This window comes from Eutrema salsugineum, unplaced genomic scaffold (genome assembly GCF_000478725.1).
Source record: "Eutrema salsugineum unplaced genomic scaffold, Eutsalg1_0 scaffold_2, whole genome shotgun sequence".
In the NCBI taxonomy this organism is placed as follows: Eukaryota; Viridiplantae; Streptophyta; class Magnoliopsida; order Brassicales; family Brassicaceae; genus Eutrema; species Eutrema salsugineum.
The window spans coordinates 13,491,367-13,750,658 of record NW_006256829.1 but is presented as its reverse complement, the minus strand read 5'-3'; the positions used below and the strand labels follow the sequence as shown (position 1 = coordinate 13,750,658).

At 37.2% G+C, this 259,292-nt stretch overlaps 14 protein-coding genes, 2 long non-coding RNA genes, 2 other non-coding genes and 6 pseudogenes across 19 annotated transcripts in view; 17 read left to right on the top strand and 7 right to left on the bottom strand.

Annotated features, from left to right (window-relative positions):
- LOC112086535 overlaps positions 1 to 2,851 on the bottom strand; it is a 7,446-nt gene extending 4,595 nt beyond the window's left edge. The window contains exons 1-5 of the mRNA XM_024155503.1: positions 2,796 to 2,851; positions 2,681 to 2,743; positions 883 to 895; positions 563 to 685; positions 136 to 394 (exon numbers count right to left, since the gene is read on the bottom strand). Of these exons, the coding sequence (XP_024011271.1) occupies positions 136 to 394; positions 563 to 685; positions 883 to 895; positions 2,681 to 2,743; positions 2,796 to 2,851 (514 nt within the window). The remainder of the gene's footprint in view (positions 1 to 135; positions 395 to 562; positions 686 to 882; positions 896 to 2,680; positions 2,744 to 2,795) is intronic.
- A 1,377-nt stretch (positions 2,852 to 4,228) lies between these two features.
- Positions 4,229 to 6,055, top strand: LOC18016726. Of its 2 annotated transcripts, none has more exons than XM_006401905.2 (6): positions 4,229 to 4,449; positions 4,550 to 4,605; positions 5,002 to 5,125; positions 5,221 to 5,327; positions 5,500 to 5,563; positions 5,677 to 6,055. In XM_006401905.2, exons 1-6 carry the CDS (start codon positions 4,368 to 4,370, stop codon positions 5,754 to 5,756), a joined length of 513 nt encoding a protein of 170 aa, XP_006401968.1. In that variant the 5' UTR covers positions 4,229 to 4,367; the 3' UTR covers positions 5,757 to 6,055. The 2 variants fall into 2 exon arrangements, with proteins under 2 accessions (XP_006401968.1, XP_024012104.1); XM_024156336.1 differs by having other exon boundaries at positions 5,480 to 5,563; positions 5,677 to 5,754.
- Positions 6,056 to 9,400: 3,345 nt separating this feature from the next.
- On the top strand, positions 9,401 to 10,048 carry LOC18016725 (pectinesterase inhibitor 4). Its single transcript, XM_006401904.2, has one exon. The coding sequence runs from the start codon at positions 9,413 to 9,415 to the stop codon at positions 10,046 to 10,048; it is 636 nt and encodes a 211-aa protein (XP_006401967.2). The 5' UTR covers positions 9,401 to 9,412.
- A 2,614-nt stretch (positions 10,049 to 12,662) lies between these two features.
- Positions 12,663 to 13,246, bottom strand: LOC112086849. The gene is made up of 2 exons (XR_002899700.1): positions 13,115 to 13,246; positions 12,663 to 12,925 (listed from the first exon to the last, which is right to left on the bottom strand). It is a non-coding gene; the product is annotated as an uncharacterized LOC112086849 (long non-coding RNA).
- Positions 13,247 to 48,409: 35,163 nt separating this feature from the next.
- On the top strand, positions 48,410 to 52,609 carry LOC18016724 (mitochondrial intermediate peptidase, mitochondrial). Its single transcript, XM_006401903.2, has 17 exons — positions 48,410 to 48,585; positions 48,787 to 48,868; positions 48,970 to 49,022; positions 49,102 to 49,156; positions 49,445 to 49,583; positions 49,688 to 49,742; positions 49,844 to 50,066; positions 50,271 to 50,366; positions 50,466 to 50,585; positions 50,686 to 50,811; positions 50,914 to 51,069; positions 51,155 to 51,271; positions 51,388 to 51,513; positions 51,610 to 51,677; positions 51,756 to 51,891; positions 51,985 to 52,150; positions 52,228 to 52,609. Exons 1-17 carry the CDS (start codon positions 48,431 to 48,433, stop codon positions 52,464 to 52,466), a joined length of 2,112 nt encoding a protein of 703 aa, XP_006401966.1. The 5' UTR covers positions 48,410 to 48,430; the 3' UTR covers positions 52,467 to 52,609.
- A 268-nt stretch (positions 52,610 to 52,877) lies between these two features.
- Positions 52,878 to 54,297, top strand: LOC18016723 (protein LOW PSII ACCUMULATION 2, chloroplastic). The gene is given in 4 exon segments (XM_006401902.2): positions 52,878 to 53,251; positions 53,253 to 53,285; positions 53,287 to 53,326; positions 53,941 to 54,297. Coding segments are annotated over 4 exon segments (543 nt in total). The 5' UTR covers positions 52,878 to 52,927; the 3' UTR covers positions 54,087 to 54,297.
- Positions 54,298 to 60,122: 5,825 nt separating this feature from the next.
- LOC18016722 (protein EXORDIUM-like 3) lies at positions 60,123 to 61,538 on the bottom strand. Its single transcript, XM_006401901.2, has one exon. The coding sequence runs from the start codon at positions 61,390 to 61,392 to the stop codon at positions 60,379 to 60,381; it is 1,014 nt and encodes a 337-aa protein (XP_006401964.1). The 5' UTR covers positions 61,393 to 61,538; the 3' UTR covers positions 60,123 to 60,378.
- A 5,717-nt stretch (positions 61,539 to 67,255) lies between these two features.
- Positions 67,256 to 68,235, top strand: LOC112086534 (glutathione S-transferase T3-like). Its single transcript, XM_024155502.1, has 3 exons — positions 67,256 to 67,752; positions 67,822 to 68,061; positions 68,226 to 68,235. Exons 1-3 carry the CDS (start codon positions 67,256 to 67,258, stop codon positions 68,233 to 68,235), a joined length of 747 nt encoding a protein of 248 aa, XP_024011270.1.
- A 1,021-nt stretch (positions 68,236 to 69,256) lies between these two features.
- On the top strand, positions 69,257 to 70,044 carry LOC112086533. Its single transcript, XM_024155501.1, has 2 exons — positions 69,257 to 69,311; positions 69,596 to 70,044. The coding sequence occupies exons 1-2, from the start codon at positions 69,257 to 69,259 to the stop codon at positions 70,042 to 70,044; spliced, it is 504 nt and encodes a 167-aa protein (XP_024011269.1).
- Positions 70,045 to 73,544: 3,500 nt separating this feature from the next.
- LOC18016721 (40S ribosomal protein S20-1) lies at positions 73,545 to 74,793 on the top strand. Its single transcript, XM_006401900.2, has 4 exons — positions 73,545 to 73,632; positions 73,791 to 73,941; positions 74,135 to 74,248; positions 74,429 to 74,793. The coding sequence occupies exons 2-4, from the start codon at positions 73,827 to 73,829 to the stop codon at positions 74,569 to 74,571; spliced, it is 372 nt and encodes a 123-aa protein (XP_006401963.1). The 5' UTR covers positions 73,545 to 73,632; positions 73,791 to 73,826; the 3' UTR covers positions 74,572 to 74,793.
- Positions 74,794 to 89,618: 14,825 nt separating this feature from the next.
- Positions 89,619 to 92,787, top strand: LOC18016720 (LRR receptor kinase BAK1). The gene is made up of 4 exons (XM_006401898.2): positions 89,619 to 90,208; positions 90,789 to 91,049; positions 91,201 to 92,058; positions 92,163 to 92,787. Exons 1-4 carry the CDS (start codon positions 89,779 to 89,781, stop codon positions 92,642 to 92,644), a joined length of 2,031 nt encoding a protein of 676 aa, XP_006401961.1. The 5' UTR covers positions 89,619 to 89,778; the 3' UTR covers positions 92,645 to 92,787.
- A 22,935-nt stretch (positions 92,788 to 115,722) lies between these two features.
- LOC112086532 lies at positions 115,723 to 122,192 on the top strand (annotated as a pseudogene).
- A 320-nt stretch (positions 122,193 to 122,512) lies between these two features.
- Positions 122,513 to 126,354, bottom strand: LOC18016718 (annotated as a pseudogene).
- Positions 126,355 to 140,022: 13,668 nt separating this feature from the next.
- On the bottom strand, positions 140,023 to 156,452 carry LOC18016717 (F-box/LRR-repeat protein At3g48880). The gene is made up of 4 exons (XM_006401895.2): positions 156,075 to 156,452; positions 152,399 to 152,414; positions 140,851 to 141,184; positions 140,023 to 140,560 (listed from the first exon to the last, which is right to left on the bottom strand). The coding sequence occupies exons 1-4, from the start codon at positions 156,450 to 156,452 to the stop codon at positions 140,023 to 140,025; spliced, it is 1,266 nt and encodes a 421-aa protein (XP_006401958.2).
- A 3,792-nt stretch (positions 156,453 to 160,244) lies between these two features.
- On the bottom strand, positions 160,245 to 160,351 carry LOC112087032. Its single transcript, XR_002899879.1, has one exon. It is a non-coding gene; the product is annotated as a small nucleolar RNA R71 (small nucleolar RNA).
- An 18,878-nt stretch (positions 160,352 to 179,229) lies between these two features.
- Positions 179,230 to 180,343, top strand: LOC112086779. The gene is made up of 3 exons (XR_002899634.1): positions 179,230 to 179,468; positions 179,647 to 179,767; positions 180,098 to 180,343. It is a non-coding gene; the product is annotated as an uncharacterized LOC112086779 (long non-coding RNA).
- Positions 180,344 to 183,778: 3,435 nt separating this feature from the next.
- LOC18016716 (F-box/LRR-repeat protein At3g48880) lies at positions 183,779 to 184,984 on the top strand. The gene is made up of 2 exons (XM_006401894.1): positions 183,779 to 184,140; positions 184,438 to 184,984. The coding sequence occupies exons 1-2, from the start codon at positions 183,779 to 183,781 to the stop codon at positions 184,982 to 184,984; spliced, it is 909 nt and encodes a 302-aa protein (XP_006401957.1).
- A 9,410-nt stretch (positions 184,985 to 194,394) lies between these two features.
- On the top strand, positions 194,395 to 208,730 carry LOC18016715 (annotated as a pseudogene).
- Positions 204,376 to 204,483, top strand: LOC112086934. The gene has a single exon (XR_002899788.1). It is a non-coding gene; the product is annotated as a small nucleolar RNA R71 (small nucleolar RNA).
- A 4,887-nt stretch (positions 208,731 to 213,617) lies between the features above and the next one.
- On the bottom strand, positions 213,618 to 214,454 carry LOC112086531. The gene has a single exon (XM_024155500.1). The coding sequence runs from the start codon at positions 214,452 to 214,454 to the stop codon at positions 213,618 to 213,620; it is 837 nt and encodes a 278-aa protein (XP_024011268.1).
- A 5,195-nt stretch (positions 214,455 to 219,649) lies between these two features.
- LOC18016714 lies at positions 219,650 to 220,854 on the top strand (annotated as a pseudogene).
- Positions 220,855 to 222,611: 1,757 nt separating this feature from the next.
- Positions 222,612 to 226,936, top strand: LOC18016713 (annotated as a pseudogene).
- A 10,509-nt stretch (positions 226,937 to 237,445) lies between these two features.
- LOC18017820 (F-box/LRR-repeat protein At3g48880) lies at positions 237,446 to 238,652 on the top strand. Its single transcript, XM_006401890.2, has 2 exons — positions 237,446 to 237,810; positions 238,106 to 238,652. The coding sequence occupies exons 1-2, from the start codon at positions 237,446 to 237,448 to the stop codon at positions 238,650 to 238,652; spliced, it is 912 nt and encodes a 303-aa protein (XP_006401953.2).
- A 13,787-nt stretch (positions 238,653 to 252,439) lies between these two features.
- On the top strand, positions 252,440 to 254,163 carry LOC18017819 (annotated as a pseudogene).
- The last annotated feature ends 5,129 nt before the right edge of the window (positions 254,164 to 259,292 follow it).

The window sequence follows — 259,292 nt, the reverse complement described above, 5'->3', positions numbered from 1 at the left end:
ACATATGTTTTATCCCAACTAGTCTACTTAAAGGTTACACAAGTCTCTTGGTTTAGTATTCTACATCCCAACGCATGAAAACACAAGAGATTACTGCAAAAATAACTAAAAAAACACAAAGTAGGATATCAGAACCTCGATTAGCAAGTGCTTCTTTCACTCCAACAATTTCACTCTGAATGAACCCTATGAACTCCTCGATCTCGCTAATGGTCTTCTCGGTTGCAGCAAGGCGATCCTCCAATGCATACAGCCGATTCTCATATGATTGCAGAAGGGCTGTTCGGTGGTCACGGAACATGCTTTCGCTCTGCTTGTCAATTCGTATTTGAAGAATGGTCAGCTGCTCTTCAATGGCTAGATCCCACCATTTGGAGATGTGACCCGGTTTATCCTACACATATGACAAACGAAAACTTCAGTTATACTCGATGAATAACATTAAAACTATACACATATTGAGAAAAACCTCATTAAAACTATACACATTCGCCTAATATATCAGGGCAACTATAGAACTTCCTGCCAAACGTCTCTGGAGCTGTAGACTCTTCCAATCTACATTGAAGGCCGCAATAGCATCGTTCAGGTATCCCAAAGTCTCCATCAGCTTGCTTTGGAAGATGAGCTGCTGGTGTAGCTTGCTTTGGAAGATGAGCTGCTGGTGTAGCTTATCGGCATTACTCTGTAGAGATCAAGCAAACAAACTTGGAAGTTAACAAACAAAAAACTAAAACAGATACGACCACATAATAACTTTGCAGCTAAAAACAAAACAACAAAAACAAACTTTCCAAAAAAATATTTCTTACTCGCTAAACAACAAAATAACAAAAAAGGTAAATCTTGAAATAAAGAAAAAATCGAAATATTTTTACTTACTTGCTCACGGAATCTGTGAAAAAAAGTATTTTTACTTAGATCTGTTAAAAAAACAGTAAAGCAAAAGGACAAAAGAACAAAAGAACAATTTTAAAGGACAAACCAGTAAACAATAAGATACAGACTAAACAGAGAATGTAATAGCGAATAACTCACAGATCTGGAGAGATAACTAAGAACGATGAAGACGCCGGCTGAGATCTGCAGCAACAATATATGTAGTGATATATATGAAACAACATATGCATCAGAAACAGAAAAGAAGAGATGGGGAGCGCCGGGAAAGGCTTACTGCGAGAGAGAGTCGCGGCGAGAGAGACCAGAGTGCAGCGCCGTTTTACAGTGATCTAGGTTTTTTTATTTATGGTAACGACTGGTAAGTTTCTTTATATACTATGTTAAAAATTCCGGTTAGGTTAATTATTCTGGTTTGACTAGACTTCGATCCGTAGTCTGCTGAGCAGACTGATAAAGAAGTCTGCAGCCCTAGTTTAAAACTTTTCACTTTTTATGTTTATCCTAGATGGTTAAAAATGATTCATATTTATTAAATTATAATTTTTCTAGATCATACTTGTTGACATTTGATTTATAGAAACAAACTTCAGTTTACATTATTTTTATATAATTTTTAAATTTAAAAATAAGATTTAATAATATAGTAGACTTCTTTATCAGTCTGCTGAGCAGACTTCATTAGTATTGGCAGACTTCGAAGGGTTATAATCGTAATTGAGACATCCGTTTTATTGTTTACTCATGTAGGAGATAATGGTAATTTCTCTACCCCTCTGACCTATTTTTGCAATAGGTTGAATTTGGGGTATACTTTTGCATTTGGAATCAAATTGTGGCCTATTTTTAGCAATTTTCCCTTACATTGATAGACACAATTTTGGGTAATGTTCCCAACATTTGAAATAGAATATGTTATTATAAAATTTATTAATTTTAAAAATAATTATATAATATTTATTTATATTTTTATTAATTATTTTGAACTAGTGATTTTGATATTAAACATAAGAATATAGTTTTTATGTTTTTTTATCATTATTTTTAATGTTTATTTTGGTAATTTTATGTTTAACCGCTAAAACATCTGCTGGTTCGCCAATCAAAAATGTTCTGCAATCGGATCCGTCTTAAAAAGTTTAATCAGTCGTGCAAACCGCTTAATAATGCTCAAAACTACAATCACCCGCTTCCAAAAACTTCTGCATTCACAACCGCAACCGCTGCGTTTAAACCAGTCAGTCCTTAGTGTTTAACGTTTTTTTAACAGTAACAATACACGTTAAATATATACTTCTGATATATCCATTGACCAGAAAATTTTGCCGATTTAACCAAAATTAGAATGTCCGATTCATTTTGGTTGCTTGAGAATCAATTTGGAAAATTTGGTGTATTTTCAGAGATTCAGGTTTAGTTTGGTTGGTTAATTTGATTTTAGTAAAACTATGACTAAAATTCATTAAAATTTATTTCAATTTAGTTCGGTTCGGTTCAATGCTACACTTTTTTTCTTTTTTAATTGAATGTAAAATTGTATTCACTCAAAGCAATTTTACATCTAATACTTCAAAATTTGAAGTTTTTAAAGGGATTTAAAAGCTCTTTACACCACTACTCTCTTGTGGCAAACCAAAATCTGATGCCACCCTCAAAAGTTTGATCTCCTAGAAGTTGAATTCTGCTGAGTTTATTGCATACTGTTTTGTCGATGAGCTTCACCAACTCATTGGAGGGGACGACGCTTCACCATTTCTCCGTGTGTTCCTCTCCTTCCACAAACCTTAAATGGTTCCTTGCAGAATGTCTCTCAGGATGAACATAGGAATCTATTCCTGCAAAGAATCTGAAAGATCAGAAGATGTTTGTGTGTTACACAAGATCTTAGTGTGTGATACAGAGTTGTTGCTGAAGTCCTTAGAGAGAAACGAAGGGAAGAGGAACGAGAAGTCATGTTGTGAAATGTTTGATAAAGCATTGGAGTCTTATTGAGAAGATCCAAGAAGATGGAAAAGGGCCACGTGATTATCTAACTCATAATAGAAGTCATGTGGGCTCTGTCTCAAGTAGAAGCCCAACTACATGTCTCAGGTTGATGATGATGTGGGCTTGCTGAGTTAATGTTTTCATGTGAGAAGTTTAAATAAGACGAAGCAGTAACAAAAAAAATTCACGCACCTAAGGTTCTATTGTGTGACGTACACGGTGTGTGTATGGCGTCGTCCCACCAGACAAATAAAGAAATCTGTTGATGGTTTTGCTATGGAAATTGCACTTATCAGAAGAGACGTTGGTGCACCAGTGTTGCTAGTTGTAGTCAAACATGATGTGCTTGTTACTGTTTCCATAATCTATGTAAAAAAGAGTGGTAGACAGAGGTGTGTGTTGATGCCATATAGCAGTGTTGATGCCATATAGCAATTTTAGTTTGCAGTATTTTCTAGTGGATTAGGTCACGGGGATGTAGGTTCGCTGAACTCCGTTAACAAATGATGTGTCTCTATTATTTTACGCTCTTGCATATTCGTTCTGGTTAATCATCGTAATGGTATACAAACTTATAGTTCTAGCCTAGATCCAAACCTACAGAATCTTTTGCCAACCTCACCACCAAATTCCAATTTGTTGAATATTTTTCTCTAAGGATCTCCTGCATTAGCGGTTTCCAAATATGAGCTGAGTAACTACAGCTAAAAAATAGATGTTGCACTGTCTCAAGGGGATGTTGGCATAACACACATGAAGGATCATTGTTGGCATTCCACTTTAGCATACGGTCCCCGGTGGAGATGCTAAAGTGCATTGTTGACTAATGAAAAAAAAGAGAACTTAGGCGTGGCGTGCTTGAACCAATTGGCTCATACCATCCCAGTCACAACGCAGCTGATTTTCACGAATTAGATACCATGTGTCTTTTGATCTGAATCGTCTTTTGTATTTGTCCGTTTTGCATTTCTAAAGGGCAATGTCTTCTTCACTATAGTCTACTGTTCCCCTGAATTCTCAAGAATCACAGACGTCGAAGGCACCGGGTTGCATTTCTAAATAGGTGTGCTACACTTTACACATGTTCAATTTATAAAAGCAAAATAATAAATTAGTATACTTGGCTAAAATTAAGCGGTAGATACAATGTTAAAAAATTAAAGTGGCATTACAGGATTGGAAAAATAAATCGATTACTAACAGTAAAGAATTATACGTGTTTAGACTTTTAGAGTTTAGAGGTAGACATTTGTTTTTTGGTTGGAATCAGTTTGCTTTTCTTTTGATGTTCGGTTCGGTTCGGTTTTCGATTTTAATTCGGTTCCGTTCGGTAGAATGTTCAATCCTATCCAAATTAACAAAATCTAATGGATCCGTCAACGTGACCCTAAAACTCACTTTCTCTCTCCGCTCGACGCCGAACGCAAACGATCAATCGACGACGGCTTCTGACGACCAAACGGTGCCAATTTCCATCGGAGAAGATGCAGCAGAGGAAACCGACGGCGGGTAGGCCCAGTGGCACCGATGGATCCGATTTCTCATACCGGATGGTCGTTGACTCTCGTGAGTTTACTAAATCCAAAAGTCTCCTCTGTCTCCGATTTTCCATTTCTCTCGATTTCTTCTTGATCCATGTGGGCTCGGTTTTGTTCTGGGTTATTAGGTTACACGAAGGTCACTAAAGGGAAATCTCGTCTCCGTCCTTTGATCTTAGCTCAGGTACACTTTTCGTTTTCCTCATGTGAGTAAATTGATTCTTTTGGAGTTAGATTGTTCGCTTGATTGGTCGTGGTTTCGAATTGGTGAATAAGCATTGCAAATGTTACATCAGAGGTTAAATTAGATACTGAATCATCAAAATTCAAGTTTCAGAAAGTAGTGTTTGTGATCAGGTTTGAAGAAATTGCGTTTGGCTCAATCTAATTCTCAACTAGCTTAACCAAGTTTTTTTATCTTTAATCTCTACCAAATAGATACTCATTTTTCACAAAATTCTCATATTGGTTCCCACTATTGTAGTGTTCTTGAAGTTGTGTAGCATAAGAAAAGTTTGGATATTGATCTTGGAGACATTATCTGCTTTTAGGCTCAAATCTTTAAGAATCTTTTTTGCAGGCTACGATTTATATGATTGGACTATCGTGTGCATTTCTGACAACGACTAAAAAGGATGAGACGAACACACTTGCAATTGCATCTGCTGCTTTTGGCTTAGTGTCTTCATTAATAGGAGAATTAGGTTAACCCTTACTCTTCTTCTCCTTCTTTTTATTAATCAAAATCATCGTTTTTGTTTTGGTTTCTTTATATTTGTTGTTGTCTCTTTCACAAAAGGTTGCAGACGCAGCAAAGCAAATCTTTTGAGGCTCTACACAGCTGCATCTACCGTTGTCATGGTTCTTTCGGTGTTTTGTGCTGTTAGGAGCAGATTAACAATGGAGGTAAATTGCCTAAAACATAATTTAACTCTTATCTACCTGCATTAAGAGTAATTGCCAAGTGTTTGTCGTGCATCATTAGTCCTTTAGATGTTAGTTAAGCGTTTCTTAGTTCGAAAGACATGGAAAGGATCTTGTAATGATTTGTAGGAAAGAATCTTGTAATGATTTGTAGGAAAGGAATAGCTCGGGAACAACAGCGAAGCTTGAGCTCGTAGGGTTCATTTGTGCTCAATTAGGTAAAATTTCCGGAATATTGTCCTCGGTTTCTTTATTATCTACACTTTCTTTCCACTTGTGTTGAACATTCGAGGGTTCTAATAGATGTTTTGGGGTATTTTGTCGAATGCAGGAGCGGTGGTGCAGATATTAGCAATCATCGTTACGGGTTCTCTTGTCAATAATATGTCACCGCCTACGAAAACAGCATAGAGAAACAGAGGATTTGGGTATTGCATCTGTGATTCTCCTGCATGAAGAAGAAACTTGAAGTTTTGTACCGTTTAGTTTTTTTTTTTCCACCAAATGAATAGTTGTATACCGTTGTTTACTTAATCATTCAAACACACATTATTGATAGATTTGGTGCAGCTAGCTTAAGAAACCAGATAACTCAGCTCAACCAAGATACTCAAAAGAATTGAATAGGACCTTCTTCTAGTTACATAGTTGAATTCAAAGGAATCTCAACGTAAAGGAGACAAATCTCGTTTATTAATAGTCAAAATTGCCTGTAAAACTTGAAACTTAAATAACGCTTAAATAGCTTCTAATCTTTATGTCACTTCATTGTTGACAAGAAGGAAAAATAACGACATAGTTTAGGATTACTCTTATCCAGTGTTCAAAAAATCGGCTAGGGGCTGTTTGGGGTTAGCCGATCCGATTTTCATAAAATCAGTGAAACAAATCTGGTTTAGTAATAAATCAGACCAAATTGGAGAAATTCGGAAAAATCGGATCAAATCGGTAAAATCTAGACTAATTATTCTTATTTTTATTTCAATTAATTTTTATTGTTTTGGATGGTAAACCAACATCGGTTTACAAAAAAAGAAAAAAAAATTGAAACGTTGGTTTAGGATTAATAAATATAATCATCTCCACTATTCCACCGTCGCTTATCTCATTCCTTCATAAACTTTTTCTGAAGAATGGTTAATCGATCCACTTCAAATCAATGAAGAACCTAATGGCCATCCTACTTACCAAACCCAAAGTGATGAGCTAAGCGGAGATATCGATTTTGACGATGAAAATGATATAACCATTGATTTTGAATTTGAGTCTGAAAATGAGCAGGTGGTGGATATGGATGTGTTTGAAGAATATGTTAGATAGATTTCTCTTTGCATAACATTTTAAAGTTTTTAGATTAAAACTTACTTTGGTTTGAAGAATTTGATGATTTTTAGTTTGGTTTCTATGTTAAACTTTATTCTATAATTTTATTTATCAAATTTTCTTACTTTTTTATTAAAACATAAATTTTGACAAACTAATTGTCAAGAAAACGATTAAAACTTTTTTAAAATATGATATATAGATAGAAAATTTATAAAAAAATTATAAAAAATTTGCTATTGCCTAGGCTCTACCTAGTCTCCGACTAATCTGTCTAAGCGTTAATCTCCTATCACACGCCTAGCCACCGCTAGCAATTTTTTTAGCATTGCTCTTATCCCTTAACTAGTTGCTTAACCACAGTTCTCATAATGATAAGAAGATGGGTTTACGTTGATTATTCAATTAAAATTGTTATTAAGCATGAGAATGCAGTTGTATTCCATAAACTCTGTTTGATTATCTAATTTAAAACATCGGTGTTTGATGTTTCATGAGAAACGTTCATTATCCAATAGTTACGTTCTTAGGCTTAACAAAATAACAACTCAATTAATTTTCCTAATTAATTAGTCCGTCGGTACCTACGGGAAGCAATATAAATTAATTTTAAACGACGACAATGCTATATATAATTAAAGATTAATAATGGACGAGTATTGTATGAGACTCACGTATATGTTGTTTTCCAGCCAAGAATACCAAGTGGCCCATGTTAATGTTTTTGTTGGTTCTCTTCCCAATTCTCATTATTCCATTTTATCGATGTACGTTCAATTTTCTAATATTATTGTTGGCTTTTTTCCTTCTATAATCAGGGTTCCTATTTTGAAGTACAACATGTCACTATTTGAATATTATTGTGACGATTTTTATTTGTATCAGCCGAAATGGTATCATACTTAAGACCCATAAAACCAAGATGAATGCATGACTACTCGACGACTACACTTGTTTTAGTGAAAATTAGTCGGCTTGTAAGAATCTGGATGACCCCTAAGTAGCAAAAAAAATTTGTCATATAACGTAATGACATTGATGGAGTCTCGATAAAATTAAGTAGATAGTTTTTATGTTAGCAAGTAAGTAAGTAACTATGATGCATTTGCAATTAACATATACATGTACGTATATATATGTAGAACGTTAAGAAACACTCTATTCATGTTCAATGGACCCGCGTCACCCGCCAAACATAAATAGGAATTATAATTAGTATTTGGACTCTAATACTTTTTCTTTTTTCTTTCTTCGAACTCGGATCATAATAAAAAGCTTTGGGATCATCTTTAGACTTTATAAAATGATAAAACATTTTGTTTTCGCATATCCGCAATTCTATTTATATAACAAAACAGTTAAAAGCTAAATGGGTATAAATAGATTGTATATACCCCTCACATGTTACTCTAAGTTTCATCTTATGTCAAACTGTCAAAGTTAAAATCCAAACGAATTAGAACAAAAAGCATATATATGAATAGTTTCATCTTCATCTCTGTGAAAGCCTGGTTGAGCTCAACAATCTAAAATTGTTATCCACGTACCAGTTTATTAGATTTTCTATCACATGAGAAACATCGATCTTGAAATTTTTGAGTCCCAATTAATTCTACCAAAGACTTAATTATTATATTAAAATATAGTTGACTATACGTTCAAATTATGTAAACTATTTGTAAATGACAACGAATACAAAAAAAAATATGTAGGGGTAAGCATGACAGGCCAATTCTCAAATAATCAAGTCTTTGAATTATTAGAGGATTGAGTTATTCCTCCGAAAGAGGAGATCTAATCCATGTTCATCACGTCACATGCCACGTACCTAACATTTCCTTACGCTTAAATATCGGAATAAACTTGTAATATTGCTCTACTTTTATTTGCTGACAAAGTAAGACATCCTATAACTAGTATTTATTTTCTCTTTTCACACTTACAATATTTCGAAAATTACAATCTCCTTTGTCCTTTCACACCCTAATGAATGTTATCGTCAAACAAGCAATAACGACTGATGATAGTTTCTATAGATATCAGGCATGTAGTTAACTTTTAAAGACTGAAAAGGTTTGAAAAAAAAAATGGTAAACAAACCATAATTTTTAGGATATTCGCATCTATTATAACTTAATTAACAATTAGATGAAAACGAGAGGAGTTAATGAGATGAAATCCCTAGCATACTCAAAATGGTGTAGTGATGTAGTCAAGTATTGACATTAAATGCTATTATAATTACAATCGGCCTTATCTTAATGGCCTGGTTGAGTACACACTAATTAACCATAGCAAATGAAAAAAAAAACATACATAATCACAACTGAATTATCTTTACTGTTACAGTATATGAAAAAATAAATAAACAAAAACCATTCGATAGGTATCGTGAATATCTAATTCGAATAATTGAGAGTTGACCATGATATATTATACGATTTCTTGACAATTTTTCAAAAAAAAAGTAACGTACAGACGTATATATACGCTCTACAAAACAAATAATACAAATATGATTGTTGATATACAAAGAAACCATACATTATACATATAGATCGATAGAATCTTTACGTTTTAAAAGAAAGAGGCCAACTCAGTTATTTCATTCAATATAAAAACAAAATATGCATGTGTGTTCTATAGATATAATACACACAAGATACAACATATATAGCTTCACAATCATTCCCTATAAATCTGTTCACATCCGAAAGATAAACCCTAAAATGAAATTACAAAATATGAAAGTTGCCACCATTAACATGTCGCAATTCCTCTACTCTCTAATGCTCATCTTTGTTTTCCTCACATCGACAAACATCAAGAAAACAGCAGCCGCTCCACCATCCTACTCCCAAAACCACAAAATGTTCGTGAAAACGGCATGCAAGTCGACAACATACCCTGAAAAATGCTACAAGTCCTTATCTTCCTACTCCTCCGCCATCAAATCCGACCCGATCAAGCTATGCACAACCGCGCTTAACATCAACGTGAAATCCGCAAAAAAAGCTACTTCCGTTGTCTCTAAGCTTCTAAAAAAGTCTCAGAAATCAGCCGCCGGAAGAAAAAACAAAATGCTACCGGAGACGCTTATTCTCAAGGACTGCCTCGAGGAGATGAAGGACACAATTGTTGAGCTCAAGCAAGCCATCACAGAGATGAAGACTCTAAGAGATGGTGACTCGGTGGCTGAGCACATATCAAACGTGAGGACTTGGGTAAGCGCGGCGTTGACCGACGAAGGGACTTGTACGGACGGGTTCGAGGAGGTGAAAGTGAATAAAGAAACGAAGAAGAAGGTAACGAAGGTTGTTGAGGAACTTGCAAGGGCGACTAGTAATACTTTGGCGCTTATTACTAATCTACGTTACTAGCTAACAAATCCCAAAAAAATAAGATTCTTGTCAATGAATTATTACTACTCCTTGCATGTGCATGCTTCTTTTAATTTTTTTTTCTTCACGTCAATATTGATGCGATAATTGTATGTACTGTAGTATTGTAAGATTTTAGAGTTAATTTTATTAAGCCAAATTATATTATATATATATATGTATCATATATATTTTTATGTTAACTGACAGGTCTAGTTCTAATCACCAAAGACTGCGACCCTGACAATATTATAAAAAGTTTTAAAGAGTTATAATTCAAAACTTAGAGCATCTCCATTTTTTATGAGGGGTTGTTAAACATTGTTTAATATTAAATTTGACATCTTAAAAAAATTAAGAACCCCTCTATTTTTATTAGTCCATCCTTTATACTCTTAACAGGTGGTTAAAATGTAAAATTTTCTCACTAAGCGGCTGGGCTTTTTCCTCTAACGGGCCTTTCCCGATTTCCAACCCAAAACCATTAAAACACAGAGCTAATGAAAATAGGACACGTTGTTATATACTCTCTTAACAGAGGTTGTTATATAAAAACTTTAGCATACGAGTTGTAAGCTTTTCAGAGTTTTTTATTAGCTAAAAATCATAACAACCCTTCTATATCTCCTCGATGGAGATGGTCTTATGTTCAATACAAAGTTAGCCAGCTAGGATTGGCATGTGTGATGTCTCAACACTATCACGGAGCATAGAAGTATGTTCAATACAAAGTTAAACGTTGGCAAATTACGAATTATGATTTACCTATTTTGGACAGAAATGAACAACATGATTCATCGGCAAGACGGCAATATATAATTTATCGTTCATTTGATTCTTTGTTAAGCTTGGTGGAATCTATGATTTGGCTCACCAACGTTTACGAAATTTTCCAAGTTCTGTTTTTTAGCTTATTCTTTGTTTTTTATTCTTATTTTGGCAAGGTGCATTCTACATTTCTAACTAGTGTAGCTCACTTTTTTACTCATTGCAAACTCTTTCATTATATATGAATATTCAAATACTTAATTAAAAAAAAACAATATGATTCGTCAGTGTGTCCCTGATTCTACGATTGTGAAATTTTGCTACAGATTTGGTCTTTTTTCCGTCTTCTATATAATACATTGAAACGTGTAGGTGGGTTGTTCTTGAAATCTTTTCTAGAAGTTTGATTTTTGATTATTTAAGTTTGATTTTTAAAACATTCAAAGATATATATATATATATATTTGGGGGCAAATATCTTCGGACATAGCCGGGCTTTACTCAATTGGTGTCCCAAACTATACTACGACGCTCGAACCGGATCTCCTTCACAGTGGTGATCCCCTCTTCATTATCCTTCAACGACAAAACTGTTGTTTCCACATCTACACTTTTTTCAAGATTTTCAATTTCTATCCCATGATTCACAACCATCTGTAACAGCCATTGTTTTTGTAGGTGATCCCGAGTTCGTGACACGCACAGTTTAGACTTTTGAGATGTACCCATTTCTGACATAGTAAAATTCTACATCAGGTTCTAAACCTTCTTTGAATTGAAAATATATCATTTTCGTTTTGTTAATCCACATGTCATCAATTAATTGGCTTCACTTGTATAACTAAATTAAATAATTAAAATATATATATATACATATATATTTATATTTATATATATGGAAAAATTGTCAAAAAAACAATCAAGTTTCAAATTTTAGCCATTAAAAACACAAACTATGCATGAATAGTAAAACTCATCATATTTTGTTGACTTAAAATATAAATCTTCAACTTTTATTGATTCAGTCAAAAATGACATGACGTTAAATGCATTAACAGACCCAAAAAGTGTAATTAAGTTCACAATAAAAGAGGTTAATTGGATTATAAAAAATAACTGAATTATGATATCAATTGGGGTTTCATATGCTTGTTAAAAAGATAAATTGGTAGTAGTGTAATTTATTTAGTATATCTAGTATATTTGTTCGACCAAAAAAGAAGGAAGTATATTTGTATATGTTTTTTTTACTTAATTTATTTATTTTTAGAAAAGGATGTCAAATATTTATATATTTATATATATAAATGTGCCTTTTAGTTGTGTAGTTTTTTTTTGTGCTACAAATTAGTATATCTAATTTTCTCAGAAAAAGGATTACATTTAATATGGAAATTCATCATTATTGTAAAATATTTTGATGGTGCTGTGATTTATTTGGGACTAAGCATATTTTTGTGCAAACGTCAATTAAATATACTTAATATACTCCTTCCGAATTTATTTAGTTGTCGTTTTAAGGTTATGCACACAGATTAAAAAAATATTAATTGTACTAGTTTTTCAATATAAAAACATCATTAATTATCTATTTAAATACAATTCAACCAATAATAAAACAAATTGCATAATAAAAATAATTATCAAAAATAAAAAACTAATAAATATTGCATTGAAAACTGAAAACGACAAATAATTTAAACAAACAAAATTCTCTAAAACGACAACTAATAAAAAACGGAGGGAGTATCTTTCAACATTGTAATTAAAATTTTGAATAAGAAAAATTCTAAGTAATAAAATTTGAAAAAGAAAAATTAAAAGAGATGTCAAATGATCCAATATGGAGAGAGTGAAACCATTATTATATATATATATGATTATATAAATATTTTAGTTATGGAGATACAGTAAATCATATCAAAGATAGTTAATGAAAACAATTACACATATGTCCCTCGGGAACATTTGAGCAGCTGCAACGAGTGTACCAATGATCTTTATTATCATCTGCAATATCTGCTAGGCATCGTGCCCATCCTTCAGGACCACAATCCCATCCATGAGCAATGTAAACAAGTTGAGGTGCATGTAGTTTTCTCGCCTCAACTATTTTATATTAACAAAAAAAATGTTAGAAGATAGATAAAACGTCTTCTACATAAATAATTGATAATACAACAAATTACAAGTTTTCTTTTATTTTTTTAATTGTAACAATATTTTTTCATCAATCAATGTTTCATATTACCCAACTAAATAAAATTTTTTTTTTAAAAAAAATAATAAGTATATCACCTTTAGCATGGTGGATAACAAAGAACATGAGAACACAAGAGATCACAAACAATGTAGCAGACCTCATTGCAAAATTTGATGAAAAGATTTTCTATGTTTTGGTGAGTTGTTTTCGCTTATGTTGTGATGAATATTTTCTTATCAACATTGTTTATATATATATACACACAATATTTACTAAATTATTTTTTTTATTTTGACTCAAATAAAAGGTAATTAGTTGTATATTTGACCAAAATAATTAATTACCTATTTAAGAGTCAAAAACAAAAATATTCATTAACATACTATTTAACGTTACATTTGACCATTCCACTTATAGGTGATTAATTAAGTACCCAAAAAAATATTCTTTAATTAAACAAATATATACAATTATATGATGATACATATTACTTAATAGTATTTAAATTTGACCACATGCAAGCCCTTTGACAATTAAATGATATATATATGTTTAATTAAAGAAACATATTTTTACGTATTTAATTGTATATTTAATCATATTCAAACTCAAATATATATTTCACACTCCTTTTGGTCTAGAAAGTTTGATTTTTTGGCTTTATATTCTTGTTTCAGAAAGTTTACTTTTCAAAGATTTTTATCTATTTTAATGATTAAATAATTAATTTAAGAGGTATTAAATGAGAATAGTTGAATTTGATGACTTATGAATGGTTCATATTTATGGGAAAAAGTTTAGTGGAGAAAATATTGTAATTATGACTAAACATTAATTATTTTTTAATCTATGTAAAAAAGCTAAAAAATTAAACTTTCTGGATCAGAGTGTAATAAATTTGGAATCTCTATCTCTTTAAACATTTTTGTCATCATCGACATGTTATTAATTAATTGGTTTGATTTAAATAATTAAATAAGTTAATAAATACTTTTTATGTTTTACAAAAAGTGTAATTTTGAGATATTTCACATAAAATAAAAAATTCAAAAAATATACAAATATATTTTTAATAAAATAAATTAATAATTAAATGTTAATGATTTTTGTGACAATTTTTTTTAATTAATTTAAAATCCAGGATCATTGATGAAAGTTCTTTGCAAGCAATCTAGATTTGAATTGATCTATCAAACCATCTGCATTTCTTTTTATACGAAACACCCAACAACAACCTAGTAGATTGAAGCTCAAGTCAGGGGGAACAAGATCCCATGTATGGTTTGCAATCTGTGAGCTGTATTCATCACCATCCCATCGAGCTTTGCCATCTAGGATTCTTAAGAGCTTGCGTTAGTGTTTGTGGTTCAATGTCCATGTCGGATGGAACATTAATAGTGAGTGCATATCGTTGATTTGGTTTTGTTATCTGATTCTTGAAAAAGCAAGAGCCATAACTCGAAAACTAACACAGAACACAACACAGAGATTTTCTCTACACGGAAATATATTACTAGTAAATCTGTTTGTAATTTACAAATATGCAAAATCTGATTTAGAGTAAATTCAAAACACCCGTTGATTTGCTACTCTATCCTCACCCTGTTCTTGAATCTATACGTGGATCAAGAACCTCTCACCCAAATCTCTTAGCACTCTAGTTCACAAACTCTTACAAGAAATTCGCTCACCATTTGTTAAGAATTCTCTCAGTTGTGTTCAAAACCCTACAAGGTTCTAACACGCCTATTTATATTCAATAGGATTTGTGGCTAACCCTAGCCGGGAGACTCTCCTTGTTGATTTCTCCAAATCTTTAAGAGAATCTCCTATTTCCTTATCTTCTCCTAAAATGAAGGAAACTTCACATATTCTCCGAAAACCCTTCAAGATACTCCAAGCCTCTTGTCCAAGTCAGCTCTTCGTCTCTTGAAGTGACGTGAGCAGTCACTGTCAAAATACCACAGATCTGCAATATCTTCATCATCCTCCACAAATAACATGTTGCACTTCTGTACCACATTAGGGACATCGAATCAGCTTTCTTTGATTCCTTGACAATGAATTCATGAAGCTGTCTTTTATGCTGGCTTCTTGCATACATACTTCAAATCTTCATTTTTCACCCTTATCTGATTCTTGAAACCACTCCAATTGAACCTTTCCTGTTTCCCAGTGACTGTAGCAGTATGCCTTGATGTGCCATACTTTGCTGCAGTAGTAACACTCCTTCCTGCCTGGGCCCTTTGAGCTGGTTCCTTGCTCTTCAGGGTTCATATATCCGGATGAAACAAATTTAATTTTACCTGAATCCTTTTGCTCCCATCCTGTGTACCCTAGACCTTGCTTCATATTGATTTGACGATCATAGCTCATGATTTTGTCCAGTTGCTAGATCCTGCGAACATCTGTATCTGTTTCTTCAGTTGATCTAGCTCAGCTTCAAGACCTTCTGATATCTCCTTTTCTTTCTTCAAGTGTTGCCTCAGATCCTCAACTTTATTCGCCAACATCAGTTTCTCTTTTATCAGTGTGACACTCTGCTGGCTCAGCTTCTATACTGCATCAAGATTTCTATTCAGTTTGTCGTTCACCTTGATTAGCCTCTGGTTTTCTCTTTTTAGGTCAATGTTCTCCTTGCTAATGCTGACGAGCGCCTGTCGAAGCTCCTCACAGCTGTTTACAAGATCGTTCTCCCTGTCTTTCTCAGATTCTAACTCAGAGTCCTCTTATCCTTTCACAATTTCAGCAATTCCTACAAAGGTGACAAAGTTATTGACTCCATCTGCTGACTCATCTTCACGTTCATTCTCGGACTCCTCCTCAGCATGGACTTCTCCTTTCTGCGGTTCTGATCGTTGACACATTTCAGTTGAGTGTGTCCATATCCTTTGCACCCAAAGCACTGAATTTCTCGACGCTTGATGGTTGGACAATCAGTCTTGAAATGTCTGAATCCCTTGCATTCATGACATTGCACGTCACTTTTCTGATGCATCTTTCTCCTTCAGGATTTTTCTTGCCTGATGTGACTTTCTTCTGAGACCTTTCGGCTTTCCTCAATGCGCGATCAAACTTCCTGACTAGCAGGCTTATGGGGTCATCTTCCGCGTCTGCAACTCCATGGTTTTCACACTTCAGCGCTAAACTTCTGGGCTTCTTCAAGCTGTCAAGTTCCATCTCATGTGCTTGGAGCATGCCAACAATTTCCCCAAAGCTCAGGTTTTCCATGCTGCTTGACACACCAAGGCTGACTTATATCCCATGAATCTTGATGGCATACACCTCAGAAACTTCTTCACAAGCTTTTTGTCCTTATACTTCTTGCCCAAGACTGCTGCTTCCTATGCTAGAGCACTCAGTTTTGAACTAAAGTCAGCTATTGACTCATGTTCTTCCATCTTCAGATTCTCAAACCTCGATGCCAGCATGTATTTCCTTGAGTTTTGCACCTTCTTGGTTCCTTCGAAGTGCATCTGAAGTATATTGCATGCCTCCTTGGCTGTCTCAACTCCTTGAATCAGCTGGAATGCTTTCCTTGAAACATTCATGTGGATCGTGGTTAATGCCCTGGAGTTGTATTTCGCCCTCTTCGACTCTTCTTCATTCCAACTTTCTTCCGGTTTTGGATGGAAAACTCTAGCCGCATCAGCTACCAAGGGTTCTTCCCATTTTTCTATGACTGCTTTCCACGCCAATGGATCAATTCCCTTGACCATAGATCTAATCTGTGCTTTCCAAAATCCGTAGTACCCGGCATCCAAGATGATTCTTAAATTGTTCACCATGTCCTGATAGCTCTCCATCATCTCCGCGTATCTCACCTGTTTGCAATACACACAGATGACTGCTCTGATACCAAATAAAAATGCAAGAGCCATAACTCGGGAACTAACACAGAACACAACACATGGATTTTCTCTACACAAAAATATATTACTAGTAAATATATTTGTAACTTACAAGTATACAGAACCCGCCTTCTCCGTGGATCTCACCTTTTTGCAATACACACAGATGACTGCTCTGATACCAGATGAAATAGCAAGAGCCATAACTTGGGAACTAACACAGAACACAACACATGGATTTTCTCTACACGAAAAATATATTACTAGTAAGTATGTTTGTAACTTACAAGTATACAGAACCCGATTTAGAGCAAACTCAAGACATCCCTTAATTTGCTACTCTAGCCTCACCCTGTTATTGAATCCATACGTGATTCAAGAACCTCTCATCCAAATTCCTTAGCACTCTAGCTTACAAGCTCTTACAAAATATTAGAATACAGAACCCACCTTCTCCGCGGATCTCACCTGTTTGCAATACACATAGATGACTGCTCTGATACCAAATGAAATAGCAAGAGCCATAACTCGGGAACTAACACAGAACACAACACATGAATTTTCTCTACACGAAAAATATATTACTAGTAAATATGTTTGTAACTTATAAGTATACAGAACCCGATTTAGAGCAAACTCAAGACACCCCTTGATTTGCTACTCTAGCCTCACCCTGTTATTGAATCCATACTTGATTCAAGAACCTCTCACCCAAATCCCTTAGCACTCTAGCTTACAAGCTCTTACAAAATATTCGCTCATCCTTTTCTCTCAGTTGTGTTCAAAACCACATGCCTATTTATACTCAATAGGACTTGTGGCTAACCGTAGCCGAGACTTTCCTTGTTGATTTCTCCAAATCTTCAAGAGAATCTCTTAATTTCTTCTAAGATGAAGGAAACTTCACATATTCTCCCAAAATCCTTCAAGATACTCCAAGCCTCTTGTCCAAGTAACATCCTTGTCTCTTGAAGTGTCCAGCACGTCCTGCAGCTCCATCTCAGCTACAAGCTCACCTCCACGTATGTAGATTGCTCTGCAAGTCTTCTCTGTGTCATCCCTTGAGCTAGCTTGACTGCTACATGTGCTGCTACAGCTTTGTTTGCAGCTTTAATTCTTTGATCGTGTAACCATCAAATATTGAACATTAGATAGAGACGACACATGAAGCATGTCACAGTAGTAGATAGCAGATTATCAATAGCTGTAGGAAGCATGTCAACATCAGGCGGTGGTGAGGAGTCGATACCAGGAGGCTGTGCACAAAGAACACGATTGAGTAGTTGAGGAAGAGTGTAACCGAAGGAGAGAAATTCGATACAAGCACAGAAGATGAAGATGGCGGAGAAAAATTTTGAAACGTGAATTGTGACTCAAATACATGTCTTAAAGCATAAAGCCGTGACGATGCTTTGTTGAAACATAGATATGCACTATTAGTGAGAGAGTAACCTACAAAAACATATGGAGCTGTGCGAGCAGTGAGTTCATGAGTCGAGTATGGTCTTAACCATGTAGACCCGTAGTTTAGTGAAATTTTGTTTATCTTTAAAAAAAGCTCCAAAGAGATTTGATATTGCAATGGTGAGTTGGGAAGACGATTGATCAAATATTCTGCAGTAGCAAACGCAAAAGACCAATACTCCAAAGGCATATGAGCATGTGTTGATGCTTATGCTTAGAGATCCCATTATGCTCAGGAGTATGTAGAGGTGAAATGCGATTGAAATACCATTCTTTAATAGAACTGATGTTAACCTTGAAATTCACCTCCATTATTATAGTAAATGGTAATAATATAGGATTGAAACCGTTTTTTTTTAAACAAATAAATGTTTAAAAAACTTGTGATTTGCATTTGAGTGGGTAAAACCATTTATAAGTGTAAAATGATCAACAAAAACCAAATAATATTTTTATCCATCATATACATATAATATAATCAAGGGAGATTTAGGGATGGAACTCTCTCATTCATTCTCGGGATAGCTAATTATCTTCTATTCTCTCATTAAAAAAATCGTTAATACCTTTTAATCAGTTTTAATAAAGTTTAGAGAATAATTATGCAATTGTTGTACCGGCTATGCATCTTGATCTCATTTATCATTGTATCCTTTCGTGCTGTGAGCTACGACAGGGTCAAAGCCCGTCTTTGTTAATCATTATTATATGTGAAGTCTAAATCTGATATGTCGCGCTCACAGCTATTCTTGAAAAAATAATGACGGGTCTTATTATTATCCGTCTAACTTGCTTATGTGTTGTTCTCACTTAAATCAAACCGATAATTTTTACTTAAATCAAACCGAGAATATTCACTTAATCAAACTGAGAATCCGATTTCGAATATATTGATATTTTTAAAAATAATTTTGAATGGTTTACCTGACCAAAGAATTCTGATTTTGTTTCATTAATTACAACTAACTAACTGGTTTTCAATATAAGTTTTAATTATCGGTTTAATTTGGGTAAACAGTTGAATTCGGAATAAGACATTTTCCTTGATAAAAACCCCATGTTGGTTTTGCTTTAATCAAACCGAGAATCCGATTTGAATATACCAAGATTTTTTAAAATGATTTCGAATGGTTTACCTGACCAAATGAATTATGATTTTATTTTGTTAATTACAACTAACCGACTCGTTTTCAATATAAGTTTTAATTATCGGTTTGATTTGAGTAAAACAGTTGAATACTGAATAAGACATTTTCTTTGATAAAAATCCCATGCTGGTTTCACTTAAATAAAACCAAAACTCCAATTTCGAATATAGCAAAAAAATTTTAAATGATTTCAAATGGTTTACCTGACCAAATGAATTCTGATTCTGTTTCGTTAATTTCAACTAACCAACTGGTTTTTGATAACTTCGGATTTTAACCATTTTTATGGATCACTTTAATATCTTTTGCAGGTGTTTTTACTCCATTTTCAAAGGTTTTCAAAGGATTTCTATGTTTTTGGATTTTATAAGACTTTTCAGGTAATTTGGGATAAAGAGGTGTAAATTAGAACAAAATGACTCTTTTGGATAAATGCAGACCGTCAGAACTCTCATGGAGAGACGAAGACCTTCTTACCGTCTGATCACCCTCAAAATTGGACAACTTACAGAAGATTCAACCAGCTTTCAAATGCACTTGGTTTGGAGACATTATAATGGTTGGATCTCAAGATATTTCATTTGCCCCGGAGCCACATGAAGACAGCCAACAAGTCACGCGACCGCGGCCCACGACCCATCCACCGTGGCCAGGGCCACACGACCGCAGCCAAGCCTTTATCTCTCACGGTCGCAACACACGCGACCGTGACGAGGCATCTCCGACCTAAAAGTCATTCCTGAAGCCTAAGTCATTTCCCAACCTCAATCATGGAACCCTAGAGACCATGCAGTATTGAAGACTATAAATACTTGTCATTTAGGTTGTTTTTAGACATCATCTTTTCATACTTTTACAAAACCTTTTTTTCCAGCCGTTTTATGCGATTTTTAGAGAAGATTGTTCAACTCTGAGTTCAGCAATAGAGAAGCTTTCTTTCATCTCTTTTCTTTACTGTTTTTGATTGCCTTCATTAAAACCAATGATGATGTCGCCTCAGCCATGTCTGAGTAGATCACAAGTTGGGCTTATGGTTCCCGAAATGGGCTCTCATCATCGATTAAGACATCTAGGTTTTTAGATTTGGGATTTTAACTCTGTTCTCTGTTTATTCTCATCCTTAATGCATGTATGCTTGATTGATCACCTTGTATCTGATCTAGATAGTTAGTGTTGCGAAAGTTTTCATTAAGTATCCGACCTAGAATGAAACAGACGATTTTTCCGTAGGAGTGGAAACTTACCTGCGGCGAAATCTTGATACGTTCTTTTGTTTAATTCGATTCATTCCTTTTTAATAAAAGATTTTTGTTTGTAAATATATACTATAACAATTCGATAGAATACTAATTAATCTAATTGGTCTAGTGGTTTCTGGTATTGGTTAAATTATTGAGGTGCTGGGTTCGACTCCCAGAGGCTACAACATTTTTTTCCCAATGATTTTGCAAAACGACGTCGTTTCGTTATATACGAATGTTCTCGTTCCAACGGAGAATCCAACGTGGCAGATAAGTCAGCCACAGTTAACAATTAAACGGGGTTGACTGACGGATCAAAAGTCAATGTAGGTTTTGGCCAAAAATATATGGTTCGGTATCAATTTACACAGTTTATGGAGTACAGAAACGAGTAGACACAACACAAAAATACAGGCATGAAATGGTATAAGTACGTGCGGTTGAGACACATATCGGCCGCTTTCCCAGCATTATGCTTTAAATCATCTAATCAGCTTTTGTTAATAGAACATTTAAGAGAGCATTTAGAAGATGCAAATGCTCTCCTAAATGTTCTTTCCTCTTTGCTCTCACATGGAGTATTTTCAAAGCATTATGCTTTTAAATATTTTAATACTTTAAAATTATCATATATAATTAATTTATTTTGTTAACATAACATCAAATATTATATTTATATTAAAATATAAATTTTAGATGTTAACACTAATATTTTCTTATATATATATTTTAAAAATACTATTATATTATAATTAAGTGACAATTTAATAAATATGAATAAATATAAAAATATTATAAATTTATATTATAAATATAATATACCACATATAAATAAATATATTAGATATTTTTAAAAATATATATATAATTACTCACAGCTATGTCAATCACTTAAAATATATATATTAATAAAAACATACAACTTCAGTATCACACTATTTATGCTGCTTAAGCATAATGCTTTAGTACAAAATGATTGACTGGTATATGTTACCGAAGAAGCTACTCTTAATGATTGCTGTTCGGTTGGATTCCATCCTCGAACTCCTCCATTTCATGCCAAAATGAATATGTGGTATGGAATGGAGGCTTTCGAGGATGCAATACAAACAGAGGCAATCATTAAGAGTATTAGCTTCTTCGGTACATAGACCAGTCAATCATTTTGTTCATTCTCTTTGTTTCACAATTTTTCATATAAGAAAGCAAAACGCTATCATTCTTTTATAGATATGAATCGATGTGTTTGTTGGTCTTGACTTTTTAGAGCAACTAAATAAAACGTTGAATAGCGCAGCAATTCATATAAGGTAATATCTATTCAAAAAGAGATTTATGGGAAGAATCTTATTATAGGTCATTTCTTTAAAATCAACGCAAAGCATTTTACACTTAGTAAAATCAATGAATTGACATCGATTTTTTTCCATATAATAAAAGTATTTTAGATTTTATGTAAATTTTGACCAAAAAAAAAATTTTAACCCGCCCAAGGATAGATGGGCGTAATTTTTGTTGTTTTAATATTTAAAAAAAAAGTGAATTAGATGTTGAAAATAATATTAATTAATTATTTGGAGTTTATGTTATGAACGAAATAATATGCGGAGTTTAAACATCGAGTGTGAAATCTATTATGTGGAGATATAGATTTGCAATAGAGTTGAGCACTTCAGATGCAGAGTTTAAATCCTAAAGTTAACTAAAGATGATTACGATTTCTTTCGAAACTGAAATTAAAAGAATCAATGAATCTATATAATATCTTGTATTCACAAAAAACTAAATATGTCAGAATGACTGTAAGCAGCCGAGATATATTATTAACGTGACCTTATTTCTGGAAGTGTAAATGGCAAAAAACAAAGAAAACGCAATCATACCTCCACTCTTTCTTCTTCAAATCTTGAAACTCAGTTCGGGTACGTTCTCTAGCCAATAATGCCTGTCGTGAATAAAAAGAAATTTAAGTCTATAGCTAGACAGTATTAACCAAATTAATAACCTTATTGGCTAATAAAAACTTAAATTATATCCATCCTCCTAGATCAAATGATCTTGTAAAAGAGAAAGGCTTTCGTATAATTTCAACATGAAACAGAATTTACCATTTGTTCTTCAAGTCGGGCTTTCTCAACTGCTCTCTCTTCTCTTCTCTTCTTAACCTTTTCAACCTCTGTCTACATATTCAGCCAAAGTGCTTAAGACATAAACCAAAAAGCTCATTCCACCAAATAAAATAACACAGAGTTAAAAGCATTGGGGAGATGAAAATGTCATTTCGTTTTTTTGAGTAAAAATTATACATCTTTTTATCAGTTTTCAAAGAAATTCTGTCCGCTGATAGGAAAACGGCTGATTCCTACCTCAATTGTTTCAAATGGTGCAGATTCCTACCTGAAAAATTTAGTTGCCCAAATTCATACCCGAACCCCTAAAATTTGGACAATTCATACCTGAACTAACAACTTTTTTGGTGAATCCAGGCATTGACTGATATTCCGTTAGTCAACTATCCCATTCCGTTAACGGAGAGAAGTCATGTGTCACGTCGACTGTACTGTTGGCACCGTATGTTAAAACGACGTCGTTTTGACATGTAATGAAAAAATGGCATCATTTTAAAAAACAGAAAGGAATTAAAAATTAAAATGTCTTCTTCTTTCTCGAGCTCGAGCTTAAAATTGGGGATGAACAGCTAAGATTAAACAATTCGTAAAGATTAAATAATTCCAAACGATTAAACAATTCAAAAACTTTAAAAAATTGTAAAATTTACAACACCCAAAATTAAAAACCTTTAATGTCGAATTACCTTATTTTTTTCTCAAACCCAGAAGATGATTTGTATCTTCAAAATCGAAATTGGCTTCTCTTTCTTCTATTACAGTCGATTTCGCGAACCTTAAACCTAGATTTTCGATGAATTACTCTCTGTATATCGGTCTTCCTCTTCTAAGCGACTACAATTTCTTTGTCGGGGAAGATAAGTTTTTCATTCTTTACCTTTTGCAAAACGACGTCATTTTATTAATTTTATTTTTGTAATTAGGTGTCAAAACGATGTCGTTTTAACATCCGGTACCAATGATGGTGGTGTGACTTGATGTTTGGTGTCGAGGGTTGTCAAGTTTTACCCTAATTGAAATCAATAGCCGCAAGTGCACAGCTGATCGATTGTAGTACTTAGGGATCGAATCCACACGGAAGGAGGATCTTTTTCTGCAAAAAGCCTTTGAAATAAGTTAAATTACGGAAGTCTAGAACAAAAACGGTTTAGTGGGGGTTTGGTAGTGTGTTTAAAATGTAAAAATGAAATCTTAAAAGAAAATACGGAAATTAAATGACGTAATAACTAAACTTAACGAAAATGACTAAAAATGATAAAAGCGGATATTCTAATGCTTAAATGAAAATGAACTAAAAAGGAAAGACAATATTGAACTAAAGCTTTAAAGAAAATCGGTGTAAAACAATGGAGAAGAAAGCGTTGGGGTTCAGGGAAGTTTTCTCAGGGGTACGAACGATTCAAAACATTGATAGAGAGTAAATTTGATAAGATCTTAGCTTAAACTTTTCGAACTGGAGTCACGGACGTATGAATACGCCACTGTCGTGATCATAGACAATTATCTCTCTCAACCCTGACCAGTAGGTTTCCACTCTGGCCCTGGAAGAGAAGAGATGCATTATGTTTAAGACTCGTCCTAATTCACAAATCGCCCATAGGTAGGTTTCCACTCCTATGTTTGTTTTGCTCTCCCAAACTAGATCTGATACCTGATGAACACTTTCATGTCACCAAGCATCTGGATCAGATTGTAGTCATGATGCTACCTTCATGCAGTAAAAACGAATTCAGAAGAAAAAGTTCTAAGATTCGGCTCAAAAGCTCATGGAATCCTCATCGAACATATAAATCCCCATCGAAAATCCCTTAATCCCAACAATAAAACTACTCAGACATAATGAACGAAATCAAAGACATAATATTAAGAAGTAGAATAGAAACCGAAATTGAAAAAAAAAGAACAAGGGTTCAAGAGAACAAATCTCTCTCTCCCTAAAAGCTAAAGCAAAAACAATAAGAATATGAATTAAATATTTAGGTGGTCTAAGGTTACACGATTTAGGGTTCCTAAGACATGTATTTATAGTGCTCAAGACATCTCTGGACGTCACTTAGGGTTTGTCCAAATTTGGGCTTCATAAATGGGCTTTTTGGGCTCGGAGGTTGATGGCCGCGGTCGGGAGTGCTCTGACCGCGGGGAATGTATGGTTTGCCGCGGTCGGGATGCTCCTGACCGCAGAAAAATGCTTGTTGGCCGCGGGTGGAAGTGCTTGCTGGCTGGTTTACGGGACATCTTGCTCTTCGCGTATCTTTTGATTGAACCGTTGGATTGCCAAGCTGTAAAGTGCACTGGAAAGCTGATACTTCCATCTTTAAGGTCTCCAAATTTGAGCTGGATCAGACGGTGAGAAGGCCTTCAATCATGGGTGAACTTCTGACGGTTTGACTCTGAGCTGAAATATGGTTTTCTATCCATTTTGTTAAGCTTTTCCCTAAGTTACCTGAAAAGAGTCTTGGAACTACAAATACTAGAAAAACGTAATAAAAGTACTTAAAAGCAATTAAAAACATAGAAAAAGTATTTCAAAACGATCCATAAAAGTGGTCAAAATACGGTGTTATCAACTCCTCCAGACTTAAACATTTGTTTGTCCTCAAACAAAACAAAAGTCTAAACTGGTTAAGTTAAAACAAAAATAGGGAATGCACAAATCTCATAGACATGAACTCCTAAACTAGGACCAAAGATAGTGCATCAATCCACAACTTAGTCTAGAAAATTCTCACTAATGCACAAGAGATACTAGTCCACTTTTTCCGTCATGCAAAACTTAAACAATTTAAATCTTGATTTCAGTCAACTAGCTCTCTACATTCATTAAGTTCAATAGTGAGTTCTCATTAAAGACATCATCCAGGGTAGACGGCGTTTGGCATTAAAGGGCTATTTAAGTGGTGGAGTTAAAGTGTTTCGGGTTACCTGAAGATCTGGAGGATGCAAGATAATATGCAAAACCGCAAGAGAGATAAGGACCTGTTGATGACCACAGTTTTCAATCACTTCTTCATGCCAAATGTTGTTGCATAATCCTTCCTCCTTTGTTGTAAACAGCTGTTCCCCCAGACTTAGATTCTTTATGGGAATCAGAAAATAATCTCCAAAACTCCATAAAATCAAACTCCAGTTGCCTTGGGACTTAAAATTCGACCTCTCTAGACTCTCTAAGGCTTTTATTTCCTTTCTTTTCTTATTTTCGGAATTTTTTTTTTTTTTTGGTGGAAAGGAAATGCCTTTTAAAGAGAGAGAGACTAGAGGACGAGATTGTACCAAAATTTGAGATTTTCTAAGGCAAACTGAGCTTCCTCTTGTGTTGAATCCTTCCGGGAACTTTTCCGGCAAATCGCAGGTCTCTGTCCTTGGTGACTGAAAACTGCGTCATTCCTCTGTCTCTCCAACGTTTTTGCACTTATCTGCATATAAGACAATAGAAAACAAGAGTGCATGTGGTTTGAAAGAGGATTGGTTAAGGTGGGGAACTAGCTAAAGATGAACTAGCCATTCAGGATCAACAGAGAGTGGTAAAAGGATAAAGGAGTCCTGAATATATGATTCGTTTCCCTGGTCTAATGCTTCAATGAGAAAATTAAGTCCAAATTAAGTCCAAATAAAACAGAGCTAGTGTATCCCTTCATCTAAATCGAAATCATTCAAATTCCTCTGGGGTACTTCGTTTCAAATGTGCTTAGCTACCGCCTAGTCTAGTCCTAAATCATGAATGAGCAAGTCACTAGGAACAGTCTAAAGCACACATTCAACTATCATTGATTCATGTTCACCATTCCCTTTTAAAACGTATTTTGTTTTGAAAACCAATTTTGAAAAACTTTAAGGAAAATGCAAAAAGTGTAGATAATGCAAGACTCATGAAAGAAAAGTGGTTAGAAAAGGATGAAATCCTCCCCCAGACGTAAATCACACTGTCCTCAGTGTGAAACAAGTCGAGATTGGATGAGAAAATCAGAAAAATGCATAGATAATCGAATTGGTAAGGACAAAGAGAACTTACCTGGATCCGAGATGCTGGTGGAGATGAACCGGATTCATTCGAAGGGGTTTGGGAAGGTGGTTGGTGGTGGAGGGTGATGAATGAGGTGGAGGGTGATTGGTGAGGTGAAACGAGGTGAAAGGGGTGGTTTGGGGTCGGGTTTGATGTCAACGATTAAGTGCCGCGGTCAGGTGCTGCACGACCGCGGCAATCAAGCACTTGGCCGCGGTCAGGACTACGCGACCGCGGCCGACGGTAGGTTTCCCGCGATCAGAACGTCTGCGACCGTGGGGACTTATATCGCGGCCTCTTCCTGCTTCTCCTTGGTTCCTGCTGGGCCGAGCAGTCAGGTTCCATCCTTCTTTTTGGTTTTTTCGGGTTTTTTGATTTTTTTTGGTTTTTTTGTTTTATAAGAAACACCTGAAACTAAGAAAAAGAATAAGATCAAAAGAAAAAGAAAGAAAAATCCTAAAGAAAACAATACCTAAATGGGTTGCCTCCCATTAAACGCTTCTGTTTTAAGTCTTTTAGCTCGACTTTTGGTATTGGACGTGACTTATTCCAATGAAGAAGACCTTGTCCTGAGACAAGTCTTTTTCGACATCTCCTTGCTTTGCTTAGCAGGTTCTTCGTCACTCCAAAGTTCTTCTTCAAGCTCTTCTGCTGCAGAACGTTTTCCTGCTTTGCTGTTGTATGGAACAGCTTCTGTGACGACATCTTTGTCGATATTAGCAAATGAAATCCTCCGGTTTGGCCAGTCCATTATAGCTCCGGAAGTTGCTAGAAAAGACCATCACAGAATCACTGGATATGTTGCATCTCTCGTTTCGACAATGTAGAAGTCGACAGGCACTATGCAATCTCCTATTCTCAAAGGAATTTCATGAGTTATTCCTTGAGGTGTTGCATTTGAATCATCAGCTAGACTAATCTTTCCTCTAGTCCTGCGCATGTGTTTAGTACCAAGTCTCAAAGCAATTGCCTTGGACATCATGTTAAGACAAGCTCCAGAATCACATAGCACGTTTTTAAACATTTCTCCTCTAATAGAACAAGAGATAAGAAACTGACATGCACCATCGATTTTGTGAAGTGTTCGAACAGGTTTACCTCTTCTGGCATGATTGAACAAGTCCTCTATCTCAGGGATTGATTCTTTGCTCTCACAGAAGTAGTGGCCTATCATGAAGTCCTTGCAAGCTCTGGCAAACGTGATTCCTTCAGGTAAATTTCGAACCACATCATTGAATTCGTCGAGCTTTTCCTTGCTGATTTTGTTGGTGTAGTGGCTGCACTCTTCCGGTCCTTGGAGGTGGATTGAATAAACAGCAGCATCAGGTGATGTCCTGGGAAAAGTCAGACGTCTGGCCCTCCCAAAATAGGTTCTGATATCCTCCTTTGTCTCCTTGTTGTACCTAAAGAAAACTTGCAAACAACCAAGATGCCATATATCATCGAAACCTGTGTAAAGAGGGATCGATTTCACAAACTTGTTGAATTCAACGAGCCTTTCTCTGGAGATTGGTGCTCCTAATTCCGCCATTTTGTCTGGATTCCCTCCTTCTATGAACAGATGATACCCTTCATCTTCGAGGTAGTGCCCTTCATATTCATCCTCATATGCTAAGACTATGTTGCAAGGGAGTACCTCATTTTCTTCTTGAGATGTTTTGGAGTTGATAGCATACACCGTTTGCTCCTGAAGAGGGGTTTCGACCATCCCAGCAGATGTATCAAATGAGCATTGACCTGTAGGAGTGGAAAAGGGCTGAAAGGCATCTGAAGGAGTGCTGGCCGCGGGTAGAAGCTTCACGACCGCGGGTGAAGAGGGCTTTGCCGCGGTCAGGATGCTCACGACCGCGGCTGGAAGCTTGTTGGCCGCGATCACGTCAGTTCCGACCGCGGGAATGAGGCTCCGAGTTGTTTCTTCAGTTTCGTCTGCTCCTCTGCCATCTGAACTGATTTCTGCACCTTCTAACTCCGTCTCCTCCTCTTTTAGGCTAAGATCTTCGATGAGAAGCGTCGAACCATTCGTTTCACATCCTTGCATAAGATTTCGACCTTCTTTTCGATTTCGTCGAGGGTATAGACTACTTCGTGCACAGTTGAGTCTATTGTCTCTGCTTTCTCTTGAACCTTGTGTACTCCATCCCAAATCTCTTCCACATAGGAATAGGTTTGGTTGTTGTGGTAGTTAATAGTCTCTTCTGCTTCACCAAGTTTGATCTCTAAGGTGCGGATGCTCCAACCGGCTTTGTGAATGCGAACTTCGTGTGCTCCAACTCATTCTTCGATTGCTTTCATCCTCTCCTGGACGGTTTCAGCACCTTCGTTTAGCTGGCTTTCGACGGTTTTGACTTGAGCTGAAAGATCTTCAAGCTTTCTGTTAAAGCGTATTGACAAGTCGTCAATTCTCTCGTCAATTGTGGATCTTGCTTGAATGTCAAGTAAGTGCGAGACCGCCAATTCTAGTAGCTCCAATCGGTGAATGGGTTTGACGTTTTCATTCTTGTGAGGCAAACGACGAGCAGGTCGTTCAGGGTTGGCCATTTGAGGTGCGCAGGGTTCCTTCTGGGATGTTCTGTTGTCTTCGCTTTGAGTTTTTTCGTAGAGATCGCGTAGATGCTTCTCTCTGCGTCTGGTGGCTTGAGGAGTGTTATAGAAACCTTCCTCATTTTGTATATTTCGATTTATAGGATTCATATCTTCTGAAATGGAAAAAAATAACCGAAAAATGGAAAATTGCAGAAAAGGGGGTTCTAGAGTCGATTTACTAACCTTTCTCGAGGTTTTACAGAAAAGAAAACGCGTGCAACGGCACCAAAAACTTGATGGTGGTGTGACTTGATGTGTGGTGTCGAGGGTTGTCAAGTTTTACCCTAATTGAAATAAATAGCCGCAAGTGCACAACTGATCGATTGTAGTACTTAGGGATCGAATCTACAGGGAATGAGGATCTTTTTCTGCAAAAAGCCTTTGAAATAAGTTAAAGTAAGGAAGTCTAGAACAAAAACGGTTTAGTGGGGGTTTGGTAGTGTGTTTAAAATGTAAAAATGAAATCTTAAAAGAAAATACGGAAATTAAATGACGTAATAACTAAACTTACGAAAATGACTAAAACTGATAAAAGCGGATATTCTAATGCTTAAATGAAAATGAACTAAAAAGGAAAGACAATATTGAACTAAAGCTTTAAAGAAAATCGGTGTAAAACAATGGAAAAGAAAGCGTTGGGGTTCAGGGAAGTTTTCTCAGGGGTACGAACGATTCAAAACATTGCTAGAGAGTAAATTTGATAAGATCTTAGCTTAAACTTTTCGAACTAGAGTCACGGACGTATGAATACGCCACTGTCGTGATCATAGACAACTATCTCTCTGAACCCTGACCAGTAGGTTTCCACTCTGGCCCTGGAAGAGAAGAAATGCATTATGTTTAAGACTCGTCCTAATTCACAAATCGCCCATAGGTAGGTTTCCACTCCTATGTTTGTTTTGCTTTCCTAAACTAGATCTGATACCTGATGAACACTTTCGTGTCACCAAGCATCTGGATCAGATTGTAGTTCATGATGCTACCTTCATGCAGTAAAAACGAATTCAGAAGAAAAAGTTCTAAGATTCGGCTCAAAAGCTCATGGAATCCTCATCGAACATATAAATCCCCATCGAAAATCCCTTAATCCCAACAATAAAACTACTAAGACATAATGAACGAAATCAAAGACATAATATTAAAAAGTAGAATAGAAACCGAAATTAAAAAAGAAAGAACAAGGGTTCAAGAGAACAAATCTCTCTCTCCCTAAAAGCTAAAGCAAAAACAATAAGAATATGAAGTAAATATTTCGGTGGTCTAAGGTTACACGATTTAGGGTTCCTAAGACATGTATTTATAGTGCTCAAGACCTCTCTGGACGTCACTTAGGGTTTCTCCAAATGTGGGCTTCAGAAATGGGCTTTTTGGGCTCGGAGGTTGATGGCCGCGGTCGGGAGTGCTCTTACCGCGGGGAATGTATGGTTTGCCGCGGTCGGGATGCTCCTGACCGCGGAAAAATGCTTGTTGGCCGCAGATGGAAGTGCTTGCCGGCTGGTTTACGGGACATCTTGCTCTTCGCGTATCTTTTGATTGAACCGTTGGATTGCCAAGCTGTAAAGTGCACTGGAAAGCTGATACTTCCATCTTTAAGGTCTCCAAATTTGAGCTGAATCAGACGGTGAGAAGGCCTTCAATCAAGGGTGAACTTCTGACGGTTTGACTCTGAGCTGAAATATGGTTTTGTATCCATTTTGTTAAGCTTTTCCCTAAGTTACCTGAAAAGAGTCTTGGAACTACAAATACTAGAAAAACGTAATAAAAGTACTTAAAAGCAATTAAAAACATAGAAAAAGTATTTCAAAACGATCCATAAAAGTGGTCAAAATACGGTGTTATCAACCAATAGTACAGTCGACGTGGCACGAGACTACTCTCCATTAATGAAATGGGATCATTGAGTAACGGGATATCGGTCAATGTCTGGATTCGCCAAAAAATTGTTAGTACAGGTAGGAATTGTCCAAATTTTAAAAGTTCAGGAATGAATTTCGGCAACTAAATTTCTCGGGTAGTAATCTGCACCATTTGGAACAGTAAAGGTAAGAATTGGCCTTTTTTTATAAAATAACAACTCGAGCCCGCACAGGATACGGGCCAAATTACTAGTTCCATTATAGGTCAATTACTGTTTAGGTTAAATTTAAAGAAAAAAAAAAACTGAAACCTTTCTTATTGCTGAAAGCTGGTTTGGATTTTTTATGTGTAGGTGGCTTTAATTTTGGAGAAAATCATACACATCTGCAAATTAGAATGATTTGTTTTTCTTTTTTTTTCGGATTTGTTATCTATATTGTTGTCTTTTTGTTATGTTGTTTTCTTAATCTAATGATGGGCTCTTGTGTTGATACATGATACTTACTGAACTTTAATATATTTTGCAGGTGTTTTTACTCCATTTTCAAAGGTTCTCAAAGGATTTCTATGTTTTTGGATTTAAAAGACTTTTCAGGTAATTTGGGATAAAGAGGTGCAATTTGGAACAAAACGACTCTTTTGGATAAATGCAGACCGTCTGAACTCTCATGGAGAGACAAATATCTTCTTACCGTCTGATCACCCTCAAAATTGGACAACTTACAGAATATTCAACCAGCTTTTAAATACACTTGGTTTGGAGATATTCTAATGGTTGGATCTCAAGATATTTCAATTCCCCCGGAGCCACTCGAAGACAGCCAACAAGTCACGCGACCGCGGCCAACGACCCATCCACCGCGGCCAGGACCACACGACCGCAGCCAAGCCTTCGGCATCTCCGACCTAAAAGCCCATTTCTGAAGCCTAAGTCATTTCCCAGCCTCAATTCTAGAATCCTAGAGACCATGGAGTATTGAAGACTATAAATACTTGTCATTTATGTTGTTTTTAGACATCATCTTTTCATACTTTTACAAAACCATTTTTTCCAGCCGTTTTATGCGATTTTTAGAGAAGATTGTTCAACTCTGAGTTCATCAATAGAGAAGCTTTCTTTCATCTCTTTTCTTTACTGTTTTTGATTGCCTTCATTAAAACCAATGATGATGTCGACCTCAGCCATGTCTGAGTAGATCACGAGTTGGGCTTAGGGTTCCCGAAATGGGCTCTCATAATCGATAAAGTCATCTAGGTTTTTAGATTTGGGATTTTAACTATGTTCTCTTTTTATTCTCATCCTTAATGCATGTATGCTTGATTGATCACCTCGTATCTGATCTAGATAGTTAGTGTTGCGAAAGTTTTCATTAAGTATCCGACCTAGAATGAAACAGACGATTTTTCCTTAGGAGTGGAAACCTACCTGCGGCGAAATCGTGATACGTTCTTTCGTTTAATTTGATTCATTCCTTTTGAATAAAACATTTTTGTTTGTATATATATACTATAACAATTCAATAGAATACCAATTAATCTAATTGGTCTAGTAGTTTTTGATATTGATTAAATTATTGAGGTGCTGGGTTCGACTTCCAGAGGTTACAAATTTTTTTTCCCTAGTATTTTGTAAAACAACGTCGTTTCGTTATATACGAACATTCTCGTTCCAACGGAGAATCCAACGTGGCAGATAAGTCAGCCACCGTTAACAATTAAACGGGATTGACTGACGGATCAAAAGTCAATGTAGGTATTGGCCAAAAATATACGGTCCGGGTATCAATTTACACAGTTTATGGAGTACAGGAACCTGTAAACACAACACAAAAGTACATGCATGAAATAGTACCAGTACGTGTGGCTGAGGCACGTATCGACCGCTTTCCCAGCATTATGCTTTAAATCATCTAATCAGCTTTTGTTAATAGAGCATTTAAGAGAGCATTTAGAAGATGCAAATGCTCTCCTAAAAATTCTTTCCTCTTTGCTCTCACATGGAGTTTTTTCAAAGCATTATGTTTTTAAATATTTTAATAATTTAAAATTATCTTATACAATTTATTTATTTTGTTAAAATAACATCAAATATTATATTTATATTAACATCAAATACTAATATTTTTTTATGTATTTTTAAAATATTATTATATTATAATTAAGTGATAATTTAATAAATATGAGTAAAATATAAAAATATTATAAATTTATATTATATATATAATATACCGCATATAAATAAATATATTAGATATTTTTAAATATATATATATATATATAATTACCCACAGCTATGTCAATCACTTAAAATATATATATTAATAAAAACATACAGCTTAAGTATCACACTATTTATGCTACTTAAGCATAATGCTTTAGTACAAAATGATTGACTGGTCTATGTTACCGAAGAAACTACTCTTCATGATTGCTGTCCGTTTGTATTCCATCCTCGAACTCCTCCATTCCATGCCACAATGTACATGCGCTATAGATTGTTGGCGTTCGAGGATGTAATACGAACGGACAGCTATTATCTTTGTTTCACAATTTTTCATATAAGAAAGCAAAACGCTATCATTCTTTTATAGGTATGAATCGATGTGTTTGTTGGTCTTGACTTTTTAGAGTAACTAAATAAAACGTTGAATAGCGCAGCAATTCATATAAGGTAATATCTATTCAAAAAAAGATTTATGGGAAGAATCTTATTATAGGACATTTCTTTAAAATCAACGCAGAGCATGTTGCACTTAGTAAAATCAATAAATTGACATCAATTTTTTCCATATAATAAAAGTATTTTAGATTTTATGTAAACTTTGACCAAATAAAAGATTTTATTAGATTTTAACCCGCCTAAGGATGGATGGGCGTAATTTTGTTGTTTTAATATTTAAAAAAAAAAAAAATTAGATGTTGAAAATAATATTAATTAGTTATTTGGAGTTTATGTTATGAACGAAATAATATGCGGAATTTAAACATCGAGTGTGAAATCTATTATGTGGAGATATAGATTTGCAATAGAGTTGAGCACTTCAGATGCGGAGTTGAAATCCTAAAGTTAACTAAAGATGATTACGATTTCTTTCAAAACTGAAATTAAAAGAATCAATGAATCCTTATAATAACTTGTATTCACAAAAAAAACTAAATAGGTCAAAATGACTGTAAGCAGCCGAGATATATTATTAACGTGACCTTATTTCTGGAAGTGTAAATGGCGAAAAACAAAGAAAACGCAATCATACCTCCACTCTTTCTTCTTCCAATCTTGAAACTCAGTTCGAGTACGTTCTCTAGCCAATAATGCCTGTCGAGAATAAAAAGAAATTTAAGTTCATAGCTAGACAGTATTAACCAAACTAACAACCTTATTGGCTAATAAAACTTAAATTATATCCATCCTCCTAGATCAAATGATCTTGTAAAAGAGAAAGGCTTTCGTATAATTTCAACATGAAACAGAATTTACCATTTGTTTTTCAAGTCGGGCTTTCTCAACTGCTCTCTCTTCTCTCCTCTTCTTAACCTTTTCAACCTCTGTCTGCATATTCAGCCAAAGTGCTTAAGACATAAACCAAAAACCTCATTCCACCAAATAAAATAACACATAGTTAAACGCATTGGGAAGATGAAAATGTCCTTTCGTTTTTTTATGAGTAAAAATTATACATTTTTTTCTCATTTTTCAAAGAAATTCTGTCCGCTGATGGGAAAACGGATGATTCCTACCTCAATTGTTTCAAATGGTGCGGATTCCTACCCAAGAAATTTAGTTGCCCAAATTCATACCCGAACCCCTAAAAAATTTGGACAATTCATACCTGAACTAACAATTTTTTGGTGAATCCAGACATTGACTGATATCCCATTAGTCAACTATCCCAGTCATATTTCACGTCGACTGTACTGTTGGCACAGGATGTTAAAACGACGTCGTTTTGACATGTAATGAAAAAATGGCATCATTTTAAAAAACAGAAAGGAATTAAAAATTAAAATGTCTTCTTCTTTCTCGAGGTCGAGCTTAAAATTGGGGAAGAACAGCTAAGATTAATCAATTCGTAAAGATTAAATAATTCCAAACGATTAAACAATTCAAAACCTTTAAAAAATTGTAAAATTTACAACACCCAAAATTAAAAACCTTTAATATCGAATTACCTTATTTTTTCTCAAACCTAGAAGATGATTTATATCTCCAGAATCGAAATTGGCTGCTCTTTCTTCTATTACAGTCGATTTCGCGAACCCTAAACCCAGATTTTCGATGGATTACTCTCTGTATATCGGTCTCCCTCTTCTAAGCGACTACAATTTCTTTGTCGGGGAAGATAAGTTCTTAATTCTTTACCTTTTGCAAAACGATGTCATTTTTTTCATTTTATTTTTTGTAATTAGGTGTCAAAACGATGTCGTTTTAACATCTGGTACTAATAGTACAGTCGACGTGGCACAGACTACTCTCCATTAACAAAATGGGATCGTTGACTAACGGGATATCGGTCAATGTCTGGATTCGCCAAAAAATTGTTAGTACAGGTAGGAATTGTCCAAATTTTAGAAGTTCAGTTATGAATTTGGGCAACTAAATTTCTCGGGTAGGAATCTGCACCAATTAGAACAGTAAAGGTAAGAATTGGCCATTTTTTATAAAATAACAACTCGAGCCCGCATAGGATACGGGCCAAATCACTAGTTGTCATTATAGGTCAATTACTGTTTAGGTTAAATTTAAAGAAAAAATAAACTGAAACCTTTCTTATTGCTGAAAGCTGGTTTGGATTTTTTATGTGTAGGAGGCTTTAATTTTGGAGAAAATCATACACATCTGCAAATTAGTATGATTTTGTTTTCTTTTTTTTTCTCAGATTTGTTATCTATATTGCTGTCTTTCTGTTATGTTGTTTTCTTAATCTAATGATAGGCTCTTGTGTTGATACATGATACTTACTGAACTTTAATATTTTCTGCAGGTGTTTTTACTCCATTTTCAAAAAAGTTTTCAAATGATTTCTATGTTTTTGGATTTTATAAGACTTTTCAGGTAATTTGGGATAAAAAGGTGCAAATTGGAACAAAACGACTCTTTTGGATAAATGCAGACCGTCAGAACTCTCATGGAGAGACGAAGACCTTCTTACCGTCTGATCACCCTCAAAATTGGACAACTTACAGAAGATTCAACCAGCTTTCAAATGCACTTGGTTTGGAGAAATTCTAATGGTTGGATCTTAAGATATTTCATTTGCCCTGGAGCCACTCGAAGACAGCCAACAAGTCACGCGACCGCGGCAACGACCCATCCACCGCGGCCAGGGCCACACGACTGCAGCCAAGCCTTCATCTCCCACGTTCGCAAAAAATGCAACCGCGGCCAGACATCTCCGACCTAAAAGTCTATTTCTGAAGCCTAAGTCATTTCCCAGCCTCAATTCTGGAACCCTAGAGACCATGCAGTATTGAAGACTATAAATACTTGTCATTTAGGTTGTTTTTAGACATCATGTTTTCATACCCGTTTTATGCGATTTTTAGAGAAGATTGTTCACCTCTGAGTTCATCAATAGAGAAGCTTTCTTTCATCTCTTTTTTTTACTGTTTTTGATTGCCTTCATTAAAACCAATGATGATGTCGACCTCAGCCATGTCTGAGTAGATCACGAGTTGGGCTTAGGGTTCCCGAAATGGGCTCTCATAATCGATTTAGACATCTAGGTTTTTAGATTTGAGATTTTCACTATGTTCTCTGTTTATTCTCATTCTTAATGCATGTATGCTTGATTGATCACCTCGTATCTGATCTAGATAGTTAGAGTTGCAAAAGTTTTCATTAAGTATCCGACCTAGAATGAAACAGGCAATTTTTTCGTTGGAGTGGAAACCTACCTGCGACGAAATCGTGATACGTTCTTTCGTTTAATTCGATTCATTCCTTTTTAACAAAAGATTTTTGTTTGTATATATATACTATAACAATTCGATAGAATACCAATTAATCTAACTGGTCTAGTGGTTTCTGGTATTGGTTAAATTATTGAGGTGCTGGGTTCGACTCCTAGAGGCTACAACTTTTTTTTTCCCATGATTTTGCAAAACGACGTCGTTTCATTATATACGAATGTTTTCGTTCCAACGGAGAATCCAACGTGGCAGATAAGTCAGCCACCGTTAACAATTAAACAGGGTTAACTGACGGATCAAAAGTCAATGTAGGTTTTGGCCAAAAATATACGGTTCGGGTATCAATTTACACAATTTATGGAGTACAAAAACGTGTCGACACAACACAAAAATACAGGTATGAAATGATACCAGTACGTGTGTTTGAGGCACGTATTGACCGCTTTCCCAGCATTATACTTTAAATCATCTAATCAGCTTTTGTTAATAGAGCATTTAAGAGAGCATTTAGAAGATGTAAATGCTCTCCTAAATGTTCTTTCCTCTTTGCTCTCACATGGAGTTTTTTCAAAGCATTATGCTTTTAAATATTTTAATAATTTAAAATTATCTTATATAATTAATTTATTTTGTTAAAATAACATCAAATATTATATTTATATTAAAATATAAATTTTACATGTTAACACTAATATTTTCTTATATATATTTTACAAATACTATTATATTATAATTAAGTGATAATTTAATAAATATGAATAAATATAAAAATATTATAAATATAATATCCCGCATATAAATAAATATATTAGATATTTTTAAAAAATATATATATATAACTACTCTTAGCTATGTTAATCACTTATAATATATATATATATTAATAAAAACATACAGCTTCAGTATCACACTATTTATGCTGTTTAAGCATAATGCTTTAATACAAAATGATTGACTGGTCTATATTACCGAAGAAGCTACTCTTAATGATTGCTGTCCATTTGTATTCCATCCTCGAACTCCTCCATTCCATGCCAAAATGAGAAATTAAGATATGGAGGCGTTTCGAGGATAAAATACAAACGGACAGCAATCATTAAGAGTAGCTTCTTCGGTAACATAGACCAGTCAATCATTTTGTTCATTCTCTTTGTTTCACAATTTTTCATATAAAAAAGCAAAACGCTATCATTCTTTTATAGCTATGAATCGATGTGTTTGTTGGTCTTGACTTTTTAGAGCAACTAAATAAAATGTTGAATAGTGCAGCAATTCGTATAAGGTAATATCTATTCAAAAAGAGATTTATGGGAAGAATCTTATTATAGGTCATTTCTTTAAAATCAACGCAGAGCATTTTGGACTTAGTAAAATCAATGAATTGACATCGATTTTTTTCCATATGATAAAACTATTTTAGATTTTATGTAAACTTTGACCAAATAAAAGATTTTATTAGATTTTAACCCGCCCAAGGATGGATGGGCGGTTGTTGGGCAAAATAAAATTATTATCTAAATACTGTATAATTTAGTATTGGCACGTTAATAATAATCCCTCGAAAATTAAGATTTAATATACTTCTTAATTTGAGTGGGATTAGGGTCTCAAGCAAACATATAAATAGAGAAGTCCTATAATAAATAAAGGGAGGAAAAAGAAACCCTAAAAAACTCTTTCCTTGAATTATGATGGCTTGATCCTTAAACAGGGTACGTAGGCATCTAAGACACAGCTATAAATCAGAGAAAAACCGAGAGCGATGATCTTCATCGATCCGTAAATCTGTTCTATTCGAACCGGTTAAAATTTGTCCAAACAGTTTGGCGCTAGAAGGAGGGGCGGTTTTAACTACGTGAGCAAAGATGGAAATTCCAAGAGATAATTCAGTTTTGACGACATGAGTTAACAAGAGGTTGAAGAAAGTGGAGCAGAGATTGTTAACAGGATGCGACGACAAAATCATGAGTCGACAATGGTGTGGAAGAGGAATATTCAATCGTTTTCTACTCCAACAAAAAAGAAAATTACAAATTCTTTATGGAAAAAACAACTCAGTTATTGAAACCCAATTTCACTTCTGGAGCAAGTCATCGCCATCACCTACTCGGCTCTTTCGAGACTTATTTCCGTCACCTCTAATTTCTTTCGAATCTGGTCAAAACCCAGAAGAACGATCAAACCTGAAACCCAAGCAAAAATCACAATGCAGAACCAAGCACTGCACCAAGCCCAATCGTTGGATTGTATCAGAAGAGCAAATACAGAATCATAAAAGTTTTTCCTTTGTTATCTATGAACCTGAGGAGAATGTGAACACTGATGCTGATGAGCAACGAAGGCAGAAATTTTAAAGAACAAAAATCACCAAAAACAAAGATAAGAGTACCACTTTTCTTATTACATGTTTTGATTTTAATTAAAAGATGCTCGGGTTCTACTAAAAGATGACAATGAGCGTCTTTAAGTAATCAGCTATTTGATATAGCCTCATGAATCTGAAAAGTGGTGAATTTGAAGACGTACTCACCATCAAAAGTAAGCAAGAAGCCTTACGATTCCAGGAAGAAATTGTCCGAAGAAAATAAGTCTATATGTTCAACAACTTTATCAAGAAACTCAAAAAGCATGGAAGACGCTACAATGCAACTGCATTGATATTCATTTAGTTTTGGTTGCAGAAACCAAATTCAAGGATCTGAATCAGCAAAAAGATAAGTATCAGTTTCTATGCTAGCTACATACATGCTATGATTCAAATCTGGTATAAAATTAAATATCTTAACAAAAAGTATGCAGGATCTACAAATTGTCTCCTCAACAAGAGAGTTCACCTTCAGCAACGCAAACATGGCCAAAGCGCGCAACTCCAGTAACGTAATTGTGTCCTTGCATCACAATAACAAGATAAGTTTTCTACTGACTAATCATCAAGTTTCTTTGAATAGCGTGATTACTATAAAATCTGGAACCTTTTTGTTTTTTGTACTCCATGAGATGAGACAAGAAACATACGTCCTTACTATTTAAATAATCAATTGCTTAGCTACGATGTTCTATATATACGACTATCAAAGCTAAACGTAGTGAGGAACATAACAATGTGTTGAAAAAGTTCCCCAAAGTTAAGTGCTTAAGCACAGCGATTTCTAAAGATCATCAGAGGTTAAGCAGCTACAATGAGTAAATATAGAGGTGTCTTTAAAGTTATTAGAAGCTACGTGCTCATTTAAAATAGTCTAGAAGACTACTCTCAACTACGGTGAAGGCTAAGTGCCTAATGACAAAGGTCTAAGGACCTCAAGTAACTTTAGACGACATGTTTGTCTCTTAAGTCACTCGGAAAAGTGGTGGCCATAAAACATATCAGAGGCATGACCTCCAAACAATGACTACGGTCAATATAAAACAAATACAAGCATCAAAATGCTCATCACAAATATTAGAGGCATGACCTCCGAACAATGACTACGGTCAATGCTCATCACAAATATTAGAGGCATGACCTCCAACAATGACTATGGTCAATACCAAAAAATAGAAGCATCAAAATGCTCATTACAAATTTTAGAGGCATGACCTCCAAACAATGAAAACTAAAGGCCAGTTGTCCTATGAAAGAGTAGCGACGATTGTCACCTCAAAAGAGAAGTATAAATTTGAGGCAAAACTCATGAGAGATAGAAAAGTAATTACGATTGCTGCAAAAGAAGATGTTAAAGTCGTTATATAAAGCTGACTAACGTCGGCATAAACATTGCTAAGGCAATAAGAGGAAGCGACCACGATCGCCAAAAATTTTATGACTACGGTCGTTTACCAATGAAAAGTAGTGACAAAAATCACTGAAACATAAGAGACAATAGCTCCTGTTTATTTAGCCAAAACCACGTAATTAGTGGCCAGAAAATATAATCTAGGGGGCAATGAGCTTCTGAGAACGATGGATTTCTATGGCCACTGACCTACAAAAGTTAATGATTATGGTTATTACGAATTAAAAATCAGAGGCAATGCCTTCTAAGAAAAATAAGTGATGACGATCACTTAAATAAGAATAAGAGGCAAAGCCTCCTATGTGACGATCACTTAAAAAAAAAAATAGAGGCAAAACCTTCTATATAACAAGAAGCATCAAGTTCTCATTACATAAAGAAATAAGAGGTAATGCCTCCCAACAAATAGAAGTGATTATGTTCACTTAAAAGAAAAACAGAGGCAAAGCCTCCTAAAAAATAAGAAGCAGCTATTGTACGCACAATAAACTGAGTCATAAGCATTGCCTTTCAAAAAGAACAGTGACAAGAATCACAAAAGAGTAGAGGCACTCTCTGATGGAACACAACTAATATGATTGCCGCAAAATTAAAGAGACGCAAAGCCATCTTATAAGAGCAGCGTCTACAATCACTAGCCAATAACTATGGTCATTGACTGAGAAAAAGTAGTGAAAAAATTACTCGAAGTTATTCAAGAGACAAGAGCTCTTATGAAGAATAATTTGGCTACGGTCACGTATTTAGAAAATAGTAACAAACAGCCACCAAAAATTAGGGGCAATAACCTCCCAAAAAGATTATTGACTACAGTTACGGACCTACAAAATTTAGTGGTTATGGACACTGCAAACTAAAGAACATAATGCAGCAACTGCGATCGTTACAAAAGGCAACACCTTCTAAGAAAAAAGCCTTAAGGAATTGACAAGCAGCGATGTTGGTGTAGATGGCTGCGACCACTATCATCGTCAAACTAAAGGAACGAGTTCAATGAAAATTGAATAAAATGACTACGGATGCTAAGGATTAACCCTTCGGTAATCGATGCCAAATCGAAGGGAAACATCATTAGGAAAGTTGTACTAGGTTCAAATGTCGAATATCAGACATTTGTGGTAGGTTCGGTCACACACTACCTAAAAATAAAAGCGACTATAGTCACTACAAAAAGTATCGGTATTAAAGCTTATTTAAGAAGAAAGGCTTAAAGAAGAAATATAGAGAAAATATCTCCTAACAGAGACAGTAGTAACAATCACTACCAGAGATGAGGGGCAAAGCCTTCTAATAAAACGAAGTGATGACTGTCACTACAATAATGACAACAGCTACTGCAAAGCCTCTTAAGAAACGGCAATGCGAGTGATTATTGAGAAATAAATCTGAGGCAAAGCCTGCTCCCATACGGAGAACAACGATTATAGTTGCTGCAGATTTAAGGAGAGGAAAAGCTCTATACTTTAGGCGGTGATTATGATCCATAGCTAATGAAGAACAATAACTACGGTTAGCCTGTCACTGAAAAGTAAGTGAACGATTATTGTCACTGACCAACAAATACAAGGACTATGACTGCTTGTTACTGTACGATGATTGAGAGATAAAGTCTCTTAACAAACAACAGTGACTAAGATCATTGGTTAATAAAAACCAGTCCATGTGATCTCTGAGAGAGAAAGTACTAAGACTGCGTATACATGGATTTCCACGAAATTGGAATAATACTCTCGTAAGAATCCATCCTCTCAGAACCTCCAACGGGCACCAAAATTCGTAACTCTCTAGAGTGTCGGCCATTGCCTTTGCCTAACCTTAACCAAAAACGGGGGAAAAAAAGTGTAGTGGACTTGCTTAATGAAATTGAAACAATTTTACATGTGGTATACGTGTAAATTTCACGGAGAGAGCGCTCCTGGAAATCGAATAAGCTATTGGGAATGAGTGACTACAAATCTCATGAAATAAGGGATCAGAACCAAGAGGAGACTGAAGTAATAGGGGCAAGCTGCAACAATGTGCTTTGGAATTAACTAAGAGTTAAGAAAATAAACGAGTTTCCGAGCATAATTCACAGTGGCTTCTCACCAAACATACAAAGGAAACTCGTTTATTTTCTTCAATTCAAGAGTATCTCCACCAGTTATATCGACGAAACTGCTTTTGTATAAACGAAGCATCTACTTTTAACACATGGTAGAGGACTAACATCTCCTCTATGAAGAAATTCGGCTGCAAAATTGTCAACAATAATTAAGAGTGTCACAATAACAAAATCATCAACTATCTCTGATCTATAGGCAAGACGAACACATATTCTCTTAGCTCATCAAGATTCAAGAGGAGATAACTGAAAATAGTGAAAGAAGAAGTCTGACCTACACTAGTGAAAGCCACGTGCCTAAACAACATTGTTATCAGCTCAGTAAACAAATGTAGGAAATAGACAATCGTCTCTTACCTATAACTCGGAACTTGAAGCTTCCTCGCCCATGACTGAACGCACTGATCTGAAAAAACAAAAGGACGTGCAGTTATCAGTTTGCAGTCGAAAATGACAGCGCTTTGAGTGGGAAGAAAATCGGGACAACTCTTTTGGAGCGTAAGTTCCCTAACTTCATCTCACTGTAGCTCCGAATCCGTAATCATACTTCGCTAGAGCTTCAAACACAATAAAATTTCAGCGTGATATGAAACATATCAAGGGAGAAAGAAAAGTTCCCCCCCCCGAACAAAAAGCTTGAAATCTGAGCTCTATAGCGTGAATGGACACCCATAGTAGAATATCTAGTCAGAGTTCTTCCACGCTAATGGCTACATGCATGGAACAATTCAGGTGAAAGATTCAAAAAAAAAAAAAAAAAAAAAAAAAAAAAAGAGATAACCAAGAGCGTCTATAGAACGTACCAGTGGAGATGTAGAGTATTGGATAAATCGACGAGAGACCTTCTCATATCAAGAACTATCAAAAATATCTTGCACTTGGTGGTTTAAGTTGCTACGAATCAAGGCAAGTTCTATATCTCAAGCATCCTAGAAAGGGAAATGTTAAAGACGACAAAACAAAGAAGCTACATACAAAAGTTGTCACAAATTAACAAGATTGTTGTGTGCATGGATGCAAACACGCTTACAGAGGAACCATAAAAAGGTTTAGTTTCATGTGAAGCAAATAATCAGTGGCCATGATCGTTGCAACGAAACTTAGATGGACTGAGTATAAAAACCCATGAGGTTAGTTTTGGAGACTCATTCAGAGAACCGGAGCGACGCTATATTTTGTCTATGAGACAACACGAAAATGACATGCAAAAAGTATTAAAATTAATGATGAACTAGATTCTAACCCGTGCATGCGAGGAATATTTTTTATTATTTAACGAATTTTGTAATATAATTTATGTTTTTGAGTTTAGATATAATTATTTTTATAAATATATTTTAAATAAGTGAAAATATTGATTTTTGTGTTTAGATATATTTTTATAGTATTAAAATTAATTATAATTATAAAAATATAATTTTAATCTGTCCGTTAATATTAATTCAAAATAAACTATTATAAAAACATAATTCTAACTTTTCCGTTCATATTACCGTATAATATAAATATTTGTTAAAAATTTGAGATGTATTAATAGTATTATTTAGCATTATAGTTTTCTAAAATTTAATCAACGAAAGGAGTGTACAACTGGTTTTTCAAACCACATTTTAATGTATGCAATAATTTTTATTTTTTTATGTTTTTATTTTGTATAAAAAATATATTTTTGATATACATGTATAATTCAAAATTAGTGATTTTAGTTACCAAAATATTTTTAACCCGGTTTTTTTTTTTATAACTTCTTTTATTAATTGTAAGGAGCTACAGTAATCAGAGTGTAATACATTTGTAATAGCAGACGGAACGAAAAAATGGAAAACATAAGAACAATGAACTGGAAGAGAAGATTTCCCTAGTAGATCTGCAGCTTTATTGTTCTCTCTGTTCGTCCATAGAAATTTAACATTCTCAAACTTTTTGCTCCATTCCCAAATCTCACGAATCCAATTATGACTGTCAAAGTTAAGTGATTCCTTGTTAATGAGATTTGTCAAATTCTTGCAATCTCCTTCAAAAATGACTTGTTTATAACCCTTTGATCAACAATTTTGCATAGCCATCAAAAGAGCTTGAGCTTCACTCTCTAAAGGAGATTGTGCTGCTTTACTTTCCGCTTGTCCTGCTCCCAAGAATTTTTAACCCGGTTTTTATATATATTTTTAGTTCTATAAATTTTTAAAAATTTATTTTTAATATTTAAATTATACATTTGAATTTTATATATTATTTTATTATTATTTTGTAAATAAATCATAATCATAAATATATTATATAAGGAACATAAATATCATATCATTTACATCATTATATATATTTTATATTTCAAATATGACCATTATTTTTCATATGTGAATTATATTTTTTTCAAAAATTCTACATATTTTTGATAAAAATGTTTAATAGTATAGAAATTATTTAAATTAGAATCTTTAAATCAAATCTAAATTAATATCTGATTTATTATTTTTAATCAAATCAAATCAAATCTAAATTACCTATATTTAAGGAACTCTAAAAATATTTAAATTATTAACTAATTTTCGAAATTAAATATAAATAATTATTAAAATTATTTTTAAATACTTAAAAAAAATTATGAGTGTTTGGAAGTAAGTACTAAATGTGCTTCTGTTTTAATATAATAGATGATTTATGTTTTTACTACTCACCAAATTCTAAATAAGAAATTGAAGAGTAAGGGACAAGTTGTTGGGCAAAATAAAATTATTATCTAAATATTGTATAATTCAGTATTGGCACGTTAATAATAATCCCTCGAAAATTAAGATTTGATATACTTCTTAATTTGAGTGGGATTAGGGTCTCAAGCAAACATATAAATAGAGAAGTCCTATAACAAATAAAGAGAGAAAAAAGAAACCCTAAAAAAATTATTTCCTTAAACTACGAATGGCTTGATCCTTAAACAGGGTACGTAGGCAGCCTATATCTAAGGCGCAGCTATAAATCAGAGAAAAACCGAGAGCGATGATCTCCATCGATCCGTAGATCTGTTTCTATTCGTTAAAATTTGTCCAAACAGACGTAATTTTTGTTGTTTTAATATTTTAAAAAAAAGTAAATTAGATGTTGAAAATAATATTAATTAATTATTTGGAGTTTATGTTATGAACGAAATAATATGCAGAGTTTAAACATCGGTGTGAAATCTATTATGTGGAGATATAAATTTGCAATAGAGTTGAGCACTTCAGATGCGGAGTTGAAATTCTAAAGTTAACTAAAGATGATGACGATTTCTTTCAAAACTAAAATTAAAAGAATCAATGAATCTTTATAATATCTTGTATTCACAAAAAACTAAATATGTCAAAATGACTGTAAGTAGCCGAGATATATTATTAACGTGACCTTATTTCTGGAACTATAAATGGCAAAAAACAAAGAAAACGCAATCATACCTCCACTCTTTCTTCTTCCAATCTTGAAACTCAGTTCGAGTACGTTCTCTAGCCAATAATGCCTGTAGAGAATAAAAAGAAATTTAAGTCCATAGCTAGACAGTATTAACCAAATTAATAACCTTATTGGCTAATAAAAAATTAAATTATATCCATCCTCCTAGATCAAATGATCTTGTAAAAGAGAAAGGTTTTCGTATAATTTCAACATGAAACAGAATTTACCATTTGTTCTTCAAGTCGGGCTTTCTCCATTGCTCTCTCTTCTCTCTTCTTCTTAACATTTTCAACCTCTGTCTACGTATTCAGCCAAAGTGCTTAAGACATAAACCAAAAAGCTCATTGCACCAAATAAAATAACACATAGTTAAAAGCATTGGGGAGATGGAAATGTCCTTTCGTTTTTTTGAGTAAAAATTATACATCTTTTTATCATTTTTCAAAGAAATTCTGTCCGCTGATGGAAAAACGGCTGATTCCTACCTCAATTGTTTCAAATGGTGCAGATTCCTACCCGAGAAATTTAGTTGACCAAATTCATACCCGAACCCCTAAAATTTGGACAATTCATACCTGAACTAACAATTTTTTTGGTGAATCCAGGCATTGACTGATATCACGTTAGTCAATTATCTCATTTCGTTAACGGAGAGAAGTCATGTGTCACGTCGACTGTACTGTTGGCACCGGATGTTGAAACGACGTCGTTTTGACATGTAATGAAAAAATGGCATCATTTGTAAAAACAGAAGGGAATTAAAAATTAAAATGTCTTCTTCTTTCTCGAGCTCGAGCTTAAAATTGGGGAAGAACAACTAAGATTAAACAATTCGTAAAGATTAAATAATACCAAACGATTAAACAATTAAAAACCTTTAAAAATTGTAAAAGTTACAACACCCCAAATTAAAAACCTTTAATGTCAAATTACCTTATTTTTTCTCAAACCCAGAAGATGATTTGTATCTCCAGAATCAAAATTGGCTGCTCTTTCTTCTATTACAGTCGTTTTCGCGAACCCTAAACCCAGATTTTCGATGAATTACTCTCTGTATATCGGTCTCCCTCTTCTAAGCGACTACAATTTTTTTGTCGGGGAAGATAAGTTTTAAATTCTTTACCTTTTGCAAAAAAATGTCGTTTTTTCATTTTATTTTTGTAATTAGGTGTCAAAACGATGTCGTTTTAACATCCGGTACCAATAGTACAGTCAACGTGGCACGAGACTACTCTCCATTAACGAAATGGGATCGTTGAATAACAGGATATCGATCAATGTCTGGATTCGCCAAAAAATTGTTAGTACAAGTAGGAATTGTCCAAATTTTAGAAGTTCAGGTATGAATTTGGGCAACTAAATTTCTCGAGTAGGAATATGCACCATTTAGAATAGTAAAGGTAAGAATTGACTGTTTTTTTATAAAATAACAACTCGAGCCCGCACAGAATACAGGCCAAATCACTAGTTATCATTATAAGTCAATTACTATTTAGGTTAAATTTAAAGAAAAAAAAAAACTGAAACATTTGTTATTGCTGAAAGCTGGTTTGGATTTTTTATGTGTAAGTAGCTTTAATTTTGGAGAAAATCATACACATCTGGAAATTAGTATGGTTTTTTTTTCTTTTTTTTTTCGGATTTGTCATCTATACTGTGGTCTTTTTGTTATGTTGTTTTCTTAATCTAATAATGATGGGCTATTGTGTTGATACTTACTGAACTGCTTAGTTTTGTATTGTTTGTGGGCTTTGTTGTGGACTTTGTGGTTTTCCAGCTCCAGTTCAGAACACTGTGCCGTTTTAGTTATCTCTAAACGGCACGTATTTCACGACGGCACAACGCTTTTGTCCCCTACCAAAACCTGAACGTTAAGCTTCGGTCCTCCGTGTCAAGCCGCGAGAAAGTAGTAGAGAGAAGAAATGTGGAGGCTGACGCAGCGATTGCGTCCGCATATCAATTCGACCCGATGGATGATTCGAAACTTCCGGAGTGGAGAACCCACTGGTCTCTACGGCTTCGATCATCTTAAGACGGCCAACGGATTTCACCGCTTCGTCGCCGATGCCATTGAAAGGTATGATTCTCATCGTAAAGACGATTCCAGATTAGTCTTTGTTTTGAGTTACTTTCGGTTTGTAGAGTGGAAGTGAATTCTCTTTGTCACTGATTGCATTATAGCCATTGAAATTGATGGGATGGTGTGGCAGAGACTGACTGTGATGTGTAGTGATGTTATTTGATTATTGAAGAAAAGTTTCTGGAACCATTTTCTTAGGTCTGGAGAGTTGGTGAGCTACATATCAGGAATGCCTTCGTCTCCAGAGATTATTAAAGCCATGGATGAGATTTCAGACACGGTAGGTTCTTTCTGCGGTTTAGTTCTTATTGTGTTATTTGTTACAAGCTTCTGTTGTTTCTTGTAATACTGATTTCTGTCTCCTGAATCTGAATCTTTTAGGTTTGTTCTGTTGTTGACTCTGCTGAACTCTGTAGACAAACCCATCCTGACAGGTCTCTTTCTTTCTTATTCTGAGCTTACATACTTGTTTAATGGTCTATTGATCTTGCGTTACTTTGCTTGATATAATAGGGAATTTGTTGAGGCAGCTCATAAAGCAGCAATGGAAATGAATGATTATCTACATGTGAGGTGACCAAGGATTTGCTCAACTTCGATTTTTTATGCATTTGAATCTTGGAATGCCTAATATGGAGACATATTTTTTTCAAATAAAATATATGGAATACCTTCATCTTTGAACACTTTTCTTGTTTAGGCATGCATACACATTGTTTGAAAAGATCTGCAGTCTCAATTCTGTTTTCAGTCTAGAATCTCATCCATAACAGTAGACACAGTTGAGTGTGATGTTTATTCTTGGGAATCTCTTAACTTACTCCAGTGACATTTTCGTTGTGTTGTTGATGTTCAGCATCTTAACACAAACCATACATTGTATGCTGCGGTGAAAAAAGCAGAGCAAGATTCCAACTTGCTTACCAAAGAAGCAAGTAGGACCGCACATCACCTCCGAATGGACTTTGAAAGGGGTGGCATTCATCTAGACCCTGGTTTGTTATATCTATTGCGGTTGGTTTTTTTTGCCCTTTATAATGTGGCTGTTGTACTTGATGTTGAATTCCTTTTTTGGTGTCTGTTTATTTATTATTCGCAGAGAAACTAGATAAAGTGAATAACTTAACAACCAACATTTTTCAGCTGTGCTGTGAGTGAGTACCCATGAATACACAAGTATCGATTCTATGGAAACTCCATAATTATTGTAGTGCTTTGTGCTGTTAGTGCTAACTTCCGTATGATCCATATTCAGGTTCAGCGAAAATATTGCTGAGGATCCAGGACATGTTGATATATTTCCAGGATCACGCATCCCTCGACATCTGCATCAGCTTCTCAACCCTATCTACCGATCCACTTCAGGGGGTCTAAGAGGGTCTAAAAGATCTGTTCATAGCTCGAAAGAGAAGGGATTTCGAATAACTACCGATTTACGAACCCTTTCTTCCATTTTGCAATGGACATCAGACGAAGAGGTGCCTACTTTACCTATTTAGTTCTATTTTCTTTTTTTCTGACATCCGAACCTCAGGGATAGAAGTGGGAGATTAAACAGTTCTAATTGGTAACTTACAAGCGTTTTCTACTTTAGTGTGGTGTTGTATCAAAAATCGGGAAATGAGCTTTGAAGTTGCATTATTATGCTATGCACCACTGTAATTTAATACCTCTATTTTCAGGTTAGAAAAATGGTATATATTCAAGGGAACTCTGTTCCTCATGCAAATCACGGAGTTCTTGAGAAGCTTATTGCTTCACGCCATGAGCTTGCCCACGTTAGTACATGTTCATTTATGATTCTTTGTAGTATATGTCCCTGTGTTGTAAGATTGCACTTACGTATTGCCATAGCTTTTTTTTTTTGTTGCTCTCAGATGATGGGGTGTAAGTCTTATGCTGACTTTATGGTCGAGCCAAACCTAGCAAAATCGCCAAAGGTTGTGACGTCCTTCCTACAAGAACTGAGCAAGACAGTCAAACCAAAGGCGGACGAAGTAAGCTGGCCTTCGCACTATATCTGCAAAAGCTGGCTGTTTTCTGATGTTTTTTGTTATGGAGTATTAAGGCTCTAATAACATGTTCCCATCTCTGTAGGAATACATAGCGATTAGAGACTTTAAAAGAGAGAAATGTGGTAATATATCTGCAGAATTAGAGCCATGGGATGAAACTTACTATACTTCAATGATGAAATCATCCGTCAATGATGTGGACACCGCTGTAAGTTGTTTCCATATCTTTATTTTGGTTATTTTTTCTTTCCCTAGAGGAGCTGTTTCATAGATTTATCTTATCATGCTCTGTTGGAATATTCTTGTACAGGTTGTAGCATCATATTTTCCTCTGCCTCAGTGTATTGAAGGCCTAAAAGTGCTTGTTGAATCATTGTTTGGTGCAACATTTCATACCTTTCCTCTCGCCCCAGGTGAATCCTGGCACCCAGATGTGCTTAAAATGTCTCTTCATCACCCGGACGAGGTATGTTGTTTACAAAACTAAGATAATCCACAGATCATAGTTTATTCGAAGATGGCCAATTAAATCATGCCACTGTCTCTTGCAGGGTGATCTAGGGTATCTTTACCTTGACTTGTACTCAAGAAAAGGAAAATACCCTGGGTGTGCTAGCTTTGCAATCAAAGGAGGACGCAGGATTTCGGAGACAGAATACCAACTCCCTGTATGCTTGATCAAATTCATCTTCTTTTCCTTCATTGCATTAAGTGTATAGTTAAAAATTCCGGCCAAAAAATGTCATATTCTTACATGCTGCCTGTTGATCTGTTCCTGTTGCAGGTTTTGGCTCTTGTTTGCAATTTTTCGCGAGCTCGTGATTCGTCAGTCGTCAAGCTTAACCACTCTGATGTTGAAGTTTTGTTCCATGAATTCGGCCACGCACTTCACTCTCTGCTCTCAAGAACGGTGTTGTGCAAATCAATCAACACAGAAAGCTAATTACAATCCCCCTCCAAACTTTGTTCTTGTTTTTCTGATTGCTCTGTTTTCTGGATTTTACAGGAGTACCAGCATTTTTCCGGTACCAGGGTGGCTCTTGACTTGGCGGAAATGCCTTCAAATCTATTTGAGTGAGTATAATTCTCGACTTTCAATACTCTTTAATTTAAGTTGCAAAACCTTTCTGATTGTGCTCATGTGTCCCTTAGGTACTATGCATGGGACTATCGACTCCTGAAGAGATTTGCCCGGCATTACTCAACCGGTGAGACAATACCCAAGAAGTTGGTAAACTCATTACAAGGTGCGAGGAACATGTTTGCAGCAACTGAACTGCAACGCCAGGTCTGATTAGTTGATTCAATCCTCAAATGCAGAAAACCAAAAAAATGGGTTATAGAGAGATCAAAAGTCAGATTCTGTTTGGGTTTTTTATAGGTGTTTTATGCGTTGATCGACCAAATGCTGTTTGGGGAACAACCAGAGACAGCAAGAGACGTGAGTCAACTCGTGGCTGAACTGAAAAGGGAACACACGAGCTGGAACCATGTCGAAGGAACACATTGGCATATCCGATTCAGTCACCTACTTAACTATGGAGCAGGTCTCTAAATAAATACATACAAGTGTTTTTTTTATATTTTTGTGCAGATGTTTCAAAACTCTGGTGTCTATGTGCAGGTTACTATAGCTACTTATACGCCAAGTGCTTTGCGTCTACGATCTGGCAATCGATATGCGAAGAAGATCCGCTTTCGTTGAGCACGGGAACATTGCTCAGAGAAAAGTTCTTCAAACATGGAGGAGCTAAAGCTCCAGCTGAGCTTCTCATGGATCTTGCAGGTAAAGAGATCATTAGTGTTCATGGTGAAGGCATAATCCCGGCAACCACATGCCTTTTAAATGAGCTGAGACTTTGACCCCAAAAAAAACAAAAAAAAATGAGCTGAGACTAAAAATATCACAGATGATTTTTTGTAGTCTTAATTTTCCCGGAATTGTTGTCGTAGCAAAACAAATATAGTGATTCTGTCGTTTATACACAACACAAGTGATTTCTTTTTTGGTTACGTTAAACCGATCCAAACCGAACTGGGAAAACTGGATTCAAAATTTATGAATCTTAAATTAGATACCTGAACAAAAAAAACAAAAAACTCGAATTGTTGAATCGAGAAGGAAGAAAATTGTGGAGAAAATTTTAGTTTCTGACGAAATGAAAGTTATCTCCGACTCAAACAAAAACCGAACAGAGATTGAACCAATTTAAACCGACTTAGGGGTATCCGACGTCGTTTGGAGTTAGAAAACGAAGAAAAACAAAAACAATATCCTTAACGAGATCATTATTCTACCGCAAAACAAAATCAACTGAAAAAAAATGGCGCTACAAATCCACTCTTCGTATTCCTTCTCCACGAGACCCTATCATCTCCATCATCTCTTGACGAGCAGAAACCCTAGATTCGAAATCAAATGTCAGAATCCCCAAATCGAAACCGAGACAACAGAGGATCCAGCTCAACCAAGGAAACCGGGATCCTCCGGCGTAGGATTCGGGTCACCGGCTTCTTCATCTTCTTCATCTTCATCTTCTAGGAAAGGGAAAGGGAAGAGAGAGGTAATTAGGCGTTCTCCTGTGGAGAAACCGGTTTTCATTAGCGAAGAAGGAGCGGCCAAGGCAGAGGAGCTTAGACGGAACGAAAAATGCGTTTCTTCTCACATGGCTTGGGCTTGGTGGCCCTCATCCTCATCGAAGGGATTATTCTAGCCTCTTCAGGTACTACTAATCTGCGAATTTTCGAAATTATTCTTAGCCGAGAACATTCATTAGGTTTTTGGTGATTCATTTCTTCTTACAAATCGCTTAGTAGACTACAAATTTCCAGAGAAGCTGATTTGGAAGTCTCTAATGGGTTTTTGCGTAGCTAATTTTTGTTAGATTGCTTAATTCAGTGAGATTTCTGATTCTAACTTCGAAATTGAGCTAATTACTAAGATTTAGCTACAAGGATAGTGAATACTCAAGTGGATACATCTTCTTAGTAGTCTTGGAAGATATCATACAAGAGTGTAGTCTGGTCTCATTTTGAGAAGCTTATCTCTTTAAATTTCTAAGTGTATAGACTATGAGTTATAGTCACTTGTCTCTTGGCATTTCTAAGTGTATATAGACTATGAATTATAGTCAAGCTTGTCTCTTTTGCTCTACTTGTTGTGTTCCATCAAGATTTTAATTTTCTTGGTCTCTGTTCCTTTTGGTGGTACAGAATAGAAATGTTGCATTGGTAATGGACAGATTAACTGTGTACCCTTTGCCTTTTTTTCACCTGAAAGATTCATCGATCGAGAAAGAATAACTTCTCTTACTTGTGATTCGTTTTGGCGATGCAGGTTTCCTCCCAGAAGAGTTGGATAAGTTGTTTGTCAAGTATGTGTATCCAGTGTTTACTCCAACGGTTGGATTGTTTGTAGCTGGGACAACTGCTTATGGGGTTTTAAAGTACATTCAAAACGAGAAACTCAAGGATCAAAAGTGATACAACCATTTATATTTGAGCTTGCCCGTGATTGAGATAGATTGGTGTTAAATGCATGGATACTCTTTAAGATTGTTTTCACTTTGGTGTTATGCAAAATCCAAGAAGAATAGTTTGTGTGTTGATAAGAATCTTTAGTCATTGTATATGCAGAGATGTTTGTGTAAAATAAAAATCAGTGTGAAGTTATTCAAGTGCCATTAACATTTTATCCTAAACAGAAATCAAGAGTCAAAGCCATGTAATTTCTTGTTGCCATATAAACATAGAGAAAAGCTCAATTACCATCAATTTAGTAAAATTGTTACTACTCGAGCTAAAATAAAGTTCATTTTGGTTTCAGTTACACGAATTTTGGTTTTCTTTTGCCCATCCCTAATCAAACTACATTTACATTCTTAACACACCTAGACTAATTCAAGACTAGCCCACATGGCTACAAGAAAGTGTAATTTACTAATTTATATCATACATGAATGGACCGGACTAAAAATTACTTAACCATGTGATTAAGTCCAGGTCTTCTTCTTCTTCTCTAAAAGAATACATAATTACTTTTAAGGGATTAGATAATAAGTAAAACATAACACAAAAAGACAATAATGAGTCACCGGAAAATTTGGTGGTGAAAGTCAAAGTATTGGGGCCCTTTTAGGAGGCGCCGCTAAGTCCATTTCTCCCACTACCAAGACACCGTGCTATTGATTTGCTCATTTGTTATCATTGTTTTGATGTTGATTATCATGATGTTGATTCTCTCTTCTCATCATTTCCATTTTTATAAATGCTTCTTTTGTTTTGTTTTGTTTTGTTTCTTGATAATTCACTACCTAGCTTCTTTTCAAAGTCTCGTCTAAGCTTGTGGACTTTTTTTTAGTTGTAGCCTACTGTCTTCACTTTATTAATTGACATCCAGCTTCACTCCCTTTGACCCTTTGTATTAGGGGCTTGATTTCTCGTTTATACTTCCATCAATTAAAAGATAAAATCTGGTTCTCAATTTAATTTCCTTTCCAAAATCAGATATAAATTGATTAAGCACCCATATTAGCTTAGATAAACAACCAAAAACCAATGATTGTGAAATCTGTGGGAGATTCCATGCTAAAAAAAAACATAAAGGAGGTTTTGATTTGAAAGATGTTAGTTATGATTATTTTTTGTCTTTTTTTTCTTAAAGTTGAACCTTTTTTCTTTTGTAAAGAAATGTAAAATGATGAACTCCCTATATGCCAAAATATAGTTCTAGCAAGTTAGTAGCTATTTGTTTCTCTCTCTTTTTTTTATAGATTTTTTAGTGTTTAATTCTGGTTAGTTTCAAGAGATAATTACACTGAAAACACTTTTATAGTTCAAATAACAAAAAGAGTAATTTTCAGCTATTGGGTAACTTATTTCACTATTTACGTCCAAATAATTCGAAATTGTCTTTCGTAGATACGATAAGGTGGATTCGAAGAAGTGGATAGCATATTAAACCTAGATTTTAAAAATAATAATTATATTTTCTCATCTGTTTTGTTTTATATTTTTTTGTATTGTGAAAGATATAAAACAATTTTTTTATTAGAATGAGTTATAATTTCATTTTCTCGTTGTTTTAAGACCCATTATACTATAATTTATTTATCAAACAAGAAATTTTTCAAAAACACATATATAATTTAAAAAAAAAAAAAATCAGAAGTGTAGGTAGATATCCAATCAGGATGATATATAATGGATATACAACATTGACATTAGGGCTGGAATTATTATCCGGTATCCGCTATCCGATCCAGTATCCGATCCTATCCGATCCGCAAAAACTGGATATTCGTGTAGTTTGGATCCGGATCCGGATAGTGAAATTAAGTATTCGGTTATTTCGGATACGGATCCGGATAATATAAAATTTTAAACTCGGATATCCGTTATCCGTTATCCGTTTATTAAGATTTTGAAAATTTTGAAATCTTTGGATATGCATTTAATTTTTTGTTTTAATTATGTTTGAAAATTGTTTTTGGTTTAACTCTTTTACACATGATTGAAATTTATATTGCATGATAATTTTTTTATTTCAGATTGTGAGAGAAGACCATGAAAATAGATAACACAAGAATATGAAGATAAATTAACTTCTCTATTACTATTTTCTCTTTTGCTATGTAAATTTTTAAACTTTGTGTTATTTGAATGCTACTTGAATGCTTTTAAATTTTTGGTATTTGTAATTTTTGCTATAATGATACATTTTAATTATATATGTTATCTCATTATAATTTTAAAAATTGAAGTTTTTTTTTTTAAATCAACGAAACCGGATATCCGGTCGGATATCCGTAAATCTTTGGTTCAAACCGGATATTCGGTCTCCGGATATCCGGAGTTTTCGGATCCGGATTCGGATAATAAAATTGATTATCCGTCAAATCCGGAGCCGGATCCGGATACTTTGAAAAGTCCGGATATCCGGCTCCGTTCCAGCCCTAATTGACATGATTAGGTGGATATATTTTTATTTATATATTCGACATGGATATACATTTTACATTGTCCATAAGATGGACGTGGATCATATGGATAGGTTATGAACAATGTAAAATGTATATCCATGTTGAATATATCAATGAAAACATATCCACGCAATCATGTTCATGTTATATATCTATTATGCATCATCCACATCATATTTTCTGAGTGGATACCTCAAAGAAAATATATCCACGCAATCAAGTCTATGTTATATATCCATTATGCATCATCCACATCATATTTTCTGAGTGAATATCTGCCTAGACTCTGATTTTTTTTAAACAAATTATACATATGTTTTTGAAAAGTTTCTTGTTTGATAAATAAATTATAGTATAATGGATCTTAAAACAATGATAAAATGAAATTATAACTCATTTTAACCAAAAAAAATATTTTATGTCTTTCACAATACAAAAAAATACAAAACAAAATAGATAGGAAAAAATAATTATTGTTTTTGAATCTAAATTTAATCTGTTATCAATTAGTTCGCATTCACCTTATCGTATCCACAAGGGCCAATTTCGGATTAAAAAAATATATATATCCAATAGATATAAATGTCTTTTTTGTAAGAATTAAACTAAAAAGTGTCTTTTGAATGTAAATAACTCTAGTTTTCAATGTGTTTTAGATTACTAGAGAGCAAATTTAGATCAGAACAAATAAAATGTAACGAACGTAGCGTCGTTGTTCTACCACCATCACCATCTCTGCCAAGTAAAAAAAAATGGCGTTAAATGCAATAAACAAAATATTGAGTATGCGTTCATGATTTCATGTACCCAAAACACAAATTAAAACAACACACGTATCAACCAAAATATGCTAAGTATATATGTGCTTCGACTTCGACAATGATCAGAACTAGAATTTATATATATATATATATATAGAGCCATGCTTATTAGGACTGGAATTATTATCCAGTATCCGGTATCCAATCCGCTATCCAATCCTATCCGATCCGTAAAAACCGAATATCTGTATAGTTCGGATCTAGATCCGGATAGTGAAATTAAGTATTCGGTTATTTCGGATACAGATCTGGATAATAGAAAAATTTGAAATCGGATATCCGTTATCCGTTATCCGTTTATTAAAGATTTATTTATTTTGATAATACTTATTAAAATTCATATTTCATGATTATCTTCTATTTCGGATTGTGAGAGAAAAACATTAAAATGGATAACATATAGATATGAAGATAAATTAACTTCTCTATTACTATTTTCTCTTTTGCTATGTAACTTTTAAACTTTGTGCTATTTGAATTTTACTTGAATGCTTTTTAATTTTTGGTATTTATAATATTTGCTATGTTGAAACATTTTAAATTTTTAATTATATATATGATCTCATAATAATTTTTAAAAATTGAAGTTTTTTTTTAAATCAACGAAACCGGATATCCGTAATATTTGGTTCAAACCGGATATTCGGGTCTCCGAATATCCGGAGTTTTTGGATCCGGATAGTAAAATTGATTATCCGGTGAAACCGGATCCGGATCCAGATACCTTGAAAAGTCCGGATATCCGGCTCCGTTCCAGCCCTAGTGCTTACCATGTAGTGAAAAAGGTTTTTGCCTCAAGCCCCCAAAATATATAAATTTTTTAGGGTTTCCATTTTTTTAAGAGGTAGTTAATTAGTTTATGGTTGGCGTGAGTTTTTTTTACATAAGATGTTTTCTTATTTTTGTTTATAAGAGAGAGAAAAAAAATAATAGATATTAGAAATTGAATAAGATTACGTTCTCCTAATAGTTTTAGAAAATTGATTAAGATTTGTTTAGATTATCGGCTTTTATGATATTTAAAATCAGACCAAACCCTAAAGCTCAAGAGAAAAAAAAAACTCATGGATAGATATTGCAACAATTCCAGTTTTAGTTGCCTCAGCTGAAATTTTTTTTTTAAAATTGAAGTTGATAAAATCTTATTTGCATCAACTATGTCACAAAAAAAGATTAAATAGTCTAGCTGTTATATCTATAGAAAGATAATTATTTAAAGACTTCGTTTATGAGAGTTCGACGAAAGAGTTTATTGAAAAAGAATAAAGAAAGATTATGTCTTAATTAATTTTTTTAGATTAAGATTTTATTTTTAAATATTTTATATGATTTTAAAATTATATTATATTTTTTTTGTTAGAAAATCCTTTTCTTTAATAAAAAGGTCTATTTTTTTAATTTGCCTTAAGTCCTTATAAACTTTCGCACAGCACTATATATATATATATATATATAACAGAGATGAGTAACAACTAGTAGAAGTGTAGAACTCGTATGATGAACGAATGTTTTGACTTTTCCTTTTTACAGTTTTTTCTTTCTCTTTTTTTTACATGTTTTTATAAGATGCGAAGATATGATAAAGTATGCTAAGAATTACATCATGGGATATGGGGGGGAGAAGCTCCCTACGGTAGGGTATTCTATTGAGACTAGAAAAAGTTTTATAAATCGGCTTTTACGACATTATAAATATGGGTTTTAAAGGTTTCTATTATTGATTCACACAATAATAAAAATAACCCGTAAATAGGTATTTTCTTAATACATTTTTTCTCTAACGTTTACTCAATTTTTCTAGTTTGATTTGGATTAATTCTCAAACAATATAATATGTGGAATTTTTTTCCCATTATACTCAGTGGCTGTCTCAAACAACTTGTCTGTATTGGTAAAAGTTTCTGTAGTGCTTCTACTCTCTAAATTGTAATGGGTTTTCCTTTTTACCATATATGATATTAATTGAAAAAGACCCCTCTGATCCAAGACTGCCTAAGAGAAAAGCAAAAAAAGAAAAACGAAAATGGTAAACAAGATTGCCTAAGTGAAAAAAACAAAGAAAAAAGGTAAACAAGATTACCTAAGTGAAAGTAACAAATGAAAAATATAAAAACAAGATTGCCTACGTGAAAAGATAAAAAGGTGAACAAGATTCTCCAAGTGAAAAACAAAAAAAATGTAAACAAGATTGCCTCAAATCAGGGTTAATAACTACTGATTTTCGAAAAAAAAAATCCAAAAGAAAAACATTAAAAGGACAATCATGTTAGGTTTGGATTTTTCACCTACCCTCCTCACATTCCTCAAAATATCTCATTCATTTCATGATTTATCCTCTTGTCTTCTGAATTCGTTTTCTTACACTTTTTTCCAATGTGATATTTCAAGAAATATATATCCTTCTCCCAAAACATTCATACAATCTAAAATTTTGACCTAATTTGATATTTATGTGTTGGGTCAATAACTATATTGATACATCCTTCTACACTCCCCATATCTCCCTGTCACATATACACCGTTTTACATAATCTTGGCTTAAATTTTAATAGCCATTACATATATGATATTTTAAATTATTTGAGTTTTTGTCTTATGGTATACGAGTTTTGTCTTCATTAACATAGCTCGTGCAGATTTTAAATAATACAATCCATTTCAAAACAACCCTATCCGAAGAAAGCCAAGATGTAATCTCGCATTAAGATTTGGCTTTGTTTCAACAACAAAAAAGATAAGCATCATATGTTACTAACACAAAAGCATAAGTGACTTTTTGCACATAATAATCAACAAACTTAAAACTATCATTAACTAATTTAATTATGCATTGATACGTTGACAATTCTCCAACACAAACCCCATATTCTTAGACCATCCATCATACACTCCATTTCCCTTTATGGAGCACAAATTCAGAAAGACAGAATTACCCTTCCCAAAATAAAAACGCAAAACCGAAGAAAACCATCACTAATCAAGCTTATTGGGTCCGGTACAGTAACTAACCACGTGGTTCCATAACCACTGGATCAAATACCGTCGTCGGATACCGTTAACATTATACGTGGCACCACGATCGTCGTTCAACATCTGTCCTGTGTACGAACCACCACCTCCCGTTCCATAAATACCCTCGCAAAGATCCGCTATCTCAACCGGAGCAACCGGGTCGGGTCCTGCGTACCAAGCGTTAACCAACGGATTCGTCGCCAGCTCAGCAATCTCGTGAGCGATCACACTTATCATCCCATCCACACCAACATCACCGTTCGGCGATTTCACCGGTTTAATCCCCGGAATAAACTCCGGTACGGCGAACGGATACGCACAAACTCCGGGACAGAACTTCGCCGAGTTTCCGACCCAAGCGTACGGCAGCGTAAATCCAACAATCGACGGGAATGTGAAGTAGTGAAATCCACAAACCTGGCCGCAGAAATCCTGAACGTACACGTCATCGGCGGTGAGGAGGAGATAGAGACCGCTTTTGGGATTTACCGGCAACGGCCGAGATCTAGAAGCGACGGCGGATTTAATCACCGACTGAATCGATAACCGGGTTAAGGATTTGCCGTGGGAGTAAAACCGGTCGTTTTTCTCCTCGCCGAGACGAACCGTGGCGGAAATGTTAGATCCGGTTTGGTCAGTGTAGAGCTGAACGGTTTTCCACCAACCGGAGACGGAAGGGTGTTTTGATCCGACGGCTGAGATTGAGTTGATGAACTCACGGATGATTTTCTTCTGCGATTTCTGCCACGTGCCGTACCAGATTGGATGGACGGTGATGTTGTTGGTGAGGACTGGGCCCATGTGGTAACGGAGGCGGACGAGATTCGATGAGCCTTCGAATTTCTTTGATGCGCCGAATATTTGATCGGAGCCGTTGGTTTGATGACGATATGGACGCCATCCGATAACTTGCGCCGGTGATGCTAAGAGCACTGTAAGTACGGTGAGGGTGAGAATCACCGGAACTGAATGCATGTTTTTATTTTTTTTTAATTTTTTTTTTTATAGATTTTGTGAAAGTGAAAAAAACAAATTAATGGGAATGAGAGAAGAGGAAAAAAAATTGAATTGGTGGACCGACTTGTCTGAAGAGACATGGAGTGTCAAGTGTGTGTGAGTGTGTATATATAGGATTATTTAATTCAAACTAGATTGTTTTCTTTTCTATTAATATACATACATTATATATTTATTCCTATTTATTTGGCTCATGTCACAATTGAATTTCTTATGCATATAATTTTATGTTGTCCAAACAAATATTCCCTCTATTTTACACTAAATAATGTTGAAAGAGAAAGATTTGCTTCAAACTATATGATTTTCTGCAATATTAATTAGTTTTTAAATTTTTTGGCTATTTTTATTCTGTATATTAATTTATTACTGATTAAATTGTGTTTAAATAGATATTAAAAGTTGTTTAGACTTTTAGTTTTTTTTTTTATGTGCAATAATTTTAAACATCATTTATTTTAAAAAGGAAAAAACAGTTAATCTTCATTTTAGCTGAATTGAAAAAATAGATAACAATATGTAACAATTAAAAACGGTGAAAATCTGACCACAACACAAGCAGATAATATAGTTTTACCAAAGCGGTAACAATTTGTCAATCAAAACCATAAGATTTCGTCCAGTTGCTATAAATGTTAACATCTACAGTAATTAAATCAACCATACGAACTACATAAACAGGCTAACAAAAATGTGGTTATTCAACTAATAAACTTGTAAATTGTAGTGTAGTTGTTAATTAGTGGTGATATGGAATTTGATTAAACTAAAAAATGATATACAACTGCAACTACAAAGTCTGCAAGTAGAGAAAATGTTTCGAATTTTAAGGAGAACATCAAGAATGGTAATGGAGGACAGTTGGGCTTGTTTAAAGGTGAGGTGGACAAGTAGGACCCACAAAAAGACAAACGGCGTCGTCGATAGCCGTCCGATTGTTTTCAATCTGACGTCACCAAACCCTCGATTTTTGCTTCCCCATTGCGCGGGAAAATCTTAATCGTTGTTTTAGGGTTATTTGTGTAATTCCTCTCTCCTGCTTCCCTTTTTTTCCCTGGGTATGGACCTCACTTTTCAGTATTATTATTTTTGTTAATTAGGGACCACCACGAGTTATTATTTTTCAAAGCCCTCGTATTTTTCATTTTATTATTACAAAAGAAAGTTGTGTATTTTTTGTTGTTTTGTCTTTTTTTGGGCCACTTGAGAGGATAGTGTTGAATAGGAATATCGTCGTGAACTAGAGTACTAATCACTAAATTGGCGGTTTGTTTTTATACTCAAAAGATGTTTTATGTTTTCAAGATTACGTTTTTTTTTTGGTAACGTGGTCTCCTTAATAGAGTTTGATAAAAATCTATAGCTGTCAATCATGTGAATATATATAGCAATTACCAAATACCATAAATAGTATTACATTTTCGCTAAAAAAAGAATATAGACATTTATGTACATTAAAATTAGAGATATTAATTGTATGGTTGTATGGTAATACATCTATTATATTAAAACAGAAGCACATTTAGTACTTGTTTCCAAACACTTCTAATTTTTTTTAAGTGTTTAAAAATAATTTTAATAATTATTTATATTTAATTTCGAAAATTAGTTATTAATTTAGATATTTTTAGAGTTCCTTAAATATAGGTAATTTAGATTTGATTTGATTTAATTAAAAATAATAAATCAGATATTAATTTAGATTTGATTTAAAGATTCTAATTTAAATAATTTATATACTGTTAACTATTTTTATCAAAAATATCTAAAATTTTTGAAAAAAAAATAATTCACATATGAAAAATAATGGTCATATTTGAAATATAAAATATTTATAATGATGTAAATGATATAATATTTATGTTGCTTATATAATATATTTACGATTATGATTTATTTACAAATTAATAATAAAATAATAGGTAAAATTTAAATATATAATTTAAATAATTAAAAATATATTTTTTAAAATTTATAGAACTAAAAATATATATAAAAACCGGGTTAAAAATATTTTGGTAACTAAAATCACTAATTTTGAATTATACATGTATATCGAAAATATATTTTTCATACAAAATAAAAACATAAAAAAAATTAAAAATTATTGCATACACTATAATGTGGTTTGAAAAAACCAGTTGTAAACTCTCTTCGTTGATTAAATTTTAGAAAACTATAATGCTAAATAATATTGTTAATACATCTCAAACTTTTAACAAATATTTATATTATACGGTAATATAAACGGAAAAGTTAGAATTATGTTTTTATAATAGTTCATTTTGAATTAATATTAGCAGACGGGTTAAAATTATATTTTTATAATCATAATTAATTTTAATACTATAAAATATATCTAAACACAAAAATCAATATTTTCACTTATTAAAAAATATATTTAAAAAATAATTATATCTAAACTTAAAAACACAAATTATATTACAAAATTTGTTAAACAATAAACAATATTCCCGTGCAGTGGTTAGAATCTAGTCGTTTCTAAAGTACAGTGTCTACTTTGTATCAAAAAAAAAAATAAACAAACAACAAAATTAGAGTGTCTAACTTAGGAGGAATGTTTATTGTAAAAGATGTCTAACCAATTGTGTAAAAGTAGAAATATGATGAAATATATACAGTTGTATCTTCACCTAACTCATTACATATGAAATTACTCAATGTCTATATGTTTAGTTTTTAAAACAAACTTTGATTCACACCAAAATATATTGCAGACAAGCTGACACAATAAAATAGAATTGATATCTCAAAATATGATTTGGAAGAGGTGGAATGTTTTTTTGACTAACAGATATCAACTTTATATACTATAAAAAAATGTTTAGTTATGCTATTAACAAGGTCGTGTTTATGTAGTAAAAATAAACATTTGCCTACGGGCCCAGTTTTTTTAGATAAATTGTAGAGTCTAATTCTTTAATAAAGTTTATTATTAGTTGTTAGTAGTAGCAAAATGTTTGTTTATATAAAATTAGCAACTAATTAAAATTTAATTTAACAATACAATACAATATGAGGGCAACACACATAGCAACTTAAAAGTTAGAAACATAAAGTTTTTATTCCTCTCTTTTTCACTGAAGACTTCTTCAACTCACTTATTTTTTGTTTACAACAACCACATAATTAGTTTATATTTGCTAATTGCTAAGTATTCTTTAATTATAATTTTATTTCATCTAATATTAGATTTAGATTACTTTGTGATTTGAATTAACATATAAAAGAAAACACAAAAAATTGGTTAAATTATAATTTTTAAAAAGTATGATTTAGAATTTTAGATTGGAATACGTTTAAAACTATAGATATGTATTGTAGTTTTCTGAATTTAAAGACAATAATATTATATTATTTATATGTATTATTGATTTTCTATAAATTTGGAACACTAAATTATTATTTGTTTTATATAAATTGAAATGGTTGTATATAAATTTGGAATGATAATAGTTAATTAAAGTTTTTTGTTTAATTACTGCTTACGGACTCTGAATTTTTGGGCACGGCTCTGGCTATTAACCTTAAACCATGTTTGTGCTACCGCATTTTTAACAAACTTCGAAATCTTGACATATCACATATACATTAACATGTTAAAGATCATCATGTCACTATATAATTTTCTAATCAGCTAGCGTTAGATTGAGCGAGTTAAAACACGTACCAATCTTAGACCATCTCCAACTCGGTATCATCTGCGGTACGTCAGTGGGCCCGAAGGGCTAGTTTACAATTAAAAATAACTTTGGGCCGAATAATCTGGACGGACCATCTCTTGCAGATGAGACCGACGAGCCCGTCTCAAGCGAGTATCGTTGATGACGTGGCGGATGGTGAGTGGCTGGAATTAAGAGGAAAGTGTTGTAATTTTTTCATTATTTTTTTGCATGTGCCATTTTGTTTTCAAGAGAGAAGTCGTGTGTTTTTCTCTGAGTCTCATTCTGTCACCGACGAATCGGTTAACCGGCGAATTCGACGGCTGAGACGACGAAGCTGTTTCATCGGGACGACGCGACGAGCAAGGTAAGATTCCCGACCTCGTAACAATCGTTGTTGGTGGGTTTTATCGTTTTTTAAAATCAAAATTAGGGTTTGAATCAATTTGGGGAAAATTCTAGGGTTCGTCGAATTACTTGAAATTTGGGATTAATCGGTTCAGTAGTAATGTATGGGTGGTTGAATCGGCGATAATTTGATATTCTTACTCGGTTATTTGAAATCGATTAGCTTTGCGTTTAGGGTTTAATCGATTTCGGAAAAATTTTAGGGTTTGATTTTGTTTTCATCTTCCGTTTTTCTTTTTTGTTTGATTTCGGAAATCGATTTTCTTTTTAGTTTTCATCTTCCGTTTGTGATTCGAGCATCGTTAATGCGATCTATTGTATCTTTTCTTTTTCAAACACGGGTTCGTTGTAAATAGGTTTAGTGAACGTGATGCTGGAATGGTTAATGCTTATTTGTCTTTGTGTTTCAACTTGTAAAACTGATTACATCAAATGCTTCTGTTTGTCTCGGCTATGTTGATCAATATGTTGATCAATATGTTTCCTTGAAACGTTTTGCATCTGTTTTTTGAATCTGTTTTCACAAACGTTTTGCATCTGTTCTTTACTGTATACAGGATGCCCATTAGCTACAGTGAGCCATCTTCTGATGACGAATACATTGAGGACTACAGTTGGATGTTGGAAGATGCCAAGTTTGGCATCCCGGAGAAGTGCTTCTGTGGTCGAGTGATCCAGCTACAAGGCATGTCTGCTGAGGCTGTTAGGACTCCAGGTCGGCAATACTACAGCTTTCTTGCGTGGTTAGAAGAGGTAAGTGTGAAAAGTCAATATACTTGCATTATAAAATTGTTTAACCTGAGTTTAGTATCATTTTTCATGTTCTTATGTAGGGAACTGGGGAGCATATCTTCATGTTCTGGGACGAAGCAGTCACGGAGCAAATTGGCATCCTGGAGAGAAGGATTTCGAATCAAAGACGTGACATGGAAAGGGTTGAGAGAGTGCCGGATACGAGCATGGCACTCTTAAAGGAGGAGGTCAGAGTGATTCAAGGGGAAGTTGCACGATTGAAGGAGGCACTGGCTAACCAAGGTGACAGCTACATGTTACTTGGTTTTTTTCTGTTGTTGCAGCGATTACCTACATGTTTAAGTAGGGTTTAGCAGTTGCAAAGTGTTATGCGGCTATGTTCTTTTATCTTAAAACACTTTTGCTATGGTAGAACCGGTATGGTTAGTTGCTATTTTAGGTAAAGACAATGGTTTTTGTGTTATCTATTGTATGTAGAAGTTGCTTGTTTTGGTTTTTGGTTATGGTTTGGTTATTTGCTTGTTTCAGTTATTGTGTTATCGATTGTATGGTATTGCTTTTGGTTGTTTGCTTTTGGTTGTTGTTTGGGCATTGATTAGGGCTATGGAAAGACATATGCGAGTTGAAGAGGTTCCATAATCCTGTCCTAAATATGATGGGACAGCAACGCGAACAAGGCTCTCTATACGCATGGCTGACAACGTATTTCATTTCTTTTCCGTTTTATGAATGAAAGCTAGTTGTTCATTAATGTGTGTTAGGTGAAGAGTTAGTGTTTAGGTTATGTTAGAGACTGTCTTTCGTTTCAGAAATCATATCAAGTAATGGTAGTTTAAGTTTTATGGTTGAAAATTGGATAGTAAACTTTAACACTTGACCTATTATAAAACCGTAAAACTCTTAACAGTTTTGAAAAACGTAAAACACTTAAAACACTTAACATGCTACAATCTTCTTAAACCTAACTCTCGAACCATATGGACTCTCCAAACCCATATGGTAATTCTCAAGGGTTTGTAAACCTCTTGAATAGTCAAGAGGACTATCCTTTCTCCTTTTCACCGCCAATAGATGTAGGATCACCACAGTTGCCCAGGTTTAGTCACGCCGAGGAGCCAACAGTTGTAGCTGAAGACCGCAAAGTCACACCGAGGAGGCAGTGGACACCAACAGAAAACCTTGTCCTCATCTCTGCTTGGTTGAACACCAGCAAGGACCCAATCGTAGGTAATGACCAGAAAGCTTGTGCCTTCTGGTCACGCATCAAGGCCACATTCAACTCGAGCCCGAAACTGAAAGAGTATCCAGATAGAGAGGGGACCCATTGCAAGCAGAGGTGGAGCAGGATGAACGACCAAGTGTGTAAGTTCGTTGGCTGCTATGGCACTGCGGTTAAAGAGCAATCATCCGGCCAAAACGACAACGACGTGATGAAAGCTGCACACCAGATCTTCCTCAACGATCACGGCTTCAAGTTTTAACTGGAGCATGCTTCGAGGGAACTTCGGCATGATCAAAAGTGGACTTCCGCGACCACGATAAGAGATGCTGAAAGGGTTAAGCGTAGAAAATGTGATGAAGGTGCGGTTCATTCACCGCAGACAGAGACTGGTGGAGAGGACACATCAGCTCGGCCTCCAGGAGTAAAAGCTGCAAAAGCAGCCAAGGGCAAGAAAAAAGCACCTTCAGCGGCCGATCAAGAAGAAGCCAAAGCCTATGCAGACATGAGGAGTATGTGGGATATAACACAAGTGGACCTAGATAGGAAAGACAAGATCTCCAGGTAAAACTTGCTCGAAAAACTACTAGCTCGACCAGGGCCACTTTCTGAGAACGAAATTGTACTCAAAGACAACTTAATTGCTGCCCTTTGTCATAAGTTTTTTTTTAAGTGTTTGGTGTCTAAGTGAAAAAAGCTGAACTTGCTTTTTTAGTTGTATTTTGCAGTTGTTTTTAAGTGTTTGTTGAACTTGCTTTGAAGTTTATTTAATGAAGTTTATTTAAAGAAGTATGTTTGGTGAACTTGTTTAGTACTTGCCTATATTGCATTCTGATGGGCATTGTATTCTATTTATGCGGATTGGCTATCTCGGTAATGAACTCTTTCTTTTGCAGATTTTACACGTAATGGAGAAATGGCAGACAAGGAATGAGGGGCCAAGTCTTTGCTTTCCCGTGAAATGTAATTTTGTAACTTTATGGAGAGTAGGACTGGGACCTCTACGTTTTGTAATTTTGCCTGCTATACCACATGTTGTATATCGCTTTAGCAGAGATGATTTGCCATCTCGTTGAACGCTTTTCAAACCATAGACTTTAAAGTTTCTTTGTAAACCACTCATTTGTAATCTCTTTGCAAACCATCTGCCTATATAATACAAGCAATACCAAGTTTATTTCCACATATCGTTCTCTGTATTGTGCTTCTCCTCTGTCTTTTATTTCCACTTTTCAGCAAGCACATCTTCACCTCCTTTCCAATTTTTCATATCTCGAGAACACCATTCCTTCTTCATATCCTTTCTCTTTTCATATCGCAAACACATCTCCATCTTCATATCCTTTCTCTTTTTTTCTAATCACACAAATGGCCTCTTCATCAAACGATTTTTACAATAATGATCTTGATGAAACTTTGGATGAAAATTTTGCTGAAATCTTTGATCAACACTTTGACAATTAATGCTTTGAATTCTTTCATACAACGTCGTCTAAACCCGAAACCGAAGAAGAAGAAAAGAGCATATATTGAAAGACAACGTGAGGAAGGCCACATTTGTTTATGGAACGATTATTTAAGCGAAGATGCTACATACCCTCACAATTTATTCCGCCGCCGTTTTAGAATGAACAAAACATTGTTCATTCGTATTGTTGATCGACTCTCACAAGAAGTGCCTTTCTTTCAACAAAGGAGAGATGCTGTCAGAAGACTTGGCCTATCTGGGCTACAAAAATGTACAGCCGCAATTCGTATGATGGCATACGGTAGTGCAGCTGATGCGTGTGACGAGTACCTCCGGCTAGGTGAAAGTACACTTGCTTGGAAAATTTCACCGAAGCAATAATCTCTTTGTTCGGGGATGAATACTTACGAAGACCAACATGAGAAGATCTTCAACGGCTGCTTGAAATGGGAGAGTCTCGTGGATTTTCCGGGATGATTGGCAGCATCGATTGCATGCATTGGGAGTGGAAAAATTGCCCTACAGCTTGGAAAGGGCAATACACACGGGGTGCAGGAAAACCGACAATTGTCTTAGAGGCTGTGGCATCATACGATCTTTGGTTTTGGCATGCCTTTTTTGGATCTCCAGGTACTTTAAACGATATCAATGTCTTAGATCGCTCACCTGTTTTTGATGACATCTTACATGGTAAAGCTCCGAAAGTAAGGTACTCTGTCAACGGTCACAACTATCGTCTACCATATTACCTGACGGACGGTATATATCCAAACTGGGCAACATTTGTCAAGTCTATTCCTCTTCCCCGAAGTGAAAAAGATACATTATTTGCTCAATGCCAAGAATCTGTACGGAAAGATGTCGAAAGAGCTTTCGGAGTCTTGCAAGCCTGGTTTGCTATTGTCAAAAATCCTGCCTTAATGTGGGATAAAGAGAAGATAGGGAAGATTACGAGAACATGTCTCATATTACACAATATGATAGTCGAAGACGAACGACCTACCAACACTCAACTTAATATATCTGAATTCGTACAAGGTGAAGGAAGCAGAACTTCATATGTCGATATGAGTTACTGAACAGAAACGTCATCCAATCTGGACAATTTGATCGGTAATCGGATTCAAGTTCGAGATACCGAAATTCACAATTAATTAAAGGAAGATTTAGTTGAACATATTTGGCATAAATTTGGAGGAACCGCTCTTTGAAATTAAGTTTGTATGTTTTTTTTGTAATTTTAAAAATTTGTATTTCAATTAATCATGTATTCTTATATTAATCACGTTTTATGTTATGTATTTATGTAATTTTATTTTCAATTTTTTAAAAATATTTAAAAAATAAACAAAATATTAATATTTTAATCAAAACAACTCTTAAATAGAAGATCAGGGTTGGAGGGGTACAAAACATGAAGTCCTTCCCAACTAAAAAATAAATATTAAACGAAATTAAAAAATGCTAAGAAACCCAAAATGGGTATTAGCATTGGTGATGCTCTTATAAGCTTATTACACTGCTTTTCAAGTAGCAAATCACCGCAAAAAATGCATCCCAATGCTTATGATTCAGTAGTTGCATGAACTAGTAAAGCATAAGATAAGGTATTTAAAAATCCTTTTATATCACAAAAAACTAAAAAATTACTGCCAATATTAAGCTTCCAGAATTAATCAATCGCCAACAAAAACAACGACAGTATGTTGGAATAAAAATCGTGGCACCTAAACAAGTAGGCATCTATGATCCAAAACCATGAGGTATATTTGGTATCAAATAATTTTGCATCTCGATATAGTATCAATAATATACTTAATTACGTTGACATAAAAATAGCGATCAATTTGGTTTTACATGTATAGAATCTGTACAATGTAGGCCATAGTAATCTATATATGAGCAAAATCAGCCGGTTTAGACTAAACGTCTAAACCAACCCTATCGGTTAGTATATAATCTATCATGCTAACGTCAAAGTTCTGAACCCTAATATCAGAAGCACCGATGTTGTTTTTTTTTTCTTTTCTTTTGTAAGTAGATTAGAAGCACCTATGTTAGAGTTAACTTTTTACGTGAATACACATATGATATGATATGACATGTCCACCGCTCGCTACACGTTCAGAATTTGGTTATTTTATCAGTCTCAATAGTACACTAATCACTATGGTAGGAGAAAAATTGGGAGCTACGTACCTAACCACGATTCCAATGATTTTGTTATTAATTGTTAAGTTTTCGATGTTTATACAAAAAAGGGACACATGAGCATAAATGAAATATCCGAGGCGCTGGTGGGTATCCCATCAAAAACATATTTAAAACTACATGCCGTAATTCGTAGTTGAACTTTCCGATGAGAATATTTAGGATTTCGTTTTAAATTTTGCTTTTTCACCATTATCACCAAAAAAAAAAAATTCCGATAACCCAAAAAGACATTTTGTCCTCGTCACCATTAGATATAAAATTTAAATTGTTATCAAAAACCAAAGAAACACAAATTCGAGAAAATGAAATAATATATATATATAAATGTTGAGATTTATGGAGTGGTGAGAAGAAAACAAAAGAAAACCTGGGAAGGATAAGAGGAACGGGCCCGTCTCAATCGCGGAGCGAATTGCGCGGCTCTCTTGTCAATGTATTGATGTGAACACTAAAATAATAATTTAAAAAATTTAAGAAATAAGAATATAAACGCGAAAATGTTATAAGAAAATCCAAATAAAATTAAATAAGAGTCAGCAAAGCAGTAAAAAAGAATCGTACAGCTGAGATTGAAAGCTCTCTGGTCCGAAAGTGGGCCACTAAAAGTTTTATAATTTGGCTAATTGCGGGTCCCACTTGCTACACTGACGTTACGGTGACACAGATGGACAATTACTGACGCCAGACTGGCGACACTTGGCACATATGTGGAATTTAATGCTGACTTGGCAGTATTGACTCTTTGTTTCAGATGACACGTCATCGATGAGTGTGTGAAAGAGACAAACGTCGCGTGAAATCTGCGGGATTTTTTTCTTTCTAGTCTTTTGAATAGCTTTAACAGCGCGTGACGGATACGCTCCGGTGAACGGTGATGTTCCATCGGCGATTTTCTTCGTGCAATAAATTGGTTTCATAATGAGCAATGACTTTGCTGACAACGAAAATTTTCGAAGTTTTCACATTTTGAGCAATTGGGTTTTAAGTTCGATGAAATGTAGTGACCAGTGACCACGTATTTTACATGGTTTTTTTTACACCCATATGAATTTAAGCCTGAAATCATCCAACATTTGCTCAAAAATCTTTTACGTTCAACAATAATATCAACCCGTTATCATAGCAAAAAAAAAAAAATAACAATATCAACCCGTTAGTGTTGGATTCCATCATCATAATTCAACCTATGAGAGCCTAAAAAACTGACATATAAAATGGCTTCAATTGAGATAAAGATTGATTGAAATGCTATTAAGCTATCAAATATTATTTTTACATAAAAAGCTATCAAATATTAGAAATTGGGCCGTCATTCTTTCAAAGTCCACATATGATGTAGTCATTGAACCAGCATTTTAACATGTTGTAGAAGTGATGCCAAAACTAGAAGAGACCATCCAATAGCCACCAAAATCCAACAAGAACAAACTGAAAACAAACTAAATAAAAACAAGCATGCCAATCATTCTTGGACATACAATAAAGACTTTTGTCGATAAAATTCGATTTTGGATGGAGGAGACTTGACCATGTCACAAAAAGACCTAACCGAGTCGACCACCATCGGCCTAGTATCCTTAGAGCCACCATATTTGAAGTTTTGAACCATCACCAAAGACCATATATATATTCATTGACCAACTGCCACCAAAGAAGACTTTGGTCGAGCCACTTCCTTGCCGGCTTGGACCTGAACTGAAAATGATAGAAAATTTACCTTCTCAACTTAACTATGGGCCGTTCAAAGGAATAATTAGAAAGTTAGTTAGGTGGCATGTACTTTTTTTTATATGTATCTTAGCTCTTTGTCTTGCCCTAAATGAAAACTCTCTGCAATTTATTATTTATGTATTTCTTTGTGATAGATTGTTTGATTCGTCTAACCATGGTCTATAACTCTATTATTATTCAAATTAACTATTCATCTCCTCTTTCTCAAGTTTTCCATATAAAAAATCAGAAATTCTATAAAATTCACATCCACTGCTGTATATATATATTTTTTTTAAATGTCTCATCAATCTCAAACCAAGCTTCACACTCCTTGATGGCTATGCTAATGTGTCTTGAGTTAAACACTTAACTCTGTTATAAAACTTATATTTATCCTTTTTTATGTACCACATAATCTATAGACATACATGATACATTATCCTATAATGTTTCTCTAATCTAATGTTTCCTACAACAAATAATCCATATGTTTAAATAAGTTGGGTGAAGGAAAATCAATTACTTTGTTCTATAAGAAAACTACAACGGATTTCCAAGGGGCCAAAATCGTGTTCTTTAAAATGGGCTAAAGTAAAAATCTAAAAGGCCCATTAGGGAAGTAGCAAAAGAAAAAACCTAATTTCTGTGTCTTAGTTATAACCTAACAGCGTCTCCCTCCCACAAAGTTCGTCGCCCAGTTTCTTCATCAACTCAGCGGCTCGTGTCTCCTTTCTTCTCTGGTAAATTTTCCTCTACAGATTTACACTTTTAATACAATCTTTTCTTAATATTATCGTATGAATTGAACTGTTATGTCGGAAATGGTTTTTGAAATTCAAGTTTAGGGTTTCGATTTGATATCTAATAAGGTTGTTTCTTTTTGGATGCATTGTGTTAGCTTAAGGAACTTGAAAAAGAAAAGTAGGAGAAAGCTATGGCGTACGCACCACCGATGAAGCAAGGAAAGACAGGATTTGAGGAGCCACAAGAGCAGATTCACAAGATTAGAATCACTCTCTCCTCCAAGAACGTCAAAAACCTTGAAAAGGGTGAGATTCGTTTTCTTGATTTAGCCATCAAGTTCGTTTCTTTTAGCTACATCTTTTAAAGGGTATTATCTGCAATACGGTATTGGCTTAGTGGAATTTCGTTTAGTCATTAGCTTAACACTGGAACTGAAATGGGTAATCACTGTCATTACTGAAATCTAAGTTTTTGTCTTTATGTTTGATTGATGGTTAGTGTGCACTGACTTGGTTCGTGGAGCTAAAGACAAGAGATTGAGAGTTAAAGGACCAGTGAGGATGCCAACTAAAGTTCTCAAGATTACCACAAGAAAAGCTCCTTGTGGTGAAGGTCAGTAATCAAATTTCCCTTCTCTTTTTGGACTTTCTCATTAATTTGCTATGTGGTTCAGAACCGTCTCTGCACGAGTTTGTCATTAGGTTGCAATCATAGTATCATATTTTACTGCAAAACATTCATAATAGAGAAGGAACCTACATGTTTATAGAGATGTTTGTTTATGTATTGTAGGAACCAACACATGGGACAGGTTCGAGCTGCGTGTACACAAGCGTGTGATTGATCTCTTTAGCTCTCCTGATGTGGTGAAGCAGATCACTTCCATCACCATTGAGCCTGGTGTTGAGGTCGAGGTCACCATTGCTGATTCTTAGATGCATGTGGTTTTATTTTACAAATTGTCTTTGAATTCCCAACGACATCTCTCCTTTTTGCTATAAGGTTTCAGACTCGGGTGTTTCCTTCCTAAATATGTTGTTATTGCAATTTTAATTTTGTTGAAACATCTTATTTTGGTAGTCTTTTTATAATTTTTGCTAAAGCATTTGGTCTTTATACTACTTAAACACTTAAAATACAACTTGGATTTATTCACTCTGCTTCACTTTGCAAAATTTAATATCTACGTAGTAATTTAGATTTACAAAAGCTATACGATAAATCTAGAAATACTCGGTCTGTGATATGAAATTAGCTTAATGGCTGATTCATAGAGATCTTGGTTTATTTCGGTTTATTTGCAGTTTTACATAAACTGACCATGTCATTAAGACAACTAATAGTTGATAAAATATGATTTACTAGAAATCGCCAGGAGAATGAACTATCTTCTTTTAGTCTTTTACCTCCTTGTGTGCTTGCAGATACATTTCAACTTTCTGTACTTAAACACTTAAAATACAACTTGGATTTATTCACTCTGCAAGCACACAATTTTCCCCACAACTGTCCCACACATTAAAACAGAACATAGTTGTGAAAAATGCAAAGGGAGACAGACATATGAATACTTGTAAAAGGGAACCTATATCCAAATTGTATAGCAGCAACATAATTCCAATGTAAAATCAAAAACCTAAAAGATCCAATTATTTTAAACATATCCGGCTATCCAAAGTGAAGGATGCATTATATATGCAGAAGAGCTTAGGTGTGAGACCAGGTACAAGCTCATTGAGATGTTCATTCAGATTCTTTGTGTTTAACTCATGAAAGAGTTCATCCGTTTTAGATTTTTCTACACAGAGAAGAAAAAAAATAACCTATGAAATAGATTGTCTAAGTCCATAGTGACATATTTTTTACCGTAAAACATGAAACATGCTTAAGTAAAATATTCCATTTTTTTGTTAGAGCTTGAAAAAAATTTATATGCGTTACACAATTCCATAAAAAGATACAACTATCACACAAGAATGACTCGTATCACTAACAACAAGATAGTTAGATTCAAACTATGACAAGCATATGACATGACAATGCTTTCGAATTAATTTCAACTAATTGTTTTTGAACTCCTTGGTTTATTTCTTCATATTAGAACCATTATCATAGCATTCTCCCCCTCACAATTTTAATATTAAGATCAAGAGACTTAAAGGCATTTTGTAATTCATTCAAGAGACCTAAACTCGATGTATCATCAACTATATATTATAAAGTCGTTTACCAAAAAAAAACTATATATTATAAAGTCTAAGAAATACTCTTATATTCTTATCCCTTTACTTGACATATTCATGCATCGTATGACTATACTCATTTGCTCTTGATTACTCACATCTAGTGTACAGTCAAAGATAATAGAAAAAATTATTGTGTATAACACTTGTGATAGAAAGTCTAACCTTATGAGCGAGAAGAGAAATCAGCTCATTCTGAATGTTATGCGCAGGATAATGTGATGATGTATCTCATGAGTATGGATGTGTCTAATATGACTCTGTAATCCAATCAAATTGAGAAATCATCTCAACCATTCCTAATAAAGTACTGTTACTATCTTCATAGAGCTTCTGACTTGATCCTCAAAAGGGTAAGTTTCTTTTCGAAAGTTGCAATTATTGTATATGAAACTTGTCTCCAACGTTTTTTTTTCTTTTGCAATCTCTTGCTAGAATTCGTTGTCATAGTTAGATTACCTTGAATTCTAACTTTCAACTCATTTCAAGTCCTCATGTTAGCCATATGCTCCTCACTTCTCTCATGGTATCAATATATAGCGTTTTTCCGATGTTAAGAATACTCATTTTTCTTGTGGGATCATTAATATGGTTGGTTTGCTAACAAACTTGAGATACCATGAGATGTAAACAATTTACAGCAAAAACAATACACTTTATCCACATGCTTTGAGTAAACCAACCACTTTCTATCATGAATCTACCCATTACACAACTATCTAGAATAATGCCTATATGCAAAATGCCTTTTAGTTTTATCATCAATAAGAAACTCAAGATCCATTTCTCTTTGAGATCCTTTTTCAATCAATAAATCCCTTGTTTTACTGTCAGGATTATTCCAATTCCTAGGATCATAAATATCAAAAAGAGGAATATTAGGATCTGATACATTCTCAGGAGGCTTATTCACAATATCATATAACTTTTCACTTGGCTGATCATTAGGATTTTCATTATGATCCAAACTAAATATGCATCTTCTTTTAACAAACTTATCTAAAGATCCTTTTTAACTTTCCAAAAAAATTTCAATTTCGATTTTTCTCTTTCTTTTATCATTCCCTGACAACACCATGATTAAAAAAAGGAACAATGTCACCTGAAATATATTTGCCTCGTCTCCTGCCTCATCGTCTTGTTTATGTTCAGTCTCAACAGTCGTAGATGATAATCAAGACCAAAAGATATTATTATTTGATTATGGTTCTAATCATCATATCTTGTTTCTTTCCATGATCAGCTATCATACATGATGATAGTGATAATAATCCATGAACACTACAAGAAAAACATCATTTTACAACGGCCGAAATGATCTTTATTTCGTCGTAATAGGGCTATTACGACGGACTACCGACGATTTCAAAATCGTTGTAAAGTCATCGTCGTAATAGACAAATCATCGTAAAATCGTAGTATAATATACGACGGTTTCGTTTCGTCGTAAATGCGTCGTACAGTTTACGACGATTTTACATCGAATTGCGTCGACTTGGTCTTCGTCTGGACCGTCGTTAAGTGGTCGTTAATGGTCGACGTAAGATCGTCGTAAAATGTACGACGCATAAATCGTCGTAAATCAATCGTAAAGTATTTAATCATTTCGTCGTAAAATCGTCGTAAAGCACGGACGTATAATCGTCGTATTTGCCGTCGTACATTTTAGTCGTAAATTCGTCGTAATATTTACGACGAATGTACGACGGTTTTAATAAAGCTATTACGACGATTATACGACGTTTAATATAATTGAAAATTAAAAAAAAATTAATTCGAATTAAAATTTAAATTAAAAAAAAAATAATTTACAATTTAAAATTTATTAAAATTTGAAATTAAAATTAATTGTTATTTACATAAAAACCCTACAGATCTAAATCTAAATCTAAATCGTCGATCCCGTCACCGGCCTCCTTCCCATCGTCCTGGACGTGTTCCTTGCCGGGTCTTCGGTTTGATGCTTCCGCTGGCGCCTGATCTCCGGCTCTAGGAGGCTCAACCCCGAGAGATCGGAACATCTCCTCGTCCGTCTGCACCGGCGGTTGCGTCCTAGTGGATGACCCGGCGGCAGACGATCCGACAACCCCATCAGCCCGCAGCTTGTCCAACTGCGCCATGAGTACCGGGTTGTCGGCTCCCATGATCTCGAAGAGACCGTAGAGCTGGTCGATCCTCGTCTCGTACCGGGTCTGCAGCTGGTCGATCTCCTGGCGGATAACCGGATCCGGGACCCGGACGTGACCAGTCGCCGTAGCTCTCGGGGTATCACGGATGGACCCCATCCCTAATACCCGCCTCTTTTTCTTTGGGGCAACCTACAAATATTTTAAAAACATTATGGTTAGAAATTTAATTTAAAACTAAAGTTACATTAATTAAATATAGTAATTAAATTTACCTCTTCGAAGATCTGGTCCATCTCCGCCACCGTCAGTGCCGGGGTCGATTGCACCGAGCTACCTCCGGGAGACGTTTGATGCGTCTACTGAGTCAGCTGCGTTTGTCGCTCCTCGATCGCCGCACAGGCGGTGTTGTAGATCTCCTCCGCCCGATGATCCGTGAATTCGCCGTTACGCTTCTTATGCGTCTCGGCGAAAACCTTCGTCATCGGAGGAAGTTCTCCTCCGTTATCTTCGACCTACAAAATCAAAATGAAAAAATTAATTAGTATCGAGAAATAAGAGTTAATTATTTGAAAACAAAAAAATTAGTAATTTAAATTTACTTACCATCATAAGCCGTCTTCCGGCAAAAGGAATCTGGCCGGAAGTGTGCGGGACGTTCCTCCGATTTCCCGCATCATCAGTAGCGTTCCTGAAAAATATTTTCATTAAAATCTATTATAAGAAAAAAAATAATGTTAATATTATTGAAATTAACTACTTACCTAGATCAGGAACACTTGGCGGTTGTAGTCTGGTTGTGCGGATCCAACCAGTACTGGACAAGGCCCCGCCAGACGGTATTGGCCATAGGCGCCGGCTTGGCCTTGTCGCCGTCAACCTCCCACTTCCGTTTCCAGTCGGAAACGGTGTTGTTAAGGCGGAATTTGATCTTCTCCTTGAAGACCGTCTCCACACGTCCGTGTGCGGATGTTTCCCAATGCCAGTTTTGCTAGAAAAAAAAGAAGTTAGTAATTTTTGTAAAAAGTTAAAATTTAAAATTACAATTAAACGAAATGGTAAATTACTTACCGCAAAACACTTGAACCAAGTGTCAAGTGTGGCCTGATCCAGCTTCTTCAGCTGGTATGGGGTTGTACGAAAAACCCCTTGATGATATCCGCAACGTTACGACCGACTGCATTGTCGGTCGTAAACCTATTCAAATGGAAAGAGAAAAAGTAAATTAATATCAAATATATAAGAATAAATATTATTAATTTAAAAATATTGTAGGAAAAAAATTATGTACCAAAAGGTGCCCGGGGCTCGATCCGGGTCGAGTTTGTTCATGGTCTCACGACCGGGTTGCGCCAGAAGATCCTGTACCGTAAACTGGGCATACGGTACAGGCGGGATCGGATCAGCCTCAGGATCGGCCTGTGCGGGAGCCGCTGGTTCGGCTGGTGGTGGTGGAGGCGGTGCCGGCTGCGGAACAACGACCGGTTGGGAAACCGTCCGTTGTGTTCCCGAGGACTCCGGGATGGCTGATCCGGTCGCCGAGGTAGACGGGGCCGTACCGTCAGAATCGACGAGCTGTCGGTAGTGAAATCTCTTAGCCCGATGAGCCATATCGACATAACTTACAAAATTTTAAAAAATTAGTTACTAATTTTTCAAATATTTATTTAAATTTACCAAAATCCGGGCCTAACTAAATTCTGAAACCTAAATCTAAATTCAGAACATAAATCTAAATTCCCAACCTAAATCTAAATTCTGAACCTAAATCTAAAATAATATGTAATGAAATTAATTTAACAAAAATACTTACAAATTAATTGGTTGGAGAGTAGGGAGAGAAGGGAGAGGTAGATTTCTAGAGAGATAGAGAGATTTCTAGAGAGAGAGGGGGAAGAGAGGAATGAGCGACGAAGGAGGAAATCTCGCGTCCCTTATATAGATTTTGTGATTGTCGTAAAATCGTCGTAACATTACGACGGTTTTACGACGATTCAGTTGTATAACAGTCGGTCCACTGCATGACATGACACATGTCGTGATGGGAGCATTTGACCGTTATGACGGTTTTACGACGATTAAACCTAAAACCGTCGTAAAATCGTCGTAACGTAAACATTCATAACCTCGTACCTCGGATCAAGAGCCTATCCGGGCAAACGTTACGACGGTTTTACGACGGTTTTGGGTTTAATCGTCGTAAAACCGTCGTAACTTTACGATTATATTACGACGGATTTACGATGTTTTTTAAAAAAGTGAGTAAACCCTAAATCTTATAAATGAGATATTGCATAAAGAACAATGCAAAGGTTATTGTATCTTAACATATAACAAAAGGTTTACAACTTTGCATATATGATGGATTTATGAAATGAGATAGTAAAAATTGAAATTCCGTATTCTAATATATAACCTTTCACTTAACATTTACGAAAACATGCATGAACTTGTAAATATGTATGTTTTTTTTTCAAATTTTTGATTTTGATCAGATTGATAACATTTCATATAAAATAAGATAACCAATCAAAAACATTTGTGAAATACCTTACAACCAATAAGATATAAAAGATTCAAATTCTTGGATTTCAACATTACGACGATTTTACGACGAAATAGTATACTCGTCGTAAAATCGTCGTAACTTTACGACGATATTACGATGGTTCGTCGTAAAGACGTCGTAATTTTGAAACCCTATTCATTCAGGGCTTAAAACCTAGACTTAGGGTTTAGGGTTTAGAAAAACCGTCGTAAAACCGTCGTAAAATCAAATTTTAGGGTTTTTAAAAAATTCAAACAAACAAAGTTACAAATTACATAATAACAAACATTCACTAAATACAATGCATGAAACTCAATCAGATTCATTTTCCTCTATTACTTCATCACCATCACCGTCGTCTTCTTCCGCCAAATCGTCATCATCGGTTTCAGCAAACTCATCATCACCTTCTTCTTCTGTATCATCGGGAAGATCTTCAACTTGCCTGTTCCGAGGGTCTATTAAAAACATCTCCTCATCAACATCTGGTTCAGACAGATCTACGCAAGTGTCCTGTTGAAGTGGAACATCCTCAACCCCTACAATCTTGCCCCTCGGAGCCACTTTAACTACTGCTAACCATGAAATTCCTGTTGATCGAACTCGAGGGTATGGCAGAAACGTTACCTGTTCTGCTTGAGAAGCTAATATAAATGGCTCAAACCTGTTGTACCGTCGTGATTTGTTCACGTCAACAACTCCAAACTTGTTTAGACGTACCCCTCGTCCAACAGTTGGATCAAACCAATCACATTTGAAGAGAACAGTTTTCAGCCTTAACAATCCAGGATACTCTACTTCAATTATTTCTTGCACAACTCCATAAAAATCGATTTCACCCCTCACACAAACTCCATAGTTAGTTGTCGCCCGCTTTGCACCGTGACGGTATGTGAAAAACATAGCTCCGAGTGAAATACATTGAGGCTGTAGTTATTTTGGCCATCGGACCTAGTAGTAACTCATGGAACCATGTTGGAAATTCATCCGGATCATTCGGGTCCACCTAATATGAAAAAAATTCCGCTTTTATTTCTTGATTTCGATATATAGCAAATTAAAGTAGTCTTTTAATTAAAATTTTAAACGTACTTGTCCTTTTAACCACTGGGCATAGTGTTGATCTTTACGATCATTGATTTCAGTTTCAGAAACCCCAGATATGCATTCTTTAACCTCATCAACAAATGTGCTGAGAAAAACAACAAATAGTTATTAATACTGACAACTTTAAAAAAGATATTATTAATTAAATTATAAGATACCTTTCATACGATGACAACTCTTCACAATTTAACAGGATATACGTATGTGCACTGTGATAATCTTTTTCATTGGACCACCAAACATCTTTTAGTTTTCCACTAAGACGTCCAATCGGCGAGAATATGTCAGGTACACCTTCAACGGCATATGTATGGCCAACTCCTCCATCATCATATCGACGAGTAGCTCTTTTGCGTGTACGTACTTTTGGTGCAAAATAGTATGAAATGAAGTGTGAAGTCTCTTGCGTCAAGCTTCCCGCCACAATTGAGCCTTCCACTTTAGCTAGGTTTTTGGCTTTACCTTTAAGATGCTTCATGAAACGCTCGAACGGATACATCCACCTGTACTGAACGGGTCCACCGAGCTCTGCTTCGTGTGGGAGATGAACAGGAAGCTGTTCCATAACATCAAAAAATGATGGTGGGAAGATCTTTTCCAAATTACACAACAAGATTGGAATATTCAATGCCAGTTGTGATATTACATCAACTGATAATGTTCATGTACTAAGATCCCGAAAAAAGCACCAATGCCTCCAATAGCTTCATGGACGTTTTTGGGCAAGAGTTCAGCAAATGCAAATAGAAATAATCGTTGCATAAACACATGGCAGTCATGGCTTTTCATCCCAGCAAACTTTACCCCCTTCTCAACAGATTTGGAAAGATTAGAGACATACCCATCAGGAAATTTAACGTCAGAAGAAACCCATCTGAACAATGCTGACTTTTGATCTGCACTCAACCGAAATACAGGAACTGGTGCTTTCCCGTTTCTCAGTAGATGCAACTCACTTCTGTTGCATAAATCAGGCAAGTCCAATCTTGACTTACCATTGTCTTTTGTTCTTCCCGCTACGTTCATAACTGTATGCATGATGTTATCAAAAAAGTTTTTTTCAATGTGCATGACATCAAGATTGTGTCTGAGCAGATGATCTTTCCAATAAGGTAGTTGCCAAAAGATACTTTTCTTGTGCCAATTATGATGAACTCCATAACCTTCAGGCATATTTGCAGGAGTGTGCCAGTTTCCCCCACGAGTTACTGTTTCTTCTGCCCTCCAATGATCGATTTGCGCCTGTATATCAGCTCCTGTTAAATTAACGGGTGGAGGGACATGTACACTTTTGTTCTTCATAAATAACCTCTTGTTCCTCCGATATGGATAGTTATCCGGTAAAAACCTCCGGTGACAATCAAACCAACAAGTTTTTCTACCATGTTTTAGCTGAAACGCACCAGTTCGATGAAGACAATAAGGACAAGATAGCCTCCCATGTGTAGTCCATCCTGATAGCATACCATAAGCGGGGAAATCACTTATTGTCCACATTAGCACAGCCCGCATAGTAAAATTTTTCCTCGTAGAACAGTCATATGTACGAACGCCAGTTACCATAACTGATTCAACTCATGTATGAGTGGATGAAGAAATACATCGAGAAGCTCGCTTCGGATGATTTGGACCTGGAACCAAAATACTTAGGAAAAGAAATTCCCTTTGCATGCACATATCTGGAGGAAGGTTATAAGGAGTTAGGATTACTGGCCATAATGAATATTGTCTACCAGACATACAAAATGGACTAAAACCATCAGTGCACAGACCAAGATAGATATTCCGTTTGAACTTAGCAAAATCTGGGTATACCATATTGAAGTGTTTCCATGCCTTTGCATCTGATGGATGAACAACTTCTCCATCTACTTGTGTATGTTCCGCATGCCATCTCATTGATGCAGCTGTCCTTTCAGATTGATAAAGCCGTTTTAACCTATCAGTTATAGGGAGATACCACATACGTTGGTACGGTATCCTTTTACGCCCACCAGTTTGCGGCCTGTATCTTGGTTTTTGGCAAAATCGACATTCCTCCAGCTGATCATCATCTTTCCAAAAAATCATACAATTGTCAACCATACATCTATCATCTCAGAAGGTAGACCAAGACTAAAAATCAACTTCTGAATTTCATAGTATGTTCCCGCTGCCAAGTTATCCTCCGGTAGATACTCCTTCAGAAGATCAGCCCAATCATCCATGCAAACCTCAGCCAGGTTATGATCTGTTTTAATTGACATCATCCTAGCTGCCAACGATAATTTAGACAAGCCTTCTCTACATCCTTCGTAGATTGGCTGATTAGCATTGTCTAACAAATCATAAAATCGTTTGGCATCTACATTAGGTTCCTCAACAGCATTACCCGTATGCGTTTCATGAAATGCATCAGTCACCATTTCGTGCATCCTATCATGATCTACACTTTGGTCATATTGATACTGATTAGGCTGATGACCATAATTCGATTCATCAATATCAACATGACTTTGATAATTACTACTACTACCAGCATTCCCAGTATTACTGCCATATCCTTCTCCATGTAGATACCAAACAAAATATTGCGGCATAAACCCTCTATTTAATAAATGCGTCCACACGGTTTTGGTTAGTGTATACCTCGTATTCTTGCATTTCAAACAAGGACAAAACATCTTCCCACTATCTTTCGTTCTCTCCATATTTGTAGCCTGATACATAAAAATTTCTAACCCGTTCTTGAACTCTTCTGTCAACGCCCCATCTGAATCTTTACGCATATACATCCAACTTCTTAGCTCGTATATAGACATCTTGAAAATAAACTCACAATACTATCTCTTTTTATTGATTAGACAATAAAGGAGATGGTCTCTTGTGTCACGTCTAGCCACGTGAATAGAGTAAATTAACCTTATAATATTATTACTTCTTTTCTTCAAAGTAATATAACTCTTAATTCGGGTTTCCGGCAATGGACAACCCAATATATAAGGATTTACAACACTATACTAAAATTTAAGAGACCTACAATGGGTCTCCAAGATGAAGATGCTCTTATGTTTGAATGATGATGTGTTGTGATTGAATGAAGGAATGAAGATCTATTTATAGGAAAATTTCGGGCTTTACAACGCTTTTATGACGACTTTTTACGACGGTTTTACATTCAACAATAATATTACGACGAGTTTACGACGATTTTGCGATAAATTTTTTCATCTAAATTGTTAGGTAAACATGTTTTAAATGTTTTTCACTAACTCCTTTTTCGACGTAAAATCGTCGTAATATGTACATCGAAATGTAGTCGTCGTATATTCGTCGTAATTTTGCGACGAATTTACGACGGTTTTACATTTACTAGCAAATCTCTCGTTATCGATGTATAATCATCGTAATTCGTCGTAAATTGTACGTCAAGTTTACGACGATTTTTTTATAGGACGGTTTTACGACGGTTTTTAAACTAGACGTTAGATCGTCGTAAAATCGTTGTAAATTTGCGACGATTTAAAAGCCGTCGTAATGGACCGTTGGAAAACGATTGTTTCTTGTAGTGGAAGAGGTGTGTCGTTTACATGGGTGCACTTCCATCTAGCGAGGTCTACACACGAATGTCCGATCACATGAATATTCTTCAAGGAATTACCGGAGAGAGGTGTGAATTCATGACACCATTCTCTGTCATCGTTTTCGTTTACACTTAGATACACCAACTTATGTTTTCGTTTTCTTTCGTTCCCCTTCATTTGGATCAATAATCATGAAACTTTACATATGACTTAATATTTTCTCATGTGGTAGATAAGTTTTGTTAGGTTTAATTATTATATGTTGACTTGGATTTTTTAAAATAAAATTGACCAATAGGGGAACGACGTGTCGACGCTAGAGCCCCCTTCTCTCTTAATATATTAGAATCTCACCCTAAGAGAGTCTTGTATGTACCTTCTTGTCAAAGCATTTGATTGTAGTTGGTGAAGAGGTTTTTGCTATCAACCAATCAATTGTTGGTGTTCCTACGGCCTGCAATAATGGAAGAGAAAAACCAGCCAGACTAAACTCTTAAGACTCAAATAACAGAAGAAATCTAATGTTCAAATTCTTGTGTGGATTTTTTGATTTGTATAATCAGTAACGAGTATTTATAGTTTGATCAATTCGTAGAACAGTACTTGATTGAGTATTCTATTCAGTATTTAAGTCGAGAGAATACTTGGTTTCCTCCTTTGTTTGCTGTTTAACTCCAGATAAAATACCTGATTATCGAGCACCAAATACAAGGCAAAATGCAACAAATATACTACAGTTTCTAACGTAATAAATCTTATATCCTAGCATGTATATCTAATTTGTATTACGTTAATACTTAAAACATGATATGCTTAGTCATATCAGTTTGTTCCCAGTCACGGTAACTAAAGGTGGTATCAACCAATTCATGGCAGAGGAGCAGTATTATATAAGTATTAGGTGAAATGGCAAGTTATGAAGTTGAAAATTTGAAATTAATTAAGAGGACGATAATCTAATCTTTAAATTCAATGTTATCATGTACAAACCAATGTAAGAAGGCTAGAACGCGTTTATCACACAATTGTCACTGGTTTCCATGGTATACTTTTTAAATTTTTAAGTACTTTAATGAAATATTTGAAGAATTCACCACTTCAAGATCAAGAACACAAAGATCCAAATCTTGAAGAATAAATGGTATGTTCGTGTTGTTGTCCTAAATATATAAAAGCTTAGTCTGGTTCTCCTGTTTGTGTCTCCATCGTAATAACAGACAGAACCAAATAGGTACTGCTTTTTCATTTTGCCTTGAGCACCGTTTATTTTGTTTTTGTTTTAATAGATTCTGTAGGCATTAACTAAATTCCAAATAAGAATCTTTTAATTAATTTAGTTCTGTGGAGGAAATTTTCTTTTGTTTTACTATTCTTTTTTTTTTGTCATCAATACCATGCTAAACAAAATCTCTATTTTGTATACCAAGTCAGACCCAAGGTCTTTGTAAAGATTGACTACAGAATATGCATATTTATTTTAGCAATCATCATGAAAATAGTAGAAAAGAAATGAAAAAAGTAGGAAAAGAAATGAAAATAGGTTACTCGGATACTGGAAAATATTATTCAAAGTGTTTACAATAAAAAAGATATAACATTTGGATAATAGGATGGGTTTGAAAATTTTGGATATATAGCCAAAATTACTATATAATTTCTGAATAATTCGGGTAATTGACAAAATTAGAACAGATATTTTGGATAATTGTAGTAATTTTGAAAGTTTTTTTTTGAATTTTGGATAGTTTAAAATATTTCATTGACTTGTAACATTTTGATTTTCAAATGGGTTATTCAAAATATTCAAACGATCAATTTTCTTTTTCTGAATTTTTTTTTTTTTTGTGTCAAAGATCAAGTTTTTGATTTTTCTGAACAGTTTAGCTCTAAAAGGGACAAGAAATAATTTCTACGTGAGCGTACAACAAAGATACAGCCGCATAAAATACAATCCTTGACGTTGTTACACCATTGGCCATTGTCTGTCTAAATATATGCACACACTGCACACACAAAGATACTCGCACAGTTGGATTCAAAGAACGCTATGTTGAGGTAATGTAACGCTTCTCTGACATCAGTGAGGACGATGAGAATCGTGGCCGATACTACTGCTAGGCCTATGATGCACGCATCAACCCTATACAACCTTTGGATTCAAAATTTCAACTCTAACAAAGACATTTTTACTAATAAAGTTGGGAATATAATTTTGTTTTTTTTTGGTTAAAGGATATTGGGGATTTAATTGTTGGCTTCCCATCTATGTGATAGAAAAAAAACACCTAGGGGCAGGGGTGGATGTAGCTGTGGAGGAGCGGAGTCAAATGTCCCATACTCTTTTCTTTTCTAATATTTAGGCAAATTTAATCAAAATAAATTTAATTTAGTAGTAAAAATTTTTTTGCCCCCAACTAGTTTTTGTTTTTCCTGTTTATAAACTTATGTCCCTAACTAAATTTTTTTCTAGATCCACCACTGCTAAGGGGAAATCTTTGAACATTTTAGCGAAGAAAAACCAGAAACTTAACATTTGGTGGAGTTTGAGCAAAAATCATCTATGAAGTCTACTAACATGCTTATTTGGAAGCAAATTAAATTGTCAAAAGCAATCTAAAAGTTAGAAGAAATCAAAACACAATTGAAAATACTATCCTGACACAACCAATTTTTGAAAGAGCTAGCTCCCCAAATATATACGTTGATTAACATTATTGGACAAGATTGTCTTTCTGGAGATGCCAAGAAAATTTGCATTCCCAACAATGAAAATAAAGTAACAACCGATCTCAAATTTATATAGTATGTGCAATATAAACAATGGTTGTTTACTACCGTAAATGAAATAGGGTATCGTCACGAAACTAGTATATGAAAAAGGTTTTAGTTTAAGCGTAGTAGATGGGCACTTAAGCTTTGATTGGTAAATTTGCGGAATGACGGAATAGCGGAAAAATTCTTGCGGAATAGATTAATCTACTTATAAGTCGCTTTTTTACGGAATGGTTTTTCCTTTGTATTTTTATTAAGCAAAAATGCAATCTGCGTTTTTGTGTATATTTTTTCATTCCGCAGATTTTTGTTGATTGGCAAAAAACCTGCGGAATTATGTTTAAAAACGCAATTCTGCCATTCCGCAAGTTACCAATCAAAGCCTTAAAGTGGTTTATCAATCTACCAAATGGTTAATACACTTTTTTGCATCTTTGACCGATTTCTTTAATTGTTTAAAGAAGTTAGCTGATGATCTTTATGTAATCTATAAAAGAAACAAAATGAAGAGTCATTTCATGATTCTGTGAAAATAAAGTATCACGAAACTAGTAGGTAATTAAAAAGGGTTTAGCTCAAGCCTTAATAGACCAGCCCTTAAATTGTTCATCAACCTACCAAACGGTTAATACATTCTTTTGCGTTGACTAATCTCTTTGATTAAAAATTTGTAAGAAGAAAACTTAACTTAGTTGATGATCTTTATGTAATGCTAACAAAATGATAAGTCGTTCCATGATTATGTAAGATATTTTAATCAAGATGAAAAGTAACCATAACCGTCTGCATAATCACCAGTGATCAGCATTCAAAAATGTTTGCTTCACGACAGTATTCTATACAAATCACAAAAATTTATCAAAGTAAGATTATAAAAGAGGTGATTTCTAGAACATGTTAACAGTTACAAACAAAGTGGAAAGCATACCAAGTTCATCAGTATCAATATTAATATTTTCCCATTGTCGTAATCACATAAACTCCGGGGACTAGCGAGACATATGAGGATGGCCGAAAGACTTGAGACTAACATGTAGTGGAACACAAGCATTATAGACAATGTAAAAACATTCATAAAAATGGAAAGACAAAAATTAGATCTAATTAAAACTGAAATCTAAACTAATCTCCATAAAAATATTTTCTTTTATTTTAAAATAATTTCCCACGTTATATTGCACCTGGATCAACCACAGTTGAAATGTAGTTATTATTAATGAATAATGATAGAAATAAATTTTGAAATATTTTATTTTGTAGTTTAGAAATACAGTAGTAGATAATAGACATGTTAATGAGAGAAATGGAATTTGAATATACTATTATAAACTAAAAAAGAGAGAACATGCGTGGTTGTTTATTCAGAATGGGCTATACTACTTGCCAATATCAACAAAAAAGATCACATGCAAACCAACTTACCATAACTAAAAACACAAACATATATCACAAGTGATCTAACGGTTCAGATTCACTAAATAAAAATCGGACGATCAGTTTCAAAACCATCTCTAGTTTCTCCGAAACAAGAACACACACAAACACAACACTCCTTTCGATTTATCTTTTTGTCTGAATAGACAAAGCATGCACATCTCTGTGTCTTTTATCTTCTCTCTCTTCTCTTAAAAACTGAGACTTTTAAAGCCAGCGATGAAAGAGAAGAAGCAAATACAGAGAAAGTAAGATTCTTTTTATCATTTTCTAAGTAAGAAGAAATCTGAAATCTCTCCTTTAAGCTTCTGCTTCGAGCTCAAAAAAACAAACAAACAAACAAACCCTAATGGCGGCGACGCAAATGCTGCTGCAACTTCTTCCTCTTCTTCTCATTTTCTTCAACCGAATCGGAGCAGAACCCACCAGCGAGCTACGGACATTGATGGAGATAAAAAAGGAGCTAGACCCAGAAAACAAACACCTTGCTTCATGGAGCATCAATGAAGATCTATGCAAGAGTTTTGAAGGCGTTGGTTGCGATTGGAAAGGACAAGTTTCAAACATATCTCTACAAGGGAAAGGCTTGTCTGGTAAAATCTCTCCGGCCATTGCAGAGCTTAAACACTTGACGGGTTTGTTCTTGCATTACAATGCTCTTGTCGGAGACATCCCTAGAGAAATCGGTAACTTGTCGGAGCTTACGGATCTTTATCTCAATGTTAATAATCTCTCCGGGGAGATTCCTTCTCACATTGGGAAGATGGAGAGCTTGCAAGGTTAGTTTTTTTTTTTAATTTTAGTTTAATTATATCATCATTACTTGTCTCAAGATTTGTTCAAGATTCAATGGAGATTTTGAAATCTAGAAATCTGAGTTCCTTATTTTGCGGGTCGTAGTAACTTCACTATTTCTGAGTGTAGAAAAAAGTTTTGAAATTATTTGAAATGTTGGAAAGATTTTCTTTGGAATTTAATGCTTTAATGATCTGTCTTTAAAACGTCCTTTTCATGTCCTTTATTTGTGAATTTTCTTTTTGTAAGGAAGAAAGAATAGTCAAGATCTTTGTGCTACTTGACAAAGAAGAAGCAAACTTTAAATTTGAACCATTAATTGCTTACTGCTCCCAAATTAATACGGACTTGAATTGAAGATACTTGTACTTCTTGAATAATCTTGATTAGTTAAATAATTGATTCAATTACTTCAAAAAGGCTTCAAATTTGAGTACTAGGACCAGGTTTCTATATCTAGTATTCAGTTCTAAGCATGGATATAGAAATTACAAGCTTGAAAACCTGTTTCTGGTTTTGGTAATCTGATCTTCCATTTTCTGTTTGGTCTCTATTGTTGTGTAGTTTTGCAGCTCTGTTACAACAATTTGACAGGAAGCATTCCAGGGGAGCTTGGTTCACTGAAGAAGCTCAGTGTTCTTGCTCTTCAATCTAACAAACTCACCGGTGCTATACCCGCAAGTTTAGGGGATTTAAACGCTCTAGAGCGGCTAGATTTGAGCTACAATCACCTCTTTGGCTCTGTACCTGGTAAATTAGCTGGCCCTCCTCTGCTTCGAGTTCTTGATATCCGCAACAACTCCCTCTCTGGCAATGTACCTCCTGGTAACAACTCTGATTCCCTCATTGTTAGAAATGCAAACTGAAAAAGTGTTCTGATGTAATATTAAGCTTACACTATATGGAGCTTTATGTGTTTGTGTAGTGTTTACTCATTGGGGTTTATGTTTCTTTCTCTTTTGTACAATTTTGACAGTACTTAAGAGATTGAGTGAAGGTTTTTCCTTTGAGAACAACTTGGGGCTATGTGGAGCTGAGTTCACGCCTTTGAAATCATGCAATGGCACAGCTCCTGAGCAACCCAAGCCTTATAGTGCAACAGTGACCGGTTTTCCATCCCGGGATATACCGGAATCTGCTAATCTTCGGTCACCTTGCAATGGAACAGACTGTAATGCTCCTTCAAATTCTCACCAAGGTTCAATCTTGATCGGTTTGGTTGTCTCGACCATCGCATTGTCTGCCATTAGCATCCTCTTGTTCACACATTATCGTAGACGCAAACAGAAGCTTTCAACTGCGTATGAGATGTCGGAACCCGGTCTAAACACCAGAGGAGGCTTCAGGAAGAACAGTGGTTCTCCTTTGGCCAGTCTTGAATATACCAATGGTTGGGATCCGCTTTCAGATAACAGGAATCTCAGTGTCTTTGCTCAAGAGGTTATTCAGAGCTTTCGATTCAATCTTGAAGAGGTTGAAACTGCTACTCAGTATTTCTCAGAAGTGAATTTGCTTGGAAGAAGCAACTTCTCTGCAACTTACAAAGGAATCTTGAGAGACGGTTCTGCTGTGGCGATCAAACAGTTTAGTAAAACCAGCTGCAAATCCGAAGAGCCCGAGTTCTTGAAAGGGCTAAACATGTTGGCGTCTCTGAAACATGAGAACTTGGCAAGACTTAGAGGTTTCTGCTGTTCAAGAGGCCGTGGAGAATGCTTTCTCATCTATGATTTCGCTCCCAATGGAAATCTACTTAGCTATCTTGATCTCAAAGATAGTGATGCACATGTTCTTGATTGGTCCACAAGAGTATCCATCGCTAAAGGCATCGCAAAGGGTATGGTTTTTATGCCTTTCTCAGCGTTCTTGATTCGTCTCTCAGCGTTCTTGATTTGTCTCCATTTGATTCTTATTTATGCTTTTTGTTGTGTGTGTGTTTAGGGATTGCTTATCTACACTCATACAAAGGAAACAAACCGGCGTTGGTTCACCAAAACATCTCAGCCGAGAAAGTCCTGATCGACCAGCGATACAATCCGCTGCTCTCGAACTCTGGTCTCCACACACTTCTCACAAACGACATTGTCTTCTCTGGAGTCAAAGACAGTGCAGCAATGGGATATCTCGCTCCAGAATACACCACAACAGGAAGGTTCACCGAGAAATCTGATGTCTATGCTTTTGGGGTTCTTGTGTTTCAGATAATTTCTGGGAAACAGAAGGTTAGGAACCTGGTTAAGCTTGGAACTGAAGCCTGTAGGTTCCATGATTACATTGATCCAAATCTTCAGGGAAGGTTCTTTGAATATGAAGCCACGAAGCTAGCGAGAATCGCGTGGCTATGCACTCATGAATCTCCAATTGAGAGACCATCCGTGGAAGCTGTTGTTCATGAGCTTGGGAACTGTAGTAGCTGTCTATGAGAACTTCGTTGTGTTGTAACTTAAGAATCAAGGAAGGGTTTGTTATTTTTTCTCCCCTTTCTATTAACGTTTGAAACGGTTTCAAATTTCAATGTATTGTTGTAACCCATATTTAAGCGAATTGGTAGATGGACGATATTTATGGTACTTTGATATCTTTGTTTTGGAAAGCACCAAGTTCAATACTTTATTTACTAGAAATTCCTTAAAATCAATCTTTATAGATATATATACCATTCCATATAGAACACAAAACAAAAAAAAACAACAATCTTTAGACTTTTTTTGAATTTATGCAAATTTGCAAGGGAAATTGCAGTTAATAACCAACAAAAATTTAATATTTAAAGAAATAATTATATAAAGATGATAGAATACTATATTGTATATATTATATAAAATATATACAAGTATATCCTTTAATTTCCTCACATGCAAGATATAACCTATTAACTTTACGAGACAATTGGCGAAAAAATTCAGTTTGGAGACGAATTTGCGGAAATGGCCAAGGGTCCACCAAAAATAAATAGTATTGTGTGTATGATCATGAGTAAATACTATTATACCCCTAAAAAGATTTGCCATATTGGTCGATGCACTCTGACAGAATAGATATCATGATTTTGAATAGGATAGCTACAAATATAAGTAGAATAGGCAATATCTTTATACAGAAAAACACAACCACACAAATTTTTTTTCTGGTAGATGTACCATATATATTATAATAACAAGTTATATATTTTGTTATAGAATAACAGTTATTATATCATATATAAATATAGATATAACATTATGATTTACATGATAAAGATAATGTTAGATTAATAATAATATATATGATTAAAGATATTATTGATATACTCAACATGTTACATATAAATTAACGTCTAACATTATAACTAACTAGGTACAAAATATGTTAGATTGATAACAATAGTGAGTTATATAGATGATCAAAGATGTTATTGGTATACTTAGCATAATACATATAAAATTAACGTCTAACACTATAATTAACAAGGTAAAACATATGTTAGATTAATAACAATAATAAATTATCTAGATTATTATAGGTGTTATTTTTGTAGTTAGTGCGCTACAAAAACATATAACACTATATATGTATTGTTAGTAGTCTAACAATAAAATTATAAAAGTAATTCAAATAGATACACACTATATATATACGTTAGCTCGACGGATTTAATGGCGGAGATGCCAATACTGTCGCTGGAGGCGGTGGCGCGATTGTTGTTTCTGGTGTAGATGGAGGCGGTGCAGTGGTTGTATCCGAATCCAGCGGAGGAGGTGAAAATTGTGGCTGAGGATTTGGATTAGGCGTAGAAGGAGGCGGAGGCGGTTCGGGTTTACGATCGGCGCCGGCGGATTTGAGAAAATTGAAACAGACGAGTTTGGTGATGATGAATCGGGTGGAGCGGGTGGGGAAGATCCAAGAACAGGAGGGTCCGGAATTGGATTCGGGCCAGCATTAGGAAATAGAGTTATAAAAGGGAAAGTGGAGGAAGAAGAAGAAGAATAATAGTCACCGGAAGAAGAAAAAAAATCAGCAGAAGAAGAATCAGTGGACGTGTTCAAAATTTTATAAAATATTAAATTAATATTTCTGATATAATATCAAATCAGGAACGTGTATAAATACAAGAGAGATAGTAGGGGTAAGGGTGTCATTATGAAAATTGCACAGTAACATAATAGTGTGTTTTCCTATTCTGCAAATTAGGAATAGTAATGAGGTTATCTAGTGCATTTACTTTAACTTTAATCTGTAAAAGTAAATACGTTATTGTTGGTTTTAACTCATCCACATAATATAATTAGTATTTGAAAAACAAAATTTGGGAAAAGAACTTTTAAAATCGGGAGAAAGCTTTCTCTTTGAATTTCTATTCTAAAAAGAGAGTAATTGACAAAAGTGAAGAACAGCGAAGATTGAAGAATGATAAAGATTTCAAGTTAAGTGAAGAGTTATCGAAGATTGAAGAGTGAAGAACAAGAAATACTGTAAATTATTTTGTTAGTGGTTTTGATTTATTGCATGCCAATGAAAAATGGGGAAATGTTGAGGAAGATTGTGTTTGGGTTTGTACTCGTCGATGCTGATGCAATAAGCTGTATCAGCTTTGAATCGGGAGGAGGAGGCGACAGTTCTGGGTCAGACGGTGGTGGCGGTGATGAATCAGCCAGTGGGCTAGGAAGTGATGAGGAATTAGCTGGCGGAGGAGCAAATTTCTCCGACGAATTAGCCAGCGGCGGACCTGAATCTTTGGGCTAATTCTGGGTTTGGGTTTATATTGACAATATCAATTTCAATTCTGGGTTTGGATTTTGTTGGTTATCGTTGATGATGTCGCAATAAGCTGTATAAGATGAAATCGTTGATTCTGGATTATAGTTCTGCGATTGGAAGATGAAATAATAAAAAATTTTGGGTTTCAGATTAAATGAAATTAGAAGTTCTATTTTAGGGTTTTTACTAAATTAATTGACTATGTAGTTTATATAGAATGACTACATGTGAATCATTATTATATCTGTCTGTGTTTTCTATGTATATATACGTGAATGGGTTTTTTATTGATAGAATTTTCTATAGATTGTCTATATGTATATAGAACTTTTGTTTAACTCTTTGAATGTATGCTTTTATTGTACCTAATAACCAACAAAATTATGAACATATTTAATTAACTTCATAGTCAAATGTTGCTTGCCGGATCTGAAAGTTTCCAGACTCATCCATAATAACAACATACACACGCCACTCGCATGACTTACAAACACACTTTAAAACTATGAATGTGGGGGCTGAGTGCATTGTCTGAAAGTGGAATTTCCTCTGTATGGCATGAATGACAAATCTTAATTTTACAGTCAACTTTAGATTTGAACACCCGACCAACAAATTTTCTGTCTCTTTCGTAAGGATATCTGCCAAAGCGTAATCCACAACTGCAATATCAAAACTTTGTTATGTATGCCTACTCAATACGAAAATATAGATGGACTATAAAATCAAGTTCAGTAATATCAAGAATGTCTACATATATGTTGTACTAATTAAAATAATTGCATAACAACTTATATCTGTATAGTTTGACTATAATATATTATAACTTGTCTATAACTAAATTATTATAGAGCCGAACTACATATTATAAGAGAATATTACCATTAAGTGTACTTTTGAAAAGTGTAATTGCCCAAAAAGGCATTTTCTGGAGATGGTATACTTATCTTACTTTGCTCCCATTTTTGGATTTTTTTGCCCTTCTTTTTCTTTTACCTTCTATTTACTTACTGAAAATATTAAAACATACGAGATTCACTTAAATTCACTCATCAACTTCACACACTAAATCGCATGGGATTCACCTTAATTCATCAGTTTCCATACATTAAATCGCATGGGATCCACCCATATGTATGCAGTTATATGGATACTCATGTAAATATCCACATATATTTATATAGTTACATCCATCTATAATATATGCATATGGATATACATATAAATATATATGTATATCTATATAGTTACATCTATTTATATTTTATGTACGTAGATATGCATATATATATATTTATGTTTATGTGTACGCTACTATATAGATACGTATGTGTATACATATATATCTATATAATTACATAGATATCCATATATTGTGTCCAAATGGACTATATGGATACCTATGTGTTTATTACTAAACGACAAAAAATTAAGTTAAAAAATATAAAATAGGTATTAAAGTATTAAGAAAAAAATTATATAATTTATAGTGTCAAAATAATTATTCGATTATTTTTTAAATAATAGATAAATAACAACAAACAATTATGGGGAGTGTGTGATATTAATATATAAATAAATAATATAGATAAATAGGCAAAAGGGTTAAAACATTCATTTTTCTCCTCCAAACAGAAAAAAATGTGTCTTTTGGTAATTAAAACACAAAAGTCAATTTTCTGGACATTAGATAACTCAAAAGTACACCTGATGATAACACACTCATATTATAATCCTTTAAATTGTAATATATTATCATATCTCCAGACTGGTTGTCGTTATATACCGGTGGTGCATCCCAACCAAATATAATTAATATGACTCTTGATGGTAAGAACGTATTTAACGGCAATAACTTTCATTTTTCGTCCACATGAAAGTTGCAGAGAAATTAATTTTTGAAAAGTTAAATAATATTTATATGTTATGTTAGTGATTATATTGTCTATACTGACACAAATTAGTTGTAGATAAAGTAGTGTCTGGCGCGTCTGAGAGTACATTCTCTTTCTTGCTTTTTTTTACCGCACTTATCTACACAAGTTTATTTTCGTCTCAAAATCATGGACTTTGTTACTTGCTTTATTACGTGATCTTCATGACTATTTTCTTCATCATTTTGGGCATGCTTGATAACCACTGTTACTTTTAGGTTTTACTGTAGACTTTAGGCTTTAAAAACTTTTGGTTTTAAAACTTTTTCTCTCCAAATTTTTATAAAAAAAAATTTCAAATTTTTTTTAGAGAAATGGATCTCAGAAAAAGAAGAAAAAATGATAAAATTTAATCAATTAACTTTAATTAGTAATTACTTATATATAAATGTACAAAACTTTTTAAATGATTCTAGGAAATAAGAAAGAGAAAAAGAAATTAGATCCATTTATTTTTATTAGTTTTTTGTGTAAAAGCTCTTCTCACATAGTTTTTAGAATCCAAGACAAAAAATGAAAAGTCTGGCTTTTAAAACTTTTGAATTTAAAATATTTAAAAAGTCTGTTTGTAAAAAAATGGTTTTTAAAACTGTGAAATAAGTTAAAAAGTCTTGACAATCTATGCCAAGCAAACTTTTTATGAATTTTGGTTATTCATTTAATTGTTCCAACTTGCAATGGCTTACTGCCGCCGAGCGCCCACCTTGGAAAGTAATATATAAAAAAATATATTATGAAAATGTTTGTTTCATTAGTAATTCTAAAAAGGAGTATGCAAAATGGTAATTCTCGATCTTTCTCAAGATCTTAAAAGTTAAAAGAGATCTACAAATATTATAACTAAAATATTATTTTTTACAAAATCTCTGAAAAAATCCTAGTTAGTCTTATAGGATTTAAAATCTCATAATATTTGTCAGCAAATGCAAGTTGTTGAAAGATTAGGAACCCCAAAGGTTGTACCTCCACTCCTTGTGTAACCTAATGAAAAGGTTTCAGAATTGCAGTAAGAGAAGATGGTTGACATATTATGCAACAACAATTTGATATGTAATTTTGAAGACAACAATTACCAACGTTTATAAAATGGTCTAGTCTCCACTAGACCTCTTCAAACCTGGTTCTAATTGCACCATGTCCGTGATGGATATTTTATCTTTGACATGTTGGACCACGACGAATAGCTTTATCTGCTGAACGCTGAAAATTCTTTGAAAATTTCCTGGTGCAGAACATTGATCAACCACTACCACACTCTCTCAAAATTTGAACTCTTCCAGGATTGAACGATCATTTCCCGTTGCCCGTTGGTACCAGCTCTATAAGCCAATTAACGGAAGCTATTAGGTGTTGAAATTGATATCCCATATCCAACTGCATCTTAGTTATTTTCTCTTTCAAATTCTAAAGCTTCCCACACATCGATATGCTGTGAATCGAAATATTGAAAATGTAAAAGATTTTTTTTTTTTTGTTTTTGTTTTTGTTTTTTTTTGTTGAGACATAAAAAATGTTTTGATACCACAAATCATGTGGTCTAAATCAAAATATAGATGATGAACGAATATTGGTTTTGATACCATGAAGTTGTTGGACCAAATATTTCACAAAGCCCAAAAGTTTTTAATTTGGTTAACTGTGAATACAAATAGTCTATTATGGTCAATTAAATGAAGTAGAAAAAGTTCCACATCGGAAATAAAATGAGAAGTATTCGAATGGTCAAATGGGCTTTTGAGCCGTAGGTGATTATTCTTTTTGAGCCCAGTATTGATTCATTATTTTGACTAGTTTTTGTCTAATGTTTTGGTCTAGAAATGAAACGGTTTCGTTTCTCAGAGTGAACTTGATAGGGTTTTGCAGTTATAATTGCAGGAGTTTGTGAAAACGGACGATTGCGGTTTTGAACGTTATTCAACGGTTTGCACGACTGGTTAAACTTGTTAAGATGGATCTATTTGCGGAACATTTTTGACTGACAAACCAACAGTTGTTTTAGCGGTTAAACATAAAATTATCAAAATAAACATCATATATAATTATAAAAAACAAAAAACTATACTATTATGATTAATATCAAAATCACTAGTTCAAAATAATTAATTAAAATTATAAATAAATACTAAATAATTATTTTAAAAACTAATAAATTTTATAAATAATATATTTTATTTTAATTATTGGGAACATAACCCAAAATTGTGTCTAGTAATGTAATAGACTAGAAAAATTTGCTCCAATACGTGGATCTTTTTGATTTGTCTTATGTTTGATGTAAATTTTTTCCAATTGATCTAATCGATTTTTTGCACGACCCAAACTCAAATCAACTCCAAATTGCTCATTAGTATTCTTTAAAATACGTTCCTTCTGGAGTGCACTCAAAAATCTAGGATATTTATCTTGAGTTTCTTTTTCTACAATGATCTGTTGAAGGAACGCACATATCATCTCATTTGATCATGTAACTTTCTGAATAACAAAAAAAAAAGAATTATAACAAACTAATTTTGTAATTAATAAAATACATATTTATAATTTCTTACTTTAAAAGTGGAAACAGAACAATTAATATAAATGAATTAAACCAAAGTATTATGGTACTTATGCTTGTATCTTAATTTTGTTCAATTGATATGAAAGTCATGATTAGAGACTAGAACTTGATAGAAAGAGTGAGAGATTAGAGTTTTTATATATAGGAGAAGATTGGTTTTATAATTGTTTTTAACGTGATGTTCTATTTTTTTTAGCGTGATTTTTTTTATCCAACCGCTACCGCCCGCAACCGCAAACACTGGCGGGAAGCAGCTTTTGGATTTCAGCGGTATAAAACGATACAGAACGGTTTACAGCGATTTCTATGATTGTGATAAAACGCCACTAACCGCTACCAACCGCAAACTCTGCGTTTGCGGATAATAGCGGGTAAACCAATCAACACCATAATTCAGGGTGAACCTGGACATAATTCAGAGTGAACCTGTACATAATTAAGAGTGAACCTGGACATAATTCAGAGTGAACCTGGATATAATTTAGGGTAAATCTGGACGTAATTCAGAGATAACCTGAACATAATTCAGAGTGAATCTAGACATAATTCAGAGTGAATCTAGACATAATTCAAAGTGAACCTGGACATAATTCAGAGTGAACTTCGACATAATGGTGATTCTTCCCACCCACACTGAAACACCCCGTCCCGGCCTTTCTAAGGCCGCAGACGATGCGTTCCATGTTCAGGCCGTATCATGGCTGAACCTCAACATTTTCTACCTTTTTCTTATTTCATTACTTCTTCAAGCGATTTCCTTCAACTATTCCCTATGACTTTACTTAGCCATTTAACGATTCTAATATTGCACAGCGGAATCTTCTTTCTACTTAAATTTTTCTTTTCCCCTTATCTAATTCCGATCTATCACTTGCCGGTTCGATTATCTTCTACCTTCAGACAGCCCTCTTTGACTTCTTATTCGGTTTATAGAATAATCTTAGACTCGGTTCAAATAATACATCCTATGCATTCTATTCCCTAGACCTAACCGTCCAGTCATATGTATGTCACTAGCCATTTGTTCCCAGAGTAGTGTACTTACCGTAGTCACGTTCTTGATTCAACGCGCTTTTGATCTGTGTCATGGATTCGAACTGATCAATGCACACGTCTATCCTGACTCCGTTCCTTGCCGAGTCTCATTTTATCCTTAAACCATATCCGTAGATATAAACAACTCCCTTCGGTACTTAGTCATTCAGCCAACCATCCCCACATGACTAAGTAACCGACAGAGAATCTTCTACTCTGGCCCGTCAATGCGTGCAGATCCAGTCCCGACTTATGCACCATTTTCATGACCGTTTTCTCGGGTATATCTTGATCTGATGAATCTTCTCACATACCGCAATCTCTTCCCTCGATCTGCAAATATTTCCGATCCGGATCGTGGGTCGGCCTTAGGCTGGCCGAGTCTTGGAAAGATCCGTTCCGTTTTCCAAGTCGCTCGGCTGCCGCGCCAACCGGATCCGTTCGATAATATATACGTTTCTACGCGCACCATCGCCGGCCCAATCTCCATTCCACGGCCGGTGACCCAATGGTGATTTCAACTGAGTCATATAGACGGTTCGGCCTAGCCCATACTTTGGCCGAACGTCAAGTACGCCCGGTGAAACTCTTTATCGCTCCGGCCGCAACTCACCGTCTGATCGGGCTAGCCCATACTTGGGCCGATCATCGGATTCGTCCAACCGAACCAATAATTTATCCGTACGCTTCCTACCATAAAACGTACCTTAGAGACTTGCGGTCGTTTGATTTTGCCGCACCGCGCTCTCTCTTCTTTCATTCCTGCCACGACCCGCACCAGTCGCTCCGCAAGGATTCTTTTCCGCACGGTCATTCCCTTTATTCTCTCGGTTCTGTCTTAATTTGGGCAGAGTTTTTCTCCTCTTTCTCTGCGTACCCGAAAATGTGGCCCAAGGGGTCTATTTATAGACTTTCCCTTGCGGTAACCACTTTGGGCGAACAGGTGCGAGTTTTTGGCCGAACTGGTGCATTGATTGGGCGCATAGACTTTGCAACCCTTCGGCCATAACCGCCCATAATCACCCCAGTCCAGTTAGTTCACTGGCCACTCAGCTAGACCAACTGTCTTACTCTTAATCCAGCTGAGCTGAGCTTCCCGGCAGCTGGTCCAGCTAGCTTAGCTCACCTTTCCAACTCTTTTTAGCTCGGCCCTCCTTACTGAGCTATCTTTCTCTTCTTTTTCCTGGCTAAGTCCCACATTAACTAGACTTAACCCTCATTCCGGACCATGGCTCGTATTTTCCTTAGACTCTCGGTCACTATTACCCACTTCACGGCCATGGTCTGTCCCGGCGACCATATTGCGGATCGGGGACGTTACAAGTCTCCCCGCCTTGAAAGGGATTCGTCCTCGAATCCGGGCTAAGGGGTAGAACCTTGTTCCATTCCTCGAGCCACTCGGGATAATCAACCATCATCCGATACTCTGTTTCCCAAGATTCTTCTTCCACTCCGTTACTTTCCCAAACAACTTTGACCATCGGAATCATCTTTTTCCTTGTTGCTTTTTCCATCTTGTCAATGATTCGGACTGGTCTTGTTTCCACAGTCAGATTCCCTTTAAGGTCCAACGGGATTTCGGTCAGGACTTTATCTTGATCCGTCAAGCACTTCCTTAGTTGGGATACATGGAAAACATTGTGAAATGCTTCCAGCCGGTGGTAAATCTAACTTGTATGCGACTGCCCTTACCCTTTCCACAATTCGGAATGGTCCTATGTACCTTGGATCAAGCTTCCCCCTCTTGGAAGTCCGAGCCCTTCCTTTGAACGTGATCATTTTAAGATATACCAGATCGCCCACCGCGAACTCAAGGTCTTTCCGACGCTTGTCCGCATAGCTTTTCTGTCTGTCTTGGGCTTCCTTCATTTTTATCTTTAGGAAATTGATTCTTTCCGTGGTTTCCTCCACAATAGCCGGTCCGACTGCACTCCGTTCTCCCACTTGGGTCCAAAAAAGTGGTGTTCACCACGACCGTCCATATAAGGCTTCATACGACGACATCCCAATGCTGGCTTGGAAACTGTTGTTGTAGGCGAATTCGGTTAAGGGTAAATACTTCTCCCATGACCCGCCCCAATCCAGAACCCAAGACCGTAACATGTTTTCGAGGATTTTTTATGGTCCGTTCTGACTGACCGTCTGTCTGCGGATGGTAAGCCGTACTCATGTTCACTCTTGTCCCTAAGGCCTTTTGAAAAGCCCTCCAGAAGAAAGATGTGAACCGCGAATCCCAGTCTGAGACTATGCTTGCCGGAACACCATGCAACCGCACTATCTCATCCAGATACCTGAACACAATCTGCTCAACACCATCCGTCTTTTTAATTGCAATGAAGTGAGCGGACTTAGTTAATCGATCCACCACAACCCAGACAGCATCACGTCCGGTCCTTGTTCGGGGAAAACCAGTCACGAAATCCATCGTTACATGGTCTCATTTCCACTCCGGAATGGGTAAACTCTGTAGCAACCCACTCGGAACTTGATGTTCTGCCTTCACCAGTTGACAAGTAGGACATCTTGCCACCCACTCAGCCAAGTCCCTTTTCATGCCAACCCAATGATAATACCGTTTTAGATCCTGGTACATCTTGTTAAGCCCAGGATGAATCGAGAACTTAGCCTGATGCGCCTCCTTAATAATATCTTCCTTTAACTCCTTCACCTCTAGAACACATACCCGACCACTAACCACAATTGTACTATTGTTTGATGTTTGGTACTCGGTCTTCCCGTTTTGCACAGCCTTACACAAGATCTCATCTTTTCCTTGTGCAATCCGAATCCGGGTGAGCAGGTCAGCTTGATCTGCCGCCCCTAAGCCCAACAGTTCTGGTTCAGTGGACAAGGCATTAAGGCGCAAGATCCCAATCATGTTCACTAGCATCTCCGCTTCTTTCCCCGCAGCTACTTCGGACCGTCTTCTGCTTAGCGCATCCGCGACCAAGTTAGCTTTACCAGGATGGTAAGCTATATCCAAGTCGTAATCCGTCACAAGTTCCATCCACCGCCTTTGCCTTAGGTTTAATTCAGGCTGCGTGAAGATGTACTTCAGACTCTTATGGTCGGTGTAGATTTGCACTTTGGCTCCATAGAGGTAAGATCGCCATATCTTAAGTGCAAAGACTACAGCCGCCATTTCCATGTCATGGGTTGGATAATTCCATTCATGTTTCCGTAACTGCCTTGATGCATAGGCGATCACCTTGCCTTTTTGCATAAGGACACATCCCAGCCCGTTTATAGATGCATCCGTGTACACCACACACGGCTCGTCTGTTTCCGGTAAGGCTAGAACCGGTGCGCTTGTCAATTTCTCCTTCAGCCTGGCGAAACTCTTTTCACACTCCTCCGTCCACGTGAATTTCACATCCTTTCCGGTCAACCGCGTCAATGACTTGGCTAAACTCGAGAATCCATTCACAAACTTCCGGTAATATCCCGCCAAGCCGAGAAAACTCCTTATTTCTGAGGCGTTCTTGGGTCTTGGCCATTCTTCAATGGCTTTGATCTTCTCCGGATCCACCGATACACCTTGGTCTGAGACAATATGGCCTAGGAACCCAATACTCCTTTGCCAAAAGCTACATTTGCTCAATTTCACATATAGCTTTTGGTCCCTTAATCGTTGTAACACAGCCCTCAAATGACCTTGATGCGTTTCCCGGCCATTTGAATAAACAAGAATGTCATCGATGAAAATGATAACAAACTCGTCCAGACAATCACGGAAAATCCCATTCATCATCTTCATGAAGGCTGCTGGTGCGTTGGTCAATCCGAATGGCATGACCACAAATTCAAAGTGGCCATACCTAGTCCGGAAAGCCGTCTTGCGCACATCCGTAGGCTCTATGGGAATCTGATGATATTCCGAAGCCAAATCCACCTTTGAGAACACCGTTGCCCCTTTCAACTGATCCAGCAACTCGTCTATCCGAGGCAATGGGTACTTGTTCTTAACAGTTACTCGGTTAAGCCCTCGATAGTCGATGCACAGTCTAAAACTTCCGTTTTTCTTCTTAACAAATAGAACCGGCGCTCCCCATGGTAAACCTGTTAAGGCTTGGAACACATCTGCGAACTCATTGACTACCGGAATTTCCGTGATCTCGGCATCCTTGCCCACTTCGGCCGACGTGATTGTGGCCAAGTAAGCTTCACAACCCTTCTCTAGCATCCTTTCCGCTTGGATTGCTGAGACAATCACACTCCCTGAAGTTGGTCGAATTCATTGAAACTCTAACTTTCCAGCATCCTGCTCGAACCGCACCCGTTCCCGGTAACAGTCTAGCGTTGCTTTATGTTTTTCCAGCCAGTCCATTCCCAATATCACTTCGTGATGCTTGAGTCGGACTATGACTAGGTCTACCGGTAGGTTCACACCCCCGATCATTACCCAGATGTCATGGACTGTTCCCTGCGAGAACATGACCTGACCACCTGCAGCATTGACTATCCTATAGTCTTTCCTAGGTTCTTTACAGAACCTGCCTTTTCCTATCATTTCCGGGCTCACAAAACTATGTGTAGCTCCGGTATCAAATAAGACGTGTGTTGACACACCGCCTATCTCTAGGGTCCCTACACATTTTTCCTAAATGCTAAGTTCCCTATCCTTTCTACCCCGATGCAATGCCATGCTCGAAATTTAAATTATTGAAAAGGCTAGGAAACTTACCATTGATCTCACTGTAACTTCCGGCCTCATCAATTTCCTTGGACAACTCGTACACCTGGGGTGCCACAGCCTGTCTCTTGGCTTGCTGTGTGTCCCTGCTACGGTTTCCTCTTTGTTCCATCCGTATTTCAGCTTGCAGCTTAGGACATTCTTGAAATGTCCGGCCTTTCCGCAATAGAAGCAGGATTTTTCCTCATTTTTAACCTTGATCTGCCCTTGCTCAATCCGCGGACAGCTTTGAACCGTGTGGTCCTTGCTTCTGCACTTGGCACATGCTCCAACCATTTTCCAGCATGTAACCCCGTGCTTCTTTCCGCACGTCGCACATTCCCTTTGTTTAGCCGAGGCTTGACCGCCTTCACCGACCTGATCCTATTTCCGTTGCCTGTTATCCACGATCTTACTCGCCAGGTTGGGACGTGTTGGGGCTCTTTCTTTATTTTCCTCTTCAATGCTGTCTCAACAGCCGCAACCCGTTCCACTAATTCTGCAACCGATCTGAAGGTGCGTGAGGAGCAATGGGTTTGGAGTTCTTCTCTTAAGCCGCGGAGGAACGCCGGATCTGTGTATTCTCCTTCACCAATTCCCTTCCAACACACCGTCGCAGACGGTTGAATTCCACCTCGTACTCCCAGACAGTCCGGTTTCCTTGTGTTAATTCCATGAATTGCTGTTCGAGTCTATCCCAAGCTTCCGAAGGAAAGTACTTTTGGTTGAACTCCTGCTCGAACTCGGAAAAAGTATCAATTCCTCCCGAGCGTTTTTCCACTGATACCCACAGTTGTGTGCATCTCCTTCAAGAAAATGGACCACAATGTCCTTCTTGTAATCTTCCGGGCATCTTGTGGATCGAAAATTTCGGACTAGGCGGTTTCTCCACTCATCCGCCTCAATCGGGTCAGAACTACCCTGAAATTGCCTAGTTCCAAGCCTGGTCACGTGATCCAACACGACCAAATAGTCCACTTTCTTTGTCGGCTTAGTCGGTGATGAGTCGAATTCCACCACCTCCGCAGCCCTGCCTTCCTTCTCTGCTACGATCGGAATGGCCGTATGGATCCTTGTGGATTGCCCATCGGACAGGTTTCCTGCTGGTGCTGCAGCCTGACTCAGGACCGTCAGTTGCATCATTATAGCCTGGAGAGTTTGCCACATCTCCGCAGGCGTTGGTACTGCGGTCTGGTTTCCCGTTCCAGCTGCCGCATCTTCCTTATTCCCAGCACCTTTATCCGATGTCTCGGCAAAGTCCTCACGATCCATCGCCTCCTGACCATCCTGGTCAACCATCGGTCTTTTCCCGTTGCTCTTCTCTCTTTCCCCAGCCTCAGGTCCGGTGGGGTTGAGAGCAGGCTGATCCTCCACATTGGCCTGACTTGGTTCGGCCGCCTCCTTTTTTTTTTTACTTTTTCCCGTCTTGTTGCTTTTACCCATCTGCAGAAATCGTTTAGTTAGTGCATCCTAACTATTACCAAGATTCCTAGATAAGCCTAAGCAACAACCTAGCGCGAGACCCTTTAGCCGATGAGTGGTGTACCCAAAACCCAACAAAACCGTCCTAGGAGCAAGCATGCTCTGATACCAACTTGAAACACCCCGTCCCGGCCTTTCTAAGGCCGCGGACGATGCGTTCCATGTTCAGGCCGTATCATGGCTGAACCTCAACATTTTCTACCTTTTTCTTATTTCATTACTTCTTCAAGCGATTTCCTTCAACTATTTCCTATGACTTTACTTAGCCATTTAACATTTCTAATATTGCACAACGGAATCTTCTTTCTACTTAAATTTTTCTTTTCCCCTTATCTAATTCCGATCTTTCACTTGCCGGTTCGATTATCTTCTACCTTCAGACAGCCCTCTTTGACTTCTTGTTCGGTTTATAAAATAATTTTAGACTTGGTTCAAATAATACATCCTATGCATTATATTCCCTAGACCTAACCGTCCAGTCATATGTATGTCACTAGCCATTTGTTCCCAGAGTAGTGTACTTACCGTAGTCACATTCTTGATTCAACGCGCTTTTGATCTGTGTCATGGATTCGAACTGATCAATGCACGCGTCTACCCTGACTCCGTTCCTTGCCGAGTCTCATTCTATCCTTAAACCATATCCGTAGATATAAACAACTCCCTTCGGTACTTAGTCATTCAGCCAACCATTCCCACATGACTAAGTAACCGACAGAGAATATTCTACTCCGGCCCGTCAATGCGTGCAGATCCAGTCCCGGCTTATGCACCATTTTCATGACCGTTTTCTCGGGTATATTTTGATCCGATGAATCTTCTCACATACCGCAATCTCTTCCCTCGATCTGCAAATATTTCCGATCCGGATCGTGGGCCGGCCTTAGGCTGGCAGAGTCTTGGAAAGATCCATTCCGTTTCCCAAGTCGCTCGGCTGCCGCGCCAACCGGATCCGGTCGATAATCTATACGATTCTACGCGCACCATCGCTGGCCCAATCTCCATTCCACTGCCGGCGACCCAATGGTGATTACAACTGAGTCATATAGACGGTTCGGCCTAGCCCATACTTTGGCCAAACGTCAAGTACGCCCGGTGAAACTCTTTATCGCTCCGGCCGCAACTCACCGTCTGATCGGCCTGCCCATACTTGGGCCAATCATCGGATTCGTCCAACCGAACCAATAATTTATCCGTATGCTTCCTACCATAAAACGTACCTTAGAGACTTGCGGTCGTTTGATTTTGCCGCACCACGCTCTCTCTTCTTTCCTTCCTGCCACGACCCGCACCAGTCGCTCTGCACGGATTCTTTTTCGCATGGTCATTCCTTTTATTCTCTCGGTTTTGTCTTAATTTGGGCAGAGTTTCTCTCCTCTTTCTCTGCGTACCCGAAATTGTGGTCCAAAGGGTCTATTTATAGACTTTCCCTTGCGGTAACAACTTTGGGCGAACAGGTGCGAGTTTTTGGCCGAACAGGTGCATTGATTGGGCGCATAGACTTTGCAACCCTTCGGCCATAACCGCCCATAACCACCCCAGTCCAGTTAGTTCACTGGCAACTCAGCTAGACCAACTGTCTTACTTTTAATCCAGCTGAGCTGAGCTTCCCGGCAGCTGGTCCAGCGAACTTAGCTCACCTTTCCAACTCTTTTTAGCTCGGCCCTCCTTACTGAGCTATCTTTCTCTTCTTTTTCCTGGCTAAGTCCCACATTAACTAGACTTAACCCTCATTCCGGACCATGGCTCGTATTTTCCTTAGACTCTCAGTCATTATTCTCCACTTCACGGCCATGGTCTGTCCCGGCGACCCTATTGCGGATCGGGGACGTTACACACACTCTCCTCTTGTTGGCTATAAATACAAGCCTCTCCACACTTAATTCTCTAATCCCTTTCTCACATCTCTCTCACACTTCCTACAATCTCTCCTTTGCTTTTTTAATCTTCTCCTTTGCTTTTTTAATCTTCTTTACAAAGTAAGTCTGAGAGTATATAGTAGAACGATTCGTTCATTCTATAATCAAGTGCTGTGATTATAGAATAACAAATGGTTGTATCATGGGATTCATTATCTTTACCAACTGCCATACTGCAGGAGATATTTTGACTTAAGGAAAAAGTTCATCTCATCTCTACTTCTCGGTTTTTTCCTTAATCCGATTTTCTAAAAACCGTTTTCATTTCATAAAAAATCGTTTTATCATATTGCAATATTTATCTCCGTTTATTTTACTCGTACAGAAGTAGTAGTATAGATCAAAAGTGAAATGGAAACTTTGATACCATTGATAGGTGCTAAAAGCTTACAACCCCAAGAACACATTTTTTCAAGAAAAATTTCACGTCTTTCAGTTCATTAGCTACCACATTATTTAAATACAGAAATGAAGTAATTGAATCGATCCAGATTTTACTAACAAGGAAACATAATGTGAAAATGAAAACATGGGAATACAATTCCTGGAATTAAGAAAAAACTGAAGTTTACTTATATAATTTATTTATTTGTTTTTAACCAACAAAAAGTAACTAAGCTAAGTAACCAACAAAATATATTCACCAAAAAGTAAGTGTATCATTCTAGGTTCTCTTAACATATTCATTGTCGATCAGTTATTGTTTCAGCATCAATAATAACTTGTCATCTCTGACCTTCATTTCTACAGCTTTTAAAATTAACCCATCATGTCAAGCAAATCCAGTATAACGATTATCTCCAAACTTAGATCCAGAATATTCAGTTCCCAGAACTCTCTGCGTTCTCCATCGACCAAATATGCTCTGAAACTATATTCATCTCATATGCATTTCGTTTTCCTTGTATAATTACTAAAATGATAAGTGATAATTTTTATCCTTTAATTGATATCTGCTTCTTTAATCTTTGTAATTGGATTCGGTTTTCTCATATGAAGCGATAGAATCCTATTATGACTTTGTACTTATTTTGTGCATGACGTCATCACCAATACCAATTTTTAGAGAAATCACCGTCAATAATCCATGCTTAATCCTTTCACTTGTGGCCAAATTGTTTTGATTCACCTCTACAAAGCAAAGCGATCAGATGGCTGCATCAGATGGCTGCATAGAACTTTCAAAACATCATATTTGTTGATATTATCTTGGATCAAATCGTTATGACATCAAGATCAAAGATGTTGATGGATTTGGAACATCTCTTTTATTGCGCCAACCAAAACAGGCTCCAAAATATGATAGCACAAAACTTCTAAGTCACGGCTGGAGTGTTTTAAATTTTTTTTTTATTGTTTCATAATATAAGTTGTTTTCATATTTCTATAGAATTTTATTTTTACTGCATATTATATGACCAATTATAATCTATATTTTTTTTTATGATTGGTTAAATTATTTTTACATTATATATTATCATCTGCCGTTTTCTCAACATTTTCTCTTTATTTTCTTTCATCTTTCCATTGGACTTTTCGCCATGGCGATGTTCTCAACGAAAACAAAAAAAATCATTAGGTGAGCCAAATGAAGATAAGTGGAAAAGCAAAAAATAACTACCCAAAATCCATGGCGAGAAATCAGCTCATATATAAAATCCAAAAAAATCATTAGATGAACAGCTCATATATAAGAGCAAAAGAAGCAGCAAAAAGTATTTGGCAAAATCACAATAATCCTTTAATCCAAAAGAACTTTTAGGTGAACCAAATGAATGTAAATGGAAAAGCATAAAATAACTATCCAAAATCCATTATTATTTTTAAATGTGGCATCTAGTATAGTAAATATGGCTAAAGCTATGATTTTCGTACTCTCTTTTCTTATTACCAAGAGATTATGATAATTTTTATCCTGTACTAAAAGGTCCTCTAATACTTTTAAAACAAACTCGTATGGGTAATTAATAATGTAAACTCCAATGCATATTACCTACATTACTCTTATATACTCATAGTCAATTACCCATATGATCCACTTACTGTTTTTTTTTTCACCTTCATCAATAAAAACATTTACAAATGTGGACAAACTGAAGGCACATGTTAATGCTAGCATGGATGCAAGTCCTAGATGCAAGAAAGGGGATGTTCTTGCAGAGCCGTATTTAGTCTAATAAAGATTCTAAGCACTTGTAAGTTTTAAAAAACTAGAAACAAAACAAAATGATAAATGATAGTGCAATAATTGGTCATGAGATTTTGATCATTTGTCCAATTTTACTAAACTATATAGTAGGTATGTGAAAATATTGTCTTTCCACATAACAAGAGATCGATTAAGGATTTTTCTGGCTTCTAATGAGATATAATGCGAACGTCGGGTTGGATCTAGCATCTGATCAAGTTTTCTAAATCGGTTTAGTTTCCAAGTTTAAGTGGTATGGTTTATGGTCTTCGTAAGAAACCGGTCGGATCTTAGTGTAGTCTTCTTACCAATTAATCAACGTACTTTATTGTGTTATTTTCACAATAATATTATCCTTTTGAGTAATATCAGAGCTAAAAACTCTATTTAAATTGCATTAATTAATGAAAAAAAATTCCAAAGAAGCAAAACGTTGGGAAAACTAAGAAGCAAAACATTGAGAAAACTCTATTAAAAACTCTTTTCGCCACGAAGGTGTTTGTTGTGCTCAATCTGGAGTATTGTGCTCGCCACAAACATATCGTGTAGTTCGGCATTTTCAAAGTGTGTGCAAAGACTTTTAAAATTGTTGGCAAGTTCACCAATACTATCAGACCACCTGAACAAGTCCTTGACGGGTATCTCGACCAAAAAAACGGCCTCACACGTGCCATTCTCAAATGATCAAATTCATTCTGGCAGATCTATAACTTTCAAAACGGACATGTTAGGGTCAGCCACAATATTCTTGGCTCGGAAATTCTTATTATGATGAAAACACTTCTACTTCTAAAAATTGTCCCCCCTGAACCCAAAGCCAAGATTGACACCTTGGATTGGTGTCAAGCAAATTTCAAACGAAAAACCTCAACGATGGATATAAGTCTCAAAGCTCTTAGCAGCTATTTTGATATAACACCACAAATCCATAGGAGTTTGGACGATTGTTTCTTGAATTTAGATATTTTTAGAAGACGTTTATCTGCAATTGCATTGGGGAAAATCATTGAACAAAAGGTGCAAGAGGCTGGTGGGCCAAGAAGAAGCGAGAGATTGACGGAGTAAGAGAAGCTCGCAAAAGAAAATAGAGAGCGGCAACCAATCTGCATTGGTACAGTTGGTAAAGGAATGTCTATGTGGGTTTTTGCCACCTGGGTTCGATTCATGTTGGCTACCAGAGCTTTCACATAGTTTCTCCGAGCCATAGGATTAGTCGGTGAAAGTGGGATGATACGTTGACCCTCAATGTCCGATTTTCCAATCCTTTGCAGAGGATGATGCGGAAACCTCACTGGTCAGAGTCGGCGGTCCTTTGGGATCCGGACCACCTGAATTATCAAAAAAAAAAAAAAAATAGAGAGTGGCGCATGGGGACTTATCTTTTAGCTGATTAGAAGAAGAGACTAAGGTACTAGAGCACTTATGACTTTGTGTAAAGAATTTAGTTATAGTTGGAGTTAGTGATATTGGATTTTGTTTTTTAACTTGTTGGATTAAATTTGAATTCAACTCTTAAAAACAAAAAAAAATAAATATATTTTTGATGAAAATTAGACTAAAAATTAGATTAAAAATTTAGAATTTCTTAATCTATATACTTATTTGTATTGTGTAAAGCTTATGTGTCGTTCACAACGAGTTTCAAAGCGTTTTGCTTATGTGTCATCTCCACAATGAGTTTCGGTTACAAAAAGACATTTTAACCCTATTTTTAATTAAATGTCATTTTTATTGATTCTTATCTGATGATATGTTAAAATAACTTAAATAAACCGCTCTAAATTATTTTGGTTTAATACTTCATTCCATTGTCAATCAAACCATTTTTCAAAATTAATAAAATTGATATTTAGTAAAGTCTAACGAACACAGTAAAAATCAATAAATAGAATGTTTAATTTCATGATGGTATTTGTGATGTCTAGATTAGGATTCTCGACTTCAAATATTTTAGTATAAATATGTATGACTTCTCTCTAATTTTTCAAAAATTAACATACAAAGAAATGTAAGAAAACAACCATGCACAACAATAGAGAGATAATAAACAAAGACTAAAAAACAAACATCAAACAGTAAAAAAAAAACATAATACTCGCTTTCATTATTCAGTAACAAGAAAAGCAAAACCTAAAACGTCTAACATAATACACAACAAAAGTGTTTAGACTCCAAAAATAGACTCAGAATAACACCAACAAACTACGTCTAAACTACATAGAACAATGATCAAAAGATTTCAAAACTATTTAAATGCAATTATTTGGATACAAAATGTGTTTTTATCTACACTCTTTTAACCCGTTTTAATGATCATGTTTTCAAACATTAAAATGCAAAAAAACCTATCAAACAAATATACTTAACAATAGAGAATAAAAAACAAATGAATCCAAACTACTCTTAAATTTTCAAACAATCAAATAGAAAATTATATCAGCCTGCGCAAGACGTGGGCAATTTCACTAGTTATTGTGATTTTGTAGGTTAAATATAAAAGTATTTTCGATAGATTGTTTGTGTGAGAAAATTGATGTACCTTTACGACTAATGTTACAATGGAAATTAACAAGAAATAGAAACTAATTAATCAGCTATAGCTTAAATATCAGTATATACAAATATCTAAAACTGTATACAGTTATGATATAATCAACTTCTCCATCTACAAGAATAATTTGCTAAACTTGATCTTCAATATCTACACATGTTCACCGCCTCCAATAATATTTTAGGACATGATAATTACTTGAGTTTTTGATCAAATGTGACTCATACAATTTTGGTTTTAGTTTGCTTCTTGTTTTTGATCGTGCTTTTTGGGTTATAAATTTTGGTTTTGATCATTGTAGAGATATTAAGACCGATTTTCTAACAAAATCAGAAAAGAAAGTGTTTTTTGTGTGATAATTATTTGATATTTTCTTAATGAATTTTTCAGTATTTTTACATTAATTTTGTTTGTGCTTTACGATATATCCTCTATTACATTTGATGCAGTCTTTTTTTTTTCTCTTCTTGATTTGTGAGGTAAACTTGGCTTTAGTTAAGCCACTTAGGCATCTAGCCGAGAATCCAGCTCTAACTCTAGAGATACAAATAATTTAATGTTTTCATGGTCGTGATTTTTCCTTTAGTACTGTATACTAACTTCTATAAACCATTAGTTTATATGTTTAGTTCATTTTATGGCCTAAAAATTATTAACTGAATGACCATTTTGTGTGTAGAAGGTGGTTTAATTTCATCTGACAAAGGAACTGAGTGGAGGGGATAAGATATCACAGGATGGGAAACAAAGATGCGATGACCCTGATCTCAAGGACAGTTTGCTTCGCAAACTTGGAAGTCGTATCAGTTCTTTAAAGTTGGGTTTTTCAAAGAAAAAGAAGAAATGAAAGCTACAGATAAGCTCCTGCTAGTGGGATGTTCATTACAAATTTACAAGTGATCTTATCCTACTTTAAGGTCAAAATACACTATTTTCATCGAGCCAGCCATAATTAAAATAATGAGAGCTAATTGTTAACGTTGTCCTCTCTGCCATCTAACGTTCTCATTGAAACCTCTGCTACCAACACCACCTCCACTTCAAACATCTTGGTTCCTTTCTCCTTTAAATAAGGAGTGTTCCTTTGCTTTTTCTTCTTCATGTTCCTGTAGTTTTTGAAAAAAACAGAGCATTAATCAACGTTTGTTCATCTTGTATACTACGTGTTACAGTGTATGTATCTCTCTATCTACATGTTTCTAAAGAGCTTTTTGTGTTTAAAAGTGGCTTTAGTTTAATGACTTTTTATAAGTCCAGAATATGTACTTCAAGATAAGAAAAGTAGGAGACGACCCCTATGCGGAAGCTAGTGTAATCAAAAAGTATGCAATCCTCGTTGAGAAGATAACAGAGAATGAATTTGAGACATGCGGACATCCGAAGAAGAAGAAACCTCTTGAGGGATAACAATTTGATCGTTTTATCTTTTGGCCAAGTCATTCTTAATATATTTGGTAGCTTGTAGTTTTTTTTTGTGTGGATTCTGCATGATGATGGAGTCGAACTGAGAATGAAATTACTTGGTCTAAGACAGTTCGGTGTTGATGTTGTTTCTGCTCATTGCAAACTTGATTCTTTGTTGCAAAATTTATTAAAGCACACATAAGGAACCAATCACATCTATTTTATGGGCTTCTCTTTGAAATATTTTATGGAGATTGTATTGAATATAATCTTTCAATTTGTGGTTTTTTTTTTAAATTTGGATAAAATATCACACGTTCGTATATGATGGTTTTGACAAGGCTATCAACCATGAAAAAAAAATACATTATATGTTAATAAATATTCCAGAAATAAACAAAATTAATATTGAATGTTATTTTACACAGATTTGTAATAAAAATAAAATGTTAATTTATTGATCTATTATGGCGACAATATATATACATATATATATATATATATATAAATCTAAATTTTACATAATTATTTTAAATTTCAGTTACAGTTTGTATATATTAGGAACCCATACTTTCTAACTTTGAAAATTCAGCAATTCTAATAATTACATATATCATTTGTGAGCAATTATCGCTTTTAGTATTTTTTTTTTTTGGAAAAATATTCATTCAGATTTTTAATTATTTATAAATAAATAAAAATAATTAAAATATAATAAACATGTAATAGATAAATTATTGTTTGAATTCTAACATTTTATTTACTAAGTGCGAACACATTAGCTAGTTGTTATTTAATTAAAAGTAATTTTGTAATTTTGTAATTGTATCATTTTTGGAACCAGGTTATGATCTTCGCAGTTTTCAATCAGAATACGTAGTCTTGTTCGAGGATAATAGCTGAACCGGGTTACTCTCTGTCTCGTACTCTCTGCTCCGTTTAGGTTTTGACAGACAGACTGGTCAAAGCGTCAAGGTGGATTCCTAAAACTTGGCCAGAGAAAGGAACCAAATCAACTGTTGATGCGGAGATCATTTGCGGTTGCCTCGACGGCGAACAGATTTGTTCACGGGCAAAGTAATCTTGTTACTGCTCCTCCGTCGTTGATTTTCTGTTGCTGGAGACGAGCTTTCTCTGGTGATAGTTGTGATCACAGAGAGAAGATTAAAAATGGGTTTTTAAAGGATATTAAGTTAGACGATGCAATTAGTTTGTTTGGTGACATGGAAGTCTCGTCCTTTTCCTTCCATTGTCGACTTCAGTAAATTGTTGAGTGCTATTGCTAAGATAAAGAAGTTTGATGTCGTGATATCTCTGGGAGAGAAGATGGAGATGCTGGGAATTCAACATGATCTCTTTACTCAGCGATATGATTGAGAGGAAATTGAACCCCGATGCAGTCACCTTCAGTGCGTTGATCGATGCGTTTGTGAAAGAGGGAAAGCTTTTGGAGGCTGAGGAATTATTCAAGGAGATGATCAGAAGGTCTATAAATCCTGATACTATCACTTACAATTCATTGATCAACAGGTTTTGCTTGAACGATCGCCTAGATAAGGCCAAGGAGATGTTTTTTTTTTTTATGGGTAGCAAAGGTTTTCTCCCAAACGTAGTGACTTATAGTACTTTTATAAATGGATTCTCTAAGTGTAAAAGGGTAGAAGATGGTATGGAACTCTTCAGGGAGATGTCTCAAAGAGAAATTGTGATACAGGAAATGGATCAGGAGAGACACGTCACGAGGCCACGTCACGGGTTGGCGTAAAATATTAAATAGTTTTTAATAATATCTGCGTTTTGTTATATTCGTTGGCAAAAAGAGGTTGTTGTTATATGATCGTTGTACACCTTTTTGGTGAGAACATCAGAATTCTAAAAGTAATTTTCTCTTTCTATTCCTTTCTGGGTTTATTCTTTGCTCATTCTTCGCCAAAGGATCTCTTCTTCCTCAAAGATCCTTTCGCAGGTGAGAACAGGATCACTGTTTTATGAACATTAGTCCTCTGCTTTATCCTCTGTTCGCATCTTACGTTTAATCGTATCAAACGTATCAGACGTCATTCGTTTCTCGGATTTCATGGCGGAAGTTACTGTTCGTGAGATGGAGGAAACGCTTGGTTCCAGGATCAACGCGTTGGAAGAAACTCTCAACGACAAGATCGACAAAGGCTTGAAGGACATGTTCGACGCTATACATCTTTTGACGTCGAACTGTGACGGATCTGGGGTGAGCTTTGAGCGATCGACGGGAAAACAACCTCAAGGATCATCGTCATCTCCGTTGCTCGGAGGTTTTCCACAGGAGCAGGGAAAATCCAGATCGGGTCCTCAAACCAACTATTCCGGTGTCACGAGGTTAGCAAAGCTTGATTTTCCTCGATTCAATGGTGATAAACTGAAGGAGTGGCTGTTTAAGGTCGAACAGCTCTTTTCGATCGATCACACCCCTGACGAGCTTAAGATCAATCTATCCTCGATGCACTTTGATGGAGATGCAGCTCAGTGGCATCAATCCTTGCTTGACGACGACTCGGACACTGAGTTACCTTTTGACTGGCCGAGTTACAAATCGCTTCTGCAGGAACGCTTTGAGGAGCTGTTAGACGATCCCATCGCAGAGCTTAAAAACCTGCAGGAGACGGAGGGGATTGCTGACTATCATCGGCGTTTTGAACGGATCCGTAACAGGGTGAAACTCTCGGAAGATTACCTGATGAGGGCGTATCTCGTGGGTCTTCGTGTGGATACTCAGATGCATATCAGGATGTTTCAACCCCAGACGGTACATCACTGTTTCCTCTTAGGTCGCTTGTATGAGAAGGCTCATCCTCATAAGACCAGTCCACCATCTTGGTCAAAGCAACGATCCACAGCGAACAGCAAAGGTTTGCTGCCCTTTCGGAGGAGCCAAACACCTACGATGTTACCTGATAAGGCTAAAGAAGCAGCTCCTCAGCCCAAGAAGTTTCTCTCTACGGAGGAAATGACTAAGCGCAGAGCTGAGGGTCTTTGCTACTTCTGCGATGAGAAATACACTCCAGGACACTATTTGAAACACAAGAAGACTCAACTCTTCATGTTAGAAACAGAAGATGATACTGAGGAGATCATCGAGGAGGAGGAAACAGCAGAGGTTGACGAATTAGCTGACTGTGAAATTGCCCAAATCTCTGTTAATGCGTTTGCAGGAGTCTCAAGCCCTCAAACAATACGGGTTAAGGGGATTCATGGTAAACGTGTACTGTACATCCTGATTGATTCCGGCTCTACACATAACTTTTTGGACACTCAGGTGGCTTTGAAGTTGGGCTGCAAGTTGACTCCTACAGGGATAAGTCGTGTGGCTGTTGCAGGTGGTGGTAAATTGGGAGTAAGTTCAAAGGTTGATGACTTTCAGCGGACTTTTGATGACACAGATTTCACAGATGGCGTAATGGTGATTCCTCTGGGTAATTGTGATATGGTTTAGGGAGTTTAATGGTTGGAGAGGTTGGGTCCTATCACTTGGGATTTCCTGAAGCTTGAAATGCATTTCAAATGGAACCAGCGACGGGTGTCCTTACGTGGTATCAAAAAGGGGTCTGTAAAGGAGATGAAGCTCAACTTGCAATGATTTATGTTCATGAGTGCGGAGAAGAAGAACCATTGCAGTTGTTTTCTATGGAGACAGGGGATTCTCATTCTCACAATTCTTCTGCAGTGGATAAAGTTCTGGATGCTTTTGCAGATATCTTTGAAGAACCTACTGCTTTACCTCCTTCGAGGCCACAACATGATCAAAAGATTCCCTTGTTAGACGGCTCCAATCCATTCAATCAACGCCCTTACAGATACGCTTTGCACCAAAAGAATGAGATTGACAAGATTGTCAACGAGTTGTTGCAAGCAGGAACAATTCAAAACAGCTGCAGCTCGTTTGCCTCACAATTGGTCTTGGTCAAGAAGAAAGATGGGATATGGAGGCTTTGTGTAGACTACCAGGGCCTTAATACTCTGACTGTCAAGGACCGCTTCCCCATTCCATTGATTGAGGATCTGATGGATGAACTTGGAGGCTCCAATGTGTATTCCAAGATCGATCTGCGTGCAGGCTACCACCAAGTGCGTATGACTCCTTCTGATGTGCATAAAACGGCTTTCAAAACATACAACGGCCATTATGAATATCTGGTCATGCTTTTTGGCCTCACCAATGCACTAGCAACCTTTCAAGGCTTGATGAACTCAGTTTTCATGGAATTTCTGCGCAAGTTTGTGCTTATTTTCTTTGATGACATCTTGATTTACAGCCCTACACTAGACCTACATGTGCTTCATCTGAAGCAAGTGTTTGAATTGATGAGGCAACACAGTTTGTACGCCAAGAAGAGCAAGTGTACTTTTGTTACAGACCATGTGGAATATCTTGGTCACTACATTGAAACTAAGGGTATCTCCACCGATCCTAACAAGGTCAAAGCAGTTCAAGATTGGCCAATTCCTACTTCTACCAAACAGCTGCGTGGCTTCCTGGGGTTAGCTAGTTACTACCGAAGATTCGTAAAAATTTTTGGAGCTATTGCAAGGCCATTGACTGATCTTACAAAGAAAGACAATTTCAATTGGTCTGTAGAAGCAACTTTGGCGTTTAATGCTCTCAACAAAGCTTTAGTCGAGGCACCTGTTTTGGCTTTACTGGTTTTCTCTAAACCTTTTGTGGTTGAAACTGATGCTTGCAGTCGTGGCATCGGAGCAGTATTAATGCAGGATGGTCACCCACTTGCTTACATCAGTCGACATTTGAAGGGTAAGCAACTGAATCTGACTATCTATGAAAAAAAACTCCTTGCGGTTGTGTTTGCAGTTCAGAAGTGGCGCCATTATCTTCTCACCAGTCACTTTGTCATCAAAACTGATTAGCACAGCCTTAAATACTTTCTGGAGCAGCGGTTGAACACACCTATTCGACAGCAATGGCTCCCTAAGCTTCTGAAGTTTTATTATGAAATTCAATATAAACAAAGGAAGGAGAATCTTATTGCTGATGCGTTGTCACGGGTTGAAGGGTCCGAGGTGCTTCATATGGCGATGTCAGTTCTTGAGTGTGATCTGATGCAGCGTATTCAAGGGGGTTATGATACTGATCCAACTCTGAAGACTCTCATTACAGAATTGCAGGCCAATGCAGGCTCCAAGAAACACTATTCCTGGTCTCAGAACATTCTTCGTAGGAAAAGCAAGATTGTTGTGCCATTGGATTTGCAGTTAATGGACACTATTTTGGATTGGTTACATAGCTCGGGAAGTGGAGGTCACTCAGGCAAGGAAGTAACTAATCATCGGGTTAAAGGTCTCTTTTACTGGAAAAGAATGTCCAAGGATATTCAGACTTTCATCCGCAGTTGCAACACTTGTCAGCAGTGTAAGTATGACCCTACGGCTTCACCTGGATTACTGCTGCCTTTGCCAATACCGGAGACCATCTGGACTGACATATCCATGGATTTCATAGATGGATTACCTCTTTCTTTTGGCAAATCGGTCATTTTCGTGGTTGTTGACTGTCTAAACAAAGCTGCACATTTTATGGCCTTGTCTCATCCTTATACCGCGGCTTCAGTTGCACAAGTGTTCCTTGATAATGTCTTCAAGCTACACGGCTTCCCTCAGTCAATTGTCAGTGATCGTGATGCGGTTTTCCTCAGTGATTTTTGGCAAGAGCTCTTTCGTTTGCAAGGTGTTGCCCTCAATATCTCCAGTGCTTACCATTCTCAGAGTGATGGCCAAACCGAAGTGGTAAACAGGTGTCTCGAAGGATACTTGCGTTGTATATGTAGTGATCGACCTCACCTCTGGAGTAAATGGCTTCCTCTTGCTGAGTTTTGATATAATACCAATTTCCATACTGCAATACAGATGACCCGTATGAGGCTGTCTATGGTCAGGTCCCACCGCAGCACTTACCTTACCTTCCAGGCAAATCTATAGTTGCAGGGGTTGCAAAGAGTCTGCAGGAAAGGGAAAGTATGTTATTGATCCTGAAGTTCCACCTTCTACGAGCTCAGCACCGGATGAAACAGTTTGCAGACCAACACCGAACTGAGAGGAAACTGGATATTGGTGACTATGTCTATGTCAAGTTACAACCATACCACCAACAGTCTGTGGTGACACGATCCAACCAGAAGCTCTCTCCTCGCTACTACGGCCCTTACCAGGTCATTGATAAGTGTGGAAAAGTTGCCTACAAGCTGGAACATCTGAGCTCTTCCCAGATCCACCTTGTCTTTCACATCTCGCAGCTGAAGCTTCGGGTCGGAGGTAATTTATTCACTACTACTCAACTTCCATCTGTTGCTCAAGATGTTTTGCTCAAGGAACCTGAGGCTATTCTGGAAAGGAAGATGGTTAAACGCCAGGGTAAAGCGGCTACAATCGTATTGATCAAATGGATTAACAAGCCTGCAGAAGAAGCCACATGGGAGATCCTTTTTGAGTTGCAGAGGCGATTTCCAAACTTCAAACCTTGAGGACAAAGTTCTTCAAAGGAGGAAGATTTGATACAGGAAATGGATCAGGAGAGACACGTCACTAGGCCACGTCACGGGTTGGCGTAAAATATCAAATAGTTTTTAATAATATCTGCGTTTTGTCGTATTCGTTGACAAAAAGAGGTTGTTGTTATATGATCGTTGTACACCTTTTTGGTGAGAACATCAGAATTCTAAAAGTAATCTTCTCTTTCTATTCTTTTCTGGGTTTATTCTTTGCTCATTCTTCGGCAAATGATATTTTCTTCCTCGAAGATCCTTCGCAGGTGAGAACAGGATTACTGTTTTATGAACACTAGTCCTCTTTTTTATCCTCTGTTCGCATCTTACGTTTAATCGTATCAAATTGTTGGTAACAAAATCACTTACAACACTCTTATCCAAGGGTATTTCCAAGCTGGCGATTGTGATAATGCCCAAGAAATATTCAAACATATGGTTTCTATTGGTGTACCTCGTGATATTAGGACATACAACATTTTGTTATGTGGTCTTTGTTACAACGGGAAACTAGAGAAAGCATTGGTTGTATTCAGGATATGCAGAAAAGTGAAATGGAACTTAGTATTGTTATATATGACATCATCATTGAAGGAATGTGCAAGGCTGGTAAGGTGGAAGATGCCTGAGATTTTTTTTGCAACCTCAACCTTAAAGGACTGAAGCCTGATGTTGTAACCTACAATTCAATGATTATTTCAGGATTTTGTAGGAAAGGCTTAAAGAAAGATGCATATGTCTTACTCAGTAAAATGAAAGAAGATGGGCCTATTTCAGATAGTGGTACCTACAATACGTTGATTAGGACACATCTTAGAGACGGTGACAAATTAACATCAGTCGAACTCATCAAGGAAATGAGGAGCTGCAGGTTCTGTGGAGATGCTTCAACAATATGTTTGGTCACTAATATGTTGCATGATGGGAGATTAGACAAAAGCTTTCTGAAGATGCTTTCTTGAAACAGTTTCAATTTTATAAGCGAAAAGGAATGGTAGAGCAACTCTCTTCTCTTCAAAGCATTTGTGAGGTGAATCAAATTATTTATGTTGTTTTTCTAGAAATTACATGTGGAGATAGATTTTTGTGTATTTGGTCGACATTGTGTGTGAGCTTCATGTTGAACAAACACATTTGTGGTAAGCATTGGAAGAAGCTCTTCCCTCCAAAAAGATCTCAAATTTTCCTATAAAAATTTAAATTCAAACTAGTTTTTTTTTTTTTTGAATTACCAAACTAGTCTTCTTATTTATCCAAAACGATAAAGATGAACATATGCAGATCATCAGACAAATCGGGAGATAAACAAACTTAAAAAGATCCCTTGAATCGTTTTGAAACGTAATCTTAACATGATCTCAAGGAGGCTTAATTTTTGTTTTGTTTTCAATGATCTCATAAAACAAACAAAGAACAAAATCACAAGATTTAGGCGATTTGGGTAACTGCAGCATGTATAGCATCAGCGAGTTGAAGCACTGTCTTCGAACTTAGACCTGCCATGCTTATCCTCCTGCAATATAAATTCACAATTCTCACTTTGAAACTAAGTTTTTTCATCATGAAAACGAGACGATTAACTAAAACATTTGAAGAACATTGAAATAATATGTGTCCCTCACCCATCATAGGTCATGTAAATGTGATACTCTTTGGCAATGAAGCGAACTTGCATCTCATTCAATCCGGTAAAAGAAAACATCCCAATCTGTTTGTTAATGTGACTCCAATCACCAGGTGTGCCTGCAAGAATAACATGGTACAAAAAAATCAGAACTTATGAATGATTCAATATTAATTAACAAAAAAGTTTGAAGGAAAAAAAAACCATTAAACCAAACCTCGAGCTTGTAAAGCATCGTATAACTGTTGGCGCATGCTAACTATGCGGCTAACTATTCCTTTCAGCTCAATGGTCTAGTCCTTGTACATATCACTGCCAAAGATATATACAACGTAAGAAACTTTTAGAATAATCAAAATCCCATTTGTTACAATGAAGCATTTAAACACAACAAACAATTACCTTTTTTTAAGAATTGTGGTAACAATGGATGCTCCATGAATATGTGGGCTAAGATACATAGGTCTCACAACAAGTAACACTTGGCTGTGAACTTTCCTAGCCACGTCTTTTGAGATGCATACCTTCACATTAGACACAGAGTTTATATATACACTTTAAAAATGCTTATTATCATAAGTGTAGCCAAGATTTAAGTTTGCATGCATGTGAAAGTGTGAAATTTTGGTTGCTTACAATGGTAAGAGCGCCAATACGCTCCCCATAAAGACCCATATTTTTGGCAAAACTTTGAGCTCCATCAGCAACAAACATACGAACCGCTTGTGCATCAATGTCTAGGCTACCACTAGCAAAACCCTGAAAGTTTAAGGAACAAGATGAAAATGTATATTACAACTAGCACTAAACATAAAATAAAAAAATGATCAAAGGAAAGAAAATGATAAATTTTATGACTTGCCTGGTATGCATTATCAAAGAATGGTAACAAGCTTTTAGATCTCACTATTTTTCGAATCTGTTCCCATTGATCCAATGTTGGGTCAACACCTGTGGGATTATGCGCACAAGCTTGCAATACCACTATGGCTCCAGAAGGTGCAGCGCCAAGATCCTCGAGCATGCCTGTTTTGAAATTAGTTCTTCACTTACAATTGTATACTTAACATCATAGCATGTTTTATCTTAGGTTTGTTTGCTTCCATCTTGGTCTGTGGGCCATTTAAACAAACAGTAATCAAGATGGAAGCAAACATAAATAAGATAAATAACGTATAACAATGAGGAAGGTGATATAGAGTTTATGGACAACAATATAAAATCAACCTTTGAAGTCGAGTCCTCGGGTTTCGTATCATAGTAACGGTAAACTTCTACAGACAAACCCGCCAAATTGAAAATTTGGGGATGGTTCCCCAAGTTTGGTTTGAAACGAAAACGACACGCTGAAAGCAATCATGAGAAATGCAATTATATATCAAGAAAAACTCTCGAATTTGTGAAAAAACAAAGTTAAAGAAACCTTGATTGTAAAATGAATTATGTGAGCTTTTCATGAAGGATTTTATAACCCAATCTTGCAGAAAAAAAACTTCAAAAAAGGAACTCTATATTACAATAATTCTACAAACTTCCCTCACAAATATGTAGCTACGTAAATAGCATATATTTTTTATACAACTATAAATTAGTCAGCAGTTTTGTAAGTATTTTTTAGAACTGCTGTATAGGATAAGGGTCTCATGGGATAATACAGTTTGCATCTTTCAGGGCATCTCTAATATATAACTCCATTGTTTTACTCCAATGTAAGTTCCGTTTTTTTCTCTAAAATAGAGTCATTATTAAAAAAATGGAGAAACTCTATTTTTTGCTCCATATTTGGAATAACTTCATTTTTTACTCCATTTTAGAGTGAAATATGGAATAGGATTGAAGAGAATATTGCTTATAATTCTATTTTGGAGTAGGATTGGAGGTAGTTTGAGATGTTAAGAGTTTCTTTTTCCGACAACATGTGTTATGTGGGTCTAAATCTGAGGTGGTGACGCAATGAAAACACTAATACAAACCTTTACATGTCATCTCAAGAACAAAACTAAATAGATTTTTTACTTTTTCTGTAATTTTTGGTAAACGCAGAACCAAATAGATAAATGAGTAAATTACTTCTTGGTGGTGTTTTGCTAGAAACTCAGCTCCAACTCTCAAAGAACCAGTACCAGACAAACACTGGATTGTAACAACTCTATCCTCCTTTGATGCAGGACTGCCCAAAAACAAAAACAATCTTTAGAGACCTGAAATCCAGCATCTAGCTACAAATGAAATTCAAACCTCGAATCAAACATTTTTTGGACAAAAAGATGATAGAAAATAGAAGTGATCATTGTTTACCTATCATCACCTAAGAAGAGTTTGGCGCTCAGTTTGTTAAAATCAGCAAGTCCATCAAGTGGAAGATATTCCTTATTCTGGGACCTTGAGGTAAGAGAAGAATCATAGGCTATTAATAAACAAGTGAACAAATAAAAAAGGAGGAAATTAGAATTAGAACTTCTAGTTTGTGAAATGTTCAAAAAAAGAAAAAAACGCCTGCTAGTTTGTGTGCATTCGTGTTCACATTTACTGTATTTTCTTAGTGCTAGTTACTATATTTGTGTTTGCATTTGTGTTGATTTTTAAAGACTTCAGAGCTATTATTTTATGAATTCTTATATTCTTAATAGATTCATATGTTATTTGGTTTGATGTAATTATAATTTCACTCCAAATTTATTATATTCGGTAAGTTTAGTTATAAATAATTATGTAATTTTGTTAAAATCTAGTGTTATTGCGATATAGTTTTATATATATACTAAACTGTTAAAGTCTTTACAAATAAACAAAATAGTTATTTACTGATTTCATTTTTAAAAAATTACAAAACACTATAAATATAATAAATATTTCAACTTATAAAATCATCCAACTCTATTTAAATAAACAAAAAATGTGTCTTTTCATATATTGACGCAAAATTGCAAACAAAGAAATTGCATGTGAGCAAAACAATCTAACAAAAACTTTTTGCTTACATATCATTCGCTAACTGCTGCTCTGCTTTTCTCACCACCTCGAGAAGAGAACCAGAGGCTTTCCTTCCTTAATAAGAAAAAAATATAACACAAGAGAAAACTAGTATAATCAAAACCTGAGCTTGTAAAATGGAAAATAAAATTTAATCTATAGAGACTGAAGATCCATGCAACGTAGACAGAGAAAAAAAAAAAAACCAAAATGACCTCAGTTCGATAGGAACCGCCGCTCAAATTCAACTTAACCGGGCTAGGATCCTCTCTACTAGCAAAATATACCTGTTTGTGCGTACAATCATAAGACTTTAATATAAAACCCAGCTTACACACTAATAGAATCAGATAACAGTTATATAATATTGGTGAAATGGATCTAAACATGCAACATAAGTAAGATCGATATGTTGAGCCTTAGAGTAAAGTTTAGATACACTGAGAACGGGATCTTCAGGAGCAGGAAGAACGCTTGACAAGAAAGAATTCATGATAAAAGAAAAACGTTTGATTCAGTTGAAGTGAGTGAAAAAACTTAAAGAAGAAAAACCAACTTCGATCAGATACTTAAAGGAGTGTTCTATGACACGTCAAAGCATAATTAGTTAAAAAGCTAAAATATTTAATTCTTAAATAGAAAGCTGTCTTTATATGATGATAAATATTTTTTAAAGCTTTTTTTTTTTTTTTTTTGGTCGAAATATTTTTTAAAGCTGATATATATGGTCATTTTAGAATTTAGATATACCAGTCAGAGCCATCAGCTATGCTTCATGTTGTTCAGGGAAGGCATGTCTACTGCCACATATAAATTTTAAAACAAATTGTGAAATTAGACGGCCATATATTGTTTTTTCGTTAATTAGGCATATTATTAATTTTGTTTATTGAATATGTAGGCTAAAATCAAACAGATACTTTGCTGTCCAATCTGTGTTACGAAAATCGAAACTGAGAAGCTTATATTGTTTTCGTTAAGAACTTATCGTAAACCGAGAATCTGTCTTATAAATTATAACTCATTTACGATACGTTCATATATTGTAAATTTCTAAGCAACAATATATTCATTTACGTTAGTACGTTACGACACCACCTGTCTTAGGAATAACTAGATTCCATATACGTTACGTTCATATATTACAAATTTTGAAGCAACTTTTTTAGGAATAAGTATATTCATTTACGTTTTACAACATTTGTGTAGTACATATTGTATGGTCTCGAAACTCAATTTTTGTTTGCGTTTGCCGACATAATTATTAAGCTTTGAAGTCGAGTCATCGGGTTTTCGAATCATAGTAACGGAAATACTGTAACAGACAAACCAGCCAAATTGATATATTGGGATGGTTCCCCCAAATTGGGTTTGAACCGAAAATGGCACACTGAAAGCAATCATGAGAAATGCAAACTAGTAACAACGAAAATTTGGGTTTCGTTCTGCATCTTTCTAAATTGTTAAGGGTTTCATTTACCAAATTCTAATGGCCATTAACAAAACTATACTAAATTAAACCAAATTCTAAGAGCATCTCCAAAAGACACCTTATAACTTTAAATATAAGGTTGGGAGGATTACTGTACTAATCTTAGAAAGTATGTATATAACTTGTTTGGCGTACTTTTATTTTTTTTACAAAACTAACCTAGCATACCCAAAACATTCTTTTCGCCTTTGTTGAAAAAAACCTAATTACGAAAATGTCATTATTTTTTTAATGACACATAGGCAGAATATAGCGCTGAAAATTTGATAAGTCTACCAGGCTTTGACGGTAGACTTATCAAATTTTGGTCAACGCAAAAATTTTATCGGTAGAGTTATTAGGTCGATAGTAGATTTATTCGAGAGTTGGTAGAGTTTACAAATGTTGGTAGACTTATCTTGGTAGAGTTTTGACGATAAGAGGTAGATTTATTATGTTTCGGTAGATTTGTTGTTATGAATGGCAGACTTGTCAAACGTGTTGGTAGACTTGTTAAACAAAACGTTGACTTTCTCGCATAGTTGACTTTGTCGGTAGATTTATTGAGAATGAGGTAGATTTAATTTCTGAGTTGGTAGACTTATGTTCTTTGGCAGTAGATTTATGTGAAAAAAGTTGTCAATACGTGACGGTAGATATATCTGTTTTATGGTAGATTTATATCTAGTTGGTAGATTTTTTGCTTTTGTGGTAGATATGTTTGTTTTGTGGTAGATTTAAATTCAAGTAAAATTTCTTCCGGTGAGTGGTAGATTATTTGTTACATGAGGTAGACTTACAGAATGTTGGTAGATTTATTTGTTTTGTGGTAGATATGTTTGTTTTGTGGTAGATTTAAATTCAAATAAAATTTCTTCCGGTAAGTGGTAGATTAATTGTTATATGAAGTAGACTTACAGAATGTTGGTAGATTTGTTTGTTAGTTTGGTAGAGTTTATGTAATCTGGTAGAGTTATTGTACGTATGGTAGACTTCTTATAATAATCATGTGGTAGATTAATTAAGTTTGGTATTTACAAAGATAATCTCGATCTGGTAGATATATGAGGTGCTTATGGTAGACTTGTTTCTATGGTAGAGTTATTTTCCATGCTTGAGGTATACTTAGTTGTTAATGTTTGGCAGACATTTGACTTTTTGGATTAAAATTACTTTTTTGTCCTAAATGTATTCTGCAATATACGAAAAAACCAGATGTGTGGTAGACTTGTTTTGGAGTGTCGTATGTTAAACAGGTTTCGTACATATGGTAGACTTGTTCCATGGTTATATTTGACTTGGTTTTGTTACCATTGATGTTTTCTTTGCATGAGTTTGCTAAGATTATGTCGGTTAACTGTGATTCGATCACAGATGATTATTGGTCTTTACGATATAAATGCCATAATCAATGGTCAAAATTTCTAACATAAATATTTTTTCTATGATATATATTTTCTCTAAGATAACTTTGCTTTTCATATTAACTTTGAACATATATGTCATATTTGTAATAACCATCTCTTAACTTATGATCTTTTGATTTTTATTTTTGAATATTTGTTACATTTAACTCTATTTACATAAACTCTTACAACATCACAATGTCAAATGATTTTAGTCATATGTTTTGATTAAATTTTTATTCAGTTATGATATACATCATAGTGAAAGTAAAGAAATAAATTGAATTGAATAATAACATTACTAGCAAATATGTGAAATGTCTAGGTCAATGTTTTACGACAAATATAATTTGAAAACAAAAATATTATCATTTAAAATCTAATTATCATTTTTACAAATTCAAATATAGATATACCATCAATTTAATAATAAATCTACCATTATTTCAAAACAAATCTACCAAATGCAAATCTACAATTCATAGTAAAACATGTCGGATCGATGCTGGATATCCCATCAAAGATTTGTTCACCATGGCAAAGCCCATAATCTGTCAGAAAAAAATAAACAAATACTGTCATTCGTATATAAAATTCAAATATATACGACTGATAAATCTACCATAAATAACTAATAAATCTACCAAACACATATCATTTTTCAAATAAGTTACCATTAAATGACTAATAAATCTACCAAACCACATCGTTTTACAAATAAGTTTATCATTAGATGACTAATAAATCTACCAAACGACATTGTTTTTAAAAATAATTTTACCATCAAATAACTAATAAATCTACCAAACCACATTTCGTTTTCTAAATATATCTACCATCAAATAACTAATAATCTACCAAACTACATACCGTTTCAAATAAATCTACCATCACACATTATGAACTTTACAACAAAAAAATACAATATCGATTTCCAAATATATCTACCAAACGTACCTGAAAAAAAATTAGGGTTACGGTTTTTACAAAAAATTTACGCCGCCGCCCAAAAACTTACACCGCCGTCAAGAGATCCAAGCGATTGAGCCTTTCTGCGACTTCGTAGTAATGGAGGAGAACCAGAGGAAGGTCTTCGGTCCAGTGGTAGAAGGCGGAAGGATCTAGACTCGAGGGAAGCACAATGCTCGATGATCGGGACAAAATCGCCATCTAAAGGGATGTGAGAGGTGCACTCGTGCCATCGGACGATTCTTGTGATCGACGGAGGCGAGAAAGGTGCTAACCGCCAGAATCAAGAAATGCGGCAAAAAAACAAAAATTCAGATCTGGGTTAGAGAAAAACGAGAGAGAAGCGATAGAGAAGATGAGAGAAGATGAGAGAGATAATTTTTTTTAATATTAGATATGTTATTTTTTTGTTTTTGTATTTACTTTTTTGCACAAATAAATTTTTTTTTTAATAAATAAGGTTAATCTAGTAAGGTGATCAATATGTTAGGCTAAGTTTGTCAATACATCAACCTTAAAGGCTAGTCTGAGGAATTTTCATTATAAAGTTTTATGTATTCCAAAAGAAACCTCAAAACCTCAAATTTGAAGTATTAAACAGTGATACCTTATATTTGAGGTTTCACTGTTCAATATCTCAAATTTAAAGTTTCATGTTTTTTATTTGCATTTCAGTCATTTCAATTACATACTTTAAAATCAATCTTAATAATTTTTGTGTTTATCATTTTAAGAACTCTCCTAATCTTATGTTTCATTAATATTTTACATATATTCTTATAAGTTTTGTTTCTCCATATAACATTTGTTAAACACTCTAAAATATATTTATCATTTCAAAATGCTTTGATTGATCATATATAGATCATTATGGTAATAGTTTTATTGAGTAACTAGACTTGTACCCGCGCATACGCGCATGTTTTGTTTCACATAATATTTTTAAAAATATGTTTGTGTTGATATATATATATATAGTTAATTATAAGAATATGATAATTTGTTTGATTGTTTAGTATTAGGTTTTTTAAAAATAAATTCTTTGTAAAACAAATAACTTTTTTAAGGATTTGAAATATGGTAATTAGGAAAATTATTATACTATTTTAGAAATCATAAACATGTTATAAGTAAAAAAGACGTAGATAAAAGTCATATTCTTTTGGTTGAATAGCTTGAAAACATATAATTACCTCCAATTTTTAATGTTCTCAAATTTATGACATGTACAATTGCCTTGATTCTGCAAGAACTACCCCATACTTTATGTTTTACAATAAAATGCAGCTATAATAATATTATATTTGACCCATAAAAACCGCCAAATCTTTGAATGAAGATAACGCTATATCTTTACATTTTTTCATACAACAAGCTTCGAAAAAAGTGTTTATGATGAAGATAAGCCGGAAGAAAAGTATCAAGTTAGTATAAAAAATTATTAAAAAGTTTTAGACGAATACTAAAAAGTTAGAAATGTTGTTTATTTATTTTTATTAGGAATGTGAAAAACCTTAATATTAATGTAACTTAATAGTTATGAACATAAATACATATGAAATAAACATTAAATAGAATAGTTAAGTTAGAAATAGTGGTATTAATTAGTTTTTATTTTTTTTTTATTTTAAATTTATGATTTATTAATTAGTTGAAAGGACAGATGTCCTCCATTGAAATGCTGATGTGGCAGCATGATGGAGAGAGTTCACCTAAAATCATATATATGATTTAGTATGTGATCTGTAATATATGATTTACTTGATGTGTTTTTATTATTTTTTATGTATATTTATTTTTATACTAATGTTTTATTAATTAATCTTGCTTGTAATATTTTTAAAATGTGTTTTATAGTTAGTTATAAAATTTTTATGATTTTATTTAGTAATGATAAATAGTGAGGACTATAGTGCAATTTTTTTTTTTAGTTTTGTTTAAGATCATTGCAAAACAACACTCTCAAACTTCAAATTTGAGATTTTTCATACCTTAAAAAATAGAGTTTCTCTTGGAGATGCTGCAGTGCGAATATAAATTTGTGAGAAATATTCACTTCTTGGTGGTGCCTTGTAAAAAAATCAACTCTTAAAGAACCACTACGACTGTACGAGACAAACACTAGATTATAACAACTCTATATTCCTCCACTGCAGGACTGCCTAAAGAAACAAAAGACAATCTCTATAGACTTTAAAATTCATCAGCTAGCTTCAAAAGAAAATCTAATCAAACCACGTTGAACATTGAAAATTATATTTATACCTACAGCTCTTATCTTTTTATATACCTACGCCGCCACAAATATTTATACCTACTACAGCTCCCTAATAAGTTTTTTTTTTTTTGCTCCCTAATAAGTTGCCTTTGTAATTATGGAAGATTGAGCAATGCCTCGACTACTAAGTGGTATGATTGAGAAGAACATCAACCCTAATGTAGTTTCGTTCAATGCATTGGTCAATTCGTTTGTAAAAGAGAGAAATTTTTTAGAGGCCGAATAAATGTACAAGGAAATGATCAATAGGTCCATAGATCCTGCTACTATATATTACTTACAGCTCACTGATCAATGGTTTTGCATGCAGTGTCACCTAGAGGTGGACAAGCATATGTTTGCTTTGATGGTTAGCATCTAGCAAGGGTTGTCTCCCAGATTTTGTGACATATTGTACTTTCATAGAAGAATTGCGCATGTCAGAGTAGATAATGGCATGGAGCTGTTACGTAGGATATGTCTCAAAGAGGATTGGTTGGCAACACAGTCACTCACAATACTATGACATACAACATTTTGTAGACAAAAGTTTTGTGGAAATGCTTTCTTTTCTTTTGGTAAACAACCAACAGTTCTATTATTTGATTTTCTTTAAGAATTTTATTTGTTGGACGTTTTAGTTTTATTACAAAACGGTAAATATACTTCAACAGCCCATGGCTAAACCGGACTTTTGATCTGATGTAAATTCTATACGAAACAGAACCGATCAAGATGTAGCAAATGGTCTACAGAGTGGTAAGTCCTTTTCTAAGAAGGGCGCGACCTCAAGAACCGGATTGGATTCAAAGAAATTGGCCTGTTTAAGTTCAAAGCTAGCTGTGAGGGCTGGCATAACCGGAAAATCTTCTTGGCAAGTACATGATGGAACCCTAGTGTATACCACAACATTATGTCCTTGTTTTCGATCGAACGGTCCCTGTGTCACCACAACAAGATAGAGTAGAGAAATGTATTAAACCAGTAACCTTTAGCCACAAACGGTATGACTCAAATTTGGCTATTTTACCAATCCACGTATGAATTGATTTTATCCATTCTTACTGTCAGAGAAGGGTCCCGTTTAATTCTGTTTCAGGTAAGAAAATGTGATGATTACTTGTCGTGGCTACTTGTACAGCCAAACATGGAAGAACTCTATTGAATTGATGAGATTCGAAGTAAGTGAAGAACGAACAATGTTAAATAGGGGGGTAACATATCCAGATTCTCGACTATCATAATTGATAATACTTTGCTGTCCATAAGATTGAGATTGTTCGAAAATTACAATGGTTACTGATCTACTAGTAGTGAAACTTATTCAACATTTAAGACTAAAACAGTGAAGTTATTAGGAGTGGTGAAGAAACTAGGATACTAAAGAGTTTGTTTTTTAAGTGCTTGAGTGTCCGGTTGGTTTTAAAATGGTTGACATTTAGGATGTGATTTAAAATATTTTGTTGTTAGAAAATTTAAAAAGTTTTGAAGATACGATTGAAAAAGACGAAGCCTTTTTTTGTTGGTAGCCTTCACTGCATTTACACTATTTTTCTTTTTGTTTGCTCAAACTAACTTCCGCAGCTCCAATTAAGTAGTAGACATATCCAATGTTAGTTTGAGGCATGTAATTTTTATGAAACCACTCTATTTATATTTTAACAACACTATACTGATATCTTAAAATAAAATCATTGCCACATAATTAAATCTTTCTTGCATGGAATTTTAATTTGTTTTGAACAGATTCACTGACCAAAATTTCCCACCAACAAATACGACTTAACATAAATATTCAAACGTTGCTTGACTTGCGTCTATGTTAGTATATTGGTATGTAACTGCCAAGCATACCAATGTATCATTATGTGTTTCAACTTTCAACTTAAGATTGTGGAAGGTTTTATTTTTGACACGGACTCATTGGAATTTTTTCAGTCGCAAACAGCAGAAAAAAAAAAAAAACAACAGAACATAAATTTTAGCATAAATCATGGGGTTTAAGTTACTTTAGCATACAAGACACGGTACTATCTCCGCATAAACTGATGTAATAACGAATAATCGGGAAAAAGGAGAGAAAATGGTGGTAGGTTTTGCGTAAGAAAAACAACAAAAATTGTGGACAGAAAAGTGAGGAGGAGTCTTCAAAACACTTGAGCTACATTGTTGGACCCACTCTGCTTCAAGGAATCGATTCGATTTCGATTTAATGCTACTAATTAATATAGCTAAAATGGAAAGACAATCTAAACGGCCGCGTTTACTGGTTGTAACTTTTTTTTTTTTTGGTACGTGCGAGGAAGGCTTTTTAGCCTCCCTAATTTATTAAGAATAAAAAATCAAACTACAATCGAATTTGCCTCGGAAACGAAGTTCTTCGGACATCATCCTTAACTAGTGACTCCACAACACTCAGAGCATCATTCAAAAACAGAAAACCTAAAGGTAAAGTAAAGCATAGTTGGGCACCCATCCGCAGACGGTTGGCTTCTTTATACACGTGAGGAAACCCCCAGACTATCCCAGTCCTTAGAAAGAAAGCCATAGCACAGTCATACCAGAAAAGACATAGGGTGAGAATCGCTGACCCCGTCTTTGAGAAAATCCACCACCAACTTCGAATCCACTTCCAGCTCAAGCCTCGTTACTCGCTTCTCCCAGGCAATGTAAAGCCCATAGTACACCCCCCATAACTCGGCTAGGGTTTCCGAGCAAATGCTGATGTTAAGAGAAAAGCCACTACACCATCTTCCCGTATGATCCCTCAATACTCCACCCGCCGTGGCTAATCCCGGGTTACCGTGAGAAGCTCCATCGGTATTGAATTTTAGCCATTCCTCGGAAGGGCGTTTCCACGCTATTAAACTCTCAATTCGCTCCCCTGATCCACCCTCCGACCAAGAGGTTTTGTGGGCCAATAGGTTGTAACTTTTTTTTTTACGCCAATAATTTCATCTTCTTCCACCCTTTTCTGAATAAGAAACATACACGCTTTATAAAGTGATAGTTCTCTTTTTTTTTAAAAAAAAAATTGACATCTTTTTTTGAAGTATGGAACAAAATATTCAATTTTTGACACAAAATTATATCAAAACTGTTTGGTTATCCCTTGATTATTCAGAAGAACAAATAATTACAAACGGTTATATTTGTCAATTATGTCATGACTATTGACTAATGACAAAGAAATGTCTCTTCTTCCTTTTTCCTGTGTCTGTTCGTTTCCCCACCCCATGAGCTAATAATGTTTTATATACTAAACTTTTTTTTTTTGTTAATAAAGGGTTCCCTCAAACACTACTTGACTTACTCATTGTATATTAAATTCTTCTATTAATTTTAGTCTAGCTCTTGATTCAAATTCTTGTTTATAAGTTGTGGTTTATAGGAAAAAGCAAACCGAAGAGGTCTTGCTCTTTTGTTTTTGGTGAACTCGGACCGACGAGGTTTGAGATTTCTGTAGAGCCATAAGGCTTGGGATTTCTTTATTCGGTGGAGAAACCTGGAGAATTTCTCTGTTTTTTTAGAAAATATGAGATTTCAGAGTCGAGGAATTAAGTGTTCTTATTGTTCGAAGTATGGTCATGATGTGAGATCATGTTATCAGGTATATGGATATCCAGATTGGTGGCTGGAGAAGTATGGAAAACCTACGGAACATGTGTCACACACTGAAAAACGTGCGTCACACACGGAGGCGTCACAGGTTGATCCTCAGGCTGTGACAGGGCTCAAGAAAGATCAATGGCATAAGGTTGTTTGATGGTTTGATTCGAGATTAGAGATAGCAAATCGTGTGAGTGATAACACCTATACAGATGAGTGGATTATTGATAGTGGTGCATCGCACCATATGACGGGTACCTTAAGTGGTATGTTTGATGTGCATAAAGTCTCACCATGTTTAGTGGGTCTGCCTAATGGAAATGTTGTGGTTGCTGATAGAGAAGGAAGTGTGGCATTGACGGAGAAGTTAACTTTGACACATGTGCTTATTGTCAAGGAACTCAAGTGCAATCTCATCTCTGTGTCACAGATTATTGATGCAATGAATTGCATTGTGTTTTTCTCCAAGCAAATGTGTCGGATACAGGATCTTGCTTTGCAAATTCTGATTGCAGTGGGTGAAAGAAAAGATGGATTGTATTTTCTTCAAGGTATTCAGAAGACCGTGAATGTAGCGAAGGTCAGTAAGTTAGGGTCTTTGGAACTTTGGCATAAAAGGATGGGACATGCTTCTGAAAAGGTTATTAGGAGATTGCCAGAAGTGGATCAAAAGAGTGTTAGTGTTTCTGATTGCGATGTCTGTTTCCGAGCAAAGCAGTGTCGGAATGTATTTCCTGTGAGTACAGAGAAAAGCAAAGAATGCTTTGAGATGATTCATTGTGATTTGTGGGGGCCATATCGAACACAGTGTGGATCCTCTTATTTTTTAACTATCGTGGATGATTATTCTAGAGCTGTGTGGGTTTTTCTTCTTGCTGATAAAACACAAGTTCAGATAACAATGGTAGATTTCTTTGCTCTCATTCAGCGTCAGTTTGAGAAACAAGTGAAAATCGTGCGAAGTGATAATGGTAGTGAATTCATGGGTATGAAGGAGTATTTTCGTACATCAGGGATAATTCATCAAACTTCGTGTGTGGGAACTCCTCAACAAAATGGTAGAGTGGAGTGAAAACATCAACATATATTGAATGTCGCACGAGCGTTGAGGTTTCAGGCAAATTTACCAGTAGATTTTTGGAGTTATTGTGCTTTGAATGCTGCGTATCTAATCAATCGTACGCCTTCTGTGTTACACAATGGTAAGAGTCCTTATGAAATCATCTTTGGAAAAGCTCCTGCTTATAGTGAGATACGAGTTTTTGGATGTTTAGCGTATGCTCACAATCAGAAACGTCATGGAGAGAAATTTGCGAGTAGAAGCAGAAAATGTGTATTTTTGAGATACCCTTATGCAAAGAAGGGATGAAACTTATTTGACTTGGAGACACATAAAATCTTTGTTTCTCGGGATGTCACTTTTATTGAGGAACGATTCCCATATTTGGAGCTAAAAAATGCACAGGTGGATGAGCTTTCTAATTCTAATCAAATGAGGTTATATGTGGATGATAATGTTGGATTTGACGATATTGAACCTGCCTTGACAAGGGAAATTATACAACCTCTCACAAGAGATACAATGACACAGACTTAGGTTGTGTCAGACAAGGTTGCAGAAGAAGAAAGACAGACTATAGGAAACGAAATACGCGATATCTTAGGAATTACAACGCCACAAACTGAACCTGCATCGGTTACACAGTCTGAGATTGTGCAACCTGCTTTAGTGACAGAACCTGCATCGGTTACACAGTCTGAGAATGTGCAGTCTGCTTTAGTAACAGAACCTGCATCGTTGACACAGGCTGAAACTGTGCAACAGCCTGCATCAACAGAAACTTTGGGACGAAGAATGAGAAAGAAAGAATCTTCTGTCAAGCTACGCGACTATGTGTGCAATACGACATTTACAATGAATACTTCCACTGTGAGTCAGGAGTTGAGTAATGATTATGGTATTGAGAATTATGTGAATTGTGAAAGGTTCTCTGTGTCACACAAGGCATTTCTGTGTAGTATAACTGAAGGAGTTGTGCCGAAAATTTTTGCTGAAGCCATGAAGGATCCGCGATGGAGAGAAGCTATGAGACTCGAGATTGAGGCCCAAGAACGAAATCAAACATGGTTGATTGAACAATTACCACCAGGTAAGCATGTGATTGAGTGTAAATGGGTTTATACAATTAAGTATAATGCAGATGGCTCCATTGAAAGGTATAAGGCGCGACTCGTGGCATGTGGCAATCGTCAAAAAGAAGGGATTGATTATTCTGATACATTTGCTCCTGTAGCAAAGATGAGCACAGTTCGATTGGTTCTTCAAGTTGCCGCTGGGAAAAATTGGGAGCTACATCAGATGGATGTGCAAAATGCGTTTCTTCATGGAGATTTGGATGAAGAGGTCTTTATGAGGGCACCTCAGGGTTTTGGTGCTTCTAAGAAGGGTATGGTATGTCGTTTGCGCAAGTCGCTGTATGGTTTGAAACAAGTTCCACGATGTTGGTTCGCGAAACTTTCGAAGGCACTTTTGGGGTACGGTTTTACACAGAGTAAGGCTGATTACTCTCTTTTCTCATTAGTTCGTGATAAAGTTCACTTGCACATTCTAGTGTATGTGGATGATCTTGTGGTGACAGGAAGCTCTCCTGAGGTGATACAAAAGTTTAAAACATATTTAAGCAATTGCTTTCATATGAAGGATTTGAGAAAATTGAAATATTTTCTTGGATTGGAAGTTGCAAGAAATGCAGAGGGTGTATACTTATCACAGAGAAAGTATGCTCTGGATATTATTGCTGATGTCGGTTTGCTTGGTGGTAGGCCTGTAGAGTTTCCGATGGAGAAAAATCATCAGTTGGGAAGGTCGACGACAAAGATTTTGACTGATCCAGAGAAGTATCGGAGACTGGTTGGAAGATTGATTTACTTGGCTGCGACTAGACCAGATCTTGCCTACTCAGTTCACATTTTATCTCAATTTATGAATGAGCCAAGAGAAGATCATTGGATGGCTGCATTGAGAGTTGTTCGTTATTTGAAAGGGTGCCCGGGAATGGGAATTTTGTTGAAATCTGATTGTAATTTTCATCTTACAGCTTGGTGTGATTCAGATTGGGCTGGATGTCCAATCACGAGGAGATCTTTGAGTGGATGGTTGATACAATTGGGAAATTCTCCTGTGTTATGGAAGTCAAAGAAGCAAGATGTGGTATCATGCTCTTCAACTGAAGCAGAGTATCGAGCTATAATTTTGGCATTGAAGGAGTTGAAGTGGTTAGAGTGTGTTGTTAACGATGTGTATTGCACATTCTGGTCCAATGGATTTATATTGTGACAGCCAGTCTGCGCTTCATATTGCAGCTAATCCTGTGTTTCATGAGAGAACGAAGCATGTGGAAATTGATTGTCATTTCATTCGAGACGATATACAGGCTGGAATTGTTCAGACCCAACATGTTTCTACTACTCAACAGTTGGCGGATATCTTCACTAAAGCACTTGGAGAACGTCCGTTCAAAGGATTTTTGTGCAAGTTGGGCATTCGAGATCTCCATGCTCCAACTTGAGGGGAGGTATTAAGAGATATTAGGAGATATTAAGCTTATTGGGCCTTGTATAGTTAGTTATTAGAATTATTAGAGTAATTTGTCCCACATTGCTAGTTTCTAACTTAAGGTTGACTAATGTACTTGTATATATACGTGTCTTTAGGCTGATGAATAAATCACTTCCGCAAATTACTTTGACAACTTAGAAAAAAGCGAACACCAAAGTTAGACCAGAAAGATGATCTAGGAGTATCAAATATTTATATATATTATCATCATATTAGATCGCTAATATCCATACGCGAGCACGTATAGAGTCTCGCACAAACTATAACGACTACAGTAATCATTTTTTATTGCTAGTACAATAATTGTCAGTAAGAATTGAGCTCTATAGGGAAATTTAGCAAAAAGCAGATTCATTAGCCCACCTATATAATATCACTGACATTCAACATATGATTAACTAACTAATTAACCAATCCATAATCTCGATACTGGATTCAAATTTGATGATAATTTGGATTTAATAGTGAATATTATATGATAAACATCGTCGATCTGACCCTTAAACGCCATGAGAAACTTCCTAGATCACGCCAGCTTGGTTAACCAAAATACAGTGACAACAACAAAACCATATATAGAAAATTTTATTCATGTTCCTAAATCTGGTTAGGGCTTCAATGTATTAAGAGAAGCAATTTCGGTACAAAGACAAATACTTGTATTTGCCTGCCGACAAGAATACACACACAATACAGCCACCCACGCCAGACTATAAAACAAAAGACGACACAAAAAAAACTCCAAAAAGAAAAGTACCTTCCATAGCAAGAAACATGTAAATAGTTCCCAAAAAACAAATTGACAAAAAAAAAGTGTTCCCAAAAGACAAAAAATAAGTTAAAAAAGAGAGAGAGAGTACAATTTCAGAGATGAAGAGAGCTTACTTCGTCTTCTTTCCATAGCCCTTCATCATACATATTCCACCTCATGACTTTTTCATCTTTCTCCATCCACTGACACTTGACGCAAGTCTTGGGATCCTTACAAGCCACAAACTGCTTCAACTTGGAGGCCTTCTCTATTATCGTGCTCCATGGAACCTCCGTATCACTTACCTCAATGTAAGAATGAGAAACATTGAGAACTTCGAGTCTTTTCATTTTATCCAAGATCTTTGTGAGCGCATCTATGTGTATGGAGGTGCATCTGAGGCTGAGGACTTTCAGCTTCGGGAGGAGGCAGACGAGGTTCTGGATGAAGAAAAGATCGATGGGACCCATTACCTTGAGCTCTCTAAATTTCTTGCAGTTCTCTCGGATCGCCGAGAAGACAAAATGCGGGTTAGGCATGCTTGGAATTGTTAGTGACTCTAGTTTCTTACAGAAACTTATTGCATCGCATATACCCCTCTCTTCTATTCTGTTCCAAGATGGTAGCACCAAGCGTCTCAAGTTTGGACACCTGCAACAATTGAGTAAAGAAAATTCATTGCTCGGTTAAACGGTGATTTTTGGCACAAGATACTATAAATTTCTGATTTTTGGCAATATTTAATTTATTTATAGAGATAGAGATATTAATTAGGTCAAAAACATAATTCAAGACCGAAGAAATTTATTGATCTATATATCTAGTACTATTAATGTATAGAGGTGATACTGCATTTCCAAATCTGCAACTTTAGTTTCATGCTATTGAAAATGTATAATAATTTTCTGTTCAATATAAGACGGAAAAAAGAGAGAATATACCTTCTTGTGGTGTAAGTAATCATGTCATCATTCGGCAACAAGTCGTAATGGAAAATCAAGGTCTTTGTGTTTCTCTTGCTAAGACTCATGGAGAGTTTCAAGATCCAAGTCAGTTTCTTATCAGAGTGGCCAACCACGTACAAACATGGCTTACATGAGATTTTGACGAACTTAGATCTCATGTGTGATAAATCGAGCGTGTTCCACAGAATGGGATCGCAGCAAGCCACACGCCATCCTCTACAGACATGAGCTACTCCAGAAGTCAACTCATCGAGGCTAAAGTACTTCTTAAAAATCCTCACTAGTATGTCAGTGTCCAGATTTTCCCATCCTCTAAACACATTTTTACGGTCTTTAGCCATTGAGAACGCTTTCAAGAGGAGAGACAGAGATTCTTGTAGAGAATTGTTATAACATCTTCACGGCCCTTAAAACAAGCAGAAGAAAATTATCCGGAGTAATTAAGAAAGACATCTCTTTTTAGGTTTTTTTTTCGACTAAGGAAGGGATCTATATGGAAATCAAAATATTAATTATCAAGATGAACTTCGATACCTACAATTGAATGATAAGCAGATTTCAGTATTAAGAATATTTACATGTACTTATGCCGTGTTCCGTGAAAGTAAATTTCAATATGAATGGACTGAAAATCAACAAAATCATCTTGAAATGATTCCTTTATTTATATAGCTAGATTTCATGCAAACTTCAAACCAACAACGGCAAGGCATGGAAAGGAAAATCATGAAAACAATTAAGCATCCCCAGTAATAATATTAATATCTAACTGCAAAACGAATCAGAATCTAAGACTGTACTTGACTCATAAAAACCTAAAAATGTGACGAATCTTATATTAAGAAATGCAAAGACTTCGTGCTATATAAATCGTTTTAAAAAAAAAAACAGCACAGGATTCTCGTAAGAAACAAATACCCACAGTATTGCTAACAGAAACCTTATAATAACTACACATGCATAGATCTTGCAATCTCACAAGTAAGGTATCAAAAGAGTATAAAGCCATACCCTGAAACGACGAGGAGGGATAAGTGAAGAACCTTGGAGAAATGATGGCGGCGACTCTTGTAAGATTAAAGAACGTTACCTTTTTGTATACAAATGAAAGAAGGGCACTGGTCTGATATGATTTCACCTACCTCTTTCAGTCTGATTCTCTTACCAAATAGAAATTTTAATTACAATGCATGCATTGTAAAAACAATTTTAATGCATGCATTGTAAAAATGCATTCTCTTAATACATGCATTCTCTTACAATGCATGCATTGTAAAAACAATTTTAATTATCTTATCAACATTATCATTTAGTTTCTAGTCAAATTTTATATGTTTTCATTTTGGATCATCAGATTCAGCACGTTCGATTTCCTTATGTAATTAAAACAATTGAATAACATTTTCTTTTTCTTTTTTGTAAAAGAAAAATAATTTCTTTTTAGTTTTATTTTAAACTAGATAGATACCCGCACATTTTTGTGCAAAATTTTAACCATCTATATATATATATATATACTATTCCATTAAGAATATCAATATTTGGCTATAACTTTTATACATATAGAATATTATTAATTACTATGATTATGGATGAAAACGAGGATGATTTTTAAAATGAAAGGAGGGTTGGTGGATTTTTTTTGGGACAAAAATCATTTTGAACAGATCGGCAAATTGGATAGGTAAATTATATAATAGTAGAATTATATCATTTAACAAAAAAAAAAAATTGGTTGAAACAACGGATGTTTATTTGTTTATCTATATAACAACGAAGAGAACACACCAGACCAGAAATCATAAAAGTACAAAAAAAAGAAAAAAAGTTGAAGACCTAAAAGGAAGGTACCTTCCATATCAAGGAACATGCAAATATTTGCGAAACAACATACAAAAGAGTACAATTTAGAGATGAAGGGAGTTTATTTCGTCTGCTTTCCATAGCCCTTCCTCATACTTATACCACCTCTGTAACACCCCGATTCCTGGTTTCGAAAGAAACCAGAATAAATCGGGATATTAACTAACCTAAACTAAACCAATCCCAAATAACCAATTGTTCTTTATTCAAATCTAAACCCAAATCCAAGTCTTACAATAGAAATGAAATAACTTATTAAATCCGAAATAAATAGAAACATTGTCTTAAAGAGAAAGGTGAAATAGTTCTTAAAAAAAAACAATAAAACTTCCTCCATTTCTGAAGGCACACCACACTAGAATTACTCATCTAGTTCTTCCCAAACATCATCACAATCACACTCACAATCACAATCACCTGCATATCAGAATTTAGAGAGAGAGGGGTGAGTAATTTGGGAGAATTACTCAGTGAGAACCAAACCAGGCTTCCGCCTTATTCATTTATTTCCACCAACATATTAAGAATAAATCTAATGAAACCAAGCAAGCACTCTACAAGTGCACAAGCAACTAACAAACAGTGATGTCTCCGATCCCGCCTCTCAATAGGCCAAACCACCTTGTCACTCGGACACAGGTCGACATCTCACCCTGTCTCACAGACAGTCACCCTGTCACACAGACAGTCACCCTGTCACACAGACAGAGACCCTGTCACACAGACAGTTCAATCCCGGCATGCCACATGGACAGCCCCGTGGGTCATCACTCCACCGGATGAATGGATTATTGCCACAGTCACACAGACGACACATAACCCAGCAAACAAGCCTGCATTCGGCACATCACTATACCGGAAACAGACTATGACCTTTAGGACTTCTACCAATCACTAACCAATCAACAGGGTTATCAATCAATCATGCTGGTTCTTCCTCTAATGAGATCCTAGATCTTATTAGTTATATATATATATATATATATATATGGATCTGCCTAGATGCACAAGAAGACAGACCTGGCCCACCAGATCTAGACTCAACACACCAGAAGAAGATAAAAGGATAAGAAGAAAGACCTAGATCTAATCCTCACCTTGGCCTAAAAGCATATCTGAGATTAAGGAGAACTAGAAGAGGCAAAAGAATCAAGCAGATTCTGAGAAGGTGGAGGCAGGCGAATGCTCCTTCTTCTCTCGGCAAGCGGCAAGCGGCGGCGGCGGCACCCTTCTCCGGCGGCGGCGGTGGCTTCCCTCCTCGGCGGCGGCGGCGTGCAGCTTCTCCTTCTCTCTCACACTTTCTTTTCTTTGGGGGCTAGGGCAATTAGAGGCAAAATGAGGCTCATTATCTCCTAATTCCCTATTTATATTAGGGTTTCTGGAGTGGGCCTGGATTTGCTGGGCCTCCTCTAATTGGGCAGGGTTTGGGATGTTACAACTCTCCCCTGCTTCCATAGAATTCGTCCCCGAATTCTCTCCGACTCCTCAGGTTTCTCCTTTGTCCTTAAAGAGTTCCGGGAATTCCTTCCGCATTTCCTGCTCTACTTCCCAGGTTTCCTCGCGGATTCCATCCCTTTCCCAACACACCTTAACCGCTGGCTTCCTCTTGCCATTCAACCCCTTTTCCTGAAATTCCAACACTGCCACAGGCTGATATGCTGCTGAGAAGTCCTTCCTTACATCTGCTGGCGGCTGGGGCAAAATGAGCTCTGGCTCCCTCACAACTTTCCTCAGAAGAGAAATATGAAACACATCATGGAACTCAGCTAATTCTTTGGGCAACTCTAAGCGATAAGCCACTTCTCCAATCCTCTCCAGGATAGGGTACAGTCCCATGTAACTAGGCTTAAGCTTCTTCGTCAGCCGATGCTTATCATTCCCTCTGAAAGTCCTCAACTTCAGATACACCAAATCACCAACTTCAAAAGACAACTCCTGCCTTCGCTGATCTGCATAGCTCTTCTGGCGATCATGAGCTTCTTTCAACCTTGTCTTAAGCATTTCCACTTGCTTAGACGCCTCCTCAAGAAGTTCTGGCTCTAGCACTCTCATTTCTTCTACTTCGGTCCAGCACAGAGGTGTGCGACAAGGCCGACCATATAGAGCCTCATATGGTGCCATCCCAATGCTACTATGATAACTGTTATTATAAGCAAATTCCGCCAAAGGCAAATGCTTCTCCCAACTTCCTTCCCAATCTAAGACACACGCTCTCAACAGATCCTCCAGGGTCCTAATCGTCCTCTCCGATTGGCCATCTGTCTGAGGGTGGTATGCTGTGCTGAGATGAACCTTTGTTCCCAATACTTTCTGGAAAGCTTGCCAGAAACTAGCTGTAAACTTTGGATCCCGATCCGACACTATGCTCACTGGGACTCCATGCAACCTCACAATAACATCAATATACTTCTGCGCCAACTGCTCCGCTCCATCCGTATTTTTAATTGGCAAAAAGTGAGCTGACTTAGTAAGACGGTCTACGATTACCCAAATCGCATTCTTCTTACTTAGTGTCCTGGGCAACCCCGTCACAAAATCCATAGTTACCATATCCCATTTCCATTCTGGTAATGGTAAGTTCTGGAGAAGTCCACTTGGTGCCATCTGCTCTGCTTTCACTTGCTGACACGTAGCACACTGAGATATCCAAGCAGAAATATTACGCTTCATACCAGACCAATGGTAGTAGCGTTTCAGATCCCGATACATCTTGGTGTTCCCTGGATGTATAGAAAACTTCGACTGATGAGCCTGACTTAACACTTCCCTCCTTAGCTCATCATTCATGGGAACACAGACTCAATTCCTATACATGTAAGTCCCATTGTCTGCTTTGTGGTACCCAACCACTTGCTTTTCAAAAATCTCCTTAAGGGACAAATCATGCACTTGCTCCTGACGAATCCTCATTAACAGGTCAGCATTATCCAATGCTTCCAAACCTGCGGCATCATCCTCTACTTCAGCGACACACAAACTCAAATTCGCCAAAGTCGCTATCAGCTCCTGCGTTTCCTTAGCCTCAGAAACCGCATTTCTCCTTCTACTCAAGGCATCTGCCACCTGGTTGGCTTTTCCCGGATTGTAGGAAATTTCCAAATCATAATCAGCCAATAATTCTATCCACCTCCTCTGCCTCAGGTTCAAATCATCCTGAGTGAACACATGCTTTAAACTCTGATGATCAGTATATATGTGCACCTTTTCCCCATACAAGTAAGCACGCCAAATCTTCAGAGCAAAGACTACTGCTGCTAACTCTAAATCATGAGTCGGATAATTCACTTCATGCTTCCGAAGCTGTCTAGATGCATAGGCTACGACCTTCTTCTCCTGCATCAGCACACATCCTAGCCCGGATCCAGAGGCATCGGTGTATACATCATATGGTATTCCTGACCTTGGAAGTACCAATATCGGAGTCTCTGTGAGTTTCTGCTTCAACTCCTCAAAACTCTGAGATCTCTTATCCGTCCACTCAAACTTAACATTCTTCTCCGTCAAGCTGGTGAGAGGTTTGGCAATACGGGAGAAATTAGGCACAAACTTGCGATAATATCCAGCCAGACCCAGAAAGCTACGGACCTCAGTAACACTTTTAGGTACAGGCCACTCTGTCACTGCAGAGATCTTTCCAGGATCCACTGCTACTCCCTCTTCTGAGACAATATGCCCAAGGAAGCCCATCTTCCTCTGCCAGAAGCTACACTTGCTTAACTTCGCAAAAAGCTGCTGATCCCTTAACTTCTGCAGAATCATTCCCAAATGCCATTCATGCTCCCTCTCCGACCTTGAATAGACCAGGATATCATCAGTAAAGACAATCACACACTTATCCAAGTGCTCCCGAAAAAGGTCATTCATCAACTTCATGAAAACTGCAGGCGCATTAGTCAATCCAAACAACATTACCACAAACTCATAATGACCATATCGAGTTCGGAATGCTGTCTTACTAATGGCCTCCTCTGCTATCCGAATCTGGTGATAGCCTGACGCCAAATCAATCTTAGAGAACCATGAAGCTCCTTCTAACTGGTCCAACAACTCATCAATCCTTGGCAAGGGATACTTATTCTTGATGGTCACCTTATTCAGCCCTCTATAATCAATGCAAAGTCGAAAGCTTCCATCTTTCTTCTTTACAAATAGCACGGGCGCTCCCCATGGCGAGCTGCTTGGCCGAATAAATCCTTTATCCGTCAAGTCCTCTAACTGCTTCTTTAGCTCAGCCATCTCTGCTGGTGCCAATCGATATGGAACCTTCGAAACAGGGGCTGTTCCTGGTTCTAATTCGATAGTGAAGTCAACTCCTCTTCTTGGCGGAGGTCCAGTCAATGGTTGGAATACGTCCGCGTATTCATTTACCACTAGTATCTCCTCAAGGCTCTTAGGTGCTCCCTCTCCTACCATAGAGACTGTTGCCAAGAAGGCTTCACATCCTTCCTCTATAAGATTCTCGGCATGAATCATCGAAATGACTGGCACTCCTGTGTCGGTCTTTACTCCTTGAAAGACAACCCGACCTCCTCGATGCGGAATATAGGCCCTCGACTTCCGGCAATTCAGGACAACTTCATAATGCTTCAGCCAGTCCATTCCAAGGATAACATCATAGTGGCCCAACTTCATTTCCACTAGAGTCCAAGGAAAATCTGCTCCTTCCAACAAGATAAACACTTATTTATGGATTCCAATGGTCTCCACCTGCTTACTTCCAGCAGTTTCCACTGCTTTCAACCTGGGGGTGAACTTTCCGGAGAAGGTCCAACACTGGGTCAACCTCGGGCTCACAAAACTATGTGTGGCACCTGTGTCGAACAGTGTATATGCCATCGCGCCCCCTACTGAGACCGATCCTACATGATTACTTATATCTAGTCATGCATTTCCATTCTACATTCCTATTCACAAGCAAAAATATAGAATATCACAAAACATTACTAAACAGCGATCGGTGCTGCTCCTTCGGGATCTCCGATGGTGAAAACACGAGATTCCACAGCTTGCCTCTTAGCTGGTGGTCCTGGCAATGCTCCCACTCCTTGCTGAGGATTCGCATTCCCCGGACGATCCCTCCTCTGATGGCCACTCTTCCCACAATAGTAGCACCGGTTAGTCCCTGCGACTGCGCAATCCTTCTCATGGTGGCCAACACTACCACAGCCAAAACATTTGTGGGCGCCACACCTTCTTGGGTGCCTCCTTCCACACCTCTGGCACATAGGCAGTCCAACCCCTGGAGCTGCCATAGTGTCCCAAGTCCTTTTCGGCCCTTCCTGAGCACGGTTTGGACGGGACGAGCCCTGCCTGACTCTCCTTAGCTCCTCAAGCGAGGTCTCTTGGATGGCAGCTGTCTCCACAAGCTCCACCAAGGTGTCATATCTCCTAAGAGAACACCTGCTCCTCAGCTCCAACTTCAAGCCCTTCATGAACTGACGAACCAAATCTGCCTGCGTGAACTGCTTCCTGGAGAACCTCCTCAACCGATCGAACTCCTCCTTGTACTCTCTCACAGTACGGTGCGCCTGACGCATGTCCTCAAAAGCACTCTCCATCTGATCCAAATCTTCAGGTGGGAAATACTCCTTAGCAAAGGCTTCCTTAAATTCCCGGTAGGTCAGCTCATAACGACCTTGAGTCGCTTCGACCACACCATCCCACCATATCAGCGCCTCTTCCTTCAGGTACTGAACAGCTAGATCCTTCCGGTATCCCTCCGGACATCTCATTGCTTCAAAATTCCTCTCCAACCTCTTCCTCCAGTTATCCGCAGACACTGGGTCAGACCTCTGATGTGAACTTGATGTGGTGGTGTCGAGGGTTGTCAAGTTTTACTCTAATTTAAATCAATAGCCGCAAGTGCACAACTGATCGATTGTAGTACTTAGGGATCGAATCCACATGGAAGGAGGATCTTTTCCTGCAAAAAGCCTTTGAAATAAGTTAAAGTAAGGAAGTCTAGAACAAAAACGGTTTAGTGGGGGGGTTTGGTATTGTGTTTAAAATGTAAAAACAAAATATTAAAAGAGAATACGGAAATTAAATGACGTAATAACTAAACTTAACGAAAATAACTAAAAATGATAAAAACGGATATTCTAATGCTTAAATAAAAATGAACTAAAAAGGAAAGACAATATTGAACTAAAGCTTTAAAGAAAATCGGTGTAAATCAATGGAAAAGAAAGCGTTGGGCTTCAGGGAAGTTTTCTCAGGGGTACGAACGATTCAAAACATTGCTAGAGAGGAAATTTTGTAAGATCTTAGCTTAAACTTTTTGAACTGGAGTCACGGACGTATGAATACGCCACTGTCGTGATCATAGACAACTATCTCTCTCAACCCTGACCAGTAGGTTTCCACTCTGGCCCTGGAAGAGAAGAGATGCATTATGTTTAAGACTCGTCCTAATTCACAAATCGCCCATAGGTAGGTTTCCACTCCTATGTTTGTTTTGCTCTCCCAAACTAGATCTGATACCTGATGAACACTTTCGTGTCACCAAGCATCTGGATCAGATTATAGTTCATGACGCTACTCTCATGCAGTAAAAACGAATTCAGAAGAAAAAGTTCTAAGATTCGGCTCAAAAGCTCATGGAATCCTCATCGAACATATAAATCCCTTAATCCCAACAATAAAACTACTCAGGCATAATGAACGAAATCAAAGACATAATATTAAGAAGTAGGATAGAAACCGAAATTGAAAAAGAAAGAACAAGGGTTCAAGAGAACAAATCTCTCTCTCCCTAAAAGCTAAAGCAAAAACAATAAAAGTATGAAGTAATAATTCGGTTCTCTATGGTGTCTTTTGTTTAGGGTTCCTAAGACATGTATTTATAGTGCTCAAGACCTCTCTGGACGTCACTTAGGGTTTCTCCAAATGTGGGCTTCAGAAATGGGCTTTTTGGGCTCGGAGGTTGATGGCCGCGGTCGGGAGTGCTGTGACCGCGGGGAATGTATGGTTTGCCGCGGTCGGGATGCTCCTGACCGCGGGGAATGAGTGTTTGGCCGCGGATGGAAGTGCTTTCCGGTTGGTTTACGGGACATCTTGCTCTTCGCGTATCTTTTGATTGAACTGTTAGATTGCCAAGCTGTAAAGTGCACTGGAAAGCTGATACTTCCATCTTTAAGGTCTCCAAATTTGAGCTGGATCAGACGGTGAGAAGACCTTCAATCAAGGGTGAACTTCTGACGGTTTGACTCTGAGCTGAAATTTGCTTATCTATCCATTTTGTTAAGTTTTTCCCTAAGTTACCTGAAAAGAGTCTTGGAACTATAAATACTAGAAAAACGTAATAAAAGTACTTAAAAGCAATTAAAAACATAGAAAAAGTATTTCAAAACGATCCATAAAAATGGTCAAAATACGGTGTTATCAATTCCCCAGACTTAAACCTTTGTTTGTCCTCAAACAAAGCAAAAGCCTAAACTGGTTAAGTGAAAACAAAAATAGGGAATGCACAAATCTCATAGACATGAACTCCTAAACTAGGACCAAAGATATATAGTGCATCAATCCACAACTTAGTCTAGAAAATTCTCACCAATGCACAAGAGATACTAGTCCACTTTTTCCGTCATGCAAAACTTAAACAATATAATTCTTGATTTCAGTCAACTAGCTCTCTACATTCATTAAGTTCAATAGTGAGTTCTCATTAAAGACATCATCCAGGGTAGACGGCGTTTGGCATTAAAGGGATATTTAAGTGGTAGAGTTAAAGTGTTTCGGGTTACCTGAAGATCTGGAGGATGGAAAATAATATGCAAAACCGCAAGAGAGATAAGGACCTGTTGATGACCACAGTTTTCAGTTACTTCTTCTTGCCAAATGTTGTTGCATAATCCTTCATCCTTTGTTGTAAACAGCTGTTCCCCCAGACTTAGATTCTTTCCGGGAATCAGAAAACAATCTCAAAAACTCCATAAAATCAAACTCCAGTTGCCTTGGGACTTAAAATTCGACCTCTCTAGACTCTCTAAGGCTTTTATTTCCTTTCTTTTCTTATTTTCGGTTTTTTTTTTTTTTGAAAAGGAATTGCCTTTTAAAGAGAGAGACTAGAGGACGAGATTGTACCAAAATTTGAGATTTTTCTAAGGCAAACTGAGCTTCCTCTTGTGTTGAATCCTTCCGGGAACTCTTCCGGCAAATCGCTGGTCTCTGTCCTTGGTGACTGAAAACTGCGTCGTTCCTCTTTCTCTCTAACGTTTTTGCACTTATCTGCATATAAGACAATAGAAAACAAGAGTGCATGTGGTTTGAAAGAGGATTGGTTAAGGTGGGGAACTAGCTAAAGATGAACTAGCCATTCAGGATCAACAGAGAGTGGTAAAAGGATAAAAGAGTCCTGAATGTATGATTCGTTTCCCTGGTCTAATGCTTCAATGAGAAAATTAAGTCCAAATTAAGTCCAAATAAAACAGAGCTAGTGTATCCCTTCATCTAAATCGAAATCATTCAAATTCCTCAGGGGTACTTCGTTTCAAATGTGCTTAGCTACCGCCTAGTCTAGTCCTAAATCATGAATGAGCATGTCACTAGGAACAGTCTAAAGCACACAGTCAACTATCATTGATTCATGTTCACCATTCCCTTTAAAACGTATTTTGTTTTGAAAACCGATTTTGAAAAACTTTAAGGAAAATGCAAAAACTGTAGATAATGCAAGACTCATGAAAGAAAAGTGGTTAGAAAGGGATGAAATCCTCCCCCAGACTTAAATCACACTGTCCTCAGTGTGAAACAAGTCGAGACTGGATGAGAAAAATGCATAAATAATCGAATTGGTAAGGACAAAAAGAACTTACCTGGATCCGGGATGCTGGTGGAGATGAACCGGATTCATTCGAAGAGGTTTGGGAAGGTGATTAGGTGGTGATGAAGGTGGTGGAAGGTGATGAATGAGGTGGAGGGTGATTGGTGAGGTGAAATGAGGTGAAAGGGGTGGTTTGGGGTCGGGTTTGATGTCAACGACCAAGTGCCGCGGTCAGGGGTCATACGACCGCGGCAACCAAGTGCTTGGCCGCGGTCAGGACTACGCGACCGCAGTCGAACATGTGTTTCCCGCGGTCCGAACACTTGCGACCGCGGGGGCTTATTTTGCGGCCTCTTCCTGCTTCTCATTGGTTCCTGCTGGGCCGAGCAGTCAGGTACCATCCTTCTTTTTGGTCTTTTCGGGATTTTTTGATTTTTTTGGCTTTTTTGTTTTATAAGAAACACCTGAAACTAAGAAAAAGAAAAAGATCAAAAGAAAAAAAAAGAAAAATCCTAAAGAAAACAATACCTAAATGGGTTGCCTCCCATTAAGCGCTTCTGTTTTAAGTCGTTTAGCTCGACTTTTGGTGTTGGACGTGACTTATTCCAATGAAGAAGACCTTGTCCTGAGACAAGTCTTTTTCGACATCTCCCTGCTTTGCTTAGCAGGTTCTTCGTCACTCCAAAGTTCTTCTTCAAACTCTTCTGCTGCAGAACGTTTTTCTGCTTTGCTGTTGTATGGGACAGCTTCTGTGAAGACATCTTTGTCGATATTAGCAAATGAAATCCTCCGGTTTGGCCAGTCCATTATAGCTCCAGAAGTTGCTAGAAAAGACCATCCGAGAATCACTGGATATGTTGCGTCTCTTGTCTCGACAATGTAGAAGTCGACAAGCACTATGCAATCTCCTATTCTCAAAGGAATTTCATGAGTTATTCCTTGAGGTGTTGCATTTGAATCATCAGCTAGACTAATCTTTGCTCTAGTCCTGCGCAGGTGTCTAAGACCAAGTCTCAAAGCAATTGCCTTGGACATCATGTTAAGACAAGCTCCTGAATCACATAGCACGTTTTTAAACATTTCTCCTCTAATAGAACAAGAGATAAGAAACTGACCTATACCTTCTATTTTTTGAAGTGTTCGAACAGGTTTACCTCTTCTGGCATGATTGAACAAGTCTTCTATCTCAGTGATTGATTCTTTGCTCTCACAGAAGTAGTGGACTATCATGAAGTCCTTGCAAGCTTTGGCAAACGTGATTCCTTCAGGTAAATTTCGAACCACATCATTAAATTCGTCGAGCTTTTCCTTGCTGATTTTGTTGGTGTAGTGGCTGCAGTCTTCCGGATTTTTGAGGTGAATCGCATAGACAGCTGCTTCTGGTGTTGTCATGTATCGAGCTCTCATAAAGTATCTATGAATATCCTCTTTAGACTACTTGCAGTACCTGAAAAAGACTTGCAAACGATCAAGTTTCCAGATTTCATCAAAGCTTAAATGAGCAGGGAATGACCTGACTACCTTGTTGAACTCCATTAGCTTCTCTCTACTGATGTTGTTGGTGATCTATTGAATTTCTCCTGACCATCTTCTGAGGAATATCCTGCGTTTGGATCTTCTACAAACAATCCATACTCCTCATCTTCAGAGTATTGCTCTTCATACTCATCTTCACAAGACAAAGCCATGTTGCAAGGCCATGACTTGTCCTCTTCTTCAGATCTTTGGGTGCTTATGGAGCAAACCAGTTGTTGTTGAAGTGGTTTAGTTATCCCAGGATGTGTACCAGACGTACAGATGCTTGTATGAGCTGAACGGGGCTGTTTTGGAACGTTTTTATGGTTGGCCTTGACTGCAGGTGACGCGACCGCGGGGAAGCGACCATGGGCCGCGGGCAGACCCATCACGACCGCGGGGGAGCGCCTGTTGGCCGCGGTCGGAGCCAACGCGACCGCGGGAGTTTGTCTCCGAGCTGCTCTGCTGCTGTTGCTTCCTCCTTTGCCTCCTGGGTGGTCTCCTGGGTCTTCTGGCTTGATGTACTTCCTCTCTGGACTTGAGTCTTTAGTTTTGGTTGCTGGAATCTGCTTTCCAAGTCCTTGCATGATCTCCTCAACCTTTTCTTCAACTTCATCAAGAGCATAGACTACTTTGTCCATGGTTGAGTCAAGCTCTTCGGTTTTGTCGATGACTTTGTACACCTTCTCTGAAACTTTGACTGTAAAGTCATAAGACTCGTTCTTAGCTTCGTTTAGGGATTTGTCCACGTCATCAAGCTTGAAATCCAGGTCCATGACTTTGTTTTTGGTGTTGCGAAGCTCATAGTTGTGCTTTGCTTGCTCTTCCTCCATGTTGTTGAACCTGTTAGCAATCATAGCTGCATCCTTGGTTGCACGTTCTTCTATTGAATTGACTTGTGAGGCTAGGTTATCGATTTTTTCATTGAAAAGTTTCGATATCCCATCAATCCTTTCGTTTAGAGCAGTTGTAGCGGTTGCTTGAGCTTCTATGAACTGTCTGATCACGCCTTAGAGCTGACTCAGTCTGTTGCTGAGCTGGACGTTCTCATCTTGCTGGAGAACTTGGTGAGGTAGGCGATACATAGAGTATCTAGGGTTTGCCATTTGAGGTGCGTAGGGCTCCTTCTGGAACGTTCTGTAGTCTTCGGGTTGAATTTCTTCGTAGAGATCGCGTAGATGCTTCTCTCTGCGTCTGGTGGCTTGAGGAGTGTTATAGAAACCTTCCTCATTTTGTTTATTTTGATTTATAGGATCCATATCTTCTGAAATGGAAACAAAATAACCGAAAAATGGAAAGTTGCAGAAAAGGGGGTTCTAGAATCGATTTACTAACCTTTCTCGGGGTTTTGCAGAAAAGAAAACGCGTGCCTTCCCCGACAACGGCGCCAAAAACTTGATGTGAACTTGATGTGGTGGTGTCGAGGGTTGTCAAGTTTTACCCTAATTTAAATCAATAGCCGCAAGTGCACAGCTGATCGATTGTATTACTTAGGGATCGAATCCACATGGAAGGAGGATCTTTTCCTGCAAAAAGCCTTTGAAATAAGTTAAAGTAAGGAAGTCTAGAACAAAAACGGTTTAGTGGGGGTTTGATAGTGTGTTTAAAATGTAAAAACGAAATATTAAAAGAGAATACGGAAATTAAATGACGTAATAACTAAACTTAACGAAAATAACTAAAAATGATAAAAACGGATATTCTAATGCTTAAATGAAAATGAACTAAAAAGGAAAGACAATATTGAACTAAAGCTTTAAAGAAAATTGGTGTAAATCAATGGAAAAGAAAGCGTTGGGCTTCAGGGAAGTTTTCTCAGGGGTACGAACGATTCAAAACATTGCTAGAGAGGAAATTTTGTAAGATCTTAGCTTAAACTTTTCGAACTGAAGTCACGGACGTATGAATACGCCACTGTCGTGATCATAGACAACTATCTCTCTCAACCTTGACCAGTAGGTTTCCACTCTGGCCCTGGAAGAGAAGAGATGCATTATGTTTAAGACTCGTCTTAATTCACAAATCGCCCATAGGTAGGTTTCCACCCCTATGTTTGTTTTGCTCTCCCAAACTAGATCTGATACCTGATGAACACTTTCGTGTCACCAAGCATCTGGATCAGATTGTAGTTCATGACGTTACTCTCATGCAGTAAAAACGAATTCAGAAGAAAAAGTTCTAAGATTCGGCTCAAAAGCTCATGGAATCCTCATCGAACATATTAATCCCAACAATAAAACTACTCAGACATAATGAACGAAATCAAAGACATAATATTAAGAAGTAGGGTAGAAACCGAAATTGAAAAAGAAAGAACAAGGGTTCAAGAGAACAAATCTCTCTCTCCCTAAAAGCTAAAGCAAAAACAATAAAAGTATGAAGTAATAATTCGGTTCTCTATGGTGTCTTTTGTTTAGGGTTCCTAAGACATGTATTTATAGTGCTCAAGACCTCTCTGGACGTCACTTAGGGTTTCTCCAAATGTGGGCTTCAGAAATGGGCTTTTTGGGCTCGGAGGTTGATGGCCGCGGTCGGGAGTGCTGTGACCGCGGGGAATGTATGGTTTGCCGCGGTCGGGATACTCCTGACCGCGGGGAATGAGTGTTTGACCGTGGGTGGAATTGCTTGCCGGCTGGTTTACGGGACATCTTGCTCTTCGCGTATCTTTTGATTGAACCGTTGGATTGCCAAGCTGTAAAGTACACTGGAAAGCTGATACTTCCATCTTTAAGGTCTCCAAATTTGAGCTGGATAAGACGGTGAGAAGGCCTTCAATCAAGGGTGAACTTCTGACGGTTTGACTCTGAGCTGAAATCTGGTTTTCTATCCATTTTGTTAAGCTTTTCCCTAAGTTACCTGAAAAGAGTCTTGGAACTACAAATACTATAAAAACGTAATAAAAGTACTTAAAAGCAATTAAAAACATAGAAAAAGTATTTTAAAACGATCCATAAAAGTGGTCAAAATACGGTGTTATCAACCTCCCGCCAAAGGCTTCCATTCCCATATCCTTCAAATGTTTCATGGCCTGATAATAGGTCAGTCCAAACACATTGACAGGCGCAAGAGGCGGTGGAGGCACATACTGCTGCTGAACAAACACTGGCGGCACTACCACAGGCGGCGGCTCAAACACTGGCGGCTGCACATTCTGCTGCTCCTGCTGAGCATTCACTCCCACTCCAGGGTTCAAGTGGCCATACATCTCTCGATAACGGCGCAACTCCTCCAGGACTGCAGCATGAGCTGCTTCCGCTGCTGGAGGCACTTGAACAGGCACACCTCCCGCAAGGTTCTCTCCCTGCTGATCCACATGAGCTGGGGGCACTGGGGCAACACTTCCTGATGTGCCCGAGGCCTCATCAGCACCACCTGAACGACGAGCTTGGGATCTGGTGCGCACATTCTTTGCCCTCGGAGGCATCTGACAAGACATAGAGACAGATAAGTTAGCCTGGTCCCGTAAAGACTAACTTCCTGCAAAAGAAAAGAACAACAAAACTAGAGAGACTAGTCTAGGTGGTGGTTTTCTTTCTTTGAAAATATTTGGAAAATCTTTGAACTTAGAAAAATTGAAAACTTTTAAAAACTTTGTAAACCCCCTTTTTTTTTTTTGAAATCCGAATCCCATTCCCACTATTCTAGACTTAGCTCTCTTAACACCTAGTTCGAACCATGCTCTGATACCAAATTGTAACACCCCGATTCCTGGTTCCGAAGGAAATCAGAATAAACCGGGATATTAACTAACCTAAACCAAACCAATCCCAAATAACCAGTTGTTCTTTATTCAAATCCAAACCCAAATCCAAGTCTTACAATAGAAATGAAATAACTTATTAAATCCGAAATAAATAGAAACATTGTCTTAAAGAGAAAGGTGAAATAATTCTTAATAAAAAACAATAAAACTTCCTCCATTTCTGAAGGCACACCACACTAGAATTACTCGTCTAGTTCTTCCCAGACATCATCACAATCACACTCACAATCACAATCACCTGCATATCGGAATTTAGAGAGAGAGGGGTGAGTAATTTGGGAGAATTACTCAGTGAGAACCAAACCAGGCTCCCGCCTTATTCATTTATTTCCACCAACATATTAAGAATAAATCTAATGAAACCAAGCAAGCACTCTACAAGTGCACAAGCAACTAACAAGCAGTGATGTCTCCGATCCCGCCTCTCAATAGGCCAAACCACCTTATCACTCAGACACAGGTCGACATCTCACCCTGTCACACGGACAGTCACCCTGTCACACAGACAGAGACCCTGTCACACAGACAGTCCAATCCCGGCATGCCACATGGACAGCCCTGTGGGTCATCACTCCACCGGATGAATGGATTATTGCCACGGTCACACAGACGGCACATAACCCAGCAAACAAGCCTGCATTCGGCACATCACTATACCGGAAACAGACTATGACCTTTAGGACTTCTACCAATCACTAACCAATCAACAGGGTTATCAATCAATCATGCTGGTTCTTCCTCTAATGAGATCCTAGATCTTATTAGTTATATATATATATATATATATATATGGATCTGCCTAGATGCACAAGAAGACAGACCTGTCCCACCAGATCTAGACTCAACACACCAGAAGAAGATAAAGGGATAAGAAGAAAGACCTAGATCTAATCCTCACCTTGGCCTAAAAGCAGATCTGAGATTAAGGAGAACTAGAAGAGGCAAAAGAATCAAGCAGCTTCTGAGAAGGTGGAGGCAGGCGAGTGCTCCTTCTTCTCTCGGCAAGTGGCGGCGGCGGCACCCTTCTCTGGCGGCGGCGGCGGCGGCGTGCAGCTTCTCCTTCTCTCTCACACTTTCTTTTCTTTGGGGGCTAGGGCAATTAGAGGCAAAATGAGGCTCATTAACTCCTAATTCCCTATTTATATTAGGGTTTCTGGAGTGGGCCTGGATTTGCTGGGCCTCCTCTAATTGGGCTGGGTTTGGGATGTTACAACCTCATAGACGAATTCGTCTCTCTCTGTCCTCTGACACATGACACAAGTCTCGTGCTTCATACAAGTCAAAAACCGCCTCAGCTTCGAGACCTTGTCCATTATCACATCGTCAACCTCAAAATGAGCTTCTTCTTATCCTTATTCAGCTTCTGGACCACGAGGTAAGAATGAGAAATATTGAGAACCTCGAGGGTTTTCAGTTCATCCAAGATTTTATGAGGGCATCTCGGTTAATGGAAGTGCATCTGAGGCTTAGGACTTTCAAGTCCGGGAGGAGCTGGACTAGGTTCTGTTCGAATATGAGCTCGATGGGTCCCATTACCTTGTGTTTCCCTTGCTAAGACTCATGGAGAATTTGAAGGTCCGAGTCAGTTCCTTATCCGAGCGGCTCTCCACGTACACATAGGACTAGTATCTACATGGAGCACTATCTTTGTCGCTCTAAACCCAACACTTTTTACCAAGTCTACTAGAAAGCAGCAATAAGCAATCACATGATCTCAAAACCAATTAACTTAGAACTCAAATCTAGACTAATCTTCTCATGAAGGCATTAATCTCTACACTAATCCACTTTCAAACCAAATCATCATTTGTGAAATATGAATCAGTGAACATTAAGAAACAGTTCTAATATGTCATTCATGCATTTAACAAATCATTCCCATGATGTAAAAGGCATAAACCCTTAGCTTAGCTCATTCAGACATTTCATCAAACACCTTGTGGGTAGAGAAATGACTAAGGTCTAGATCAGAGTGATGTGAAAAGATCTAGCATTAAGAGCAGCTAACTAAGGAAAGGAAATGAGAATCTAGAACCTAAACATCATAAACCGATCATCTAAGCACCCTAATCTACACACCTAGAAGCCTAAAAGATGACTACTCACTAATCATGATTAACACACCATTTCCCTTGCAAGAAGTGGTGTTAATCATGATTAGGAGTTTAGATGAGATGAGTAATTGATAAGAAACAGCTTAGAATGATGTAATCCTTCAGATATCTCTTAATCAAAAACGTTTTTACACTAAAAAGGAAACAAAATTAGAGAGAAACTAAGATAGAAGATGAGATGTTTAGGATTTTTTTCCAAAAAGCTATATATACTAAGTGCTAATGGACCGGGTGTGCCCAGGACAAACTGGGTATTGACCCGGCTCAGTTGGATAGTGGTATGGTTTGCCACGGTCAGATGATGCTTGGCCAGACCGTGGCAAACTGATAGTGTCAAAGTTCTTGGACAGATTCTTCATGATCAAGGTTGCCATGGCTTGATTTACACCATGTCTAGTGGCCGTGTCTCTTCTTTTCTGGGTTTGGGTGATGAACTTCTTGGATTGCCACGTTCTTGATCTGGACCGTGTCATGTTGGGCGTGGCAAGGTGTTGATTGCCAAAGTGTGATAGCATTGAGATTGTGTCATTTCTTGAGATCAAGCATTTTCTTTTGTGTTTTCTAATTTCTTTCAAGTTCTGTTTGTGATTTCAGGTGCATGAACACCAGGTCCAGATCAAGAAGCTGTGGTCCACCTTTCCCTCTCAATGACAACATTAATCTTTTGGTACCAAGGAGGAGAAGGGACAGGCGTGGCAGACAGATTGATCAGACTGATATGGAAGACCAAAGAGAGCATGTGGTGGACATAGAGCAATCGGTTCAAGAGCAACAGACTCAGGGTAATGGAGCTGGTAATGGAGTTGGTCAAGGGTTACATCAGGGTAATGTTCATCAGGAACAGGTGCATCAACAGCAAGCTTATGTCCACCAGGGACAAGCTCCAGCTCATCAGCAGAGGCATCAGGCCAATGCACAGCAAAGACAACAGGTGCACCACCAACATCAGCCCTTCCAACACCAGAAAAGGAGATATGAGCAGCCACAGGTCTATGTTGGAAAGAATGACAGGGCAAATGCTCATCAGTATGGAGCTGGAATTCAGGCACCACCTGTGCAAAACAACAGCTTTGAAGTGAAGGCATCCTTGTTAAATATGGTCCAGAACTCAAAGTTCCATGGATTAGCAATGGAAGATCCCTTGGAACACTTGGATCAATTTGATAAAGTGTGTGACCTGACAAAGATAAAAGGAGTTTCTGAGGACAGCTTCAAGCTAAGATTATTTCCCTTCAGTCTTGGTGACAAAGCTCACCAATGGGAGAAGAATCTTCGAAGAGGCTCCATTCAAACCTGGGAGCAATGCAAGCAAGCCTTCCTATTTAAGTTCTTCTCCACCTCCAGAACTGCTAAACTAAGGAATCAAATCTCTAGCTTCACTCAGCACAACAATGAGAGTTTTGGTGAAGCATATGAGAGATTCAGGAGCTACACCAACCAATGCCCACACCATGGGTTTAGTGAGGCTTCCCTTCTCAGCACACTATATAGATGAGCTCTTCCCAAGATTAGAAACCAACTGGATACTACTTCCAATGGGAACTTTCTGGAAAAGGAGATACATGCTGCTTTAGAGCTAGTGGAGAACTTAGCAATGAGCAATGACACTTATGGAGAAGACTATGACAGATCAAATAGATATGAAGGTTCAAGCTCAGAACAGAGGCTCAGCAGAGAAGTTAAGGAGTTGAGAAGTGAATTGGACAAGTTGAAATTCACCACTCAAAAGCCAATGCACTTTGTAGGAGAGTATGAGGAACCTTCTCAGATCTTTGAGAACATAAGTGAAGAAGACCTAACCCAGGAGGAGCTTAACTACATTGGGAATCACAGGTTCCAGAGATATCAGTATGGCAATGCAAATCAGAACCTCTCTTACAGGAATCCCAATGTAGCTAACCCACAAGACCAGGTCTATCCGAATTCTCAAGCTCCAAACAACTTTGTTCCCAAGAACAACTTTCAAGGGTCATTCCAACCCAAAAATCAGTTTGCTCAGAATCAGGGTTTTGGTCAGCAACAGCAACCATTTCAGGGTACTGGTTTCAGTTCACAGCAGCAAAAGGCACCACCAGGGTTTGGTCCACCACAGTTCCAACAGCAGGCGCCGGTTCAACAACAGTTTCAGCCACCACCGGTTCAGCATCAGCCACAGATGGGGTCAGATATGGTTGGTATTCTACAACAACTACTTCAAGGTCAACAGATAATTGCAAGCCAGAATGCAGCCATGCAACAGGAAATCAAGGAACTGAAGCAGAACCAGGCCTCAAGCTCAAGGAACCAAGGTCACCTACCTGGAAAACCTGAACCCAACCCAAGGAATATGCTAAGGCCATTACACTGAGGATTGGAAAGGAGTTACCTGGTATTGAGAACAACAATGTGATCATTGAGGACAATGATCAAACTGAGGGGGAGGTAGCCTTAAAAGATGATCAAGTTGCTGATAAACCAAGGCAAGAAAAAGGTAAAGAGGTAACAAAGGAACCTGAACCAGAAAAGGTATATGTGCCACCACCTCCATACCAACCCAAGCTCCCATTTCCAGGGAGATTTAAGAAACAACTTGTGGACAAGGCAAGAGCTGTATTTGAGAAGGCACTCAATGAGACACCACTCACTATGCCTCTCATTGATGCATTCCTAATGATGCCAAAGATGGGTAAGTTTTTGAAGGATGCCATTCTGAACAAGACTAAAGAACTTCAAGGCATGGTGGTACTAAGTCATGAATGCAGTTCTATCATTCAGAAAAAGTCCATTCCAAGAAAGTTAACTGATCCAGGGAGTTTCACATTGCCTTGTGCCATTGGACCTCTTCTATTCTCTGAAATCCTTTGTGATCTAGGAGCATTAGTCAGCTTGATGCCATTCTCCATAGCAAAGAAGCTGGGCTTTAGAGTCTTCAAACCTGAACGGATCTCTCTTATCCTTGCAGATAGATCAGTTAGATTGCCTGTTGGTATGTTGGAAGATCTACCTGTCAAGATAGGTGGTTTTGAGGTTCCAACTGGTTTTGTTGTGCTGGAAATGGATGAGGAACCAGTTGATCCTCTTATCTTGGGCAGGCCATTCCTGGCCACTGCAGGAGCTATTATTGACGTGAGAGGTGGGATAATAGAGCTTCAACTTGGGTCTGAGAAGCTCAAGTTTGATGTGAATGAGATGATGAAGAAACCCACCATTGAAGATCAATGCTTTTATGTGGAGACAATGGATCAGTTGGCTGATGAGTTGCTTGAGGAACTGAACACTGAGGATCCTCTTCAAGCTGCTCTAACTCAAGAACAAAGGGACCATGGGCTCTTAGCAGAAGAAAGTGAAGGGTATAAGCTGTATTTGGACAATGCTAGAGAAGTTGGTCCTGAGACAAGGTTTCTGGAACTGGAACAAAGTGGGTCTGAGATCTTGGCTATCAAAGGAGCAGAAATGAGCCAATGCAGCTTGGACAAGGATTGTAATGAAGCTGATGTACCCCCTGTTGAGCTCAAGCCTCTACCAACAGGGCTCAGGTATGCATTCTTGGGCTTAAACTCCACATATCCAGTAATCATCAATGATAGCTTATTAGAGCATCAAGAGAGTGCATTGCTTAGTGAGATAAGAAAGTTCAGGAGAGCCACAGGATATTCTTTGGCTGATATTAGAGGGCTCTATCCTGACATTTGCACCCACAGGATACACCTAGATGACCAATCTATGTCCTCTATTGAGCATCAACGACGTCTTAACCCAAACCTTAAAGAGGTGGTTAAGAAGGAGATACTCAAGCTTCTTGAGGCAGGGATAATTTACCCAATCTCTGACTCAAGATGGGTATCTCCTGTTCATGTTGTGCCCAAGAAGGGTGGTATCACAGTGGTTAAAAACGAGAAGGATGAGCTGATAGCTACTAGGACTGTAACTGGACACAGAATGTGTATAAACTATAGAAAGCTCAATGCAGCCTCTAGGAAGGATCATTTTCCTTTGCCTTTCATTGATCAGATGTTAGAGAGGCTCGCAAACCACCCCTTCTTTTGTTTTCTCGATGGGTACTCTGGATTCTTTCAAATCCCAATAGATCCAAGAGATCAAGAGAAAACAACATTCACATGCCCTTATGGCACATTTGCATACAGGCGAATGCCTTTTGGTCTCTGTAATGCCCCTGCCACATTTCAGCGTTGCATGATGCATATATTCTCTGACATTATTGAAGAGAAGGTGGAGGTGTTCATGGATGACTTCAATGTTTATGGCTCCTCCTTCTCGGATTGTCTCTCTAATTTGTCACAGGTCTTGGAGAGATGTGAGCAGCATAATTTGGTGTTGAATTGGGAGAAATGCCACTTCGTGGTGCAGGAAGGAATTGTACTTGGGCATAAGATATCTGAGAAGGGCATAGAGGTTAGCAGAGCAAAGGTGGAAGTGATGGTGAATCTGCAAACTCCCACCTCAGTCAAAGGGATAAGGAGTTTCCTTGGGCATGCAGGGTTTTACAGAAGATTTATCAAAGACTTCTCAAGAATAGCCAGGCCCTTGACAAGGCTCTTGTGTAAAGAAGTTGATTTCATCTTTGATGCTGAGTGTGAAGAGGCCTTCAAGATGATCAAGGATGCATTAGTCAGTGCACCAATTGTCCAAGCCCCAGACTGGTTTCTTCTTTTTGAGGTCATGACAGATGCATCTGATTTTGCAGTTAGGGCTGTACTTAGCCAGAGGAAAGATAAGAAGCTTCATGGCATCTACTATGCCAGTAAAACACTTGACTCTGCCCAAGAGAAGTATGCTACCACTGAGAAGGAAATGTTGGCAATAGTCTTTGCCTTTGATAAATTCAGAAGCTACCTGGTGGGATCAAAAGTATATACTGATCATGCAGCCCTCAGGTATCTGATGACCAAGAAGGATGCTAAGCCAAGACTATTGAGATGGGTCCTTCTACTTCAAGAGTTTGATATGGAAGTACAAGATAAAAAGGGTATAGAGAATGGAGATGCAGACCATCTCTCTAGGTTGAGAGTAGACTCTGAAGTCCCTCTTAATGACAGTCTTTCTGAGGAATCATTGATGATGCTCCACTCTTATTTGGAGTTTGAAGAAGTGGACAGCATCCAAGAAAAGAGAATGTCCTGGTTTGCTGATATTGTGAACTTTCTTGCTTGTGGAGTGGAACCACCTGAACTTGATGCTTACCACAGGAAGAAGTTCTTCAGAGATGTCTAAAGATACCATTGGGATGAGCCCTACTTGTATGTCCTGAACAAAGATCAGCTGTATAGAAGGTGTCTTGCTGAGGAGGAGATGCAACCTGTGTTGCAAGAGTGTCATGGTTCAGCTTTTGGAGGTCACATGGGAGCATTCAAGACTGTGGCCAAGGTTCTTCAGAGTGGGTTTTGGTGGCCCACAATGTTCAAAGATGCTCAGCTAGTTGTTTCATCATGTGATGCTTGTCAGAGGCATGAGAACATTTCAAAGAGGAGTGAGATGCCTCAAAACCCAATACTTGAGGTTGAGATCTTTGATTGCTGGGGAATTGAATTTATGGGGCCCTTCATTTCATCATATGGGAATCAGTATATTCTTATGGCTGTGGACTATGTGTCCAAGTGGGTTGAGGCTATTGCTTCCCCTACCAATGATTCCAAGGTAATAGTGAAGTTGTTCAAGAGCATTATGTTCCCAAGATTTGAGTACCCAGGGTTGTCATCTCTAATGGAGGATCTCATTTTGTGAACAAGACCTTGGAGGGATTGCTGAGAAAGCATGGAGTGAAACACAAGGTAGCTACTCCTTATCATCCTCAAACTAGTGGCCAGGTTGAAGTATCTAATAGACAGATCAAGGCCATTCTTGAGAGGACTGTTAGCTCAAGCAGAAAAGATTGGAGCAAGAGGTTAGATGATGCATTGTGGGCTTATAGAACTTCCTTTAAAACCCCAATTGGGACATCACCTTTCAATCTGCTATATGGGAAGAGCTGCCACCTTCCTGTTGAGCTGGAGTACAAGGCTTTGTGGGCTGTGAAGTTGCTGAACTTTGATATCAAGACAGCTCAAGAGAAAGGATCATTCAACTCCATGAACTTGAAGAGATAAGGCTTGGGGCTTTTGAGAGCTCAAAGATCTATAAGGAGAAAACCAAGGCTCTGCATGATCAAAAGATTCTGAAAAGGGAGTTCAAGGATGGTGATCTGGTGTTGCTGTTCAACTCTAGGCTTAAGTTGTTTCCTGGAAAACTTAAGTCTAGATGGTCTGGTCCCTTTAAGGTTCTTGAAGTCAGGCCATATGGAGTTGTTGTGTTAGAAGGCAAGAATGGTCAAGAGTTTATGGTAAATGGCCAAAGGATCAAGCACTATCTGGTTTCACAAAGGAAGGAGGAAGCTACATCAGTTCCCCTTCTTGATCCACCACCAGCCTGTTAAACAGGTTTCCAAAGTCAAACTTAGAGACTTCAAACAAAGTGCTCTTGGGAGACACCCCAAGCTTATCTTTTGTAAATATGCTTTTAATCTTTTGATTTCTTTCTTTTTTATGTTTTAGGATGTTTTGATGGGTTTGTTTAGTGTCTACAGGTTACAGGTTTGAGTTTGAACCCTTGGGAAGTGAATGCAAGATGAAAAGGAATGAAGGAATGGGCAAGAGCTTATGCCCGGTTTTGAGCATGGTCACCAGCCACGGTCGGATAACAAGGCGTGACAAGCTTTTAAGCTAAGCCATGAGAGAGGAATCACGGTCCTAGGTGTGGCCGTGGCAAAAGAAGCAACCATTCGGAGTTTGCCACGGTCAAGGAACACGGGACCGCAGCAGGCCGTGGCAATACAAAGATGAAGGAACCTGGGTTCGGGTTTTGACACGGCCAGATGACACGGAACTGAAGCTGGCCGTGGCAAAACAGGTTTGGAAAGACAAGGGTTCGGGGTTTGACACGGTCAGAAGACACGGGTAAAAGGACCTGGCCGTGGCAAAGAAAAAGATGAACGACCGAGGTTCGGTGCTTGCCACGATGAGTTTGCCACGGGGAGAACACTTGGCCGTGGCACAGGTTGGAAAAGGAGCAATTGTTCGGGGATTGCCACGGTTAAAAGACACGGAAAGCTCCAGGCCGCGGCAAAGAAAGCACAAATGGTCGGAGTTTGACACGGTCACGTGCCACGGTCAACGATGGCGCAGCAAAATTTTTGAAAAATCGTTGACCGTATGGACGTTGACCGGTCAAGGACGCGCCCTTTACTGCTGTTCCCCACCTGGTCTTCTTCTTCACACGAGTTTGCCCTCTTCTCTCCATTTCTTGAACTTTAAACACTCATATCTCTCTCGTTCTTGAACCAAATTGAGGAATTCCAACTGCATTGAACTCGTAATCCTGTCTAGTTTCTTGCTTCACATTCGTTTTTCACTCGAAACTTGAAGATTCCAAGGTATTTTAGTCTGTTAAAACTCACCTTTTCCATGTCTTAATGTATTGTTCATGAACAAGAAACACATGGAATCGATTTTATTAGGCCTATTGATACCTTGGAATCATTTTGTGAATGTTGTGCAAGTAGAATGGGTAGGAAATGCATGGATCTTGCTTGAGAATGACCTGTTCTTGGAATTTTTGAGAAATTTCTTTAAATTCATCAAGAATTTCGATTTTTTTTTAGAAATTGTGTTTCAAGCTGAACTCTTTGTGTGCATTGCTTCTTGCCATTGCCTTGAGTTTATTGAGTTTTTAACCAGCTAAAAACACATTCTCTTCTAGTGAAATCGATCTGTACCACCCCTGAACTTAGTGAATTTTTGGAAAACTTTTGTTGTTCTCTTGCTTTGGTGCTCACAGCTGTTTGAGAAAATGCAGGATGGGAGGAACAAAAAGAACAGCGGCCATGGAGAAATCGAAAAAAGAGAAAGCTGGAGCTTCAGAGGATCAGATTATGCCTTTTGGGCATAAAGTTTTCAAGAAACAGAAGAAACAGAGGAAGCCAAAGAATCCAGCTGAAAAGAAAGCAAAGAATGTGGCTGCACCAAAGAAAACCAAGGCTTCTACTTCAAAAAATTCTGGTAAAGAACTGGCGCTGGTTGAAGTTGTTCAAAGGAAGGGAAAAGAGGTGGCTGTGGCTGAGGATGAAGAAGAAACAGAGAGTGATCCTGAAGTAGCATTGCAGCCGGTTAAGAAAGCAAAGACAAAACCAGAACCTGAGGACAAAGAACCAACTTTTGATGACTACTTTGCTATGTTCAAGAATGTAAAGGTGTTGCAAACCAAGTTCCCTGATATGGAGCTGCTGAAAAAGATGGGGCTTCTTGAAGGTTCAGCTCATTTTTAACAACATGGGATTTGGTGGATTCTTTGAGATGAAAGATGTGGCTCATGATGGAGTAACACAAGAGTTCCTTGCATCCCTTGAAGTCTGTGGATATGGCCCAAGAGATCAAAGGATCATGGAGGGAAATGGTCTTGGGCACATAGAGATCACAATCAATGGTACACAATACCATGTAAGCTTCAAGGAATTGGATGAGATCTTTGCCTTTTCAAGACCTGCACAAGATGAGACATTGAAGTTCACATACCCTGATCACATGATTACTGACCTGTGGGATACAATTGCTTTTGGGAGCTTCAGGGGAGGAAGATGCAAGAGTTCATGGATAAGAAACCCAGCCATCCGCTATGCTCACAAAGTGCTTTGCCAAATGTTCTTTACCAAGCACAATGATGGTGTGGTGCATCTAGCTGATATGGAGCTACCTGGGTATGAGTCTACTACATCTTCTCATCAGTCACTTGAAGAGCAAGAGAGAATTTCATCTCCCACATTACATCCCTACTGGTGGTGCATTCTTGGCACGCCATATGCTGATATACAAAGACATTGCTTGGAGTGAGGGTAAAAGGCAGAAGCTCACTAAGTTGCACAATGGATGGTTAGTGACAAAGATTCTGAAAGCAAGAGTTTTTGTCTTTTGATGATGTTGAGGTCAAGCCTGAGTTCATTGATGAAGCTACCATCACCAAGGTTGGGTTTTTAACAGAAAGCAATGGTGAAAACTTCTTGTACAGCTTCAAGCTTTTACAAAATGAGAAGGTCCAAGTTCTGTTGCCACACCCAGCCATCACCACTCTCACAGAAAGGCACAATGTCTCCTTTATTGTTCTAAAGGATCAGCTTTACAACCCAGCCATTGACCCTCCAATTCGCAAATGCAAGAGGACAGCAGGATCCAAGGGTAAAGAGCCAGTTGAAGAGCAGAGCACAGCTAGGGCTGCCGGTTGTGAGAATGAGGAACCAAGAGATTTTGAAAGAAGGATGGGAGCAGGCCGGTACCATTTTGATCCTTACTTTTGGGGTGAACCTGAGTATCACACAAAGAAGCTGTATTCAAGAGTTAACAGCCTTCAGAAATGGTGCAAATGGCAAGAAAAAACGATCCACAAGCTAGTTGACTGTGTTAGGCAACTAAAGAAGAAGGTGAAGAAACTCACAGCTCCAGCCACCTCACCCAAACGAGATACAAGAGAAGAAGTGGGAGAAAGCTCAGCAGCTCAAGACCTTGTGTTCCCACCAGGAAAAGAAGACTGGATCAACCCGGCCACAGCGTTCCTACCAGACTCACCTGAGAGCAGCCCACCTAGATACTCAACTCCATCATGTTCCACCTCCAACCCATCCCACTACCTGGGATCAGACCTCAGCGATTGAGGTAAACACTCAAAACTCTGTACATATGCATGTAGATCTTCTTTTACCCTTTTGCAATTTACTTGTTTGCTTTGCTTTAACTCCTTTCTCATGGTTTTATAACACAAGGGACTGTGTTATTTAAGTGTGGGGGAGGAGTTTCATCTTTTACTAATCATGTTTTCTCTGTTCTTATTTTACACTTTGAGTCTTGAGTCACATTCTTGCATGCATTCATATAGTCTCATCTAAGTGCATATAAAAAAAAAAAAACCAAAAAAAAAATTGAAAAATCTGAAAAATTTTCACAAAAAAATGATCATGTAGTTGCATTCTCATATTTAGGATTGAGTCTAGTTGCATATTCATGTAGGCTGCATCAATGCAAGGGAGTAATGATAGGTTTTTCCTTGAGAGAATATCACTTTAAGAATTCGGTTCACTGCCCTAGTTTATAGTTCTTTGCTGCATGTAAACAAGAATGAAATCAAGACTGATCCATGTTTTGAACTTATCGAGTGAATCAAGCTTTGAATAGTCCAGCCTTATCTAAGTGAGAACCTTAATTTGACAATCTAATTATCATTGCTTGTGCATGTCATTGTGAACTCATGGGTACCCTCAAAATATTCGAGCTCTCTTATCCCTTTTACCACTCTTTGCTAGCTCAAATAGCTGTTCTCACACTTTGAGACAGTTCCATGCCTTTAACCAAACCTTCCTTGAAGCCTGAAACACTATAGTGAGAGATGTGAGGCCTTTTTCTGAATAAACTTGACAGAAAGTGTTGGGTTTAGGGCGACAAGAGCAGGATCTCATGTAGATCTAGCTCAACATCACGAGTCTAGAATAGGCTAGGAAGAGTTCTTGAGAAACATTGAGTGGTAGAGAGAAAGTTTGAGATGAGAACCAGGGGTTGGAAAAGAAAAGAAAGAGGTTTGGGGTCTGCTGTGTAAAGAAAGAAAAGCTTTTGTGTTTTGAAAAAGAAAGTCTAGCCTCTATGTAAAAGGAAAAGAAAAGAAGCCAAAAAGGCTCAAGTGTTTGAAAAGAAAAGAAAAGAGGCTAGAAAGTGTTGTATGAGAAAGAGCTAAGTGGAATATTCAGACCCCAAAACCTGAGTTTAAAGTTGAAAAGATGAATCCCCTGGTGAGAAAGAAAGAATGAGAGTGAAGTAAGGAGAGGGTTGATAAAGCAATGAATGTCTTGAGAGAGGAGTAGCTAGGATGTGATCTTCATGGGAGTAGAGTTAAGGTGAAGGACCAATTTGGGGCATTGGATAGATGGGATTCTGCTCTTGTATGCACCAGTTGCCTTTTACCCTTAGCATTCTGTTAAAGTTTATTCCTTCTTGAGTGATCCCTTGAGCTGAATGGAAGCCAAAGCATTAAATGAGATCATCTTTGTCTCATGACCCTGTCCCAAGACAAGTGAGTTCACATGATTTGCATAAGCATGATTCACATGAGCTTTAATGAATGTCAAAAGGTTGGAACTATGGCTGTTTGTGAAAAACTTAAGCTTGAGCTTGATTCATTCATTGATAAGTATGGCTAAAGTTTTGTGAGTAATCTTGTTTACAATGCATCTTAGAATTAGCAACTAGGACAGTGAGCCTTGAATTCTTTTAGTGATACACTCTCTCATTAAGGAATATGAACTCCCAATGCATACAACCTCTTTCTCTCATTTGCTCTTTTTGCTTGAGGACAAGCAAAGGACAAGTGTGGGGGAGTTGATATGTTCATAATTTGCATCATTTAGGTTGTATATTTCATTCCAAATCATATATTATTCCATGCATTTTAGGTCCTTAGGGTTTGTTTTAGGACTTAGGAGATGCATTAGGTCCCAATGAGTCTTTGCATGTTTTGAGTGTTTATCAGGTGTATTTGGAGCTATTTGGAGTTGAAAAGATGAATCCAGGAAGAGAAATGGTGATCAAGGCTTGGAAGATGGTGAAAATGGGTTTTGGAGGTTCTCGGCCATTCTCGGCTCATGCCGGATCTTGATGAAAAGAGATCTCATGTGCGATAGATCGAGCGTTTTTCAAAAAGTGAGATCGCAGCAAGCCGCACGCCATCCTCTACAGATATGAGCTAATACACAAGTAAACTCAAGGAAACTAAAATAGTTATTGAAAATCCTCACTAAGATGTCAATGTCCAGCTTTTCCCATCTTGTGGCTACTTTTCTACGGTCTTCAGCCATTGTAGAAAGCTTTCAAGAGAGAGAGAGAGGGAAAGATTCTTATTGAGAGTTGTTAGAACATCTTTCTGAACTCCTACACAAGCAGAAGAAAGTTAGCCGAGAAATGTGTTTTCCTGGCATCTTTATGTCAAAAGGTATACATACAATCTGATCAATTAGCAAATCAAGGAATCTTAAAGATGAAAACTCACCAACCTACATGGGAATATAATAAGCAGATTAAAGTTTTTGGAATGTAATACTTACGACCAATCAATCAACATTGTATATAAACGCTTGTTCGGGGATTTCACATATCAATATCTTTAACCGACTCTCTATGTAAGTAATGTTTTCACAAGGCACCAAGTTTTCCAGGAGATACCAAAAGCTCTAAATCGAAGTCAGATAACATAATTTTTTTTTTTGGGGATCCCAATAGTAATACTTTTACTTTTATTCATAGGAAAATCATGAAAACAAACAAAAAGGATCCTAACAGCGGAACGAATCAAAATCTCAAACCCTATTGCCTCACAAAAAAATCAATAATTGTGACGAATCATATCAGATACACGGAGTGATCCATAGACATCAAAAAGAGCGGTAGACTTACACAAGTTACAACCCTACACGCCACAACAAACTCGAATTTCTATTGCCAAAAGTAAGGAAAAGAATATAAAGGCATACCCCGAAACAATGACGAGGAGGAGGAGAAGAAGCTTTGAGGAATGAAAGGTAGCGATTCTTGTAAGAAAGGAGCGTAACTTTGTTAGTTTTTATAGACATGCAATGGCACTAGTCTGATTTTTCACACCTCTTTTGTTTTGGTAACCAATAGCTATCAAGTCAATAAAAAATAATATATTCTTAATTGATAGGAATAAATTTTTTCCAATCCAATTTATATGTTTGTTAGACTTTAAAAACTACATAACACGCCAAAATAACTAACTGATAAAAATAAATTATGCGCCTAAAATTAGATTTGACCAAATTTATCAAACATAGTAATGATATTGATTATAGTAGGTTTTGAGCTCCCGCGAAATCGTGGGGGAAATAAAGTATATTAAACTCTTAATTATTTTAAATATTTATAAGTAAACATACATATAACAAAAGGTGATGGTATTTAGATGTAATTATCCAATTTTTTGAAAAAAATAACTACTATTGTAAAAAATAAATAGATATGACTTTCAAAAATATAAAGATGCAAAGACGAACGAAGTCGTACAAAGCAATTAACACACATTTCTATTTGAGTTCATAGTTTACAGTTAATATAACAATGTATAACTCAACATATACATCTATATAAAAGACAATTATACAACTGACATTGAGAAGAAGTTAAACAACGATTATAACCAACATGATCAATTGTATCAATAGAACTCAATCGTTGATAGATATATTTATATAATGAAAAGTTTGTAAAAACATTATCATGATATAAAATGTTAAAATCTCCAAACAAAGAGAATAAAATTCTAGTACAAAATCATGTATGAAAACAATTCAAATTTTTCACGATTTGTAAAAAATTTAGAAAATATTTGGTTTTTAAACCATTAGAAATAGTTTTGATACATTTTTAAGTCAACATTATCTTTCGAAAACCTAAAATTATCTTGAATTTATAACATCATATAGCATTGGACATATTATATTGGCTTAACAAATTTTTAATTGTGTGATATTATGCATTTTTTAATTCATTAGCTATATCAAAAGTATAAATTTGAGAGAACTTTGGTAGCTCACCATCACATAGTGGTACAGACCCAATAAGATGATTATTTTCATCATGGACTTTGAAACAATATATCCCATATGTATTTTAAACAGAATAATCAATTTCTGCATCCATAGAACTAAAAGCTAGGATATAATTATATGCTCTCATATATCAGAGAAACAAAAACTCACTTAAAAACTTAATTAATAACGGTGGAGGCTCACGAGCAATAGAGAGTAAAACACGACTTTGTTTGCAACAAATTAAGAAACATAGTCGTTTACGAACTACATCTCTTTCAGTACTTTCTAATGACCAAATCCAACGACTACAATCGGGACATTGCATTACATTATTATTTGGTTCTTCTTTCGTGATCTTCATCCTTTTCATTTAAATGGTTAACATTATTAGTTATAATATTAAAAAAAAAAACAGTTATAATATTATGACTACCAATAGAAATACTCACTATTCCAACTTTTTTAGGGTTGAAAATTACCATCTGTTCAAAAATGAATTTTTAACTAATATATGTAAATTAACTTTCCATAGTATTTTTTGAATGTTAAATTTAATTGACATACTATTCCAGTATTCATTGATTTTTTTATGTTTCCTGCAAGCAAAATATTTTTTACAATATATTATATCAATTTAATATTAAGCTTTTAAACCCTTAAATGGAGGATAACACAATAATAATTCAAACATTATCAGCCAACTTTTAAAAACATTCTGCATGAGTAAATTTTAAAAAATGAAAAAGTCAATACATAACTAAATTTGATCATATTATTGAATAAATAATACCTTCTTTGTTTAAAAATAGTGAACTCATATATCTTATGCCAATAGTAATAGAAAAACTTGTAACTATAGCAGATACTTCTACTTTATGTTGTTTAACAGGTGAAATGTATGCTTGATAAATAAAATGTTTATCCATCTCTAAATAATAAAAAATGTGTCTTATTGTTATATATATATATATATATATATATATATATATTTAATTTGGTAAAAAGTTCTATCTTCTTAATGAAAAGTTGTGTCCCTCAAATAAGTGATTGTGTCTTTATTTTTGAAAAGATGCAATGCTTCAATATTGAAAAAGTTTTTTTTATATTTTGAACAGTTGCAATGGCTTAATAACCATTAGCTCAAGAGGTGCAATGGTTTGTAAATTAACCTTAATTTCAAAAGTTGTAATGTTTAGTAAATAACTATAAACAAAAGAGTTGCAATGATTGATAAATGACCATAATCTCTAGAATTGCAATGTTTAGTAAAATAACCATAAACTCAATAATTGCAATGGTTCACCAAAATAACCATAACACTTAAATCTCCAACATTCATTTCCTATTAATATGTAATCATAGATTCACTAAATAAATAACACATATACAAATAAAAAACCAAAAGACATAACCATACAATAGCTAGCAGTTTTATATATAATAAATACAATTAAATTATATTTAATGGAAAGACACAACCGTTCATTCGAAGTTTTTCATATATAAAATGTATAATTTAAAAAATAAATAAATGAAAAGACACAATTTTATAATAATGATAACCTTTCATATTAAAAATTGTTATACACAAAATAGTACAATTAATTGAAAAATAATAATAAATATAAAGAGAAAATGGTTCATTCATAGTTTTTCATATTGCTATTTTTTCCACAGATCTATGTTTTTTTTGTTCTTCATAGTCTTTTCTTTTGTTTTGAACTTTTTTTTGTGATTTTTCATTTTCTTATTTTCAAGACTAAAATCTTCATCACTTTCACATAAATTGGCTTTTTCTTTGCCTTTTTTCACTTAACATCCAAATCTATTAGTTGCATTATCTACTTTCAAAAGTGAATTTTAATCCCCATTATAGCTTGGTATATCATGTTTTTTTTATGTCAAATAAATTATATAACTATTCTAGTATAACCAAAAGTAGTGCTATATTTGCATATTTAATAATAACTTAAATATTAAAATTAGATTTTTAAATATAACTAATAAACTTATAGGACAAAAGATTATGTTTCCTTCTAAAATTAGTGATAAAATTGCCAAAAAAAATTATCATTTTTTTGTTTAGTCCTAATTTTTTGAATTTTCTTTCAAAAATATTTTCTGGATATTGAGTGGATGTGAGACCCCCTAATTCAAGTTCTTCTTTATTCATGGATGAATAAAACTTTTTTTAAAAAACTAAAATATAACTAAAAACTCATAGAAAAAAATATTATGTTGCCTTTTAAGATTAGTAATATAATTGGTAAGATAATTACCATTTTTAGTCTAATTATTTGGCTTTTATTCCAAAAATATTTTCTTGGGGAATGAAGAGATCTTTCACGCTCCACTTCAAGCTTCTCTTTATTCATGGCTAACCATCTACTTAAAACAAATTCATCTAACACCATTTCAGTAACAATTGCTTGCAAATGAACAATAATTTCTCAAAGAATTCTAAGTTAATTTGAAGTTTTTCAACAAAAAATTGATGTAGACGATGTTTTTCAAAATTAGAGAGCATTATTAAAAAAATCAATAAAATAAATAATGAAAATGGAACAAAATATATACAATCTTGAAAAGACATAAACATTAAGAGAAGCAACCTTTCATAATTGGCATTTATGTACAAAATTGTACAATTAATAAAATGAAAAGACACGACTGTAGAATTGTAACCACTAAATAAATTAGTAGTTATACACAAAAATGTATAATTAATTAAAAATAAAAAATAAATAGAAAGACACAATGGTCCACTTATAGCTTTTATTTTATAGAATTCTAAAGGGTACAAATGAATAGTTGCAATAGTTTAGAATAAACATAATTCCAACAGTTGCAATGGTTTAATAACCATTAACTCAATAGGTACAATGGTTGGTAAAATAACCTTAAACTCAATAGTTGCAATGTTTAATAAATAAACTTAAACTCAAGAGTTGCAGTGATTGGTAAAATAATCATAATCTCTAGAATTGCAATATTTAGAGAAATAACCATAAACTCAATAGTTGCAATGATTCACTTAAAATAGGGTAACATTTAAATTTTCAGCATTCATTTTCCATTAAAATAGAATCATAGATTCACTAAATAAACAATACTCCCTCCGTTTCATAATAAGTGTCGTTTTAGATTTCATTTTTTGTTTTAAAAAGAGTGTCATTCTGCATTTTCAATGTAACTTTTTACTCTTATTTCCTGTTTTATCCCTCATTTAAAGATAATAGTCTTTGTAATTAAATGTTATAAAAGTATATTAACTAGGGGTATATTTGTATATTTTCTTAAATTCTTAATCTGTGTGAAATGTGTCAGAATGACACTTATTATGAAACGGATGGAGTACTAACTAATAACAAACGAAAAGACACAACCATACAATAGCAACCGTTCATAAAATTAGCAGTTATATACAAAAATATATAATTTAAAAAGTATTTAAGAGAAATACACAATAGATCATTCATAGTTTTTCACGGAAAGTTATAATCTAAAAAATTCAAATGAAAATACACAACCTTATAATAATAATTTTTCTTAAAAATAGTTGTTATACATGAAAATGTATAGTTAATAAAAAAAATATGAATAGAAAGACACAATGGTTCAATAATAGTTTTTCATATTGTTCTTCACATATTAAGGTTTTTTGTTCTTCCTAGCCTTTTATTTTGTTTTGAAACTTTTTGTGATTTTTTTGTTCTTTTCCAAACTAAAATCTTCATAATTTTCACATAAATTGGGTTCTTTATTGTCTATTTTTTCAATTCACATTCAAATCTATTAGTTGTGTTAAAGTGCATCTTTAATCATCATTATAGTTTGGTATATCATGTTTTCTGTGTCAAATCAATTATATAATTGTCTCATATTTTCTAGATAATGAGCGGATTGTAGATCCTTCAGTTCAAGTTCTTCTTTATTTATGGCTGAATATATTTTAAAAAAAAAATTAAAATATAACTAAAAAACTCATAAGATAAAATAAAATATTACCTTTTAAGATTAGTGATATAATAGCCAATAGAATTACCATTTTTTGTTTAGTCCAAATTTTTTTGCTTTTGTTCCAAAAATATTTTCTTGAGAAATGAGCAGATTTTTCACCTTTCATTTCAAGTTTTTCTTTATTCATTACTAATCATCTACTAAAAAAAACTTTCTTGTAACACCATTTCTGTAAAAATTTCTTGCAAATGAACAATATTTTTATTACGGAATTTTAAGTTAATTTTAAGGTTATCAACAGTAAATTGATATATAAGATGTTGTTTTTCAAAGTAAGAGAGCATTAAAAGAAAAAAAGTTCAATAAAAGAAATAAAAACAATGAACAAAATATATACAATCTTGAAAAGACATAAGTATTCAGAGAAGCAACCATTGATAATCAGCAGTTATGTACGGAATGGTACAATTAATAAAATAAAATGAAAAGACACAACCGTAAAATTGTAACGTTTGAATAAATTAACAATTATAAATGAAAAGGTACAATAAAAAGACACAATTGTTCAAAGATTCATGAATTATAACATTTGAATAAATTAGCAGTTATAAATGAAAAGGTACAATGGAAAGACACCATGGTTCAGAGATTCATAGTTTTTCATTTTGTTATTATTAATAGATAAATTCTTAAGTCTTTACCTAAAAAATATAAGGTTACTTTTTGCTTTTTGACTTTAAAAATTGAAAATTTAGTTTAACTAATAAAGATGTTATCTTAATTATAAACATTATTTTCTAATTAAATTTTCTATGGTTTTTAGACTTTGACAAAAAAAATCGTCAAAGTAACTAGCTGATCAAAAATAAATCACTCGCCAAATTTTAAAATTGATCAAAAAATAAAATATGATAGCTTTGAATTTATAAATTCTTGATATATTACCTAAAATATAAGATTAGCTTTTTGACTTTATAATTTAGATATTATTTTGTTAATAAAATAATATCGATATTTATTAGCATAAATTTCTATGTTTTTGAAAACTAACTTATATATAGATATATATATATATTTTGTTAATAAAAATATATATATATATATATATTTCAGGCAAATGGATAAGTTCTAACAAGGATTTCTTTTTGGTGATGTGATATTAAGCCTAAGCGTTTACCACCTTTAATTCTATAAAATTTTAAGAAAAATTATTTTTATCAAAACAAAAAACAGAAAACAAAAAAAAAAAATTTTGGTCAAGTTTAAAATACCTTTTTTTTTTGTTTTGTAAACTCAGAGAAACTTTTAGAGCATACACATATTATTTGACTCTTAACCAGAATGAGACTGAAAAGAATTGGAGCTAACACTTGAGCTTCGGCCACTCCTGAGCGTAAGACCATCTCTATCGCAAGGCTCTTAGCAGAATTCTTAATGTTTTTTTTATTAAAATAAATAAAAAATATATTAATAAGTGAAGAAACTAGGTCTTAAAATTTTTGTATAAGAACCGTCTTTTAAGTGGTTCTTAACACACATGGTCTCATTATATTGGTTTGGTTGAAGGAAAAAAAAAGTGGAAGGAAAAAAAAAAGGTGAAGAGAGAGATGAAAAAGGTGGAAAAGAGAAAGAGAAAATTTCTTATTTAAAAATTGATAAAAAAATCCCTTGAGGGGTTTACTAATGGAGATGCACTAAGGGTCTCCAAAGCCTTTTGAATCTCCATGATCATTGCAGTGTCAATGCTTTTGGAAGACAGTTTCTTGTGAGATTTCTAGAGATGAAGCTTCAGAGAACTGCTGCTTAGACCTGCATTCTTACCACAAACCGGACAAACTTTCATCGTCTGTTTTCTCTGTCTCCACTCCATTGATGTCTTCCCGTGATATTTCTTGTCAAAGTTAAGTAAGATCCGGGCAAATCCATCGTTCCGTTGAGCTCGTCTATGAACTTTTCTCAATTTTCTCCATGTTTCTAAAAGTGTCAGGTTCCTGTTTATTAATCCCACCCCAATAAACAAGTGCAATAAACAAGTTAGACTAAAAAGAAAGGAATTTTTGCTAAAAATGACATAAAACTTGATTTTGAATAAAAAAGTAGATCTCTGATGCAACATTTAGCAAAAATAACTTTAAAGGGTATTGAAAAGACAATATAATCCTGTATGACCAAAGAAAAAAATGGATGTCTTAATTACGGTTTAAATCCTAACGAAGTCTACTAGTACACTTCTAATAAAGCTTATGAAGTCTACTATCTAATTAAATCATAAAATTTAAATTTAAAAAAAAAAAATAATATTGGTTTTAAATTTGCATTAATAAATTAAATATTGGTAACCCTAGTGTATATAATTTTTTTTTCTTCATATTCATAAGTTGAAATTTATGATTTCAAATTAAGAAGAGCAAAATATTTGATTTAGTGTTTATATTTAGTAGACTTCAATATGGAAATCTGATAAACCGAATAAATCAATCTTACCAAAAATTTAACTGAAATTGAACCAACAAGAAAATCTACAAAATCAAATAAATTAACTTAACCGATATTTTAAATCGAAATTGAACCAACGAGTTTAAAAGATATTAAACCAAAAATGTTATCCTAACTAAAATTTATTTTTTGTAACCGATGAAAATTAGGTTCCAGAATTTAATCGATTTGTAAACTTAAATTGAACCAAAAAGTTTAACCTACCCAAAACCAAAATAAAAATTAGTTATTTTTAGCCTACTATATAAGTGAACTAACCCAAGAAAACCCTAATTTTATTCCAGAGAGTCTCTCTCTAAAACGGCGCTCTCTATTCTCTCACCATTTTTTTTTCCTTCTCATTCTCTCCGTGAAGCTATAGAAGCATGGGTGCCGTACAAAGCCGTCGTGAAGGAGCTTAAGAAAGAAGATTCAGGCGAGTCCAAGATCTTAAGCCGTCGTGAAGGAGATATTGAAGAAGATGGCTCATTTTAGTCTTTCACCGAATCTCACCGCTCCTCACAGTCTGAGGTAAACCATCGTTACTCCTCTCTTCCTCTTTAAACCCTCTAAAGATCTGTTTGTGTTGTAGATCTGGTTTCTCAGGCTAATACCACACTATTTTCTTTTCCAATCGCTTTATTGTGTCAGCCAAGTGTCACTTATCTCAATTTAGCCTCAGTTATAACTATATTTGCTGTATTTGCAGAAAAGCTTTCACTATATTGGCTACTCAAGGCGGGGATGAGACTCTCACTATACAAAGCAGAGGACTGCGGCTAACAAGAAGTGACTAGCTTTTTGACCATATTCGCAAAAGATTAGAGAAGGTATAGCTTGAATTTGATTTCCATGTTCTGAAATCATGTGATTATGCTAAATTGCTAAATTGATAATCAATTAGTATTCTATGATGTGGAATTTTTTTCTCTCTTTTGTGTTCATTGTGGTCCTTTTTAATAGGTCTTATATGACCAAGTAAGAGAAGAACCCTTGAAGTTAACTCCTAATGATCAAGAAAACTCGCCATTGCATTGTTTTTAGATGTACTTAGATGTACTTTCAATCTAAAATCTGATATTGCATTGTTCAAATAGCTTTGTTGCACAAGAGAGAGTTCTTATTTGGAATTTAAGGAATCTTATATTGTGAATGAGCAGGCAATGGCGTACATGAGTGTAGCTGCAATAGCAGCAGCAGCAGCAGAGTCTGGTCTGATCTGAAACATCTTCTTTTTGTTTGATCATTCCACGCTTAGGATAGGATTATTACAATCAGAAAGCTTGATACCCTTAGCAAGGAACTTAGGTTGCAATTTGTTTTGTCTGAAAATATGTAGTAGATTTTAATATAGTTTTATTGTCTACTGATGTAAGAAATTATATCTCATTGGTTGACTAAACTCTGTTCCATCAGATCTTGTAATCAAAAACTACTTTGTATAGTTAACTTGTGATTTACGATAAAATGTTGTTAATATTCTTTTAAAATTCTGATGTAAACAACAAAAAATAAAGATTTTACACAATACTGTTTTAACAAAAAAAAAAATTTCATCAAAGAGTTCTATTGCTTCTTCTAAAATAAAAGTTCAACAACAATTTTCTTAGAGCCAAGAGAAAATATGTTTGAATCTGGTAGTGAGTAAGTAAGTTAACACCAACTCAGGCTTTTTATCCACCATTTCAGTAAGTTCTCTAAAGGTACAATGTGTACAAAAAAACTGAATTGGTGGAAATTTTTGTAAGCCTACTAAAACAAAAAAAAATTAACTATAATTATAACACCAACATATTAAGTTCATAGTTAGTTTTGTAAGAAAACATAAAAATTCACTTTAACAAACGTAATTACAAATCAGATTATAGCAAACACATAATATCAGTTTTTTTTACATAGATGACTTTGTTTGAAAACTTCGTAAACTGCAGATGAAGTCTACTTTTACAAGCTAAATAGCTTATAAATCAAAAAATCCGATTTCATAATAAATATCGACTTAAATCAAATGAAAATCATTGTGTAGTTCAACCACTTGCTAACACGCATGTCCAAACCTAAAAATTAGAAAAAAAAATGTAAATATTCTTAAAAAGCGTTTTATAAAAATAGATACAAAAAGTAGATTTCCCAATTAGACTTCATCCGTAGACTGATGGAGAAGTCTACTTTGATAAGCTAACTAGCCTAAAAATCAAAAATTCTGATTCCGCAATAAATATCGACTTAAATGAAATGAAAATCAATGAGTAGTTCAATCACTTGCTAACAAAGCAATTCTAAACCAAAAAATTGAAAAAATACTTTATAATTATGCCTAAAATGCGTTTTTAAAATAAATGCAATAAGTAGACTTCTACAACAGACTTCAAACGTAGACTGGAGAAGAAGTCTACTTTTTTTCCTATGGAAGTCTGTGAAAGAAGTCTACTTATTTTTGCAATTGACCAAAACATTGACTTTTCCTTCAGTAGACTTCAAAAGTAGACTTCCGACCAAAAATGTTACTTTTGCATTTGACCGGGTCATTGACTAACAAAGTAGACTTCTATTGTAGACTTCCGGTAAGAGTAAACTTTTCTGACAGTGTATTCTTGAAGTCTACTTTTTCAATAGAAGTCTATAGAAAATTTTAGGTTATTTTTGCAATGACTGTCTTGAGTAGTCTTCACAGGGAAGTCTACTAAAAAAAAAATTCTTTCTAAGTTTGACCGGAAAACTGAAGTAGACTTTAGCAAGAAGTCTATCGTTTGTAGACTTCTTTCTGAAGTCTACTTCAGTTTTCTAGAGTTTTTTTGTATTTTTTATTTTTTTAAAAACTTTAGTCAAACACTAAAATGATCTATACGTTTTTGGTCAAACTACAAAAGTAACTTAATAGTAGATTTCTTGTGCAGACGTAAACAATAGATTTCAGAAAAAAGTCTATATCAAAAAGTCAAAATACGGTCAACTACAAAAATAACCTCTTTTCCTCCATAGACTTCTTGCGACTTCAAACGAAGTCTACTAGGCTTTTTTTGTATTCAAAGGATATCGAGTAGACTTCAGGAGAAGTCTACTGAAGTCTACTAGTTACAAAATTTTTAAAAAGTCAATTGCAAAACTAACCTTATGTTGACTAGTAGACTTCAAAATGAAGTCTACTTTCTCAATACAGATATAGATATTACCAAAATTGAAGTGTATCATTACCTATATCGGTTTTGAGTTTGTTTTTAGGTCTCTCATGCACACAGAACTCTGAATTTCACCCCAAAAAAAAAAACCCAGGTCTGGATTAAGCTGAAATCACCGAAAATGCATAACCTTTGACATTGTAACTCAGTCCAGAAGTTTTGGAGAAGAAATTAGAAAAGAATAAGGAAGGTTATGAGTGTATGAGCTCTCATATTAACTTATTACAACTTTAAAATTGGTTGAGAAGCATTTATTCCATTTTTAGAGTTGTTCATGGTGGTTGAAGGTATTGAAGAAGATAGCATTATCGTAATAAAGAGGGTTTTAGGAGGTCCGATGAAACTTTAGCCAGTATTTAAAAAAAAAAATCAAAATAATAAGTTTATAATGGCATTTTCGTTAATAGCTTAAGAGGGAGGAATACAATTGTGACAAAATGACAAAAGTTAGAGAGAGAAAAAAAGTTGTTATTTTGGTGTTTGACTTTTTTTTTTTAGTTTAAATCTGAAATTCTTCCAAAAAGAAATTATATATATATGGTTAAAATTTCGTATGAATTTGTGTGGGGGGGAGGGTATCTATCTAGTTTAAAATAAGACTAAAAAAAAAATATTTTTCTTTTACAAAAAAGAAAGTGTTATTCAACTGTTTTAATTACATAAAAAAGGAAAAAATATCGATTATAGAAGAAATCGAACGTGCTGATCCAAAATGAAAACATATAAAACTTGACTAGGAACTAAATGAAAATGTTGATAAGATAATTAAAATCGTTTTTACAATGCATGCACGTACTTGATATCTATTTGGTAAGAGAATCAGACTGAAAGAAGTAGGTCAACTGATATCAGACCAGTGCCCTTCTTTCATTTGTATATAAAAAGGTAACGTTCCTTAATCTTACAAGAGTCGCCGCCACCATTTCTCCAAGTTTCTTCACTTATCCCTCCTCGTCGTTTCAGGGTATGGCTTTATACTCTTTTGATACCTTACTTATGAGATTGCAAGATCTATGCATGTGTAGTTATTATAAGGTTTCTGTTAGTAATACTGTGGGTAATAAGATTTGTTTCTTACGAGAATCTTGTGCTGTTTTTTTTTTAAAAAAATGATTTTATATAGCACGAAGTCTTTGCATTTCATAATATAAGATTCGTCACATTTTTAGGTTTTTGTGAGTCAATTACGGTCTTAGATTCTGATTCGTTTTGCAGTTAGATATTAATATTATTATTGGGGATGCTTAATTGTTTTTATGATTTTCCATGCCTTGCCGTTGTTGATTTGAAGTTTGCATGACTTCTATATAGATAAAGGAATCATTTCAATATGATTTTGTTGATTTTCAGTCCATTCATATTGAAATTTACTTTCACCGAACACGGCATACATGTAAATGTTCTTAATACTGAAATCTGCTTTATTATTATTATTTTTTAAAAGGATAAAATCTGCTTATTATTCAATTGTAGGTATTGAAGTTCATCTTGATAATTATTATTTTTATTTCCATATAGATCCCCTTAATCGAAAAAAAACCTAAAAAGAAATGCTTTTCTTAATTACTCCGGATAATTTTCTTCTGCATGTTTTAAGGGCCGTGAAGATGTTATAACAACTCTCTAAAAGAATATCTGTCTCTCCTCTTGAAAGCGTTCTCAATGGCTAAAGACCGTAAAAATGTGTTCAGCGGATGGGAAAATCTGGACACTGACATACTAGTGATGATTTTTAAGTACTTTAGCCTCGATGAGTTGACTTCTGGAGTAGCTCATGTCTGTAGAGGATGGCGTGTGGCTTGTTGCGATCCCATTCTGTGGAACACGCTCGATTTATCACACATGAGAACTAAGTTCTTAAAAGTCTCATGTATGCCATGTTGGTACTTGGTTGGCCACTCTGATAAGGATGTGACTCGGATCTTGAAACTCTCCATGAGTCTTAGCAAGAGAAACACAAAGACCTTGATTTTCCATTACGACTTGTTTCCTAATGATGACATGATTACTTACACCACAAGAAGGTACATTCTTTTTTTTTGTTTTTCCGTCTTATATTGAACAGAAAACTATTATACAATCATATGGCTCTTTTCAGTAGCATGAAACTCAATTTGCAGATTTGGAAATGCAGTATCACCTCCATACATTAATAATACTAGATATATAGATCAATAAATTTCTTCGCTCTCGATATATTTTTGACCTAATTCATATTTTTATCTCTATAAATAAATAAAATTTCGCAGAGTTTTATAGTGCCTTGTGCCAAAAATCACCGTTTAACCGAGCAAGGAATTTTCTTTACTCAATTGTTGCAGGTGTCCAAACTTGAGACGCTTGGTGCTACCATCTTGGGACAGATTAGAAGAGAGGGGTATATGCGATGCAATAAGTTTCTGTAAGAAACTAGAATCACTAACAATGCCAAGCATGCCTAACCCGCATTTTGTCTTCTCGGCGATCCGAGAGAACTGCAAGAAATTTAGAGAGCTCAAGGTAATGGGTCCCATCGATCTCTTCTTCGTCCAGAACCTCGTCTGCCTCCTCCCGAAGCTGAAAGTCCTCAGCCTCAGATGCACCTCCATACGTATAGATGCGCTCACAAAGATCTTGGATAAAATGAAAAGACTCGAAGTTCTCAATGTTTCTCATTCTTACATTGAGGTAAGTGATACGGAGGTTACGGAGGTTCCATGGAGCACGGTAATAGAGAAGGCCTTCAAGTTGAAGCAGTTTGTGGCTTGTAAGGATCCCAAGACTTGCGTCAAGTGTCAGTGGACCGACAAAGATGAAGGAGTCATGAGGTGGAATATGTATGATGAAGGGCTATGGAAAGAAGACGAAATAAGCTCTCTTCATCTCTGAAATTTTACCTTCTCTTTTTTTTATTCTTATTCTTGTCTTTTGGGAACACTTTCTTTTTTTGTTCAATTTGTCTTTTATGAACTCTTTACATGTTTTTTGCTATGGAAGGTACTTTTCTTTTTGGGTTTTTTTTTTTGTATTGTCTTTTGTTTTATAGTCTGGCGTGGGTGGCTGTATTGTGTGTGTATTCTTATCGGCAGGCAAATACAAGTATTTGTCTTTGTACCGAAATTGCTTCTCTTAATACATAGAAGCCCTAACCAGATTTAGGAACATGAATAAAATTTTCTATATTTGGTTTTGTTTTTGTCACTGTATTTTGGGGTTGTTAAACCAAGCTGGCCTGATTGATGATGTTTCTTATGGCGATTAAGGGTCACATCTACGATGTTTCTCATATAATATTCACTATTAAATCCAAATTATCATCAAATTTGAATCCAGTATCGGGATTAGGGATTGGTTAACTAGTTAGTTAATCATATGTTAAATGTCAGTGATATTATATAGGTGGGCTAATGAATCTGATTATTGCTAAATTTTTCTCTAGAGCTCAATTCTTAATGACAATTATTGTACTAGCAATTAAAATGATTACTGTAGTCGTTATAGTTTGTGCGAGTGTGGAGTCGTTAGCAATCTAATATGATGATAATCTATATAAATATTTGATACTCTTAGTTTGATCATCTTTCTGGTCCAACTATGGTGTTCGCTTTTTTAAGTACTTTATAAATTTTCCATTCTTTTGTGACCGAGTATATCTAGTCTACTTTTAGTCATCTTTTGAGTTGCTTTGGTATCTCCACTTTGTTCTTTTCTTACCTCTGATGGGAAAGCTGCATCAACAGAAGCACCAATGAAATTGTACTGTACTCAAATTAGCAGATAAGATCTTTATTTGTCCCCATACTGGGATTGCAATTTCAAGTACACTATAGAACATAGTTATTTGGTAGTATATATAGGCGCCAAGAAACCGGAAGAAATACCGGAATAGAAGAATTTAACATACAATGAGTAAGTCAAGTAGTATTTGGAAAACCCTTTATCAACCAAAAAAAAGTTTAGTATATTAAACATTATTAGCTCATGCTTCTAAAAGTGTCAGGTTCCTGTTTATTAATCTCACCCCAGTAAACAAGTGCAGTTAATCTCACCCCAGGAAACAAGTGCAGTAAACAAGTGAGAACAGGAATTAGAAATTTCTTATTGATTTTTTTTTTTTCTGATCATGATTCGTGTTTTTAACAATTTTAATTGTCCTTAAGAACTTACTTTCGGAGCATTAGGTAAGCGAGCACTACAGTTACGCTTCTACTTCGACCTTCGAAGCAATGAACTAAAATCTTGCCACCTGTTTGTTCGCCATGGTTGATAAAATCGAGAGCTCTTCTTGAAAGATGCTTTCGATCTTTGAGTATTCGTCGTCAGTTATCTGGTCAAAGGGAAACACAAGAAGAGAACGCTCATCTTTATTTATAGATCCTTTTTTTTTCCATTTCCCTTTAACACGTCTTTGGTAACAAATAATATAATCAAGAGATAAATAAGAAAGGTTCATTTACTGAGAAAATGAACAGATTAATTCACGACACACCATAGTAGTGACATGCACATGCAAAAAGCCGGCCCGAGAAAGCCAGAAGTGAAACGTGACATTGACTCATTGGCTTTCACTACACGAAAACAGTTTTTTACTGACTAAATTTTGCGACTCATGTAGTCGTTATAAGTACCGACTACAAAACGACTACTTGACGGTAAATTGTTTAGTCGCCAATTCGTCGTCCATTAGCGACCACAAAATGTCGTCGTATAACAGTCGTTAATTGGCGACTAATGTGCGACTAATATGTTGTCGGTAAACTGTTGTCGTTAAATAGTCGTAATTTGGCGACTAAAAAGCGACTGTTGCGGCGAATCGCAAAAAATTAAACATGTGTTTTACGTTTTGTGGTTGGTGTATCTATTTTTAACGACTTCGGTTTGTAGTCGTAAAATGGACGCAAGACAGTCGCAATTCAGTCGGGAAAATATCTATATATACAGCTTAGCGATTTCTCGGCTGAATCACAATTGTGTCTTGGCTGAAACATAATTATTTTTCGGCTGAATCACAATTACGAGTTTTTTTTTATATAAAATGTCAGGAAATTCTAATTATAGAGAATGGATGTATAAGAAGATTGATGAAAAGACGGAGAATTTCTCGGCTGAATTTGTAGAAGGAATGGAGCAATTCATGAATTTTGCAAACAATCAGCCTCTCACACAAAGCAATGGTGGCAAGTTTTACTGCCCTTGTAGTGTTTGCAAAAATTGCAAATTTTTACCGGGAAAAGAAATTTGAAATCATTTGTATAGTAAAGGATTCATGCCGGATTATTATATTTGGTATAAGCATGGAGAAGAAATTACTGATCTAGATTATGGAACTAGTTCTGTTGATACAACTCATATAAGTAGGAGTGAAGAAGATCAAATGGGTCATATTGCTGAAAATAGTTATATGCATATGGTGAATGATGCATTTCATGATAACTATCATCAAGGTGATAACTATCATCAAGGTGATAACTATCAGAATGTACAAGAACCTGTGCATAACCATTCCCAAAAGTGTTACAACCTCTTAGATGCTGGAAAAAAACCTTTATATGATGGTTGTCGGGAAGTCCACTCGCAGTTATCCTTAGCTGCTCGGTTCATGCAAAATAAGGTGGATTATAATATGAGTGAAAAGTGTGTGGATTCGTGGGCTTATTTGTTTACCGAGTATCTACCTGACGGGAATCATGCAACCAGTTCCAATTACAAGACAGAGAAACTGATGGGAAATTTAGGCCTCCCATTTCATACAATTGATGTTTGTATTAACAATTGTATGATCTTCTGGAAAGAAGATGAAATGTGGGAGGAATGTAAATTTTGTCAAGTACCAAGGTATAAGCCGAACGAAGGTCGACGACGATCACGAACTAGAATACCATATAGTCGTATGTGGTATTTACCTATTGCTGACAGATTGAAGAGAATGTATCAAAGCAAGAAGACGGCATCGGCAATGAGATGGCATGCGGAGCACCAAGCAAAGGAAGGAGAAATTTGTCATCCCTCTGATGCTGCGGAGTGGAGATATTTTCAAGATCTACATCCCCAGTTTGCCGAAGAACCTCGTAACGTTTATCTTGGATTATGTACAGATGGGTTCAATTCTTTTGGCATGTCTCACAATCATTCCTTATGGCCTGTGATCTTGACTCCTTACAATTTACCCCCAGGTATGTGCATGAAGACATAGTACTTATTCCTTACAATATTGAATTCTGGGCCTAATCATCCGCGAGCTAGTCTTGATATCTTCCTCCGCCCAATTATCGAGGAGTTAAAAGAATTATGGTCAGTTGGAGTAGATGCATATGATGTATTCTTGAATCAAAATTTCAAATTAAAAGCTGTGTTGATGTGGACGATAAGCGACTTTCCGGCGTATGGTATGTTATCTGGATGGACGACCCACGGTAAATTGTCTTGTCCAATTTGCATGGAAAACACAAAGGCTTTTTATCTGCCAAATGGAAGGAAGACGTGTTGGTTTGATTGTCATAGAAGGTTTCTTCCTCAGGGTCATCCATTAAGGAAGAATAGAAAAGACTTTTTGAAGGGTAGAGACGCTATCAATGAGTATCCACCAGAGTCTTTAAACAGTGAGCAAGTTTATACCGAGCGGATTGAATCTGTCAAGCCCCCAAAAACATCGGAGTGTGGTGGAAACGGTCATGAAAAAAAGAAGGCTGGATACGGGAAGTGGCATAACTGGCACAAAGAAAGCATATTTTAGGAGTTGCCGTACTGGACGGACCTCAATCTCCGACATAATCTTGATGTGATGCATATAGAGAAGAATTTTTTCGACAACATCATCAATACTCTTATGAGTGTGGCGGGAAGATCAAAAGACACAATCAAGTCAAGATTGGATATAGAACGATTCTGTGATCGAGCTCACTTACACGTTGATGCGAATGGTGAAGCACCTTTTCCTGTATACACATTGGAAGAAGCTGACAGGAAAAAAATATTGGAATGCGTGAAAATGGTACAATTCCCAGACGGTTATGCGACAGACTTAGCAAGTTGTGCTGATATAGAGAAAGGAAAGTTTTCAGGCATGAAGAGTCATGACTGCCATGTTTTTATGGAACGGCTACTTCCATTTATCTTTGCAGAACTTCTTGATCGCAATGTCCATCTTGCATTATCAGGTACTTTGTTATAAATCAAATCAGTTTAATTTACAATTAAGTATAATTACTATATTATATTAACCACTTGAGTTTGAATATTTTAGGGGTTGGAGGATTCTTCTGTGACTTATGTTCTAGAACTTTGCAAAAAGACCGTGTCAAAATTCTGAAACAAAACATTGTTTTAATCTTGTGCAATTTGGAAAAGATCTTCCCACCCTCGTTTTTGGACGTGATGGAGCACCTCCATATATATCTCCCCTACGAAGCTGAATTAGGAGGCCCTGTGCAGTATAGATGGATGTATCATTTTGAAATGTTTTTCAAAAAGTTGAAGGCAAAAGCAAAGAACAAAAGATATGCGTCAGGATCGATTGTTGAATCGTATATCAGTGACGAGATAGCTTATTTCACAGAGCATTACTTTGCTTCAAATATACAAACGAAATCAAGGTAAATTTTAAAATATATTTCAAATATACAAATGTGTTTACTTTGGCTAAATTAAATCAGTTTTCATTAATTTGGTCAGGTTAACAAGATTCGATGAAGGTGAAGCCCCCGTATTTGATGTCCCTGGAGTTCCTGAAATATTTACTAACATAGGTCGTCCAAGTGGTCAAATGCATGAAATATGGCTTTCAGAGAAAGACCATCGAGTCGCACATGCATATGTTTTGCGAAATTGTGAATACTTTCAGCCTTTTGAGAGGTATACATAATTTAGCATTTCTCAGCCGATCTATTAACATAATCTACTACTAGTTTTGTACTGATTATATGTTCATCACGATGTAGTATGTTTGAAGATTATATCACTACAAAATATCCAGCACTCTCTGAACAAGAAGTTTCCGCAAAAAGAGCTGACGAGTATCCTGCATGGGTGAAAGACTATGTAAGTCTAATTAATTAAAATTCATAATTATGAATATATTTTATTAAAACAATGATATTTTTTTTTATGTCTGCAGGTTACTTACTGGAATGCCACAAATCCTTTTCCTATTTGGGTTCAAGACATAGTACACAGACCTGTGAATAAGGCAAAAACCTGGCCTATCTATTTTACCCGAGGATATTTGTTTCATACACAGAATCATGGAATGGGACGGAAGACATGTAACTATGGGGTCTGTGTCAAAGGAAAAAATTATACGGATGCATCAGATGATGCTGATTTTTACGGGACCTTAACTGATATCATACAACTGGAGTATGAGGGAATGGTAAATTTGAAGATCACACTTTTTAAGTGTAACTGGTATGACCCTGTTATTGGTAGAGGCACTCGAAGGAGCAATGGCGGCATCGTTGATGTTCTTTCATCAAGAAGATATAACAAATATGAGCCATTTATTCTGGGTATATATGTATATGTGCATATAACTAAATATTTACATACATATTTTATATATAGTTATTGACATTTGTATATGTTGATATTTCACAGCTTCTCAAGCGGACCAAGTTTGTTTCATCCCGTATCCATACCGGAGGAGACCGAAACAGTTGTGGCTTAACGTGTTAAAAGTAAATCCGAGAGGAAATATTTCTGGAGAATATGAAAACAAAGAACCTGCTCTATTGCAAGAAATTAATGATGATGCTGTCATGCTGACTACAATTGAGGATCTCGTGGTTGACAATCGAGTGCACGGGGTGAATCCGATAAATCTTGATTTCGACGTTGGAGATGCAGAACCTGATGATGAATTTCATTGTAATTTATCCTCTTCAGATGATGATGAGGAGGCTGAGGAAGAACCTTACTAGATTGTCTGAATCATTGTATTCTACTTTTCTATTTTAAATCAAACAATGTAATGAATAAGTTGTATAATTTAGTATGTTAATCTTGTCTATTACTAATAAAAACATTGCGACTAAATGGCGACCGAAAAATGACTACGAAATTCTTGCGACTGAAGACCGACTAATTAACGACTACATTGGCCCATTTAACTAATTTTAAAATCAGGCCCAATAAAGCCCAAGCCCAATTAATCCCCCAATTTATACGACGGATGACCGACTAATTAACGACTACTGTGGCCCATTTAAAATCAGGCCCAATTAAGCCCAAGCCCGATTAATTCCCCCAAATCAACGAAATCCCTAATTCCCCAAAAATTTCCCTAATTCCCTAACTCCCGAAACCCTAATCTCTCTTCCCCTTCTTTGATCTCTCTTCCCCTTTGTCGAATCTCTCTTCCCCTTTGTCCAATCTCTCTTCCCCTTTGTCGAATCTCGACCCTAAACCCCTTTCCGAACCGATGCCTGGGAATGGAAGGAAGAAATACCGACGAGGTGCTTCTTCATCGGCACGGAGAACCAAGTCGCCTCTTCCAGCACAGTACGAGTTCACTCCGGCGACAGATAACCGGTCTCCACCACCGGGAATATCCACCGCCGCAGCAACTTTTCGCATCACCGAGTCCACAGCCTCAAAGTAGAAGCTCAGACTCTCAACCTCCACCTCTCAGAACTCACACCGTCGCACCTCTCAACAGGTTCAACACAACACCTCTCCAGTATCTCACCAAGGAGCATCTCCCCTTTCTCAAGACCGGACTTCTCAATCATCTCAAGCTCAAACCGCTCGCTCAGCTGAAGCTCAGAGTTCCGGTGAAGAAGCTTCCTTTGAAGAATGCACTGCAAACCTCGCGGAAGACCAGCTGAGAATCCTTAATGCACTGCTTACCAATCCAGGCCGGGAAGAGTATACGACGGTCCTCTCTCCCACTCCGAAGCCTAATACAACATGGTATGATTCTCTATCCTCCTTATCTTTGTTTCATTTCTCTTTGTTTGTGTTAATTAGTGTTGATTCATTTCCATTGTTCCATTTGTGTTGATCATTTGCATTGTTTCGTGTCTTACTAGGTTCGGTCGTGACAAGTCTTCATTGACTAGGAAGATTACTAAAATCTTCACAAAAAAGTTCGATGGTGAGTTCTATTATTGGACATGTGTGCCTCGGGAAAGACAAGAAAGATACTTCGTAGAATTTGCGGTAATGTTCTACCATTTCATTTTATTTTTGTTTGGCTTTTGCTTACTCTTCAATATCATATCTATTAATATGCATTACTAACATCATCTTTTCTATTTTCATGCTAGAAAACCCATACATGGGATCCTTTAATCACCGGAGTGGTCCAAGAGCATTTTGAGGCTATCTGTCAACGCAGGATGAAAGACATGGTGAGTACGTGTAGAACTTCTCGAGAGCAGCCGAACTGGATCAACGACACACTGTGGAAAAAGATGATTAAAGTCTGGGATACTGATGAATGCAGAGAGAGGAGTGCGACAACATCAGCGGCTCGGTTGTCTGAACGTGGAGGTCTAGGTCAGCATGTACAGCTATCAGGACAGAAGTCATACCTTCAAATCCAGCAAGAGATGGTATGTTACCTTGTCCATTTTTAGTATTCAAATCATTTCATTTCAAAAATCATTTTCATACCTTACCTTATTCATCATTTTTCAGGAGGAGGAATTGGGAAGACCAGTGAGTCTTGGTGAAGTTTTCATCAAGACTCACACAAGACCAGATGGCACTTATGTTGATCGAAACGCTCAGGCTGTAGCTGAAACCTATAAGAAGAACTTGGAAGCCAAGTTTTCTGAGCTCTGGACAGACATAGGAGAGAACAACGAGCTATGTCCTCGTCCTGAGCTATCCATAGCAGAGGACAACGAGCTATTTCTTCAGGTATGCTCTTTTTTTGTTTGTTTTTTTGTGTTTTACGCAATAGCTGTTTGTATGTTTGGTTTTCATACTGATCACTCTTCTTTTTTTTGCAAGTCGACTTTCACCAATGAGAGAGGAATACCTTATGGTGTAGGAAGCCTTTCTCAGTCACTTGTCAACGGCAAAAGGAAGTACCCTGGAAGCACTCTTGCATTCAACACACTGCAAGATCAATTACAACAAGCTCACAAAAAGATAGAAGAACAGGCGGCTGAGAATGCAAGGCGTGAAGCAGAGCATACCAAGGTTGCAGCTGCCCAACAAGCCAAGATCGAGCAATTGACATTGCTCGAAAGGTACCTAAGCGAAACTGATCCAGAGTTCTTGGACTTCAAGGCTGCTCACTCTGTTCCCACGTTTTCACCTCCAACCCCTGTTACAACAGCTGCTGCAACCGGTGATGCTCCAAACGGTGCTTCAACAGCTCCTCCAACTGATGCTTCAACAGCTCCTCCAACTACTGCTCCAACTACTCAACCGCAAGATCCTCTAGGTTTCTCATCTCTATCAAACTCATTTTGATTGTCTCCTTTATTTTGTGAACTTGACTCCAATGGTTGAACATGGTTTTTGTGCAATGGTTGGATATGGTAACCATTGGATTTGGTAATGTTTTGTTTTGGGAACAAAGGTTTTATTTGTCATGATGTAATACATTTTAGGAAACAATGCTTTTAATTTTTATGGCAAATGGTTCTTATATGAAGTTTTTGTTTACTGCATTTTGTATTTGCATTTTGTATTTGGTTTAGAATTGATTTTCGATACCAAAATTAGCACAATCAAAAAGCATTACCAACTTTTGTAATCCGCAAAGAAAATAGTCGCAAATTGGACGGAACTTAGTCGTAATTCAATCGCAATTTAGTCGCTAATTAGTCGCTAATTTTTCAAAACCAGTCGTTACGTAGTCGGTAATCAGTCTATGTTGCCGTTATTTAGTCGCAAAAGTAGTCGCCAACATAGTCGCCAACTGGTCGTAGATTGGTCGTTAAACTTAACGACTAATTAGCTACTCCTTTAAACGACTAACTAGCGATTACAATGCAGTCGGTAGATAATCGTAACTTAGTCGTACAGCAGTCGCCAAATATTACGACTAAGCAACGACTGATAAACGTCATCATGTTTTAGTCGGCATTTAGTCGTTAATGTACGACTGATTAACGACTGTTTTGATTTGCGACTAAATGTTTCCGACTCGATGCATTAGTCGGTAATTAGTCGTTAATAAAGAATAATCGACTAAACCCCGACTAATTGTGGTGTCGCAAATTACCTGTAATCTTGTAGTGTTTGGACTCTCTGCAACTTTCTCTTTTCTTCTTCTTATTCCCTTGAAGTCATCACCTTCTCTATTGTTCTCTTCTATCAAATCTAACATTATCCGGATTCAAAAAATGGCAGATCCGATTCGATCCTTCCAGCTGAACACTGGTGCCAGTTTACCTTCCGTCGGTCTGGAAACATTCATGATCTTGGACCCGACGACAGTCAAACTCGCTATCACGGTATATTACTCCGGATCGAGTTTAAAAGCTTTTAGTCTTTGATTATAAAAATTTCACTCAGATATACTTGTCTTGTCGGTTTTAGATTGGGTACAAGCATATCGACTATGCTTCCATGTACCAAAAACAAGAAAGAGGTATAATTTGCTAATTTACAATAACACAATTTTCTATATCAGATTCTCAAAGAAGTTGAAAACACTAAAGCCTGGTATCAGAGAGCTGAGTAAGAAGAAGTTCGGAGACTTGCCGAGAAGGGCAAAACAGGCTTATGAGACTTTGTGTGAGAAGCAGGGAAAATCGCTTCAACATCCAACGCCTGAGCGTATCAGAGACGAAGCTGATGCTTTCGAAAAATGGCAGGCAGTGGCAGCATTGGAAGAGGAATTCTATAGGCAAAAATCCAAACTTCATTGGCTAGAGGTGGGAGACCAAAACAACAAAACGTTTTATAACGCAGTAAAGACTCGAGAGCTAAGGAATACCATTCGAGAAATACATTGTCCTAATGGCGAGATTGTGGACTCTCAAGACGGCATTAAGCTAGAAGCAAAACGTTTTTTCCATGAGTTTCTTACTCAAAAACCAGATGATTTCGAGGAGCCATCAGTTTCTGTATTGTAAGGGTTATTGGACTTCCGGTGTTCACTGGGAGATTGTGATATGCTTGAGACAGAGGTTACTGAAGAGGAGATCAGAAAGGTGTTGTTTTCAATGCCTGCGAACAAGTCACCAGGACCAGATGGGGTTTACTAGTGAGTTCTACCAATCAGCTTGGCCAGTAATTGGGGAAGACTTTACCACTGCGATACAGTTTTTCTTCTTGAAAGGTTTTTGTACCAAAGGGCATTAATACTACCATTCTTGCTCTTATACCCAAGAAACTTGACGCAAAGGAGATGAGGGATTATTGACCAATATCCTGTTGCAATATTGTCTATAAAGTAATCTCTAAGATCATCGCAAACAGGCTGAAGAGACTGATGCCACGACTTATAGCTCCAAACCAATATGCCTTTGTGATTGATAGATTGCTGATGGAGAATCTGCTTTTAGCAACAGAACTAGTTAAAGCCTACCACATGGTTTCCATCTCGGCGTGTAGTGCTCTGAAAATTGACATCTCCAAAGCATTCGATTCAGTCCAGTGGCCTTTTATCCTCAACATATTATTGGCAATGCACTTCCCCCCCAAAGTTCATTCACTGGATCAACCTCTATATCACCACTGCTTCCTTCTCTGTGCAGGTGAATGGTGAGCTAGCAGGTTTTTTCCGAAGTGAAAGAGGCTTAAGACAAGGTTGTACACTCTCTCCTTACCTCTTTGTAATCTGCATGAATGTCTTGTCTAAGATGCTTGATGGAGCAGGACAGAGGAGGGATATTGGATATCATCCGAGATGTCAGAATGTCCATCTCACTCATTTGAGCTTTGCTGATGATATAATTGTTTTTACCGATGGAAAAAAGAGGTCAATTGAAGGAGTTCTACAGGTGTTTGAACAGTTTGCAAAGTACTTGGGCCTCAGGATCAGTTTAGAGAAATCAACCATATTTTGGGCTGGTCTTCCCCAATCTGAAAAGAATCTGATTCTTGCAAATTTCTTCTTTGCTGAAGGTCAACTTCCTGTTCGTTACTTGGGGTTGCCACTCTTAACAAGTATGCGACAAGGAAATTATCAGCCATTACTCGAGAAGATTTGAGCTAAGATAAGCTCATAGACTGTCAGATTTTTCTCATATGCGGGTCATCTACAGCTCATACGGTCAGTTTTGATGAGCATCACTAATTTTTGCTTAACTGCTTTCCGTCTGCCAAGTTCTTGCATTGTTGAAGTTGAGAAGTTATGCTCTGCCTTCTTATAATCTGGTCCTAATCTGCAAACTCACAAAGCAAAGGTTGCTTGGAATATAGTTACCAGAAAAAAAAAACAGAATGTGGTTTGGGTCTGAGACCGCTTAAGGAAGCAAATACAGTTAGTGTTTTAAACCTCATATGGCGTCTTCTGTCTCCAAATGAATCCATGTGGGGAAGGTGGATTCATCTGTACTTGCTTGGTAAGGACTCCTTCTGGTCGGTAAAAGAAAGGTATTACTCTGATTCCTGGATGTGGCGTAATGATTCACACTGGATGTACTCCTAGTTTCTACTGCAATAGAACAGTGATGTAGTTGTAATATAAAGGATTCGGAATCCAGAGGACCAGTGTTACTCTATGAATTTGCGAGGATTGAATTAAAGCTAAGACGAAAGATGGTTTGTTTGTAACGTTAACGACAAGTAAAACAAGCTAAAAACGATTTCAATTCAAATTTAAAACAAGCACTAGATCAAGGTAATTCGCAGGAGTTTCAGAGATGAAAATCAGATGACTATTCAGGGCGTAGTTTAAATGCAGGTCTCGAACTCAAACATAAACGTATAACGACCCACTGTCGTGGCACCGATAACTTTATCTAACAACCTAGCTTCTAAACTGTCGTTTGAACCTAGAAATTGCAGACAAGCATTAACAAGCTGGTTTGATCTGTTCACGATTTGCCTTAACTTCAACTGTCGTTGGCTAAGGACAAATCGCTCACCAGTGTTTATTCTAGCAACCTATTACACTTTTGATGAATAGATTAACCTATGAACGTAAATTGAATGGCCAGTTCAACCTAAGCGTTAAGTCTAACAAAGGTGAAGACAATCGATTTTAAACCCTATTTGCATCCAATTCTCTAACTCATGAAATCCTTTGAAAACCTTCATCTAGCTAAGAGATCTACTCAGACGTGGAGAAAAGAAACACAGCAACATATGAAAAGAAATTCATGAATTAAAATCGCAGAAGAGATAATAGGGTTCAGAATTCTTCTCAAAGAGTAGCAGATTTCTTCTCCCAAAAGCTTACAAGTAAAAACTCTCTGGTTCAGGAAATTGTAAAAAGAAAGCGTAGAAAGTCTGTAGAAAAACGTGATGATAAAAGGTAGGCGGCTCTGGCCTTTTTATTCTCTTTCTCATCCCAGAATTAGGTAAAATTCGTTTTCCTTATTTTTCTCCAGGCGGTTGGAGCAGGTGCTCCACGAAAGGGTGAAATCGGGAGCAGGTGCTCCCGACCAAGAATGATCCAACTTCGTGTAAATTGGCCTCTTTTGCTCAGCTTCAGCTCCTTTTTGCACCAAAAGCCCCAGCTGCTCCAAACCGTCGCCTTAAGCCTCCTAGTTACCTGAAACGACTTAACAAAGACTCAAAAGACTCTAAAAAGATCAGTAAACACAAGTTATAATGAGTCAAAATCTCCACTTATCACGTAAGATACTGAAGCTGCATCCGCTGGCACAACAGTTTCATCGGATGGAGGTGAGGAATGGTGTGGGTACGTCTTTTTGGTATGATCACTGGTCTACTCAGGGTCGTCTCATTGATCTTCTTGGTCCACGAGGCAGTATCGACCTGGGAATCTCTCTCAAAGCCACCATGATGGACGTATTTCAGAATCACCGTAGGAGAAGGCATCGAAACATTCTACTTAGCAGAGTAGAAGATGACATCGATGCTTTAAAGGGGTTATTCACTTTTCACTTTTCACTTTTCAAGCTGTTTCATTTTTTTTCGGCACATATAACAAGGTTCTAAGACGCGAGTATTGATGGTGATTGCCACCAAATCCTCGGTTTGTCCCCTCATTATATATCAAAGGTGTAGGCGAATAATGGGGTCACAGGAAATTTTCCTACCCCTCGCTTCCATCCCTTGTGTGATCATTCCACTTTAGAAGTAAAATAATGGGATCCTTGGAAATTTTCCTAACCCTTTACTTCTAAAAAAAAATCATTTCAATCTTTTCTGCCTAATATGTTTTTTTTTCTTTTCTTTTTTAGAAACAGCCTGAAGCAATGCTTAGAACATGAGAGAGGAATACCAAATCTATCACACAGGTCTTTATTTGTCAGGTAAGAATGAGGAGTCAAGCCCTATGAGCACTAACCTGATCAATGAGGGAAAATGAAGAGCTGAGAAATTAGCTCAGGTTCAATGGACTAGTCAAGAATTTTGGGCTCTTCTAGTCTACTGCTTTGTCTTTGGATTTTCCATTAGTCGATCTAGATGATTCTGCAACAATAATCACAAAAAGAAGATGGTCAAGATTCACAAATGGTCTGAAATCATCATAGGATTGGTCATTATTCCCACAAGTTTTGACTTGACTCATATAAACAACTGACTCAAAGAAAGAACTAAAAGAAAGAAAGCAAAAGAAAGAAGTACAAGAGACACGACCCTCCCCTGGACTTACTTCACACCGTCCCCGGTGTGAAAATAAGCTAGAGAAGTACCCAGAAAACCTACCTGGTTTGCGCATGTAGAGCATCCTGGTGGAGCAGGTGCTCCGGAACAGAGCTGGGTGCTCCCTCGTCTTTTGTTCGTCTGGAGCAGATGCCGGAGCAGGTGCTCCGGTTTTCCTTAGGTTGCTCCTTCGTCACTTTTTTTCGTCTGGAGCACCCTGTGGAGCAGGTGCTCTGACGGAGGTGGGGGTGCTCCTTCGTCATTTTTTACGCTGCGAGCATCCAACCCAGCAGATGGAGCGGGTGCTCCGGTTGGTTGCTCCTTCTTCTTCTTCCTCACATCCTTTCTCAGGCTAAAACCTTCTACCTGTTTTTTTTTTTTTTTCTTATAAAACAAAGAACTTAAAAAAACAAAGTTAGTAGCAAAAATAAAAGACACAAAGTTAGAGACTCTTACCGGTGGGTTGCCTCCCACCAAGCGCTTGTTTTAAGTTATTAACTTGACTTGGAAAGCCATTTAGGCTTGAGGAGGATCGCTTAAGGTGACTGATTCACCCTCTGTGATATTTGGACCAGCAAGGTATGGTTTCAACCTCTGTCCATTGACAACAAACTCGCCTCCTTTAGTGTCCAGCAACACTACAGCTCCATATGGTCGAACCTCCTTGATGGTGAATGGTCCAGACCATCTCGATCGCAGCTTCCCTGGAAACAATTTCAATCTAGAGTTAAAGAGCAATACCTGATCGTTTGGTGCAAAGCTTCTGTTGAGGATCCTCTTGTCATGGAAAGCTTTTGTCCTCTCTTTGTAAATCTTTGAGTTTTCATTGGCCAGGTGCCTAATTTCCTCCAGCTCATGCAACTGCATCACTCTCCTCTCCTGAGCACTCCTTGCATCGAAATTCAGCAGCTTCACTGCCCAAGCAGCTTTGTACTCAAGTTCCACTGGAAGATGACATGTTTTTCCATACACCAAGTGGAATGGTGCAGTCCCCAAAGGTGTTTTGTAGGCTGTTCTGTATGCCCAAAGAGCATCATCAAGCTTCACTGCCTAATCCTTCCTTGTGGTGCTCACAGTCTTCTGCAGAATGTTCTTAATTTCCCTGTTGGAAACCTCAACTTGCCCACTCGTCTGAGGATGGTATGGGGTCGCCACCTTATGCTTTACACCATTCTTCTTCAACAAGTTTTCAAAGATTTTGTTGATGAAGTGAGAGCCTCCATCGCTAATCACCACTCGCGGCACACCAAACCTGGAAAAATGACAGATTTGAACATCTTTAAAACCACCTTTGCGTCATTTGTGGGACTAGCCAGAGCTTCCACCCACTTTGACACATAGTCGACTGCCACCAGAATATACTCATTCCCATAAGATGATGGAAAAGGTCCCATGAAGTCTATACCCCACACATAAAAAATCTCCACTTCCAAGATGAAATTCTGAGGCATCTCATTCCTCCTGCTAATGTTTCCCTGTCTCTGAAATGTGTCACACCTGGATATGAATCTCTGCGCATCTCGGAACACAGTAGGCCACCAATACTCAGCCTGCAGAATTTTCGACACTGTTTTAAAAGTGGCAAAGTGACCAGCATAAGATGAACTATGGCAATGAAACAAGACCCCAGGTATCTCCTCATCAGCTACACATCTCCTGAAAATCCCATCAGAGCAATGCCTGTATAAGTAAGGCTCATCCCAAAATTAGTGCCTCACATCCTTCAGAAACTTCTTCTTCTTGTTTCCCACGAAATCTGCAGGTTCCTGCTTTGCAGCAAGGTAATTTGCAATCTCTCCAAACCATGGGAAACCTGCAGAATGCCGATCTATGTAAACGGAGTTGCAAAAACTCGTCGGAGCAGGTGCTCCAGGCTGGAGCAGGTGCTCATCGAACCCAGAAACATCTATGGCGTAAACTTGTTCATTAGGAAGACTGTCATCTAGTGGAATGGCATCATCAATCTTCAGCCTCGACAAGTGGTCTGCAACACCATTATCAATCCTTTTTTTGTCTTTGATCTCCAAATCAAATTTCTGCAGCAGAAAGATCCATCTAAGGAGCCTTGGCTTGGCATCCTTCTTCGTCAACAGGTATTTCAGCGCTGCATGGTCTGTGTGAACAACAACTTTCGACCCAACAAGGTAAGACCTGAACTTCTCAAAGGCATAAACCACTGCAAGAAGCTGTTTTTCAGTTGTGGCATATCTGCACTAAGCTTTGTCGAGTGTTCGGCTGGCATAATAGATGACATGGAGCCTCTTTTCTTTCCTTTGTCCCAGCACTGCTCCCACTGCATAATCACTAGCATCGGTCATGACCTCAAAAGGCAGTTCCCAATCTGGTGGCTGGACAATAGGAGCGCTGACTAGAGCTCCTTTGATAGTGTGAAATGCCTCCAAACATGCATCATCGAACTCGAATTTCACATCCTTGCACAGTAGCTGCGTCAGAGGTCTAGCAATCTTTGAGAAGTCTTTGATGAAGCGTCTATAAAAACCAGCATGACCCAGAAAACTGCAAACATTTTTGACTGTTGTTGGTGGCTGCAAACTCATCATCACCTCGATCTTCGCTCTGTCTACCTCGATCACTTTCTCTGAGATTTTGTGTCCCAGCACGATCCCATCTCTCACCATGAAATGACATTTCTCCCAGTTAAGCACCAGATGCTTCTCCTCACACCGCTGCAAGACCCTGCACAAATTAGATAAACAGACAGAAAAGGAGCTTACATAGACAGAAAAATCGTCCATGAAAACTTCCATTATGTCTTCAATCAGGTCAGTAAAAATCGACATCATGCAGCGTTGGAATGTTGCTGGAGCATTACACAAGCCGAATGGCATTCTGCGATACGCAAAGGTGCCATAGGGACATGTGAATGTCGTCTTCTCCTGGTCGTCCGAGTGGATTGGGATCTGAAAGAAACCTGAATATCCATCTAAGAAACAGTAGTAAGGATGGTTAGCCAAACGTTCAAGCATCTGATCGATAAATGGTAAAGGAAAATGATATTTGCGAGTTGCAGCATTCAATTTCCTGTAATCTATGCACATTCGATGCCCAGTAACAGTTCTAGTTGGTATCAATTCATTCCTATCGTTTTTTATCACAGTGATGCCACCTTTCTTAGGAACTACATGAACTGGACTAACCCAATTACTATCTGAAATCGCATAGATCACACCAGCTTCTAGAAGTTTCATTATTTCTTTCTTAACAACATCTTGTAGATTCGGGTTTAACCTCCTCTGATGTTCTACAGAAGTCATCGATTTATCTTCTAGATGTATTCTATGCATGCAAAGATCTGGAGAAATCCCTGGAATGTCATCTAGTGAATATCGTAGAGCTTTTCTATATTTCTGAGTTTACAAAGAAGCAAGGCAATCTTTACATTGTTCAATTCAGAGTTCACTATCACAGGGTATGTCGAATTGGGTCCTAGAAACGCGTACCTGAGCCCTACAGGAAGGGATTTGAGCTCAAGCTTCGGAGCTCTCAATTCGTTCCAAGGTCCATCAATCAAGCCATCGGGAGCAGGTGCTCCAGGATTCGGAGCAGGTGCTCCGTCGGCTTTTTCTGCAGGTGAGCTATCCTTGCCTTCTAAGCTCATGTACGCCACCAGCCTTTGCATCCTCGTGCTTGCATTCAGCATCCTTGCAAACCCATCAGCTTCCTCACTCAAATACCCATTTTCTCCTTCGGCTTTTGTGAGTGCAACTTCCAAAGGATCGATGGCCAAAACCTCTTCAGCAACCTCTTCAGCAATTTCTGAACCATCGTCTATGACAAATGCCTGTCCGTCCAGCATTGGTTTCTTGAGGAGTTTGTTCATCTCAAATCGCACCACCATATCTCCCAGCTGGATATCTATCACTCCTCCTTTCACATCTATGATTGCACCAGCTGTGCATAAGAAGGATCGTCCCAATATCAAAGGATCCTTGGGTTCTTCATCAACCTCCAGAACCACAAAATCTTCTGGAATGAGTGTATCACCTATCTGAACATGCAGATCCTCAAGTATACCAACAGGAAATTTGGTTGATCTATCAGCGAACACCAGCGAGATTTTCGTCGGTTTGAATCTGGTGTAACCCAATCGCTTGGCTACAGAATAAGGCATCAGATTCATACTTGAACCCAGATCGCAGAGAGACTTTGCAAACAGCACATTGCCAATCCTCACTGAGAGAACAAATCTTCATGGATCACTTCTCTCCTTCAGCACCTTGTTCTGTAACACAGCACTGCACTCTTTCGAGACCATCATGACACTCTCTTCCTCAACAGCTTTTCCAGACACTAACCCCTTCATGTATCTTTTAAGGGCTGGTATCATCTGAACAGCATCAGCTAGAGGGAGTTTCACAGTCAAATCCTTCAGCATCTCCCTGCACTTTGCCTCCTCTAAGTCCTTGCGGGACTTCTTTGGTGGAACTGGGTAAGGTACCTTACGCGTGTAAACTCTTGCAGGAATGTTTGCTGGAGCAGGTGGCTGGAGCAGGTGCTCCCTCGTTGGCTCAGGGTGCTCCATCGTCAAATCTACGTCTGGAGCAGGTGCTCCCGATTTTGGAGCATGTGCTCCGATGGGGGAAGAATGCTCCATCGTATTTTTTACGTCATGAGCTGGTTCCTCTTCTTGGAGCAGGTGCTCCACGTCCTTTTCCTTCCTCTTTTCTGAGACAGAAATTGTTGGTGCAGCATGCAGAGTCTTCCCACTTCTCAGCTCAATAGCATTCACAAACTCATTCCTGGGGTTTTCACCTTTTCCAGGGAGAGTTCCAGGTGATCTCTTCACAGCTTCTGCAGTCTGAGCTACCTGAACATCCAGCTTCTTCACATGAGTCCATACTGCTTCATACTTGCCAGTCAAATCATTGTACATGGTGTCCACTTTGGCATTAATCTCCATGGAAGACTTTTGCTGATTAACCAGCAGCTGTTGCATTAAGTTTTACAGCTCATCCTGCGAGTTATTTGAGGAACTCGAAGAAGGCTGCAGACTTGTGAAAGGCAACTTCTGCTGATTTCCACCTTGAAACCGATTCTGATTGGTGATGAGCTGCTTTCCTTGGAAATTATTGGACAAGTTCTTCTGAAATCCTGACTGATTCTGCACTCCTTGCTGTGGATAGACCTGATCCTGACGGTTCTCAACATTGTTGCTCCTATAGGACAAATTCGGGTGGTTTCTGAAGTTGTTGAAGCTGCGATTCTGCACATACCCTTGTCCATTCACGAAGTTTACCTCCATCTGATCATCATTCTCTGCCTCTCCAAACTCTTGAGCAGGAGGTGCATCACCAATCTCATCAGCAAAATGCACAGATCTTTGGTTCTCTCTCAACAGCAAATTCACCTTTGCTGTAAGCTCATCGATCTTGCTCACTCCACACTATGAACTGCTTTGCTAGACCTGTCATACTCTTGGGATTTGTTGCTGGAGCTTGCAGCTAAGTTCTCAATCAACTCATAAGCAGCTTCTTTGGACTTAGTCATGAAATCGTCATTGCTAGCTGCATTCAAAGCATTCTTGTAATCCCAGTTGACACCATCAATAAAAGGTTGACAGAATCTGCTCATCAGAGAACCCATGGTGAGGGCACTCTCTTCGGTACTCCTTGTACCTTTCCCAAGCTTCGCAGAAATCTTCACCAGGTTGCTGTTTAAATGGCGAGATCTTGTTCTTCATCGCTGCAGTTTTGGCCTTAGTGTAGAAATGGTCCAAAAATGCTGATCTGCACTCTTCCCATGTAGTCAATGACCCAGGTGGTAATGATTTCAGCCAGCGCAAAGATTTGTCCGCAAGTGAGAATGGAAAAAGCTTGCACTTCAAAAAATCGGCTGGTATCCCATTTGATCCAGTCGTGCTGCAAATCTCCTCAAAATTCTCGATGTGGTCCATCGGAATCTCAGCAGGAAGCCCATGAACGAGATACTGCTTCACCAATGAGATCAGCTGAGGTTTGATCTCAAAGTCTTGCCTCTGAATGGTTGGAGGAGCAATCGCAGCCCTGTTTTGATAGTAAGCATGCGGACTGTCATTGTCTCCAATAGCAGGTTGTGGCTGCTCCCTGTCTTGCTGCGCCTTTTGCAGCTGCTCCAATTGCTGTCGAAGCTGTTGCAGCTCGACAGCCATGTTGTCATTGTTGCCTTGATCGCCCATGTTGGCTTGAATAGGCCTTTGACGTCTGTTTTCTCGCTCGACTCTTGCTAGCTCGGTGTTTGACAAAGAAACAAGATCGGTGCAGTTGCTCCTTGTGGATATGTTTGACATACCCCTGAAACACACGCAAACAAGAGAACAAGAGAAAAAATTAGTAAAGTCTTAGTCAGAATTTCAACCAAAAATCAAAGGTAACGAATTGGTCCCCGTCGCAACGGCGCCAAAATTTGATTCACACTGGATGTACTCCTAGTTTCTACTGCAGTAGAACAGTGATGTAGTTGTAATATAAAGGATTCGGAATCCAGAAGACCAGTGTTACTCTATGACTTTGCGAGGATTGAATTAAAGCTAAGACGAAAGATGGTTTGTTTGTAACGTTAACGACAAGTAAAACAAGCTAAAAACGATTTCAATTCAAATTTAAAACAAGTACTAGATCACGGTAATTCGCAGGAGTTTCAGAGATGAAAATCAGATGACTATTCAGGGCGTAGTTTAAATGCAGGTCTCGAACTCAAACATAAACGTATAACGACCACTGTCGTGGCACCGATAACTTTATCTAACAACCTAGCTTCTAAACTGTCGTTTGAACCTAGAAAATTGCAGACAAGCATTAACAAGCTGGTTTGATCTGTTCACGATTTGCCTTAACTTCAACTGTCGTTGGCTAAGGACAAATCGCTCACCAGTGTTTATTCTAGCAACCTATTACACTTTTGATGAATAGATTAACCTATGAACGTAAATTGAATGGCCAGTTCAACCTAATCGTTAAGTCTAACAAAGGTGAAGACAATCGATTTTAAACCCTATTTCCATCCAATTCTCTAACTCATGAAATCCTTTGAAAACCTTAATCTAGCTAAGAGATCTACTCAGACATGGAGAAAAGAAACACAGCAACAGATGAAAAGAAATTCATGAATTAAAATCGCAGAAGAGATAATAGGGTTCAGAATTCTTCTCAAAGTGTAGCAGATTTCTTCTCCCAAAAGCTTACAAGTAAAAACTCTCTGGTTCAGGAAATTGTAAAAAGAAAGCGTAGAAAGTCTGTAGAAAAACGTGATGATAAAAGGTAGGCGGCTCTGGCCTTTTTATTCTCTTTCTCATCCCAGAATTAGGTAAAATTCGTTTTCCTTATTTTTCTCCAGGCGGTTGGAGCAGGTGCTCCACGAAAGGGTGAAATCGGGAGCAGGTGCTCCCGACCAAGAATGATCCAACTTCGTGTAAATTGGCCTCTTTTGCTCAGCTTCAGCTCCTTTTTGCACCAAAAGCCCCAGCTGCTCCAAACCGTCGCCTTAAGCCTCCTAGTTACCTGGAACGACTTAACAAAGACTCAAAAGACTCTAAAAAGATCAGTAAACACAAGTTATAATGAGTCAAAATCTCCACTTATCACGTAAGATACTGAAGCTGCGTCCGCTGGCACAACAGTTTCATCGGATGGAGGTGAGGAATGGTGTGGGTACGTCTTTTTGGTATGATCACTGGTCTACTCAGGGTCGTCTCATTGATCTCCTTGGTTCACGAGGCAGTATCGACCTGGGAATCTCTCTCAAAGCCACCATGATGGACGTATTTCAGAATCACCGTAGGAGAAGGCATCGAAACATTCTACTTAGCAGAGTAGAAGATGACATCGATGCTTTAAAGGGGTTAGCTTCTCAGGATGATGACATTGCAAAATGAAAGTGCATAGTAGACGTATACAAGCCGAGATTCAATTCCAAGGAGACCTGGTCTCTGATCCGCAAAGATCACTTGCGCTGTGATTGGCATGAGTTCACCTGGTTCAAACACTCTACGCTAAAACACTCTTTTTTCTTCTGGTTCGTAATGCATGGTCGAATATCAACTGGAGATCAGATGTTAACATGGAACGCAACGATTGACCCTTCTTGTGGTTTATGTAATCATCCTCTTGAGACGCAGCAGCACTTGTTTTTCGACTGTTCATATTCCTCTCAGATTTGGGAAGCTCTGGTTAAAGGAATCTTGAAGGAGAAATACACGACAAACTGAGATCGAGTCCTCTGCACTGTCAACACCATGGTAACTGATAAAACAGTTCTGTTTGTAATCAGATACACGCTTCAGGCCACAATGTATGGATTGTGGAGGGATAGAAATGCAAGGAATCATGGAGAGGAGCCTTCTCCATCTTTGAAACTGATCAAGCTGCTCGACAAATCCGTTCGGAATCGACTCAGCACCATTAGACTTAAAGGAAAGGAATATGAGGATGGCCGAGTTCTCTAGTTTAGCACTAGAAGTTATGTATGATTTCTTTTACATGTCAAAACATGATGCACTTGATGTAAAGCAGCTTTGATTGAATAAAATTTTACATTCATTCAAAAAAAAAAAATTTCTATGTAATTAGATTTATTGTGTTAATCATTCTCAATTTGAACATCGATTCTTGTGGGCACCATGAATCAATTTGAATACCACTCAGAATTTAGGGGAATAATTAAAACAAAAAATCATTTGACAAGGCATATCAAATGAGCGTTGTTATATGAATGTTTAGCTTTGGGGGCTGAAGTGCCTCCTGTGTCTGTTTCTTTGTTCTCACGCTATATGATTGCATTTAAAATATTGGACTGTATTGAAGAAGCTCACAGATGATGGTTCCGTGAGTCTTGAGGACTTGTTCATCACTTCGAAACTCTGGTTTTTTCTTCTTTTCCTAGAAACTTTTCTCCTCTAGACATGCATTTTTTTGGTTTGCACACACATACGTTCTTGTTTTTTTTTTTAGGTGCAATGATCATTTGCCTGAAGATGTGCCTCGAGCACTGGACAAAACATTGGAGGATTTATAGATTGAATACGTTGATTTGTATCTGGTAAATATAACCTTAAAATATTGCGTCGTCTTTAGATCCTTATATTTGCTTCCATTTTGAATGTGCATTTTGCTTTTTGTTGAAGATACATTTTCCAGTGAGCATGAAGAAGGAATCACCTAGAGGATTCACGGAACCTGACTTACCAAGTACATGGGAAGCAATTGAAGCTTTCCATCAATCTGGAAAAGCTAGGGCAATCGGTGTGAGCAATTTCTCGACCAAGAAGCTCGAAGTTTTCTAAAGAAGGCGAAAGTAGTCCACGATGTTGACCAAGTGGAATGCCACCCAGTATGGCAGCAACCACTAAGTCTTCATGAACTATGCAAGTCCAACGGAATTCACTTATCCGTGAGTATACTACATACACATTAACTATATTTTTATTTAGCTCGTATGAATTATCCATCATTGGTTTCGGCTTGATGATAGGGTTACTCTCCTTTGGGTTCTGAGGAAAAAAAGGTTCTTGAGAACGACATTGTCACCAAGGTTGCAGAGAAACTCGGAAAGACCCCCGCTCAAGTGGCTCTTTCTTGGGGACTCCAAATGGGTCATAGTGTCCAACCAAAGAGCTCGAGCTAGTGAGGCTCGACTCTAGGTTTGAATCTTGATGTTTTTGACTGGTCCATACAAGATCTGCTTGACAGGTTCTCTAAGATTCCCTAGGCAAGTTCTTTTCTGTTTTTCTTTTGTTTCTATGGGAGATTTTAAAGTCAGATTATCTCAAGTCAATGGAAAAAATTATCCACCATAATTTTTCAAGCAGCCTTCATTGTTGATTATATAGGTCATCCAAGCATGGTTTTCACGTCTCCTTTAAATCTTGCAGGAGAAAATTCACCGTAGTTTTGAATTGGTGCATAAGACGGAGGGCTTCTATAAGACCATTGATGAGCTATGGGACGGTGAAATTTGAGAAACTTCATCTGACGTTAGGGACGTCAAATTACACTATGTTTCTTATAATCTTTCATGTTTGTTCTCAGTTGAAAACACTAATACATGAACTCATTTAGGTTCTTGGAGTAGAGGAATGCTAAATTGACGTGTAGTTTTCGATCCTATTCGTTTCCAATATTATCTTTTTGCTTCAGCTGGTGTGTAATCTGTTTTGAGAATTTTCTTCATTTATTTTGCAATATAAAAATAATATTTTCCTCCAATTTATTCTCTTCGAATTAAGGGAATGAAAAGTTACGTCGTTGATTATGAATTCGGCTTGGCGCAAGATATGCGTAGAACAAAAATAGGTGATTGTTGCTAATGTTTGGGTTTTATTTTGATGCATATGCGGGTAAGATCAAGATATCATTTCGGCATGTTGTGACCTACTCGTGAGCTCTTACTTGCATATATACACGGTGAACATGTGTAGACATTGAAAATCAAGTTTAGCAAATTATTCTTGCAGATGGAGAAGTTGATTATATCATAATTGTATACAGTTTTAGATATTTGTATATACGTATATTTAAGCTATAGCTGATTGATTAGTTTCTATTTCCTGTTAATCTCCATTATAACGTTAGTCGTAAAGGTACATTAGTTTTCTCACACAAACATTCTATCGAAAATACTCAAAACTTTGGGTCTTTGTTGTTACGTCAGCAGGATTTGCTTTAAAAGCTATCAGGATTTTGTTACTTCAGCTTTTATTTTCTTTACTTTATCAAATTATATATACAAAAATATCATAAATACTACAAAGATCAACATATATGAGAATTACAATTTGTTAATTGGCTCTTGGGCTGTTTTTAATATACTTTTTACTTTTTAGGGTATCATTTTTGCAATCATTATGTAAGTAACTTTTTTTTTGATGAAATCCAAAAAGTTAAACGAAACAGTATACGTTGGCTATATATGAAAAACTAGTATTATGAAAATATTTTTTTCAATAGTATTTCTGAAAATATCTGTTTCAATAGTATTTCTCAAGATCTTAAAAGAAATCTACAAATATTATAACTAACATATTTTTTACAAAATTTCTGAAAAATTCCAAGTTAGTCTTATAGGTTTTAAAATCTCATAGTATTTGTCAGCAAATGCAAGTTGTTGAAAGATTAGGAATCCCAGGATGTACCTCCACTCCTTGTGTAACCTAATGAAAAGTTTTCAGAATTGCGGTAAGAGAAGATGGTTGACATATTATGCAATAACAATTTGATATGTAATTTTGAAGACAACAATTACCAACGTTTATAAAAAGGTCTAGTCTCCAGTAGACCTCTTCAAACCAGGTTCTAATTGCTCCATGTCTGTGATGGAGTATTTTATCTTTGACATGCTGGACCACCGCAAATAGCTCTATTTGCTAAACGCTGAAAATTTCTTGAAAATTTTCTGGTGCAAAAACTTTAATGAACATTGATCAACCACTGGCTCGAGGGGCTTCCACTACTCCGATATCTTTTGCAACCTTTTCTATATGTTTTCTTTAATTTATATAGTACGTTAATACAAATTTTCCTTTATTATTAACATGATAGGTCTCAAAAACTTAAGAACACGTACAACAACACACTTTTTAAAGCAAATTTCACATTCCTCGATTCATTAGACAGTAAGACTTTTAAACATAAAAATAAGAAGTAACGATACTAACAAGAAAACATAATGTGACAATGGAAACATGCGAATAATGCTCTTTAAATCAAGAAAAAACTGACTCTCTCTTTTATAATTACTAAAACAGTAAACACGACAATTTTTTCTATTTTAACCAATCCTTGCTGGTTCAATATTTTTATTTGGATTCGGTTTTCTCCCTTGAACCAGTAAAATCCTATCAACACTCACATTCTCCGAGAGAAACTTGTCCTCATGGTTCCATCACTAATCATTCTTCGAGACCAACACTTTCGATATTCTCTCCTTGTCGCTTCTTCCTCTTCTCTGTTCTTGTTGTATTCTCTTTTCTTTTATTTCTTTGTGTCGTGTTCTTCTTCCTTCCTCTATCATAGCAGATATATGGGATTTGTCGTCAGTCTCCACTGAATTTTTCTTGCTAGTACTCTACCACATTCTCTCAAAAGTTGAACTCTTTCATGATTGAAAGATCATTTCCCGTTGCCAGCTCTACTAGCCGATTGACGGATGCTATTAGGTGTTGGAATTGGTATTTTGATGTCGTGTGTGGTGAGGGTGTGTCAAGTTTTATCCTAAATGAAATCAATAGTCGCAAGTGCACAGCTGATCGATTGTAGTACTTAGGGATTGAATCTACAGGGAAGGAGGATTTTTCCTGCAAAAGCCTTGGAAAGAAATATGAAGTAAGGAATTCTAGAACTAGGCGATTTTTGTAGGGGTTTTTGTGGTGTCTTTAAAACGTAAAAACTAGTCTTAATGGAAAATACGAGAATTAAAATGACCTAATAACTAAACTTAATGAAATCGATTAAAAACGAGAAAACGGCTAGACCTAAATTGCTTTGAATAAAAATCGGCTGGGATAAATGAAAAACAACCTAATAACTAAAACTTGTATTGAAATTGATGAAAACTTATAAAGACGAGATGCTGGGTTTTCAGGGAAATTCTCTCCGGGGATGAACGATTCAAAACATTGCTTAAAGAGTAAATTAAAAAGATCCAGCTAAAAATTTTAGAACTCGAGTCATGAACATATGAATACGCCACTGTCGTGATCATAACCAACTATCTTTCTCAACCCTGACCAGTAGGTTTCCACTCTGGCCCTGGAAAAGAAAAGATGTGATATGCTTAAGAGTCATCAATATTCACAGCTCTCCCATAGGTAGATTTCCACTCCTATGGTCAATTTGCTCTTCTCGAACTAGATCTGGCCTCGAATGAAAACTTTCGCAACACCCAAAACCTAGATCAGATTGTATTTCATGATGCTGCTCCGATGCATTATAAATGAGTTTAGAAGATAAAATTCTAGGATTCGGCTTAATCCTCATCGAACATATATAACCCCCATCGAATATCCCTTAAACCCAACAATAAAACTATTCAGACATCATGAACGAAAGCAAAGACATAGTATTAATAAGTAGAATAGAAATCAAAAATAACAGACAAACAAAAAGGGTTCAAGAGATAGATCTCTCTCTCCATAAACTTAAAACAACAGCTTAAAGTTGTATATTTTTCTAAAGTATTTCGTCTCTCTCTAAAAACGACCTAAATGATAAGTATTTATAGTTTCCAATGCTTCATGGTCTCTAGGGTGCCGGAATTGAGGCTGAAAAAATTACTTGGGTTTCAGAAATGGGCCTTCTAGATCGGAGATGGCTGGGCGCAGTCGGATTGGACGTGGTCGCGGTGAATGAATGCTTGGCCGCTGTCGTATAGCCTCTAACCGTGGTAAACAGGCTGTTGGCCAAGTTAAAAATACTTTTTTTTTGTTTTGTAAACTCAGAGAAACTTTTAGAGCATACACATATTTTTTTATTCTTAACCAGAATGAGACTGAAAAGAATTGGAGCTAACACTTGAGCTTCGGCCAGTGCTGAGCGTAACACCATCTCCATCGCAAGGCTCTTAGCAGAGTTCTTAGTGATTTTTTATTAAAATAAATAAAAAACATTAATAAGTCAAGAATCAAGGGCTTAAAACTCTTGTATATGAACCGTCTTTGAAGTAATTCTTAACACACATGGTCTCATTATATTGGTTTGGTTGAAGGAAAAAAATGTGGAAGGAAAAAAAAAAGTTGAAGAGAAAGAAACGAAAAAAATGGAAAAGAGAAAAAAAAAATATTATTTAAAAATAGATAAGAATCCCATGAGGGGTTCACCAATGGAGATGCTCTAAAAGTCTCCAAAACCTTTTGAATCTTCATGCTCATTGCATTGTCAATGCTTCTAGAAGACAATTTCTTGTGAGATTTCTGGAGATGAAGCTTCAGAGAATTGCTGTTTAGATCTGCGTTCTTACCACAAACCGGACACACTTTCATAGTCTGTTTCCTCTGTCTCCACTTTCATAGTCTGTTTCCTCTGTCTCCACTCCATTGATGCCTTTCTGTGACATTTCTTATCTAGGTTAAGCAAGATCCGGGCACATCCATCGTTATGTTGAGCTCGTCTATGAACTTTTCTCAGTTTGCTCTATGCTTCTAAAAGTATCAGGTTCCTGTTTATTAATTCCACCCCAATAAACAAGTGCAGTAAACAAGTGAGACTAAAAATAAATTATTTTCTTATATGGTTAAAATTTGCGTCTGAGTATGTGGGGGGTATCTATCTAGTTTAAAATAAGACTAAAAAAAAAAATTCTTTTACAAAAAAGAAAGTGTTATTCAAATGTTTTAATTACATAAAAAAAAGAAAAAATATTGATAATAGAAGAAATCGAACGTGCTGATCCAAAATGAAAACATATAAAATTTGACTAGAAACTAAATGAAAATGTTGATAAGATAATTAAAATCGTTTTTACAATGCATGCATGTACTTGATATCTATTTGGTAAGAGAATCAGACTGAAAGAGGTAGGTCAAATGATATCAGACCAGTGCCCTTCTTTCATTTGTATATAAAAAGGTAACGTTCCTTAATCTTACAAGAGTCGCCGCCACCATTTCTCCAAGATTCTTCACTTATCCCTCCTCGTCGTTTCAGGGTATGGCTTTATACTCTTTTGATACCTTACTTGTGTGAGATTGCAAGATCTATGCATGTGTAGTTATTTTTTTTGAAAATATGTTAAATTATATTAAAAAAAACTGTTTTCTTTACAAATCTTCTCAAAGAAAGAATGTAAGAAATATGTTTGCAGGCAAGATTAACAAATTATTAAGGGCTTTTGTGGAAGCTTTTTTGTGCCATCAGCTCCTTGAACCGAACCATATCTGCAGACCATCGCTGAAGCGTAAATCCCCAGCCATTCGCATTGAGCTCAATCGATTCCGGAGTGCTTTGTCAAGAGTGGCAATCAGACTCTGAGCTGGTTTCGGGACTTCACCATGCCGTCTACTGTTTCGTTCTCTCCAGACCAAATGCAAGGTAGCTTGGAATGCATATCGCACGAGGAAAAGTGTTGTGCCATCCAGCCTGTTCGTCGATAGTAATGCCACGATCTCATTCCACCTGTTTGTGTACTTGTCATTTAGCAACCGCTCAGTCAGATTTCTCCATATCTGGTGCGTGAAGCTACACTCAAAAAACAGGTGCACTTTTGTTTCCATCGGCTCAGAGCAGAGTGTACACCCAGTCCAAATCCCCGGATTCCAAAGCCTCAATCGATCACCTGTGCTCAACCGATCCTTCATTGCCAACCATGAGAGAAAAGCATATTTGGGTGTAGCATTGGAAAACCAGATAACGCTGGTCCAAGACTGTCTAGGCAAATGATGTCTGATATTATGCCATGTCGATTTCGATGAGAAAACAGGCCCAAAAGTACCATTGCGCAGTTTCCAGAGGGATTGGTCTGCGTTATCGTTTTGGCCCCTATGAGCTTCCGCAATAGCCTCTTCAATGCAGTTAAGCACTTCCCGCCTATGATTCCTTCTCCGATGAGACCGCCACACAGATGCCAAAGTAGCATCCTCCGGAATACCAAGCTGAATAATCCCATGAGCACCCGTTATGTCAATAAGACACCCCAATGGACTCCAGACATCATACCAGAATGAAGTATCTTCTCCATTATTGACCTTCATCTGATGAAAACTCCGAGCTCTGTTCCGTATTTTCAGCATTCTTTTCCAAATCCATGAGCCTGTTGAGGGCGATTCATTCGCCGACCAGTAGGAAGAACCCCGAAGCAAATACTCCCTAATCCATGTCACCCAGAGAGAGGATTTTCCAGAGAGCAATCTGCTGCTCTACATACACATCTTCATTCAACTCTCCATGTAGAAAGGCACTTTTAACATCTAGTTGCAGCACGCTCCATCCCCTTTCCATCCATGAAACCTTCGCCTGTCTAGTGCTGAGACGTGGACCAGACCATAAGAATGCTCCACATATCGAATCTATCTCATCAATACAGGATCGTGGAGGTGAAACGCAGATAACCAAAAATTCGTCAAGCCAGATATCACTGAAATCAGCAATTGTCGACGCCCAGCATAAGAAAGATGCCTTGCCGTCCATGAGCCTATCCGCGAGCGAATACTCTCTACAAGTGGGGCATAATCAGCTCGAGCCATTTTATTCGTCATCAATGGGAGACCCAAATAGCGCACCGGAAGAGCTCCCACCGTAAAGGGGAATCGTTCCACAATTGCAGTTCGATTCGATTCCGTGATACCCGCCATGAATATAGTCGATTTTGCTAAACTAATTTTCAGCCCCGAAGCAGAAGCAAAAGCATCAAACGCATCAACAATTCCCTCAAGAGATCTCATTTTCCCATCTCAGAAGACCATAAGATTATCCGTGAAACATAAATGAGTGAGTTTTAGTCTAGAACAGCTCTTATGATAGCCAAATCGATTCTCTGCGGCTGCACGATCCAGCATCTTAGAAAGGACGTTCATACATAAGACGAAGAGATATGGAGATAAAGCACACCCTTGCCGTAATCCCCGATAACTCTGAAAGTAGCCAACTAGTTCACCGTTTACTTGAACAGAGAAAGAAGCAGACGTAATACATAGACGAATCCAGTTAATAAAAGCTGCAGGAATACCCAGCGCTGCAAGAACGTTGAGCAGGAAACTCCATTGCACCGTGTCAAACGCTTTAGCGATATCTATCATCATTGCACAACGAGAGGGACCCGTGTCTTTATGGTAATCCTGAACAATTTCTGAGGCCAGAAGAACATTTTCAACCAACAAACGATCTTTTATAAAAGCTGACTGATTCGGTGCGATAATTCCTGGCAGAATGTTCTTTAATCTGTTCGCAAGGATTTTAGATATTATCTTATACAGAACATTGCAACACGAAATAGGCCGATAATCCTTCATCTCTCTAGCATCTTTCTTTTTCGGTATCAAAGCCAAAATGGTGGAGTTAACACCTTTTGGCAGGATCCCGAATCGAAAGAAGGATTGCACCGCAACCGTAACATCTGAACCAATTGCCGACCATGTGCTCTTGAAAAATTCTGTAGTGAAACCATCCGGTCCTGGTGATTTATTGTTCGGCATGGAAAACAGCACTTTAGATACCTCTTCAGTGGTGACTTCGCGCACAAGTAAATCGCAATCAGCTGTGGAGCATTTAGATCCCAATAGTGCTTCCAAGATGTCTATGTCCGCACCTTGGAAATCAGATGGAACATGAGAAAGAAATTCTCTGAAATATCTTTCAGCTTCGGCCTTAATGTCTATTGGTTCCCGCAAAACAACACCATCCCCATTGATAATCTCACGAATCGTATTTTGCGACTCCCTTACTCGAACTGCCCTGTGGAACACCTTATTGCTTTTGTCACCAACATTTAGCCAATGCAATTTGGATTTTTGTTTTAGATAACCCTCCTCGAGCTCGTAAAGGTGCTCCCATCGGGTTAGAGCTGCTGACTCGGCCTCTAGGTTCCCCACTGATGGATTTAGAGCATTTTCCTCTTGTTTAGCGCATAAGTCCTCAAAAGCCTCCTTTGTGCGCTTAGATAGGCGCCAAATTTCTTCTTTGAAAACTCCCGTAGCTTTGGCTTCATGTCCTTTAACTGTTTTGTCAGCCTATGGAGAGCTGACGTCGAGTGAAAAAGGGTGGCCGAGTTCTTCCACTGTTCCTCCACCACTGGAATAAACTCAGGCATTGTCGATAAAGAGTTGAGAAACTTAAAAGGCTTCTTAATGCTTGGCCTTCGAGCATCCAGATACACCCGCCCTCTGAGATGATCAGAACAGCCTCCAGCCTCAAACACACAGTAAGATTGTGGACTGTTCAATAGCCATTCCTCATTGATTAAAATCCGATCCAGCTTCTTATGTATCAAACCTTCCTTCCGTTTGTTATTCCATGTGAACCAAGGCCCATGGAACCCCATGTCCGATAGGGAACAATGTCGAACTGTGCTCTGAAAATCGTGGCAACCCTGAGAATCAGAATAGTCGGGACTCGAGTGATCCTCACCAGACAAAATTTCATTAAAATCGCCGCATATCATCCAGCGTTTTCCTTGACAGACACTAGAATTGTGCAACGCCTTAAGCTCTTCCCACAATTGTTTACGCTCCGTTGCAAAGTTCGAAGCGTAAACAAAAGAACAGACAATCTCCTCATTAGATCCCTCCTCCGAGACCAGGCATGTTATCATTTGCGCGCTCTTACCAACCACACTTAGCCGCATCTCCTTATTCCATATCACCCAAATTCTTCCTAAGCGGTTATGCTCATAATTTGAAATGGACGACCAGTCAGGAAAAATAGACGATACAATCTTCCTACTTCTACTTTCTTTCACTCTTGTTTCCGATATACATCCAAACTTTAATGAATTTCCCCACACCCAATCCTTTACAACTGAGTGCTTACTCCTTTTATTAAAGCCGCGTATGTTCCAGAAAAAACCTATCATTGAGGGGGGTTTTTTTTGTTATTCCGCTGACTCTTCCCCGTCGCCCTACCCCCATTGGTTGTAGGTGGTGACGCTGGAGGTCCAGGACAATATCTGTGCGCAGATTTAGCTGCTCGCTGTAGAGGGGCTCGAGCTAAATCAGCATTCTGCTCTGTTTTTGATTCCCCTTTATCTAGCTTCATCTCAGCAGTATCCATAACACTCTCCTGTACTTGCACCACCACCTGCTCAGTATCAGTAATTGCTTTCTCAACTCCTCGATCATTCACTTCCACCACTGATATCGTCTCAACTATTTCTCCCTCTTCCTCTAGTTCAGCTCCCTTGCCATCCTCTCCCTCCTCCAACAGTGCATTGAACCGTGACCCTGAGGAAATATCCTCACGCTGATCAGGTACAATAGCAGACTACGAGAGTAAGCCTTAGATGGTGTAATCCACTCTTTCTCAGGGATCTCCACATCTCTTTGTTCAACAGTTTCAGAGTTAGCATCCACCGGAGTTGCCCCCACTCCCTTTTCTTTAATACTCCTTTGATTCTTCATCTTTGTAACCGATGATAGCAGGGTGAACATGGTTTCCTTAACTGCAATATCGGTTACTCTATCCTTAGTAACAACTACAGCTGGCGTATTAATTCCTGCAGAGGTTGTAACCAAATTCTGCATCACGGATTCCCTTTGTAAAATCCTCCTAGGGCTTCCAGAAGTTTTGCAATCCCGATTCTCATGCCCCCATCCATCACATAACAGGCAACGAGGAGGTAGCCATGGAAACTCATACAAAATCTCCACCTTCACGCCCTCCAACTCGAACATATGCGATGATGGTAGCGGTTTCGTGAGGTCTACGTCAACTGCTATTCGCGCAATGTCAAACTCCTTCACCCATACTGTGTCTGGATGAAGCATCTTTGGGGTACCCACAGGGCTAGCTAAGAAGCTCAACCCTTTCCAATTATACATTTTGCGAGGCACGTTCTTCAAAATGATCCATAGAGGAATGGATTTCATAACTGGTTGAGCTTCCTCAGCCTTTGGACTCCACTTTGAGACTAGCATCGGAGTTCCCTTGATAGTCCACATTTTCCGTCGCAAAACTCTGTCTCTGACACTCTTGTCTGCAATTCGAAACTTCAGCGTATCATCATTAACCACATAAACGTCAACTTTGATTTGTTGTCCTCCCAGATTCCAAATCCTATTAACAGTCATGTGAATAGATCCTACGTGAGGAGCCTTTTTTAGAAATTTTCCAACTATGAAATCATCCCATAGGGGTGCTTCATTCAGTATTGCATCGGGGACGCGGAAGACGTTGACGCCGTCAATCTCCTCCTCCTCCACTTCGTATTTCTGCAAACTCTCCTTCTTCCTCACAACTTCTGTCCACTTTGTTTTGGGATTTTTGCCCTCTTCTTTTCCCTGATCAGTTGTTTCACAAATCACCCCCACTTTATTCTGAACGCTCACCTCCTGTGATCGGTTCTGAGAATTCCGATCATGCTGACTCTGTTCTTCCCTCGACAGTGGAAGGATTTCCATCACCTGAGAATTCTCCACTGCTGAATCAATCACCGCCATCAATCCATCCTTTTCCGGTGACGGAGGGACCGATTGTCCCTGCGCCGCCATAATTCTGCCGCCCTAATGTGGACAGAAAGTCGAAACCCTACAATCGCCTTTGCTATCGCCCTTTTTGCTGACGTGTCCAACAATCTAAATAACTTTGCATGTGTAGTTATTATAAGGTTTCTGTTAGCAATACTGTGGGTAATAAGATTTGTTTCTTACGAGAATCTTGTGCTGTTTTTTTTTTTTAAATGATTTTATATAGCACGAAGTCTTTGCATTTCATAATATAAGATTCGTCACATTTTTAGGTTTTTGTGAGTCAATTACGGTCTTAGATTCTGATTCGTTTGGCAGTTAGATATTAATATTATTATTGGGGATGCTTAATTGTTTTTATGATTTTCCATGCCTTGCCGTTGTTGATTTGAAGTTTGCATGACTTCTATATAGATAAAGGAATCATTTCAATATGATTTTGTTTATTTTCAGTCCATTCATATTGAAATTTACTTTCACCGAACACGGCATACATGTAAATGTTCTTAATACTGAAATCTGCTTATTATTTTTGTTTTTTTAAAGGATAAAATCTGCTTATTATTCAGTTGTAGGTATTGAAGTTCATCTTGATAATTATTTTTTTTTTATTTCCATATAGATACCCTTAGTCGAAAAAAAAACCCCCTAAAAAGAGATGCCTTTCTTAATTACTCCGGATAATTTTCTTCTGCTTGTTTTAAGGGCCGTGAAGATGTTATAACAACTCTCTAAAAGAATATCTGTCTCTCCTCTTGAAAGCGTTCTCAATGGCTAAAGACCGTAAAAATGTGTTAAGAGGATGGGAAAATCTGGACACTGACATACTAGTGATGATTTTTAAGAAGTACTTTAGCCTCGATGAGTTGACTTCTAGAGTAGCTCATGTCTGTAGAGGATGGCGTGTGGCTTGTAGCGATCCCATTCTGTGGAACACGCTCGATTTATCACACATGAGAACTAAGTTCTTAAAAGTCTCATGTATGCCATGTTGGTACTTGGTTGGCCACTCTGATAAGGATGTGACTCGGATCTTGAAACTCTCCATGAGTCTTAGCAAGAGAAACACAAAAACCTTGATTTCCATTACGACTTGTTTCCTAATGATGACATGATTACTTACACCACAGGAAGGTACATTCTTTTTTTTGTTTTTCCGTCTTATATTGAACCGAAAATTATTATACACATATGGCTCTTTTCAGTAGCATAAAACTCAATTTGCAGATTTGGAAATGCAGTATCACCTCTATACATTAATAATACTAGATATATAGATCAATAAATTTCTTCGGTCTCAATATGTTTTTGACCTAATTCATATTTTTATCTCTATAAATAAATAAAATTTCGCAGAGTTTTATAGTGCCTTGTGCCAAAAATCACCGTTTAACCGAGCAAGGAATTTTCTTTACTCAATTGTTGCAGGTGTCCAAACTTGAGACGCTTGGTGCTACCATCTTGGGACAGATTAGAAGAGAGGGGTATATGCGATGCAATAAGTTTCTGTAAGAAACTAGAATCACTAACAATGCCAAGCATGCCTAACCCGCATTTTGTCTTCTCGGCGATCCGAGAGAACTGCAAGAAATTTAGAGAGCTCAAGGTAATGGGTCCCATCGATCTCTTCTTCGTCCAGAACCTCGTCTGCCTCCTTCCGAAGCTGAAAGTCCTCAGCCTCAGATGCACCTCCATACATATAGATGCGCTCACAAAGATCTTGGATAAAATGAAAAGACTCGAAGTTCTCAATATTTATCATTCTTACATTGAGGTAAGTGATACGGAGGTTACGGAGGTTCCATGGAGCACGGTAATAGAGAAGGCCTTCAAGTTGAAGCAGTTTGTGGCTTGTAACGATCCCAAGACTTGCGTCAAGTGTCAGTGGACCGAGAAAGATGAAGGAGTCATGAGGTGGAATATGTATGATGAAGGGCTATGGAAAGAAGACGAAATAAGCTCTCTTCATCTCTGAAATTTTACCTTCTCTTTTTTTATTCTTATTCTTGTCTTTTGGGAACACTTTTTTTTTTTTGTTCAATTTGTCTTTTATGAACTCTTTACATGTTTTTTTGCTATGGAAGGTACTTTTCTTTTTGGGTTTTTTTTTTTTGTATTGTCTTTTGTTTTATAGTCTGGCGTGGGTGGCTGTATTGTGTGTGTATTCTTATCGGCAGGCAAATACAAGTATTTGTCTTTGTACCGAAATTGCTTCTCTTAATACATAGAAGCCCTAACCAGATTTAGGAACATGAATAAAATTTTCTATATTTGGTTTTGTTTTTGTCACTGTATTTTGGGGTTGTTAAACCAAGCTGGCCTGATTGATGATGTTTCTTATGGCGATTAAGGGTCACGTCTACGATGTTTCTCATATAATATTCACTACTAAATCCAAATTATCATCAAATTTGAATCCAGTATCGGGATTAGGGATTGGTTAACTAGTTAGTTAATCATATGTTGAATGTCAGTGATATTATATAGGTGGGCTAATGAATCTGATTATTGCTAAGTTTTTCTCTAGAGCTCAATTCTTAATGACAATTGTTGTACTAGCAATTAAAATGATTACTGTAGTCGTTATAGTTTGTGCGAATGTGGAGTCGTTAGCAATCTAATATGATGATAATCTATATAAATATTTGATACTCTTAGTTTGATCATCTTTCTGGTCCAACTATGGTGTTCGCTTTTTTAAGTACTTTATAAATTTTCCATTCTTTTGTGACTGAGTATATCTAGTCTACTTTTAGTCATCTTTTGAGTTGCTTTGGTATCTCCACTTTGTTCTTTGCTTACCTCTGATGGGAAAGCTGCATCAACAGAAGCACCAATGAAATTGTACTGTGCTCAAATTAGCAGATAAGATCTTTATTTGTCCCCATAATGGGATTGCAATTTCAAGTACACTATAGAACATAGTTATTTGGTAGTATATATAGGCGCCAAGAAACCGGAATAGAAGAATTTAACATACAATGAGTAAGTCAAGTAGTATTTGGAGAACCCTTTATCAACCAAAAAAAAGTTTAGTATATTAAACATTATTAGCTCATGCTTCTAAAAGTGTCAGGTTCCTGTTTATTAATCTCACCCCAGTAAACAAGTGCAGTTAATCTCACCCCAGTAAACAAGTGCAGTAAACAAGTGAGAAGAGGAATTAGAAATTTCTTATTGTTTTTTTTTTTTTCTGATCATGATTCGTGTTTTTAACAATTTTAATTGTCCTTAAGAACTTACTTTCAGAGCATTAGGTAAGCGATCACTACAGTTACGCTTCTACTTCGACCTTCGAAGCAATGAACTAATATCTTGCCACCTGTTTGTTCGCCATGGTTGATAAAATCGAGAGCTCTTCTTGAAAGATGCTTTCGATTTTTGAGTCTTCGTCGTCAGTTATCTGAACAAAGGGAAGACACAAGAAGAGAAAGCTCATCTTTATTTATAGATCCTTTTTTTTTCCAATTCCCTTTAACACGTCTTTGGTAACAAATAATATAATCAAGAGATAAATAAGAAAGGTTCACTTACTAAGAAAAAGAACAGATTAATTCACGACACACCATAGTAGTGACATGCACATGCAAAAAGCCGGCAAGTGAAACGTGCCATTGACTCATTGGCTTCGGACTCTCTGCATCTTTCTCTTTTCTTCTTCTTATTCCCTTGAAGTCATCACCTTCTCTATTGTTCTCTTCTATTAAATCTAACATTATCCGGATTCAAAAAATGGCAGATCCGATTCGATCCTTCCAGCTGAACACTGGTGCCAGTTTACCTTCCGTCAGTCTGGGAACATTCATGATCTTGGACCTGGCAACAGTCAAACTCGCTATCACGGTATATTACTCCGGATCGAGTTTACAAGCTTTTAGTCTTTGATTATAAAAATTTCACTCAGATATACTTGTCTTGTCGGTTTTAGATTGGGTACAGGCATATCGACTATGCTTCCATGTACCAAAAACAAGAAAGATGTATAATTTGCTAATTTACAATAACAAAATTTTCTATATCAGATTCTCAAAGAAGTTGAAAACACTAAAGTCTGGTATCAGAGAGCTGAGTGAGAAGATGTTCGGAGACTTGCCGAGAAGGGCAAAACAGGCTTATAAGACTTTGTAGGAGAAGCAGGGAGAAACGCTTCAACATCCAACGCCTGAGCGTATCAGAGACGAAGCTGATGCTTTTGAAAAATGGCAGGCAGTGGCAGCATTGGAAGAGGAATTCTATAGGCAAAAATCCAAACTTCATTGGATATAGGTGGCAGACCAAAACAACAAAACGTTCTATAACGCAGTAAAGACTCGAGAGCTAAGGAATACCATTCGAGAAATACATTGTCCTAGTGGCGAGATTGTGGACTCTCAAGAGGGCATTAAGCTAGAAGCAGAACGTTTTTTCCATGACTTTCTTACTCAAAAACTAGATGATTTCGAGGAGCCATCAGTTTCTGTCTTATAAGGGTTATTGAACTTCCGGTGTTCACTGGGAGATTGTGATATGCTTGAGACAGAGGTTACTGAAGAGGAGATCAGAAAGGTGTTGTTTTCAATGCCTGCAAACAAGTCACCAGGACCAGATGGGGTTTACTAGTGAGTTCTACCGATCAGCTTGGCCAGTAATTGGGGAAGACTTCACCACTGCGATACAGTCTTTCTTCTTGAAAGGTATTTTTACCAAAGGGCATTAATACTACCATTCTTGCTCTTATACCCAAGAAACTTGACGCAAAGGAGATTTGCAATATTGTCTATAAAGTAATTTCTAAGATCATCGCAAACAGGCTGAAGAGACTGATGCCACGACTTATAGCTCCAAACCAATCTGCCTTTGTGATTGATAGATTGCTGATGGAGAATCTGCTTTTAGCAACAGAACTAGTTAAAGCATACCACATGGTTTCCATCTTGGCGTGTAGTGCTCTGAAAATTGACATCTCCAAAGCATTCGATTCAGTCCAGTACTGGCTTTTTATCCTCAACATATTATCGGCAATGCACGAGCCCCCAAAGGTCATTCACTGGATCAACCTCTGTATCACCACTGCTTCCTTCTCTGTGCAGGTGAATGGTGAGCTAGCAGGTTTTTTCCGAAGTGAAAGAGGCTTAAGACAAGGTTGTACACTCTCTATTTACCTCTTTGTAATCTGCATGAATGTCTTGTCTAAGATGCTTGATGGAGCAGGACAGAGGAGGGATATTGGATATCATCCGAGATGTCAGAATGTCCATCTCACTCATTTGAGCTTTGCTGATGATATAATGGTTTTTAGCGATGGAAAAAAGAGGTCAATTGAAGGAGTTCTACAGGTGTTTGAACAGTTTGCAAAGTACTTGGGCCTCAGAATCAGTTTAGAGAAATCAACAATATTTTAGGCTGGTCTTCCCCAATCTGAAAAGGATCTGATTCTCGCAAATTTCCCCTTTGCTCAAGGTCAACTTCCTGTTCGTTACTTGGGGTTGCCACTCTTAACAAGTATGCAACAAGGAAATTATCAGCCATTACTCGAGAATATTAGAGCTAAGATAAGCTCATAGACTGTCAGATGTTTCTCATATGCGGGTCATCTACAGCTCATATGGTCAGTTTTGATGAGCATCACTAATTTTTGCTTAATTGCTTTCCGTCTGCCAAGTTCTTGCATTGTTGAAGTTGAGAAGTTATGCTCTGCCTTCTTATATCTGGTCCTAATCTGCAAACTCACAAAGCAAAGGTTGCTTGGAATATAGTTACCAGGAAAAAAAAAACAGAAGGTGGTTTAGGTCTGAGACCGCTTAAGGAAGCAAATACAGTTAGTGTTTTAAACCTCATATGACGTCTTCTATCTCCAAATGAATCCATGTGGGGAAGGTGGATTCATCTGTACTTTCTTGGTAAGGACTCCTTCTGGTCGGTAAAAGAAAGGTATTACTCTGATTCCTGGATGTGACGTAAGATACTGAAGCTGCGTTCGCTGGCACAACAGTTTCATCGGATGGAGGTGAGGAATGGTGTGGGTACGTCTTTTTGGTATGATCGCTGGTCTACTCAGGGTCGTCTCATTGATCTCCTTGGTCCACGAGGCAGTATTGACCTAGGAATCTCTCTCAAAGCCACCGTGATGGACGTATTTCAGAATCACTGTAGGAGAAGGCATCGAAACATTCTACTTAGCAGAGTAGAAGATGACATCGATGCTTTAAAGGGGTTAGCTTCTCAGGATGATGACAATGCAAAATGAAAGTGCAGAGTAGACGTATAAAAGCCGAGATTCAATTCCAAGGAGACCTGGTCTCTGATCCGCGAAGATCACTTGCGCTGTGATTGGCATGAATTCACCTTGTTCAAACACTCTACGCCAAAACACTCTTTTTTCTTCTGGTTGGTAACGCATGGTCGAATATCAACTGGAGATCAGATGTTATCATGGAATGCAACGATGGACCCTTCTTGTGGTTTATGTAATCATCCTCTTGAGACGCAGCAGCACTTGTTTTTTGACTGTTCATATTCTTCTCAGATTTGGGAAGCTCTGGTTAAAGGAATCTTGAAGGAGAAATACACGACAAACTGGGATCGAGTCCTCCGCACTGTCAACACCATGGCAACTGATAAAACAGCTCTGTTTGTAATCAGATACACGCTTCAGGCCACAATGTATGGATTGTAGAGGGAGAGAAATGCAAGGAAGCACGGAGAGGAGCCTTCTCCATCTTTGAAACTGATCAAGCTGCTCGACAAATCCGTTCGGAATCGACTCAGCACCATTAGACTTAAAGGAAAGGAATATGAGGATGGCCTAGTTCTCTAATTTAGCACTAGAAGTTATGTATGATTTCTTTTACATGTCAGAACATGATGCACTTGATGTAAAGCAGCTTTGATTGAATAAAATTTTACATTCATTCAAAAAAAAAAAAATCTATGTAATTAGATTTATTGTGTTAATCATTCTCATTTTGAACATCGATTCTTGTGGGCACCATGAACCAATTTGAATACCACTCAGAATTTAGGGGAATAATTAAAACAAAAAATCATTTGACAAGGCATATCAAATGAGCGTTGTTATATGAATGTTTAGATTTGGGGGCTGAAGTGTCCTGCCTCCTGTGCCTGTTTCTTTCTTCTCACGCTATATGATTGCATTTAAAATATTGGACTGTATTGTAGAAGCTCATAGATGATGGTTCCGTGAGTCTTGAGGACTTGTTCATCACTTCGAAACTCTGGTTTTTTCTTCTTTTCCTATAAACTTTTCTCCTCTAAACATGCATTTTTTTGGTTTGCACACACATATGTTCTTGTTTTTTTTTAGGTGCAATGATCATTTGCCTGAAGATGTGACTCGAGCACTGGACAAAACATTGGAGGATTTAGAGATTGAATACGTTGATTTGTATCTGGTAAATATAACCTTAAAAGATTGCGTCGTCTTTAGATCCTTATATTTGCTTCCATTTTGAATGTGCATTTTGCTTTTTGTTGAAGATACATTTTCCTGTGAGCATGAAGAAGGAATCACCTAGAGGATTCACGGAACCTGATTTACCAAGTACATGGGAAGCAATTGAAGCTTTCCATCAATCTGGAAAAGCTAGGGCAATCGGTGTGAGCAATTTCTCGACCAAGAAGCTCGAAGTTTTCTAAAGAAGGAGAAAGTAGTCCCCGCTGTTGACCAAGTGGAATACCACCCAGTATGGCAGCAACCACTAAGTCTTCATGAACTATGCAAGTCCAACGGAATTCACTTATCCGTGAATATACTACATACACATTAACTATATTTTTATTTAGCTCGTATGAATTATCCATCATTGGTTTCGGCTTGATGATAGGGTTACTCTCCTTTGGGTTCTGAGAGAAAAAAGGTTCTTGAGAACGACATTGTCACCAAGGTTGCAGAGAAACTCGGAAAGACCCCCGCTCAAGTGGCTCTTCGTTGGGGGCTCCAAATGGGTCATAGTGTCCAACCAAAGAGCTCGAGTGAGGCTCGACTCCAGGAGAATCTTGATGTTTTTGACTGGTCCATACCTAGAGATCTGCTTGACAGGTTCTCTAAGATTCCCTAGGCAAGTTCTTTTCTGTTTTTCTTTTGTTTCTATGGGAGATTTTAAAGTCAGATTATCTCAAGTCAATGGAAAAAATTATCCACCATAATTTTTCAAGCAGCCTTCATTGTGGATTATATAGGTCATCCAAGCATGGTTTTCACGTCTCCTTTAAATCTTGCAGGAGGGTAAAACACACTTTAAGAATATTGAAAAAAGCAAAAAGGGCGATAGCAAAGGCGATTGTAGGGTTTCGACTTTCTGCCCACGTTAGGGCGGCAGAATCATGGCGGCGCAGGGACAATCGGTCCCTCCGTCACCGGAAAAGGATGGGTTGATGGCGGTGATTGATTCAGCAGTGGAGAATTCTCAGGTGATGGAAATCCTTCCACTGTCGAGGGAAGAACAGAGTCAGCATGATCGGAATTCTCAGAACCGATCACAGGAGGTGAGCGTTCAGAATAAAGTGGGGGTGATTTGTGAAACAACTGATCAGGGAAAAGAAGAGGGCAAAAATCCCAAAACAAAGTAGACAGAAGTTGTGAGGAAGAAGGAGAGTTTGCAGAAATACGAAGTGGAGGAGGAGGAGATTGACGGCGTCAAAGTCTTCCGCGTCCCCGATGCAATACTGAATGAAGCACCCCTATGGGATGATTGCATAGTTGGAAAATTTCTAAAAAAGGCTCCTCACGTAGGATCTATTCACATGACTGTTAATAGGATTTGGAATCTGGGAGGACAACAAATCAAAGTTGACGTTTATGTGGTTAATGATGATACGCTGAAGTTTCGAATTGCAGACAAGAGTGTCAGAGACAGAGTTTTGCGACGGAAAATGTGGACTATCAAGGGAACTCCGATGCTAGTCTCAAAGTGGAGTCCAAAGGCTGAGGAAGCTCAACCAGTTATGAAATCCATTCCTCTATGGATCATTTTGAAGAACGTGCCTCGCAAAATGTATAATTGGAAAGGGTTGAGCTTCTTAGCTAGCCCTGTGGGTACCCCAAAGCAGCTTCATCCAGACACAGTATGGGTGAAGGAGTTTGACATTGCGCGAATAGCAGTTGACGTAGACCTCACGAAACCGCTACCATCATCGCATATGTTCGAGTTGGAGGGCGTGAAGGTGGAGATTTGGTATGAGTTTCCATGGCTACCTCCTCGTTGCCTGTTATCTGATGGATGGGGGCATGAGAATCGGGATTGCAAAACTTCTGGAAGCCGTAAGAGGATTTTACAAAGGGAATCCGCGATGCAGAATTTGGTTACAACCTCTGCAGGAATTAATACGCCAGCTGTAGTTGTTACTAAGGATAGAGTAACCGATATTGCAGTTAAGGAAACCATGTTCACCCTGCTATCATCGGTTACAAAGATGAAGAATCAAAGGAGTATTAAAGAAAAGGGAGTGGGGGCAACTCCGGTGGATGCTAACTCTGAAACTGTTGAACAAAGAGATGTGGAGATCCCTGAGAAAGAGTGGATTACACCATCTAAGGCTTACTCTCGTAGTCTGCTATTGTACCTGATCAGCGTGAGGATATTTCCTCAGGGTCACGGTTCAATGCACTGTTGGAGGAGGGAGAGGATGGCAAGGGAGCTGAACTAGAGGAAGAGGGAGAAATAGTTGAGACGATATCAGTGGTGGAAGTGAATGATCGAGGAGTTGAGAAAGCAATTACTGATACTGAGCAGGTGGTGGTGCAAGTACAGGAGAGTGTTATGGATACTGCTGAGATGAAGCTAGATAAAGGGGAATCAAAAACAGAGCAGAATGCTGATTTAGCTCGAGCCCCTCTACAGCGAGCAGCTAAATCTGCGCACAGATATTGTCCTGGACCTCCAGCGTCACCACCTACAACCAATGGGGGTAGGGCGACGGGGAAGAGTCAGCGGAATAACAAAAAAAACCCCCCTCAATGATAGGTTTTTTCTGGAACATACGCGGCTTTAATAAAAGGAGTAAGCACTCAGTTGTAAAGGATTGGGTGTGGGGAAATTCATTAAAGTTTGGATGTATATCGGAAACAAGAGTGAAAGAAAGTAGAAGTAGGAAGATTGTATCGTCTATTTTTCCTGACTGGTCGTCCATTTCAAATTATGAGCATAACCGCTTAGGAAGAATTTGGGTGATATGGAATAAGGAGATGCGGCTAAGTGTGGTTGGTAAGAGCGCGCAAATGATAACATGCCTGGTCTCGGAGGAGGGATCTAATGAGGAGATTGTCTGTTCTTTTGTTTACGCTTCGAACTTTGCAACGGAGCGTAAACAATTGTGGGAAGAGCTTAAGGCGTTGCACAATTCCAGTGTCTGTCAAGGAAAACGCTGGATGATATGCGGCGATTTTAATGAAATTTTGTCTGGTGAGGATCACTCGAGTCCCGACTATTCTGATTCTCAGGGTTGCCATGATTTTCAGAGCACAGTTCGACATTGTTCCCTATCGGACATGGGGTTCCATGGGCCTTGGTTCACATGGAATAACAAACGGAAGGAAGGTTTGATACATAAGAAGCTGGATCGGGTTTTAATCAATGAGGAATGGCTATTGAACAGTCCACAATCTTACTGTGTCTTTGAGGCTGGAGGCTGTTCTGATCATCTCAGAGGGCGGGTGTATCTGGATGCTCGAAGGCCAAGCATTAAGAAGCCTTTTAAGTTTCTCAACTCTTTATCGACAATGCCTGAGTTTATTCCAGTGGTGGAGGAACAGTGGAAGAACTCGGCCACCCTTTTTCACTCGACGTTAGCTCTCCATAGGCTGACAAAACAGTTAAAGGACATGAAGCCAAAGCTACGGGAGTTGTCAAAGAAGAAATTTGGCGACCTATCTAAGCGCACAAAGGAGGCTTTTGAGGACTTATGCGCTAAACAAGAGGAAAATGTTCTAAATCCATCAGTGGGGAACCTAGAGGCCGAGTCAGCAGCTCTAACCCGATGGGAGCACCTTTACGAGCTCGAGGAGAGTTATCTAAAACAAAAATCCAAATTGCATTGGCTAAATGTTGGTGACAAAAGCAATAAGGTGTTCCACAGGGCAGTTCGAGTAAGGGAGTCGCAAAATACGATTCGTGAGATTATCAATGGGGATGGTGTTGTTTTGCGGGAACCAATAGACATTAAGGCCGAAGCTGAAAGATATTTCAGAGAATTTCTTTCTCATGTTCCATCTGATTTTCAAGGTGCGGACATAGACATCTTGGAAGCACTATTGGGATCTAAATGCTCCGCAGCTGATTGCGATTTACTTGTGCGCGAAGTCACCACTGAAGAGGTATCTAAAGTGCTATTTTCCATGCCGAACAATAAATCACCAGGACCGGATGGTTTCACTACAGAATTTTTCAAGAGCACATGGTCGGTAATTGGTCCAGATGTTACGGTTGCGGTGCAATCCTTCTTTCGATTCGGGTTCCTGCCAAAAGGTGTTAACTCCACCATTTTGGCTTTGATACCGAAAAAGAAAGATGCCAGAGAGATGAAGGATTATCGGCCTATTTCGTGTTGCAATGTTCTGTATAAGATAATATCTAAAATCCTTGCGAACAGATTAAAGAACATTCTGCCAGGAATTATCGCACCGAATCAGTCAGCTTTTATAAAAGATCGTTTGTTGGTTGAAAATGTTCTTCTGGCCTCAGAAATTGTTCAGGATTACCATAAAGACACGGGTCCCTCTCGTTGTGCAATGATGATAGATATCGCTAAAGCGTTTGACACGGTGCAATGGAGTTTCCTGCTCAACGTTCTTGCAGCGCTGGGTATTCCTGCAGCTTTTATTACCTGGATTCGTCTATGTATTACGTCTGCTTCTTTCTCTGTTCAAGTAAACGGTGAACTAGTTGGCTACTTTCAGAGTTATCGGGGATTACGGCAAGGGTGTGCTTTATCTCCATATCTCTTCGTCTTATGTATGAACGTCCTTTCTAAGATGCTGGATCGTGCAGCCGCAGAGAATCGATTTGGCTATCATAAGAGCTGTTCTAGACTAAAACTCACTCATTTATGTTTCGCGGATGATCTTATGGTCTTCTCAGATGGGAAAATGAGATCTCTTGAGGGAATTGTTGATGCGTTTGATGCTTTTGCTTCTGCTTCGGGGCTGAAAATTAGTCTAGTGAAATCGACTATATTCATGGCGGGTATCACGGAATCGAATCGAACTGCAATTGTGGAACGATTCCCCTTTACGGTGGGAGCTCTTCCGGTGCGCTATTTGGGTCTCCCATTGATGACGAAGAAAATGGCTCGAGCTGATTATGCCCCACTTGTAGAGAGTATTCGCTCGCGGATAGGCTCATGGACGGCAAGGCATCTTTCTTATGCCGGGCATCGACAATTGCTGATTTCAGTGATATCTGGCTTGACGAATTTTTGGTTATCTGCGTTTCACCTCCCACGATCCTGTATTGATGAGATAGATTCGATATGTGGAGCATTCTTATGGTCTGGTCCACGTCTCAGCACTAGACAGGCGAAGGTTTCATGGATGGATGTCTGCAAGCCGAAAAATGAAGGTGGGTTGGGTATCCAATCTTTACGGGAAGCAAATGAGGTTTCTGGCCTCAAGTTGATATGGAGATTGCTCTCTGGAAAATCCTCTCTCTGGGTGACATGGATTAGGGAGTATTTGCTTTGGGGTTCTTCCTATTGGTCGGCGAATGAATCGCCCTCAACAGGTTCATGGATTTGGAAAAGAATGCTGAAAATACGGAACAGAGCTCAGAGTTTTCATCAGATGAAGGTCAATAATGGAGAAGATACTTCATTCTGGTATGATGTCTGGAGTCCATTGGGGTGTCTTATTGACATAACGGGTGCTCATGGAATTATTCAGCTTGGTATTCCGGAGGATGCTACTTTGGCATCTGTGTGGCGGTCTCATCGGAGAAGGAATCATAGGCGGGAAGTGCTTAACTGCATTGAAGAGGCTATTGCGGAAGCTCATAGGGGCCAAAACCATAACGCAGACCAATCCCTCTGGAAACTGCGCAATGGTACTTTTGGGCCTGTTTTCTCATCGAAATCGACATGGCATAATATCAGGCATCATTCGCCTAGACAGTCTTGGAGCAGCGTTATCTGGTTTTCCAATGCTACACCCAAATATGCTTTTCTCTCATGGTTGGCAATGAAGGATCGGTTGAGCACAGGTGATCGATTGAGGCTATGGAATCCGGGGATTTGGACTAGGTGTACACTCTGCTCTGAGCCGATGGAAACAAAAGTGCACCTGTTTTTTGAGTGTAGCTTCACGCACCAGATATGGAGAAATCTGACTGAGCGGTTGCTAAATGACAAGTACACAAACAGGTGGAATGAGATCGTGGCATTACTATCGACGAACAGGCTGGATGGCACAACACTTTTCCTCGTGCGATATGCATTCCAAGCTACCTTGCATTTGGTCTGGAGAGAACGAAACAGTAGACGGCATGGTGAAGTCCCGAAACCAGCTCAGAGTCTGATTGCCACTCTTGACAAAGCACTCCGGAATCGATTGAACTCAATGCGAATGGCTGGGGATTTACGCTTCAGCGATGGTCTGCAGATATGGTTCGGTTCAAGGAGCTGATGGCACAAAAAAGCTTCCACAAAAGCCCTTAATAATTTGTTAATCTTGCCTGCAAACATATTTCTTACATTCTTTCTTTGAGAAGATTTGTAAAGAAAACAGTTTTTTTGAATATAATTTAACATATTTTCAAAAAAAAAAAAAAAAAAAAATCTTGCAGGAGAAAATTCACCGTAGTTTTTAATTAGTGCATAAGACGGAGGGCTTCTATAAGACCATTGATGAGCTATGGGACGGTGAAATTTGAGAAACTTCATCTGACGTTAGGGACGTCAAATTACACTATGTTTCTTATAATCTTTCATGTTTGTTCTCGGTTGAAAACACTAATACATGAACTCATTTAGGTTCTTGGAGTAGAGGAATGCTAAATTGACGTGTAGTGTTCGATCCTATTCGTTTCCAATATTATCTTTTTGCTTCAGCTGGTGTGTAATCTGTTTTGAGAATTTTCTTCATTAATTTTGCAATATAAAAATAATATTTTCCTCCAATTTATTCTCTTCGAATTAAGGGAATGAAAAGTTACGTCGTTGATTATGAATTCGGCTTGGCGCAAGATATGCGTAGAACAAAAATAGGTGATTGTTGCTAATGTTTGGGTTTTATTTTGATGCATATGCGGGTAAGATCAAGATATCATTTCGGCATGTTGTGACCTACTCGTGAGCTCTTACTTGCATATATACACGGTGAACATGTGTAGACATTGAAAATCAAGTTTAGCAAATTATTCTTGCAGATGGAGAAGTTGATTATAACATAATTGTATACAGTTTTAGATATTTGTATATACGTATATTTAAGCTATAGCTGATTAATTAGTTTCTATTTCCTGTTAATCTCCATTATAACGTTAGTCGTAAAGGTACATTAGTTTTCTCACACAAACATTCTATCGAAAATACTCAAAACTTTGGGTCTTTGTTGTTACGTCAGCAGGATTTGCTTTAAAAGCTATCAGGATTTTGTTACTTCAGCTTTTATTATCTTTACTTCATCAAATTATATATACAAAAATATCATAAATACTACAAAGATCAACATATATGAGAATTACAATTTGTTAATTGGCTCTTGGGCTGTTTTAATATACTTTTTACTTTTTAGGGTATCATTTTTGCAATCATTACGTAAGTAACTTTTTTTTTTGATGAAATCCAAAAAGTTAAACGAGACAGTATACGTTGGCTATGAAAAACTAGTATTATGAAAATATTTGTTTCAATAGTATTTCTGAAAATATCTGTTTTAATAGTATTTCTCAAGATCTTAAAAGAAATCTACAAATATTATAACTAACATATTTTTTCCAACATTTCTGAAAATTTCCAAGTTAGTCTTATAGGTTTTAAAATCTCATAGTATTTGTCAGCAAATGCAAGTTGTTGAAAGATTAGGAATCCCAGGATGTACCTCCACTCCTTGTGTAACCTAATGAAAAGTTTTCAGAATTGCGGTAAGAGAAGATGGTTGACATATTATGCAATAACAATTTGATATGTAATTTTGAAGACAACAATTACCAACGTTTATAAAATGGTCTAGTCTCCAGTAGACCTCTTCAAACCAGGTTCTAATTGCACCATGTCTGTGATGGAGTATTTTATCTTTGACATGCTGGACCACCGCAAATAGCTCTATTTGCTAAACGCTGAAAATTTCTTGAAAAATTTCTGGTGCAAAAACATTAATGAACATTGATCAACCACTGGCTCGAGGGGCTTCCACTACTCCGATATCTTTTGCAACCTTTTCTATATGTTTTCTTTAATTTATATAGTACGTTAATACCAATTTTCCTTTATTATTAACATGATAGGTCTCAAAAACTTAAGAACACGTACAACAACACACTTTTTAAAGCAAATTTCACATTCCTCGATTCATTAGACACTAAGACTTTTTAACATAAAAATAAGAAGTAACGATACTAACAAGAAAACATAATATGACAATGGAAACATGCGAATAATGCTCTTTAAATCGAGAAAAAACCGACTCTCTTTTTTATAATTACTAAAACAGTAAACACGACAATTTTTTCTATTTTAACCAATCCTTGATGGTTCAATCTTTTTATTTGGATTCGGTTTTCTCCCTCGAACCAGTAAAATCCTATCAACACTCACATTCTCCGAGAGAAACTTGTCCTCATAGTTCATCACTAATCATTGTTCGAGAATTAAAATGATCTAATAATTAAACTTAATAAAATTGACTAAAAACGATAAAACGGCTAGACCTAAATTGCTTTGAATAAAAATTGGCTGGGATAAATGAAAACAACCTAATAACTAAAACTTGTATTGAAATTGACGAAAACTTATAAAGACGAGATGCTGGGTTTCCACAGCTCAATATTCACAGCTCTCCCATCAATATTCACAGCTCTCCCATCAATATTCACAGCTCTCCCATAGGTAGATTTCCACTCCTATGGTCGATCTGCTCTTCTCGAACTAGATCTGGCCTCGAATGAAAACTTTCGCAACACCCAAAACCTAGATCAGATTGTATTTCATGACGCTAATCCCATGCATTATACATGAGTTTAGAAGATAAAGTTCTAGGATTCAGCTTCAATAGCTAATGGAATCCTCATTGAACATATATAACCTCCATCGAATATCTCTTAAACCCAACAATAAAACTACTCAGACATGATGAACGAAAGCAAAGACATAGTATTAAAAAGTAGAATAGAAATCGAAAATAACAGACAAACAAAAAGGGTTCAAGAGATAGATCTCTCTCTCCATAAACCTAAAACAACAGCTTAAAGTTGTATCTTTTTCTAAATTATTTCGTCTCTCTCTAAAAACGACCTAAATAATAAGTATTTATAGTTTCCAATGCTTCATGGTTTCTATGATTCCGGAATTGAGGCTGAGAAAATTACTTGGGTTTCAGAAATGGGCCTTCTGATCGGAGATGGCTGGACGCGGTCGGATAAGACGTGGTCGCGGTGAATGAATGCTTGGCCGCGGTCGTATAGCTTCTAATCCTGGTGAACAGGCTGTTGGCCAAGTTTAAAATACTTTTTTTTTGTTTTGTAAACTCAGAGAAACTTTTAGAGCATACGCATATTTTTTTATTCTTAACCAGAATGAGACTGAAAAGAATTGGAGCTAACACTTGAGCTTCGGCCAGTGCTGAGCGTAACACCATCTCAATCGCAAAGCTCTTAGCAGAGTTCTTAGTGTTTTTTTAATTAAAATAAATAAAAAACATTAATAAGTCAAGAATCAAGGTCTTAAAACTCTTGTATAAGAACCGTCTCTTAAGTAGTTCTTAACACACGTGGTCTCATTATATTGGTTTGGTTGAAGGAAAAAAATGTGGAATAAAAAAAAAAGTTGAAGAGAGAGAAACGAAAAAAACGGAAAATAGAAAGAAAAAATTTATCATTTAAAAATTGATAAGAATCCCATGAGGGATTCACCAATGGAGATGCTCTAAAAGTCTCCAAAACCTTTTGAATCTTCATGCTCATTGCACTGTCAATGCTTCTAGAAGACAGTTTCTTGTGAGATTTCTGGAGATGAAGCTTCAGAGAACTGCTATTTAGTCCTGCGTTCTTACCACAAACCAGACACACTTTCATAGTCTGTTTCCTCTGTCTCCACTCCATTGATGCCTTTCTGTGACATTTCTTATCTAGGTTAAGCAAGATCCGGGCAAATCCATCGTTCTGTTGAGCTCGTCTATGAACTTTTCTCAGTTTGCTCTATGCTTCTAAAAGTATCAGGTTCCTTTTTATTAATCTCACCCCAATAAACAAGTGCAGTAAACAAGTGAGACTAAAAATAAATTATTTTTCTTATATATATATATATATATATGGTTAAAATTTGCGTATGAGTATGTGGGGGGTATCTATCTAGTTTAAAATAAGACTAAAAAAAAATTAATTTTCTTTTACAAAAAAGAAAGTGTTATTCAAATATTTTAATTACATAAAAAAAAAGAAAAAATTATTGATAATAGAAGAAATCGAACGTGCTGATCCAAAATGAAAACATATAAAATTTGACTAGAAACTAAATGAAAATGTTGATAAGATAATTAAAATCGTTTTTACAATGCATGCATGTACTTGATATCTATTTGGTAAGAGAATCAGACTGAAAGAGGTAGGTCAAATGATATCAGACCAGTGCCCTTCTTTCATTTGTATATAAAAAGGTAACGTTCCTTAATCTTACAAGAGTCGCCGCCACCATTTCTCCAAGTTTCTTCACTTATCCCTCCTCGTCGTTTCAGGGTATGGCTTTATACTCTTTTGATACCTTACTTGTGAGATTGCAAGATCTATGCATGTGTAGTTATTATAAGGTTTCTGTTAGCAATACTGTGGGTAATAAGATTTGTTTCTTACGAGAATCTTGTGTTGTTTTTTTTTTTGTTTTAAATGATTTTATATAGCGCGAAGTCTTTGCATTTGATAATATAAGATTCGTCACATTTTTAGGTTTTTGTGAGTCAATTACGGTCTTAGATTCTGATTCGTTTTGCAGTTATATATTAATATTATTATTGGGGATGCTTAATTGTTTTTATGATTTTCCATGCCTTGCCGTTGTTGATTTGAAGTTTGCATGACTTCTATATAGATAAAAGAATCATTTCAATATGATTTTGTTGATTTTCAGTCCATTCATATTGAAATTTACTTTCACCGAACACGGCATACATGTAAATGTTCTTAATACTGAAATCTGCTTATTATTTTTTTTGTAAAGGATAAACTCTGCTTATTATTCAATTGTAGGTATTGAAGTTCATCTTGATAGTTATTTTTTTTTGGATTTCCATATAGATCCCCTTAGTCGAAAAAAAAACCAAAAATGAATTACTCCGGATAATTTTCTTCTGCTTGTTTTAAGGGCCGTGAAGATGTTATAACAATTCTCTACAAGAATCTCTGTCTCTCCTCTTGAAAGCGTTCTCAATGGCTAAAGACCGTAAAAATATGTTCAGAGGATGGGAAAATCTGGACACTGACATACTAGTGATGATTTTTAAGAAGTACCTTAGCCTCGATGAGTTGACTTCTGGAGTAGCTCATGTCTGTAGAGGATGGCGTGTGGCTTGTTGCGATCCCATTCTGTGGAACACGCTCGATTTATCACACATGAGAACTAAGTTCTTAAAAGTCTCATGTATGCCATGTTGGTACTTGGTTGGCCACTCTGATAAGGAAGTGACTCGGATCTTGAAACTCTCCATGAGTCTTAGCAAGAGAAACACAAAGACCTTGATTTTCCATTACGACTTGTTTCCTAATGATGACATGATTACTTACACCACAAGAAGGTACATTCTTTTTTTGTTTTTCTTTCTTATATTGAACAGAAAATTATTATACAATCATATGGCTCTTTTCAGTAGCATGAAACTCAAGTTGAAGATTTGGAAATGCAGTATCACCTCTATACATTAATAATACTAGATATATAGATCAATAAATTTCTTCGGTCTCAATATATTTTTGACCTAATTCATATTTTTATCTCTATAAATAAATAAAATTTCGCAGAGTTTTATAGTGCCTTGTGCCAAAAATCACCGTTTAACCGAGCAAGGAATTTTCTTTACTCAATTGTTGCAGGTGTCCAAACTTGAGACGCTTGGTGCTACCATCTTGGGACAGATTAGAAGAGAGGGGTATATGCGATGCAATAAGTTTCTGTAAGAAACTAGAATCACTAACAATGCCAAGCATGCCTAACCCGCATTTTGTCTTCTCGGCGATCCGAGAGAACTGCAAGAAATTTAGAGAGCTCAAGGTAATGGGTCCCATCGATCTCTTCTTCGTCCAGAACCTCGTCTGCCTCCTCCCGAAGCTGAAAGTCCTCAGCCTCAGATGCACCTCCATACGTATAGATGCGCTCACAAAGATCTTGGATAAAATGAAAAGACTCGAAGTTCTCAATGTTTCTCATTCTTACATTGAGGTAAGTGATACGGAGGTTACGGAGGTTCCATGGAGCACGGTAATAGAGAAGGCCTTCAAGTTGAAGCAGTTTGTGGCTTGTAAGGATCCCAAGACTTGCGTCAAGTGTCAGTGGACCGAGAAAGATGAAGGAGTCATGAGGTGGAATATGTATGATGAAAGGCTATGGAAAGAAGACGAAATAAGCTCTCTTCATCTCTGAAAGTTTACTCTCTCTTTTTTTATTCTTATTTCTTGTGTTTTGGGAACACTTTTTTTTTATTTTCAATTTATCTTTTATGAACTCTTTAATGTTTCTTGCTATGGAAGGTACCTTTCTTTTTGGTTTTTTTTTTTTTGTATCGTCTTTTGTTTTATAGTCTGGCGTGAATGGCTGTATTGTGTGTGTATTCTTGTCGGAGGCAAATACAAGTATTTGTCTTTGTACCGAAATTGTTCCTCTTAATACATCGAAGCCCTAACCAGATTTAGGAACATGAATAAAATTTTCTATATTTGGTTTTGTTTTTGTCACTGTATTTTGGGGTTGTTAAACCAAGCTGCCTGATTTATGATGTTTCTTATGGCGATTAAGGGTCAGATCTACGATGTTTCTCATATAATATTCACTATTAAATCCAAATTAGCATCAAATTTGAATCCAGTATTGAGATTAGGGATTGGTTAACTAGTTAGTTAATCATATGTTGAATGTCAGTGATATTATATAGTTCGGCTAATGAATCTGATTATTGCTAAGTTTTTCTCTAGAGCTCAATTCTTAATGACAATTATTGTACTAGCAATAAAAAAAATTACTGTAGTCATTATAGTTTGTGCGAGTGTGGATACGTGCTCGCGTATAAATATTAGCAATCTAATATGATGATAATCTATACAAATATTTGATACTCCTAGTTTGATCATTTTCTGGTCCAACTTTGGTGTTCGCTTTTTTTTAAGTATTTTATAAATTTTCCATTCTTAAGTATAGGAACTGAGTATAGGAACCGGAAGAGATACCGGAATAAAAGAATTTATCATACAATGAGTAAGTCAAGTAGTATTTGAGGGAACCCTTTATCAACCAAAAAAATGTAGTATATTTAACATTATTAGCTCATGCTTCTAAAAGTGTCAGGTTCCTGTTTATTAATCCCACCCCAGTAAACAAGTGAGAAGAGGAATTAGAAATTTCTTATTGATTTGTTTTTCTGATCATTATTTGTGTTTTCAACAATTTTAATTGTCCACAAGAACTTACTTTCGGAGCATTAGGTAAGCGAGCACTACAGTTGCGCTTCTACTTCGACCTTCGAAGCAATGAACTAAAATCTTGCCGCCTGTTTGGTCGCAATGGTTGATAAAATCCAGAGCTCTTCTTGAAAGATGCTTTCGATCTTTGAGTCTTTGTCGTCAGTTATCTGGTTAAAGGGAAGACACAATACGAGAACGCTCATCTTTGTTTATAGATCCATTTTCTTTTTACCAATTCCCTTTAACAAGCCTTTGGTAACAAATAATATAATCAAGAGATAAATAAGTAAGGTTTACTTACTCAGAAAAAGAACAGATTAATTCACGACGCACCATAATAGTGACATGGACATGCAAAAAGCAGGCCCAAGAAAGCCAGAAGTGAAACATGCCATTGACTCATCGGCTTTGGACTCTCTCTTTGAGTTGCATCTTTCTCTTTTCTTCTTCTTCTTCCCTTGAAGTCATCACCTTCTCTCTTGTTCTCTTCTATTAAATCTAACATTATCCGGATTCAAAAAATGGCAGATCCGATTCAATCCTTCCAGCTGAACACTGGTGCCAATTTACCTTCCGTCGGTCAGGGGACCATTCATGATCTTGGATTTGGCAATGGTCGAACTCGCTATCACGGTATATTACTCCGGATCGAGTTTAAAAGCTCTTAGTTTTTGATTATAAAAATTTCACTCAGATATACTTGTCTTGTTGGTTTTAGATTGGGTACAGGCATATCGACTATGCTTCCATGTACCAAAAACAAGAAAGATGTATAATTTGCTAATTTACAATAACAAAATTTTCTATATCAGATTCTCAAAGAAGTTGAAAACACTAAAGCCTGGTATCAGAGTGCTGAGTAAGAAGAAGTTTGGAGACTTGCCGAGAAAGGCAAAACAGGCTTATGAGACTTTGTGTGAGAAGCAGAGAAAAACGCTTCAACATCCAACGCCTGAGCGTATCAGAGATGAAGCTGATGCTTTCGAAAAATGGCAGGCAGTGGCAGCATTGGAAGAGGAATTCTATAGGCAAAAATCCAAACTTCATTGGCTAGAGGTGGGAGACCAAAACAACAAAACGTTTTATAACACAGTAAAGACTCGAGAGCTAAGGAATACCATTCGAGAAATACATTGTCCTAATGGCGAGATTGTGGACTCTCAAGAGGGAATTAAGCTAGAAGCAGAACGTTTTTTCCATAAGTTTCTTACTCAAGAACCAGATGATTTCGAGGAGCCATCAGTTTCTGTATTAGAAGGGTTTTGGACTTCCGGTGTTCACTGGGAGATTGTGATATGCTTGAGACAGAGGTTACTGAAGAGGAGATCAGAAAGGTGTTGTTTTCAATGCCTGCAAACAAGTCACCAGGACCAGATGGGGTTTACTAGTGAGTTCTACCGATCAGCTTGGCCAGTAATTGGGGAAGACTTCACCACTGCGATACAGTCTTTCTTCTTGAAAGGTATTTTTACCAAAGGGCATTAATACTACCATTCTTGCTCTTATACCCAAGAAACTTGACGCAAAGGAGATGATGGATTATTGACCAATATCCTGTTGCAATATTGTCTATAAAGTAATTTCTAAGATCATCGCAAACAGGCTGAAGAGACTGATGCCACGACTTATAGCTCCAAACCAATCTGCCTTTGTGAAAGATATATTGCTGATGGAGAATCTGCTTTTACCAACAGAACTAGTTAAAGACTACCACAAGGTTTCCATCTCGGCGCGTAGTGCTCTGAAAATTGACATCTCCAAAGCATTCGCTTCAGTCCAGTGGCCTTTTATCCTCAACATATTATCGGCAATGCACTTCCCCCCAAAGTTCATTCACTGGATCAACCTCTGTATCACCACTGCTTCCTTTTCGGTGCAGGTGAATGGTGAGCTAGGAGGTTTTTTCCCGAAGTGAAAGAGATTTAAGACAAGGTTGTGCACTCTCTCCTTACTTCTTTTTCATCTGCATGAATGTCTTGTCTAAGATGCTTGATGGAGCAGGACAGAGGAGGGATATTGGATATCATCCAAGATGTCAAAATGTCCCTCTCACGCATTTGAGCTTTGCTGATGATATAATGGTTTTTACCGATGGAAAAAAAGAGGTCAATTACAGGAGTTCTACAGGTGTTTGAACAGTTTGCAAAGTACTCGGGCCTCAGGATCAGTTTAGAGAAATCAACCATATTTTGGGCTGGTGTTACCCAATCTGAGAAGGATCTGATTCTCGCAAATTTTCCTTTTGCTGAAGGTCAACTTCCTGTTTGTTACTTGGGGTTGCCACTCTTAACAAAAAGTATGCGACAAGGATATTATCAGCCATTACTCGAGTAGATCAGAGCTAAGATAAGCTCATGGACTGTTAGATTTCTCTCATATGTGGGTCGTCTACAGAAGGTCGGTTTTTGATGAGCATCACTAACTTTTGGTTAACTGCTTTCTGTCTGCCAAGTTCTTGCATTGTTGAAGTTTAGAAGTTATGCTCTGCCTTCTTATAATCTGGTCCTAATCTGCAAACTCACAAAGCAAAGGTTGCTTGGAATATAGTTACCAGAAAGAAAAAGGTGGTTTGGGTCTGAGACCGCTTAAGGAAGCAAATACAGTTAGTGTTTTAAAACTCATATGGCGTCTTCTGTTTCCAAATGAATCCATGTGGGAAAGGTGGATTCATCTGTACTTGCTTGGTAAGGAATCCTTCTGGTCGGTAAAAGAAAGGTATTACTCTGGTTCCTGGATGTGGCGTAAGATACTGAAGCTGCGTCCGCTGGCACAACAGTTTCTTCGGATGGAGGTGAGGAATGGTGTGGGTACGTCTTTTTGGTATGATCACTGGTCTACTCAGGGTCCTCTCATTGATCTCCTTGGTCCACGAAGCAGTATCGACCTGGGAATCTCTCTCAAAGCCACCATGATGGACGTATTTCAGAATCACCATAGGAGAAGGTATCGAAACATTCTACTTAGCAGAGTAGAAGATGAAATAGATGCTTTAAAGGGGTTAGCTTCTTGATATATCATGGTTTTTCTGGTTTTTAACCATGGTATAGGTCTTATTTATAGAGTCTTTCTAGTGTCTTTCGAGTCTTTCGGAGTCTTTTCAGGTCATAGCAGTTCCTGAGATTGCAGAGCCGGTGACGAGCGACACCACCACTAGTGTCGCGCGTCACCAATTGCAGAGCGAAGCTGTTGATGTTCCGAATCCGAAATCTGCAGAGGAGAAAGTCTACAAACCTAAAGTTCCTTACCCAAGGAGCCCTAGGAAGTCCAAGCAAGAGCTTGATGATGCACGATGCAAAGCTTTGATGGAAAAGCTTGTGATTGAGATACCTTTGGTTGATGCTGTAAAGATCACTCCTGTCATCAGACGTTATGTAAAGCGAATGGTAACCAATAATCTCAGCCATGAACAAGGGGTGATGATGATTTCTGAGCAAGTCAGTGCAGTGATTCAGAACCGAATTCCAGAGAAGCTGTCTGATCCAGGAAGCTTTGTCTTGGATTGCTCTATCTTCACAGAGAGATTCAAGAGATCGCTGTGTGATCTGGGTTCAAGTGTTAACCTCATGCCTTATTCGGTAGCTGTCAATCTCGGCATGACTGATTTCAAGCCAACAAGGATCTCCCTCATCCTAGCTGACCGTTCGACAAGGATACCTGAAGGGGTGCTAGAAGATGTTCCAATCAAGGTTGGAGACTGCATGATACCGACTGACTTTGTGGTTCTGGAGTATGGAGAGGAGCCTAAGGATCCTCTTATCCTTGGGAGACCTTTTCTAGCTACAGCAGGTGCTATCATCGATGTCAGGAAAGACAGGATTGCTCTGAATGTTGGAGATCTGGTGATGAACTTTGACATGGAAAAGCTGATGAAGAAGCCCACCATCGATGGTCAGACCTTCTATGTCGACACTCTCACAGAGTTCGCTGAGGAATTTCTCCATGAGATGCTGCCTACAGACCCTCTTGAGAGGGCTCTGACCACGTCTGCATCTGAAGCTGAACACTTGGACGAAATTTCAGCATCTTACTCGAAGATGTGGACTCCAGCGAGCATGTAATGCAGCTAGCATCGCAGATTGAACAACTTGAGACTCCTGCGAAGGTGAAGCAGCTATCCGACTGGAGTGAGGAGAAAGCGCCCAAGATTGAGTTCAAACAACTCCCTGCAGGACTAAGGTACGCATTCCTGGGCTCTAATTCTACTTATCCAGTCATTATCGACTCTTCTTTGAACAATGCTGAGGTTACCTTACTACTGAGCAAGCTGCGCAAGCATCGCAAAGCTTTTGGCTATTCTCTTGATGATATTTCAGGTATCTCACCAGACTTGTGCATGCACCGAATCCACCTGGAGGATGAGTCAAAGTCATCGATCGAACACCAGCGCAGGCTGAACCCTAACCTGAAAGACGTCGTCAAAAAGGAGATCATGAAGCTACTAGAAGCTGGAATCATCTATCCAATTTCAGATAGTGCTTGGGTGAGTCCTGTGCACGTGGTTCCTAAGAAAGGAGGGGTTACAGTTGTGAAGAATGACAAGGATGAGCTGATTCCGACGCGCACAGTGACTGGACACAGGATGTGCATCGATTACAGGAAGCTGAATGCAGCGACCAGGAAAGATCACTTCCCATTGCCCTTTATTGATCAGATGCTGGAGAGACTTGCAAGCCATCCCTACTACTGCTTCCTCGATGGGTACTCAGGATTTTTCCAGATCCCTATCCACCCAGATGATCAGGAGAAGACCACCTTTACATGTCCATACGGCACTTTCGCATATCGCAGGATGCCCTTTGGACTCTGTAATGCTCCTGCGACGTTTCAGAGATGTATGATGTCCATCTTCACTGACATGATTGAGGATTTCATGGATGTCTTTATGGATGATTTCTCAGTTTATGGATCATCTTTTAAAGACTGTCTGGATAATCTCTGCAAGGTTCTGGCTCGCTGTGAAGAAAAGCACTTGGTCCTTAACTGGGAAAAGTGTCACTTTATGGTGAGAGATGGGATTGTGCTTGGGCACAAGGTTTCTGCAGCAGGCATCGAAGTGGATCGCGCGAAGATTGACGTCATGACGAGCTTGCCACCACCTGATTCTGCGAAATCGGTTAGAAGCTTTCTGGGTCATGCAGGGTTCTATCGTCGCTTCATCAAAGATTTCAGCAAGATTGCACGTCCTCTCACTGCTCTGCTATGCAAGGATGCTAAGTTTGAGTTTACAGATGAGTGTCTTGCTGCGTTCGAACAGATCAAACATGCTCTGATAAGCGCCCCTATCGTACAGCCTCCTGACTGGAATTTGCCTTTTGAGGTGATGTGTGATGCTAGCGATTTTGCTGTTGGTGCTGTTCTAGGACAGAAGAAGGATAAAAAGCTTCATGCAGTCTACTATGCCAGTCGAACTCTGGATGATGCTCAAAGGAATTATGCTACTACTGAAAAGGAGCTATTGGCTGTGGTCTTTGCTTTTGAGAAATTTCGACCATACCTTGTGGGATCGAAGGTGATTGTGCACACAGACCATTCTGCACTCAAATACTTGATGCAGAAGAAGGATGCGAAGCCAAGGTTGCTGCGATGGGTATTACTCCTTCAGGAATTTGATATTGAGGTCAAGGACAAGAAGGGGGTTGAGAATGGTGTGGCAGATCATCTCTCACGCATCAGGGTTGAAGACGACGTACCAATAGACGATTTCCTGCCAGAAGAGAATGTGTATTATGTGGAAACCAAGTTCCAGAGCAGTTTTGACGAAGAATTGCAGGTTTTTCGAATTGGAGGAACGTTAGTGACGAGCGACACCACCACTAGTGTCGCGGATCACCTTGCTCAGGCGAACACAGAGACCTCTCAAATTCGAAGCAGACTTCCTGAGATCAGTTCAGCTGCTGTATCTGCCACCCAACGTCCTTGGTATGCTGATATTGCCAATTATCTCGCTGCAGAGGCTGAGCCTGAGAACTTTAAGGGCTATGCAAATAAGAAGTTCTTGAGAGAGCTGCGAAGATATCACTGGGATGAGCCATATCTGTACAAGCACTGTTCTGATGGGATCTACAGAAGATGCATTGAAGAGTCAGAAGTTCCTTAGGTGCTGTTTCATTGTCATGGATCCGAATATGCTGGAAACTTTGCAACATTCAAAACAGTGTCTAAGGTTCTTCAAGCAGGCTTCTGGTGGCTTACCATGTTTCGCGACGCGCATGCTTTCATCTCGCAGTGCGATGCTTGTCAGAGGAGAGGAAAGATCAGCAAAAGACATGAGATGCCACAGAATTTCATCCTTCAGGTTGAGGTATTCGACTGCTGGGGTCTCGATTTCATGGGTCCTTTTCCCTCTTCTTATGGGAACAAGTACATCCTGGTTGCTGTTGATTATGTTTCAAAGTGGGTCGAAGCCATTGCTAGTCCCACCAACGATTCTTCAGTGGTTCTTAAGATGTTCAAGACCATCATCTTTCCTCGATTTGGAGTGCCTCGAATTGTTATAAGTGATGGTGGTTCTCACTTCATTAACAAGATTTTCGAAAAACTCCTAAGGAAGCATGGAGTTCATCATCGAGTTGCAACTCCTTATCACCCCCAGACAAGTGGACAGGTCGAAGTGTCGAATCGTCAGATTAAGGAGATCCTGGAGAAGACAGTGGGCAAAACTCGAAAGGATTGGGCTGCAAAGTTGGACGATGCACTCTGGGCGTATAGGACAGCGTTCAAAACACCTCTAGGCACCACACCTTTCCACCTGCTCTATGGAAAGCCCTGTCACCTTCCAGTGGAGATCGAACACAAGGCAGTCTGGGCGATAAAGCTGATGAATTTCGACATCAAGTCTGCTGCCGAAAGGAGACTGATACAGCTGGATGAGTTGGACGAAATCAGGCACCATGCCTATGAGAATTCGAAGTTGTACAAAGAGAGGACCAAGGCTTATCACGATTCAAAAATCCTCTCCAGGCAATTCGAACCGAATGATCAGGTACTTCTGTGTAACTCTCGTTTGCAATTGTTTCCTGGTAAACTTCGTTCTCGATGGTCAGGTCCTTTCACAGTCCAAGAGGTTCGCCCCTACGGTGCCATCGTCCTCCTCACACCAGATGGCAGCAGGGAATTCACAGTGAATGGACAAAGGGTGAAGCATTACTGGGCCAAAGCTGAGATTCCGGATGGTCATATCGTGCCTCTGGATGGTGCACCTCCTACCTGAATCACCATCAAGTCAAGCTAATGACTTTAAACAAGCGCTTGGTGGAAGGCAATCCACTGGTGAGTCTGTAAATAAGTCTTTTGTTTCAGTGATTTTCGTTTTTCTTTTTGTGTTTTAGGTGAAACAGGGTTGGTGTCGAGCGACACCATACTCGGTGTCGCCTGTCACTTGTTTATTTTATCTAAAAATAATAATAATAATAATAATAGGACCCCGCTTAACCGGAATTCCAGAACCGGAGGAGACTCGGGAGCGGATCGGGCACGAGGAAATACCATTCACACTTTGCAAGTGTCGTGCGTCACCACCCTTGGTGTCGCTCGACACTCACAAACAGGTAAGTTCCCTCTTTCCCACGTTAATTTAAAACCCTCACCCTCACACCTTTTTCTCCCTTCCTCCTCGCCGCACTCGACACTTTCGCCATATCCACCCTCACCAAAACCAAAATTACTCAAATCTTCACCGATTTGAGTGATTCCAAAGCCTAACCTCATCAGATTTTCACCCTCTATCTGTTTCTCTCATTGATTTGCCATTCAAACGAGGTACACACTTCGAATCTCCACTTTTTCGATTTAGGTACCCCAGGTATGTTTGTCGAAATCGCGTTTTTTGGGTTGATGCTTTGCTTGATTTTACCTATGGCGATCCATTTAGGGTAGATTTCGACCACCCCCATGCGCTTTACACGGTTCTTTTGGCTAGATTTGAGAAATTCATTCTTCATGCCAACTTCACTTCGAAAATTTTAGGGTGTGAAATTTGTTTTGGACTTAGGGAGATTTCTGAATGCATGAGTAGCTGGAATCGTTGCTGTTGCTCATTGAGCTTGCTGGAGTACATCGATTGTGCTATACATATTCGCTGACTTGAGATTCTTCTCTTTTGTTGGTTTGCTCTGTTTCTTCTTTTGCAGATGCCTCCACGCAAGCGACAATGCAGGGACGCCGCCTCCAGTTCGCAACCTCCAGTCGAAGTAACCTTCCAACTCGGGGACCACGTCGAAGTTTTGGATGGCGACTTGTGGCAACATGCAACCGTCAGCGCTGTACTCGCACGATCTCGCTACATGGTCAAATTCCTTGACTCCCAGGAGTTGCAGGTGTTCCCAACATCCCATCTTCGCCCTACTGCACCACCACAAACCTCAGCCTCACCACCACCATCGCCTCCTGCAATCCCTGATTCACCTGACGAGAGGATTAGGCGCCCTTGGCCTAAACGGGAAAATCTGCGCATTCCAACACGTAGGATCTGGGACGAGTCACCTCAAGCTGTTGCTGAAAGCGTTGAGTGTCTACACAGGCCGATTTCAGATGACTGGGATGATTACGACACTTTCTTCTACAACGCCTGACTCAATGTAAAGCTACTCCCCACCAGGTTTTTTGACATTCTGAATATGAGACGCTTGGGTTTGGATTCTGAGCTCCTGCGTTTGTTGACGAAGCTTGGAGTGGGATCTATGGCTACCAGACCCTACGATCTGTTTCCTGACCTTGTTCGTCAGTTCCTCGCCTCTGTTCGCATCTACTACACCAACGAACATGCTCCGAACGCGCAGGAGGGCATTCTGACTTTCATGATCCGCGGAGTTCGTTACAGGCTCCCTTTTCGCGACCTATGTGCCATATATGGGTTTCGCAAGGACCTCCCGAGAGTCACCCTTCCTACTCAGATGTTCGATGTGCAGGATTTCTGGTCCCATTTTGGGAATGGACGCTATGATTCGAAGACTACGTCCCAGACCGACGTGCGCCATCCTGTTCTGCGATGCCTCCTCCGTGTCCTGGGCAACTCCATTCAGTGCAAGTCGACTCCGGGTAAGATGCGTCTCTCTGAGTTGGCTCTTCTATATGTTGGCATTGGTGATTTGACAGATGGTGAGCACTACCGGAGTTCCGCGCACGCTACTGATGTCAACATGGGAGCCGTTTTCGCTCATCACTTGGTTTCTTTACAAGCCAAGCCTTTTTCTGGAGCAGGTACGACGCCGCGGACTGAGTCTGTTGGTAGCTTGCTGACCCCTATCTTCCAGCATTTTCGGATCTGCACGGAGAACAGCACCATTGTCACGACTCGCCGAGCCACGCCTCTTGGATCAACCACAACAATCAGTGGTCTTTTCGCACTGCAGCTGGTTCATACCGGATTCAGCTCCCTGATCGTACACGCACTGACATAGGTACCAAATGTGCTGCGCTTCGCTTCATGCCAGAGAGGAGAGTCTTGATTACTGTGTCTCGCGGTTCTTCTTCCAGAGCTCGTGCTTCCACTTCCGAGGATGACTAGATACCTCGCTCCGCAGACACCACAGTACCTCTCCCTGATTTTCCCACTGCGCCAGAGGTTCCCATGGAGGCTGCTGTTTTCCAGCGGTATGTCATTCAGAGTTTTCAGAGCATTTGGAGTGACATCGCTACTCTCTCTCGCTGCGGATGTGTTCGCCCTACTCGCCCGCGATCTCGCTCACCCACACCCTCAGATGATGCTACTACTAGCGATGAGGACTAGTTCCTTTGTCGTTCCGGTTCTGTTTTCTTTTCTTTTGTTTTTCTTATTCTTTCATTCCGTTTGCTTGAGTCTGTTGTGTCAGCTACACCTGTTGTGAGACTTTGTTGGATTTATGCTTCTATGGGTTGTTTTGTTACTACTAACTTCTCTCTGAGTGATCTGACAGTGCTAACATAGATGATTCTCTGTCTTGTTCGGTGGCCTCATGTCTCTCTGCTCGCAATGATTGCTCTCTGCACTGTGGTGTCGCGCGACACCATCTTTGGTATCGCTCGTCACCACCCTTGCACTTTCGACCTAAGCTTGTTTTCCTATGAATCTGAGCTGTGTGTTGGTCGACCTAACTGAGTAGTAAGATATTCTAACCCATTGCATTCATCCTTCTAACTTTCTCTTTTGTCACCGACTTCGGATTTGATTACACTGGGGACAGTGTTATTCAAGTCTGGGGGAGGTAGTTGCTGACATTGTGTTTGTTTTTCTTAAGAGTCAGTTGTGTCAAAACGTTTTTGAGTCAAAACCTGTTGGAGATCATGATGCTTTTCCTGGAATTATTGTGCTGACCTTTCACCTAAGTGACCACTGCTGCAGATTCAGTCTAGATCCGACTAATGAAAAATCCAAAGGCTGATCAGCTGACTAGAGGCGTCCATGTTTCCAACAGAATCCACTAACCTGAGCTAAGTACTGAACTTCACTTTTAACTCGCTGATGTGACTAATGCCTTAGAGTTTGATTCCTCGTTCGTACTTGATCAATGAAAGCCTCTGTGAAATTTAATGAAGTGATTTCTCTCCCTTGTGACGAGCTAAGAAAGTAAGAAAAAGGGCAAAAAGATTGAGATGATTTTCGCTTAGGAGTGAAGGGCTAGGAATGTTTCCAATGATCCCATTATTTCACTTCTAAGTTGGAATGATCACACAAAGGAAGGAAGTGAGGGGTAGGAAAGTTTCCCATGACCCCATTATTCGCTGAAAACCTTTGATACAAAGTAAGGGGACAACTAGGGGACTTGGTGGCAAACACCATCAGTACTCGCAGCTTTAACCTTATCGAGTATATGCCAATAAAAAAGATGATGAATGTGCGAAAAGAATAAGTCTGGGGGAGAGAAAAAGTACCAATGTTTGTATGGCTGATTTGTTTGAGTATAGTTCGGGAAAGAATCTAGAAGGTTCTGGGCATTGGAATCATCAGTGAGATCCAGCGACGAGGGTTTATGGACAATGTTGTGAAATTTTGGACTTAATCTGGAAAGCTGTGAATGTCTACGGAGAAGTACATGGTGGTTCGATTTGGAATGATGAAGCAGTAGTTGAGTTGCAGGGTGATCGGTCAAAGCGATAATCCAATGAAAGGTTGAGTCTCTGTGTTTTCAAACCTCTTTCTTTTATTTGGTGTTCTGTTTGCTTGAGGGCAAGCAAATGCTAAGTCTGGGGGAGTTGATATATCATGGTTTTTCTGGTTTTTAACCATGGTATAGGTCTTATTTATAGAGTCTTTCTAGTGACTTTCGAGTCTTTCGGAGTCTTTTCAGGTCATAGGTACGTTTGGAGCTTAACTGGAGACTTTGGAGCACTTTGGAGCTTAATCAGGATCAAATTCGTCAAGTATGGATTTTGTGCCTTAGTGACGCTCGACACCATGGAGAGTGACGCGCGACACTTGTTAGAGAAATAAGGAAAAGGCGATTTTGTTTCCTATTTGAAGAAGGAGTTGGGCCCAAACGTTTTCAAGGAAGCCCAAGACGTGTCTTAGAGATATATATAGGATTTTTATTCCCTTTTTATGATAACCTTAGATTTTTGAGAGAGAGATACTCTGAGTTTTCGGCTTTTGCGATTTCTGAGCTTTGGGAGACAAGTCTGTACTCTGTTCGTTTAGAGAGAAGATTTCGAACCCCTTTATCTATTTCGATTCAATCTATTGCTTTCTATTCACCATGTTTGTTGTTTCAATAACCATGTCTGAGTAGATCACCTGTTAGGTTTAGGGTTAATTAGGGTTTTCTCTGAATGATCAATTAACTTGCTAGTTAGGGTTCATATCTATTTGTTCTTCACTTTAGGTTGTTCTTAAAGCTAATTCTGGACTGATCACCTAGAACTTAGATCTTAGGTTGCTTAATTGACACGGAAGTGTAATTGAATAACTGGAAAGAACCTAGGTTAAGCAAAGTAACTATTCGCAAAGGAATTTGGTTTAGGAACTTTGTGAACATATCGAACTTGTGCAATTAAGGCTGGTTTAAATCTGTAGGATTTGCAAAGAAATTTGGAATTCTAGGATTTTAACTTAGATAATTCTCACAACGGAAGTTGGTTAATTATAGTTCTGTGTTTTTGAGTTCAAGAACCGTACTTAATAACTGAACCCTGATTAGTTAAGTTGATTTGCATTCACTGATCTCCTGAAAACGCCCTAGACCTATCATTTATCACATCGAATTTACAACTGTTTTCATCGCTGCTTTATTTATTTCTGTCGCATTGTTATTTGTTCTGCATATTTTGGCTTAGCGTAACTCTATCTACATAAGGTTTTATTGGGTGATCTCTTGTCTCTGTGGTTCGACCCCTAGATACTACAACTGCACATCTGTGCTCTTGCAGAGTAGCTTAGGGATTAAACTTTGAGCAGATCACTTCTCAGGATGATGACATTGAAAAGTGAAAGTGCAGAGTAGATGTATACAAGCCGAGATTCAAATCCAAGGAGACCTGGTCTCTGATCCGCGAAGATCACTTGCGCTGTGATTGGCATGAGTTCACCTGGTTCAAACACTCTATGCTAAAACACTCTTTTTTCTTCTGGTTGGTAATGCATGGTCGAATATCAACTGGAGATCGGATGTTAACATGGAACACACCTATTGACCCTTCTTGTGTAATCATCCTCTTGAGACACAGCAGCACTTGTTTTTCGACTGTTCATATTCTTCTCAGATTTGGAAAGCTCTGGTTAAAAGAATTTTGAAGGAGAAATACACGAGAGACTGGGAACGAGTCCTCCGCACTGTCAACACCATGGTAACTGATAAAACAGCTCTGTTTGTAATCAGATACACGCTTCAGGCCACAATGTATGGATTTTGGAAGGAGAGAAATGCAAGGAAGCATGGAGAGGAGCCTTCTCCACCTTTGAAACTGATCAAGGTGCTCGACAAATCCGTTCGGAATCAACTCAGCACCGTTGGACTTAAAGGAAAGGAATATAAGGATGGCCTAGTTCTCTAGTTTAGCACTAGAAGTTAATGTATGATTTCTTTTACATTTCAAAACATGATGCACTTGATGTCAAGCAGCTTTGATTGAATAAAATTTTACATTCATTCAAAAAACAAATTTCTATATAATTAGGTTTATTGTGTTAATCATTCTCATTTTGAACATTGATTCTTGTGGGTACCATGAATCAATTTGAATACCACTCAGAATTTAGGGGAATAATAAAAACAAAAAAAAATCATTTGACAAGGCATATCAAATGTGCGTTGTTATATGAATGTTTAGCTTTGGGGGCTGAAGTGTCCTGCCTCCTGTGCCTGTTTCTTTGTTCTCACGCTATATGATTGCATTTACTATATTGGAATGTATTGAAGAAGCTCATAGATGATGTTCCGTGAGTCTTGAGGACTTGTTCATCACTTCGAAACTCTGGTTTTTTCTTCTTTTCCTAGAAACTTTTCTCCTCTAGACATGCATTTTTTTGGTTTGCACACACATATGTTCTTGTTTTTTTTTTAGGTGCAATGATCATTTGCCTGAAGATGTGACTCGAGCACTGGACAAAACATTGGAGGATTTAGAGATTGAATACGTTGATTTGTATCTGGTAAATATAACCTTAAAAGATTGCGTCGTCTTTAGATCCTTATATTTGCTTCCATTTTGAATGTGCATTTTGCTTTTTGTTGAAGATACATTTTCCTGTGAGCATGAAGAAGGAATCACCTAGAGGATTCACGGAACCTGACTTACCAAGTACATGGGAAGCAATTGAAGCTTTCCATCAATCTGGAAAAGCTAGGGCAATCGGTGTGAGCAATTTCTCGACCAAGAAGCTCGAAGTTTTCTAAAGAAGGAGAAAGTAGTCCCCGCTGTTGACCAAGTGGAATACCACCCAGTATGGCAGCAACCACTAAGTCTTCATGAACTATGCAAGTCCAACGGAATTCACTTATCCGTGAGTATACTACATACACATTAACTATATTTTTATTTAGCTCGTATGAATTATCCATCATTGGTTTCGGCTTGATGATAGGGTTACTCTCCTTTGGGTTCTGAGGGAAAAAAGGTTCTTGAGAACGACATTGTCACCAAGGTTGCAGAGAAACTCAGAAAAACCCCCGCTCAAGTGGCTCTTCGTTGGGGACTCCAAATGGGTCATAGTGTCCAACCAAAGAGCTCGAGTGAGGCTCGACTCCAGGAGAATCTTGATGTTTTTGACTGGTCCATTCCTAGAGATCTACTTGACAGGTTCTCTAAAATTCCCCAAGCAAGTTCTTTTCTGTTTTTCTTTTGTTTTTACGGGAGATTTTAAAGTCAGATTATCTCAAGTCAATGGGAAAAATTATCCACCATAATTTTTCAAGCACCCTTCATTGTTGATTATATAGGTCATCCAAGCATGGTCTTCACGTTTCCTTTAAATCTTGCAGGAGAAAATTCACCGTGGTTTTGAATTGGTGCATAAGACGGAGGGCTTCTATAAGACCATTGATGAGCTATGGGACGGTGAAATTTGAGAAACTTCATCTGACATTAAGGGCGTCAAATTACACTATGTTTCTTATAATCCTTCATGTTTGTTCTCGGTTGAAAACACTAACACATGAACTCATTTAGGTTCTTGGAGTAGAGGAATGCTAAATTGACGTGTAGTGTTCGATCCTATTCGTTTCCAATATTATCTTTTTGCTTCAGCTGGTGTGTAATCTATTTTGAGAATTTTCTTCATTTATTTTGCAATACAAAAATAATATTTTCCTCCAATTTATTCTCTTCGAATTAAGGGAATGAAAAGTTACGTCGTTGATTATAAATTCGGTTTGACGCAAGATATGCGTAGAACAAAAATAGGTGATTGTTGCTAATGTTTGGATTTTATTTTGATGCATATGCGCGTAAGATCAAGATATCATTTCGGCATGTTGTGACCTTCTCGTGAGATCTTACTTGCATATATACACGGTGAACATGTGTAGATATTGAAAATCAAGTTTAGCAAATAATTCTTGTAGATGGAGAAGTTGATTATATCATAATTGTATACAGTTTTAGATATTTGTATATACGTATATTTAAGCTATAGCTGATTAATTAGTTTCTATTTCTTGTTAATCTCCATTATAACGTTAGTCGTAAAGGTACATTAGTTTTCTCACACAAACATTCTATCGAAAATACTCAAAACTTTGGGTCTTTGTTGTTACGTCAGCAGGATTTGCTTTAAAAGCTATCAGGATTTTGTAACTTCAGCTTTTATTTTCTTTACTTTATCAAATTATATATACAAAAATATCATAAATACTACAAAGATCAACATATATGAGAATTACGATTTGTTAATTGGCTCTTGGGCTGTTTTTAATATACTTTTTACTTTTTAGGGTATCATCTTTGCAATCATTTTGTAAGTAACTTTTTGTTTGATGAAATCCAAAAAGTTAAACGACACAGTATACGTTGGCTATGAAACAAATATTATGAAAATATTTGTTTCAATAGTATTTCTGAAAAGGAGTATGCAAAAATGGTAATTCTCGATCTTTCTCAAGATCTTAAAAAAAATCTACAAATATTATAACTAACATATTTTTTACAAAATTTCTGAAAAATTCCAAGTTAGTCTTATAGGTTTTAAAATCTCATAATATTTTTCAGCAAATGCAAGTTGTTGAAAGATTAGGAATCCCAGGATGTACCTCCACTCCTTGTGTACCCTAATGAAAAGTTTTCAGAATTGCGGTAAGAGAAGATGGTTGACATATTATGCAATAACAATTTGATATGTAATTTTGAAGACAACAATTACCAACGTTTATAAAATGGTCTAGTCTCCAGTAGACGTCTTCAAACCAGGTTCTAATTGCACAATGTCTGTGATGGAGTATTTTATCTTTGACATGCTGGACCACCGCAAATAGCTCTATTTGCTAAATGCTGAAATTTTTTTGAAAATTTTCTGGTGCAAAAACATTAATAAACATTGATCAACCACTGGCTCGAGGGGCTTCCACTACTCCGATATCTTTTGCAACATTTTCTATATGTTTTTTTTTTAAATTTATATAGATACCAATTTGCCTTAATATTAACATGATAGGTCTCAAAAACTTAAGAACACAACGACACACTTTTTAAAGCAAATTTCACATTCCTCGATTCATTAGACACTAAGACTTTTAAACATTAAAAAAAAAAGAAGTAACGATACTAACAAGAAAACATAATGTGACAATGGAAACATGCGAATAAGGCTCTTTAAATTAAGAAAAAAAAAACCGACTCTCTCTTTTCTAATTACTAAAACAATAAACACGACAATTTTTTCTTTTTTTTTTTAATCTAAATTTTTTTTTCTTTTTTTTAAAAAAAAACTGTCTCTCTCTTTCCAATTTTTTCTATTTTAACCAATCCTTGCTGGTTCAATCTTTTCATTTGGATTCGGTTTTCTCCCTCGAACCAATAAAAATCAACACTCACATTCTCCGAGAGAAACTTGTCCTCATGATGGTTCATAACTAATCATTGTTCGAGACCAACACTTTTGATATTCTCTCCTTGTCGCTTCTTCCTCCTCTCTGTTCTTGTCGTACTCTCTTTTCTTTTATTTCTTTGTGTCGTGTTCTTCTTCCTTCCTCTATCTTAGCAGATATATGGGATTTCTCGTCAGTCTCCACTGAATTTTTCTTGCTAGTACTCTAGCACATTCTCTCAAAAGTTGAACTCTTTCATGATTGAACGATCATTTCCCGTTGCCAGCTCTACTAGCCGATTAAAGGATGCTATTAGATGTTGGAATTGGTATTTTGATGTCATGTGATGAGGGTGTGTCAAGTTTTAACCTAAATGAAATCAATAACCGCAAATGCACAGCTAATCGATTGTAGTACTTATGGATCGAATCCACATGGACCAGATTGTTATGAATCTAGTCATTTAGTCAATTCATAACAATCTCTTTCCTCCTTCCTTTACTCTTGGTACCTAGACACTTTGAATCAAGGCTACGCCCCAGGTCCCTTAGTTCAAGCTCCATCCCACATCCATTTGCCCAAACGACGAATAAGCTGCGAAGGAATGAGCTCCTGTCGCAATTGAAGAAGAATATGCTGCAAGTCTTTTAGCCACAGACGCTCTTGAGTCAATCTCAGCTGTGGTCCTATCAGCTCAACCAGTTGCCGGTCTTGTTTGCGTAGTAAATGGTTTTGGCGGAATACGGTGTTTGAGAGTAAGCTGCTATTCCAAAATCTGGTCTGTCTGTAAGCAATTACCTTTCCTGGCTTGCTTTAGTCGGTGACTCTATGCCCTCTGTTTCGACTTCAAATATGATCTATACGCTCTTCGATATTTTTAAGGAGATCTTTTGGTCATATCGTAGAAAAAGAAAGATCAAGGCGGAGTGAGATGTCCCTGTCCTGTAACTATCAATCACTTGAATAATCGAAGAGAGATGGGATCCTAGGGTAGATGAAAGAGATGCCCGTTTCATGATCTAGGTGCCGTTGATTGATTCTACTTCTTTTCCTTCTTTCTCAAGATGTTGTTGGTCTTCAATCTACTGATCATAGGTAGAAGAGAGAGAAAATTCATCTTATATAAGGATAAGTTCGTTCTTTTGCACTTCTTCATGTCTTGGTTCACTGTCCATCTGAAGATAGGAAGTGAGGGGCGCACGAAAGGAGGTAGCTTCTTTTTCGGTCTTGTTTTTCAACAAGCGGAATAACCCAATTTGTATCTCGGCAATGAATCCCCTATTGAATTGAGATCTTTAGTACAGAAAGAATTTTCCATTCTTTTTGTCCTTGGCCGCATTAGCAAAACATTCTTATCTTACTTTGGATCCAGACCTTCGAACCCTGGAACGATGGAAGCTATGGAAAAACGAACTTCACTCCATCTTCCCACCCATTCTGTCGATCAAGTGGTTATAATGACCCAACCCTGAAATTCATTAGATGCATAAAGTGGTAGAGATGTTTGACTGAGATGGATGTGTCACTTGAAGCTTAGAGTTCCATGTGTCAGTCAAGCGAGAGGGCTAGATCAAGGTAAGGTGGCAAAGCGGAAGGAAAAGGGGCAAGCGCGCTAGGCATTCCGATTGGTGCTTAGTTCACTCCGCCGCAAAGGAAAGACATTTGAACTAGACATATTTGATCTGTTCTTCCCTATTCACTAGGTTATAGTGCAAGACCCCTGATCTATTGGATGGGGGGCCCCTCTACAATAATGCTTTCTACTTAATGCTGCCAATCTCAAAATCTTGTAGTCCCTGAAATGTGATCTTGATGTTCGTCTTTCGAATGGTCTGGTGTAACCATAATGTGATGATAGATTTAAATACAGTTAGCATAAAGATAATAGGATAAGCCTGATTCTTCCTTTTGGGGAAAGCAGAGATGGAACGATTGATAGATGGATGGTGTCCGTAGGGGCTATTCTCTATGGGCCCTTCAAGTATGCTTCTTTTCCTTTAGAGGTCAGGGAACAGTAGTCAGGTAACAACATGGCACTAAATGCTTGGAAGCGATCATCCTGGAAAGGTTTGATTCAAAGAGATAGGTATCCGTTCCGAAGAGCTTGTTCCCCCTTCCCCTCATTAACTAGTTGATGCTCGTTGAGACCTATGATCTTGATCCTTTCCATAGGTACTGCTCTACAGTACCAGATGTGAGTGAAATAAGGGCTTTGCTCTAGGTCTATCTGCTCCAGATAAAAGAGATGTATGGAATGCCTCACCCGGTCAATGATGATATTATCAAAAATATAGTCACACATGGAGATATCTGGGTTCTCGGTAAGACAAAGAAGTAGCCAACCCATAGTTCCATGGGTTTTGAAGTAAGTCATTAGGGAAACCTTCCTCAGCCTTGAGGAATGGGACCGAAATAGCATCATATAAGAAAGACCCAATTGAACTATAGTCTGACTCTATTGGATAAAGTCCTATACGCATACGAAACCCGCCACTCTCCTTTTGAGACTTTCCAAGACAAGGCGCTAGCAGAAGATGGAAAGAGATTCCTGATTCAATGGATCCCCTATAGAGAGAAGAATTCCTGGACCAGCCAGAAAGATTGGTCGCTCACCTAGATCATGTTCAAATGAATGAAATAGTTTGAAAAGAGGTTATCTGCGAGGATCAAAAAAAAGGACCTACACAAAAAGGGCTTCACCTACACTTTCATGCTTTCTATCACAAAGATGGAGCAAGAAAACAGGAGAGAAAAGGATTCACCTTCGCCTTTCTTACACGAACCAAAAGGAAGGGGCTTATTGACCTAACTGAGAAGGAGACGGAAAGGGATCACCTGACCTTATCTTGAGTGAGAGAGGCGTTCGTTAATCTTTTTTTGATCCGGAATTTTGCCTTCTTTTTTCGTTCAATTGATGGAAATCAAGACAAAAAACCGGGAACACGATGGCTGGAGGAACCTAGCTTCTCCTATCTCAGCTGGAGGAACCCCTAGTGAACCGGGATTAGGTTGGTGGAATAGTGCAACTAGGGCGGGAGGCTAGTAAGACCTATGAGAGGCATTTGGCGCGAGTTAGAGTGACGATCATGTGAATGTCCCGCATAGTGAAAGTGGTTGGAATGTTTCCTATTCCTATCAAGCAGCTGAGCCAGTGAGAGCAGTTGAATCAGTCTAGT

What these genes read in the sequence shown, in the direction of transcription:
- LOC18016726 (XM_006401905.2), top strand. Translation starts at nt 4,368, where the DNA reads ATGCAGCAGAGGAAACCGACGGCGGGTAGGCCCAGTGGCACCGATGGA. An exon ending in GTCCTTTGATCTTAGCTCAG is followed by an intron (nt 4,606 to 5,001) that starts GTACACTTTTCG and finishes TCTTTTTTGCAG; the next exon opens with GCTACGATTTATATGATTGG. An exon ending in GGAGCAGATTAACAATGGAG is followed by an intron (nt 5,328 to 5,499) that starts GTAAATTGCCTA and finishes AATGATTTGTAG; the next exon opens with GAAAGGAATAGCTCGGGAAC.
- LOC18016725 (XM_006401904.2), top strand. Translation starts at nt 9,413, where the DNA reads ATGAAAGTTGCCACCATTAACATGTCGCAATTCCTCTACTCTCTAATG.
- LOC18016724 (XM_006401903.2), top strand. Translation starts at nt 48,431, where the DNA reads ATGTGGAGGCTGACGCAGCGATTGCGTCCGCATATCAATTCGACCCGA. An exon ending in AGACAAACCCATCCTGACAG is followed by an intron (nt 49,023 to 49,101) that starts GTCTCTTTCTTT and finishes TTGATATAATAG; the next exon opens with GGAATTTGTTGAGGCAGCTC. An exon ending in TCAATGATGTGGACACCGCT is followed by an intron (nt 50,812 to 50,913) that starts GTAAGTTGTTTC and finishes ATTCTTGTACAG; the next exon opens with GTTGTAGCATCATATTTTCC.
- LOC18016722 (XM_006401901.2), bottom strand. Translation starts at nt 61,392, where the DNA reads ATGCATTCAGTTCCGGTGATTCTCACCCTCACCGTACTTACAGTGCTC.
- LOC112086534 (XM_024155502.1), top strand. Translation starts at nt 67,256, where the DNA reads ATGGACTCTCCAAACCCATATGGTAATTCTCAAGGGTTTGTAAACCTC. An exon ending in CTCAACGATCACGGCTTCAA is followed by an intron (nt 67,753 to 67,821) that starts GTTTTAACTGGA and finishes GACCACGATAAG; the next exon opens with AGATGCTGAAAGGGTTAAGC.
- LOC112086533 (XM_024155501.1), top strand. Translation starts at nt 69,257, where the DNA reads ATGGCATACGGTAGTGCAGCTGATGCGTGTGACGAGTACCTCCGGCTA. An exon ending in GTACCTCCGGCTAGGTGAAA is followed by an intron (nt 69,312 to 69,595) that starts GTACACTTGCTT and finishes TTGGATCTCCAG; the next exon opens with GTACTTTAAACGATATCAAT.
- LOC18016721 (XM_006401900.2), top strand. Translation starts at nt 73,827, where the DNA reads ATGGCGTACGCACCACCGATGAAGCAAGGAAAGACAGGATTTGAGGAG. An exon ending in CGTCAAAAACCTTGAAAAGG is followed by an intron (nt 73,942 to 74,134) that starts GTGAGATTCGTT and finishes ATTGATGGTTAG; the next exon opens with TGTGCACTGACTTGGTTCGT. An exon ending in AAAAGCTCCTTGTGGTGAAG is followed by an intron (nt 74,249 to 74,428) that starts GTCAGTAATCAA and finishes TATGTATTGTAG; the next exon opens with GAACCAACACATGGGACAGG.
- LOC18016720 (XM_006401898.2), top strand. Translation starts at nt 89,779, where the DNA reads ATGGCGGCGACGCAAATGCTGCTGCAACTTCTTCCTCTTCTTCTCATT. An exon ending in GAAGATGGAGAGCTTGCAAG is followed by an intron (nt 90,209 to 90,788) that starts GTTAGTTTTTTT and finishes ATTGTTGTGTAG; the next exon opens with TTTTGCAGCTCTGTTACAAC. An exon ending in CGCTAAAGGCATCGCAAAGG is followed by an intron (nt 92,059 to 92,162) that starts GTATGGTTTTTA and finishes GTGTGTGTTTAG; the next exon opens with GGATTGCTTATCTACACTCA.
- LOC18016717 (XM_006401895.2), bottom strand. Translation starts at nt 156,452, where the DNA reads ATGTCTTGTCAGATGCCTCCGAGGGCAAAGAATGTGCGCACCAGATCC. An exon ending in ATTACTTACACCACAAGAAG is followed by an intron (nt 140,561 to 140,850) that starts GTATATTCTCTC and finishes CAATTGTTGCAG; the next exon opens with GTGTCCAAACTTGAGACGCT.
- LOC18016716 (XM_006401894.1), top strand. Translation starts at nt 183,779, where the DNA reads ATGGCTAAAGACCGTAAAAATGTGTTCAGCGGATGGGAAAATCTGGAC. An exon ending in ATTACTTACACCACAAGAAG is followed by an intron (nt 184,141 to 184,437) that starts GTACATTCTTTT and finishes CAATTGTTGCAG; the next exon opens with GTGTCCAAACTTGAGACGCT.
- LOC112086531 (XM_024155500.1), bottom strand. Translation starts at nt 214,454, where the DNA reads ATGAAGGTCAATAATGGAGAAGATACTTCATTCTGGTATGATGTCTGG.
- LOC18017820 (XM_006401890.2), top strand. Translation starts at nt 237,446, where the DNA reads ATGGCTAAAGACCGTAAAAATATGTTCAGAGGATGGGAAAATCTGGAC. An exon ending in ATTACTTACACCACAAGAAG is followed by an intron (nt 237,811 to 238,105) that starts GTACATTCTTTT and finishes CAATTGTTGCAG; the next exon opens with GTGTCCAAACTTGAGACGCT.